Source organism: Hypanus sabinus, chromosome 7 (genome assembly GCF_030144855.1).
Source record: "Hypanus sabinus isolate sHypSab1 chromosome 7, sHypSab1.hap1, whole genome shotgun sequence".
In the NCBI taxonomy this organism is placed as follows: domain Eukaryota; kingdom Metazoa; phylum Chordata; class Chondrichthyes; order Myliobatiformes; family Dasyatidae; genus Hypanus; species Hypanus sabinus.
This window is the reverse complement of record NC_082712.1, coordinates 173,438,793-173,682,585: the sequence shown is the minus strand read 5'-3', so window position 1 is coordinate 173,682,585 and position 243,793 is coordinate 173,438,793. Positions and strand designations below refer to the sequence as shown.

General features: G+C 44.1%; 1 protein-coding gene across 1 annotated transcript; it reads right to left on the bottom strand.

The window, feature by feature from the left end:
- Positions 1-10,913: 10,913 nt before the first annotated feature.
- Positions 10,914-209,037, bottom strand: mpped2a (metallophosphoesterase domain containing 2a). The gene is made up of 7 exons (XM_059976142.1): positions 208,627-209,037; positions 206,600-206,897; positions 144,557-144,738; positions 103,591-103,816; positions 25,951-26,066; positions 22,308-22,421; positions 10,914-16,300 (listed from the first exon to the last, which is right to left on the bottom strand). Exons 2-7 carry the CDS (start codon positions 206,749-206,751, stop codon positions 16,182-16,184), a joined length of 909 nt encoding a protein of 302 aa, XP_059832125.1. The 5' UTR covers positions 206,752-206,897; positions 208,627-209,037; the 3' UTR covers positions 10,914-16,181.
- Positions 209,038-243,793: the final 34,756 nt, after the last annotated feature.

Below are 243,793 nucleotides of genomic sequence, written 5' to 3'. Positions count from 1 at the left end.
TGTCTGCACTGCCCTCTCTCATCAAAGCCACTTCACAAGAGGCATAGCAGGGATGCCTCGGCAGCTTTGATGGTGTGTCAGCACTGCTCAATCTCTCACATGTGCAGATGAGGTAAAGTTTCCGTGAGGGCAAAGAGAAAGAGATGGGGGAGGGTGTGGTGCGGTGTGCAGGGTGCAGACTAAACAACATCCAGTCTCCAAGCAGATCTCCCAGCAACAGCTGCGGTGCCTCGGTAACCTCACCCAGACAGTCATCCGAGCCTGACTGATGAACAGGCGAAGCTCTTGAGACGTTGATCCTCTAATGAAACTGATCCTGAATCCTGACTGCACGTGTCCACCTAGTCGGGGACACATTAATGCAGCACTCTCTTCTGCTTCCATGTGTTTAACACAGACCTCTTCTCACTGGTCTCCTCCTTTCTTGTCCAAACCACAGTTTTCATTCAAAAGCTGTCATAATAGTTCGTTACTCCTTGAATGTCCACCCTGGACATTCTCTCTTCTACCTCTTCCCATTGAGCAGAAGATACAAAAACCTGAAAGTACATACCACTAACCCTCACCTTCTCCCCCTTCCTCCTTTTCTCTTTTTTCCATCTCCCTGTTCTGGTTCCTATCTCACCCGTTTGCTTCTCCTCACCCGCCTATCACCTCCCTCTGGTGCCCCTCCTCCCACTTTCCTCTCCTATCAGATTCCTTCTTCTGCACTTTACCCTTTCCACCCATGACCTCCCAACTTCTTATTTTGTCCCTCCTCCTTCACTTACCCACCCTGCCCCTCACCTGGTCTCACCCATCACCTGCCAGCCTGTACTCCTTCCCCTCCTGCCACCTTCTTAATCTGGATTCCTTTCCAGTCCTGATGAAGGGTCTCAGCCTGAAATGACCATTATTTATTTTCCTCAAACAAAATGCAGGAGGAACTCAGCAGGTCGGGCAGCATCTATGTAGAGATTTTTGGGACAAGACCCTTCATTAGGACTGGCCAGAAACATGGACTGTTTATTCCTCTCCATAGATGCTGCCTGACTTGCAGGTTTCCTTTAACGTTTTGAGTGTGTTACTCTTAAATTTGCAATAATTAGTGGAGGCATAATCTGAGATCACAACCAATGTCCTTGGCTGATATTTGTGTCTCTTAAAATGAGTTTGATTAAAATCTTGGTGGCAGTCTTTCACCCTCCCTCAGCCTTGCATAAGACCATAAGGTGCTTTAAATATACTGAATGACTTGGCTTCCACAGCTGTCTGTGGCAATGAATGTGGCAATTTACCCTCTGGGTAAAGAAATCCTTCCTCATCGTTGTTCTAAATGTACGCCCTCTATTCTGAGGCTGTGCCCTCTGCTCCTAGACTTTCCCACTATAGGAAACATCCTCTCCATGTCCACTCTATCTAGACCTTTCAATAGGCACATTTCACTGGATGGGTGGCCTGTGGCTGAAAATAAAGAGCGAGGAATGTATCGAGCCACAAGCTAATGTTTGAAGGTGATGTTCTGTCAATAGAATTACAATCGCTGGTTAGATAATCCCAGTGTAAACATTCAAGGACACAAGCTTTAACCTGCCTGATCTGTCCTGGAATTATTATTATTATTTTTTGTGAATGTATGTTTTATCGCTATTATAATTATATGTGCTGTATCTGCCTGTTGTTACTGTGTTTTGCACCATGGCCCTAGAGGAACACTGTTTCAATTAGCTCTAACCATGTGTATGCTTGAATGACAATTGAACTTGAACTTGAACTTGAAACAAACAAGTGCATCATCTGTCTGGCCTTTACATCAGTTACAAGGTTTGAATAGTTTACGGTGCTAACCTCTTGTTTAATATACTGCTTCTATTTTACACGTTAAAAGGCTGAGAGATAGACAAGCACCATAATTGTTTCTCAGCGAATTTATGATCTGTTCTCTTGTGTGACCTTTCGACATTTAAAAAAAATCTGCTTCTTGTGTATAAACACATTTGTTCCTGTTGAAGGTTCTCCATAGATCACTGAGAGATATATAGGATAGGGGTCCATGAGAAAGGCACAGCGGGAGGTCAGGACCATTTGTACCTTCACTCAAGTTTATGGTGATTCACCCATACACATGTATGATAACCCAGGCTGTGATAATGTACGATAGACTCCATGCAACCACCCTGATCTCACCACATATGAAGCACCAGTGGCATTATCAGGCCCTCCGTTGGCTGGGGTCGACCATGGATATTGCATCCTAGCTGTCTACATGATAGGCAAGCCAAGGCAGTATGATATGGAGAGTAGGCTGTTCGAGCAGCAGGCTGCCCCTCTCCACGCAGCTGATAAATCCAAAGGACTGGCAGAGACCAATACAGTTTGGCAGCGGCGGTACTGTAGGAGTTGCCAGTCAGCGTTGAGCTTAACATAGGGCTGCCTTAGGGACTCTAGCTCCAGATTTTTCCTCAGGCTTTACTCCTGAACTCTTCCCCAGGGGTGGGTAGAGCTGCAAGGCAGCAGGGGTTTGGGATCAGAGATTTCTTACTTCTAGATGAGCTGCCGAGCCCCATCTGCCCGACTCACCTTTGACCCTTCTCCTGTCAGTAGAAACGGTTCTCCTGGGTTTAGCAGCTAAGCCAGACATGAAGGCCAGGAGATGGCCTGCATAATCAGAGGCTGAGATGCATGCTATTGGGAGCATTTAATAGGTGATGGGAGCTTATCCCCACTACCTCCCCGGCCATGCCAACCTTAAGGAATCAGTAATGTTTATTTTTTAATTGTCGTATATGAATCTTATTATTATTTGCTGATGTGCCTGGTTCTATCGACCTGCACCTGGACCATATCCCTCCATACATTTCCCCTCCGTGTACCTATCCAAACTTCTCTTGAATAGGGAAATTGAACCCAAATCCACCACCTGTGTTCCACACTCTCACATGAAGGGCTTGTTTCCGTGCTGTAGTCTCCATGGGGTTCACGACCTGGGGTCCACAGACCCCTCGGTCAATGGTGAGGGTCCATGGCATAAAGAAATTGGGAACCCCTGCTCTAGAGGATCGTGTGCGTGGGTGGGAGGGAGGAATGCTGTTTGTTTTGCTGAGAACAACACACACAAAATGCTGGTGGAACACAGCAGGTCAGGCAGCATCTATAAGGAGAAGCGCTGTCGCCGTTTCGGGCCGAGACCCTTCATTAGTCCTGCCGAAGGGTCTCGGCCCGAAACGGTGACAGTGCTTCTCCCTATAGATGCTGCCTGACCTGCTGTGTTCCACCAGCATTTTGTGTGTGTTGTTCGAATTTCCAGCATCTGCAGATTTCCTCGTGTTTGTTTTGCTGAGGTTACTTTGGTATGCTCTGTGTTGGGCTGAACATGGTGGGTGTGTTATGTTGGGGCTGGAATGTGTGGCAACATTTGCAGGCTGCACCCAGCACACCCAGCCTGCAAACGACGCATTTCACTGTATGTTTCGATGTACACGTGATAAATAAATCTGAATCTGAAACTGCCATGATGTTGTACGAAAGTAACTAAACTAGTTATCAAATGTCTAAATAACTAATCCCTTCTGCCTGTCTGCAAAATCCAAATTCCTCCATTTCCCGCAAATTCACATGCTTAAGGAACTCTTCAATGCCTTGATTGTATCTCTTTCTACCACCATCCAGGCACCTACGCCTCTCTGTGTAAAACTCCTGCCCCACACGTCTCGTTTGAACTTACTCCTCACTTTAAATGTGTGCCATCTAGTATTATACACTTTGACCCAGGGAAAAATGAAGATACTGGCTGCCTATCTATTCCTCTCACAATTGTATTAATTTCTATTAGGTGTCCCCTTAGCAGTGAAAACTACTTAAGTTTGTCCAACCACTCTTTATATGCCCTCTAATCCAGGCGGCATCCTGGTAAATCTCCTCTGCACCTGCTCCAAAGCCTCCACATCCATCCGATAATGAGGTGACCGGAACTGAACACAATGCCCTAGATGTGACCTAACTTGAGTTTTATAATGGTGCAGTATAACTTCCTGGCTAATACAGCGAGGCATGATTTTAAGGTAATTGGAGGAAGGTCAGAGGTACACAGAGTGGCGGGCGTGTGGAACACTCTGCCAGGGTTGGTGGTTGAGGCAGATACATTAAGGGCACTTAACAGTCCCTTAGATAGGCACATAGATGATAGAAAAATGGAAGGCTCTGTAGGAGGGAAGGGTTAGATTGATCTTAGAGCGTGTTAAAAGGACGACACAACATCGCAGGCCGAAGGGACTGTATTTTGCTGTTACATTCTATGTTCTAGATTTTGAGTCTTGAACTCAGGGCCTTAACTAATAAAGGCAAACATGCCGAATGCTTACTTTAACACCCTACTGACCTGTGCAACCATTTGCTCTCCATGGGTTCCCCAGGTTTTCTGTCACCATGCCAAAAGATATGCGGATCGATCAACAAATTAGCTGCTGTCCTGTTGGCGACGAGCAGAATCCGGGCGGGTGATGATGGGAGTATGTGGAGACAGGCTTAGTCTATAAATGATGGGCCGAATAGCCTGTTCCCTTGCTGTATGACTCTAGAACCCCACCCCGTGAACGGATGACAAAAACAGAAATAGAACTGTGAGAACCGGAGATTTTGCAGATGCTGGAAATCCAGAGCAATACATATAAAATGTTGGAGGAACTCAGCAGGCTGGGCAGCATCTATGGATATGAATAAACAGTTGATGTTTCAGGGCAAAACCCTACATCAGGTCTGGAAAGGAAGAGGGAAGCTGCTAGAATAAAAAAGGTAGGGGAGGGCAAGGAGGGTCGCTAGAAGGTGATAGGTGAAGCCTAGTGGGTGGGAAAGGTAAAGGGAATCTGATAGGAGAGGAGAGTGGACAATGGGAAAGGGAAGAAGGAGGTGACCCAGTGGGAGGTGATAGGCTGGTGAGGAGAAGAGATATAAGGCCAGACTGGGGAATAAAAGAAGAGAGAAGGGGGAGAGAAAACTTTTTTTTTAACTGGAAGGAGAAATGGATGTTCATGACATCAGGCTGGAGCCTACTTAGACAGAATATAATGTGTTGCTCCTCCACCCTGAGGGTGGCCTTTTTGTGGCACAAGAGGAGGCCGGGGACTGACATGTCGGAACAGGAATGGGAATAGGAATTAAAATGGTTGACCACCAGGAAATTCTGCTTTTGGCGGATGGAGCAGAGGTGCTCAACAAAACGGCCCCTCAATTTATGATGGGGCTCACCAATGTGGAGGAGGCCACATTAGGACCATCGGATTCCAAAAGGCTTGCAGGTGAAGTGTTGCTACAGCTGGAAGACTGTTTGGGACCCTGAATGGAGGGTGAGGGAAGTGCTGAATTGGCAGGTGTAGCATTTCTCTTGCTTGCAGGAATATTGCCACGAGGGAGATTAGTGAAGAGGGATGAGTAGACAAGTGAATCATGGAAGGAGTGATCCCTGTGGAGAGCAGAGAATGGGGGAGGGGGTGGACGTAATGTGTGTTTTGTGGTAGGATCCAGTTGGAGATGGCAGAAGATGTGGAGAATGATATGCTGGATGCAGAGGCTCGTGGGGTGGTAGGTCAGTACAAAAAGAATTCCATCTCCATTGGGGTGGTGGGACAATGGGGTGGATGCCCACAGATGTTCAGGAAATAGAGGAGATGAGGGTGAAGGCAGCATTAACAGAGGAGGAAGGGAAACCCTTTTCTTTGAAGAAGGAGGACCCCTCTGATGCCCAGGAAAGGAAAGCATCATCCTGGGATCAGATGCGAGGAGATGAAGGAACTGAGAAAAGGGAATGGCAATCTTACAGGAGGCAGGGTGGGAAGTGGTATAGTCAAGATAGCCTTGGGAAATGGTAGGTTTATAAAAGATGTTTGTAGACAGCCTGTCTCTAGAGATGTTAGACCTTCCAAAGTGAATAACTTCACATGTTTCTGAGTTGAACTCCATTTGCCACATGAAGGCTAACACACCTTAACACCTTGCAAGGCAAAATCGCCAGTTCCTCTCCTCCCTCCATAGATGCTGCTTGACTCGTGACATTCCTCCAGTAGATTGCCTGTTGCTCCAGATTCCAGCATCTGCAGTCTCTTGTGTCTCCCTTCAGAGTGTGTGTCTACCACCCCTCCAGTGCCACACCATCATCACTCTCCAAATAAGGAACAGATTTTCCTTGCAACTACCCTTATAACTTCTGGCCCCAGAGTTTAAGTCAAAGTCAAATTAAATTTATTATCAAAGTACATATATGTCCCTCTTCTCATTGTTACCACCAGGAAGGAGGTGCAGAAACCTGAAGGCACACAGTCAGCAATTCAGGAATATCTTCTTCCCTTCTGACATCAGATTTCTGAATGGACATTGAACCTATGAACACTACCTCACTACTTTTTAATTCTGTTTTTGCACTACTTATTTAATTTAGCTAGTTGCTATACATGTAAATGTTATACATATTACTTACTGTAATTCAATTTTTATCTATATTATCATGTGTTGCATGGTACTGCTGCTGTAAAGTTAACAAATTTCATGCCACATCTCGGTGATATCAAACCTGATTCCGATGTCACCATGTATTATTCATTCAGTGATACAGTGTGGAGAAGGCCCTTCTGGCCCTTTGAGCCGTGCCTCAGTAATCCCACAACCCCTCCTTTATCGTAACTTAATCACGGGACAACTTACAATGAACAATGAACCTACCTGGTATGTCATTAGACTGTCCGAGGAAACTGGAACACCCGAGAAAACCGACACATTCCATGGGGAGGACGTACAAAGGCTCCTTAAAGAATGGTGCCGGAATTGGACTCTGAATTCCGGAACACCCTGAGCTGTAACAGCATCCTGCAAACTGTTATGCCACTGTGGCATCCAAATATACTACCTTGAGATTCATTTTCTTGCAGGTACTTACAGGAAAATAAAAAAATACAATAGAATTTATGAAAACTATCACATAAGCAACCTATGAACAAAAAAGACAAATTGTGCAAAAATAAGTTTCTAGCACAGTAGTGTAGCAGATACACCACTAGCGACCTTGGGTTTAATTCCTGCCGCTGTCTGTAAGGAGTTTGTATGTTCTCCCTGTCACCATGTGGGTTTCCTCCCATAATACAAAGAGTACTGGTTATATGGTTAATTGCCATTGGTGTAATTGGGTGGCCTGGGCTCATTGGGCCTGTTACCGTGCTGTATCTCCAAATCGCGAATAAATAAATAGATAGATAGATAAATGGCACCCGCGCCTCCTGGAATACACGGCTGATGAAAGATGTTGACAGCCGACATGATCCGTGTTCGGCTTTTCAGGAATCCTTTTCCGGCATTCCTGACGTGATCTCCGATCTGGAGCAAATCCCTGTGACATCTCTGTGCTCTCGCTCTTCTTTCCAGTTTCAGAGAACAGCTGTTTCCTCCGCAGAGAGGCTCGGATGACGGAAAGCAGGAAGGTGGACAGCAAGTGCAGCCAATCATCTGGAACCGATCCTAAATGGCCCAGGGCTTGCTGTCCACTGCACACCCCAACACTCCTACCTTCCTGGGGCCGTGAGCAGTGGTGGGGGTGGGGGCGTGGGTTCCGCTAGCCAGCGCTCTTGAAAGCTACGTCTGTAAATATATACCCTTTTATTTGCTCCAAACCTTACTTTAACCAGATAGTTACCCGGTCGCACTGCTGAATGATGTCACTGAGTCAAGGAGATCAAGCTGCTCCCCATAAGATACAGAAGCAGCACAGGGCCATTCATCTCCCATTAAGTCTATTCCACCTTTCCATCACAGCTGGTTTATTATCTCTTTCCTGCTCCAGCCACATGATGTCATGGGCAAGAAAGCTCACTAATAGCTTGACTTTCTCAGGAGGCTAAAGAAATCTGTCATGTCCCCACTGACTCTTACCAGTTATTAGCCATGCACCACAGAAACCATTGTGTCTAGATACATCACGGCAACTGCTCTGCCCATGACCACAAAGAAACTGCAGAGAGTTGTGGACACAGATCAGCACATCAGAGGAATCAGCCTCCCTTCATCCACCGTTTCCATCGGCCCCACCATCTGATCAAGGTGAAAATTAGGAGCGATGTGTATGGCAGCTGGAGCCAGACAAGATGGGGTAGTTGTGGGGAGGGGGGGGGGTGAGTTGGAGCAGGAATCAGTGTATGTTTTGTGTGTGTGTGGAAACAGGAGGGACAGGGAGATGGGGATAGATGAAGATAGGAGAGTGAAGATAATGACAGAGGTTGCGAGATGACAGAGAATGGTAGACGGAAAGGGGAGGTTTGGAAGGAGAGGTGGGGGGAAAGAGGGAGGGACTCAGATGGGCAAATGACAGAGAATTACTTGCAGTGTTATGGGGAAGGAGCTAGAGATTGTGACTGTTGGATGTGCACTATTAGGAGCTGGCATCAATTGGCTCCATGGTCCTCCTTCCTCTCTAATCAGATTCCACCATCTGCAACCATCTCTGTCACTATTCCCACCCTCCCCCTCCTCCATCAGCCTATCACTCCCCTCACCCTCTTCCACCCACCACCTCCCAGTCTCTATTACCATTCACCTCCTCGCTTCTCTGTCTGCCTATTCCCCCTCCCTCTCCATCTGGATCAGCCCATTGCCCCACTCCAACCACTACTGTTTGACTCTGGTTATTTACCTTCTATCTTTTAGTCAAATGAAGGGTATCAACCTGAAATATTGACCGGCCATTTCCCTCACAGAAGCTGCCTGATATGCTGAGTTCCACATACCTACCACTCTGTGTAAAAAAAAAATACCTCTGACACTCCCCTCCGAACACCCTACAGTTATACCCTCTCATATTAGTCACAGCTACACTGGAAAAAGGTTCATGCTGGCAGTTCACTCTATCAACAATCACTGCCCACTTTATTAGGTACCTCTTTTACCTAATAAAGTGGCTTCTGAGTGTATGTTTGTGGTCTTCTGCTGAAAAAAGGTTCAACGTGTTGTGCATTCAGAGTTGCCCTTCTGCACACCACTGTTGTAAGGTGGGTTATTTGAGTTACTGTCGTCTTCCTGTCAGCTTGAACCAGTCTGGGCATTTCCTCTGACTTCTCTCTTTAACAAGGCACAGACCTGCTATTTTTTTTGTACCATTGTCTGTGAACTCTAATGACTGTTGTATGTGAAAATCCAGGGAGATTAGCAGTTTCTAAAATACTCAAATCACCCATCTGGCACCAATAATCATTCCACAAATCAAAATCATTTAGATCACATTTCTTCCCAATTCTGATGTTTGGACTGAACAACAACTAAGCCTCCTGATCATGTCTGCATGCTTTTATGCACTGAGTCACTGCCAAGTGATTGGCTGATTATATTTGCATTAATGAGGTGTACAAGCATACCTAATAAAGTGGCCACTGAGTGTTTGCCTCTTATCTTACACACCTCTATCAAATTGCCTCTTATCCTCTTTCATTCCAAAGAAATATGACCGAGCTTGCTCAACCTTTCCACATAGGACATGTTTTCTACTCCAGGCGGCATTCTAGGTAAATCTTCTTGCACCCTCTCGGAAGCTTCTGCTTCCATTCGAAAACGAGGCAACCATAAATGAGCACAATACTCCAAGTGTGGTCTAACCAGAGCTTTATAGAGCTGCAACATTACCTCGTGTCTCTGGAACTCAATCCCCCCAGCTAATGAAGGTCAGCACACCATACACCACCTTATCAACCTGCGTGGCAACTTTGAGAGATCTGTGGACATGGACCCCAAGATCCCTCTGTTCCTCCACATTGCCGAGAATCCTGCCATTAATCCTAAACTAAGCCCTCATGCTCGACCTTCCAAATATTAGGAGCCTTTTGTGGACCGGTGGGCAGAGCAGGGATTGGAAAACCTAGATAAAGTGGTGGATACAGCCCAGCTCATCACAGCAAAAGCCTTCTTCATAAGACACGGAGCAGAATTAGGCCATTCAGCCTATCACATCTGCTCCGCCATGGCTGATCCTGGATCCCACTCAGCCCCATACACCTGCCTTCTCGCCGTTTCGTTTGTTGCCCTCACCAATCATGTAACTATCAACATCGGCTTTAAATATACTCATGGATGGCCTCCATCACAGTCTGTGGCAAGCATTCCACAGACTTACTACTCTCTCGCTGAAAAAAATTCCTCCTTACCTCTGTTCTAAAGGGTCACCCCTCAATCTTGAGGCTGTGCCTTCTAGTTCTGGAAACATCCTCTCCACATCCTCCACATCCACCCTTTCAACATTTCATAGGTTTCAAAAAGATCATCAAGGACTCCCACCACCCAGCTCATGCTGCTCTTCTCACTGCTGCTTTCAGGAAGGTGGTACAGGAGCCTCAGGATTCACACCACCAGCTTTTGGAACAGTTATTACTCCTCAAGGCTTCTGAACCAGTGGGGATAACTTCACTCATCTCAACACTGAACTGATTCTACAACTCATCGGCTCACTTCCAGGGGCTCTTCATCTCATTTTCTTTCTTCCTTTTTCTCTCTTTCCCTTTCTTTTACTTTCTCTTTGCTTTATAGAGTCATGGAAAAATACAGCAAAGAAACAGGCCATTCGACCATCTAGTCCATGATAAACCACATAAACTGCCTAGTCTTTAAACTGCCTTGCTTTTTGTTTCTTTTCATATCTGCACAATTTGTCCGTCTTCATCTGTAGTCTTCATTGATTCTATTGAACCTCTTTGTTCTACTGTGAATGCTGCAAGACAATATATCTCAGCGTAGTCTTTGGTGACATATATATATACTTTGATCATAACATTTACTTTGAGCTTTGCAGTCAGTTTTGAAGAGAAGATCCAAATACCACTCATTACATGAGGACCTGTGTGTAAGGAAAAGCACAGACTAAACAGAAACTGACATTGATTCATGAACTGTGTTGAGAAAGACGACCAGAGATCTCTAGGTAAAAATCTTGTAGTTTTATTTAGATATAAAGGCTGCTAAATATATAATATCACAATAATTTTATGGAAACAAAAGAATTCTATCCGCTAATTTCCGTTCAACAGAGAGAAGAAAATAGGAGAGGGAAGAAAACAAAAAAACTGCAGCATTTAGAATGCTCGACTTTAAACAACGAACGGGGCAAGTAACTTTTTTATTGTGTGTGCGCGAACAAGCTTGCCTTTATACACAGTGCAAAAAAACAATTAAAAAGATCACCATCACATGAATAAGTAAGCGATAATGAAAGTGAAGGTGTACCTTTATTGCAGAGTTTAGCCAAGTGCCTAAGAGTTTCAAGGTCAAGGTGTTTATAGGGCCTCTGTCAGAGCAGGAGAGGCCCAGTTTCTCGGAGCAATACCTGGAGAGTCATGCCAACTGGTCCATAATGGCCTCAATGCCTAACTAAATAATCCCACACCTGTGTTTTGCCCACCTCCCTCTAAACTGGGGGTTCCCAACCTTTTTCATTAAGCAAATGAACCATGGACCCGAAGTTTGGATCCCCTGCTCTAAACCTTTCCAATCCATGTACTTGCCCAAATATCTTGTAGAGGTTGGCACATTGCCTACATTGGAACATTATTGTGCCGAGTTCCTTCTCCAGGTCAAAGGTCCCAACTTGGGCTCCAAAAATCCATGGAATACTCCCATTACACCACTGGTCCCCAAAGCTGAGGTTCCCTTGCACGCTTTATAGGAATATAGTTCACCCCCAGAAAAGACCATGTTCTGGCGTCCAACCTTTACCTTCACATGGTTGACTGCTTGGCAACTGGAAACTTAAGTCGTCATTCTAATCAGCCCTGGCTTTTGTCCCAGAGGCACAGCATAGCCCAAGAAACTGTTTGGCCACTGCAGAACCGTTTTAGCCTGATGAAGAGGCAGGGTGCCCTTATCATACATCATCCAATCGGTGTCAGGATGATGAAATGTTCAACCAGCAGCCCCCTCAAGGAGGAAGCATGGTGAACGATTTCATTGTAAGCCAAAAATATTGGTATATGAAGAATTCATTAATTCTCCCCACTAATGCACATTCAAGCGAAATATGACTGCCAATACTCGCAGCACTGTCTCACATGCATCCGGTTGACGAGACTAATTCCCGGCCAGGCAATCACCCAATCACCATTCACTTCATAAAATGGAAATTCAACACATTCTCCCAAACGACTGGATTTCCAGAAAGCAACACAAAAAGGAAGAATCTATCCCGCCGATGGAAAAGTTCCTCATAAGTCACTCAGGCATTTGCTAGCCTTCTTGGTTCTGGATTGGAATCATTAAATTCTAACTTCTCGATGGTTGGACTGTTAATCCACAGACAACAGTTCAAATCTAACTATGATAACTGCAGAATTTAGGTTAATTTTATTTAAATAAATCCAGAGTAAAAAGTTAATTTAAAACTACTGGATTGTCAAAATTACCATCTAATGCCTTTCAGTAAAGGAGATATGATGAAATCTTGCCTGCTTGTGACTTAAGTCTCATCAGAGTAATTGGCTGTGAAATAGACCAGCAAGTTACCATGTACGGGAGACAACCAGTGGTGGGGAAAATGGTGCCCGTGCCAATGCTGCCCGTATCCTGTGAATGAAGAGAGTCAAACTGGAGAATGAGAAGATTCAAAGATAGGCAGTTACTCTTTGGATAATCCTTTAACTGGATCTTAATTACAAAGCTGGAAATCAAAATAGTCTAGTGAGTTTAAAAGATCAATTCCCCTCAATATTCTAGACGGTGGAGAATTTTCTGTGTGTCTGAGTGGGGTGGGTTGTTTTGCTGCTGTTGTTGTTTGTCTCATTGTGCTGAGCATTGTAGGTATTGTACGCTGGTACTGTAATGTGTGGTGACACCTGCGGGCTGCCCCAACACAATGGTGGGTTATGTTGGTTGTTAAAGCAAATGGTACTTTTCACTGCACGTTATGATGTACACGAGAATCTGAATCTGAACATTTCCCAGAACGTTGGCTCTCTCCAGTAAATTCCCCTCCAACGTTTGCTTCTAATGTTAAACACAAGAGATTTTGCAGATGCTGGAAACCTTGAGCAACACTCGCAAAATGAGAGATGAACCTCAGAGGCCAGGAAGCCTCTATGGAAATGAACAAACCAGTTAACGTTTCAAGACTGGAAAGGAAGGGGGTGAAGCCAGAATAAGAAGGTGGGGGGTTGGGGGGAAGTACAAGATGGCAGATAATGTGAGAACGGGTGAGGGGTACACTATCCTGCCCTCACATCTGCCCATCACCTTTCCCTGATCCCTAATTCCTACTCTTTCTCCCATGGTTTACTGTCCTCTCATATCAGATTCCTTCTTCAGACCTTTACCTCCTTCACCTATCCCCCCCCTCACCATTCTCCTTCCCTCTCACCTGTCACCAGTTATCTCGCATAGCTATGGATGTAAACAACAAGTTTACTTCAACGTGAGTGTGCCTTGAAAGTAATTGTTATTGGACAAACAATGAGATTGAGGGTCATGGTCCGGATGTAGATCCATGGGTCTAGGTAGAATAGTCCAGCACAGACTAGATGGGCTGAAGGGCCTGTTCTGTGCTGAAGTGTTTTATGACTCTAAATACAAGGAATCACAGAATTACAGCAAAAGCTCTTCAATGCACTGCCCATGGTGGAGAGGAAACCTTTGGTGGATTATAGACTCAGAGCACTTCACCACAGAAACAGGCCTTTTGGACCATGTCGTCTTCGCCAAGATATTAATCTGCTTAGTCCCATCAACCAGTACCCCATCCATGTATCCATAGCTCCCCATCCATGTATCTATCCAAATTTCTCTTAAATGTTACACTCAAACCCAAATCCACTATTTCCACTGGCCACTCTCAGCACCCTCTGAGTGAAGCAGTTCCCATCATGTTCCCCTCAAGCATTTCACCTTTCAGCCTTAGTCCATAACCTCTCACTCTAGTCACCCAACCGCAGTGGAAAAAGCCTGCTTTTATTTACCCTATCTATACCCCTCATAATGATGTATACCTCTGTCAAATCTCCCTTTATTCTTCTACGCTCTAGGGAATTCAACCTTTCCCTATAACTCAGGTGCTGACATGGGGCACAGTGTGGAGTGGAGCAGCTGCTATGGCTGAATACAATGAATGCAGTTACATACAGCATTGAAGAAGAACAGTCCTCACTCTCGGTATATTCCATTTCCAAACCTCCGGGCACAGATGCAATCTCCAAAAGCGAGTGGGGTAATAGTTCTATTTAACAAATGAAGTTTTCGCATGCAATGCGCACACCAGATTTTCTGAGGCTAACTTTCATTTGGCAGACGCTTGTGAAGATGAGAGATGGGGTTCTATAAAATGTCAATGGGGAAAGTGCTTGACATTAGTTTGAGGCTGGGACATGTAAAGGGGTGCCCCCGTGGGTTTGGGACTGAAATCACAAAGGTATGGGGAGAGAGAAATAGCTTAAAGAGGAAGTGAATTAATTTTCTTAAAGGAGCAATGCACTGTGAGGCTGATCCCTCACCTTATGCTGACTGCACAGAATATCTTTTCCTGTGAAGTTACACAACTGATCTCTCTAAGGGTCGGCTTGGGATCCCATTGTAAATTCCGCCTGTCAATCAACTTATTGTGTGATCCTCCTAGGAGACAGCATAACCTTTAGCTGAACATGAACGGAGTTGGGACTTGGTAAGTTCTGAAGGGCCTTTGGTCATATTTGATCTCTAGAGGTGTGACAAAATTGACGTTGCACATTGGCCTGAATAGTTTTGCTCTGATCCGTTACCCATCCTTTATCCGATCTCTGGTACAGGTGTGCTGTTGGAGGAAGGTCCCTGCACTCGTGATCCTCCCTCTCTCGTTTTTGATGGTGAAAGAGCCTGTCGGTTCTCAAGTTGGGAGACTCGGAGAAACAATGTGGAAGATTGTAACGTCAAAATAGCAAACAGCTGGTCTCAAGCTCTCGTTGTTGTTACAGGAGTGATCTCTCTCCCTTGCTAGTGAGCGAGAGCCTGTCTGAGATACTACTGTGCTGGGATATGGTCTGTAGTTTTGATGAACTCTAAATTAAGTCTCTTTGAGGGCTTTGCTAGAGCTTGAATGGTTGGGGGGGGGGGGGGTCGGTGCTTTTGCTGCTGTTCGTGTGTGGAAGGGGGGGAGCGGAGCTTTTGTGTCCTGATGTTTCTGACATTCTTTGCTTGGGGGTTTTCTCCTGTGTCGTGGATGTCTGTGAAGAGTAATATTTTCAGGTTGTATACTGAATACATTCTCTGATATTAAATTGAACTTTTGACCATGACCTTGGACTTTGTGGATCCCCACCCCACTTAGGCACAGAATACTGGTGGAAATTTCACCATGATTTGACTGAGGGATGAATCCATTATGAAGCCATGAAAACACATCCCGCATCCTCATGAGGCTGGTCAGACTTGCTCATTTCAATTGGTTTCTCAGTTACTCAGCTGTTAAGTGCTACTTGAGAATAATAAAAAAATTCTAACCAAAACAAAAATAAACTAAACTGGAGTGGTAAAGACAGTTAAAAACTGAAGGAACTAAGTTGTTTGCTAAACTCATACAATAAATGAACATATTTGCACTCATTAAAGCCTTTAGCTTATTGGCCTTTTCTTTTCTGACAGAATTGAAGTACAGGGGACTAGTTAAACAGAAGGACCGAGAGAAACTGCTGGCATGAATTGGGGGATGATTCTAACACAGGGACGCTTAGCGACAATTGGTCCATCTAAAATTGCTTCCTCCACTTTTCTTAAGCCACTTGCTGAAAACCGGGCAAAAACTCCAGTTAAAAGGTTAGGAAAGTGGAGAGAGGAATTTCTGAAGAAATCCACACTTACAGTCACTCATCACCCCAGGGTCTCGTTGTCCAAAGTGGGTTCTTTAGAACCTTCATTCCCAACACCCAGATATTGGAATTCAATTGAAATCAGAAACTGACATTCAAATGACTGCAATTATCAAACAGTTTAGCCAGCAGATGCGAACAGAATATCATAGTTCAGCCCTTACAAATTCACATAGCCTTAAGAGAACCAATCTGTATTAACAGCACAATCTCTACGATTTGTACCAGCATTTTTACAAAAAAGAAACCAGGTTGTACAAGGCAAAACATTTAACAGAATTATTATTATTTCTTAAAGTCACACTTTCCATGAAAGAAAAAAAAATGGCAGTTCATGGCTCTCCACTTTGTCGAGAAGGCCAGTACTCAGGATCCTTGTGGGTTTGGAAGGTCGAAGATAATGGGTGGGTTTATTGGCTGGAAACTAACTGTACAAGTGGAGGCATTTATGTAAGTGGTGTATCCGTCTGTCATAATCCCATAACCTGTGGGGACAAAGGGTACAGTTAGCTCCAAGAAAGGACAGCACACTCTCCCATCACTGCCAATTTCTATAGAATGGGGTTGAGAGAGAAAATAAATCAGCCATGATGGAATGGCAGAGTAGACTCGATCAGCTGAATAGCCTAATTCTGCTTCAATGTTTTATGATCTTATAACTCACTGTGTTCCCAGTGCCCCTAAAGAAAATACATTGAGGGAGATTACTTACGAGCAGTTGAGCTGTGTGTTCAATTCTGCTTAGTTACGTCCTGGGCGGAATCGGACAGGTGGGGTACAAGCTGAACCGAGGTGGTGGGGTCCAGGCCCCAGAGTGTATCAGAGTGACTGAACCTGACATTTGGACAACGATTGAGTCACTGGGCCAGAGTGAAAAGGTCAAGGTATCAGGGTCTGAGGCAAGGACAGCCCAATTCAGTTCAATGCTTCGCTCTGCACTAAACTAAGGGTCTGGCGATGGACTCTTTGTGGACTTCAGTTCAGACGCTATTTGCTTGCATTTATTGCTTGAGTGATTCGTTTTTTTTTCTCCGCACACTGGGTGTTTGATGGTCTTATTTTTATGGGTTCTTGTTAGGAGATGAATCTCAAGGTTCTATACAGTGTACATACTTTGAAAATAAACGTACTTTAAACTTTGTTATAGGCTGGGCTTGGCAGTGGTTTATTGCTGTCGACAGTACCGAGATCCAGTGAAAAGCTTTTGTTTGTGTGCCGTCTAGCAAGACCACTCCATCAAAAGTAGAAACAAAAGGGACTGCAGATGTTGGAATATGGAGCAAGACAAACTGAATTAAAATCTGAATCTGAATTAGGTTTAATATTACCAGCAAATGTCCTGAAATTTGCTGTTATGTAGCAACAGCACAATGCAGTACATAATAAAAACTGTACATATAGTAAGTATATAAACATTTATTTGTTAATTTGTTATGCCGTGGGTGATCAAGGTGTTTCCATGACCATGACTGCTCTTGGCAAATCCTTCTACAGAAGTGGCTTGCCATTCCCTTCTTTTGGGCAGTGTCTTTACAAGATGGGTGACCCCAGCCATTATCAATAGAGATTGTCTGCCTGGCATCTGTGGTCACATGACCAGAACTTGTGATCTGTTCCAGCTGCTCATACGACCATCCATCAGCTGCTCCCATGGCTCACACAACCCTGATCGGGGGTGGGGGGTGCTACACCTTGCCCGAGGGTGACCTGCAGGTCAGCTCCTTCATAAAGGCGTAGCTCCACTCCACAACCCAAGAGATTATTACGTGTTATAATAAGTAAGTAGTGCAAAAGAGAATTAATGAGGCAGATTTCTGGAATCATGGACCGTTCAGAAATCTGATGGCACAGAAATTTCTCACGGCTGTCTGTAAGCAGTTTGTACGTACTCCCCGTGACCACGTGGGTTTCCTCACAAATCTCAAAGACGTATGGGTTAGTAAGCTAATTGGTCACGTGGGTGCAATTGAGTGGCGTGGGTACATTAGGGCGGAAGGACCTGTTATTCTGCTGTATCTCTAAATTAATTTGTTTTTTAAATGTCTGGGAATGTGAGAGGCAGGCTGATTCTATGATTTGAATTTAATCTAGGGTAAATGCACTCAGTTTCTTCCCCAGGTATGGGGAATCAAGAACCAAAGGGCATAGATGAGAGGGGAGAGATTTCATAGTCTTTAAAACTTTATCAAAAGTCTTGAATTTCGACCTACAACCAAATTTATTTACAGCAAGTTTTTGAATCACTCCACCAGCAGCGGGATATATTCCTGTTTCCGCTCAACGGGTGATAGCTTTTACAACTTTATTGGCTCGGAGGGTCATTTTGCTTAAATGGAAGGATTCTAATCCACCTACTGCTCTTTATTGGCTTGCCTCCATCATGTCCTGTTTAAGTTTAGAGAAAATAAGAAATCAGACATCTGATACATCCTTTAAACTTGAGGAAACCTGCCGACCTTTTATTCAGTATTTTCATATTGTTTGATTTATTGCTCTTCCAGTTGCTCTCTCAAAACTTTGGATTTGATCAGAAGGTTTTTTTTCTTGCTTTTACTCTCACTATGGGCTGCCCGGTCCCTTTTTTCCCTCTTTTCCTTTTTTATTTTTTTTTGTTTAGTGGGTTTTTTATGTATATAAAAATTATAAAAGTTTCTTTATCTTTCTTCTTCTTTTCATGGAATGGTAAGAGGAGAATTGGTTATCTTATTTCTTATTACATACTATTAGATTAATACTATGTATAAACTTGATAATGTTTATTTTACTTTTATATGAATTGTTATCGATATAGATATTTGAGATAATTGTCCTCTTGTTTATATACATGTACTTTTTAAAATTAATAATAAGATTGATAAAGAAAAGAGAAGAAAGATTTCATAGAAACTTGAAGGGCAACATTTTAAATTTCTTTTAATTTTATTGTATTCAGATACAGTGTGGAATAGGCCTTTCCAGCCCTTCAAGCTGTGCTGCCCAGCACCACCTAATTTAACTGCAGCCGAATCATAGGACAATTTACAATGACCAATTAACTTAGCAACTTGGACTTTGCGAGAAAACCACAGCACCTGGAGGAAACCCATATGCAGTCATGGGAAGAATGGAAACAACCTCTTACTGGCAGTGGGTTCACACAAAGGGTGGTGTTTATGTGAAATGGAAATTGGTGAGACAGGTTTTAAGAACCACATTTAAAAGACAGTTGTACAGATACATGTACAGGACATGGGATTTGAGCAACACACAAAATGCTGGTGGAATGCAGCTGGCCAGGCAGCATCTATAGGGAGAAGTGCTGTCGAAGTTTTGGGCCGAGACCCTTCGTCAGGACTAACTGAAAGGAAAGATAGTAAGAGATTTGAAAGTAGGAGGGGAGGGGAAAATGCGAAATGATAGGAGAAGACTGGAGGGGGTAGGGTGAAGCTGAGAGCCAGAACGGTGATTGGCAAAAGAGATACAGAGCTGGAGAAGGGTAAGGATCGAGCACCAGAGGGAGATGGAGAACATGCAGAGTGATGGGCAGAGAGAGAAAGAAAAAAAGGGAGGGGAAAAAAAACTAAATAAATCAGGGATGGGGTAAGAAGGGGAGGAGGAGCATTAACGGAAGTTAGAGAAGTCAATGTTCATCAGGTTGGAGGCTACCCAGCCAGTATATAAGGTGTTGTTCCTCCAACCTGAGTGTGGCTTCATCTTGACAGTTGGGGAGGCCATGGATAGACATATCAGAATGGAAATGGGATGTGGAATTAAAATGTGTGGCTACAGGGAGATCCTGTTTTTAAATGGGATTTGATTCAATCAGCATTTTGGTCTGTATGGATCAAATGGGCTGGAGGGTCTGTTTCCTATAACTAAATTCCCATGGTCCTGTTTCTCTGCAGGATTTTACTGAAGGGATGGGAGGACGCAGTGAAACTGTAGTACCTGGCTGAGGCTCTATGTACTTGGCCTGTGTTGTACAGAGCTTTTCTCACACAATCCGGTCCGAGTCCAACGCCAGTATGCAAGACAAGCTATTCACCGCCTCTTTGTACACATGACATTAATAAATCAACTTCAATGCTGAGTTAGGGAAGAAATTCAACCGTTCTGAACTCCTCGTTGACAGACTGTTTCTCACTCTGTCCAGGCCTGAGCTGCTATTGGACACTCAGTATTCCTCAGTACAAAGCTCTCCTGTTATTGGACAGACAGTATCCGCACAGAGCTCTCCTGCAGCACAGAACTCTACTGCTATTGGGTGCTCAACATTCCTTTGTACGGTCCTCTCCTGTGGTTGGATCATCATCATTTCTCTGTAAAGAGCTGCTTGGATGATCAATTTTCCTCTGTACAGAGCTCCCCTGCTATTGGACAGTCAGTATTCCTCAGTCCAGAGTTCTCCTGCTATTGGACAGTCAACATTACTCTGGACAAAGCTATTCTGCCATTGGATAATCAGCATTGCTCTGTACAGAACTGCCCTGGATTGGATAGTTAATATTCATCAGGCAGCCTCCAATCTGATGCCTCCAATTGATTTCTCTAACTTTGGTCATTTCTACCCTGTTCCCCTTCTTTCATTTTCCATTCCCCATTCTGGCTCCCTTCTTCCTTTTCTCTTCACCTACTCATCGCCTCCCTCTGGGTCTCCTCCTCCTTCCCTTTCTCCCATGGTCTTATCCTATCAGATTCTTTCCTTTTGGCCCTTTACCTCTTCACCTATCATCTCCTGGTTTCTCACCACCCCCTCCCCAGTCCTGATGAAGGGTCTCAGTCCAAAATGTCGACTGCTTATTCCTGTCCATAGATGCTGCCTGACCTGTTGAGTTTCTCCAGCATTTTGTGTGAATTAACAATGTTCTAGTTTTTAAAGTGTATTTATATCCATTGCAAAGTACGCCTCATTTCATACCATCTCCCTCCCCTCTGCTTCATTTGTCTATCTGTGCCTCTCCTCACCTGGACCCACTTATCACCCGCCAGCTCGTATTCCACCCATCCCCAATCACATTACCTTTTTATACTGGCTGTCTCCGCTCCTTCTTTCCAGTCCTACTGAAGTGTCTTTGCCCAAAATGTTGACTGTCTATTTCCCTCCATTGATACTGCACAACCCACCCAGTTCCTTCATCTCTGTTGTGCATTGTTCGATACATACTAACTCTGAATTTCTACCTTGAATGGCTATGTTGCTTTTACATTGTTCCTAGTTCACCATCGCAAAGTGGTAAGCAGGTCGTGACTATTTGGCCAGGCAGAGTTCAAATGTATAAATGACATCACAGAGGCAAAATCTCAGACGGTGACGAAGAGTGAGATAGATTGGCTGGTTGAGTAGTGTCACAACAATCTTGTAGCCAACATTAGTATGACCAAGGAACTAATTGTGAGCAGTTTCAGATCCTGTGTGTCAGCATTTCAGAAGATCTATCCTGGCCCCAACATATTGATGCATTATGTTTGAGGAGACCAAAGACTCCAACAAATTTCCACAGGTGTACCACTGAGAGCATTCTAACTGGTTGCATCACGGTCTGGATTAGAAGTAGATGCAGAAAATTGAAATCTCAGTCAGTTCCATCATGGACACTCGGCTCCCCAGCATCGAGGCCATCTTCAAAAGATGATGCCTCAAAAAGATAGCATCCATCATTAAGGACCCACATCACCCAGGACATGCCCTCTTCTCATTGCTAACATCGAAAGAGGTACAGGATCCTGAAGACACACACTCCATGTTTTAGGAACAGTTTCTTCCCTTCTCTCATTTGATTTCTGAATGGATAATGAAACCATGTACTCACTATTTTTGCTCTCTTTTTGTACCACTGATTTAATATTTAAAAATTATTTTTTATTATAATTTACAGTCTTTATTATGTATTGCAAAGTACTGCTGCCAATATATGCTGGCGATATTTAACCTGATTCTGAGATAGTGATGGACCAGATAGATGGAATAAATTGTTTTACTCTTAACTTGTAACTTGGCAAGATGTGGACACTGCTGACGAGGCTGACTTTGGCCGTCCACTGCTCATTGGTCCCTGCATCGATTGATGTGCTGGTCTTTGCAGAGGAATAGTGAGGGTTCAAACGTTACCATGGTAACTCACAGGTTTGATGTCATGGAAGTGACAGGGAACGTTATTGGTTCATCTGGAAGACGCAGCAGAATTAGCCATTTGGCCCATTGAGTCTGCTCTGGCATTCCATTAAGGCTGATTTATTATCCCCCTCAACCCTATTCTCCTGCCTTCTCCCTGTAACCTCTGATGCCCTTTCTAATCAAGGACCTATCAACTCTCCTTAAACATATCCAAAACCTTGGCATATTCTGTGCTTCTTGTTGACACAAACCACACATTTCACTGTGTGTTTTGATGTTTCAATAGTTGTTTGACAAATAAAGCTAATCTTTAATCAAATCATTAAATCTTTGGTATTCAGACTCTGGTATCAAATATCCAAATAACTCAACAGCAGGAAGAAGATTAGAGCACCCACCCTCGTGGATTCCCCCGAAGACGTGTAGCTTCGGCCGCACTCGCCTCTGTACTGTGTTTAGGAGCTCGACACAGCCTACTCTCTGCAGTTCCTTGGGAACCCAGTCTCGGAAACCTAGAAACAGAAGCAAAACCATAGTAGCAGGGTCAGGCAAGAAGGTTCCCTTTCAAATAGAGCTGTTCATCAGGCAGTAGATGTTTAATGGATTGGCATGGTAACTTCACGCACCACAACCTTGAAATGCCTCTATGGCCTAAAGACTCACTTTCAAGCACGTTAAAACTCACAGTTTCGGTATTTGTTATTTGCACAGTTGGACATTGTTCGCGTATAGTTTTCCGTAGATTTATTCACTTTAGTGATACAGCATGGAGTCGACCCTTCTGATCCTTTGAGCCATGCTACTCCAGCGACCCCACAATCCCAATTAACCCTAACCGGGCTGTGGGAAAACCCAGGCATTCCAAGGAGAGGACGTACAGATTTCTTACCGAAGACATTGGAATTGAACTCAAAGTTCAGAGCAGTAACAGCTACGCTACTGTGGCATTTTGGAGTGAAGGAGGATGAGAAGTGACTTGTTGGAGGTGTACAAGATGATAAGAGGCTTAGATAGAGTGGGCAGCCAGAGGCTTTTTTCCCCAGGTGGAAACGACTAATAGAAAAGGACTGAGAGATTGAGTTTAAGAACCATAAGGTAATATTGTAACTCTATAAAACTCTGTCTGTACCAGACCTGGAATAAAATGTTCAGTTCTGGTCAACTCATTATAGGAAGAATGTGGATGCTCCATAGAGGGTGCAGAGGAGATTTACCAGGATGCCACCTGGACTAGAGAGCATGTTTCATGAGGACAGGTTGGGCATCCTAGGGCTTTTCTCTCTGGAGCAAAGGATGATGAGGCAACTTGACATAGATCAAAATTTTTGATAGATGAATAGAGACGTTGATGGAGTTTATAGCCAACATCTCTGTCCCAGGGTACAAAAGGCTGAAACACAAAGACATATTTTAATGTAATCGGAGGAAAGTACCGGGGGTGGGGGGGAGATGCCAGATGTAAAGGCTCTTTTTACACAGAGAATGGTGGGTATGTGGGACACATTGGTGGCAGATATAGATACATCAGAGATATATAGGAAACTCTAAGATAGACACAAGGGTGATAGGAAAATGGAGTACGTAGGAGGGAAGGGTTAGATCGATTTTAGTAGTTACAATGTTGGCACAAAATTGTGGGCCAACAGGCTTGTACTCTGCTGTACTATTCTACACTCAGTGGTCATTTTATTAGATGTGTCTTGTTCCTGATAAAATGGTCACTGAGTGCATGTCCATGGTCTTCTGCTGCTGTAGCCCGTTCTCTTCAAGTTTTGACATGTGCGTTCAGAGATGCTCTTCTGGACACCACTATTGTAACACATGGTTATTTGAGTTACTCAGACACCTCCTCTTAATTACCCCTCAAACAGGACCCCACTAAGGAGCACCAGTCCATTGCCTCCCACACCATCACCAATCTTTTGACTCTGGGAATCTCCCATCCACCACTACCAACCTCATAGTTCCCACACCCTGCACCTCCCATTTCTATCTCCTACCCAAGATCCATAATCCTGCTTGTCCAGGTAGACCCATTGTTTCAGCTTGTTCCTGCCTCACTGAACCCGTATCTGTATACCTCGACTGTGTTTTATCCCTGCTGGTTCAGTCCTACCTACATCCATGACACTTCACATGATCTTTTCAATGATTTCAAGTTCCCTGGCCCCAGTTATCTTATTTTTTCTATGGATATCAGTCCATATACACCCCCATCCCCTAGCAGGAAGGCCTCAAATCTCTCTGTTTTTCTGGAAACCAGACCAAACCATTTCCCCTCCACCACCACCATTCTCCACCTAGTAGAACTTGTCCTCACTCTCAAGAGTTTCTCCTTTGGCTCCTCTCACTTCCTTCAAACAAAAGGTCTAGCCATGGGCATTCAAACGGGTCCCAGCTATGCCTGCCTATTTGTTGGCTACATGGAACAGTCTATGTTCCAAGCCTACCGTGGTGATGAATCCACCAATATCTATTACAACCCATGGATTCTCACGTCTACCTAGACTACACCTCATCCCACCCTGCTACTTGTAAGAACACCATCTGTTTTTCTCAGTTCCTCCCTCTCCACCACATCTGCTCTCAGGACGAGGCTTTTCATTCTAGAATGAAAGAAATGTCCTCCTTTTTCAAAGAAAGGGGCTTTCCTTCCTCTACCGTCAATGCTGCCCTCAACCACATCTCTTCCATTTCACACATGTCTGCTCTTACCCCATCCTCTCTCCACCCTACCAGGGATAGGGTACCTCTTGTCCTCACCTACCACCCCACCAGCCTCCACGTTCAACACTTAATTCTCAAAAACTTCCACCACCTCCAATGGCACCCCACCACCAAGTTCATCTTTCCCTCCCACTTTCTACTTCCTGCAGGGATCGCTCCCTAAACGACTCCCTTGTCCATTCATCCCTCCTCCTGGCACTTGCCCTTGCAAGTGGAACAAGTGCTACACCTGCCCCTACACCTCCTCCTTCACTACCATTCTTGGCCTTAAACAGTCCTTCCAGGTGAGGCAACACTTCATCTATGAGTCTGTTGGGGTCATCTATTGTGTTTGATGCTCCTGGTATGGCCTCCTATCCATCGGTGAGAACCGACGTAGATTGGGAGACTGCTTTGCTGAGTGCCTACGCTTCATCCACCAGAACAAGTAGAATCTCCCAGTGGTTATCTATTTTAATTCTACTTCCCATTCTGATATGTCCATCCACGGCCTCCTCCGCTGTCGTGATGAGGCCACACTTGGGTTGGAGGAGCACCACCTTATATTCTGTTTGGATAGCCCCCAAACTGATGGCATGAACATCAATTTCTCAAACTTCTGCTAATGCCTCCCAACCGACCCCCACCCTTCTCTATTTCCCATAGACGTGCAATGTCTCACGTCATCTCCTTGTCCACCCGTCGCCTCCCTCTGGTGCTCCTTCCTCTATCTTTCTTCCATGGCCTTCTGTTTCTTTCACCAGTCAACTTCCCAGCTCTTTACTTCATCCCTTCACCTATCACCTTGGGTGTGTCTCTCTCTCCCCTCCCCCCCTTCTTTCAAATTCCTCAGCCTTTTTTGCTTTTTCAGGTTTCGGCCTGAAATGTCGACTGTACTTTTTTCCATAGATGCTGCCTGGCCTGCTGAGTTCCTCCAGCATTTTGTGTGTGTTGCTCCAATTTCCAGCATCTGCACATCTTCCTTGTTTACTGTCACTTTCCTGCCAGCTTGAACCAGTTTGATGATTCTCCCCTGACCTCTTTCATTTAAAAGACTCTTAGATAGGCACTCGAATGACAGAAAGATGGAGGGCTACATGGGAGGAAAGGGTTCGATTGATCTCAAAGTAGGTTAAAAGGTCAGCACAACATTGTGAGACAAAAGGCCTGTACTGTGCTGAGGTGTTTTTCTTCCCATGCTGATGGTACACATAACAATTGTGGAAACCCAATGCGCCTAAAATAGGAACTGAACTTCCAGACCTCTGGCTCGGAGACAGGAATGTTGCCTGATCAGCCGCAGGTGAAGTTAGTACCGTTGCCTTAATCGCTTACCCAGTGGTGGACCATGAGTCATAAGAACGTCGATACCCTCTGGAATTAGATTCCACTTGTCGAGGAGGGACTGACCTCGAGGCAGATTGAAGCCCCAGCCATTAAACCAGGGGGTCCTGCAAGAGAGAGAGAGAATCAAACGTATCATAAACACAAAAGATTCTGCAGATGTTGGAATTCCAGGGTAACACACACAGCAGGCAGCATCTACAGAGAGGAATAAACTGATGACCTTTCAGGCCAAGACCTTCCATCAGGAATGGAAAGGAATGGGGAAGAAGGCAGAATAAGAATGTAGGAGTACAAACTAGGAGAGATAGGTGAAGCCAGGTGGGGGGGGGGGAATGAAGTAAAAAGCTGGGAGGTGATAGGCAGAAAAGGTAAAGGGCTGAAGAAGGAGGATTCTGATAGGAGGGGAGAGTAAACCATGGGAGAAAAGGAAGGAGGAGGGGCACCAGATGGAGGCAGGTGAGTAGAAAATAAGAGTTAAGAGGTGAGCCTGAGTGGGCAATTGAAAAAGAGAAAAAGGGGAAGGGAGGGGGAAAATATTACCAGAAGTCAGAAAATCGATGTTCATGCCCTCAGGTTGGAGGCTACCAAACATATTAAACATACATAAATCTTATCTGTAGTGCTTTATGCCCCAATCAGCCGCCTGCAGTGAGATTTAGAGATTAAAAGATTAGCTTTATTTTTCACATGTATATGGAAACATGAAAACAGACCGTGACAATCCAAGGATGTGCTGGGGCCAGCCCTCGGGTGTCATCAACGTGGCATGCCCGCAGCTGAGGGTAACACGGTAGCGTAGAGGTTAGTGCATCGCTTTACAGTGTTGGCGATCACCGATAGGGGTTCAATTCCCGCTACTGCCTGCAAGGAGATTGTACACCCCCCCCCCCCTGCAATTACCTTGTGTGTTTCCTCTGGGAGTTCTGGTTTTCAGCTGCATTCTAAAGACGTACGGATAAGGGTTAATGAGTCGTGGCCATGTGACGTTGGTGTGAACTCATGGCGATACTTCTGGGTCGCCCAGCACAATCCTCACTGACTTGATGCATCTCACTATATGTTTCGATGTTTACGTGCCAAAGAATTAACTAAAACCAATAAGGCAATTTACTAACCCTGTCTGTTACAGAGAAAGCGCAGTGTAGGCAAATGGCAAGATGGAAGGCTGTAACAAGGTAGACTGTGAGATAGCGCGCCTGTCTAATTGTGCAAGGGGACTGTTCTAGCACCTGACAACAGTGGGATAGATAGACACACACACAGAGTCTGCTGGGGTGAAGATAGAAGAGAGAATCTCCAGGGTGGGTGGGATCTTTGCTTATGCCGGTTGTTTTACTGAGGAAGTGTTATAGACAGTCCAAGGAGAGGAGGAGAGGCTGGTTCCCATGACGTGCTCTACTGGAACCAGAACTGCTGCTTGTCAATCGGTGACTGATCACCTCTGTGCTTGTTGAACAAGTCACTGGAGGATTAAGTCATTTCTTTTCTGTTGCCTGAGTGTTTTGAACACCAACAGCAATTGATCATTGACTATGGATCTGCTTTTGTGGGAGCACCTGGGGTTTCGGTAACATGCCCAGACAAGGTGAGGAAGAAATACCATGGGTGCCGAGGCAGTGTAGTGGTTAGCGCAATGTTACTACAACTCGGGGCGTTGGAGTTCACAGCTCAATTGTGGTACTGTCTGTAAGGAGTCTGTACCTTCTCCCACGACTGCGTGGGTTTCCTCACACTGTCCAAAGCTGTACCGATTAGTAGGGTCATTTTTCACTGTAAATCGGCCTGTAATTATTTGTTTGTAGGATTGTTCGCCGAGCCTGGAGGTTACGTTGAAAACATTTCATCGCCAGTCGAGGTGACATCAACAGCGTTCTATTGAGTATTGTTCCTGCTGCGTGCTCACATTTCTATTGCTTTAACTTGTTCTGGTTGGCTGGCTGTCATGCTGGCAGCTAAAAACCTTTAGGTTCCAGCCAACCGATTAGCTGAGTGATCTCCACTGGCACGTATCCCTGGTTATACTTATACTTTATTGTCACCAAATTGATACTGGAGCATACAGTCATCGCAGTGATATTTGTTTCAGCGCTTCGTGCTCCCTGAAGTACAAATCAAAGTAAATATAATAAAAATTTAAATTATAAATCATAATTAGAGAATAGAAAAGGGAAAGGTAAGGTAGTGCAAGTCAGGTCCGGATATTTGGAAGGTACGGTCCAGATCCGGGTCCGGATCTGTTCAGCAGTCTTCTCACAGTTGGAAAGAAGCTGTTCCCAAATCTGGCTGTATGAATCTTCAAGCTCCCGAACCTTCTCCTGGAGGGAAGAGGGACAAAAAGTGTGTTGGCTGAGTGGGTCGTGTCCTTGATTATCCTGGCAGCACTGCTCCGACAGCGTGCGGTGTAAAGTGAGTCCAAGGATGGAAGATTGGTTTGTGTGATGTGCTGGGCCGTGTTCACGATCTTCTGCAGCTTCTTCTGGTCTTGGACAGGACAGGACAGTTAGCAGTTGTTGTGAGCGTTGATCCCTCCAGTGTCCACGGCTCACCACTTGGCCCCAATCCCGCAGACGCATAGCTTCATAAATTGCATCCAATTCAATCTGCTCGTTAATCGTGTCTTCCAATGAGAACCAGGTTCTAAGAATTGTCTTTATTTCTCGATTTTGTGCTCTTGCCAGGATTGTTGTAGTTTCCTGTGATTAAGTTCGGGTTAAATCAGTGGGGTGCTGGGTATCACGGCTCGTTGGGCTGGAAGGGCCTGTTCTCCGCTGTACTGCTAGATAAATAAAACACAGAAAGCTAATGCCTTCCGGTGAGTCCTCACTGTCTGACCGTAACTTCATACTTTGTCCAAATGCAAGGATCTATCAGTCAATTCTGTTTGTAGGGAAACACTGTACATTCATCCATCCTGAAGGTCTCTTTGCAACACAGTTTATTTGACCTTCTGTGGTCAATATTCAATTACAAGTCCTCAGAACACAATTAGCACACTTCAGTCAAAAGGCACGACTGGGTGATTTAATAAAAGGCTGTCTATCCAACACAAAGGAGTCAAGTTCAAGGCTAATAGGGGAGTGAATCTCAGTGTCTTTTTTCTGCACCGATAGTCAAGGCAAATGGATTGAGGTGAGTTTGGCGTTCTACCCGTCCTTCACCATTGCGTGCCTTTAACAAGAATGGTGAATTTAACGCACTTCTCAAAAACTGCTTGTGAATGTCTGAGAGGAATTCCCTCCACATTAATCTGTGTTAGTGTTGCTTTAACATAGACATATGCATTGAGATACAGTGAAAAGATTCGGGTGATGCGGTGGCTTAGCGGGTAGCGCAATCGCTTTACAGTGCAAAATGGTTGATCACCGATCAGGGCTCAATTCCAGCCGCTGTCCGTAAAGAGTTTGCACCTTCTCGATGTGATCACGTCAGCTTCCCCCGCACGCTCCGGTTTCCTCCTGCATTTCAAAGGAGCACGGTCTGGGTTAGTGAATTGTGGGTATGCTACACTCGCAGCAGGATCCTCAGATCGTGTCGGTCTTTGACGCAAAAACGACTCATGTCACTGGAGGTTTTGATGTTTCGATGCAGACGTGACAAACAAAGCTGATGTGAGAGAAGATTTTATTTGTGTGCCACCATGACAGACCGTTGAGATAGAATAAAGAAAACTGAGTGCAGAGTGTGGCGTGGTGTAGCAGTTACAGAGAAAGCAGAGTCCAGGTAGACAGCGGGCAGGGGCCATGAGGTAGATTGGGAGATCAAGAGCTCAGGGATTTATCAGGTTCAAACATCCTATCTGGATATTATGGCTTGGAACAGCAACTGCACTGCCCCAGACTGTAAGGAACTGAGAGTTACGGACACACCTGGACTCTGTCTACACTTCCCGCTGCCTCAGTAAAGCAACCAACAAAATCAAAGACCACCACCCCCCCACCCCCTGACCCTGGATATTCTCTCTCCCCTCTTCCATTGGGCAGAAGATACAAAAGCTTAAAACTATGCACCACCAGGCTCAGGGACAGATTCTATTCCACTGTCATCAGACTCTTGAAAAGACCTATTGTACAATAAAATGGACACAACCCACCTTGCTATGTACTTTAATGTTTGGCTGCACTGCATGTTTTCAGTGGCTTTTACACTTTATTCTGTATTGTTATTGTTTTACCTTATTCTAGCTTAGTGCACTGTGCAAATGTGTATGGTAGCGTAGTGGTTAGCACAACGTTTTACAGTACCAACGGCTCAGGTTCAGTTCCTGTCGTTGCCTGTATGTTTGCCCGGTGACCACATGGGTTTCCTCCAGGTGCTCCGGTTTCCTCCCACAGTCCGAAGACGTACCAGTTGGTAGGTTAATTTGTCATCAACTGTCCTGTGGTTAGGCTAGGGTTAAACTGGTGGGCTGCCGGGTGGCATGGTTCAAAGGGCTGGAAGGGCCTAATCCTTTGTTTGTGATGAGATACAGAGCAATATCAGACCTTCTGGCCCTTCCAGCCATGCCACACAGCACTCCTAGCCTAATCATAGGGCAATTTACAATGCCATCTCATTGGCTCTTCACACAACCCTGGAACATCTGGACAGCAAAGGTACATACATCAGGATGCTCCTTATTGATTACAGCTCAGCATTTAATACCATCATCCCCTCAAAACTAGTCAGAAAAGACCTGGGCCTCAATACTCCTTTGTGCAATTGGATCCTGGATTTCCTCACCTCAGTCAGTTCAGATTGGCAAAAACATCTCCTGCACAATCTCCATCAGCACTGGAGCACCACAAGGCTGTGTGCTTAGTCCCTGTTCTACTCACTTTACACCTTTGACTGTGTGCCTAAATACAACTCCATATAATCTACAATTTTGCTAATGACACTGCTGTTGTGGGCCATACCAAAGGTAGTGATGAATCAGGAGGGAGATTAAAGATTTTGCTGAATGGTGTTATCTGTGCATGCAAGGATACGTAGGCTTCTTTGTTTTCCTTACACTTTCTTCTTTGTTCTGTAAGATTCAGAATTTCTTCTGTCATCCATTTCTTTTTCGCTTTTTTCTGATGTTTGGGAATCACCTCTTGTGCTGCTTGTGTTCTGCTGTCTTTGATGTTTTCCCATTGCTGTTCTATAATAGTGAAGTTTTGTAGAGCCTCGAATTTGATCTTCACTGTTATTTGGAATTCATTTTTGATGTCACTGTTTTTTCTCACAAGTCCCAAATTCAGCCTTGGCTCTACTCTTGGTCTTTTAAGCTTTCTGAGTCTCAAGTACATCACGCTGATTATTGGTACGTGATCACTGTAGCAGTCGGCACCTGGATATATTTTGCATGATTTCAGAGCATTTCTATACCTTCTCCATATAAGCATGTAATCAATCTGGTTTCAGGTGTTATCCCCTGGGCTCTTCCATGCCCATAGTTTTCTCGGGTATTGCTTGAAGACGGTTTTACCAATTGTATAAACTTTTTCTGTGACCCATGTAGCTAGCCTCTCTCATTTCTCTCACCTATGCTGTAATGCCCAATATTGTCCTTGTCCTTGTTCTTGCCTACTTTTGTGTTGAAGTCACCTTGAATAATAGTATTTTCTGAGCTTTTACATTGTCTTAATGTTGTTTCTAGTTCGTCGTAAAATTGTTTGATGTTTTCTTCACTGCTGTCTGCTGTTGGGGCATAAACTTGAACAATGTTAATGTCAAAAGGTTTTGCATGTAGTTTCACAAGTAACAGGTGATCTGATATTGTCCAATAGCCTTTTATTGATTTTGCATGTTCTTCATCTAACATAATTCCAACATTTTTTTCATGTATTTCTCCTCCTGAGTAAATAAATGATGGTGTATCCCTCTGAGCTTGTTTTACCAGCTCCTTTGCATCTCATCTCGCATATTCCCAAGATGTTTATTTTTAATCTTTCCATTTCCTGTTTGATGTTGTCTAGTTTACCAAGGTTGGTTAAGTGTTCTTACATTCCAGGTTGCTAGTCTGATCTTCTTTGCTTTTCATCTGCTGATAGTTGCTGGATAACGGTCGAGGTTCACCTGAGACACACGAGATCCTCTACCGGATGAGGCTCCTTCGGTGAAGGCTCTGTTCACATCTTTGAGCTGAGAGACAGTTCAAAGATGTGAATAGAGAGACATGATTGCCTACGCCAAACAGCAAAGCACCTGAACTTGAGAGGTAATAACAATAATCTCTCACTCGATGTCAGTAAGACCGAGGAACTGATTGCAGACTTTAGGACAGGCAAAGCAAAGGTCCATGAGCCTGTACTCACTGGAGGATCAGAAGTGGAGATGTTCAGTAACTTTAAATTCCAGGGGTCACTACCTTAGAAGGCCTGTCCTGGACCCATCATATAAATATAATTGCAAAGAAAGCACTACAATGCCTCGACTTCCTCAGGAGTTTGTGGAGATTCGGCATGGCATCAAAAACCTTGGCAAACTTCTATAGCTGTGTGGTGGAAAGTGTGCTGACTGGTTGCATTACAGTCTGGTACGGGAACATCAATGCCTTTGAGTGGAAAATCCTGCAAAAGGTAGTGGATTCGGCCCAGTATGTCACTGGTAAAGCTCTCCCAACCATTGAAGGCATCTACATGAAACTGTAAAGAAGCAGTGTTTATCATCAAAGACCCTCACCACCCAGGCCATGCTCTTTTCTTGCTGCTGCCATCAGGTAGAAGGTACAAGAGCCTCAGGACTCGCACCACCAGATTTAAGAACGGTTACTACCCCTCAACCACCTGACTCCTGAACTCCTGAATGAGGATAACTCCACTCATTCTATTTCTGGTGTTCCCACAACCAATGATCTCACTTTAAGGACTCTTTTATCTGTAATTTCATGCCCTTGTTATTTATATTTGAATTTGCATAATTTGGTGTTCATTGATCATGTTACAGTTACTGTTCTATAAATTTGCAAAGTATGCCTGGAGGAAAAAAAATCTCAGGATTGTATGTGGCGACATGCACTGTGCTGCTAGACGGTTTGTGAACCCTGTAGACTTTTCTCTACTTCTGCATAAAAATAACCTCAAGTGTGATCAGATCTTCAAATATCCTAAAACTAAATAGCAAACCCAAATAAATAAATAACACAAAAATACTGTACTTGTTCATTTATTTTTTGAGACAGTATGATCCAATATTACATGTATTTGTTGGAAAAAGTATGTGAACTTCAGGGGAAATGCCTTCTGCAAAAGCAACTTGGAGTTACCTGTTCCAAACAATGAGATGAGGTTCGAGGTGTGGGTTGTAGAGGTGCCCTGCCCTAAAAAAAGACATAAAGTCAGGTTACTGACAGAGCCTGCTCTTCTCAAGAAAGATCTCTTTATGTGTACCATGCCTCAATCAAAATAATTTAGAGGACCTGAGAAGAATTGTAGAGATGCATAAAGCAGGAAAAGGCTACAAAAGCATTTCTAAAGACCTGTGTGTTCATCAGTCCATAGTCAGAGAAATTGGGAGGTGAAAAAGAACCCAAGGGTAACAGTAAAAGACATGCAGAAATCACTAGACCTTGCTAAAGACTCTGTTCAGGTGTCCACTATAAGAAAAACACTGAACAACAATGGTGTTCATGGAAGGACACCAAAGAGGAAATCACTGCTCTCCAAAAAAAACATTGCTGCATATCTCAAGTTTGCAAAAGACCACCTGGATGTTCCACAGAGCTTCTAGGTCAGTGTTCTGTGGACAGATGAGACAAAAGTTGAACTCTTTTGGCAGAAATGCACATTGCTACGTTTGGAGAAAAAAGACACTACACACCAATACCAAAACCTCATCCCAACCGTGAAACATGGTGGACAGGGTTTGTAATTGTTGAGGGAACAATTAATTCAAAATTGTATCACAACATTTTGCAGGAGGATATCAGGGCAGGGGCCCATCACCTGGAGCTTAATAGAATCTGGATAATGCAACAAGGCAATGATCCAAAAAACAGAGTAAATGAACAAAATGGTTTAAAAAGAAGAAAATTCATGTTTTGGAATGGCTAAGTCAAAGTCCTGACCTTAATCCTAGCAAAACATTGTGGAAGGACCTGAAGCAAGCAGTTCAGGCAAGGAAGCCCACCAACATCCCAGAGTGAAGCAGTTCTGTAAGGAGGAATGACCTAAAATTCCTCCAAGCCGATGCGCAGGACTGATCAACAGTTAACTGGAAACGTTTGATTGAAGCTATTGCTTACAAGGGGGTCACTCCAGTTACTGAATGGAAAGGTTCACATATTTTTTCCCATCAAATACATGTAATACTAGATAACTTTTATCCATAAATAAATGAACAATTATAATGTTTTCTGTGTTATTTATTTAATTGGGTTCCCTTTATCTAGATTTAGGACTTACGTGAAGATCTGATCACATTTTAGGTCATATTTATGCAGAAATAGAGAAAATTCTACAGGGTTCACAAACTTTCTGGGACTACAGTATGTACTCTGATAATAAATTTTACTTTGAACTTTGACTAATTAACCTATCAACATGCTTGTCTTTGGACTGTGGGAGGAAACTGGAGCACCCGGAGGAAACCCACACACTCACAGGCAGAACATGCAAACTCCTGACAGGCAGCGGCAGGCATTGAACCCAGGTCACCTGTACTGTGAAGCATTGTGCTATCCACTACGCTAACGTGTCACTCATTCCCCGCTGCATCTCAATAACAATCAAATAAACAAAGATCTGATCTATATGAACATCGTGCAAGACAAGCTTTTCACTCAGTACATGTGACAATAATAAATTAATTCCAAAACCAAAAATGAAAGCAAAATCCTCCACAATGTTTCAGTCACCCTGGTATAATCTATTCATCATTACTTTAGCTCTTTGCATCTGTAATTACATCAGACAGAACTGACAAAGACCAATGGTGTTCCAATTAATGACTTAGATAATTGAATAGCATATTAATGATTGCAGCAGGTAATTGAATAATCATACAAATTAAATAATAACACACAGAAATTCATCATGGCACACACACACACACACTGCTGCACTGAGCAAGCTTCATTTATATCAATATTCTTGTTTGAACTAAGCATGGATCCAGCTAGAGTGTTAATCTGGAATTCTCATCCAGGGAAGTTTACAATTAACCCCAAAGGAGGGAACCAACTTATTGGCTTGAATGCGACAAGCTCACTTGGAAAATTGTCTGAGAGCCTCATAACAATGTAAGGCAAGTCGTTAGATTAATGATTATAACATATTGGAACAGAACTAGGCCATTGAACCCATTGAGTCTACTCCACCATGGGCAATTCAGGTTTTCCTTTCTCCCAGTCCATCCCTCCTAATGGGTCATCGGTGGCCAGCAGCAGCTCACCAGAGGCCTCTTTCCTGTGCCAAAAGTTGATTGGCCCCATGGCATCAGCATTCACCACACAACTTCATACATCTTCCAGGCAAAGATCCTTCCTCTCCCAGAGAGGACATTTTTTGGAGCTTCTGTTGGCATTCCTGTAGCTTTGTGTATTTATGGGATGGGGTTGATAGCCCCATGTCCAACCATGCCCACCCCCCCCCCCCTTTTGCAGCTAGGCTTGGGACCATTCATGGTGGAGTTCTGATTCAGATTAATTTGTTTATCACATGTACGTTAAAACACAGTGAAATGTGTTGTTTGCATTAACAACCAACACAGCTTAAGCATGAGCTGGGGGCTGTTGGCAAGTGTTCAGCTATCCAGGTGTCAACATGGCATGTCAACAGGAGCTTGAGGAAATTTGGTGGTGGCTGTAGACTCAGTCAGCTCCTTATCCACCACCTTCTGTGTCAAAAATATGCCACTCAAAATTCCCATTTAAATCTTTCCACTCTCACTTTAAATGTATGCCTTCTAGTTCAATACTACCCTACACCGGGGAAAAGATGGCAACCTTATCAATGTCCCTCCTGATTTTATAACCTTCCATAAGCCAACCCCTCAGCCTCTTACACTGCAGGGAAGACTGTCCCAGTCTATCCAGACTCTCCTCATAACTCAGCTCCTCCAGTGCCTGCAACATCCTTGTGATAAAACAGTAAAACAGATGATATTGTACCGCAGGAAAATGGCGCAGGAGAGTTAGATCTGGGGGAGCAAAGAAACTGCGGAGGAACACTAGAGTGGATGTGAAGAGGATGCTTCCTATCGACTCCGTTACAGTACAGGAGTCCAGGATTACAGGGCACAGCCTTAGAATAGAGGAGTGTTCATTTAGAACTGAGACAAGGAGGAATTTTGAACTTTGAACTTTTATTTAGTCAGGGGGTGGTGAATTTGTGGAATTCATTGCCACAGAAAGCTGTAAAGGTCATGTCATTGTGTATATTGAATGTGGAAGTTGATAGGTTCTTGATTAGTCAGGGCATCAATGGTTACAGGAAGAAGGCATGGGCCAGATTAAAGTGGCTTCACTGCCCTGTCCACCACAGTCCAACATACCTCATCACACCAAATTTCTCAACCTTATCTCTTCCAGCTCCACGTGTACATCCAACAGCCCTATCCTCAAACCTAATCCTTGGGGCACACACTCCAACTAACCACAGGCGCACCCTGATTAACCCTGGCCACAGCCCCACGAATCTGCTGACTTGTGTAAGGAGGAAGATCCAATAAAGTCAAGTGTTGGACACGGTTAATGAAGGCATGGGCCAGATCAAAGTGGTAGGGTTGCGTGACACTGAATCCTGAGTGACAAGATCAAGAAGCACAAGAGGGATGATTTTCCCACTGCCCAAATAATCTCACCTGAAAAATTTGCTGACAATGCTACATTGATTGGCCTAATCACAAATAATAATGAGACAGCCTACAGAGAAGAAGTCATCACCCTGACACAGTGGTGTCAAGAAAACAACCTCTCCCTCAATGTCGCAAAAACAAAGAAGCTGGTTGTGAACTACAGGAGGAATGGAGATGGGCTAACCCCTATTGACATCAATGGATCTGGGATTGAATGGATGAACAGCTTTAAATTCCCTGACATACACATCATTGAGGATCTCACATGGTCTGTACATACTGGCAGGATGGTGAATAAGGCACAACAGCGCCTCTTTCACCTCAAACAGTTGAAGAAGTTTGGTATGGGCCCCCAGATCCTAAGAAATTTCTACAGGGGCACGATTGAGAGCATCCTGACTGGCTGCATCACCGCCTGGTATGGGAACTGTACCACTCTCAATCGCAGGACTCTGCAGAGAGTTGTGCGGACAGCCAGGCGCATCTGTAGATGTGAACTTCCCACTATTCAGTACATTTACAAAGACATGTGTAAAAAGGGCCGAAGGATCATTGGGGACCCAAGTCATCCCAACCACAATCTATTCCAGCTGTTACCATCTGGGAAATGGTACCACAGCATAAAAGCCAGGACCAACAGGCTCCGGGACAGCTTCTTCCACTAGGCCATCGGACTGATTAATTCATGCTGATACAATTGTATTTCTATGTCGTATTGACTGTCTGATTGTACATACTATTTATTATAAATTACTATAAATTGCACTTTGAACATTTAGATGGAGACATAATGTAAACATTTTTATTCCTCCTGTATAGGAAGGATGTAAGTAATAAAGTTAATTCAATTCAATTCAAGGGAGATTGAGAGGGACAATAAATCAGCCATGATAGAATGACAGAACAGTCTCGATGGGCTAAATGGCCTTATTCTGCTCCTACACCTTAGGGTTTTATAAACTCAAAAGATTCTGCAGATGCTGGAAGTCAAGAGCAATACACACAAAATACAGGAGGAACTCAGCAGGTCAGGCAGCATCTATGGAGGGGAATAGAGTTGAAGTTTCGGGCTTCATCAGGAAGTCAAAATACAAGTATGTTTACTTTATACAGCCTTGAGATTCATCTTCTTACAGGCAGCTACAAAACAAAGAAACCCAATAGAACTCATTAAAACAAAAGGAAACTATCAAACACACAATATGCAGAGAGAGAAAAAGAAAGAAATACGCAAACAATAAAAGTAAGCAAACAGCACACTATGATAGTTGCAGGCCACAGCCACAGTTCAGAGCAAAGGTAAGTAAACGCCACCAAATAACGAGTTGAAGTTCAGTGTGGAAATGAGTAAACCTCGCGGAGCAGCGATTGGAAATTGGCCTGTGTCTCGCCTCTGGCCCCGACACCCTGTCATTTTCAATCTGGTCCAGTGCTCAAAACATCCAGACCTTGCTCTCAGACCCGGACCCTGCTGCTTTGATACACTCTCAGGCTAGTGTTCCAGCACCTCAACTCGGCTGGTACCCAACTCTTCCAATTCGGCTCGGCGCTTAAGTCAATCAAACCTTGGGTAATTCTTCATTCCCAGCCCCAGGTCCAGGCCCTGCAACCTCGCATTAGTTCAGCTGAATCAAATTGCCTCCAAGTTCCCTCCAGGAATGGCCAAACATTGCTCATTCCCCGCTCTCCAGCTGGGACCTCACCGCCTTGATTCAGACCTTACACACCAGGCCACAGCTGCCCTGCACCTTTGAGGCTTCAGTTCTCATTGCTAAAATGCCAGGTTGTACATGGGATTCAAAAGCAACAACTCCAACAGGGAAGTGATGGAAATTCTCAACAGGTCAGGCAGCATCTATGGTGAGGAATAAACAACTGGCATTTTGTGATTTTACTCTGCATTTTCTCTGGCTTATTCACATCCTTCCTAGAGCTGAGTGACCAGAACATCACACAATATTCTAGTGTGTTCAGACCAAAATCCTGAACATCTGTATCAGCTGTTCCTTACCTACAGAGAACACAGATTGCAAATAAACAGCCCATAGACTGCACAGCACACAGAACCCGGCAGTAAGCAGTCCCTATCCTGGAGAGTACACAGAGTCTTCTGCAAAAAGCAATTCTTATCCTGACCAAATCCATCAAGTTTCCCTGGGAAAGATCTTCACCCTACCGAGTTCACAAAATTAATAATAATAATAATTATTATTAATAACAGCTTTATTTATATAGCACCTTTCATACATTGAGATGTAGGCTCGGTGCTTCACATAAATTCTAAAAATTAATCAATACAGTCATAAAAATACAAGACAAAATTAAAGTAAAGCCAAACATTATATAGAAAAAAATGCAAATATATCAAATTATTTAAATATAATCAAAATCAGCATTAAAAAATCCTATAAGTAGGCCAAATTTATAAAGTAAGTTTTTAGAAGTGGTTTGAAATGTTCCACAGTACCAGCCTGGTCTATCTCAGTCGGTAGAATATTCCAGATTTTTAGTGCATAAGAACGAACGGCTGCAGCAGCAGTTCTTATCTGCTCAGCTCTAGGAACACGAAGCAATCCTGCATTCAGGGATCTAAGATTACGGTTATGGATATGAGGAGATTGACACTCCAAAATATATGGAGGAGCTAGACTATCCAGATAATTAAGACTTGCATATAATTAAGAGTATTTTAAAATTGATCCTAAAGCAGCCAATGTAATGAAACCGGTGAAGTGTGCTCAGGTTTTCTTTTTTAAGGTTAGGATTCTTGCTGCTGTGTTTTGAACGAGCTGCAGCTGATTTATATCTTTCTCAGACAGGCCTGAAAAGAGTGCATTACAGTAGTCTAATGAGCTAAAAATAGAAGCATGCATCAATTTTTCTGATACCCAGATGAATGCTTTGAACCTTCAGAACACACAGAATTCCACGCAGATCGTCCTCCACTGCACAATTTTATTTTTATTTATTTTATTTATATAGAGATACAGCACAGTAACAGGCCCTTCCAGCCTAATGAGACTGTTCCGGCTAATTACACCCATGTGATCAATTAACTTACTAACCCATCATGGGTAAAGCGTTCCCCACCACTGAGCACATCTACATGAAACGCTGTTGCAGGAAAGCAGCGTCCATCATCAGGGACCCCCCCCCCCGCCCCCCAACACAACACCCAGGTCATGCTCTCTTCTCGCTGCTGCGGTCCGGATGGTGGTTCAGGAGCCTCAGGAGCCACGCCAGCAGGTTCAGAAACAGTTATTACCCCTCAACCATCAGCTTCTTGAACCAGAGGGATAATTTCACTCACCCCCATCATCGAACTGTTCCCACAAACTATGGACTCATTTTCGAGGACTCTTCATCTCAAGTTCTCGATACTCACTGCTTGCTTGCTAATTAATTAATTACTTTCTATTTGTGTTTGCAATTTATTGTCTTTTGCGCACTGGTTCAACACCAAGATGGTGTGGGCCTTCACTGATTCTGTTCAGGTTATTATTTTATAAAGTTATTGTGCTCACAAGAAAATGAATCTTACGGTTGTAGATGGTGACATATACATACTTTGATAAGAAACTTACTTTGAACTTTAACCTTTACCTCTTTGGAACGTAGGAAGGAAATGGAGGAAACCCATGTGCTCACGGGGAGAACGCACAAACTCCTCACAGACTGAGGCGGAAATTGAACCTAGTTCCTGGGCTCTATGGTAGTATTACACTAACAATTAGAATAAGAATGCTGCCCGTAAAATAGTTCCAGCCAACTCAGCCTCTCCATATACACAAACTCTCCAGTCTCAGTAACGTCCCTCTGGATCTTTTCTGCACATTCCCCAGATTAATTTGCAGCATCCTAGAATATTTCTCTTTTGCACTACTTATTTCTTTATTGTAACTTACAGTAATCACTTATATCTTGCACTGTACTGCTGCCAGTTCCTTAAGGTTGCTATAGCTGGGAGTGGTAATGGGGATAAGCTCCCACTACCTATTAAATTTCCCACTCCCAATTGTGTGCACCTCAAACAGCCCGCGACAATCAAGTCCAGCTCCTGGCCTTCACGTGTGGCTTAGCTACTAACCCAGTGGAACTGTTTCTACTGACAGGAGAAGGGGCATGGGGTGGGGTGCAGGTGTTACTGTTGTCTTAAAACCAGTCGCTTCGGGAAGATGGGGCTCGTTAGCCATGGTTGGCAGCTCATCTAGGAGAAGGAAAACTCTGATGTCAAACCTTCACTGCCTTGCAGCGATACCCACTCATGGGGAAGGCTTCGGGAGTAAGCCCCAAGTTAAAACCTGGAGCTGGAGACCCTAAGGTAGTCCTATGTTGAGCGCAATGCTGACTGGCAACTCCTGCCAAACCGCATCGGTTTCTCCCGTTCCTTTGGATCCATCAGCTGTGTGTGGAGGGGGAGCTTGCTACATGGGCAACTGCTTGCTCTCCCTACGGTACCGCCCTGTCTTGCGTAACTAGACAGGTAGGATACAGCACCCATGGTCGACCCTGTACAATGAGGCCACCAAGTACTGTTGCCACGCAAAAAAAATCACCACGTGTCAACGATAAACCTGATTCTGATCTGTATTATCATTTTGCAATTGAACTACAGTGGATTCTGGTTAATCGGGACACATTGAGACCAGTACATTTTGGGCCAATTAAGCGACTCACCCATTTAGCTGTTTGATGGAAATAGTTAAAAAATATATTAAAACAAAGACAAATTAGAACACTGCTAAAACTACTGCAGTATTATAATACTGTGTATTAGCTCCTAATCGGAGGAATTCAGCCAGTGTGCAGGGTCGTGTTCTTTTGATTGACTGTAAACGAACAAAATCAGTGCAGTCTCTTAGTGCGGATAATGGACTGCCTTGATACAATGCTTTTGATCATTCAAATCCTCATTTTCATTCAGTATGATGGTTGATGCCTTCAAATTCCTTGTAATTCTTAACGTTAAAGTAGTGAAATAGTTTCATTTTCACTCCCAGCTGTTTCTGGCATCACTGTGCCTGAATGCTAGAAACAGCAGCGAGCAAAACAGTTCTGAATTGTGTTACTGTTTATTGTTTGCCAACTATCAGTGACAAAAATCAATGCTTTTTGAACACAAACTCAACTGATGTTATTTAAAAACTGTTTACTCCGAGCACAGTGTAGTGTCTAACAGCCACATAGGTGCATGTGACTATTGAGTATTGCTGGTTAGAAAATGTTCAGGAATAGTCTCCTGTCTAAACTAAGTAATATGATGTCCCAAATAAACAAAGGGAATCCCAGCTGTTTTTTCAATTTGATTTGTTCTTTAAGAGTTGTCACAAACAGGTGGTTGCCCCGATTAACCATAGAATTCCACAGATTCATCACCCTTTGGGTAAAGGAATTCCTCCTTATCTCTTTCCTAAAGGGACATCTTTTTATTCTGTGGCTGTTCTCTCTAATCACAGACTCCCCCATGAGAGGAAACATCCTCTTCCTGTCCACTCTATCTAGGCCTTTCAACATTCATTAGGTTTCAATGGGGTCTCCCCCACCCCCACATTCTTCTAAACTTCAGTGAGAACAGGCCCAGGGCCATCAACTGCTCCTCATATTTCTATCCTTTAATACCTAGAACCATTCTCATTCAAAATAAATTTATTATCGAAGTGCAAATACATCACCAAATACAACTCTGAGAGTCATTTTCTTGCAGTCATACCTCCTGAACCTCCTCTGGGGGACCTTCTCCAATGACAGCACATCCTTGCATAGATAAGGGATCCAAAACTGCTCACAGTGTGGTTCGACCAGTGCTTTATAAAGCCTCAGCATTACATCATTGTTTTTATATTCCAGTCCACTCTAAAATGAATTCTGTCACTGTATTTGCCTTCCTTAACACCAACTCAATCTGCAAGTTAATCTTTAGGCTGCGTGTGGGCTACCAAGTACAGGCCCAGTACCATGAAATGCTGCTCACAGGTTAACCAACACAAGGCCGTCCCAATGTTCCTTGTGATAAGTCAGTGATGTTGACTATGTTTGGCGGATAGCTGTAACTAGCAGACTGGCCGGGATCCTAGTTATTACTCACATCCAGACACAGAGGTTAAGCAATGGGAAGCACTTAAACAACAGCATAACAGATTTTTCACAATGTCCCTAGGGACTCCACAGCTTATGAATTACTCATAAGAACAGTTGGTAAACACGAGAGGCAATTTTCACATCACAGGTCTGCTGGAGTTTAAAACTAATGCAAGGCCAGTTAATAAGAATGAGAATAAAATGTAAATTGCAGATCTGAAGTAAAAATGTTGGTATCACCTAGCAGGTCAGGTACCATGTGTGGAAAGACACACAGAGAGGAGACTCTTTATCAAACACCGATGAAGGGCTTCGAGTTAAAGCATTCAACTCCTTTTTCTCTTCCAAAGAAGTTGCCTGAACTGTGAAGCGCTTCTTGTATTCTTTGTTCTTGTATGCCGTTAACCTCTACAAGGATAATGTTAGAAAGCATACTGGCTTCTGTCCCAGAATACAATTGCTTCATTCCAGCCCTTCGAGCCATGCCATCTAGCAATTCCCCAGTTTAATTCTTGCCTATTCATGGGCCAATTTACAATGACCAATTAACCTACCTACTGATACGTCTTTGGAGCACCCAAAGGCAACCCATTTGGTCACAGGGAGAACGTATGAACTCCTTACAGGCAACGATGGGAATTGAACTCAGGTCACCTGTACTGAGAAGTGGCACTTGGCACAGTTACAGAGTCAGACAGCACTGAAACAGGCTTTTCAGCCCACCAGGACAATGTTGACCATTTTACCTGTCTACAATAATCTTAAGTGCTTGTGTTAGAACCATAAGGTGAGATAACAAGTGAGTGCAGATAGTTGTAGACTCTACCAGCTCTATTATAGACACAACCCTCCCCGTCACTGAGACATCTTCAAGAGGCAGTTCCTCAAGAAGGTGGCATCCATCACTTAGGATTCTTAACAACCGGGACGTGCCCTCTTCTCATACCTAGCATCGAGGATGAGGTACAGGAGCCTGAAGACCCACACTTAATGTTTTAGGAAAAGCTTCTTCCCCTCTGCCATCAGCTTTATGAATGGTCCATCAGCACTACTGTACTTCCTCATTCCTCTTTTACACAGTCTATTTACAGTAATTTTTATTTCTTGTACTGTACTGCTATCATAAAACAATAGACTTCACAATGTGTCAGTGATTATAAACCCGATTCTGATTAAGTAAGGCTCTAAAGTTTGAAGTTTCAAGTTCAATGTAAACTTTATCATCGAGGTACATATAGGCCACCATATACAACCCTGAGATTCATTTTTCTGTCAGCATAATCAATAAATCTATAGAATACCAATTATAACAGGGTTAATGAAAGATCAGCCAGAGTGCAGAAGATGAATTTGCAGAGTGCAAATATGAATAAATAGCAATAAATAACGAGAAGATGAGATAACAAGCTAACAAACTCTTGAAGTGAGATCATTGGTTGTGGGAACATCCCTCTGGATGAGCAAGTGAGTGTAGTTATCCCCTTTTGTTCAAGAGACTGATGCTTGTGGGGTTGTAACTATTCTTTAACCCTGTGGTGTGAGTCCTGAGGCTCCTGTACCTTTGGTCTGTTGGCAGCAGTGAGAGAAGAGCATGGCCCGGGTGGTGGGGGTCTCTGAAGATGGATGCCGCTTTCTTCTGATGGCATTTCCCATAGATGTGCTCAATAGTTGGGAGGGTTTTACCTGTGATGTACTGGACTGAACTCACCATCTCTTGTAGGATTTACACAGGGTTTCCCAACCTCTCATTATACCATGGACAAAATAACATTAAGCAAAGGGTCTCTGGACCCTAGGTTGGGAACCCCTGCTCTAAGGGATAAATTAAATAATTCAGTGCATCAAGCTCAGTAAAACAACTGCTCTGCTCGAGACCACAAAAAATTGTAGAGAACTATGATCACAGCCCATTCTGTCATGTAAAAGAGCCTCCCCTCCATGGGCTCTGTTTACACTTCTCTTGGGAAAGCAGGCAATGTAATCAACCACCCCCTCCACCCTGGACATTCTCTCAACTCCCCGCAGGTAAAAGGTATAAGAATTTGAAAGCATGCACCAGCAGGCTCAAGGGCAGCTTCTATCCTGTTTTCTGCAGGGAACGTTCTCTACGTGACTCCGCTGTCCACTCGTCCCTCCCCACTGATTTTCCTCCTGGTGGGACAAGTGCTACACCTCCTCGTTTACCACAGCTCAGGGCCCCAAAGTGGATCATCTAGTGTAACAGGTCCTCACGGTATGGTCACATCTGCACCAGTGAGGCCAGATGGAGATTGAAGGACTGCTTTATTGAGCACTTTCTTTCTGATCAGCACAAAAGACAGCATTTACAGGTCGGTACCTATCTCAATTCAACTTGCCATTCTTACTTCGATATGTGGGCCCACGGTGTCATCCACTGCCAAGATGAGGCCACACTCAGATTGGAGGAACAACACCTTATATTCTGTCTGGTTAGCCTCCAACCTGTTGTCATGAACATCAATTTCTCTAACTTCTGGTAATTTCTCTTCCTCATCTCTCTTTTTCCATTGCCCATTCTGGTTCCCTTCTCACCCATTCTCTTCTCCTCATCTGCCTATCACCTCCCTCTGATGCCCTTCCTCCTTCCTTTCTCCAATGGTCCACTCTTCTCTCCTATCAGATTTCCTTCTTCTTCAGTCCTTTACCTTTTCCACCTATCACCTCCCAGTTTTTTTCCTTCATCCTCCCTCGCTCAAAACCCCTCCCCTCACTAGGTCTCGATTATCCCCTGCCAGCTTGTAGTCCTTCCTTTCCCCCACCTTCTTATTCTGGCATCTGCTGCCTTCATTTCTGCCTGCATTGCATTCTTTGTAATTGCTTTTCTCTTTGCCCTATCTTGAAATTTGGATGGTGGCTTGGAGACATGGCTCTACCAAAGGTGTAAGGCGCACCTTCCCTCCACTAGCCTGCAGGTCACCCTTGGGCAAGGTGTAGCACCTGCTTAGCCCCCACTGTGATCAGGGTCACGAGAATCCATGGGAGCAGGTCGTATCGGCAGCTGGTGTTGGTTATGCAACCAATTATGCCAGGCAGACAATCTCTGAAGAGTGTTGATAATGACTGTGGTCACCCATCTTGTAAAGACACTGCCCAGAAGGTGGCCATGGCAAACAATCTTTTTAGAAAAATTTGCCAAGAACAATTATGGCCATGGATAGAGAAAAGAATAAGAACAACAGGGTGGAGGGGGTCTTCCCCACAGGCAAAGATCAGATTAAAGACAGATGGAAGACCATGGTCACCCATGTTATACAACACGGCACATATTGATGATGAAGATATCTTAAAATATGTTTTGAAATGATCTGTAAGGATGGCACACAAAACTAAGTGTTCTATTGTGTACAAGTACCAGTGACAACAATATACCAATTACTATACATAGATCACACTCACACACACACACAGTGGCGACTTTATTAGGTAAACTTGTACACATTAATGCAAATATCTAATCAACAAATATTGCGGCTGCAACTCAGTGCAAAAAGCATGGTCAAGAGGTTCAGTTGCTGTTAGACCTAAAATCAGAATGGGGAAAATTATGTGATCTAAGTGATTTTGACCGTGGAATGATTATGGGCCAGATGGGGTGGTTTGACTATCTCAGAAATTGCTGATCTCTTGGGATTTTTGCGCACAGCAGTCTCTAGAGTTTGCAGAGAATGGTGTGAGAAACACAAAACATCCAGTGAGCAGCAGTTCTGTGGGTGAAAATGCCTTGTTAATGAGGGAGGTTAGAGGTGAATGGCCAGACTGGTTCAAGCTGACAGGACCGTGATAATAACTCGAATAACCACGTGTTACAATGTTGGTGTGCAGAACAGCATCTCTGACTGCACAACACGTTGGAAGTGAATTGGATGGGCTACAGCAGCAGCAGAAGCCAAACATACACCGAGTGGTCACTTTAGGTACGGGAGGTAACCAATAAAGTAGCCACTGTATACATTTTCTATTATTTGCTGCAGCTTCTCGAAACTAAGTTTAAATTCTGAGGTAGGCATGGATGGGATTTGAACCCTTCGCTCTCTGAATTACTATCCCAGTGTGTGGAACAACCTGTAAATTGAAGAGCTCAGCACAGCCAGCCTGCACAGCAAAATGAGGACGGCGCAAGATTCTCTGCAGTCTAATCTGAGTCCTATAAATGATTAAACATCATCTCACATTGCAAAAGGCAATCAAAGGGCTTCTTTCTGAGCAGTAGATTTGTTTATCATCTTCCAACATATAAAGTCTAAGGCCAGCTGCAGAAAATGCTTTGGGATTAAGAAAAATAAATTAGTATGCTGCTATTTCAGGTTCAAGATGGCTGATGTGTTTACTCAAATGATACTGCGATGGAAAATTAGCGCCCCTGTGTTTAACGAGCACTCCATTTGGATCAGGGATTCCCAAACTTTTTTATACCATTGACCAATACCATTAAGCGATGGGTCCGTGCACCCCAGGTTGGCTCTTGGCAGGGTCACCCATGCCAAACAGGTCAAAGGGTAGAGGCTGGACCACTCGTCCTCCAGGTTCAGGGTTCAGTTCAGGGCTAACATCCTTTGATGGTCAAATAAGACTGTAACAAAAACAGCAATGAAAAATCCTTCTATATCTATGTGCGAATGTATTCGAGTGTCCACCCAAGACTTGCATGACTGGCAGTAGCGAAAACCAAGAGGAAGCTACAAGCACAATACCAAGACCACCAAGACCAATATTGGCTAAGGGCAGACAGAGACGAAGAACCTTCATTGCTGCACTAAACGTCAGTGCCATAATAGGCAGTAGGTATGCAAGTAAATATCAAACAGGCACAGAAATTTACAAGGATGTTGCTGGGACTTGAGGACTTGAGTCATAAGAAAAGGTTGAACAGGGTAAGACTTTATTCCCTGGAGCACAGGAGACTGTGGAGAGATTTGATAGAGGTATACAAAATTATGGGGTATTGATAGGGCAAATGTAAGCAGGCTTTTTCCACTGAGGTTAGGCAAGACGAACTACATGTCATAGCTTAAGGGTGAACGGTAAAATATTTAACGGGAACTTGAGTTGGAACTACTTTGCTTCGAGGATAGTGAAGTGTGGAACGGAGCTGGCAGTGGAAGTGACGGATGCAGCTTTGATTTCAACATTTAAGAGAAATTCGGACAGGTACATGGATGGGAGGGGTATGGAGGGCTCTCTGGGTGCAGATTGATGGAAGAAGTCAGATTATTAGTTCAGCACGGACTAGTTGGACTGAAGGGCCTGTTTCTGAGGTGTTCTATGACTTTATTGTTGACAATTGCTCCTTGGACATTCAATGCTCTGAATCATGGTGCTATCCCAGTGGGAGAACCTCAAACAAGGAGGCATAGTTGCAAGGTCAGGGAGCTAATCAATTAAACTGGTCCATAGGAACAATGCAGAAAATAGCAAATTGCTAAGATTCTCTACAGAAGATTGTTGAGGTTTGTTCATGGGGTAATTAAAGAGGGCAACCTTGAATCAAGATAATTATGGACAAGGGCAGATCTGTCACAATACACTACCCTGAGATTCATTTTCTCGCAGGCATTTACAGGAAAATAAAGAAATACAATAGATCTTCCGAAAAACTAAATATTAACAAAGACTGACAAACAACCAATGTGCAAAAGAAGACAAACTGAGCAAATCAGAAAACAAGTCAACAGTGCTGAGAACACATTTAAATGAAATTTGGATAGGTGCATGGATGGGAGGGGTATGGAGGGTTATGGTGTGGTTGCTGGTCAATGGGACTAGGCAGATTAAGGGTTTGGTACGAACTAGACAGCTGGAAGAGGCTGTTCGTATGTTGTAGTGCTCTAGCATCCTTCAACGTGAGTCTGTAGGTTATGGAATCAGTTCAGAGTTGAGGTAAGTGAAGTTATCCATGCTGGTTCAGGAGCCTGATGCCTGCAGGTGTGTTGGTTGTGAACACAAACAACATATTTGACTGTATGTTTTGATGTACACGTGATAAATAAACTTGACTCTTGAATCTTTACCATGACTGCTGTCTAGCATATCAGTTTGCAATGAAGCCTCTGGAATACGCACATCCTTTGGACCAAGTGCTGGAGCGGCGTGTGTTTGAGGTGTCAGCACTTGAGTGGAAATTGGTGCCTGGGTCTCACCTCGTCCCTGCCTCTCCATGCAAGGCCACTCTTCACCGTGGACCTGACCAAGTACCTCTCTGAGGACCAGACTCAGCACACTCAGGCCTGGGCCTGGGTCAGGGCCAGGGCCAGAAATGGATAGATAGGCCACTGGGAATACCACGATGTTGCCCGGGGAAACAGGTCACCTGACCAGCAGACTGAAATCCACTGCACCACACACAAAACTCCGGATGAACTCAGCAGGTCAGACATCATCTAGGGAGAGGGAGGAATAAACAGTCAATATTTCTGGCCAGGACCTTTCTTCAGTCCTGACGAAGGGTCTCAGCCAAAAATGTCAACTGTTCATTTCCCTCCACAGATGCTGTCTGACCTGCTGAGTTGCTTCAGCATTGTGAGTGTGAGTAGCATTTGATTAAGAAAGACTATACAAAGCAGTAGTCTTATAACTCCGGACCTTAGAGTTACTGTGATTTTAATGCTCCACCCATACATACTCAAGCTCACCAGAAATAAATAAAAACACCCAGAGATTCCAGCCTCTAGACACAATCATCAAGAACGTCTTTCATTTTTGTCCAGTGAAGGGTGCACTGTATAATGCCTGTGGGTGCCCCTCTCCCCTCCCCCTTTTATTCTGCCTTCTTCCCTCTTATCTTCCAGTCCCGGTGAAGGGTCCTGGCTCAAAGCGTTGACTGTTCATTCCCCTCCATAGATGCTGCCTGACGTGCTGAATTCCTTCACCATTCTGTGTGTTCCTCAAGATTTCCAGCATCTGAGAATAGCTCTGCCTCTGCTAAGCAAGTCAACACCATCTCCCAAGATTTTATCACCCTCTTTTCTGGTGTGACGCTTCCACTCAACTCTTTAACAAGTTTCAATTGGATAAAATAGATGGGCACCAGTTGATCCTAAAAGTAATTTACTGAAAATAAAGCACTTTCTGACAGTGCCAAGAAATTAGGAGGTTTACTGAGTGTAATTAACACTAAATTAGGGCTAACACACACAAAATGCTGGAGGAACACAGGAGGTCAGGCAGCATCTCTGCAGAGGAGTAACGCATTGATGTTTTGGGCCAAGGCCCTTCATCAGGACTGTAAAGGAAGGGGGAAGAAATAAGAATGTGGACGAAGGGGAAGGAGTACAAACTGGAAAGTGATAAGTGAGACCAGGTGAGGGGCTACACGGGTAGGTGGTAAAGGAAAAGGGCTGAAGAAGGGAGCATCCAGTTGCAGAGGAAAGTGGGCAATGGAAGGAGGAGGGGCACCGGAGGGAGGTGATGGGCAGGTGAGGAGAAGGGAAGGGGTAAGAATGTAACCAGAGGGAGGGAGGGAAAAAGAGAATTAGAGGAAGTGGGAAGAAATTACCAAAAGTTTACTGGTTTGGACTCAATATGGGTTATTTTATTTCTTTCAATCTTTTCATATCAGTTTCTGGACATTGCTTAAAGCTGTCCCTCATCCACGGCATAATGTTATTCTGCAAATACTAATCCCTCTCGTTAGAAGAGAGTGCTGGAATTGCTAATTGAATATTGACTGGGCATTGCCCTTGCTTTGCAATTACCAACCTTTCTCTCAGTCTGCATCCACTTGGAGAGCAACCTGGGATTGCAGAACAAACTGTGTACAGTGCCTTGAATATTGTTTCACGGCTAGCAAGGTTGTTAAGCGAGTTTATTGATTAGCAAGGGGGGATTTTTCTTTGAGTCTCTGCTTCTGCTTATACCCAAGAGCCTTGTAATTCATTGCACCCCCCCCCCCCACCACCACCGATGCTGACCTGAGCTCAGCAAAGAAGGCAACAACAGATCGATGTATCACAGCCCAGCTCCTCTCCTCGAGCAGAGCTGGTGACGCGTTCTTGAGGGACTAACACAGAGGCGAGGCAGCTCTTTGGCAAATAGTTTTTGTGCTTAACACTTGTAGAGCTGATGAAAAGCTCTGCAGCTGGATAAAACATTGGTCAGGCCACACGTCCGTACAGACTTGGTCATGGCTGTGTTCCACTAGTAACATTTTGAACAGGCCATTAATCCAGGTGAAATGATCACTGATTGTATTTTAAGATGATACTTTATTTCGTTTTCATTCTGAACTTTATCCAGTATTCTAGTACTCACTGGAGTTTAGAAGAAAGGGGAGATCTCATTGAAACCTATTGAATATTGAAAGACCTAGAAAGAGTGGATGCTCCCTATTGTCAGAGAGTGAGAATGAGTGGGCACAGCCTCAGAATAGAAGGACATCCCTTGGAACAGAGATGAGGAGGAATTTCTTCAGCCAGAGGATAGTGATTCTATGGAATTCATTGCTACAGATGGCTATGGAGGCCAAGTCATTGGGTATATTTAAAGTGGATGTTGATAGATTCTTGATGAGTAAGGGCTTCAAAGGTTATGGGAAGGAGACGGAGGAATGGGGTTGAGGAGGGTAATAAAGCAACCATGATGGAATGGCGGAGCAGACTCGATGTGCTAGTGGCTTAGTTCTGGCCCTACAGCTTATGGTCTTATGAAAAGTTTTAATAAATGCTCATTGAGTACACAACTATGAGCATATCAATAATATTTAGGCCATAGTCAACATGGTTTCCTCAAGGGAAAATCTTGCCTGACAAATCTTGGAAGAAATAATAAGCAGGTAAGCAGGCTAGACAAAGGAGAATCGGTTGATGTGTACTTGGATTTTCAGAAGGCCTTTGACAAGGTGCCACACAAGACTGAACATAGAAGTCTACAGCACATTACAGGCCCTTTGGCCCACAATGTTGTGCTGACTGTGTAACCTACTCTAGAAACTGCCTAGGATTTCCCAGCCACAGAACCCTCTATTTAAGTTAAAAGCTCATGGGATTACAGAAAAGATTTTAGTGTGGATAAAGCAGAGGCTGATTGGCAGGAAGCAAAGAGTGAGAACAAAGAGAGACTTTTCTGACTGGCTGCCGGTGACCAGTGGTGTTCCACAGGTGTCTGTGTTGGGACCAGTTCTTTTTCTGTTATGTGTCAATGATCTGGATGATGGAATTGATGGCTTTGTTGCAAATTTTGTAGACAATATGAAGGATGGCGGAGCGGCAGGAAGTTTTGTAGAAGTAGAGAAGTTACAGGTCTTGACAGGTTAGGAGAATGGGTAACAAAACAGCAGGTGGAAACAGTGTCGGAAGGGTATGGCAGAAGAAATGAAAGGGTTGACCATTTTCTAAATGAGAGAAAATACAAAAAAAAGTGAGGTGCAAAGGGACTCGGGAGACCTCATGCAGAACTCTCTGAAGGTTAGTTTGCTGGTTGAGTCTGTGGTGAGGAAAGCAAATATGATGTTAGCACTTATTTCAAGAGGACCAGAATATAAAAGCAAGGATGTAATGTTGAGACTTTGAAGAGCTCTGGTGAGGCTTTACTCGGAGAATTGTGTGCAGTTTTGGGTCCCGTATCTTAAAAAGGATATGCTAGAATTGGAGAGGATTAAAAGGTGGTTCAAGAAAATTATTCCAGGTTTGAATGGCTTGTCATATGAAAAACATTTGATGACTCTGGGCCTAAATTCACTAGAATTCAGAAGAATGAGGGGTGACCTCTTTGAAAACTATTGAATGGTGAAAACCATTGATAGAGTGGATGTGAAGAAGGTGTTTCCTATGGTGGGGAGTCTAAGACTAGAGGACACAGCCTATGAATAGAGGGGTGTCCTTTTAGAACAGAGATGAGGAGAAATTTCTTTAGCCAGAGATTGGTGAATCTGTGAAGCTAATTGCCACAGGCAGCAGTGGAGGACAAGTCTTTAAGGCAGAGGTTGATAGATTTGTGACTGGTCGGGACATGAAGGGACATGGGGAGATGAGGAGATTGGAGTTGAGAGGAATATTGGATCAGCCATGGTGAAATGGCAGAGCAGACTCAAATTTCCTAATTGTGCTGCTATCTCTTATGGTCTTATTTACTCTTAAACTAGAACAAAACAACAATGTAGTTGCTTTTTAGCGGAAAGTACTCAAAGTCTTCATGGTGTTACTACACTCAAGTAGATCTGCTGTGCTAGTTGGTTCAAGAACTGAATAGTTGAAAGGATGCAGCTGTTTGTAAAGCTGCTATTGAAGAACCTCAGGCTCTGGAACTCCTGTCTGATGGAGAGCAATGCCTCAAAAAGGCAACATCCATCAAAGATCCCCACCATCCGGGCCATGACCACCTTCTCTCAGTACCTTTGTACAGGAAGTACAGAAACTTGAAGTCCTACACCAGCAGTTTCAAAAACAGCTACTTCCCTTCAACCATTCGGTTCTTGAACCAACCAGCAGAACCTTATCACTCTAAGGCTACTTTGCACTAAAAAGAATATTTTTTTGATCTTTCTTGGAAAAGATGCTGTGATGCTGCCAAAAATAAAATTTTCATTGCACTTGTATGGCTGACTTTGAGGATGTTGAGGTTTTGGAAAGACCTGTTTATTCCCAGGATAGAAATATCAAATATAAATGGGGCAAAGATTTAAGTTTCAAGCTTAATTGTCATTCAATCATACATGGATTTAGCCAAACAAAACTGTGTTACTCAGGAGCAAACAGTGAACAGACAGTGAATGGAGAGATATGGATCACGTGAAGGCTGAAATGTAATTGAAATGGCATCATGATCTAGCAGAAAAATGGTAGGCCCGTGCTGCTGTACTTTGACAAGTTTTTCACTGTATCTCAGTGCATGTAACAATGAAAAATCAGTAGGAGTACTGATTTATACTAAATGTCCTTCTCCTCTTCATATCATCTATATTCACTTCAATTCAGGTGTCTCGAAAGGCCCTTAAGCACATGGTGCATGTTATAACCAGCAGCCTGAAGGTCAATTGGAAGTCCAGAAATTGAGGCCTGATGGCTGGAGCCCAGCATGTCTGCTGGGAGAGTCAATGGCCCACTGTCTGTGAGTCCACAAGTCTGCTGGGGGTTGGAGGCCAGAGGCCAAAGCCAGCCTGTCCTGCAGTTAGAGGACTGTGCAGGTGCATGGGGAGTGTGGGAGAGGAAGAGAGGGAGAGAGGGAGAGAGGGAGAGAGGGAGAGAGGGAGAGAGGGAGAGAGGGAGAGAGGGCGAGAGGGAGAGAGGGAGAGAGGGGGGGGAGAGAGAGAGAGAGAGAGAGAGAGAGAGAGAGAGAAATGGGGCTTGTTTCATGGTTATAAACACTACTTGGAAACAGGCCCTCTGGGCCTATTCATGTGACCAAGATACTCACCTAAACTCATCCCACTTGCCCATGTTTGATCCATGTTCTTCTACACCAGGGCTTCCCAACATGGGGTCCATTGACCAGTTGCTTAATGGTATTGGTCCTTGGCATAAGAATGTTGGGAACCCTTGATGTAAACCTTTCTTATCTGTGTACATCTACATTCATGAACACACACTCCCCATTTCAGGGAACGTCCTCCCCCTCTGCTGTCAAATTTCAGAGCAGACAATGAACCGACCCATGAACACTACCTCACTAGTTTCTGCTCTCTTGCACTAATAATTTAATCTTTTTATCGATGTATTTTAAATTGTAGTTTATAGTACTTTTTATGCCTTGCACTGTACTACTGCCGTAAAACAACAAATTTCACAACACGAGCAGGAGAAATTCTGCAAATGCTGGAAATCCAGATCAACACACACAAAATGCTGGGGGAGCCCAGGTTGATGTTTCAGACTGAGATCCTTCTTCGGGACCGGAAAGGAAGGGGGAAGATGCTAAAATAAAATGGTGAGGTGGGTGGGGGGAGCAGGGAGGGGATGGAGGCTAGCTGGAAGTTGATAGGTGAAGCCAGGTGAGTGGGAAAGATAAATGACTAGAGGGGAAGGAATCTGATTGGACAGAAGAGTAATGGGAGAAAGGGAAGTAGACGGGGACCTGGGGGCAGGACTGATAGGCAGGTGAGAAGAGGTAAAAGCTGATGGTCACTTAGTATTTTCTGTTTTGCTGTGTTCTATGTTGATCTGCTGAGTGTTGTGGGTATGCTATGTTGTGTGTGGGTACACTTGTGGGCTGCCCCTAGTATGAACTTGGTGTGGTAATTGTTAATGCAAATTATGTGTTTCACTGTATGTTTCAATGTACGTGTAATAAATAAATCTAAGTCTCTATCTGGAAGAAAAAGAAGTGTGACAATAATAAAGCAATTCCAAAGTACAGACAGAAGAGATTTAACGTAATTCAGCATCGTGCTTGGTATAGGCATAGTAGGCCGAAGGGCCTGATCCTGTGCTATGCTGTGCTCTTCCCTGTTTTAGGCCCTGACTCAAAGCTGAGGTCAGTTCTTTACACAGAGTGGTGGGTTCATGGAACACCCTGCCAGGGGTGGTGATTGGCACAACACTGTGGGCTGAAGGGTCTATACTGTGCTGTACCATTCTACCCTCAGTCACCACTTTGGGTAACTCTGTTATCTAATAAAGTGGGCACAGAATGCATCTTTATGATCTTCTGCTACTGTAGCCCTTCAACTTCAAGCACACCACTGTTACATATAACCATAACAGCACGGAAACAGGCCATCTCGGCCCTTCAAATCCGTGCCGAACATTTACTCTCACCTAGTCCCACCGACCTGCACTCAGCCCATAACCCTCCATTCCTTTCCTGTCCATGTACCTATCCAATTTTACTTTAAATGACAATATTGAACCTGCCTCTACCACTTCTACTGGAAGCTCGTTGCACATGTGTGGTCATTTGAGTTACTATTGCCTTTCTGTCAGTTTGAACCAATCTGGCCATTCTCCTCTAACCCTTCTCATTAAAAGGTGTTTTTGCCCACAAACTGCTGCTCTCTGGATGTTTTTTTGTTTTTTGCATCATTCTCTGTAAACTCTAGAGATTGATGTGTGTGAAAATCCCAGGAGATCAGCAGTTTTTGAGATACTCAAACCACCCTGTCTGGCACCAACATAAAGTCACTTAGATCACATTTCTTCCCCATTCTGATGTTTGGTCTAAACAACAACTGAACCTCTTGAGCTCAATCCGGCATAATTTTATGCATTGAGTTTCAGCCACACGATTGGCTGATTTGCATTAATGTGTACATTTTACTTAATAAAGTAGCCAGTTTTGTGTATGTCTAATGTAGCATTGCTGTGCTGATGGCGCAGTGGTAGAGGGCTGATGCTGACAGCTTGATGCCAGGCTTCCGCTGGAGGACACCCCACCCTGTTCTCGTCCTTGGGCGGAAGCCACTGAACAGCTCTCCCGTGAAATGACGGATGGGGAGCGTGAAGTCTGGGCTCATCATCTGCTGCCTAACGACTTGAGCTGTCACATTCACCAAGGGGAACTCGTTTGCACCTCATCCTCATTTTACGTAAGGAGTATGATATCACCAAACCCTAGCTGGTGTGGAACCTATTAATCAGGCTTGATTACTCATTAATACTACAGCTGGAAGAAGGAACGCCTGGAGATGGCACACTGACACAGTTAGTACAGCCAGTGCCCCACAGTTACAGGTTCAATTCTGAATTCCAGCTCGTCTATTCCTCACTGGGCTGAAGGATATACTAACTGTGCATTTCTCTCTGTCTTGACTAATGGAGTCAGAGAACAACAGGCCCTTCAGCCCATCTAGTCCATGCCAAACTATTATTCTGCTTAGTCCCACCAATCTGCTCCTGGAGCACAGTCTTCCACTCTCCTCCCATTCATATACTTTTTCAAACTTTACTTAAGTGTTGCAATCAAACCAACATTCAACACTTCTGCTGGAAACACACACAAAAACGCTGGAGGAGCTCAGCAGGCCAGGCAGCATCTGGGGAAAGAGTAAACAGTCAACTCTTCGGCAGGACTGGAGGAAAAAGCTGAGGAGTAGATTTAAAAGGTGAGGTGGAGAGAGGAACACCAGGTGATAGGTGAAACCCAGAGGGGAAGGGATGAAGTGAAGAGCTGGGAAGTTGATTGGTGAAAGAAACAGAAGGTCATGGAAGGAAGAAGAGGGGGGAGGAGCAGAGGGAGGTGATGGGCAGGCAAGGAGATGAGGTGAGAGGGGGAAAAGGGATGGGGAATGGTGAAGGAGAGGTGGAAGGAGGCTACTACCAGAAGATTGAGAAATCGATGTTCATGCCATCAGGTTGGAGGTTACCCAAATGGAATACAAGGTGTTGTCCTCCAACCTGAGTGTGGCCTCATCACGACAGTGGAGGAGGCCAAGGGTGGACACATTGGAATAGGAATGGGAAGTGGAATTAAAATGGGTGGCCACTGGCAGATACCCCCCATTCCCACCACCCTCTGAGTGAAGTAGTTCCCCCTCAGGTTCCCTTTAACTATTTCACCTTTCACCCCAGCCCAGGACTTCTAGTTCTGGTCTCACCCAACCTCAGTGGAAAAAAAATCTGCTTGCATTGACCCTATCTATGCCCCTTATAATCCTCTGCACCTTTATCAAATCTCCCCTCATTCTCCTACGTCATGTCATATGACCAAAATTGCTCTAGGCAAGTTTTTCTGCAGAAGGGGTTTACCATTGCTTTCTCCTGGGCAGCGTCTTTACAAAACGGGTGACCCCAGCCTTTCTCAATACTCTTCAGAGAATGTCTGCCTGGCGTTGGTGGTCTCATAACCAGGACTTGTGATGTGCACCAGCTGCTCATACGACCACCCACCACCTGCTCCCATGGCTTGATGCGACTCTTTTCGGGGGTGCTACACCTTGCCCAAGGGTGACCATCAGGCTAGCGGATGGAAGGAGCACCTTACATATCTTTTGCTAGAGATGCATCTCCACTGCATCCACCGCATTCTCTTGTGCTCTCGGGAATGAAGTCCTATCCTATTGAACATCTGTTTTTACAGCTCAGCCATTCAAGTCCCGGCAACACTGATGTAAATTTTCTCAGTACCCTTTCAATCTTATTAATGTATTAAAAATGCATTTTTAATGATCAAGCTCCTTGCCCTTTCCTGTCTTTATGCTGTGCTTGATACCACAACTGCTCGAGAGAATGCAGACATTTGTAAACGCAGCTTCATCCATCGTGGAAACCTGACTCTCCTGAATCCCGAATTCCCGTTGCCTCAGGAAAGCAACCAACATAATTAAGGGCCCCTTCTACCCTCCTTTATGGTACTTCAGAATGATGGAGCACACCATCGTGTCTCCCAATATCTCCCCATGCTTCGAGTGTTCACCTTTACCTGATCACGTCCATCTCAGTCACATCGCGACCGAACAAGACGCGGGTGAGACTGCACTTGGAGTTCTGGTCGCCACGCTATGGGAAGGACGCTATTGAGGGAAGGAGGCTGATACAGATGTTGCCAAGACTGGAGGGCTGGAGTTATAGGGAGAGATTGGATAGGCTGGAACTGTTCTTTCAGCATGGAGACTAAGGGGCGACCTTGTAGTGGGCTAAGCTGGATGATCGCAATACCTTCCCCGGGGAAGAAAGTTCTTATTTTATTTTTCTTTTATGTCTTTATTTTTATTTATTTGGAGATAGGGCACAGAGTAGGCCCTTCCAGCCCTTTGAACTGTGTCACCCAGCAGTCCCCCGATTTAACCCTACCTTAATCACAGGACAATTTACAATGACCAACTAACCCACCGACCGGTACGCCTTTGGACTGTGGGAGGAAGCTGAAGCGCCTGGAGAAGTCCACACAGTCACAGAGAGAACGTGCAAACTCCTCACAGGCAGCGGCAGGAATTGAAGCTGGGTCACTGGTACTGTAAAGTGGTGTGCCAATCACCACACTATTGTGCCACATAAGACTAGATGTAATTGATTTAAGGTAAGAGGGGAATGATTTAAAGGGGGCCCAAAGGGGAAATAGTGTTAAAATATATTAATGTGATCATGTAAAGATGGAATAAACCACCTTTGGAAAGGAAAACAAAAAAGGACAATTGAAAGGAAGCTCCCACATGCTATGTGAGCAGAACATCTGGTTTAGCGATGTTGACCTCTAGACTGGCCGACGAGCGTATGAAAGAAGCTGCCAGAGGAAGTGATAGAGAGGCTACACTTACAACATTCAGCAGTCTGTTTTCTTTTACTACTTCACTGTACTAAAGTAGGGCAAAGGTCCGCAGAGCACATAACCAAAGCTTTTCACTGCATTTTTTTAAAGTGACATCAATAATCCAGACAATCAACATACACTCAGTGGACACTTCATTAGGTCCCTCCTGTACCCATAAAGTGGCCATTGAGAGCATCTTCTGCTGCTGTAGCCCATCCAGTTCAAGGTTCGACATGTTGCCCGCCCCACTGTTGTAAAGCTTGATTAGAGTTACCATCACCTTCCTGTTCGCTTACACCAGTTTGGCCAACCTCTTCCGACCTCTCCTGAATTTCCCACACTGCCTAGTTGTGGAAACAACCATCATTCCAGGGTCAAAGACACCTAGATCACATTTCTTCCCCATTCTGATGTTTGGTCTGAACGACTGAACCTCTTGACCATGTCTGCATGCTTTTTATGCATTGAGTTACTGCCACGTGATTGGCTGATTAGATATCAGGTGCACAGGAACAGGCCAACGATGCCGTGATGAACTAATTTAAACTAGTAATTACCCAGCTAACTAAATTCATCCCTTCAGGCTATAGCCCTCCATTCTCTGCAGTCATGAGCACCTCTTAGAAGTTTAAATACCTCCATTGTATCTGCTTCCACCACCATCCTAGGCCATGCATTCCAGGCACCCTGTGTAATAAACTTGTCCCCCACACTCCCTTTGAACTCTCCCCCCTCACCGTAGCTGCATGCTCTCTGCTATTAGACATTTTAACCCTGGGGGAAAGATACCGGTCGTCTACTTTAGAAGGCATTAGGACAGGTACGTGGATAGGAAAAGCTCGGAGGGATGTGGATGGGCCAATCCCAGGCAAAAGGGATGAGCTTAGATGGTCATCTTGCTCAGCATGGGTGAGTTCAGATCACAAACAAGAGGAAGTCTGCAGATGCTGGAAACCAAAGCAACACACACAAAATGCTGGAGGAACTCAGCGGGTCAGGCAGCATCTATGGAAAAAAGTACAGTCAATGTTTTGGGATGAGACCCTTCATCCTGCCAACACTGTCTGGCCCGCTGAGATCCTCCACCATTTTGTGTGTGTTGCTTATAGAGTTCAAGTTTATTCTCATTCAACCATACCCATGTATCTAGCTAAATAAGACATAATTCCTCTGGGGCACTGCCCACATAATTGCCATCCAGCATGTACAGAACAGTCACAAAATAGTATTAGCACAAATCCTTGAGTGACATAGCCTGAAGATTGACAGCTTGACCTGAAGTGTGAAGCGCATGTTTATATAAGACAGTATAATGTTACTGACACTATTATAATAAAAAAAGCAGTTGTATAAATATGTGAAACTGCAGCAATGAAAGCTGTAAAGTGATCATAGCAGGAAGAAAGAATGCCTGTGAGTTGGGGAGTGACTGTGGAACAGCGGGGCATTCAGACAGGTGTACATGTGAGCTGGGCAGCAGCAGTCCTTAAGAAAGGTCTTGGCCCGAAACTTCGACTATTTATTTATTTCCATATATGCTGCCTGACTTGCTGAGGTCCACCAGCTTGTTGTGTGTGTCGAGGCGTGTAAAGACATCAAGGTCCAAGCATAAACACAAGAGATTCTGCAGATGCTGAAATCCAGAGGAACACACACAAAATGCTGGAGGAACCCAGCAGGTCAGGCAGCATCTATGGAAATGAATAAAGAGTCAACGTTTCCGACTGAGACCCTTCATTAAGATTCAGGGCCTGAAACGGTGGCTGTTTATTCATTTCCATGGATGCTTCCTTGCCTGCTGAGTTCCCCCGGCATTTTGTGTAGGTGAAAGGCCAAGGCCTGGTTCTGTGTTGTTCAACTCTTACACAGACTCACGTACGCGCAGAGCTCTGGCTGGCGGGCAGGAGAGCTCTGCTGACATTTGATTCCATCAGATAAAGTTTGGCAATCAGATGAAAGCCCCATTACCGCAGGAAATGAAAGGGCTGATGATTACATTCCCCTCCCTATTCATCCAGCTCGCTCACTGGTGCCCACATGTCCAGGAATATTAGGATTAAGTTACTGCATAAAACCCAAATAACTACTTGCCATTATAAACCTAATCCAGGTGAGCTGCCATGTCCTATAATGAGAGGGTAGTGCTCTTGTCAAGAAACTGTTTGATGTGTCATTGCAAAACCCTTCAGCGTTTCTCTGCCAGAGAATGTTGAAGATCGACAGATCAGAACTAACCAAACTGATGGCAACAGAGATTAGCTACAGTTCTCACAGGTATACCAGAATACACGGTGAAATGCGCTATTTCAATCAACAACCAACACGGTCTGAGGATATGCATGTGTCCGGCACCAACACAGCACACCCAAACTCACCGACACTCTCCTGGACGGTGGGAGGAAACTGGAGCACGCTGAGGAAACCCAAGTGGTCACAGGTAGAACGTGAGAACTCCTTAGACAGTGGCGGGAATTGAACTCCAATTAGTGACTGATCTCTGGAGCTGTAAAGCTATTGCACTGACCGTTATGCTACTGTGCTGCCTATAATCTCCATTCCCTTGCTGCCCAGTTATAACATTGGAGATGATCAGTCCCTCACCACCAAATGGCCTGCTAAAAAGCCCTTCCAGTTCAAATGGAGATAAAAGTGAGGGAGACTTTATGGTCCAGGAAGTGCATTCAGCCCATTGAATCCATTGTAGCTCTCCTGAAGAGCTATTCAGTCAATTGCATTCATCCAACCTACCCTCCACTTCAAATCCAGTCTCCTTCAGAGTTGTTTAGTGCCTTCACCATTCCAGAGGCAGCGAGGTCCTGGTCATCATTACCACTCACTTTGTGAAACTTCCACCTCAGGTTCTCCCTCATCAAACACTTGCTTAAAATCTCCAGTCTGTGTTCCTTGATTCTTAAGATCTTCGTTTAAAAAGGAAGAGCTTTTCCTTGTGGAAACTTCTCAGTATCAGAATCAGGTTTAATACCAATGGCATATGTCGAGACATCACAGTTTCAACCACTCAGTCATTCCAGTTAGAACAATCCCACCTTCTCCAAGCTTGGAGCTACAACACTCCCGAGATTCCACCACTCACCTACACTCTAGGGATATTTTACAGTGGGTAATTATCCTACTGACCCACTTGACTTTGGGCACTGGGGATGGATTGCAATGGGGAACTGCCCCACAAGATTTTGTGATGTGGAGGAGATCAGAGCACCTGGAGGAAACCCACACAATCATAGGGAGAGCATGTAAACTCCACACAGACAGTGCTGGAGGATCCGGACAGGATGACACAGCAGCATAGTGGTTAGTTTAACATTTTACTGCCCCCACCAGGTGCTCTCGTTTCCTCCCACATTCCAAAGACATACAGATTAGGATTAGATTAGCAAATCGTGAGCATGCTGTATTGCTGCTAGAAACTTGACAAACCGTGAGCTGCCCCCAGCACATCCTTGAACTGTGTTGGTCCAAAAAATAGTAAGTTTCACTGTATGTTTAATGTATATGTGACAAATAAAGCTTATCTTTTTGATCCTACTTGCATCTTGAGGCAACATCAGAAAATGAGGATTTACAGTCACGGTCTAGGTCTAGGACAATCTCTGAAGCTAATCTCAAGCACAAAATTGGGGATCAAAAGGGAAAAAAACTAAAGATGCACTTAATGATCCTAGTGCACTTCTGAAGGAGTGCTGCACTTTTGGAGGTGAGGTTTTCCTGACAGAAGATAAAATAATGCCTTTCAGTGTATGTTTTTTTTTCTTTAATATACCCCCCCCCCCCCTTCGGTGTATGTTTTGATGCAGGTATAACAAATAAATGGATCTGAGCCTGAAAAGCTACTCATCTGATCCACTAGAGAGCAACAAAATTTTCCACGGTGACCTAGTCAATTGCCAGCAGTTCCTCAATGCCACTATAACAGATTATCTGGCGGTTACTAGGTCCCCATCTGTGGGATCTTGCTGTGCACATGATCAACGTTCAGAGTAAATTTTACCATATACTACTCAGATTCATTTTCTTACAGGCATTCACAGTAGACCAAATAAATACAATAGAATCAATGAAAAACTACACAAATAACTGATGTGTAAGACAAACTGTGCAAATAAAAACCAGCAAACAAACAAATAAATAAATAAACAAATAGATAAATAAATAAATAAATAGATGGATAAATGAATAAATAAATAAATAATGCTGAGAACATGAATTTCATGCGAAGTTTACTCTGCTATGGGCAGATCTGAGGCTGAGGCTCAAGGCCTTCTCCAACTACTCTGGGCTTCGTGTCTGACGGTGCACTTCCTTTCTAAATGCTACGTGCTTACTTTTATTGCTTGCATGATTTGTTGTTCTCTCTCTCTCTCCCCCTCTCCCTCTTCCCACATTGAGTGCTTGTCAGGTATTTTTTTAATAGGTTCTTTTGGGTTTCTTGTTTTGTGGCTGCCTGTAGGGAAACTGATCTCAAGGTTGTATAATGTACGCATACTTTGATAATAAATGCACTTTGAAGTCCTTGAAAGTGAATCCATAAGCTATGGAGTCAGTTCAGAGTTGAACTGAGTGAAGTCCATCAGGTTCAGGAGCCTGATGGTTGAAGGGTAATAACTGTTCCTGAACTTGGTGGTGTGGGACCTAAGGCTCCTGTACCTCTTTCCTGGTGGCAGCAGTGAGAAGAGAGCACAGTATGGGTGGTTGCCAGATAATAGCTACAATGCTCCAAGACCAGCACAGCCTCGAAGGGTGTCACTGGCTGCAAAGCCCTCAGAAGTGAAATGAAAGGTGCTTTAAAAATTCAAGTCATTTACTTTTTCGTGGATTCAATCTTAACCCTAACCCTCACTAACGCCAGACTGTGCTTTTCAAACTTAATTACATAATACACAAGAGATCAGAATTGTAACCAAGTGTGAAAATGGCAAATTAATTTGCTCTTAAAGACATCATTCTTTAAACTTCAAATGTGAAAATGGCAAATAATTTGCTCTTGAAAGAGCTTTCTTTAAACCTCACAAACAACCAAAGAGGTTGTAATAGATGTAGCAAGAGAGATTAGTCTAATTATCAGGAAGGACTGAGAAGGCAGTCGTCCTTTTTGGCGTAGAGGGGGACTGAATGAAGTTCGTTCAGAATGAGGGGTGCACAGTAGTGTCACGGTTAGTGTGGCGATATTACAGCTCACATGTTGTCTTTTGGAGTTCAGTTCCGATGTTCTCCGTTAAGTAGTTCCTGCGTTCTTCGCACATGCATGTGGGCTTCCTCCCTCATTCCAAAGACGTGCTGGTTAGTAGGTTAACCGGTCATTGTAAATTTTATCATGACTAGGCTGGGGTTAAATAGGCGGGCTGCTGGACCGGAAGGGCCTGTTCCACGTTGCTTCTCTAAATAATAAAAAAACATTACGGAGACTTTGGCACAGCAGACAGCTTCCACCATTGTGGAATCATGAAGAGATGAGAGAGATTATAGATAGGGGAGATAGTGAGAATCTTCTTCACCTCCCCATGGCTGGGGCAACTCAAACAAGAGAGCATAAAGTGAGAGAGTTAACACATTGGATATCCTACCCTGCCTGGGCTGAGCACGTGGGAAGGGACATCAATGACTTTATTTTCCCAGGAGGTCATGGAGGCTTGGCTTGTCACCAAACACTCTCCAGATGTAGCGCTGAAAGCATCCTGTTTGCATCACGGTCTGGTACGGCAATACGAATGGGCAGGCAGGTAAGAATCTGCAGAGACTCAGCCCCCTACATCACTGGCACATCCCTCCCCACCATCAGAATTCTAAAGTCACAAACTCCAAGTTTCACCTGGCAAGGGTTTCCCAATCTTTTTGTGTCATGGGCCCCGTAACATTAACGGAGGGGTCTACCGACCCCATGTTGGACCCCTCAATTTAGAGGAACTACCATCCTTGTTAGAAAGGTCACTCTATTCCCTCAGGCTCTTGAACCAGAGGGGATTAATTTCACTCAACTTCATTCACCCCAACACTGAACTATTCCCACAACCTATGGACTCACTTTCAAGGTCTCTGCAACTCATGTTCTTGATATTTATTAAGTATTATTATTTTGTTTTTTCTCTCTTTTTGCATTTGAAGTTTGTTGTCTTTTGCACATTGGTTTTTGTCCTTTGTTGTGTGCAGTTTTTCATCAATTCTATTGTGTTTCTTTGTAGTTACTGTGAATACTCACAAGAAAATGAATCTCAGGGTAGCAGAAATTGACATGTACAGTATTGCACAAGTCTTGCGCACATATATATAGCTAGGGTGGTTAAGACTTTTGCACAATACTGTAATAATTTTATGTATTGCACTGTACTGCTGCTGCTGTAAAAAAAAACAAATTTCATGAAATATGAGTGATAATGACCCTTACTCTGATATGGGTCTCTGTTGTGGACTGAGAGTGGGAAGGGGGCGTGGAGAAGGGAATCATGGTTAGGAAAACGGGATGGGCAAGGGGAGGGAGTGGGAAGCGCCAAAGAAACATTCTGTAATGATCAATAAACCAATTGTTTAGAATCAAATGACCTTGCCTGGTGTCTCAGGGCTGGGTGTGTCTGCAACTGTGCCACCCCCATCTCTGGCACTCCTTCTCTGCCACCTGCCCTTCAATCTCCCGGGGCACTCCACCCTCGCCATTCCCAACATCCTTTGCTCCAACCAGATTTACAAACTCACTTCTCCTCCATGTTGACAAACACAGTACTGTGCAAAAGTCTTAGGCACCCTGGATATATAAAAAACTTTTGCTTGGTATGCCAGTGGTAATTTACTTCATTTGTCATTCTATACACGATCCTTAGCTCCACAGAGGGACAGAGCTGCAATGAAGCTTGATAACATCCAGCCCCTCAGTGACATCTCCGTAAGCTCTGGAGATACATGTCACACACTGGCAACCAAATCAGAGCATTAAGTATAGGAGCTGGGATGTAATGTTAAATTTGTACAAGGCATTGGTAAGGCCAAATTTGGAGTATTGTGTACAGTTCTGGTCAGCAAATTATAGGAAAGATGTCAACAAAATAGAGAGAGTACAGAGGAGATTTACTAGAATGTTACCTGTGTTTCAGCACCTAAGTTACAGAGAAAGGTTGAACAAGTTAGGTCTTTATTCTTTGGAGCGTAGAAGTTTGAGGGGGGACTTGATAGAGGTATTTAAAATTTTGAGGGGGATAGATAGAGTTGATGTTGATGGGCTTTTTCCATTGAGAGTAGGGGAGATTCAAACAAGAGGACATGAGTTGAGAGTTAGGGGGCAAAAGTTTGGGGGTAACATGAGGTGGAATTTCTTTACTCAGAGAGTGGTAGCTGTGTGGAACGAGCTTCCAGTAGAAGTGGTAGAGGCAGGTTCAATACTGTCATTTAAAGTAAAATTGGATAGGTATATGGACAGGAAAGGAATGGAGGGTTATGGGCTGAGAGCAGGTCCGTGGATCTAGGTGAGAGTAAGCATTGGGCACAGACTTAAAAGGCCGAGATGGCCTGTTTCTGTGCTGTAATTGTTATATGGTTATATAACCCCTGGCTCTGTGTTGCTGTCATCACTGTCAGCTCTTACTTGCCTGTATCTTGGTTTGCATGTCAATAATCAACCAATTACCAATTATCAAGCACTTGGTTGCAGTTTGATGACTGACATGCTGTTGGAAGTGTCAGAATGCACTGCAACAGTCAACATAACAGAATGAAGTTTCAATACCTCAGAGTGGAATCGCCAAGTTCTTGCTTCAATAGAAAAAAATCTGACATGTTTTTTGACCCTTACCAATTTTTATCAATGCACTATAGTTCAAAGTTCAAAGGCTCAATGTAAAGTTATTATCAAAGTACAGAAACGTCATCATACACAATCCTGAGATTCATTCTCTTGTGGGCATTCACAGTAGATGCAAAGAAACAATAGAATCAATGAAAAACAAGTGCAAATACAAAAAAATAGAAATAAAAATAATAATAAATAAGTAAACAAAAAATATCAAGAAGATGACATTGTAGGTCCCGGAAAGTCCCTAGGTTCCAGTGACTAGGGTGAATGGAGTTGAGTGAGGTTATCCCCTCTGGGTCAAGAGCTTGATGCATGAGAGGTGATAATTGTTTCTGAACCAGGGCAGCATCCTGCCTGGTTTGGTACGGCAACTGCTCTACACACGACCACAAGAAACTCAGAAAGCTGTGGACACAGTTCAACACGTCACGGAAACCAACCTCCCCTTTGCGTGCTTTTGCCTATACTGCTCATCGCCTTGGTCAAGCAGCCAACGTAATCAAATATCCTACCCATCCCAGACTTCTCTCATCATGCAGAAGATAGAGAAGCCTGAAAGTACGTTCCAGCCGGTTCAAGGACAGCATCTATCTTGCTGCTGGATGGTCCCCCAGTACAATTGTTTCAGCTCAATGCACTGCTGTAGTAAACTGATCTGTATTGAGAGTATGCAATACAAGCTTTTCACTGTATCTCAGTCCATGTGACAGGACGGCAGAGAGGATGACTGATAAGAGTGTCAGGAGAGCATGCGTGAAGCAAGAGAACTGATTAGCAGGCAGCTCAAGACAACCAGCAGTCCTCGTCCACCATTGAATGGTTCCCTCGTACAGTCAATTGTCAGATAGATCTGACAATCTACCTCGTTTTGGGCTTGCACCTTATTGTCTGTCTGCACTGCACTTTCTCACGAAGTGCTGCACTCTACTCTGGACTCGGTTATTGTTTTACCTTGTTCTACCTCAATTCTCTGTGTAACGAATTGATCTGCATGAATAGTATGCACCACAAACTACTCACTCTATCTTGGTACATGTGGAAATAATAAAGGAATTTACCAGGATCACCGACCTTCTACATCCAATGGGGACTTGTTTTAAAGTCACATCCAAGTAATGGAACATTGGATAGGCTGGGACTGTTTACCAGGAGGTTGAGATGTGACCACATTGAGGTTGATAGCATCATGAGGGGCATAGAGAAGGCAGATGGTCACAATCCTTCTATTCGCCAAGTAATGGAGCCTCAATCCAGAGAGCATACGTTGAAGGGGAGTGGCGTGAGTAACTATGACTCTCAAGCTGGTCATGTTCTTTTGCAGATCTCTTAATTCTCAATTTTTATTGCCTTTACAGTACTGTGCAAAAGTCTTAGGTACATGCAAGGTACATGCAAGATACTTTCAAAAATGAAGAAATGAAAAGTTTCTAAAGAGCGGTAAACTTAAAAAAAATCAAATCAAATCAAAATGCATCAATTTTCTTAGGCACACCATCAAAAGAAGAAGGTACACTGTCATGCAGCTTTGTAAGAACATTGGCTGGTAGGTTGTTCCAAACATCTTGTAGAACTTGCCACAGTTCTTCAAACATTCGCTGTCTCACTTGCTTCTGTCTCTCAGACAGCCTTGATGTTGAGATCAGGGCTCTGTAAAGGCCATACCATCTGAAACCACATAAAGAGTCTTGGGTGCCTATGAGTTTTGCGCCATACTGTATACTTATTATTATTTTTCCATTTTATATTTGCACGGGTTGTTGCCTTTCGCACACTGATTGCTTGTCCGTCTGTTTCATTGATTCCGCTGTGTTTCTTTGTATGTACTATGAATGCCCACGAGAAAATGAATCTCAGGGAAGGATATGGTGACATATATCGTAGGAACTTTGACAAGAAGTTTACTCTGAACTTACCAGGGACAGTAGGATATCACCACTGCAGTTTATCTGGGGCAGTTGCATGTAACTGTGGTTCAGCTTCCTCGGTCTTGTACCACCGTGAGTTGTGCTTCCCCACACGCCGCCCTGCGTGGGAACTAAGACAACTACCTTGACGATGAACCGAGGGCATGGGTGTACGTGGTGGCCCTCTTACAGCACTGCCTCAGCGGCAGGCTGGAGCGGGAGCCTCGACTGTTTGCATTGCGATCTCTGTAAGTCTGCGGTGCTCTCAGTGGTTATTGATTGTGGTGTGCAGAGCTTTATTCTGGAGGGGATACGCTGATAAGGTGGTTATATAAATGTAAGATCACTACTGCACTGACAGGCAGGTCAGGGATATGCATCACTGTCAGTCTGAAGGATAGGGTTCACAGTAGAGCAGGGTTAGGCAGGCATCTGTTTCTCCACAGGTTACTGCAGCCCGTAAATCTTCGCACTTCTTTGGCATTTAAGTTATCAGCAAACAGTTGCGAGATGTTACTCCACCTGGCAAGAGGGCTTTGCAAGCAAATTCAGCAGGGTCACAAGACGAAATATGACCAGATGTGATCGATGCTCCCAGGTACTCTGCAGTACATAGAGGCACAGATAAAGTGGCCATCCACTGCTGAATGGAATAAGCGGCACAACTGAGTTATCGGGATGAGGAACTGTAATACCACAGTGACTCACCATCTTTCACCACCACCTCTCTGCAGGCTCCAGTAGAGTCACCCAGTCCCTCTTAATCCCCATATGAACTCTGACTCTGCACTCCTCAGCCAATCCCCTTTGCCTGTGTTTGACCCAGATTCCTCAAAAACCTTCCTGTCCACGTACTGTCCAAATATCCAAAAAAAACCTTTGTAATACCGTTGCATCACTAGCTGTAGGGCTGGGGTTCAATTCCCGCTGCTGTCTGTAAGGAGTTCGTACATTCTCCTCGTTACCATGTGGGTTTCCTCACGGTGCTCCGGTTTCTTCCCTTTTCCAAAAATATACGGGTTAGAAGAGTCATAGAAAAGTACAGCACAGAAACAGACCCTTTGGCCCATTTAATCCCTGCTGAACTATTTACGCTGCGCACCCCTATCAACTTGCACCGGGACCTCCATACCCCGACCATCCATCATTAGTAGAGTCCATAAATTCCACAGGGTTAAGAGGTTAATTGGTCAATTGGGTGTAATTAGGCAACACGGCCTTGTTGGGCTAGAAGGGCCCTGTTACTGTGCTTTGTCTCTAAATAAACAAAATTAAAAAGATGGCAGAACTGCTGGAGGGATTCAGTGGGTCAAGCAGCATCTGATTGGTATCAAACATTAGCTGTCTCTTTCCTCCTCAGACGCTGCTCAACCTGCTGAGTTCAAACAGGTCGTGATGAAGGGTCTCAGCTCAAACCACAGTCTTTGTTCCTTTCCCTTGATGCTGCCTGACCTGCTGAGTTCCTCCAGCATTTTGTGCGTTTCCAGCATTTACAGAATCTCTTGTGTTTAAGAGTTCCTCCAGCAGCTTGTTTGTAGGCTAATCCAACAGAAATAGCTACCATGCCGCCCATCATTAGTGTGGCCTTGCTGTGTGAAAATTGGCAGCCATTTCTCTGACTGTAACTACACTCCTCCACTGGCTGTGAAACACAGAGGTGTCCCACAAGGTCTTTCAGTCAACCTGTCCAGGGTAGGGCAACCTGAACAGTCAGCTCCCTTCCCAGAGTGGGACTGAACCCAGAAAGCAAACTGAGGAGAGGTTTATCTAGATTTAAGGGTGGTTAAGAAGCTGTATGGTGCGCTTGCCTTCATAGTCAGGGGATTGAGTTCAAGAGCCACGAAGCAATGTTGCAGCTCTGTAAAACCCTGGTGAGACCACGCATGGACTATTGTGTTCAGTTCTGGACGCCTCATCATAGGAGTGATGTGGAAGCTTTGGAAAGAGTGCCAAGGAGATTTAACAGGATGTGGTCTGGATTAGAGAGCAGGTATTTAGGATAGGCTGAGCAAGCTAAGGCTTTTTTTTTGGAGCAAAGGAGGATGCACGGTAACATGGTAAATTAAAGGAGGCACAGTTAGAGTGGACAGTTGAAGACCTTTCCACAGAGCAGAAATGTCTAACAGGAGGGGCATAATTTTAAGGTGATTGGGAGAAAGTATAAGGAGGAAATGTCAGAGGTAAGGTAAAGAGAGTAATGGGTGCCTGGAACACCCTGCCAGAGGTGGTGTGTTAGATACATTAGGGGGATTTAAGAAACACTTTATTCTTTATTGAGATACAGCATGGAATAGGCCCTTCTGGCCCTTTGAGCTGTGCTGCCCAATAACCCCTGATTTAATCCCAGCCTAATCGCGGGGCAATCTGCAATGACCAATTAACCTTCCAGTCGGTATGTCTGGACTGTGGGTGGAAACCGGAGCACCCGGAGAAAACCCATGCGGTAATGGGGAGAACGTACAAACTCTTTATAGACAGCGGTGGATATTGAACCTGGGTCACCGGTACTGCAAAGCGTTGTGCTAACCACTATGCTACCGTGCTGCATGGTTGGGCATGGTAGGCACATGGGTGAAAGGAAAACTGAGACCTGGGTGGGAGGGAAGGGTTGGTTTGATCTTTGACTTGATTAAAAGGTTGGCACAACATTATGGCCCAAAGGACCTGTATATGCTACCACAATGTTCTATGTTCTTAAGTTTTGTCATGAGGCCTTGAACATCAGCCAATTGCACCTCAGATTGAATCATTTCTTCCACATGGGTCGGATCTTCTGCAGACCTGCAGTGAGAGCTGGCAGCTAGAACAGATAAATGTAATGTGGGTCCATTTGCAATGTAAGTGAAAACAACGTCCCTGTGGAATTGGATAATGGAGTTGAGACAGACTTTATTTCCTGTCAAAGAGTGCCTGGCCGGTGGTCTGAGATCGGAAGAGCAGTCTCAGCTTTAACCTCCAGCACACCATTATATTAGCGTTGGGAGAGGACAGCTGCCTCCGACAGGTAATAGTATTGAAACATCAGCCTCTTCAAAAGCACTTGACGTGATTTTCTGTCGGTGAGCGGACATGATTTGCTTTGTACATCATAGGAGTTAGGATTATGAAAACAACTTGAATTCCGTGATATGAAGAGTTGTGAAATTCTGGAGTCCCCTGCAACAGAAGCAGGAATGTCCAGGGATTGAAGAGGAATTTGTTTGGTTTTGGGAAGAGGTGGGTGAGTGGAATGTTATTGGACCAGTTTTGACAAAGGTGGTCAACTTTAAACATTAACAGGGTTTCTGTCTCTGTGGACACTTCCTGGTCCTCAGAGCATTCCTCTTTAGTTCAGAGTTCCAGCATCTATTGTGTTTAGAAATCTGATGGCAGAAGGGTTGAAGCTGTTCCTAAAATGTTAATTGTGTGTCTTCAGGCTCCTGTACCTCCTCCCTGGTAATAGTAATGACAAGTTACTGACATCTACATAATTTATTATTATATTGTAATTTGTCCTCTACTGTGCCTATTGTCTTGTTTATTAATTATTGTACTGCCCTGCACTGTTTTGTGCACTTTATGTAGTCCTGTGCAGGTCTGTAGTGTAGTACAGTTTTTATGTTTTACGTAGTCTAGTGTAGCCTTGTGCTGTCTCACATAGTCTAGTGTAGTTTTGTGTTGTTTCATGTAGCACCAGGGTCCTGGAGGAACGTTGTTTCATTTTTACTGTGTATTGTACCAGCAGTTTATGGTCGAAATGACAATAAACTTGACTTGACTTGAAGTGAGCATGTCCTGGGTTACACTGGGTCTGTAATGATGGATGCCACCTTTTCGAGGCGCTACCATTTTAAGATGTCCTCAGTGGTGGGGAGGCTAGTGTCCATGGAGTTGGCTGAGGTTGAAACTCTCTACTGCGGGGGTTTCCAACCTGGGGTCCATGATATAAAATCGGATGGGAATCCCTGTTCTACAGCTTTTTCTGATCCTGTGCAGTGGCCCCTCCATACCCGATGGTGATGCAACAGTTAGAATGCTCTCCATGGTACATTTGTAGAAATTTCCCAAGGGCTGGTGACATATCAAGTCTTCCCAAAATCCTAATGAAATATAGCCATTGTTACACCTTCATAATTGCATTGATATGTTAAGTCCAGGATAGATCTTCAGATTATTAAACTAGGACCTGAGTTGCACAGTAAAAGCCGGCCCCAGGCAGTATTGTAGAACAGAAAGACCTGCGGATACAAGTCAAATAGTTTCCTAACACAGGTACCCAAAGTGGTGAAGGTTCCACAATGGGTAAACAAAACTGCCCAGTGCATCACTGGCAATGGTCTACCTGCCTTCCAGGATATACAGCAAGGTGCCGGAAAAGGGCCAGTAACATCATGAATGATCTTTGGGAATGATCTTCTGAGAAGATCATCGGAGTCTCTCCTGCCATCATGGATATTTACACTATACGCTGCATCCGCAAAGGAAACAGCATTATGAAGGAACCCGTGCACCCCTCATACAATCTCTTCTCCCTCCTGCCGTCTGGGAAAAGGCTCCAAAGCATTCGGGCTCTCACGGCCAGATTATGTAACAGTTTCTTCCCCCAAGCTATCAGACTCCTCAATACCCAGAGCCTGGACTGACACCTTGCCCTATTGCCCTGTTTATTATTTATTGTAATGCCTGCACTGTTTTTGTGCATTTTATGCAGTCCTGTGTAGGTCTGTAGTCTAGTGTAGCTTTCTCTGTGTTGTTTTTTTTTACGTAGTTCGGTCTAGTTTTTGTACTGTGTCATGTAACACCATGGTCCTGAAAAACGTCTCATTTTTACTGTGTACTGTACCAGCAGTTATGGTCGAAATGACAATAAAAGTGACTTGACTTGACCTGACTTACTCACCCTGCTCATAGACTGTTTGCCCCACTCCCATCAGGGAGGAGGCTACATAGCACCCACGCCAGGTCCACCAGACTCAAAAACAGTTACTTTCCCCCAGCAGTAAGGCTGATCAACACTTCCAGCCACTAACCCACCCAACCACCACTACTTTATCATTTCCTTACAGAGTCACCCTATGTGCAGACCCTCCTGCTCGAGCATCACTTTATGGACTTACCAACTACACAGGTACGTAAGCTCTGTTGCATATTTATACACAGTAGTTTTTTAAAAAGTTATTGTTCTCCATTCTACTGTGTTTTTTTTTGTGCTCCATTGGATCTGGAGTAACAATTATTTTGTTCCCCTTTACACTTGTGTACTGGGAATGACATTAAACAATCTTGAACCTTAAAGATTTATGGCACACTAGACTTCATAAAGTAGGGCACTGAGTACTAGCATTGGGATGTTACAGGTCTATCAGACATTGGTGAGATCACGACTGGAACAGTGTCTGTAGTTCTGGTTGCTGTTGTAAAGCAAGGATGTCGTAGGAGATACTGAAGGGGCTGCACTGGTAGTAATGATGACATGCAGATTCAGTGACCTGGGTTCTATCCTGACTGTAGCTCTTTGTGTGTCTATGAAGCCTGTACATTCTCCTAATGATGGTCTGGGTTTCCTGTGGAAACTCCAGTTTCTTCACACACCCTAATGGCATGCTGGTCAGTTAATTCATTACTGTTAACCGTACCAGGGCGGGTGGACAACTGGAGTGGCAATCAAATGCCAGAGGAACTCAGTGCATCAGGCAGCATCTGTGGAGGGAAATGGCCAGTCAATGTTTCAGGTTGAGACCCTTCATCTGGACTGAAGAATCTTGACCCAGAATCCTGACCACACACCTCACTCCACAGTTTCTACCTGACCTGCAGAGTTCAATGTTCATTTATTATCAATGCATATGCATTACACAACCTGGAGATTCATCTCTTTACAGGCTAACACAAAACAAAGAAATCCCAAAAGAACCCATTAGAACCAAGAATGTCAAATACTCAGTGCACAGGGGAAAAAAAACATTGTGCAAACATTTAACGTAAGCAAATAGCATTCAGAACCGAAGTTTTACAAAAGACACAAAGCTGGGCATCACTGCAGCTGGAGCCTCAGTTCAGCACAGAGCCGAGTTAACATTGGGGGGCCACAGGCGTGAAGCTAGGCATTACTGCAAATGGAGCAGGTCACAGACTTTGTTCCCTCTAAGTTGTACGCATGTTCGCGCGCACACACCTTTTTCCACGAGCCCACAAAGCAATTTAAATTGCTCACAAAAGGTTGTCACCCTCTACCTTGATGGCATGTTAAGTATATCTCACAATCGTGCACATCACATTTCCTTTCCTGGTTTCTGATGTAGATGGTGCTGACAATGTGGAGTTTGCGATGATTTGTCTGCAGATTTTAGAACTGGCTTATTTAAACTGTTTTTGTTGAAGTAATTATTGATTCACTATGTCGAACTCCAAGGAAGCAGAAAGGATGTGAAGCACAAAAAAACATTTAAAGCAGAGTGACTTAATGAAACAGTAGAAACTGTTACACTGAAAGCTCATGAGGTCAGATACGAGAAATATTTATGTACAATACAGAAACTGGTGTTACCTGCATGTATTGTCACAATGCAAAAGCTGCTTGAGAACCTGCAAGTGGGAAAAAGTGGAGTGCTATTTGAAAACTTGACTTTTTAAAGCATCATTTAGCAAGCAAATCACATGGACAGTGTGCAAAAGCTCTGGCAAGAAAATCCTTCGTTACCCACTACAGGCCTGGTATGTGTATTTTGTGAGAGTGCAGATGAACAGGAGTGAAAACGATCAAACCCTGAGGAGATCCAAGTTCTTATTGACAAGTGTTTTGCTAGCTCTTAAAATAAATACTTCTGTTATATAAAATTCAGTGTGCACACGCTATCATCTCTGGGCAAGAAATTGCACAGCTCAAGGTTTTTTTGTGCACCCTAGTGATTATAAATTCAAAGGAACATGGCCACAGCCTCAGTTCAGCACAGAGTTGAGTATACATCTGTGGAGCAAAACCACCGGCCTGTCCCGCACCTCCGGTCCCAACACCCTGTCCCTTTCAATCTGACCCGTGGCTTAATTTGACCAAACATCGGGTCATTCCTCGTTCTCCGACCACTCTGGTGCCTGGTCCCCGTTGCCATGATTTGGCTTGTACCTAACCTTTCTAATTCGGCCTGGCATTTACATCGATCAGACATCAGGACTTTTCTTGCTCCTGCCTCTGCTCACCTAGTCTCACGTCTGCACACCTCTCCACTATTAGCAGTGATTGTTATTAATAGCGTGTTAATAATAACTGTTTAGTAGCTTTCTTTGTTTTTTTTATTTTGCCATCTATTGGTTCCTAAACGTCACCAGTGCTATCTTAAACCAGAAGCATAATATTCCAAACATGAGGAAATCTGCAGATGCTGGAAATTCAAACAACACACACAAAATGCTGGTGGAACACAGCAGGCCAGGCAGCATCCATAGGGAGAAGCAATGTTGACATTTCGGGCCGAGACCCTTCGTCAGGACTTCGTATTGGATTTTGATAACCTGTATTGATATTGGCTTGTGAGAGAGAATAGGTTATGAAGAAACAAGTAGTGGGCTGGCAAAACACTAAAAATGAGGGAGGAACTCGGCAGATCACACTGCATGTATGGAGGGAAATGGAGGGAATTTCAGGAAGAATCTCAGCCTGAAACATTAACTATTTGCTTCTCTCCACAGATGTTGCCAGACCTGCTGACCTCCTCCACAATAAAGTCCAGGAGTAGACAATAAGCACTGACACTGCCAGCAACACCTTAAAAGCACAGAAGAGTGATACTGAGCAGATAACATAGAAATATTCAGAGTCAGACTCATTTATCACCCATACTGTACATCGAAAGAACACACTGCGCATCACTGCTAGCCAGGCAAGATGGAGGGCCGAAGATTACCACGGCAACAGCAGAGCGGCTGTAACAGGAACCGCATCAGAATCCACCTTCACGGCCGCCAGCGGGCTCAGCTTTTGACATACAAATTCAGCCGAACAATGGCTGGCAACCTGAAATAAAGACCCCAAGCCTAATGCCCTCTTCTGAACACAGAGCCGGAATCTGAGTGCTCCCATCCTAAAGGGGCTCCCACATCGACTGATCAGATGGAGATGCTGTTTACTTTGCAAATTCAGATTCAGTTTCATTAATCACATGTACAGTGAAATGCATTGTTTACATTAACAACCAATACACCCAATTGCTGGGGGCAACCCACTGGGCAGAACACATCAAGCAACAAAATCAACAAGTTAAACAAGCCCTCTTCCTCCTTCCCTTGAAACTTAAAGTTTAGAAGGGCAATCATCCTCCCGTGCCTCTTAGCAAGGGTGCAGATAGTAGGATCAATATTCTGGGGGAGGGGAAGAGGGTCAGGGGTCAAAATACTTAGCCTGTTTGCCACTTGATTTTCCTTTTGAGTGTCTGCCTTTGAGGAAGGAACTGATAAAAATAGGATTACAATGCTCGGTCGGCACAGTGAGACCCTCTGGAGCAAGGCAAGAATTTCTCAACATGATTGATGCTTGAACAAATACACAACAGAAAGCCCACTTAGACAGGGTGACTAATGAAAAGGGATGCGTCTTTCATCTCGAGCACTTGCCCAGACGACAGAGCGACCTTCAATAAGCCTCTTGTAAGGATTCTGTGATTGTTGCCCATGTTCCAATATTCTGTCCTTTCTCAAACCTTTCATTCCTAACGAGCGTTAGTCTTTCATTGAACGCTTTCAAGACACAAGGCGCCAAGTATAGATAACAGCTTATATTTGCCGGCTGATTTTGAGCAGAATGTTTTACCTGCTCCTTTACACAAAGAATGTCCTTTGTGAATGCACAGAAGCAGGCCATTCAACCCATCCAGTCAATGCTAACAATCATGTCATCATCATTATTATGTACCGTGTTGTATGATGTAAACGATTATGGTCTTCCCATGACCATGATTGTTTTTGGGCAAATGTTTCTGCAGAAGTGGTTTGCCATTGTCTTCTTCTGGGTAGTGTCTTTACCAGCTATTATCTATACTCTTCAGAGATTGCTTGCCTGGCATCAGTGGTCACATAACCAGGACCTGTGATACGACCAGCCGCTCCACAACTATCCATCACCTACTCCCATAGCTTCATGTGATCCTGACTGGGGGGGGGGGGGGGTGTGTTAAGCGGGTGCTACACCTTGCCCAAGGCTGACCTGCAGGCTAGTAGAGCTTTACACCTCCTTTGTTAAAGATTGGGTACAGCACGCTGCTCCACCAGTCGATAATATTGCAGGCCTTGGCCTCACCTTCACATTCCTGCCATTCCTTGTAACCCGAGGCCCCAGCAGACACAAAACAATCTCTTCTTTGAATATGCGTTCAGTGGCCACTTTATTAGGTACGAAGCATACTAATAAAGTGACCACTGAGTGGATGTTCATGGTCTTTCCCTGCTGAAGCTCATCCACTTCAATGGTCAATATATTGTGCGCTCAGAGATGCTCTTCTGCACACCGCTGTTGTAATGCATGGTTATGTGAGTTACTGTCATCTTCCTGTCAGCTTGTAACTGTTAGGTATTCTCCACTGACCTCTGTCATTAAAAAGGCATTTTTGCCCACTGAACTGCCCCTCACTGGATGTTTTTTTTTGCTTCTCATAACATTCTCTATAAACTCTAGAGATTACTGACCGTGAAAATCCCAGGAGATCAGCAGATTCTGAGATACTCAAACCACCTCATCTGGCACTGATAATCGAAGGCATTTGGATCACATTTCTTCCCCATTCTGATGTTTGGTCTGAACAACAACTGAACCTCTTGACCATGTCTACATGCTTTTATGCACTGATTAGATATTGGTATTAATGAGAGGTATACCTAATATAGTTGCACTGAGTATATTCAATATTTCATCCTCAATGGCTCCTTGGAGTAGCACTGGCTAGATATTCTGATTCCTTCAAGAAGTTATGAGAAGCATTGATTGTGTGGACAGTCAGAGGCTGTTTCCCAGGGCTGAAATGGTTCCCACAAGAGGACACAGGTTTAAGGTGCTGGGGAGTAGGTACAGAAGGGATGTCAGGAGTAATTTTTTTACTCAGAGAGTGGCGAGTGCGAGTGTGTGGAATGGGCGGCCGGCAACAGTGGTGGAGGCGGATACGATAAGGTCTTTCTAGAGACTTTTGGATAGGTACATGGAGCTTAGAAAAATAGAGGGCTATGGAAGTCTAGTAACTTCTAAAGTAGGGACATGTTCGGCACAACTTTGTGGGCCGAAGGGCCTAAGTTGTGCTGTAGGTTTTCTATGTTTCTAAGTGAATTCTTCATACCACTGCAAAATGTGAGCAACCCCTTATTAACCATATATAACCATATAACAATTACAGCACGGAAACAGGCCATCTCAGCCCTTCTAGTCCGTGCCGGATGCTTACTCTCACCTAGACCCACCTACCTACACTCAGCCCATAACCCTCCATTCCTTTGCTGTCCATATACCTATCCAATTTTTTTTTTAAATGACAAAATCAAACCTGCCTCTACCACTTCTACTGGAAGCTCGTTCCACTCTCTGAGTAAAGAAGTTCCCCTTTGTGTTATCCCTAAACTTTTGCCCCTTAACTCTCAACTCATGTCCTCTTGTTTGAATCTCCCCTACTCTCAATGGAAAAAGCCTATCCACGTCAAATCTATCTACCCCTCATCATTTTAAATACCTCTATCAAGTCCCCCCTCAACCTTCTACACTCCAAAGAATAAAGACGTAACTTGTTCAACATTTCTCTGTAACTTAGGTGCTGAAACTCAGGTAACGTTCTAGTAAGTCTCCTCTGTACTTTCTCTAAGTTGTTGACACGTTTCCTATAATTCAGTGACCAGAACTGTATACAATGCTCCAAATCTGGCCTCACCAATGCCTTGTACAATTTTAACATTACATCCCAGAAAATTCTGAAAGTTTTCTTATTCTGAAAATATGCCCCAATGTTCTGTATTCTCCTTCAAGGGGGAAACACAGGTCAACCTTTCTAGTTTTACATGTTTTGTTGATATCGCCTCTCATGCTTCTAGACTCCAAATGGTTATTAACTCAACCACTTCCACTTCTAAAAAAACCCAGAGAACCGTCAGTGAATCATCTCCAATTATGTCCATCCTTCCTTACATGGAGATTCAAACTGTCCATAGAACATCCAGAGAGGTCTCACCAGCACGGTGGAGAGCAAGAAAAAGCAAGAACGGAAGCTTTAGAGGGCGGTCGAGAGCATTTTGGCTTGTTGCATCACAGCCTGGTATGGATTCTCCAATGTGCAGTATCCAAGAGACTGCAGAGGGTTGTAGACACATCCAGCCCCATCACAGACACAACCTTCCCCACCACTGTGGAATTCTTCAAGACGTTGCAGCCAGCAACAGGGTTGCTCACCATCTGGGACAATATTAAAAACTAGAACATGGAAAAGCCTGAAAGTTCCTAGCAAATGAATGTGCTTGGCTATGCCCGTACCTCAGGTTTTACCAGATTAGGCTCAGAAAAGAAAAGAAAACAAAAAAATAATAATAATTAAGCAAGGATTATCAAGAAAATGAGCTGAGGAGTCCTTTAATGAGTCCATAGGATGTGGAAACATTTCAATGATGGGGCAAAAGAGGTTGAGTAAAGTTATCCCCTTTGGTTCAAGGGCCCGATGTTTCAGAGGTAATAACTGTTCTTGAACTTGGTGGTATGAGTCCTGAGGCTCCTGTACCTTCTTCCAGATAGCAGCAGTGAGAAGAGAGCGGTTGGTGACCATGATAATAAACTGGATTCTGATTCTGAAACCATTTACAACCTTATAAGAATGAAACTGAACTGATCTGCAGTTAATACAGAAATAAGCACTAAAAAAAAGACTCTCCAAAACAAATCTTAGCTAAAATCACACCACATCACTCTACAAAGTAAGGTAGGGACTGACTTCTGAAGCAGAACAGAACTAAAGCTGATGGCATCCCTGGAGGAATTTCATTGGAGATTTTTCAGCAGTCTTCAAACTTAACATCGTCCAGATCAGGGTCACAGGCCAACTGGGAAACCCTCTGATGCCTGGACAGTATTAAACGTGAGGACACGCAATTATTGCCGACACATTCTGATTCCCATTCGGCTGGGAGGTCACACTGCAGACCAGAACATGACAAATCACAGTGTCAGCAGCAGGGAGCAACACACAAAGCTCTGGAGGAACTCAGTGGGTCAGGCAGCATCCAAAGGAAGAAATGGGCTGTCAACAGTTCCACTTGAGACCCTTCTCTTCATCAGGACTGGAAGAAAGGTGAAAGAGCTCATATAAAGATGTCATAGTCACAGCCATAGAGCATGTCAGCATGGAAATACGCTCTTCAGCTGAACTAGATGTGCTCTTCTGTCTAGTCCCATCAACCTGCACCTGGACGTTAGCCCTCCTTTCTCAGCCATGTAACTATCCCAGCTTCTTTCGAATGTTACAATTAAACTACTTCTGCTGGCAGTTCGTTCCACACTTGCATCACCTTCTGAATGAAGAAGTTCCTCCTTAGATTTCCCATAAATATTTCACCTTAAACCTTTGACCTCTAGTTTTAGTCTCATCCAACCTTAGTGGATAAAGTCTACTTGTATTTACCCTATCTATACTCCTCATAGATTTGTATACCTCTATCAAATCTCTAGCACTCTAGGGAATAAAATCCTCACCTATTCAACCTTTCCCTACAACTCAGGTCTTAAGTCCTGGCAACATCCTTGCAAATTTTCTTTGTACTCTTTCAAGCCTATTGATATCTTTCCTGTAGGTAGGTGACCAGACTTGTACAGAATACAGTACTCCATATTAAGGCCAATTTATACTTCCATGTCGAATCTACACCGTAGGTACGGTGTAGCTGTGTACCCTACACCGTAGCCTGATGCGCACCTCCCCAAAAATGTGACTATGTGTCACGGCGACACAGACTGCAACAACTATGATTGGTCTGCTTGGTAGCATCGCATTTCCTGTTACGCATTTCCGGTTGCTTCTTCCTCTCAGCTATTTTTGAACTGAGAGAGAAGAGAGAAGAAGAACGCGAGTTGTCAAATCTACCTGCCGACATCCGAAAATGTTTGAAATGCATTTCCTCGTCCGTGTTTCTCAGTGGCCGGACAAGCACAGAAAATTCACCCTCCTTCTGCCTCAATCTGTTCAATGGTTGTACACCCCATCTCCTCTGATGTCTTCTCTCTTTTCTGCATTGCAGTAGTTTCCATAAAAGTAACACTTGTTCAACATTTATTAGCTCCAACTCCAACATGATGCTCAGTTTCAGTCGCCATTGTTTGAAGTACACAAAGAAACTCAACATGAAAAACTCAACACAGTGGCATGGAAACCCCACTGCCAACTAGCGTTTTGGCGGTGAATTGCAGAGTGATGCAGACACACCAATGTACAAGTATAAATGCTCACAACAACGTAGGCTACAGCGTAGAGACTACCCATAAGTATAAGTCAGTCTTTAGGTCCCATCAATGTCCCATACAATTTCAACATAACATCCCAACTCCTGTACACTATACTTTGATTTATGAAGCACAATGGGCTAAAAGCTCTTTTCTCAATTCAGTTCAATTCAATTCAAGTTTAATTGTCATTCAACCGTACATGAATACCCCTGAATACATTCAAACAAAACAGCATTACTTCGAGGCCAAGGTGCAAAACACAGAACCAACAGATGCACAGCACAAAGCACATACAGAGATCAGTAAGATACAGCCATGCAAAAAAAAATCGTCCAGACTTGAGCCTTGAATCTGGTCGACCACATTACAGCTTGTATTCTACCAAGAAAACACTGGGGGGCAACACCAACTCCAGCCTGAACGTCGTGCACCGGCTCCCACACCGCTCTCCTAGTGGCTCTGGTTAGGCAAACCGCTGCCTGAGGCCTAGTCCTCACCCAAACAAGACAGCAAACGCATAGAAGATATCAGTAAGATACCTTCTTTTCCACTACGGGCAGATGGGGCTCATCAGCTGTGGTTAGTAGCTCTTCTAAGAGATGGAAAACTCTGATCTCAAGTCTCCGCTGCCTTGCGGCTGTACCCACTCATGGGGAAGGCTTTGGGAGCAAACCTCAAGAGAAAAATCCAGAGCTAGAGTCCCTAAGACTGTCCTAGATGGAGTTCAACAAAGACTGGCAACTCCTGTGATGCTGCTGGTACCAAACTGTATCAGTTTCTGCCGTTCCTTCAGGTTAATCAGATGTGTGGAGAGGGGGATCTTGCTACATAGGCAACTGCTAGCTTTCCATATCGTTCTGCCCAGACTTGAGTACCTTGACAGATAGATGCAACATCTATGGTCGACCCTGACCGACAGAGGCCTCACATCACTACCGCACCCTTTAGGTAGTATGGTGCCCATTATATAGTATCCAAGTGTGATCTAACCTTTGTTTGGTACAGATGCAACATACTTTCCCAACTGCTTATTCAATGCCTCAGTCTATGAAGACAAACATACCAAATGTCTTCACTCTTTGACTCTTGACCTCAAATCCACTCACCATGACTTTGTACCTAATGGTCTACTTGCACTTTATCTGGAACTACAACACTGTGTCATATTTTTCCCCCACATTCTCCCCGTGACCTGCGGGTTCTCTGGTCGGTTTCCACCCACGTTCCAAAGATGCACCGGTCAGTAGGTTAATTGGTCACTAGGGTGCAATTGGGTGGTGTGGGCCAGAAGGGCCTGCTTCTGTGCTGCATCTCCAAAAATACATTTAAAATACTACCTCCAAGTATTTACATCTGGATTGATCTGTCTGGATGGTACACAAACAAGAGCTTTGCACTGTATCTTGGTTCATGTGACAATAAACCAATTGCCAGTGACAGAATCCACCCCTTCATCTGCCCCCGCTGAAATTTTTCTCAGGGTTGATTTGTCACGCGTACATCAAAACACACAGTGAAATGTATTGTTCCGGGTCAAGCACCAACACAGTCCGAGGATGTACTGAGGGGCAGCCGCAAGTGTTACCATCCTTCCAATGTCAACATAGCGTCATGCCCATAAGCTACTAATCCACACATCTTCGGAATGTGGGAGGAAACTGGAGCACCTGGAGGAAATCCACGCGGTCACAGGGAGAACGTACAAACTCGTGAACGTTGTACAGACAGTGGCAGGAATTGAACCCCCGATCGCCGGCTTTGTAAAGCACTGAGCTAGCCGCCAAGTTATCTTGAACATGGAACAATGCAGCACAGGACAGACTCTTTGGCCCATGATGTTGTACGACCTTATAACCTGCTAAAAGGACATCTAACCCTTCCCTCCCACATAGTCCTCCATATTTTTTTTTAATCATCCAAGTGCCTCTCTAAAACTCTACCATAGGAGGAGGACTGGCCATGGGGCTAGCAACCCCATCCCGTAAAAGCCCAGAGAAATGCCAACAGAAGCTCCAAAGACCTCTTTCCTGGGTGAAGAATGATCTGCTGTTGGCTGCCTGTGCCCCAGAAGAGGTGATTGGCTTAAGCAAGTATGTGGGGTGCATGGGGTATCCAGGGGGAGGGTAGTGCCTCTGGTGAAGGGGCCGACTTCACTAGCTAGAATAAACATGTCCCTATCTCACCGGGATACGAGGCTGCCGGCTACCCTTGCCTGGTTGAGCCCACCTGTTGAAGCAGTGTACTAGGGTGTGGGGGCTGGTCACAGGCCGACAGCTACTTGGAGCCACAGGTGAGAGCTGAGTGTCCAGTGGGGACCAAAGGTGAGCGAGCTGCCCCGGAATGGACAAGATAAGAGTCAGATAGAGCTCTTAAAGATAGCGGAGTGAAAGAGTTAGATCAAGCTCTTAAAGATAGCGGAGTCAAGGGATATGGGAAGAAGGCAGGAATGGGGTACTGATTGTGGATGATCAGCCATGATCAGATCGAATGGTGGTGCTGGCTCGAAGGGCCGAATGGCCTACCCCTGCACCGATTGTCTATTAGCTCCTTCATAAGCTCCTTCAGCAGAGGTGCTGCTACCCCATACACCCCAAGCAATTTAGATAGATGCTGTTAAAGGAGAGGTATTAATTGAGTACAGCCGGGTACTGCAACACTCCGTGGAGAGCGAAGTGCACGACAAGCACGGAGACGTCATGCTCAACCACCGCAACCAAGGGGCCCCACTTTTAAAACTCTCCTGTACAGGTTTCCTGTCATTGTCGGACGCAGACAACCACCACTAAGTAAGTATATGTCTATTTAAGGGCTGGGAGGGGAGAACAAGCTGTGGGGATTAGTGTAAATAGGGGTTTGATAGTCAATGTAGTTTCAAAGGGCTGAATGGTCTTTTATTTTATTTTATTTAGAAATACAACCCGGAACAGGCCCTTCTGGACCAACAAACTGTGCCGCCCAGCAACCCATCTATTTAACACCGGCGTAATCACAGGACAATTTACAATGATCAATTAACCGACTAAACAGTATGTCTTTGGACTGAGGTAGGAAACTGGAGCACTTGGAGGAAACCCATGTGGTCATGGAGAGAACTTACCAACATCTAACAGGCAGTGGTAGGAATTGAACTCTGAACTCCTGAACACCCCGGGCTGTAAGAGCGTCACGCTAATCACTACTCTACCGTGGAACCCACTGCTTCCATTCTACAATGGTCAGAGAGGGTATTGTGCAATCCCCACTTGGCAAATAAAAGTGCCCTTCCTCCCTTCCAGTTGACACAAGGCACATTGTGGATCAGATCAAATAAACAGAGCCAGGCAGAGGAAAGAACAAAATAGGCTGCTCGGTGACAAACTCTGAAAGCTCAAATACAGCGTTTCATAAAGGGCTAAATGCCTTGTGTAATCGGAGCTCCTTACACACATCAGGAAGCTGGCGACTGGCCAAGCAGCCATTTGCTGTGAGAGGCAAAGGAGTATTATATGCCTTCGACAGTGACAGCTTACTTCAGTCTTACACTTTCAACACACTGAGAGGTCTGGAAGTACTTTTTGCGATCTGAGGCGATTGGATGGTCACAGAGTTATGTTGGGAGGATTGCACTGAAGTGGAGATTCTAAGGACAGCCCACAAGTGTCACCATGCATCACCTGATTGTCCTTGGAATGTGGGAAAAACCTGAGCACACGCTTAAGTTCGACCGTATGCATGTACAGTAAGTATATCGCCCTACGAAACAACATCCTGCCAGACAGAAGTGCACAACACAGCACGTATAACTCACACACAACACAAAGTAACACCAACACAATTAAATTAACCAATAATAAGGTGCATTAATGACACAAGTTAAAAAGTAAACTGAATTTCGTTACTGGTGTTTTGTACATGATTAGACCTGGGTTCTGGGACCTGGGCAGGGAGTTCAGTAGTCTCACAGCCTGGGAGAAGAAGCTGATTCCCATCCTAAAAGTTCCTGTCCTAATGCTATGGTACTTCCTACCTGATGGTAGGGGGTCAAAGAGATTGTTGAGACAGATTGGAGGGATCACTGACAATGCTAAGGGCCCTGCGTACACAGCGCTCCTGATAAATATCCCAGATGGGTGGAAGAGAGACCCCGATGATCCCCTCAGCAGTCCTTGCAACCCTTTGTGGGATTAATTCCTTCCTGGAGGAAGCTCGTGTGGCCATGGGGAGAATGTATTTGGAGTTACGAATTCAATTCCCGTTGCTGGCTGTAAGGAGTTTGTACGTTCTCCCTGTGAATGCATGGGTCTTCTCTGGGTGCTCTGGTTTCCTCCCACAGTCCACCAAAGACATTCCGGTTAGTAGGTTAATTGGTCTCTGTAAATTGTCCCACGATTAGGCCGGTGTTAAATAGGTGGGTTGACAGGTGGTGCAGCTCGATGGGCCAGAAGGGCCCGTTCCACACTGTATCTGTGAATAAAATAAATAATAACTGTACAGAGGCAGAGATGGGTGACGGTGTGAATAGGGGAAAGGGGTATGGGTCTTGGTGACACAGAGCAGTCTAGTTCTGAAGCTGGGTAGAATTAACCCAGGAACTACACTGGTCAAAATCAATCCAGCAAATAGGATGAAACCACGGGGCATCACTGGCCAAGGGGGAGGGAGTGTCCAGTTTAGGTCAGTGGGCTGGTTGAGTCACTGGGCCTCAGCTCCAATGACCTGGGTTTAGTCCTAGATTCTGGTTCTGTCTATGTGGGGTCTTCATGTTCTCCCACAGTTCTCCTGAAGGTCCCAGCTGCCTCCCACATCCCAGGGACCTGCAGATTGACAAATTGAGCCTAGTGTGTAGACGAGGGAGAGGGAGTTGATGAGGGTGTAGGGAGAATAAAACTGGACTAATACGAAATTAATTCATAGATAAGGTAGACGACTGGTATCTTTCCCCTGGCGTCAAAATATTTATTTATTTATTGATTCAGTGTGGAGTAGTCTCTTCGAGTCATGCCACCCCAGCAACCCCGTCAACCCCGATTAACCCTAGCCTAATAACAGGACAATTTACAATGTGCAATTAACCTACCCGGTACATCTTTGGCTGAGAGGGTAAACTGGAATACTTGGAGAAAACCCAATGCTAGAGAGCATGCCTCTAAGGTGAGAGGGGCTAAGTTCAAAGAAGATGTGGGGCCTGTCCTTTCTACAGTTACATTTAATATCTGAGAAACGTGTGTAATATACATCCTGAGATTCTTGTTCTTAGCAGACACACACACAAACAGAACAGTGCCCCAAAGAATGAATGGCAGTACAAACGTTAGAACCCCAAAGCCTCCCTCTTCCCCCTCCCATGCATAAGCAGCAGCAAATCAATGACTCTCCCCCACCCCTGCCCAAAAAAAGCATCAGCACCCTCCACCCAGCAAAACAATCAATAGCAAGACAGACAGACAAGAAAGGACAGGAAGAAAGAAAGAACAGAGTTGTAGGATGCCATGAAATGTGCAGCTATGTGTGTTAGTGGACACAGAGGCATTTAAGCGTCTCTTAGACAGGCACAAGAATGTGTATAGAATGGCAAGGTAAGGGCATTGTGTACGCAGAGGGATTAGTTTAGTTGGACATATGGTTATTAGTTTAATTAGTTAAAGTGGGCCTGTTCCTGTGCTGCACTGTTCTGTATTCTAGTGGGTTCCTAATTGCTGGCATGGATTGATGGGCTGAAGGGCCTGCTTCTCATGCTCTAGGCCTATAGGAGGATGAGGGGCAATCAGGACAGAAGGGAAATATAATTGACATGGGAAATCCTCTTTGTGGCAGACGGAGCGAAGGAGTGGAGCAAAGCACTTACCCCTGCAAGCAGAACAAGTGCTACACCTGCCCCTAACCTCCTCCCTCACTGCCAGTCAGCACCCTAAAGTCCTTTCAGGTGAGGCAATATTTCACCTGTGAGCCTGTTGGGGTCATATACTGTGTCTGGTGCTCCCGGTGTGGCCACCTGTATATTGGTGACACCCGACATAGATTGGGAGATTGCTTGACTGAGCACCTCTGCTCCGTCTGCCAAAAAAAGTGGAATTTCCTGGTGGCCACCCTTTTCAATTCAACTTCCCATCCCAACATGACAGGCCATGGGCTCCTCTGCTGCCGTGATGAGGCCACTCTCAGGTTGGAGGAGCAACACCTGATATCCCACCAGGGTAGCCTCCAACCCGATGGCTTGAACATTGATTTCTCAAATGTCTCGTAATTGCTGCCTTTCCTCTCCTTTACCATTTCCCATTCTTGTTTCTCCTATCAGATTCCTTTATATCTTCCACCAATCAACTTCCCAGCTTTTTATCCCTTCCCCCCTCCCAGTTTCACCCATCACCTGCCACCTTGTACGTATTACTTCCTCCCCTCCCCTCTCCCATCTCCTTATTCTGACATCTCTTCATTTCCAGTCCTGATGAAGGGTCTCGACCAGAAACGCTGACATGTTTATTCCCATCCACAGATGCAGCCTGACCTGCTGAGCTCCTCTAGCACATTAGGTGAATTCCTCCAGCATTTTGTTGTGTTATTCCGGATTTCCAACACCTGCAGAATCTCTTGAGCTTAATAACACCAGTGCCTTTCATTCCCGAGACCTCCACAATTCTCTTCCTCCTTTGAAGTTCTCCTGAGAACCGACAGTGCTTCCCAAATCTTTGGTCACCTGTCCTATTCACTCCTGATGTGGCTTACCACTGCTAACCACTCCTGTAGGTAGAAACCTTACGGCATTTGAGCAGGGAGTCATGTGACGTGATCATGCAACCTCTCCGTTTTATCCATCATTTTAATACTGGTTCAGGTTCAAGTTTAATTGTCATTCAACCATACACATGTATACAGCTAACTGAAATATAGGTCCTCCTGCCAGAACTGAGGTCTTCATCACTACAACAGCAAGCTGTTTACTGTCTACCTGCGCTGCACAGCATTTGTGCGTAACACAGCACATTGTTATGATAAGTTAATGTTAGTGTTTGTGTTACAATGGCTGCATTGTGTGGTAAGGAAGACCTTGCAGAGGATAATAAAAACCGCTGAGAGGATCCCTCCCCCCTGATGCACCATCAATAACCCTCAGAGATGGGAGGCAAAAGATAGGCTTTTATTAGCTGCAAACGTGACCACAACATCTTGGAGACTGAGAGAGAAGCAGTGCCTCCAATCGCCTTTATACATTTGTCTGTGGGAGGAGCCACAGGAGCAGTCAGCAGAGGGGCGTGTCCAGACAGGTATACACATAGTTTACCACATCCCCTATATGTGACATTTCCTGTCAGCGTTGCAGATGAAGGATCTGAAGCATTGTTGAGTATCCTGACCACCCATCCCACAATCTCTTTGACCCACTACCGTCAGAAGAGAGATACAGGAGCATCGGGAGTAGAACTGCCAGACTGGGTAACAGATTCTTCCCTCAGGCTGTGAGACTAATGAATACCCTGCCACCACTGAGATCACGTCACTTGCACAGTGAGCTGCTTACCTGTGTTGCTCAGTACTTGCATTTTAATTATACCTTGTTAATTTATGTGTGATAATAGTTTAGTAACGTGCTGTTTTGTGACTGCCCTGTGGTCCAGAGAAATGTCACTTCAGTTGGTTGTATATATGTACGGTTAGATGACAATAAACTTGAACTTGGTTTGAACAGCTCGAAGAGCACCTGCTTCTGTGCTAGCTCCGCGTTTGAAAAAAAATTTCCGCAATTAAAGCACGGAAATCCTGCTGGATCCTGAGTGGTATAGTCACGCCATAACGGAAGCAAAGTGATTCATAACGTCGATGCAAGTCCAGATAAATTTGCGTCTTGTAGAAGCTTAAATGCCTCATTCATCCCCGGCCTGAAAATGTATTCTGGCAGAGTTTGCCCTATCCGGTGACCTCAATATGTCAAGCCTTCGTGTATTCAATCTGACAGGTTATTGCTATAAGGTTTAGTAAGGGTTGTCAGCCCTCGCTGTTCCGTAATTCAACACCTGCACTGCATTATACCAAGATCAGGTCATAAAGAATTGGAACTTGGGCCATAATCAGCATGGCTCGTATTTATTTACAGTCAGAGGACCCTTTTTCTTTCATTGATTCCAATTAAAATCCTTTTGGATTCTGGTCAGGAAACTCAATCTCTTCTTTTTCTCCTTCATGGTAAGTAGAGGGCACTAATGCTCATGAGTTGCCTCAGACTGAGCAGAGAATCACATTGTTGAGTCTGGAGTCACGTACAGACATCCACTCAATGGCCACTTTACCTCCTGTATATTTCGGTAAGCTCGTGATCTTCTGCTGCTGTAGCCCATCCGCTTCAAAGTTTGACATGCTGTGCGTTCAGAGATGCTCTTCTGCACACCGCTGCTGTAACACGACGTCTTCCTGAGTTACTGTCACCTTCCTGTCAGCTTGAACCAGTCTGGCCATTCTCCTCTCTCCTCCCTCATTAACAAGGCATTTTTTATCCACTCACTGAATATTTTTGTCTTTCGCACCATTCTCTGTAAACTAGAGACTGTTGTGTGTGAAAATCACAGGAGATCAGCAGTTTCTGAGATACTCAAACCACCCCATCTGACACCAACAATCATTCCACGGTCAAAGTCAGTTAGATCACATTTCTTCTTCACTCTGATGTCTGTTCTGAACAACAGCTGAACCCTTGACCATGTCTGCATTTTTTCATGCATTGAGCTGCTGCCACAAGACTGGCTGATTATCTAATAATTATCTATTAATAATATAATTATCTAAATATATTATTGAGGTGCACAGGTATACCTAATAAAGTACGTTGGCCCTGTTTACATTCTTGTTCCCTCGATAAAGCACCCAATGTAATCAAAAGGGGAAGGCTTTCGGGGCTGGAGGGAGCTACAGAGATGGCGAGTGGTGTAGGGGCTGGATGGGGTTACAGAGATGAGGACAGCTGTAGGGACCAGAAGAGGTTAGAGGGATCACAGAGATGGGGGTGGATGTAGAAGCCAGAGGGGGTTACAGAGATGGGGAGGGTGTAGGGGCTGGAGGGGAGCTATAGGAATGGGGAGGGTGTAGGAGCTGGAGGGAGGGGGGGGCTACAGAAATTGGGAGGGGTGCAAATGCTGGAGAAGGTTACAAAATGTTACAGGTTACATGGGACAAAATGGAACTACAGTAATCTCATGTCCTGAGCTGACATGCCTGAAACACAATGGGAGAGGTAGGCTTTTGCTCAGTCCCAAGGACAAATACCTTATGGGAGTAAGCAATCTCATTGCAGCAGCCTAGCATATGCGACAACCAACTCTAACTAAATACCAGCTTTAACAGTGCACTCCTGAGGCTCCACTGTCTGGGTAAGATATTCAGCCAAGGCCCTGCCTGCCTTCTCAAGCGGATGTAAAAGATGCCGGGATAGTGGAGGAAAGGTTGTGGAGATTCACTTGGCATTTAGTCCTGGACCAGAGGAGAGGAATAAAGAGTCAACGTTACAGGTCGTGACCCTTTATCAGGACTTGGCTCAAAACCCTCCATGGATGCTGCCTGACCTGCTGAATTCCTCGGGCATTTTGTGTGTGTTGCTCTGGATTTCCAGGCATCTGCAAAATCTCTTGTGTTTTATCCTAGATCAACATGATGAACACATTATCAGGTGATTATCACTGTCGTGCCTGCGGGAGTTTGCAGTGTGAAAGCTAGCTACTACTTTCCCAACATTCCGACAGAGGCTGCACTTCAGGAGAACCGGCATGACTGTGGGATATTCCAGCATAGTGAAAGGCACGGCCTCTTCTGTCTTTACTCTTGGACAGCATCTATTCTCCTCTATCCATTAATAACCTAAGCCACTGTTTTAGATCCCCCTCTACTTCGATGTGAAGGCAAATTCAATGGCAGCGTAACGCCGAGTGTGACCCAGCTTCAATTCCTGTTGCTGTCCGTAATGAGTCTGTACATTCTCCCAGTGGGTTTCTTCGACACATTCCAAAACAAAAACACATGGGTTATGCTCAGTAAGATGTGAACTTGTTATAGAAACATAGAAAACCTACAGCACTATACAGGCCTTTCCTTACCTTAGAAATTACCTAGGGTTATCCATAACCCTCTATTTTTCTGAGGTCCATGTACCTGTCCAGGAGTCTCTTAAAATACCCTATCATTTCTGCCTCCACCACCATCACTGGCAGCCCACTCCATGCACTCATCACACTCTGCATAAAAAACTTACCCCTGACATCTCCTTTGTATCTATTTCCAAACACCTTAAAACTGTGCCACCTCATGCTCGCTATTTCAGCCCTGGGAAAAAGCCTCTGACTATCCACACCATCAATAACTCTCATCATCTTGTACACCTCAATCAGGTCACCCCTCATCCTCCATCGCTCCAAGGAGAAAAGGCTGAGTTCACTCAACCTGTCATAAGACATGCTCCCCAACCCAGGCAACATCCTTGTAAATCCCTTCTGCACCCTTTCTATGGTTTCCACATCCAGAACTGTGAGGCAACCAGAACTGTGTACAGTACTCCAAGTGAGGTCTCACCAGGGTTCTATATAGCTGCAACATTACCTCTCGGCTCCTAAACTCAATCCCATGATTGATGAAGGCCAATACACCGTATGCCTTCTTAACCACAGAGTTTTGAGTTTTGAGTGTCCCATGGACCCCAAGATCCCTCTGATCCTCCACACTGCCAAGAGTCTTACCATTAATACTATATTCTGCCATCATATTTGACCTACCAAAATGAACCACCTCACACTTATCTGGGTTGAACTCCATCTGCCACTTCTCAGCCCAGTTTTGCATCCGATCAACCTCTGACAGCCTTCCACACTATCCCCAACGCCCCCAACCTTTGTGTCATGTTGGCTCCAGAAGCATGGTGACACTTGGGGCTGCCTCAAGCACATCCTTGGACTGTGTTTGTCATTGAGGCAAAACGACATATTTCACTGCATATTCCGATGCAGGTGACGAATAAAGCTAATCTTTAAGAAAAGTCTTTATTTGGGTGACGAGGGCTCACTGGGACAGAAGAGCCTGTGGGGGGGAGAGAGACAGGACACGGCTTCAGAATAGACGGATGTCACTTTAGAATGGAGATGAGGAGGAATTTCTTTAGCTAGAGCGTGGTGAATCTGTGGAATTTATTGCCATAGGTGGATGTGGAGGCCAAGTCACTGGGCATATTGAAGGCAAAGGTTGATAGATTCTTGATTTGTCAGGGCATGAAGAGGTACAAAGAGCCGGCAGGAGCTTGGGACTGAGGGAAAATAGATCAGCCATACTGAAATGGTGGAGCAGACTTGATGAGCCAAATGGCTTAATTCTGTTCCTATAACTTATGGTCGTATAGTAACTGCTGTACCTCCAAATAAATTTAAAAAAAAATAACAAAGTTTAGTAGAAATATCAGGTGGTCGTGGGTTCACTTTCAACAAGTGCAGGAAACTTGCATATTACATTATGGAACATCATGAAGAACACTGTTCACAGGCTGTTTGTCCTACTCCCATCAGGGAGCGGGTTACTAGCTGCCAAGTTAGGACTCTGACTCAAAAACAGTTACCTTCTCCAAGAAGTAAGGCTGATCAACACCTCCAGCCACTAACCCAACCCTCCATACCCCCAAACACCACTACTTAATCATTTTCTGACAAAGTCACCTTAGGTACAGACATTCCTGTGCCTAGCGCCACCTTAAAGTTCAAAGTAAATTTATTATCAAAGTACATGTACGTTACCATATACAACCCCGAAATTAATTTCCTTGCAGGCAAATTCAATAAATGTATAGAATAATAACCTTAACAGAATCAATGAAGTACTGCATCAACTTGGGTGTTCAGCCAGTGTGCAAAAGACAACAAACTGTGCAAATACAAAAAGATAAAAAAAATAAGCAATAAATATAGAGAACATGAGAGGAAAAGTGAGTCCATTGGTTGTAGGAACACTGGGGCAAGTGATTTTGGTTTATGTGCTGGGTGTAATATATGTATGTATTGTGGGCTCACTGTGGTCCAGAGGAATGCTGTTTTGTTTGCTTGTATATATGTGCAGTCAGATAAGAATGAACTTGAACATTTACATTCATCAATTAAAGTACGGGAGGAGGTGTGGACTCACATGGAGTGGACCTTTTGCAGTTTTCAACAATAGTTCTACAAATCTCATTCTGATCAAGACACATCACCAGTGGTGTCTCAGTGAGTGGGCTGGAACACCGACAAAACATGAAGCTTACAGTGCTTTCAACACCAGCAACCTGCATTCACATACCTCCTGAGGAGCTTCATAAGAACACAAAGCAGTCTGACATAATCAGAAGGTACAGTTCTGATGAAGGGTCTCAACCCGGAATATCGACTCTCTGTTCCTTTCCAGAAACGCTGCCTGGCCTGCTGAGCTCCTCCAGCAATTTGTGTGTGTTGCCCTGGATTTCTAGCATCTGCAGAATCAGTTTTCACTAGTCGCTTTAAAGAAAGATGGTAAGAAGGTAGCAGGGCTGAATGTTCAGAGTTGGACTTAAAAGGTAAGAGTAGAATTTGTCTCAGAAACCTGAGCTGGAGGAGCACAGAGGTTTCAACAACCACTCACCTCACCTGGATTCCACTCCAGATCCACCAGCTCCCAGTGGAAAACCATTACCACTGGACAACATACACAAAACGTTGGACGAACTCAGCATGTCAGGCAGCATCTATGGAGGGGAATAAACAGTCACAATTTTGGGCCAAGATCCTTCATGAGGATTCTTGACCTCACAATCTATCTCATTATGATCCTACACTTCATTTACCTGCACTGCACTTTCTCTGAAGCTGCCACACTTTATTCTACATTGACCTTTTTCTATGTTCATCCTCAATACATTGTGTAATCTGATTTGTATGAACAGTATTGAAGACAAGCTTTTCACTGTATCTCAGTACATGTGACAACTACATTTGACAACACATTTTTTGAAAGTGTTGCTTATTCAGAAATTTGTTTATGATAGATCACTTGAAGCTGAAGGCAAACATGATTTCAGACTATTTGCATCACACAGTAATTCGGAGAAACAAGAAATGAACTTTTATTGAATATAATGTGTTTAATTGCATAATGGTGCTGATGCCTTGTAATAGTTCAACTAAGCTAAAAATGGTTTCTTGATGATTTTGATTTGTACTCAGTGTCTTAGGCTTCTCACCCAAATGTCCAACAATAATTAGCCAGTATTGATGGACTCCTGTTACCCTGACACCATTTCCACGTGACTGCAATGTCCTCTGAAACTTTTCAGACATTGCTAGTCACTGACAGTGCCAAGATTTGCAGGGACGAAGTCTAAATGAGAATGCAGAAAATGAATCTTCAGCACTTCAGGGGTTTGTATGCTTGCAGCATCTTGTCAACCAGCTGTATGTAGTTTGGTGCTCTGTCGTTGCCAAGAAAGTTCTCAACATCCTTGAATGTCTTCCATGTGATTTTCTCCAGTCCCACTAGAAGTTCTTCCAATTGCCTGTTACTAACGACCTGTTTGATTTGTGGACCAACAAAAATGCCTTCCTTAATCTTGGTATCAGTTATTCTGACTTGGATTATTAATTGAAATAACAATATAGGTAATTTTTTTTTTAAAAAGTGCGTGATAGAGAAGTTTCATGGTGATTTTCATGACCGGCAGCCCAAAATCTATAAGGTATGCCCCCCAAAAAAATCAGAACACAAAATCTTTGTTGTTTAGTGTAATTAACCAATGCCAATAGCAATTTATAATAAACTTCCTTCTCCTGTGTATCATCCATATTCCAACATTTCCTTCATATCATAGGTCTAGCTAAAAGCCTGTTAGAATCAGAATCAGGTTTATTATCACTAACATATTGTATGTCAGGAAATTTATTGTTTTACAGCAGTACAGTGTAAGACATAAAAATATCTTACACAAGAGGAATATATGAAACATTTTTAAGATGTGCAAAGAGAGCAAAATAGTGAGGTAGTGTTCATGGAATGTTATGCAATCAATTGGCAGATGGGAAGAAGCTGTTCCTAAATCATGGAGTGAGCAAATTCAGGATCCTCTACCTCCTCTCCAATAGTGGTAATGAGAAGTGGTCGTGAGGGTCCTTTACGATGGATATCACCTTCTTGAAGCACCACTGTTTGAAGACAGATATTCTCCCACTTAAACATACACTCTGTGGCCACTTTATTAAATACACCTGCTCATTAATGCAAATATCTAAACAGCCAATTATGCGGCAGCAACTCAATGCATAAAAGCATGCAGACGTGGTCAAGAGGTTCAGGCCAAACAGCAGAATGGGGAAGAAATGGGATCTAAGTGGATTTAACTGTGGAATGATTGTTGATGCCAGACAGAGTGGCTTGAGCACCTCAGAAACTACTGATCTCCTGGGATTTTCACACAGTCTCTAGAATTACAGAGAATGGTGTTAAAAGAAAACACCCAGTGAGCAGCAGTTCTGTGGGTGAAAACACCTGGTTAATGAGAAAGGTCAGAGGAGACTGGCCAGACTGGTTTAAAATGACAAGAAGGCAACAGTAACAGAAATAACTACGCATTACAACAGTGGTGTGCAGAAGAGTATCTCCGAACACAAAATACTTTGAACTTGAAGTGAATGGGCTACTGACCATGAACACATACTCAGGCCATTAGTTAAGTTCAGGATGAACCTAAAGTGACTACCGAGTGTATGTGCTCTGGTGTTATTATCTTAGTGCAAGAAAAATGTGACACAGATACAGATCATCTTGGCTACATTAAAAATACTGGTTATAGCTCAGACTGAGGACAATAGCACTGCTTCACTTCTACTGGGGAGCTATCTTGAGGTGAATATTTTGGCTGGGGATCACTCACCCAGTGTTTCTTCGCCAGCTGTACGGGGACCTGAAGGTCTGTTCGGTTTCCAGCTTCTGCTCTCCTGCCGCCTCTTGTCTCCTTCCTGACGACTACCCATGTTTAAAGCCAGCGGCCTGGAGCACTGTTTCCTGCTGCCTTTGTTCTTGCAGATGTCCTTGCCTGGAGCAGGTTCTAGGGTGGCTGAGGTCCACTTGGAAACCACCATCTGCACCCAAAGCAATTTTTTTGCTATCATAAACAACTTTGTGTTTTATTTTGCCTCCTGATCTGCTTTACACATCCAGACTCAATGCAATTGGCCACGGTGCCACCAAAGTTTACAGAACCTTTTGATATAAACTACAAGCAGCAGGGGATCCAAGCACCAACCTTTTATTCTTTTACAAGCTCATGTTCCTGTACAACTACAGAACGTTGCTGTATCTTTTCCAATAAACTTAGTCATCTGGAGTCCTGGTTTCTAAGGAACTTCATTTTCTTGATTATAAATTTCATTATGTCTCTTTCCTTCCCTCACTCTGGAGCAGTTTAATGTGTTGCTAGCATGATCAGATTCAGATTTATTTGCAACATACAGTGAAACGGGTCATTTGTGTCAACAGCCAACACAACTTAAGAATGCGCTGGGGAGAGACAACAAGCGTTGCCACTCATTCTGGCGCCAATCAGTGTGGCCAAGAGACTCATGCTCACATTGCAGTCCTCTCTCAGTTAGCAAAAGCGACACGGTAAATTGTTTTATAAAGGGCAGTACAGGAATGATTTAGGTATTAGCAAACCAAATAGATAAATTAGATATTTTGGTCAAGATAGTGCCTGCGTACAACTCTCCTTTGGTCGCCATGTTCTGGATAGATCATGAAACCATTTTATTCACTTCTTTAGTGTCTTTTACATTTGTTACTTGAATGTGATTCCGGGACCGTAGGAGCCCATGTTTTGTTATGTGGAGATTGTTTTGGCATTCCAGCACTCTGCCGCCTCTGATGATTCCAAGAGGCAGCATGCACGAACCTCGTAACAGGCAGGCTGTAGGATGGGGCGCAAGTCGATGCTTGGCTCCATTTAGCCAATTAAAGCTCCCATTGCTTGCGGATTGAAGCATCGAAGCGTGAGCAGAGAGTGAGCGCCAGCTGCTTGTCTTTCCACCAGCTGCTGCTGGGGGTGCAGGCCTGGAGAGCGTTGTCCGGGTCTTTTCTGCACTTTGGACTATAGACTCTACTTTTCAGTCTTATAGTTTTTATATTCTGTGCATTTTCACCCCATCTTTGATTTTTTGTGGGGGGAGAGGGATCTGGGGGTTGAGGATCATGCTGCCTTGCTCTTCTTTTCTTTCTTGGTTTCATGGCTACCCAGAAAATAGAAATCGTTGAGAAAAGCTGAGAGAAAGTGGTGAATACAGCCCAGACCCTCACAGGTAAAGCCCTCCCCACTATTCAACATATTTATATGGAACACTGTCACAAGAAAGCACAATCCATCATCACGGGCTCCTACCATGCAGACCATGCTCTCTTCTCACTACTACCGGGAAGGAGGCACAGGGACCTTTGGTCCCACACCACCAGGTTCAGGAACAGTTATTACTGTTCAATCATCAGGCTCCTGAACCAGGGTGGATAACTTCACTCACCTCAACTCTGAACTGGTTCCACAACTTTCAAGGACTCTACAACTCATGTTCTCAGTATTATTTATATACGTTTTGACCTACACAATTTGTCTCCTTTTGCACATTGTTTGTCAATCTTTGTATATGTATAGAATTTTTCATAAATTCTGTTTTTATTTCTTTATTTTCATGTAAATGCTTGCAATGAAACTCACAGTATATGATGACATATACAGTAGGTACTTTGATAATAAATTTGCCTTGACAATTTTCAGCCATTCTCATGAGAAAGGACAACCTATACACATCATGGAACAATTCTGTATACCTCCAACAAATCTCCCTTCATTCTTCTACGCTCCAGGGAATAAAATCCTAAACTATTCAAACTTGCCATATAATCCATCCTTAATTCCCAGAATATCCTTGTAAATTTTCTCTACACTCTTTCAAGCTTATTGACATCTTTCCTGTAGGAAAGTGAAAAGAACTGTACACAATTCTCCAAACTTGGCCTCACCAGTGTCATATACACCTTCAACGTAACGTACCAAGTGATTTATGAAGGCCAGTCACAGCCTCTGACCCGTGCCTTGTGGCAAGGTGTAACGGCCTTGGGCAGTCAGGAGTTGAGGAAGAATGAACATTGATTTCTCTAACTTCCAGTAACTTCCCCCCCTCCATCTTTTGGCTCTCCTCTTTCTTCTTCTCCTCATCTGCCTACCACTTCCCCCAGGTGCTCCTCCTTCCCCTTCTCCCATGGTCCACTCTCTTCTCCTATCAGATTCCCCCTTCTTCAGCCCTTTAACTTTTCCATCTATCACCTTCCAACTTCTCACTTCATCCCCCCCTTCCCCCTCACCTGGATTCCTTCACCTATCACTTTCTAGCCGGTACTCCTTCCTCTCCCAGCATCCCCCACCTGGCATCTCCCCTCATCCTTTACAGTCCTGATTAAGGGTCTTGGTCTGAAACGTCAACTGTTTATTCCATTCCATAGCTGCTGCCTGACCTGCTGAGTTCCTCCAGCACTCTGTATGAGAATACCCAGCTTCTGATCTGCTCTGTGACATATTACATTGTTTGTTCTGTAACGGGGCAATAGAAATGCCTACACAATAAATACTGAGATGAGCAAAGGGAGTGACACAGGTCCCCCAATGCGAACTGTCAAGCTACCAACTCCTCCCTGTTCCTGGCAGTGACTGCAGCAGAAGTGGATGATTTACCCTTGGATGTATTTGACCCTGAGCTGTGATAACTCCCACTTACCAGTGCCATCACCAGCTCAGTCTCTATCCATTGCTGGAACAATAGTTAAATCTACTGCTGCTGAATAACTCATTCATGTTTCTGATAACGTTCAGTTCCACTATCCTAACAATAGCCCATCAGCTTGTGCATTTCCATCTCCATAGGACGGAATGATAGCGTAGCACTTAAGGTAACAGTAACACAGTGATCGGGGGGGGGGGGGGGGTTCAATTACTGCCATTGTCTAAAAGGAATTCCTACGTTCTCCCTGTGACTCCTTGGGTTTCCTCCCACATTCCAAACACGTGGGTTAGTAGGTTAATTGATCACATGGTCGGGCAGGCAGGACTCGACAGCCATGGAAGGCAACCCGCCTAGGAGAAGGAAAACTCTGATTTTAAAACTCCGCTGCCTTGCGGCCGTACCCACCCACGGGAAAGGCTTCGGGAGTGAACCCCGAGGAAGAAATCCGGAGCCGGGGTCCCTAAGGCGGTTTGATGTTGTTTACAACTTCAGTCTGGCAGCCTCTGCGACGACCCTGGTGCCAAGCTGTATCGGCGCTTGGCCTTCCCCTGGACAGCATCAGCGATGTGGAGAGGGGGAACCCACCGCATGGGCAACAGCCGGCCCTTCAAATCTTCCCGCCCAGGCTTGTGCCCTGGAGAGGACACAGTCCACCAGAGGCACAAAACCCTTGACCCCCTGGGATCGATGGCTGCCTGCTAGTCACATGGGTGTAATTGGGCTGCACAGGCACGCTGGGCCAGAAGGACCTATTACTGTGCTGCATCTCTAAATAAATAAAAAGGTGAATATCAAACTAATCACAGATAAATAAGAGCCCGAATTATTGACCCCATTTCCTTTTTTTTAAAAATTGCATTATTTCTAATAAAAATTGTTTATCATTTAGGTTTAGATCACAGAACAGTACATCTCAGGGACAGGCCCTTCGCCCACAAACCAATCTGTGCTGCCTACACAATGTCCATATCCTTCCATTTTCCTCACTTCCCCCTTCTCTCCCAAACCTGATGAAGTCTCTTGGCCCAAAACGTTGACTGTTTATTAATTTCCATAGATGCCGACTGACCAGCTGAGTTCCTCCAGCATTTTAGAAGTCCATAATAGACACAAAGATACTTTATTGATCCCAAAGTAAATTACAGTGTCACAGTAGCATTACAAATGCACAGATAAATAAATATTAGAAAAGGAAGTAGTAATAAGTTACCTTAAACAGTCTAACAGGAGGGGGTCATCACTTCCCCTGCTATCAGTTGATTCATTATAGAGCTTAATGGCCAAGGGTAAGAATGACCTCATTTTGCACTCTTTGGAGCAGCGCATTTGTCTTAGTCTATTACTGAAAGTGCTCCTCTGTTCAGCCAAGGTGGCATGCAGAGGACGAGAAACATTGTCCAGAATTGCCAAAATTTTCCGTAGGGTCCTTTGTTCTACCAAAGCTTCCTGTGTGTCCAGTTTGACTCCTACAACAGTCAGCCTTTCTAATCAGTTTATTGAGCCTTTTGGTATCACCCACGTTGATGTCATTGCCCCAGACCACCACTGCATAGAACATTGTTCTGGTGACAACAGACTGGTAGAACAGGTGAAGGAGAGGCCAGCATACTCCAAAGGACCTCAGTCTCCTCAGTGAGTAGAGGTGACTCTGGCTCTTCTAGCACACAGGCTCTGTATTGGTGGTCCATTCCAATCTGATATCCATGTTCACCCCCAGGTACTTGTAGGTCCTCACCACATCTATGTCCTCACCATCAGTAGTAGCAGGGAGCAGTGCAGGCTTAGTTTTCCTCGGGTCCATCACCATCTCCTTTGTCTTACTGATGTTGAGCTGCAGATGATTCCGCTTGTACCATTTGACAAAGTCCTCCACCAGGGCCCGGTATCCATCCTCCCGTCCTCCCTTTATACACCCAACTATTGCTGAATCATCAGAGAATTTCTGCAAATGACATGACTCAGTGTTGCATCTAAAGTCTGAGGTATACAGGGTAAACAGGAAGGGAGACAATACAGTCCCCGGAGCTGCCTATAGCCACGTCTGACACACAGCTCTGAAGCTACACAAACTACAGTCTGCCCGTCAGGTAGTCCATTATCCAGAATACAATGAAAGCATAGAACGGAATGACCCCTCATAAATGTGATGTGAGTAAAGTTTGTGGGTACAGTGAGTTAGACAGGAAATGCATTGACTACAAATAAGTATATCAATCATTTATTTACAAACAGTAAATATTGACCAAACATGCACATTCAAGTTACAGACACTACAAAGCTGACTATTTGTACGTACATTCAACAAATATACTTAGTTTAAAGTGCGTGCAGAACATATCTTCCCAATGTCATCTGCCTCCTTGCCTTAAACAAAGGAAGGTTTTATGTATGCTTTAAATACACAAGCTATTTTATATACCCAGGATATTTGGAAATGGACACCAGGCAGCTAACCAATAGGAAAAGCAGCTGCAGTTTTGATGCACCATCAACAACTCTTGGAGACATGAGGCGAGAGATAGGCTTTGATTAGCTGGAAGAGAGAGCACTATCAGCAGCAAGAGCCCACCACACAACATCCTGGAGACTGAGGAAGGAGCAGTGCCTCCAATCACCTTTATACAGGGGTCCGTGGGTGGAGCCACAGGAGCAGTCAGCGGGGGGGGCGTGTCCAGACAGGTATATGCAGTTCACAAGTTTCAAAACTAATCAATCACAATAGAAGTGACTTTTGACAATCCAAACAAGGCACACCCCCACAGGGCACATCACTCCACGAAAGTTGCGAACGTGAGAATTCTACCCTCAGACTAATAGTGTTTCCGCCTCTACCACCACCCAAGGAAGCACATTCCAGGTGCCCAGCACTCAGTGTAAAAAAAATCTCCTTTGAAATTACCCCCTCACCTTAAATACATACCCTCTGGTATACACATTTCAATGACACTCCCTGTCTACTCTATCTCTGCCTCTCATAATCTTATAAGCCTCTATCACGTCTCCCCTCAGCCTTCACCACTCCAGAGAAAAGAGCCCACTTTTTCCAACCTCTTGCTATAGCATATGCCCTCTAATCCAGGCAACACCCTGGTAATCTTCTTCTGATCTCTCCCCAAATGTTTGTTTTTCTGGTGAATGCTGCTTCTATGGATGATGTGCTCCTGCCAGTTTTACATTGCACCTGTGCATACAACAATAAGACCATAAAACAACAAGACTTTGGAGCAGAATTAGGCCACTCTGCCCATTGAGTCTGCTCCGCTATTTGCTTTTTCCTTTCAACTCCATTATCCTGCACTTACCCTGTATCCTTTCACACCTTTAATGATCAAGAAAGTATCAACCTCCACTTTAAATACATTCAATAACTTGGCCACCACAGCCATCTGTGATAATAAACTCCACAGATTCACCACCCTCTGGCTAGAGAAATGTTTCCTCATCTCTTTTCTAAAGGGGCATCCTTCCATACCGCGGCTGGGACTTTCTTGCTATAGGAAACATCCTCTCCTCCAGGCCTTTCAATATTCAATCGGTTTCAATGAGATCCCTCCTCATTCTTCTGAACTCCACTGAGGCCCAGAGCCATCAAATGCTTCTTATGTGTTAACCCTTTCATTTCATGTGTTGTGAAATCTGTTATTTTGTGACAGCAGCAGCAAAACGCAACTTTACACAGATACTGCCCAACCTCGCAGGATTCACTGTTTCCGCTACTTTCTGTACAGTTATTGACAAGATGCAGGGCAGCTAAAATTCCACACTTACCACGGTGTGCCGTAGATCTGAAACCCTTTTACGGTCACTTCCGAGTCTTGCACGTAAATACAATTGGTCAGAAGCGACTGGACATTGTCAAAGTCCTCAGGCTTCAACTTCGAGACAGACGGGAAGCGGTAATAATCCTGCTTCACTAGCTCGGCAACGAAGTCCTTATCAAACGTCAGTTCATGGTTTCCAGCGATGACTATTTTATATTCATAGGGAAGGGTTCCTGCAATTGCAAATGAGACACTTAATTACAATCTTCTCCCTTGTTAAACACGCTCGAGGTTCACGCATAGGGCGAGAGAAAGAATGTTTTAAAAATGAAAAGAGCTGCCAGAGCAATTGTCGCAATAACAACAAAAGGTTGTACCAGGCACTAATAATCTTCCTTAATTATTCAATAAACACCGTTGTGCCCCTGTCCCCTGGATTTATATAGGCCTGAATAAAACAGCATATTAAGTAGGCAGATACATTCTGCAAGATCAGGCAGTTACAAAGCATTCTGATGAAACTGAGTGCTGTTTCAAAAATTTGTTACTTTGATTATGGATGACAGCTGATGATGTTAATGCAAATGGAGATGAATGTTATAAACCTTGGTGATGTCATTGCAAGAGCCAATTGTATCAAAGGCACCAATGACATTACCACAAAATAGTCTATTGTCAAATCTACCAGGGTACAATGAAATTCCTTGTTTGTCTGAAGTTCACAAAGGAAACTACACACGGCAGCAATAATCATACAATAAAGACATTGGGGCAGAATTAGGCCATTTGGCCCATCAAATCTTCTCTGCCACGGTTGATTTATTTTCTCTCTTAAACCCCATTCTCTTGCCTTCTCCCCATAACCTTTAACACCCATACTACCTATTAGCCTCTATATTAAATATACCCAATGCCTGGCCTCTAGAGCTGTATGATTCACAACCCTCTGGCTAAAGATATTCCTCCTCTTCCCTGTTCTAAAAGGGCGTCCGTGTACTCTGAGGCTGTGCCTTCTGGTCCTAGACTCTCCCACTACTGGAAGCATACACTCCATGTCCGCTCTATCTAGGCCTTTCAATACGAAGAAGGAACACCAGCAGCTATGTTTCATTAGGAGATTTGATATGTCTCTGTCTGGTATGGAGGGGCCACTGCACAGGATCAGGAAAATCTGCCGAGTTGTAAACTCAGCTAGCTCCATCATGGGCACTAGTCTCCCCAGCAACGAGGACGCCTTCAAAAGACGATGCCTCGAGAAGGCAGCATCCATCACGAAGAACCCCCATCACCCAGGACATGCCCTCCTCTCCCATCAGGGAATAGGGACAGGAGCCAGAAGACTCTTTAGGAGCAGCTTCTTCCCCTCTGCATCAGATTTCAGAATGGTCCATAAACCACGAACACTTCTTCACTATTATGCTCTCTTTTTGCCTTACATTATTTTTTATGTTTCTTATTGCAAGTACAAATGTAATAGTTTTTTTTTGTGTATTGCGCTGTACTGCTGCCACAAAACAATGAATTTCACGACATATGTCAATGATAATAAACCTGAAACTGATTCTGAACCGCACATTTTTTCTAAACTGCAGCAAGTACAGGTTCAAAGCCCTCAGACAATCCTCATATGTTAACCCCTCCTTTCCCGGGTCACCTCTGGACCCGTTCCAATGCCGCCACCTCCTTTTTTTAGGTATGGAGCACAAAACTCCTCACAATACTCCAAATGCCGTCTGATTAATTGTATCCTTCAGTCCTGGGAGAAAGTCTCTGGCTGTCCACTCAATCTACTGCTCTCTTCATCTTGCACACCTTTATCAAGTCATCTCTCGTCTTCCTTCCTTCCAAATAGAGAAGCCTCCTGTATCTACTCCCTGATGGTAGCAATGTGAAAAGGGCATGGCCTGGGTGATGGGGATCCTAAATGATGAATGCCACATTTTCCAGGCATCACCTTTTGAAGATGTCCTTAATGCTGGGATGGTTGGTGCCCATGATGGAGCTGTCTGAGTTTACATAACGCTCCCTGCATAACGTTCCTCAGTACATCTGTCCACGCACCCAACATTCTCTGCGCAAAAAAAAGATCTTTCCTCTGACATCCTCTCTATACTTTTCCCCAAACACCTCAAAGTTCTGCCTCTGGCTGTCCACTCAACCTAAGCCTTTTATTATCTTACACATTTATCAAATCACTTCTCATCCTCCTTCGCTCCAAAGAAGAGGGTTCATTTCCCCGGCGGTGGGATGGTATGTGGAGAAGATGATCTGAATGTATTTTGGTCTTATGGACTTGGGCTACTGAGTAAAACCCCACACAAAATGCTGCAGGTTAGGTAGCATTCCTCTATGGAGAGCAAAAAAGATCTGGCCAAAACCCTTCATCAGGACTGGAAAGGAAGGGGGAAGAAGCCAGACTAAAATGCTGCAGAGAGGGGAAGGAGATCTAGCCAGGTGTGTGGGGGAGGGAGAGGCTGAAGGAGTTAGATGAGTGAGTGATGGTCAGGGAAGTGAAGGGAAGAGATCAGATAGTAGTGAGCACCCCTGTGGCCATCCCCCTCAGTAATCATTATCTCATTTTGGATGCCGTTGAGGGGGTTGACCTGGCAGAGGACGACCACATAATTGGGCCTCTGGCGCTCAGCCTGGTTCCATGGCGCAGAAGGGAGAAAAGAAGCTGCCTCACAGGTGCCAGGGTACGGGATGTCTCGGATCAGGTGCAGAGTATTCTGAAGGGAGAGGGTGAACAGCCAGAAGCCTTGGTACACATTGGTACCAATGACATAGGTAGGAAAATGGAGGAGGCCCTGAAGAGAGAATTCAGGGAGTTACGGAGTCCTGGAGGCACATGACAAGACAGGCCAAAGCCACCATGATTTCTTGAAAGGAAAATCATGCCTGACAAACCTACTGCAATTCTTTGAGGAAATTATAAGTAGGGTAGACAAAGGAGATGCAGTAAACGTGGTGTACTTGGATTTTTCAGAAGGCCTTTGACAAGGTGCTGCACAAGAGGCTGTTTAGCAAAATAAGAGCCCATGGAATTACACGGAAGTTACTAGTATGGGTGGAGCATTGGCTGGTCGGCAGAAAGCAGAGAGTGGGAATACAGGGATCCTATTCTGGCTGGCTGCCGGTTACCAGTGGAGTTCCACAGGGGTCAGTGTTGTGACCACTGCTTTTTTAATTTACGATATATATCAATGATTTGGACTACGGTATTAATGGATTTGTGGCTAAATTTGCCTATCACACAAAGATAGGTGGGAGAGCGGGTAGTGTTGAGGAAACAGGGAGCCTGCAGAGAGACTTAGATAGTTTAGGGGAACCAGCAAAGAAGTGGCAAATGAAATACAATGTTGGAAAGTGTAAGGTCATGCACTTTGTTAGAAGAAATAAATGGGCAGACTGTTATTTAGATGGGGAAGAGAATTCAAAATGCAGAGATGCAAAGGGACTTAGGAATCTTTGTGAAAGATACCCTAAAGGTTAACTTCCTGGTTGAGTCGGTTGTGAAGAAGGCGAATACAATGTTGGCATTCATTTCTAGAGGTATAGAATATAAATATAAATAATATATATAGAGCAGGGATGTGATGTTGAGGCTCTATGAGGCACTTGTGAGACCACACTTGGTGTATTGTGTGCAGTTTTGGGTTCCTTATTTTAGAAAGGATATACTGACATTGGAGAGGGTTCAGAGAAGATTCACAAGAATAATTCCAGGAATGAAAGGGTATGAGGAATGTCTGGCAGCTTTTGGGCTGTATTCCCTGGAGTTCAGGAGAATGAGGGGTAATGTCATAGAAACATTCCGAATGTTAAAGGCCTGAATAGATTAGATAAGGCAAAGTTATTTCCCATGGTATGGGATTCTAGAACAAGAGGGCATGGCTTCAGGATTGAAGGATGTTCATTTAGAACAGAGATGTGGAGAAATTACTTTAGTCAGAGGGTGATAAATTCATGGAATTTTTTGCCAAAAGCAGCTGTGGAGGCCAAGTCATTGGGTGCATTTAAGGCAGAGACAGATAGGTTCTTGATTATCCAGGGTATAGGATGAAGGCAGGGGAATGGGGATGACTGGAAGAATTGGATCAGCCCATGATTGAATGGTGGAGCAGACTCAATGGGCTGAATGGCCTACTTCTGCTCCTATATCTCATGGTCTTATGAAGTAAGAGCTGGGAGGTGATAGGTTGAAAAGGTGAAGGGATGGAGAAGAAGGAATCTGTTGAGATTAGTTTCCCTTCGATTTCAAGTTTAATATTTCCAACAATAGCTTTGTAGGAATTATCTCCTTAACAATCAGAGTGCTAGTGTGAATCCCAAAGCCAACTCCACACAAAACAAGCAATAGGAACTCAGCACATGAGGCATCATCTGTGGAAGGGAATAAACAGAATGGGGTTCTGTTGGAGTCTGTGATCTACAGTTCAAACTATGGTTCTTCGCAACAGGTGGGTTTTCAGCCAGCTGTGCTGCCTAGTGTTTGGCTGTCTTCAGGAATGGCTTGGAAACAGCCCCCTGGCTGACCTGGATGCATGCTGCTTTCACCAACTTAAGCATCATGGGAGACTGGAACATTGGGACAGCAGGCAGTGTGTTGCTAATCACCGGCTGCTGTCAGAAGGTAGCAGTGTACTCCAGCAATCCCTCTCTCTTTTGATGGAGAGTGAGAGCCTGTCGATCTTTGAGACGGGGGTGTGGGGGCTTGGAGAAGTGAGGTGGAAGATTGTAACATCAGAAGGGCGGGTTGCCGGTCTCTGCTCTTGACGTTGCAGGAGCAACCCCTTTCTCCCTTGCTGGAGAGAGCGAGCCTGTCTGAGATACTGAAGGGCTGATGGACTCCAGATCAATGTCTCTTTGAGGGGTTTGCTGTTGCTTGCCTGGTGGGGGTGGTGTCAGTACTGGTACAACTGGGGGGGTGAAGGGGGCACTTTGATGTTCTATCATTCATTCTATTGGGTCCCTTGTTCCATGGATGTCTATGAAGAGCAAGAATTTCAGGGTGTATACATTCTCCAATATTAAAGGGACTGGATCAAAGGAACAGACAGAAAAAGTTGACTGTTGATTGTTCATTGTCCTGATCAAGGGTCTCAACCCGAAATGTTTACTGTCTTTTCCTCGCCTGATCTGCTGAGTTCCTCTAGCATTTTGTGTGTGATGCTCGGGGTTTCCAGCATCTGCAAAATCTCTTGTGCTCTCTTTCAATTTCTTCTTGTCAACCATCAGAGATGAGGAGACAAGAGTACAAAATTAAATTACAAATGCTTCCCTCCCTGATCTGGTCCACGTACAGAAAACAAGATCAATTAACCCCAAGCTATTTGTTGGTTTAATGAAACAACCCAACTCCGAAAGCGATTTAAATCTGTTGACAGCAAAAGGAATTACCCCAACAACACAATGCAGCTTAATGCGAGACACAAATCCATTTTTAACTCCCACATAATCGTTGCAATGAAACCACTGACCCTATATTAATCTTGTTTTAGCTTGGTTTCCAGGAGACCAACACCCATGCAACAGCTCCTGGTATAAAAGTTACAAAATTTATTTCCTATGAATTAGACAGGTGATTAGATTAATTCCTAAAAAAATGCAACTGAGAGCTTTGCAACAACAGAGCACATGTTCCCTGGGTTATTAGCCAAGATCTCTGAATTATTAGTTGCTAATACAACCACAACTCTGCCACAGTCAAGTGAAAATTAATCTCTGGGATGGAGATAGGAAATAGGTCTCTCTCAACCCAGATCATAGAGTATTACAGGGCAGAAACTGGCCCTTTGACCCATTTAGTCCATGCCGATCTTCTGTCTAGTCCCATCTGGACCCACCCTGCAAACTATAAGACCATAAGACATAGGAGCAGACATGCCATTCAGTTCTTTGAGGTTTTTCTGCTATTCTATCATTTCTGACTTATCATCCCTCTCAACCCCATTATCCTGTCTTTACCCTGTAATCTTGTACACCTTATGGATCAAGAAACTATCAATTTCCACTTTAAATATACCCAATGACTTGGCCTCCACAGCTGTCCATGGCAATGAACTCCACAGATTCTCCACTCTGTTCTAAAGCAACATCATTGCATTCTGAGGCTGTGACCTCTGGCCATAGACTCCCTATCTATGCACATTTCCAAACTCCTTTTAACTGTTCCATTTGAGCCCTTTTGCTCCACATTCACACCACCCACCAAGTGAAGTAGCTCCCCCTCACGTGCCCCTTAAACATCTTGCACCTCCAGTTTAAGAAAGCGCTGGTGAAGCTTGGCAACTTCTGGCTGGTGGCCAATGAAACAAGGACGGCAACTAAATACTTCGTTAACCACACTTTTTCTGGGAAACAGTCAACGCAAGTAATAGTAATAACTTCCCTTTGGACTTGGAGACAATCCGGTGTGGCACAACCACAGCAAGGCGAGGCACGAGGCCCATTACCAAAAACGTGAAAGATTGGACACAGACTAAAATCGAAGCCGTGGATCTAGGCCCCAGAGTGTACTGATGTGAACACAATGTTCGGACGGAGATTTCGGGCTGAATCGAGGTGGCGTATCCAAGTGGCAGAACATGGTACTTGGACGGGGAGTTAAGCACTGGGCTAGATCGAAAGGTCAGGGAGTTGAGGCCCGAGGTGAGGTATGGGTCAGTTCAGATCGCTGCCCCATGACGTTTAGTTGGCTCTGCTGTCAACCACGGGTTTCCGACTCTTCAGCTCAGAAACATTATTTACCTGCGGTTACATGATTCTGTTTCTCCATTACACATTGACTGTTTAACGGTCTTTTTCGTAGGTTATTTTATTAATTAATTTTCTTATAGACATGATGTGTTTTTTTTAAATACTCTGCACGTTGGTTGTTAAACAGTATTTTCTTCATATATATGGGGTTTGTTTTTGGGTTACTCTGTTTTGTGACTGCCTGTAAGGAGATGAATCTCAAGACTGTAGAATGTATACATACTTTGAAAATAAGTGTACCTTGAACTTTGAAATATTTCACCTTTCATACTTCACCCTTTATCTCTGCTTTTAGTCTCGCCCAACCTGAGGGGGGGGGGGTGGGGAAGCCATCCAACAAAATCACTGCATTACAAATTGCTGTGTGGCTTGGAGGAGGAGGAGAAAGAGATTCGCCTGGATGATGAATGGATTAGAGAGGATTCGATATAAAGCAATCTTAAATATGAGGAAGTCTGCGGATGCTGGAAATCCAGAGCAACACATACAAAATGTTCCAGGGACTCAGGTCAGGCAGCATCTCTGGAAATGAACAAACAGTCGACATTTCTGGCCAAGACTCTTCAGGACTGAGAAGGAAGGGGGAAGACACCAGAATAAAAAGGTGGGGGGGGGATGGGGATCGCTGGAAGGTGATAGGTGAAGCCAGGTGGGTGGGAAAGGTAAAGGGCTGGAGAAGAAGGAATCTGACAGAAGAGGAGAGTAGACCATAGGAGAAAGGGAAGGAGGAGGGGACCCAAGGGGAGTGATAGGCAGGTGAGTAGAGGAAAAAAGCCAGTGTGGGGAATAGGAGGAGGAGGTAAAAATCTTTTTACCGGATTTGATGTTCATGCCATCGGGTTGGTGACTACCCAGATGAGATGGCATATCAGGGGTTGCTCCTGCACCCTGAGGGTGGCCTCATCTTGGGACAAGAGGAGGCCAAAGGTAGACATGTTGGAACAGGAATAGGAATTGGAATTAAAATATTTGGCCACCGCAGCGGATGTTTTCTTCGAATCAGTCACTCAAGTTACGACGGGTCTCACCAACGTAGAGAAGGCCACTTCGGGAGCACCAGAGACAAAAGAAAACCCCACCAGATCCACAGGTGAAGCAATGCCCCACCTGGAAAGACTGATTGGGGCCCTGCATGGAGGTGGGGGAGGAGGTGTAACACTTGAGCCACTTACATTGTTTTCTCTGGAGTGTCGTAAGCAGGGGGAAGGAGGGTGACCTGACAGAAGTTTATAAAATTACAATCCTTTTCCCAGGGGTGGTAATATCAAGCATTAAAAGGCATAGGTTTAAGGTCAGGGTGAGTGAAAGTTCAAAGGAGACTGTTTTTAAGCTTATTATTTGTTAGATGTACATTGAAACAGTGAAATGTATCTAGTGCGTCAAATCAAATCAGTGCAGGTTATGATGGGCATACTTCCAGTGCCAACACAGCATGCCACCAACACACTAACCTGCACATCTTTGTAATGTGGGAGGGAAGTGGAGCACCTGGAGGAAACCCACTTGGTAACGAGGGAAACGTACAAACTCCTTCCAGTGACAGGAGTCGAACCCTGACCGGCGGTCACTGGTGCTGAAACAGCATTTGCCAGGCAGTGCGCGCCCAGTGTCACTCCTACAACTGGCACAGTCGACCATGAAACTTTGCTGTTTGTACGGTGATTGGATAAGGCTTTATAGATTGGAAATAGGGAGAGTGGGAATCTGGTGGTGCTGCCACAGCCTCTCATTCAGCTCCAGTAAAACCTAAGGGCTGATTGTTGACTACAAGAAGAAACCAGATGTCCACGAGCCAAACCTTATTAGGGGATCAGTGGTGGAGAGGGTCAGTAACTGTAGATTCTTTGGTGTTTTCATTTCAAAGAATCTGTCCTGTTTCCAGCATGCAAGTGCCATTACCAAGAATGGCACGGCAGCACATCTACTTTTTTTTCAAACTTTGCACACAGATTCAGAATGCAATCTAAAACATTGACAAACTTCTACTGATGCACAGCAGAGAGTATCCCTGGTTGCATTATGGACTTGTATGGAAACACCAACGCCCAGGAATGGAAAGGGCTCCAGAAAGTGGTGGATACGACTCAGTCCATCACAGGAATAGCCCTCCCCAGCATTGAGCAATAGACAATAGACAGTAGGTGCAGGAGTAGGCCATTTGGCCCTTCTAGCCAGCACCGCCATTCACCATGATCATGGCTGATCATACACAATCAGTACCCCGTTCCTGCCCTCTCCCCATATCCCTTGACCCTGCTATCTATAAGACCTCTATCTAACTCTCTCTTGAATGCATCCAGAGACTTGGCCTCCACTGCCTTCTGGGGCAGAGCATTCCATATATCCACCACTCTCTGGGTGAAAAAGTTCTTCCCCATCTCTGTTCTAAATGGCCTACCCCTTATTCTTAAACTGTGACCTCTAGTTCTGGACTCACCCATCAGTGGGAACATGCTTCCTGCCTCCAGTGTGTCCAATCCCTTAATAATCTTATATGTTTCAATCAGATCCCCTCTCATCCTTCTAAATTCCAGTGTATACAAGCCCAGTCGCTCCAATCTTTCAACATATGACACTCGCCATTCCGGGAATTAACCTTGTGAACCTACGCTGCACTCCCTCAATAGCAAGAATGTCCTTCCTCAAATCTGGAGACCAAAACTGCACACAATACTCCAGGTGGGGTCTCACCAGTGCCCGGTACAGCTGCAGAAGGACCTCTTTACTCCTATACTCAATTCCTCTTGTTATAAAGGCCATCATGCCATTAGCTTTCTTCACTGCCTGCTGTACCTGCATGCTTGCTTTCATTGACTGATGTACAAGAACACCTAGATCTCGTTGTACTTCCCCTTTTCCTAACTTGACTCCATTTAGATAGTAATCTGCCTTCCTGTTCTTGCCACCAAAGTGGATAACCTCACAATTATCCACATTAAACTGCATTTGCCATATATTTGCCCACTTACCCAACTTGTCCAAGTCACCCTGCATTCTCATAACATCCTCCTGACATTTCACACTGCCACCCAGCTTTGTGTCATCAGCAAATTTGCTAATGTTACTTTTAATCCCTTCATCTAAATCATTCATGTATATTGTAAACAGCTGCGGTCCCAGCACCGAACCTTGCGGTACCCCACTGGTCACAGCCTGCCATTCTGAAAGGGACCTGTTAATCACTACTCTTTGTTTCCTGTCAGCCAGCCAATTTTCAATCCATGTCAGTACTCTGCCCCCAATACCATGTGCCCTAATTTTGCCCACTAATCTCCTATGTGGGACTTGATCAAAAGCTTTTTGGAAGTCCAGGTACACTATATCCACTAGCTCTCCCTTGTCCATTTTCATAGTTACATCTTCAAAAAACTCCAGAAGATTAGTTAAGCATGATTTTCCCTTCATAAATCCATGCTGACTCGGACTGATCCTTCTACAGCTATCCAAATGTGTCGCAATTTTTTCTTTTATAATTGACTCCAGCATCTTTCCCACCACTGACGTCAGGCTAACTGGTCTATAATTCCCTGTTTTCTCTCTCCCTCCTTTCTTGAAAAGTGGCATGACATTAGCCACCCTCCAATCATCAGGAACTGTTCCTGAATCTATAGAACATTGGAAAATGATTACCAATGTGTCCACAATTTCTAGAGCCACCTCTTTAAGTACCCTGGGATGCAGACCATCGGGTCCTGGGGACTTATCAGCCTTCAGACTCAACAGTCTATCCAACACCTTTTCTTGCCTGATATAAATTTCCTTCAGTTCATCCTTTACCCTAGTTCCTTTGGCCACTATTACATCTGGGAGATTGTTTGTGTCTTCCCTAGTGAAGACAGATCCAAAGTACCTGTTCAACTCATTTGCCATTTCCTTGTTCCCCATAATAAATTCACCCGCTTCTGTCTTCAATGGCCCAATTTTGGTCTTAACTATTTTGTTGCTATTCATATACCTAAAGAAGCTTTTACTATCCTCCTTTATATTCTTGGCTAGTTTACCTTCGTACCTCATTTTTTCTTGGCGTATTGCCTTTTTTGTTATCTTCTGTTGCTCTTTAAAAGCTTCCCAGTCCTCCAGTTTCCTGCTCATCTTTGCTATGTTATACTTCTCTTTTTTTTTTGTAGCACAGCTACAAAGTGTGCTATCATTGGAAAGCAGCATCCGTCATCAAGGACTCCCATCATCCAGACCATTCTCTTCTTGAAATTACCATCGGGCAGGAGGTACAAGAGTCTTAGGTCTCACACCACCAGGTTCAGGAACAGATATTACCCTTCACTAGTCAGACTCCTGAACTGGAGTGGATAACTTCACTCACCTCAACAACCTACAGACTCACTGTCAAGGTCTCTACAGCTCTTGCTCACAGTATTTTTTATAATTTGTTTTGTATTTGCACAGATTGTCATTTTTGTACATTGCTTATTTGCCAGTCTTTGTGTGTAATGTTTCATTAATTCTATTGTACTTTGTTCTGTGAATGCCTGCAAGAAAATAAATGTAAGGGTTGTATATGGTGACATATCAAAGTTCAAAGTTAATGCATCTTCAAAGTAAGTTTATTATCAAAGTACACATATCACCATATATAACACGAGATACATTTTCTCACAGGCCTACATACCAAATCCAAGAACCATAATAAAATCAGTGAAAGACTGCACTCAACAAGGCAGGCAATCCATGAGCAAAAGACAACCAACTGTGCAAATACAAAAAGAAAACCAAGAAAGGGAAATAATAATAAATAAATAAATAAATAATAAAGAGTCCTTGATAGTGAGTCCATAGGTTGTGGGAACTGTTCAGTGCTGGGGTGAGTGAAGTTGATCCCTCCGGTCTGAGAGCCTGATGGGTGAGGGATAATAACTGTTCCTGAAGATTCCTGTACCCTCTTCCTGATTGCAGCAGCAAGAAGAGAGCACGGCCTGGATGGGGGTCCCTGATGATTCTGATGCACCATCAATAACTCTCAGAGATGGGAAGTGAATGATAGGCTTTTATTAGCAGCAAAAAGGGAGCACGACATCTCGGAGAATGAAGGAGGAGCAGTGCCCCAATTGCCTTTATACAGGGGTCTGTGGGAGGAGCCACAGGAGCAGTCAGCAGAGGGGCGTGTCCAGACAGGTATATGTAGTCTACCACATTCACCCCCACTTTGTTTTAAAAGAGAGTCCCCACGGGGCGAAGTTTCTTACAAGTATATTTACAGGTCAAGTCTATCAGGCGGTCGAGTCTGTCACTGTGATCTACGTAGCACCAGTGGTGATTACACCGGTGACGGTGGTTGTGCTGGCTCTGGCCTGACTTGAGGTGCCAGCCCACTAGGCATTAGTAATCCCTCATGCATGGACGTGGCGCCCGGTATGGGAGTGTCGTGAGGAGTCTGTGTAGGGCTTGGTGTGCGCGGTGTCTCGTGGGTATATACATCAGTGGGTACGGGGCTCATAGTCACCGGGGAGTGTTCAGGATAGGGGTCTGGTGCTCCTGCGGGCGCCAGGTCACGAACGGAGACCGTGTCCTCCCACCCATCAGTTAAGACCACGTAGGCATACTGGGGGTTCGCATGAAGTAGGTGAACCCTTTCGACCATCAGGGAATATTTATTGCTCCTCGCATGTTTCTGGAGCAGCACTGGCCCTGGGGACATCAGCCAAGCCGGTAGGGTGGTCCCAGCGGCAGACTTCCTGGTAAAAGAGAATAGGCGCTCATGAGGGATGGCATTGGTGGACGTACATAACAGGGAGCGGATGGAGTGGAGTGCATCAGGGAGGACCTCCTGCCAGCGAGAGACCGGCAATCACTTTGACCTAAGGGCTAAGAGTGTGGCCTTCCACACTGTGGCATTCTCCCTCTCCACCTGTCCATTCCCCCGAGGATTATAGCTTGTGGTCCTACTAGTAGCAATACCCCTAGCCAGCAGGTACTGGCGCAGCTCGTCACTCATAAACGAGGACCCTCTATCACTGTGGATGCAGCAGGGATATCCTAACAGAGTGAAGAGCTGGCACAGGGCTTTTATGATGGACGTGGCAGTGGTATCGGGGCAGGGGATGGCAAAGGGGAACCGTGAGTACTCGTCGATTATGTTGAGAAAGTAGACATTGCGGTCAGTGGAGGGAAGGGGGCCCTTAAAGTCAACACTCAGTTGCTCAAAGGGGCGGGTGGCCTTGATAAGTTGCACCTTTTCAGGACGGTAGAAGTGCGGTTTGCACTCAGCGCAGACTTGGCAGTCCCTGGTCATCGTCCTGATGTCCTCAAGGGAGTAAGGCAGGTTCTAGGCTTTCACGAAATGGTAAAGCTGGGTGACCCCCAGGTGGCAAAGATCTGCACGGAGGGCGTATAGCCAGTTGAGCTGCATAGGGCATCAGGGGGCTCATTGAGCCTTCCAGGCCGGTACAGGATATCATAGTTGTAGGTGGAGAGTTCTATTCTCCACCGCAAAATTTTATCATTTTTGATTTTGCCCCACTGTTGGTTGCTGAACATGAACGCAACTAAGTGCTGGTTGGTCAGCAAGGTGAACCTTTTGCTGGCGAGATAGTGCCTCCAGTGCCTAATAGCTTCCACCATGGCCTGGGCTTCTTTCTCCACCACGGAGTGCCGAATTTCAGGGCCTTAAAGGGTACGAGAGAAGAATGCTACCAGCCTTCCTGCCTGATTGAGGGTAGCAGCCAGCGCGAAGTCGGAGGTGTCACTCTCTATTTGGAAGGGAATGGTCTTGTCCACCGCATGCATCGTTGCTTTGGCAACGTCCCCTTTAATGCGGCTGAAGGCTGCGCAGGCCTTGGCTTAGAGGGGAAATGCGGTGGACTTGACCAGGGGGCGGGCCTTGTCTGCATAGTGAGGGACCCATTAGGCGTAATAGGAAAAGAAGCCCAGGAACCGTTTGAGGGCTCTGAGGGAGTTCCAACAGGGGGCGCATAGGGTTGGGGTCAGGGCCAATGACCCCATTCTCCACGACATACCCAAGGATAGCAAGTCGGGTGGTTCCAAACACACATTTGTCCCTGTTACAGGTAAGGTTAAGAGCTCTGGCCGCTTAGAAAAATCGTTGGAGGTTGGTGTTGTGATCCTGCCAGTCGTGACCGCAGATGGTGATGTTATCCAAATATGGGAACGTGGCCTTCAGTTGGCAATGGTCCACCATCCAGTCCATTTTCCTCTGGAAGACAGAGACACCATTCATGACACCGAAGGGGATGCGCAGGAAGTGATAGCCTGCCGCCCACCTTGAAGGCGGTGTAGGGGCGTTCCTCCAGGCAGATGGGGAGCTGATGGTAAGCGAATTTTAGGTTTATGGTTGAGTACACCTTGTACTGAGCTATCTGATTGACCATATCCGTGATGCGGGGTAGGGGGTACGCGTCAAGCTGCGCGAACCTATTAATGGTCTGGCTATAGTCCACGACCATCCTATTTTAATGTCCGGTCCGAACAACGACCACCTGAGCCCTCCAAGGACTTGGGCTTGGCTCAATGTTCCCCTCCCTGGGCAGCTGCTGCACCTCCGACTTAGTCGAGTTTTGGTGGAGGGTCACGGAGGCCAGAGTTGAATCGCCGTCTTGGTGCCCGGTAAGCACCTGTGGGTCGGAGGCGGGGCGAGGTGGTGCTGATAAAGATGGCGACCCCTATGCCTTGCATGCGGCACTGCTCGACCCCGCTCGTGGTTTGGACTTACAGGCCTTGGCGAAGTGGCCCTTCTTCCCGCAGCTGGAGCAGGTAGCTTCTCGGGCCGGGCAGTGTTTTCCAGAATGCTTTTTGAGTCCACAGAAGTAACACTGTGCAGACTTGCAACTGGCAGCAGCCATGGTCGACTCGCCATCAGGTTGCGGGGTCTGCAGCGTCTGTGAGGCCGGCGGGAGATCACAAGCCTGGACAGTGTCAGCTTTGTGCAAAGTGGCCTCCAACGTGTCGGCCAGCTCGATCACTGAATGTAAGGTAAGATCAGCGTGTTCCAGCAGCTGCTGGCGCATGTACACTGACCTGATCCCCATAACGAAGGCGTCTCTTACTAGCAGCTCCGCATGCTGTTCCGCCATCAGTCCCCTGCAGTCGCAGGCCTGCATGAGTGTCTGTAGGGCCCGGACAAACTCAGCGCTTGACTCTCCGGCCTGCTGCCGCCGTGTCGCTAAGCGATGTCTTGCGTAGACGGTGTTCACTGGCCGCTGGTATTGCCTTTTGAGGGCATCCATCGCACCCCGGTAGTCCGTTTGGTCTCTGACCATGGAGTAGACCCTTGGACTGACTCTGGAGAGGAGAACCCTATGCATCATGGCAAGATCGGTCACATAAATCTCCTCCAGGTACGATTCGAAACATGCTAGCCAGAGTTCGAAAGCATCGCCGGCTTCCTGGGATTGTGGGTCGAGATCCAATCTGTTGGGTTGTAAAATGCTCTCCATGTTTTAAAATTGCTGCTAATAAAATTGATGCACCATCAATAACTCTCGGAGACAGGAAGTGAACAATAGGCTTTTATTAACAGCAAAAAGGGAGCATGACATCTTGGAGACTGAGGGAGGAGCAGTGCCCCAATTGCCTTTATACAGGGGTCTGAGGGAGGAGCCACAGGAGCAGTCAGCAGAGATGCGTGTCCAGACAGGTATACATAGTTTACCATCGCTCCATGGATACATACTTTGATACTAAATTGACTTTGAAATTTGAAGTCCAAGGAAAGGTACTGACATAAAATGGATTTAACAGAATGAAGAGCAAAAGCTTCTGAAAGGGCTGGTGGATCTTTCTTTCATAAGCAGAAGAGCAATGCTGGCCACTAAATGTTTACTTTTGTAAGAGGGAAATCGAATTACTGAAAATTCAGAACAACTTTCCTTACTGCAGTCTTCCAAATAAAGCCCAGACTCTCACACAAGCCAAGCTATCAAGAAACAGTTTAATTACTTGCAAGGTTGCAAAGGGCAGCTCTTCTACTGAAATAACGTAAGCCACAGACTGAAGCAGTATTAAGCTTGAATCCCTGCCAGTAACAACATTTCAACTGATACTATCATCCCTTACAGACAAGAACTCTCAGACTTCAGAGAAAAACTTACATGAGTCCATGTCTGAGTCAGGACAACAGGACCCCCAGCCTCTGCTGAGACTGTGCGGTGCTCAGATCCCAGGATAGAGAGTGGAAAGTTCCTCCTCACTTCATTAATCCCTGACACAGTGAGCCCCGGTTCCTGAATTTACATAGAACAGTACAGCATTTGGCCCAGTGTTATGCAAACTAACCACATGCCTAAATAAACTAAGCCTTTCTGATGCACAAGCTTATTGTTGTCTGACTGTACATATATACAACTAAACAAAACAATGTTCCTCCAGACCATGGTGCAGCCACACAAGACATCATGCACAGCACATGAAACAGAATATTTCCACAAATAAGTTAATATATATAATTCAAAATGCATGTGAAGTGCACAGCACAGGTAAATAGTACAGTAAAATGCTTATTGACCCATTGAAAAAAAACTTCGGTGGTGGCAGGGTATTAATAAGTCTCACAGCCTGTGGAAAGAGGCAACCTGGAAATCCTTGTTCTGATGCTTCTGTACCCCCTTCCTGACGGTAGAGAGTCATATTCCTCCATTCTCTGCGCATTCGTGTGCCTATCTAACAGCCCCTAAAACTCATCCGTTATGTTTGTCCTCATTACCAGCACATCCCCAGACTCTCACCAATCCCTGCAAATAAAACTTGCTCCACACATCTGCTTTGAAATTACCTCTTTGAAAATACACACACACACACACACACACACACACACACACAGTTCAACTGGTTCAATCTGATATCATAGACATCAGCAAAGCAAAGAAACTCCATAGAATGTGTGATAGAAACATCAAAGCCCCAGAAGTCCTCCCACCATGCAAGCAATAGCAAAAGCCCCTCAAAGAAACCTTGCTCTTTAACCCAGTGCATTGGTATCTCACACGTGCTCTCTCTCTCGCTCTCTCTTCATTGAGGTAGAGAGAGCGCATTCCTGCAACAAGAGCAGGACTTGCCGGTCTGATAATAAATGAACAAACTGATGCATGAAGGAATGAATGAATGCTGAGAACACGAGTTGTAGAATCCTTGCAAGTGAGTCTGGTCTGTCGGCTGCAGAATCAGTTCAGTGTTGTGAGTTAAGTTATCCACTCTGATTCAGGAGCCTGATGGTTGAAGGGGAACAGCTGTTCCTAGAACTGGTGGTGTGGTACCCAAGCCTCCTGTTAACAATTCTTTTCCTCACACTATAATGGTTAGGATTAAAATGGGGGATTGCTGGGCAGTGCGGCTTGAATGTCTGAAACAGCTACCCAACGCTATATGTCAATGAGTAAATCACCGGCGTATATTGTGAAATATGTTGTTTTGCAGCAGCAGTACACTGCAATATATAAAAATAAAAAATATATAAATTGCAATAATTATACATAAAAATAAATTAAATATGTAGTGCAAATCAGAGGGGGAAAGTATTGAGGAAGTGTTCATGGGCTCATTGTCCTCCGGTAGCCTGCAGGGGACCCTTGGGCAAGGTGTAGTTCCCCCCCACCCCACCTCCAATCAGGAGTCATGTGAAGCCATGGGAGCAGCTGGTGAACATCAGCACTGATGCCAGGCAAGCAATCTCTGAAGAGTACTGATAATGGCTGGGATCACCCGTCTTGTAAAGACACTGCCCAGAAGAAGGCAATGGCAAAACCACTTCTGTAGAAAAATCTGCCAAGAACAGTCATGGTCAAAAGACCATGATCGCCCACGTCACCTGAGATAGCACGTGATGATATTGTGTACTGGCATTGGTTACCAGTTTTGGGTATTGGCACTTGTATGGGATTGATATTGCTACTGGTACTGGTATTGGAAGAGGTTTATTACTACCACAGGTAGCAAGATAGAGTGAAAAGCTTGTCTTGAATACTGTTCATACAGATCAAATCATTGCACAGTGCATGGAGCTAGAACAAAGCAAAACAATGCAGAAACAAGTGCAAAACCTGCTGACAAAATGCAGTGCAGGTAAATGATAAAGTGCAAGAATTGCGAGGCCAAGAGTCTGTCTTATCATATAAATGCTCCGTCCAGGTATCTGATAACACCGGGATAGAGGCTGTGCTTAAGCCTAGTGGTACGTGCTTTCAGGTTTCTTTATCTTCTGCCCGATGGGAGAGGGGAGAAGAGAGAATGCCTGGGCTGGGTGGGGTCTTTGATTCTGCTGGCTGCTTTACTGAGGCAGAGAGAATGTAGCCAGAGTCCATGGAGGGGAAGCTGGTTTCAAAGCAAGTTTATTATCAAAGTCCATACATGCCACCATTTTCTTGTGGGCATTCACAATAAATACAAAGAAACAGTAGAATCAATGAAAGACCCTCAAGGAACGAGATGGACAACCAATGTGAAAAAGATAAATACTAAAAGACAAAAAGTTTAAAAAAATTATGACCCTTTATTAGAGATAGGACAATCCATAATAACAGTACAGATATAATAATACAGGATAAACAAGAACAGCCTATTTAGTAGATATAGCCAAATCAAACAAGACTTACATAAATTAATAAGTGAAAACACCAGAAATATGCTGAATTAAAAGAAGAAATTGAAAGACTGAACAATGAACATTGTCCCAATAGTAATATCTACAACTGTTTTATCCCAAAGTCACTACATTAAACAATTAGGCCTACACAGCAACATCTACGTAAATCCTCAGAAAGCTACAATACGGAACACCACTAAAGTAGTGCAAAAGTTCCTAGCAATTGAGAAATGAGTGTGCTTGGCTATGCCTCACCTCAGGTTTTACCAGCTTCAGCTACGAAAAAATGAAATAATAATAATAATAAATAAATAAGCAATATACATTGACTACTTCAGATAAAAGGTGATGATGTGTTCACAACTCCACACTTTTTTGCAGCCTCGGGCAGAGCTATTGCCATATTAATGCATCGAGATACGATGCCTTTTTTGGTGCAGGGATTCCCAATCTTTTTTATGCCATGGACCAATACCATTAAGTACCATTTCTGTTCCTATTTTAATTTTTTAAATTTTATTTTGAGATACAGTGTGGAACAGCCCCTTCCAGTCGTTTGAGCTGCGTTGCCCAGCAACTCCCAATTTAACACTGGCCTGAACATGGGACAATTTACAACAGCCAATTAACCTACCAACCAGTATGTCTTTGGACTATGGGAGGAAACCCATGTGGTCACGGGGAGAATGTATAAACTCTTTACGGACAGTAGTGAGAACTGAACCCGGGTCACTGGCACTGTAAAGTGTTGTGCTAACCACTACTTTACTGTACCATGACTATTCATTAATAAACTCCTCAACCTCTAGAGGAACAGTGCAGTTTAGAAATAAATCTGTGGTGAGACAAACAGAAAATGATGCAAGCAGTCAACAGCACCTGCACAGACAAATAGTGAGGTGAATTTCCAGAGTAGGGACTTGGGCAGGAAGTTCTATCTTACATGAAGTACAACATTTTACAGTCAGAAGTAAGAATTCTTTTTTGTCTGTTCTCCTCCCCCAGCGGTTAAAGTTATACATCTTTCTCTCCATGTTCCTCAGTGCTTTCTACCAGCTCCACGTCTCTCAGTGTCTTATACTGAATTATTTAAACACGCAGATAAGTGAATCAGCAGCCAGAGAAAATGGAAGTTTGGCAGCTTGAACCGAGATACTTTCTAAATTATTGGTCAGGGGAATTCTGAAGCATATTGGCTGGCTTGCTAATGCAATATAAAGTGAGATGGAATTGTATTGCTACACAGGTATTTCACATTAACTTGATGCACTTTTCTGCAATCCCACGGTTGTTCAATGAGTGACAAAACATAGAATTATTTATAACCTTTATCAATTTTTTAATATATTCTGTGGGAAGGTTTGAGCAGATGAATCGGTACAGGAGTAATGTAGACGCAATGTTGTTAGAGCTGCCAGGTCTGGGATTGTACTTTGGGACTAAAACTAAAGTGCGCTTCAGCCCTGGGAAAGGGTGAGAATGCATTTCCATAGCGCCCTTGGTCCGCAGATTGCCCCCTCCATATCCTCCGCCCCCCTGCCCCAGATTTCCTCGCACTCCAAATCTCTACCGCCATCGTCACGATGCCACTTGAAGTGGGGTCTGCACTGTGACTTAGGAAACTTGTCTGCGACCAAGGCCTATGAAGATCCTTCAGAAGACAGAAACAAGAGCTCAGTGGTGATTAGCTAGCTGACTGGGGAGATAGATACCAGGCTTGGGGAAGAGCAAGACTGCGTTCCCACAGCATCCTTGGCGGAGAGCCGCCTCCATTTTCCCCACCCCCACCCAAATCTCTCGACTCTCAACAGAACATCAGAGTCAGGTTTAATATAACTGGTGTGTTGCTGTACCATCAATAACTCTGAGACGTAGGTTAAGGTAGGCTTTTATTGGCTGGAGGAAAGCACAAGCAGCAAGTGACCATCACACAACATCCTGGAGACTGAGGAAGGGTCTGTGGCTCCAATCGCCTTTATACAGGGGTCTGCGGGAGGAGCCACAGGAGCAGTCAGCGGGGGGAGGGGGGGGCATGTCCAGACAGGTATATGTAGTTCACCACACGTGTGTTGTGAAATTTGTTGTTTTGCGGCAGCAGTACATTGTAATACAGAATAAAAACTATAAATTACAATAATATAATAATAACTGTGCAAAACTCTAAGGTACGTATATATAGTTGGGTGCCCAAGACTACCAATAATGTAGTAATTTTATGTATTGCACTGTACTGCTGCCTCAAAAATGAAACAAATTTTATGACGTGTGAGTGATGATAAACTTGATTCTGAAATGGGTCTCTACAGTGGACTGAGAGTGGGAAGGGGGCAGGGTGAGGGGAATCATGGTTGGGAAAAGGGGAATGGAGAGGGGAGGGAGTGGGAAACACCAGAGAGACATTCTGTAATGATCAATAAACCAAATATTTGGAATCAAATGACCTTGGCTGTTGTCTCAGGGCTGGGTGTGCCTGCACCATGCCACCCCTTCTGTTTCTGGCACTCCTGCTCCGGCACACCCCTCCCTCGACACTCCACCTTGCCAGTCCCAACTTTCTTTGGTCACACCAGATTTATAAATTCACTCTCCACTCCACTTTGACAAATACAGCATTGTGCATATATGTGTGCACTTAAGAATTTTGCACAACACTAGGATCAGAATTAGCCTACTCAGCCCATCAATTCTGCTCCACCATTCCATCATGGCTTGTTTATTACCCTTCTCAGCCCTATTCTCCTGCCTTATCCCCATAACCTTTGATGCCCTGACTAATTAAGAAACCATCAACCTCCACTTTAAATATACCCAATGACTTGGCTTCCAAAGCCATCTGTGACAATGAATTCCACAGATTCACTACCCTCTGGCTAAAGAAATTCCTCATCTTCATTCTAAAGGGACATTTGAGGAACAGATAGGGAGACAAGGTGTAATAATAACAAGGTTACTATCTCCTTTACCATGGTATTGGAGAAGGATAGAAACAGACAAGTTAGGAAAGTGCTTAATTGGAGTAAGGGGAAATATGAAGCCATTAGGCAGGAACTTGGAAGCATAAATTGGAAACAGATGTTCTCAGGGAAATGTACGGCAGAAATGTGGGAGACGTACAGGGGATATTTGTGTGGCATTCTGCATAGGTACATTCCAATGAGACAGGGAAAGGATTGTAGGATACAGGAACCGTGATGTACAAAGGCTGCTGTAAATCAAGTCAAGAAGAAAAGCTTACGAAAGGTTAAAAAAAAACTAGGCAATGATAGAGATCTAGAAGATTATGAGGCTAGCAGTAAAGAGCTTGAGAATGCAATTAGGAAAACCAGAAGGGGCCATGAGAAGGCCTTGGCTAGCAGAATTAAGGAAAACACCAAGGCATTCTACAAGTATGGGAAGAACAAGAGGACAAGACGTGAAAGAATAGGACCAATCAAGTGTGACAGTGGAAATGTATGCATGGAACTGGAGGAGATAGCAGAGGTATTAAATTAATACTTTGCTTCAGTATTCACTACGGAAAAGGATCTTGGTGATTGTAGGGATGACTTACAGTAGTCTGAAAAGCTTGAGCATATAGACATTAAGAAATAGGATGTGCTGGAGCTTTTGGAAAGCATCAAGTTGGATAAGTCACCAGGACTGGATGAGATGTACCCCAGGCTACTGTGGGAGGCAAGGGAGGAGCTGGAGATAAATTTTGCATCATTAATGGGGAGGGGGGAGTTCCTGGAGGGTTGCAGATGTTGTCCCCTTATTCAATAAGGGAAGTAGAGATAGCCCAGGAAATTAGAAACATAGAAACCCTGTAGCACAATACAAGCGCTTTGGATCTCAAAGCTGTGCCGAACATGTCCTTACCTGAGAAGTTACCTAGGGTTACCCACAGCCCCCTGTTTTTCTGAGCTCCATATACCTGTCCAGGAGTCTCTTAAAAGACCCTATTGTTTCAGCCTCAACTACCATAGCCAGCAGCCCATTCTACACACTCACCACTCTCTGCGTATATAAAAAACACTTACCCCTGACATCTCCTCTGTACCTATTTCCAAACACTTTAAAACTGTGCCCTCTCGTGATAGCCATTTCAGCCCTGGGAAAAAAGCTTCTGACTATTCACACGATCAATGCCCCTCATCATCTTATACACCTCCATCAGATCACCTCTCATCCTCCAACACTCCAAGGAGAAAAGGCTAAGATCACTCAACCTGTTCTCATAAGGCATGCTCCCCAATCCAGGCAACACCATTGTAAATCTCCTCTGCACCCTTTTTTCAATAGTTTCCACATCCTTCCTGTAGTGAGGTGACCAGAACTGAGCACAATACTCCAAGTGGGGTCTGACCAGGGTCCTATACAGCTGTAACATTACCTCTCGGCTCTTAAACTCAATCCCATGGTTGATGAAGGCCAATGCACCATATGCCTTCTTGACTATAGAGTCAACCTGCGCAGCAGCTTTGTGTGTCCTATAGACTGAGAAGCAGCTGCCGGCGACGGTGTTGGAGGCGGATACGATAGAGGGCTATGGGAAAACCGTAGGTAATTTCTAAGGTAGGGACATGTTTGGCACAGCATTGTGGGCCGAAGGGCCTGTATTGTGCTGTAGGTTTTCTATGTTTTTTTCTATCCTTGTATTCTGCAGCTGCGCCCTCTGGTCCTACACTCTCCCACTATTGGAAACACCATTACTACGTTCACTCAATTGAGGCCTTTCAATATTCAGTTGGGTTCACTGAGATCCCCCTCGTTCTTCTAAACTCCAGTGAGCACAGGCCCAGAGCTATCAAATGCTTCTCATATGCTAACCCTTTCATTCCCAGGATCGTACATTGTCAAATTTGTTGATTTATGACAGCAGGACAGTGGAAGAAAAAGATCACTGTAATTACAGAAATAAATAAATATTGTACAAAAGGAATGGCAACGTGCTGTTCACTGACTGTTCAAAAATCTGACTGGGGAGGGGATAAAAGCTGTTCTTAAAGTGAGGATTTTTAAGCTCCTAAAAGTGCGACTGTTTATTCCCCCTCATAGATGCTGCCTGACCTGCTGAGTTCCTCCAATATTTTGTGTGTGTGCGCAAACACGAGGAAATCTGCAGATGCTGGAAATTCAAACAACACACACAAAATGCTGGTGGAACACAGCAGGCCAGGCAGCATCTATAGGGAGAAGCACTGTCGACGTTTTGGGCCGAGACCCTTCAGCAGCACTAACTGAAAGAAGAGATAGTAAGAGATTTGAAAGTAGGAGGGGGAGGGGGAAATGCGAAATGATAGGAGAAGACTGGAGGGGGTGGGATGAAGCTAAGAGCTGGAAAGGTGATTGGTGAAAGTGATACGGAGCTGGAGAAGGGAAAGGATCATGGGACGGGAGACCTCGGGAGAAAGAAAGGGGGAGGGGAGCACCAGAGGGAGATGGAGAACAGGCAGAGTGATGGGCAGAGAGAGAAAAAAAAACAACTAAGTATGTCAGAGATGGGGTAAGAAGGGGAGGAGGGGCATTAATGGAAGTTAGAGAAGTCAATGTTCATGCAATCAGGTTGGAGGCTACCCAGCCGGTATACAAGGTGTTGTTCCTCCAACCTGAGTATGGCTTCATCTTCTTTCAGTCGAGGAGGCCATGGATAGTGTATCCTCCTCCTACTTTCAAATCTCTTACTATCTTTCCTTTCAGTTAGTCCTGACGAAGGGTCTCGGCCCGAAACATTGATAGTGCTTCTCCCTATAGATGCTGCCTGGCCTGCTGTGATCCACCAGCATTTTGTGTGTGTTGTGTGTGTGTGTGACTCTGGATTTCCAGCATCTACAGAACCTCATGTTTAGATCAGGTTTATTATCACTGATGAATTTTGTGTAATTTGTTGTATAGTGCAGTACATAAGAAATTACAAATTACATTAAGAAATCTATAAAAAATAAACAAGCAGCGCGTGGTGCAAAGCAAGAGAAAAATAGTAAGATAGTGTTCATGAGCCATTCAAAAATCTGATGACGGAGGACTGGGGAGAGCAAAGGAAAAGAATTCGAATCAGGTTTATTATCACTGACGTAAATCTTGAAATTGTCCTGTAGCAGCAGTACAGTGTAAGACAAAAATTACACAAGCTTTCCCTATCATTCAGGTCCTCAAGTCCTAGCAACATCCTTGTAAACTTCCCTGTTCCTCTTTCCATTTTATTACAATCTTTCTCATCGGTAGCTGACTAGACCTGGGCACAATACTCCAAATTAGGCCTCTACAATGTATTACGCAACATCAGCATTGCATTGATTAATGAAAACTATGCCAAAAGCTCTTTTTACAACTCAAGGAGTAATGGAGCTGTATTCCCAGATCCCTCTGTTCTACTGTGACCTACCGTTCACTGTACAAGTCCTGCCCTGGTTTGTCCATCTAAAGTGCAACACCTGCAATAAATTCCAGGAGGTCCAGATCCTGCTGCAAGCTTTGATAGCCTTCCCTACTGTCCACTACATGCCCATTCTTTGAATCAGAAAATCTGCTGATCCGGTTAACCACACTATCAGCTGGATTGTTGATATAGATGACAAACCACAGTGAACCAAGCACTGATCACTAGTCACAGGTCTCCAGCCAGAGAGGCAACTATCACACACAGAAACAAAATGTTACATCATTCAATATTGTTCAGTATCTATCTACAGAGAGGAAACTATCTACCGTTGCTGGAACCTGAAACAAAAACAGAAATGGTGGAAGAACTGTGCTATTAAACGACATCTGTGGACAGAGAAACCAGACAATGCTTTGTGCCAGAGATGCTCCCCCAGATCTGGGTAGGTTCTGAGAAATAGGCCCTCCCAGTTCTTCAAGCCACACTGCCCAATATTTAACCCTTGCCTAATCATGGAACAATTTACAATGACCAATTAACCTACCAACTAGTACGTGCTTGGACTGTGAGAGGAAACCCATGTGGTCACAAGAAGAACATATGAATTGAATTGACTTTATTTCTTACATTCTTCATATACATGAGTAAAAATCTTTATGTTACATCTCCATCTAAGTGTGCAATATGCAATCATAGTAATTTAGAATAAATAGACAGTCAATGTAATATAGAGTTCAGTCTGATGGCCTGTTGGCCCTAGCTTTTATGCTGTGGCACTACTTCCCAGATGGTAGCAGGTGGAATAGATTGTTGCTCAGATGGCTTGGGTCCCAATGAGCCTACAGGCCCCTTTTACACACCTGTCTTTATCAAATGTCCTGAATCATGGGAAGTTCACAACTACAGATGTGCTGGGCTGTCTGCACCACTCTCTGCAGAGTCCTGTGATTGAGGGAAGTGCAGCTCCCATACCAGGCAGTGATGCAGCCAGTCAGGATGCTCTCAATTGTGCCCCTGTAGAAAGTTCTTAGGATTTGGTGGCCTATATCAAACTTCCTAAACCGTCCACCATACAGCTGGTGTGTACAGATCACGTGAGGTCCTCGGTGATATGGATGCCAAGGAACTTGAAGCTGTTTACCCTCTCAACCCCAGATGCATTGATGTCAATAGGGGTTAGCTCATCTCCATTCCTCCTGTAATCCATAACCAGTTCCTTTGATTATGCGTCATTGAGAGAGAGAGGTTGTTTTCTTGACACCACTGTATTGAGAGAGAGAGGTTGTTTTCTTGACACCACTGTGTCAGAGAGATGACATCTTCCCTGTAGGCCACCTCATTATTGTTTGAGATAAGGCCAATCAATGTAGTGTTGCCGGCAAACTTTAGCAGATTGGAGCTGTGGGTGGTGATACAGTCATGGGTATACAGTGAGTAAAGGAGGGGACTCAGTATGCACCCCTGAGGGGCTCCTGTATTGAGAGTCAGAGGGTTGGAGGTGAGGGAGCCCACTTTTGGCGATCTGACAGGAAGTCCAGGATCCAGCTGCACAAGACAGCGTCAAGGCAGAGGTCTCTGAGCTTCTTGTCGAGCCTGGAGGGTATTGTGGTGTTGAATGATGAACTGTAGTCCAAGAACAGCATTCTCACATTAACATCTTTCTTCTCCAGATGTGCAAGGACAGTATGTAGAGCAGTGGTTGTTGCATCATCGGTTGTGTTGGTAAGCCAATTGTAGGGGTTCCGGTGTGGGTGGTAGCAGGCTGCAGATGTAATCCTAGACCAGCCTCTCAAAGCATTTGCTTATTATTGAGGTGAGTGCAACAGGATGCCAGTCATTCAGACATGTTACCTTGGTCTTTTCTGGTACAGGGACAACGATGGATAATTTGAAGCAGGAGGGCACTCTACACTGGGAGAGGGAGAAATTAAAAATATCAGAAAGCACTCCTGCCATTTGTGCTGCACACATCCTGAGTACTCGCCCTGGGATGCCATCCGGTCCCGCGGCCTTGCGACTGTCCACTCGTTGGAAACATCTGCGTTCCTCAGCCTCAGAGATGACCAGGTTGCAGGTTGTAGCGGTGACTTTCCTCGGGGGCTCAGAGTTAACGACATCGAACCGAGATTGAGCTCATCTGGGAGAGAGGCTACAAGGTTAGCAGCACCACTATGCTTGGCTTTGAAGTCTGCGATGGCATGCAGCCCTCGCCACAAGTCACGCGTGCTGTTCGTTGTGAATCTTGACTCAATCTTCTCCCTATATTGTTGTTTCATAGCTTTGCGCAGATCAGAGCTGCTTTTCTGGAGCTCTAGTTGATCACCAGTGATGTAAACTCGATGTCGTGCGGTAAGTGCTGCTCGCACAGAACTACTGATCCAGAGTTTCAGGTTCGGGAAGACCCAGACTGACTTATGGGGATGACATCTTTGGTGCACGTCCGTACAAACTCCTTACAAACAGTACCCCAAACACTGGTACTGTAAAATGCTGTGCATACCGTGTACTATTCAGTAGTCCACCATCTTTGGCCCATGTTAGTATGAACAAACTATTACACCTGACATGCCTGAAGAGCACTTGACATAGGAACAGAATTCAGCCATTTGGTCCATTGGGTCTGCTCCACCATTCGATCATGGCTGATATATTATTTTTCTCAATCCCATTCTCCTGCCTTCTCCCCATAACCTTACTGATCGAGAACCTATCAACCTCCACTTTAAATAGACCCAATGACTTGGTAATAGACCTACAGCTGACTGTGGTAATGAATCCCATAGATTCACCACCCTCGAGCTAATGGCAAAATGAATTTGTTAATAATTATTTTTTTAAATAAAAAAGGTAACGGAATGTTGGCCTTTATCTCAAAAGAGGACTGTCACACCAAAGGTCACATGTTATTTTTAAGTTAGATAAATTACTGATTAATTGCTAGTACCTTACATGGGTTCAAGGCACCACACACCACTGGCATCACAGACAACACTATAAAGACTCACCCAACAATATTGAACAATTTTTAAAATCTGTTTTGTGTGTAACTATATTTCATTGCTACCTTATATGTGCTATACATGGGCTTTGTGCTGTGTATAACTGTTGGTACTGTGTTTTGAACCTTGACCCTGGAATAATGCTGTTTCATTTGGCTGTATTCATGGGTATTCATATATGGTTGAATGACAATTGAATTTGAACTTGACTGTGGCAAAAGCAGTTAACATAAGGTCAGGTTATACAGGACTCATTTCCTTGAAGTTGATGATTAATGAGTGATCTGTTAACTGTGCTAACAAATTAATAAGACTAAGCACAACCCATTCTCTCTAAAATTAAATTCACACTGTTCAGGAGTGATATCAGAAAGGGCTTTCTCACATAAAGTCTCTGCCCTGCTAAAACTGGGGAGGGGGAGTGTGGGATCCCGAAAGTAATTTTGAATTTTCTTAAGCTATATCTTCTTTAGCCAGAGCTTTAGTACCAAAGCAGATAGATGGGCTTGCTAACATGAGAAAATCTGCAGACATTGGAAATCAAAGCAACAAATAAAAAAATGCTGCAGGACCTCAGAAGGCCAGGCAGTATCTATGGAAAAGAGTAAACAGTCAACGTTTTGGGCTGAGACCCTTCAGGAATGAGGGAAAAAGATGAGAAGTCAAGAGTAAGAAGACGGGGAAGGTGAGGAAGTAGTACAAGGTGGTAGGTGACAGGAGAAACTGGGAGAGGAGGAGCGGTGAAGTACAGAGCTGGGAAGACAGTTGATGAAAGAGATAAAAGGCTGGAGAAGGGGGAAGTCTCATAGAAGAGAGCAAAAAGCCCTGGAAGAAAGGGAAGGGGGAGGAGCAGAGGGAGGCGATGGGCAGGGAAGGAGACAAGGTCGAGAGGGAAATGGGAATGGGGAATGGTGAAGGGGAGGGGGTGCAATTACTGGAAGTTTGCAAAATCGATGTTCATGCCATTATGCTGGAGGCTATCCGGATAGAATAAAAATTACTACTCCTCCAACCTGAGTTTGATGTCATCGTGGCAGTAAAGGCAACTGGCATGTCGGAACGGGAACAGAAGGTAAAATTGGAGTGGCCACCGGGAGATCCTGCTTTTTCAGGTGGAGCCCACCCAGTGGGTGTTCAGTGAAGCAGTCACCCAATCTACGATGGGTCTCACCAATATACAGGAGGCCACACCGGGAGCACCGGATACAGTAGATGACCCTAACTGACTCATAGGTGAAGTGTCGCCTCACCTGTAAGGACTATTTGAGCCCTGAATGGTAATGAGGGAGGTGACATAGGACAGGTTTGACACTTGTTCTACTTGCAAAGGTAAGTACCAGGATGGAGATCAGTGGGGAGGAATGAGTGGACAAGGGAGTCGCCTTGGGGCCAATCCCTGCAGAAAGCGGAAGGTGGGTGGGGGGGGGTGGGGAGGGAAAGATGTGCTTGGTGGTGGGATCCCACTGGAGATGGCGGAAGTTACGGGGAATCACGTGCTGGACACAGAGGCTGGTGGGATGGTAGGTGAGGACAAGTGGAACCCTATCCCTCGTGGGGTGGCAAGAGGAAGTGGTGAGAGCAGACCTGCATGAAATAGAAGAGATGCGGTTGAGGACAATGTTGACGGTGCAGAATGCCTCTTTCATTGAAGGAGGACAACCTCTCATTAGTTCTGGAATGAAAGGCCTCATTCTGTGAGTGGATGCGGTGGAGACGTTGGAATTGAGAGAAGGGGATGGCATTTTTACAAGTGACAAGGTGGGAAGAGGTATAGTCCAGGTAGCTGTGAGAATCAGTGGGTTTATAAAAGATATCAGGAGATAAATTGTCTCCAGAGTTAGAAACAGGGAGATTGAGAAAGGGAAGGGTGGTGTTAGAGATGGACCAGGTAAATTTGAGGGCAGGTTGGAAGCTGGAAGCAAAGTTGATGAAGTCAACTAGTTCAGCATGGGTGTAGGAAGCAGCACCCAAGCAGTCATCGATGTAGCATAGGAAAAGTCGGGGATTGATACTGGTGTAGCCTTGGAACATAAACTGTTCCATGTAGCCGACAAACAGTCAGGGATAGCTGGGAACCATGCGAGTGCCCATGCCTATACCCTTTGTTTGAAATAAGTGGGAGGAGCCAAAGGAGAAATTATTGAGAGTGAGACCAGTTGGAGCAGATGGAGGAGAGTGGTGGTGCAGGGGAACTGGTTGGGTCTGGTGTCCAGAAAGAAATGGGGAGCTTTGAGGCCTTTCTGATAGAGGATGAGTCCGTACAAGGACTTAGTGAAAAATAAGACAATCAGAGCCAGGGAACTTGAAGTCATTGAAAAGATCAAGAGTGTGAGAATTGTCATGGATATAGGTAGGAAGGGAATGCACTGGGGAGATTAAACAGAGTTGAGGTATGCAGATACAAGTTCAGTGGGGCAAGAACAAGCAGAAACAACGGGTCTATCTGGACAGTCAGGTTTATGAACCTTTGGTAGCAGGTAGAAACAGGTGGTGCAAGGTAAGGGAACCATGAGGTTGGTGGCAGTGGATGGGAGACTCCCAGAGCTAATAATGATAGTGATGGTGTGGGAGACAATGGCATGGTGCTCCATAGTGGGGTTCTATTCAAGAGACAAGTAAGAGGAGGTGTCTGAGTTTTGTTGCCAAGCCTCAAGCAAGGTAGAGACTATGACAGTGCCTCCCTTATCTGCAGGTTTGTTGGGGAGGTTAGGATTAGCACAGAGAGTGTGGAGAGCAGTGCGTTTGCACGGAGTGAGGTTAGAATTGCTAAGCAGGTAGATAGCTTGGCATTACTGGCACCAGCCTATCCGCCATCCAGAAGATATACGAAGAAAGGTGTCAGAAAAAGGCCAGCAATATCATGAAGGATCCCATCCACCCTGCTCATGGACTTTTTGTCCCACTCCCATTAGGGAAGAGGCTATATAGCATCTACACCAAGAGCAGACTCGAAAAAAGTTACTTGCCCCAAGCTGTAAAGCTGATCAACACCTCCATCCACTAACCCACCCCTCCACACCCCCAAACACTACTACTTTATCATTTCCTGTCAGTCACCTTACGTACAGACACTCCTGTGCCTAGGGTCACTTTATAGACATAATACCCATCTCTGCCTGTAAGCTATCTTATGTATTTATTGTGTAGTTTATTACTTTTGGGTTTCTTATTGTGTTTTTGTGCTGCACCAGGGCTGGAGTAATGCTATTTTGTTCTCCTTTACACACGTACATTGGAAATTACATTAAACAATCTTGATTCATTTCAGCCGCAATTGAACGGAAAGACAAAGTAGCTCAGAATCATCTTTTCTTGATGACTGCTTCAAATAATTTTATTTCTTGTTACTGCAGAAGGGTCAAAAATCAGCAGACACACCCACAACCCCACCCACCACTATTATCTTCTCCTGTCAGAGTCACCTTATATACAGACACTCCTGCGCCTAACATCACTTGATGCTCATACAATGTATGAGACATTTTTTATATTTATATCGTGTTTTTATTATTGTGTTCTTTCTCTTGTATTTTTTGTGTTCTGCATCAGATCGGGAGTAACAGTTGTTCAGTTCTCCTTTACATGTGCATGCTGGAAATGATATTAAACAATCTTGATTTTTGTTCTTCCTGTACATGAAGGGGTTAAAAATACCCAGTCAAACAAAATGCATGCAAAGTAAATTTATTATCAAAGTACATGTTACCATATACTACACTGAGATTTATTTTCTTGCAAGCATTCAGTCAATACAAGGAAACACAATTGAATCAATTTAAAAAAACACACACGACAAAGATGGACAAACAAATGTGCAAAAGATGACAAACTGTGCAAATACAAAATAAAATAAATAATAATAAATATTGAGAAGATGAGTTGGAGAGTCCTTGAGTGATTAATGAGTCAGTTCAGTGTTGGGATGAGTGAAGTTATTCCCTCTGGTTCAAGAATCCGATGGTTCGGGGTAATAACTGTTACAGAGAAACACCATTAAAAAAGCCTCAATATGTTCCCTTAATAAAGAAGTTACAGACTTAACTTCTTTTTGTGAGGTGTAGGACTTGCCTGAAACCATGCACCAATGGCATAATCCTTTATAATTTAATAAACAGAGCCATTGCTGGGTTCCTGACACTCTGGAGTATCCCTTGTGAGTAACACAGATCAATTTATGAGGCACTTTTTCACTAATCAAAAAGAGATGGAAGGCTAAAATCCGTTTACTATATATCGAGCAGCAAGGGGCAAAATAGAATTATTACAAATAAATTACGTTTTCTGCTCTCAAGGTAGATTGTTCAGACTGAATCTGAGTGGAATCGAACATTACTTTTAAATGTGCCAATACGTGATTCCATTTTCTAAGCTCAGCAGACTTTAATCAAATAACGTTTTAATTGCAGCTTCTAAAATTTGTCACAGAGTGAGTATACAAAACCAAGATATGCAGTGAGAAACTGGCTTTGTACTAACTTACAAGGGAGTGTTGAGTATCCTGTCTGGGTCATCACGGCCTGGTATGGAAACAACAATGCCCACCATTAGAGAAGCTGACAAAAAGTGGTGGATTCAGCCCAGTTAATCACAGGTAAAGCCCTCCCCACTATTGAGCACTATTACAAGGAGCAAAGCCACAAGAAAAAACAACATCAAGGAAACCCATCATCCAGGTCTCTCTCTCTTCTCATTGCTACCATCGGGAAGGGGGAGAAGCTTCACATCCTACAGCTCCAGGATCAGGAACAGTTAATATCTTTCAACCATCAGACTTCTGAACCAGCATGGATAACTTCACCCATCTCAACTCTGAATTGATTCCTCTACCCACGGACTCGCGTTCAAGGACTTTACAACTCAAGTTCTTAATATTATTTTTTATTAATATATTGCAGTTGGTCTTCTTTTGTACATTGGTTTTTTGACCATCTTTGTTTCTGTGTAGTTTTTCATTGTTTCTATTGTATTTCTTTATATTTACTGTGAACGGCTTCAAGAAAATGAATCTCAGGGTTTTATATGGTGATATATACGCACTTTGATAATAGATTTATTCAAACTTTGGCATCTCTAAGTTTGTCGGCGTGCAAGTGCAATTGTGAAGAAAGTATGGCAGTGCCTCTACCTCCTCAGGAATCTGCAGAGATTCAGCATGACATCTAAAATTTCACCCATCAGGCTCTTGACTAAAAGGGGATAACTACACTCACTTACCCATCATAGAAATGTTCCCACAACCAATGATCTCACTTTAAGGACTCTTTATCTCATGTTCTCATTATTTATATTTGCATTTGCACAGTTTGTTGTCTTCTGCACTCTGGTTGATCTTTCATTGATCCTGTTATAGTTACTAATCAATAGATTTGCTGAGTATGCCTGCAAGCAAATGAATCTCAGGGATGTAAACGGTGACATATATGTACTCTGATAATAAACTTTGCTTTAAACTTTAATATCCTTTCCTTTCTGGACTGCATCTACACTTTTCACTGGCTCGGTAAATCAGCCAATAGAATCAAAGTCCCTGCACACGCTGGCCATTCTCTCTTCTCCTCCCTCCAATCGGCCAGAAGGTACAAAAGGCTGAAGGCACTTTCTATCAGGGTCAATGACAGCTTCTGTCTCACTGTTATAAGACTATTGAATTGTCTTCATACGATAAGATGGACTCTTGATCTCACAGTCTACCATGTCAGGAACTCACACCTTATTATCTGCCTGCACTGCACCTTCGCTGTAACCGTGACACTACTGTTCATTCTTTTTTTGGTTCTATATACATGGCTACTGTACCTTGTTCTGCCTCAGTGATGGGACAAAGTGATCTGTATGGATGGCACGCTAAGTTCTTCGCTGATATGTGTGACAATAATATACCGATTACAGCTGTCAAGAGTTCCTTCCTTCAATCTCTCTGCCTCTATCAGCTTTTTAAAGAAATTTCCTGCCACATATTACTTTGATCAAATTTTTAATCAACTGTCCAAAACCTCTCTCTCTATGGGTCTTGTGTCAAATATTGTTTGATAAACTCCTGTGGAGTGCCTTGGTGATATTCTACAATATTAAAGGTTGTATATAAATGGCTACTGCATGACAGTTGATTGGCGAGTTCACCTTGATTAAGCTGTGTGTTTCTGAATGGTTTATACCATCTGTCTGGATCTCTTCCCTCAACACGTACTCCCCTTAAACAATGACTGCTGTTCTCCATGCCTTGTAGCACATTGGGTGGAAACCTTGCTGTTCCTCAGCATTTGTCTGTTCTTTACGAGACTAAGTGCTAGCTCAATGCTCAACCCTCAACCCAGCCCGAATGGAAAGCATGCGAGAAGCCAGCTGGATTTGAACCCGGACCATTTGCCTCAAAGTCTCATCCAGATGCCACTACACCACCAGCTGGCTATCCTTAAGCAATGGTGCCACACGATTAGCATTCCAATCTCTGCTACCCTCACACCACAGGCTGCGATCTGAAAATCAGACTCTACAAGGTTTAAAAATCCTGGCTCCTTTCTAACACTAATAGTGAAGAGTTTGACCAACTCCCCCATGCACAGTTGGCCACAGGCTGCTTTGGAAGCCAAAGCACTGGATTTTGTGAGCAGTTTTAGACCCAATATCTAAGAAAGAATGTGCTGGCATTGGAAAGAAGAGTTACAAGAATTATCCCAGGAATGACAGTTAGAAAAATGAGGAGCATTTAATGACTCTGGGACTTTCCTCAGTGGAGTTTAGAAGAACAAAGCGGATCTCATTGAAACTGACTAAATATTGAAAGATCTAGATAGAGTGAATGTGGAGAGGATGTTTCCTACAGTGGCAGAGTCTTGGAGCAGTGGGCACAGCCTCAGATTACAAGGATATCCCTTGGAACAGAGTGAGGAGGGATTTCTTAAGGTGGTGCCTCTGTGGAATTCACTGCCAGAGACAGCTGTGGAGGCCAAGTTAATGGGCATATTTAAAGTGGAGTTTGATAGGTTTTTGATGAGCAAGGGAGGCAAAGGTTACAGGGAGAAGGCAGAAGGATGGGGTTGAGAAGGAAAAGAAATCACCCATGATTGAATGGTGGAACAACTCTATAAGCTAATTCTGCTCCTTTGTCTCGTGGTCATTCTGTGAGCTGCTGTTACTAGAAGATTTATACTCAGTCCTCTGAGAACAAGCTGCACCCATGGACTACACAGCCCTTCCAAGGTGCAGATTTGGAGAGTTACCAGAATTTCTGAGGCTTGGCTCTAGCAGCTCGGTCAGCATGAACTCCTCCTGCTGAAGGTCTCCTCACACCCTAACAATCAAGGGGAAGACAAGATTGCCAGTTCTTCCAGGATGCACCTCTCGGTGGATGGTCACATGGCCTCGCCTTTAAGTACAGATGATTCAGGTTGATTGGGACCAGTGCATTTTGACCAATTAAGTGACTGCCAAATTTGCCCAAGTTTCATGGAAATAGTTAAAGGTATGAAAAAGACAAACTACCATTTAGCTGAGTAACTATATGCATATAAATGTGAAATACAGAACAAATTAGAACATGTCAATACTACTGCAGTATTACAAAGCTGTGTATACGTTCCTAATAGTAATCAGCAGAGGAATTCACTTAGTGAACACTGCCGTGTTCTTTTGATTGACTACAAATGAACCACATCAATGCAGACACCTAGTGCAGATAATGGACTTGCCTTCATAGTCTTTCTGCATGAAACACTGTTGAAATCCAACAACAAATAAGCACTTAATTTGGTCCAGTAGGGTAAGTTTTTTTTGGGCAGTGTCTAATCTTTTTTGCAACATCTTGACAAGGGTCTGAAATTTTTGAAATTCAGAGTAAATCAAAATGATCATAAATCACTGCTTTTTGAGGCAGCATCCCAAATGGATAACATAACACAAGCAAACATAACTGACGCTACTTAAAAACTATTTACTCTAAGCATGCAGCAGTGTCTAACGGTCACGATAGTGCACGCGACTGACACTGGCTAGAAAATGTTCAGCCAGAGTCTCCTGCCCTAACTAAGTTGCACGGTGTCCCAAATAAACAAAGGGAATCCTGGCTATTTTCTCAAGTAGTTTTTGATCTTAAAGAGTTGTCCCAAATAATCACCTGCCTTGATTAACTGGTGACCCAATTAACTAGAATCCACAGTATTTGAATTTTGATCTCATCAGCTAGGACAGAAAAAACTCCCATTATAAGGTAGGGAACAAGGGTATACCAGACAGACTCCTAGCTGAGAGGGATGTCCAATGAGAGAGAGAAATGAAATCAGTTCTCCAAATCTCACAAGAATCAAAAGTCATCTCTTTAGAACAGGAAACAGCACACAAACAGGCCTTTTAGCTTACAATGCTGTGCTGAACTAATTATAGAGTAATAGAACACTACAACACAGATATAGGCCTTTTGGACCATCTAGTCCATGCCAAACTATTATTCAGCCTAGTCCCATCAACCTGAACCTGGACTATAGCCCTCCATACCCTCCCATCCATGTACCTCTCCAAATTTCTCTTAAAAGTTGTAATCAAACCTGCATCCACCATTTCCATTGCCAGCTCGTTCCACGCTCTCACCACCTTCTGAGTGAAGAAATTCCCCTTGAACATTTCACCTTTCACCTATAACCTCTCATTCTAGTCTCACCCAACCTCAGTGAAAAAGCCTGCTTGCTAACTAAACAGTGAAATAGCTTAATTTCTTCTATTTTAATGTATCTTTTTCCCCTTTCAAGGAGGCTGGGGCCCTGCTGAAGTCCATGATCTGCAGCTCTTCATGACAGGGGGTTCTCGCCCTCGGAACTCGCCGAGCGGTCAGATCTTTTATTATCTCCGGATGTGGCCAGGAAGATGTGAACCTTTAGGGCAGGGGTCGGCAACCCACGGCTCCGGAGCTGCATGCGACTCTTTCATCTCTGTGCTGCGGCTCCCCGTGGTTTATTAGTTTGTGAAATGTAATTCGAAATTTGAAGATTATGGTGATCTTGTACAATCTAAATAAAACGTTGTGGCGATCCCATTTCCTGGCACATCCGAACCGGCTCACAATTAGCCACCGTTCCGGCTAAGGGAGATAGCCTACGGGGGTTTGTGAGTACGTGTCTTTTGGAGCATCTGCGCCCATGGGGACGGGTTGTGGGAGGCTTTAAAGCAAGGCTGTTTAGTTCGAATAAAGTTACCTTTGACTGCAGTGTCATTATCTTAGCGCTGCGTGTAGCACACCGCCACAACGTGTTTTTTATTGCTATTAATATACGTCACCACTGCCAATCCCTGACACCCGCCAGTGCGCGATTTCTTTTAATTTTTCGATCGAAGGTAGGCTAACTATGGAGTAACCTTCAACCCAACGTCTTTTTTTCGGAGTTCAAAATGTTTTTGTTGCATGCAGAAATGTAACACATTATAGTTTGTTTATACATAGCATAAAGGCAAAAAAAAAACCCATTGTATGCAGTGTTATTTCATTTTAAATGTCAAACGGGTTTTGTGGTTTCCAGTGTTTTCTTTTCTGTGGGAAATGGGTCCATATGGCTCTTTCAGTGGTAATGGTTGCTGACCCCTGCTTTAGGGTGTGGCCCTGTGAACGACCCAATTCCTCACTGGTGTCAACGACTGAAGCATTGTGGGAAATTGAAACATCAAGACAGCAGTGTACACTGTTGTCAAAAGAAGACCCTCGAGTTGGAGGAACTCAAATAAGCGATGCTGCAGATTGTAATATCGAAATAGCGAGCTGCTGGTCTCCCTCTCAACAGGTACAGGAGTGGTCTTCACTCTCTCCCTCGGTCAGAAAGTATGTCTGGGATGTCGAAGTTCTGGGATGGCCAGTAATTTTTGATGGACTAGATCATGGTCTTTTTGGAGGCTTTGCTATTGCTTGCGTGGTGGGTGGTGGGGGGTTGATGTTTCTGCTGGAGCAAGTTGGGTGGAGGGGAGGATTGATGTTTTTGCTGCTGCTTACATGTGGAAGGGTGGGGTAGCATCAAGCTCCTAACATTTTCTGCCATTTTTTGGGGTTTTTTTCTTCTGTTTCGTGGATGTCTGCAAAGAGTAAGGATTTCAGGTTGTATACTGTATACAACCTCTGATATCAATTTGAACCATTGAACTGGTAATTTCATGCCTAATTAAACTAACTCCTCTGGTCCATATCCATTCACTGTATATTCATATGCCTATCAAAGAGCCTCAAACAATTCGATTGTATTTACCCTCATCGTTCCATCATGGCTGACTTATTTCCCCTCCGAAGCCATACACTCAGCACACTCTGTTAAAATAGGAACCTCTGACATCCTCTACCCTATACTTTCCTCCAAACAGATGAAGATAATGCCATTTCCACCCAGGGGAGAAGTCTCTGCCTACTTACTCTAATGTAACAGCTCAGGACCACAAGAAACTGGAGAGAGTTATGGATGTAGCTATGGACTCGGTCTTTATTACTGCCTCTGAAAAGCAGCCATTAAGGACCACCCATCATTCTTTCTTCCCTTCCATCCCATTGGGCGGAAGATACAAAAGTTTGAGAATATATACCACCAGGCTCAAGGCCAGCTTCTATTCCGTTGTTATCACACTCTGGAGTGGACCACTTGTACGATAAAAATACGAAACATCAGCTGATCATTTCCCTCCACAGATGCTGTCTGAGCTGCTGGGTTCCTCCAGTCATTTGCTTTGCGATAAATAGCAATATCCGTGTTCAATGCAGACGTGTTCTTACTTTATAAAAGATCTGGTGTTTAAAAAGTACAAATTGGCTGGACTGGTCTTTCACCACCAGCATAGATAACACGGCTGAAATAGCCTCTTGTTATAGAGCATTAAACAGTACAGCACAGGAACAGGCTCTTCAGCCCACAATGAACCAATTAAATTAATAATCAAATGGCCAACTAATCTCTTCTGCGTTCATAACGTCCATGTCCTTCTATTTTCCTCCCATTCATGTACCAGTCTAAACGTCTTAAAAGTCTCTAATATATTTGTTCCTACCACCACCCTAGGCAGCCACCACTCTGTATGAAAAATTTGCCCCTCGCATTTTATCCTCTCTCATTCTTAAACACATGCCCTCTGGTATTAGTCATTTCAATCCTGGGATAAAGATACTGTCTGTCTACTCATCTGTGCCACTGAATCTTATAAATCTCTATCAGATCTCTCCTCAGCCTCCACCACTCCAGAGAAGACAACACAAGTTTGTCCAACTTCTCCTTAAAGAACATGCCCTCTATTCCAGGCAGCATCCTGGTAAATGGGTTCTGCACTCAGTCCGAAGCCTCAGCATCCTTCCTGTTACAGGCTGACCAGAACTGTTGCAATATGCCAGATGCAGCTGAACCAGAGCTTTATAAAGCCGCAACATAACTTCCTGACTTTTGAACTCATTGCCTCGACTAATAAAGGCAAGCATACCATATGCCTTCTTAACCACCTTATCAACCTGTGTATGCTGGAAATTTTCCACAATGCATTGTTTTTAAACAGAATAGCAAAAAAGTGAAACTACTCAGCATGTCAGACAGCATCTGAGGAGACAGGAAGAGTTTGCATTTTGGATTAATGATCTTTTCTTCCCTCTCTACCCTTACGATACTTTAGACTCCACTCCTCTCTTCCTATCTCAACCTCCTCCAGACATACCCTCAGCATCCCCTCTCAGCCAACACCTCCATCACTGGTGTTACTCAGTTACTCGTGGACTGCCTAGCAGATCATCAGAACTTCAGCCTGAAACCTTAACACAGGAGATTCTGCAGGTGTTGAAATCTGAAACACACACAAGATACTGGAGCATCAATAGAGGAGACTACAGCCAACATTACAGGCTGAAAATGTTGATCAGGACCAGAAAGGAAGGGGGCAGAAGTCAGAGGGTTTCTAGTCTCACCCATTTCCAGTCAGCTTGTCCTCCTCTCCATCTCTCTATCACTTTCTTCTGGCTTCTTTCCCCTTCCTTTCCAGTCCAGATGAAGGGTTTCATCCTGAAACACTGACTGTTTATTTCCCTCCACAGATGCTGCCTGGCCTGCAGAGTTCCTTCAGCATTTTGAGCGTGTCAACCTTCAGATGTTTCTTTTCTCACAGACATTACCCGACATGCCGCGTATTTCCCACCCTCTAGCTTTTCGGATTTCAACTGCAGAGTAGGAAGGTCCTTGTTCTTCTTGCGGCTGGCTGCTTTAATCCTGGTTACAAGCGCTTTACCCAGTTCACCAACTGCCGAGCAAGTCGAAGAAAACTTTTCGCACTGAAGGAGGCAGCTACTTCATATCAAACGAGTGGACAATCAGCAAGGGAGCCCGTTAGGTCCCACACCACCAGGTTCAGGAACAATTATTACCCTTCAATCACCAGGCTCTTGAAGCGGGGTGGATAACTTCACTCACCCCAACTCTGACATGATCCTACAAGCCTTCAAAGATTCCACACCCGATGTTCTCAATATTATTTATTATTATTTGTTTTTCGTATTTGCGCAATTTCTCTTCTTTTCTTAGTCCATCTTGTGTGTAGCTTTTCATTGATTCAGTTGTGCTTTTTGCTTCTACTGTGAATGCCCACAAGAATATAGATCTCAGGGTTGTATATGGTGACTTATACGTACTTTAATGATAAATGTACTTTGTACTTTCACCATCCCAATCTGACAACATCCAACTTGAACAATGTAACAATGGAAACATTCATCCTCCTTTCATTGTCAGTTGCTTAGGACCGAGAGAGTGCTTAATGATTTTTTTTCAGAAGCACACTGATCCACTTGAGCTTTGCAGAAAAACACTTACCCCCTCTTCCATTTTGTCTGTTCTCCAGTACCTCTCCCATCACTCCCTACAATTAGACCCTAAATTTATCAAAGTGTCACCTATGCTATGTGCGGACACTCACAGGAAACATAACAGAACAGATGAATAAAATGCACACAAGATGTGCCAAAGACAATGTCAAAATACAAAAAAAAATAAGGAAAAGAAATCGAGAAGATGAGACTCATAAGTTGTGGGAACAGATCAGTGAAGGGGTGAGTAAAGTTAAGTTAATTTATCCCCTCTTGAGGCTTGGTGGTGGTCACAATCATTTTAAAAGAAGGAATTTGTGGGTTCAAATGGGATTAGTTGAAGGCACTAAGAAGAGAAAAGGTGGAAAGTACTGTTAATTAGAATCCACTGCCTCTATTGTAGCAATCTGCAGTTACTGACGCTTTGATTTAATTATCAAAATTGTGAATGGCATTTATACAACAGAGGTTAATTAGGGTCACAGAGAGCAATAAAGAGAAGTCTCTTACCTAACCAATCGTTGAACTTCTTAACCTCCGTGGGGAGTCCCAGCTCTGTGAAATCGCCGGTGTGGAGCAGAATATCCCCATACGGCATCTGAATGCCGTCTGTTCGCGAGTGAGTGTCTGAGACACAGACGAACCGTGTGTGGCCTGCTGGTTTCGGAGTGTCATACGGAACGGGGTCAACCCTGAGAGCATGCACAATAAGATAAAGAGAGAAAATGGTGGAGTTAACAAGGCATTAATTTATCTGCTGCGTTCCTCATTACTGACCAGTCCAAACACACGCGCACTCCAGTTAGCATTAATTAACCTTTAAATTGCAAACAGCATTCCACTGATATCTTGCACACACACAGGTCAGACCGGAAGCAAGGAATTGGAACCCAGGCAGCGTGAGAAACCATGTCCAGTTTTAAAAATAAATTAAAATGTAATTACGAATGATTTACAGTACCTCATTAAAAATTATGCTCTAATTAAAGTCGCTTCAGAAACTGGGCCCAATGCTGTTCTACAATTAATTTAATATTTCTCAGACAAGGAGAAATCAATTCCTTTTCATCCCTCTCACTAAGGAGAGGCTTCTCAGTGGAAAATAGAATTTCTGGGTCTGCATTTTCCATCAGGCATACCACTTAGGAGAAGAAATAAGCTACTTGGCCCATCGACCCTATTCGGCAATTCCATCATGGCCGATTTATTTTCCCTCTTAACTTCATTCTGCTGTCTTGGCTCTGGAACTATCAATGTCCTGACTAATCAAGAAATAATAAACCTCTGCTTTAAACACACTCAATGACTCTGTGGTCGTGAATTCCACAGATTCACCACCCTCTGGCTAAGGAAATTCCTCCTCACCTCTGTTCTAAAGGGACATCCTTGTATTCTGTGGTGTTGGCACGTAGCCAAGTGGTTAAGGCGTTCGTCTAGTGATCTGAAGGTCGCTAGTTCGAGCCTTGGCTGAGGCTGCATGTGTCCTTGAGCAAGGCACTTAACCACACATTGCAATGATACTGGTGCCAAGATGTATGGGTCCTAATGCCCTTCCCTTGGACAACATCAGTGGCATTGAGAGGGGAGAATTGCAGCTTGGGCTACTGCCAGTCTCCCATAAAAAAAACCTTGCCCAGGCCTGTGTCTGAAAAATTTCTAAGGCCCAAATCCATGGTCTATCGAGACTAACGGAGGCCTACATGTATTCTGTCACAATGCCCTCGAGTCTTAGACTCTCCCATGATTGGAAACATCTTCTCCACTTCCACACTAAGAAGGCATTTTAGTATTTGATGGGTTTCGGTGAGATCCCCCCTCATTCTTCTAAACTCACCAACTACAGGCCTAAAGCCATCAAATGCTCCATTCCTTTTTAAAAATATTATATTCTAGTCACCAACTAAATACCACAGGAATAAAAGGACAAAAAATAAGTTTGCAACTCAAAACACTTAGAAATACTGGAAACACGAGGAAATCTGCAGATGCTTGAAATTCAAGCAACACACACAAAATGCTGGTGGAACGCAGCAGGCCAGGCAGCATCTATAGGAAGAAGCGCAGTCGACTTCTCAGCTCGAAACGTCAACTGTACTTCTTCCTATAGATGCTGCCTGGCCTGCTGTTTTCCACCAGCATTTTGTAGAAATATTGGAACACCTTACATTCCTAAATAAAAACAGGAATCTGAGTGCCAGAACAGACAATGGAGTGGTTGTGGAGAAAGATGTTGTTAAGCTTACATACAGAGCTAGGAATCAAGAGGCTGACGTGGTGGGACTAACGTCCTGAGCTGTGTACATTTCAATGCAAGGAGTACTGGAGGATAGAGGGATGAGCTCAGGGCATGGATCAACACCTGGAATGATGACATTGCAGCCATTAGTGAGATTTGTTTGCAGGAGGAGAAGGACCAGCAGCTCAATGTTCTGGGGGTCCTTTGTTTTAGGCCGGATAGAGTGGGAGGGATTGAAGGAGGATGGGTATCATTCCCAGTCAGAATCAAAATCAGGCTTAATATCACCGGCATATGTCATGAAATTTGTTAACTCCTTTCTTAAACAAATGAGCAACATTTGCCTCCCTCCAATCATGTGGTACTACTCATATGGCCTGTGAGGATGCAAATATCAGCACTAAGTGTGTAGCAGTCTCTTCCTTTGCTTCTCATAGTAAGGTGGGATTTATCCCATCCGGCTCTGAGGACTTATCTGTCCTAACATTTCCAAACATTGCAGCACATCTTCTTACTTAACTTTGACAGGTTCCAGCAGATCAGCCTGTTGTTGCTGTCTTCACAAAGGTTAAGTTCCCTCTCACTGAAGCAAAGAGTTCAACAACAACCTCCCTTACTGTACCTCCTCCAACTCCAGGCAGATGTCTCCTCTTCTATTCCCTGATTGGTCCCACCCTCACTCCAGTCATCCTCCTGATCTTCACATACCTGTAGAAGGCCTCAGGGTTTTCCTTAATCCTTCTTGACAGGGGTTCAGTTTATTGTTATGTATACCACCAAATGAAACAACATTCCTCCGGACTTAGGTGCATAACACAACACAGATAACTCATACCCAACATAGAAAGCAGTACAGTGGATCGGGATAATTGGGGAATCAGTTAATTGGAGCAACTGTTCACTTGGGACAGTCTTAAAGAACAAATACTAAATTTAGAAAATTGCCAGGATTCCCTTCACTTGTTTGGAACCCTATGCCACTAATTTGGTGCAGGACATTTGGTTGGGAAGTGGCCTGGTCAAGGGAAGTGCCTCCTGTGAAAAGTGCCAGCCTTTGGCTCAAGAGTCTTCGGTGAGGAGGCTGAGGGAGGAGACTACGCCAGGCACAACTGGAGAGGGTGAAGACATGACCGCTGAACTGATTCAGTGCGCTACGTGCATCATGTGGGAGGTCAGGGACACTGATGATGCCCCAGCCACTTTGTGGAAAGTGTGTTCAGATTCAGCTTCTGAAGGAGCATGTTGCAGCACTGAAGAAAGAACTGGATGACCTCAGGTTTATCTGCAAAAACGAGGGTTTTCTGGACATGACCTACAGTGAGGTCGTTACACCGAGGATACTGGAAGAGAGAAAGGGGGCGATGATGAGGAAGGAAGGAAAGGATGCTTGAAGTACAGGAGACCCCAGGGGATGTACCTCTTGTAAATAGGTTCACCCTCTTGGAAGCTGTCAGGACAGAAGATACTGCCAGTCTGAGAGGCGGACAGGTCTGCAAGCTGAAAATTGGTGCAGAAGCAGAGCCGAGGAGTCAGACATCAGGAAGAGCCGTGGTAGTAGGGGACTCCATAGTAAGAGGTACGGAAAGGGGTTTCTGCGGCAACAGGTGAGATTTAAGGATGGTGTGTTGCCTCCCTGGTGCCAGGATCCAGGACATCACGTACTGATTGCAGGGAATCCTCAAGGGTGAAGGTGAACAGCCGGAAGTGGTAGTGCATGTTGGCACAAATGACATCAGGAAGAAGAGGAATTACATTCTGCAGCGGGACTTCAGAGAACTCGGAAGAAGGCTGAAAAGCAAGACTTCCAGGGTGATTATCTCTGGTTTGCTTCCAGTTCCTCGTGCTGGAGAGGGCAGGAACAGGGAGATAATGGATCTGAATGTGTGGCTGAGGAACTGGTGCAGGAAGCAAGGATTTACATTCTTGGACCACTGGGATCTGTTTTGGGGTAGAGATGAATTGTACAAAAGGGATGGGTTGCACCTTAATAGACGGGGGACCAGCTTTCTGGCAGACAGGTTTGCCACTGCAACGCGGATGTGTTTAAACTAAGTAGTGGGGGGGAGGGGATGAACTGGAAATATAAGGATGGAGTTAAAGGGAAAGTGAAAATAAGAAAAGTTAAAAAGGATAACAGAATCAATGGAGTAGAAAGCTCAAGAACAGATCATACAGTATGGCCAAGTGAAATAGGAATTGATATGAAAGGAGAGGGGAATAATGAATTAAAAGTATTATATATGAATGCACGAAGTATAAGGAATAACGTAGATGAGCTTGAGGGTCAGTTGCAAATTGGCAAGTACGATGTTGTGGGAATAACAGAGACATGGCTTTAAGCGGACAGGGCCTGGGAAATGAATATTCAAGGATATACATCTTATCGAAAGGACAGACTGACTGGCAGAAGGGGTGGGGTGGCTCTGTTGGTGAGGAATGATATTCAGTCCCTTGCGAGGGGGGACATAGAATCAGGAGATGTAGAGTCAGTATGGTTAGAACTGAGAAATTCTAAGGGTAGAAAGACCCTAATGGGAGTTATCTACAGGCCCCCAAACTGCAGTCTGGATGTAGGGTGTAAGTTGAATGAAGAGTTAAAATTGGCATGTCGCAAAGGTAATGATACCTTTGTCATGGGAGATTTCAACATGCAGGTAGACTGGGAGAATCAGAATGGTACTGGACCCCAAGAAAGGGAGTTTGTGGAGTGCCTCCGAGATGGATTCTTAGAACAGCCTGTACTGGAGCCTACCAGGGAGAAGGCAATTCTAGGTTTAGTGTTGTGCAATGAACCGGATTTGATCAGGGACCTCAAGGTAAAGGAACCATTAGGAGATAGTAACCATAATATGATATGTTTTAACCTACAATTTGAGAAGGAGAAGGGAAAATCGGATGTGTCAGTATTACAGTTGAACAAAGGGAACCATGGAGCTATGAGGGAGGAGCCGGCCAAAGTTTAATGGAACAATACCCTAGCAGGGAAGACAATGGAACAACAATGGCAAGTATTTCTGGGAATAATGCAGAAGGTGCAGGATCAGTTCATTCCAAAGAGGAAGAAAGATCCTAAGGGGAGTAAGGGGCGGCCGTGGCTGATGAGGGAAGTAAAGGGCAGTATAAAAATAAAAGAGAAGAAGTGTAACATAGCAAAGATGACCGGGAAACTGGAGGACTGGGAAGCTTTTAAAGAGCAACAGAAGATAACAAAAAAGGCAATACGCCAAGAAAAAATGGGGTGCGAAGGTAAACTAGCCAAGAATATAAAGGAGGATAGTAAAAGCTTCTTTAGCTATGTGAATAGCAAAGAAATAGTTAAGACCAAAACTGGGCCATTGAAGACAGAAATGGGTGAATTTATTATGGGGATTAAGGAAATGGCAGATGAGTTGAACAGGTACTTTGGATCTGTCTTCACTAGGGAAGACACAAACAATCTCCCAGATGTAATAGTGGCCAAAGGAACTAGGGTAAAGAATGAACTGAAGGAAATTTATATTAGGCAAGAAACGGTGTTGGATAGACTGTTGAGTCTGAAGGCTGATAAGTTCCCGGGACCCGATGGTCTGCATCCCAGGGTACTTAAAAAGGTGGCTCTAGAAATCGTGGACGCGTTGGTAATCATTTTCCAATGTTCTATAGATTCAGGAACAGTTCCTGCTGATTGGAGGGTGGCCAATGTTGTCCCACTTTTCAAGAAAAGAGGGAGAGAGAAAACAGGGAATTATAGACCGGTTAGCCTGACATCAGTGGTGGGAAAGATGCTGGAGTCAATTATAAAAGAGGAAATTGCGACACATTTGGATAGCAGTAGAAGGATCAGTCCAAGTCAGCATGAATTTATGAAGGGAAAATCATGCTTGACTAATCTTCTGGAGTTTTTTGAGGATGTAACTATGAAAATGGACAAGGGAGAGCCAGTGGATGTAGTGTACCTGGACTTCCAAAAAGCTTTTGATAAAGTTCCACATAGGAGATTAGTGGGCAAAATTAGGGCACATGGTATTGGAGGCAGAGTACTGACATGGATTGAAAACTGGCTGGCTGACAGGAAACAAAGAGTAGCGATTAACGGCAGGCTGTGACCAGTGGGGTACCACAAGGTTCGGTGCTGGGACCGCAGCTGTTTACAATATACATTAATGATTTAGATGAAGGGATTAAAAGTAACATTAGCAAATTTGCTGATGACACAAAGTTGGGTGGCAGTGTGAAATGTCAGGAGGAGGATGTTATGAGAATGCAGGGTGACTTGGACAGGTTGGGTGAGTGGGCAAATGTATGGCAGATGCAGTTTAATGTGGATAAATGTGAGGTTATCCACTTTGGTGGCAAGAACAGGAAGGCAGATTACTATCTAAATGGAGTCAAGTTAGAAAAAGGGGAAGTACAACAAGATCTAGGTGTTCTTGTAGATCAGTCAATGAAAGCAAGCATGCAGGTACAGCAGGCAGTGAAGAAAGCTAATGGCATGTTGGCCTTCATAACAAGAGGAATTGAGTATAGGAGTAAAGAGTCCTTCTGCAGCTGTACAGGGCCCTGGTGAGACCCCACCTGGAGTATTGTGTGCAGTTTTGGTCTCTAAATTTGAGGAAGGACATTCTTGCTATTGAGCGAGTGCAGTGTAGGTTCACAAGGTTAATTCCCGGAATGGGGGGACTGTCATATGTTGAAAGATTGGAGTGACTGGACTTGTATACACTGGAATTTAGAAGGATGAGAGGGGATCTGATCGAAACATATAAGATTATTAAGAGATTGGACACGCTGGAGACAGGAAGCATGTTCCCGCTGATGGGTGAGTCCAGAACTAGAAGCCACAGTTTAAGAATAAGGGGTAGGCCATTTAGAACAGAGATGCGGAAAAACTTCTTCACCCAGAGAGTAATGGATATGTGGAATGCTCTGCCCCAGAAGGCAGTGGAGGCCAAGTCTCTGGATGCATTCAAGAGAGAGTTAGATCGAGCTCTTATAGATAGTGGGGTCAAGGGATATGGGGAGAGGGCAAGAACAGGGTACTGATTGTGTATGATCAGCCATGATCACGGTGAATGGTGGTGCTGGCTAGAGGGGTTGAATGGCCTACTCCTGCACCTACTGTCTATTGTCTATTGACATTGTTGCTGAGCTGGTGCTGTCAGCACTTGTATGACCGTTAGACACTACTGTGCTGAGAGTGATCAGTTTTTAAATTGCGCCAGTTGTGTGTGTCTGTGTTCAAAAAGCACTGAATTTTACCACAGATAATTTATGAGAAATAAGCAGTAAGGCAATTTGGAACTATTTTGCTCACTGTAGTTTCAAGCATTGAGGCTTGGAGATGCCAGAAACAGCAGGAGTTAAATCAAACAATTTCACTACTTCAAGAAGTTAGGAATTACAAAGGTATTGACAATCAACTTGAATGTAAGAATGAAAATGAAGATTTGGAGGATGCAGTAGTCTAAAATTATTTAAAAGCGGTCCATTATGTGCACTAGGCATCTGCACGGTTATAGACAATCAAAACAACACAGGGATGAATACGTTCATCAACTATTAGGAACAGTTTTATAGTACTGTGGCGGTATTGGTAGTCTTCTAATTTGTACTGTGTTTCAATTTAAATACATAAATTGCTACTCAGTTAAATGGTAGTTTATCTTTTCTTTCCTTTTGAACTCTTTAAAAGGGGGAAAAAAATGACCCAGGTTTATTTCCTGCCACTGCGTGGAAAGAATTTGTACGTTCTCCTTGTGATTGCGCGGCTTTCCTCCGGGTGCTCTGGTTCCCTCAGTGCAAAGACGGACCAGTGGTAGGGTAATTGGCCATTGTAAATTTTAGGGTTAAATCGCAGATTGCTTGAAGGGGTGGAAGGGCCTACTCCATTTTGTATCTCAATCAACCAATAAATAAATAAATAATTTCCCATGAAACTTGGGCAAATTGGGGCAGCTGCTTAATTGGGCCAAAATGTACTGATCCCTAAGTGTCCCACAAATAAATTAACAACAATAAGGTGCATTTATGACACAGGTTAAAAAGTAAACAGCATAACACTACTGGCCCTTCATACATGGTGAGATCTGGTTGTTGGTAGGGTGTTCAGTAGTCTCACAGCCTAGAAGAAACTGTTTCCCATCATAACAGTCCTTGTCCTAATGGGGCAGTACCTCCTGCTTCATGGTAGGGGTCAAAAAGATTGAAGGAAGGGAGGTATCAGTGACAACTACTAGCTCTCATCCCAGCTCTCCTAAGTAGTTGGAGAATTTTCCAATCAGACCCCTGACATGAATAGAAAAGATGGAGAGGGTTATGGACCATACTCAGGCAAATGGGACTCACTTAGACTCACATCATGGTCAGTAGACGAGTTGGGCTAAAGGGCCTGTTTTGCCTAACTCTATCTGAAGTAGACGCAGAAACTTGTGAGACTAGTCAGCTCCATCATGGGTAGTAGCCTCCATAGTATCCAAGGCATCTTCAAGGAAGAGTGCCTTTGGAAGATGGTGTCCATCATTAAGGACCTCCACCACCCAGGACATGCCTTCTTCTCATTGTTACCATCGGGGCGGGGGGGGGGTACAGAAACCGGAAGACACACAGCCAGTGATTCAGGAACAGCTTCTTCCCCTCTGCCATCCGATTTCTGAATGGACTTTGAACCCATGAACACCATCTGACTACTTTTTTATTTGTTTCTTCTTGCACTCCTTATTTTAACTAAACTATTAATAGACATATATGTATAATTACTACAATTAAGTTTTATTTCTCTAAACTTGTTTATCATATATTTCATTATACTGCTGCTGTAAAGTTAAGAAAGTTCACAACATATGCTGGTGATACTGATGTTGTTCCTGATTCTGACTCCCTCTCACTGAAACTCATTGACCCAGCATTGTTCTCCTTCCTTTGCCTCAGTGAAATTCCTCCAAGCACTTCCTTGAGTCAAACCCATGACTGGTGACTTCTTGGAAGAAGCCTGGAAGTGGCCTGACCTGGGGTGGGGGTGTGTGAGACTGATGTTACTTGTGTGTGTGTGTGGCAACTGTTCTGTTTTGTGTTTTGCTGTTTTGTGGCAGCAGTATAATGCAATACCTAGCAATAAAAACTATAAGTTACAATTACAGTGGGGTGGAGCTTAGGATGACGGTGCCTAACGGCAACTCCCTTGCTCGCATCTTTGGAAAAAGCTCTATTTCTATCTTTAATATCTCTATTTTTCCCTTTTCAGGGTTCTTTTGAAGACCCTGACCTGGAGTTACACGCTGACTTCAGTTCTTTGCGGGAATGGGACCCGCTCTCAGGGCTTCACAACCAACCGCTTTTCGATATGCCAAGGACGCGACCTGGAAGACTAGTACACCTTCAGGGTGCTGGATTTTCATGGTTCTGGAGGCGGGTGAATTCAAGGTCGGTGCTGCCACCCGATGTGTCGTGGGAGTTCGGGAAAGATCAAAAGCAGTGAGCTGGCTGCTGGCTGGGTGCCCAGAGATCCAAGTTCTCTGGGCACAGAGCTTGGAAAAAGTGACGCAACCAACTTTTAACACCATAAATTGGGGAGTTGTTTTGTTATAACTCCTCGCTTGCTGTGAAACGGGGACACCTCTTTTTCCTTTATTAGGGCGAGAGAGAGAGCCTGTGGTATGTGGAGTTACCAGGTGAATGAGTAGTCTTTGGGGTACTGCAAGTCTATGTCTATATTGAATTGACGCTTTGCTTGAGTGCTCCACGGAGAGTGCTGATGCTTATTGCTGGTGGGGGAGGGAGAGGGGTCGTTGCCTTGCTGCTGATTGTGCGTGGGAGGGGGGGAGCTGGGGGGGGTTCGGGGTTCTAACATTTAACTGTCATTCATTCTTCGGGGCACTCTCTGTTTTCGTGGATGTTTGCGAAGAAAAAGAATTTCAGGATGTATATTGTATACATATCTGACATTAAATGTACCTTTGAAACCTATTTTTTTATATGTGTGTATATATATATAAATATATATACATACACACACATACACACACACACACACACACACACACACACACACACACACATATATATAATGCAAAAAAGGGGAAAAAAAAGTGAGGTAGTGTTTATGCATTCTTTGACCTTTCAGAAACCTGATGGCGGTGGAGAAAGAAGCTGTTCTTTAATCATTGAATGTGTGTTCTGTATGTTCAGGATCCTGTATCCTGTATCAGGGAGATACAGGGAGGCTCCTGTATCTCCTCCTTGATGGTAGCAATGAGAAGAGGGCACATCATGGCTGACGGGAATCCTTAATGATGGGCACTGCCTTTTTGAGCATCACCTTTTGAAGGTGTCCTTGATGTTGGGCAGGCTTGTGTCCATGATATAGCTGGTTAAGTCTGCAAACTTCCTGTAGCTTTTTCCAATCCTGTACAGTGACCCCTCCATACCAGGTGGTGATGAAACCAGTTAGAATGCTCTTCACAGTACATCTGTGGAAATTTGTGAGTCTTTGATGACATACCAAGTCTCCTTGTGTGTGCGTGTGTGGGTGGGTTGGTAGGAGGCAGGAAAGAGGACTATTTTGTTGTTGTTGCTGCTCGTGTTGTTCTGTTGAACATTGTGAACGTGCTGTGTCAGCTCCAGAATGCATGACAACGCTTACAGGCTACCCCCAGCACATCCCTAGGTTAATCACAAAAAAGAGAAAATCTGCAGATGCTGAAAATCCAAGCAACACACACACAATGCTGGAGGAACTCAGCAGGTCAGGCAACCTCAATGGAAAAGAGTACAGTCGACGCTTTGGGTCGAGGCCCTTCAACAGGATTGGAGAAAAATAGATGAGGAGTCAGGCTAAAAGGTGAGGGAAGAGGAGGAAGAAACACACGGTGATGGGTGAAACCGGGAAGGGGAGGGGTGAGGTAAAGAGCTGGGAAGTTGATTGGTGAGAGATACAGGGCTGGAGAAGGGGTAATCTGATAGGAGAGGACAGTAAAGGGGGGAAGAGCACCAGGGGAAGCTGAAGGGCAGGAAAGGAGATAAGGTGAGAGAGGGAAAAGGGAATGGAGAATGGTAAAGGGGGAAGGCCATGGCTAGAATTTTGAGAAGTCAATGTTCATGCCATCAGGTTGGAGGCTACCCAGACGGAATATAAGGTGTTGCTCCTCCAACCTGAGTGTGGCCTCATCATGAAAGTAGAGGAGGCCATGGATTGACATGTCTGAATGGGAATGGGACGTGGAATTAAAATAGGTGGCCTCTGGGAGGTCCTGTTTTTTCCTGGTGGATGGAGCCTCCTCTAATGAGATCCCAGCACCAAACACATCTCCCCTCCCTCAAACATTCTGCTTTCTGCAGGGATTGCTCCCTACGCGACTCCTTTATCCATTTGTCCCTCCCCACTGATCTCCCTCCTGGCACTTACCCTTGCAGGTGGAGCAAGTGCTTCACTTGCCCCTACACATCCTCCCTCAGTAGATTTCAGGGCCTCAAACAGTCCTTCCAGGTGAGGCGACAGTTCACCTGTGAGTCTGTTGGGATCATCTACTGTATCTGTTGCTCCTGATGTGGCCTCCTGTATATTGGTGAGACCTGACTTAGAATGGAAGACCACTTTGCTGAGTACCTACTCTCCGTCCTCCCTCTGGTGCTCCTTCCCCTTTTCTTTCTTCCACGGCCCTCTGTCCTCTCCTTTTAGATTCCCCTTTCTCAAGGCCTGTATCTCTTTCACCCACCTACTTTACTCTTTATTCTTCACTTCACTCCTCCTGATTTTCACCTATCACCTTGTGTTTCTCCCTCCCCTCCCTCCACCTTCTAACTCTGACTCCTCATCTTTTTTCTCGAGTCCTGCTGAAGGGTCTTGGCCTGAAACCAAGTACTGTACTCCTTTCCACAGGTGCTGTATTGACTGTACTCCTTTCCACAGGTGCTGTATCGACTGTACTCTTTTCCATAAATGCTGCCTGGCCGGCTGAGTTCTTCTAACATTTTGTATGTGTTACATCCTTAGGTTGTCTTAGTGTTAATGCAAACAACATTTTTCCCTGTGTTTCAATGTACATGTGATAAAACACAATATATATGAATCTGAAACTGAACATACTCAATGGAATTCCTTGAAGCAGGTTCAGTGATGGGATGATCAAAGGAATTCCAGACTGCTACTCTGTGAGATGCTTTTTTTAACGGTTTGAAATTTAATCTGTCACTTCAGTGAAAAAGATAAAAGGAAAATCAAGCTTGCTTTTTTAATCCAAATTATATGGCTCAACATACTCCATGTATTAACAAAGGAATTTACTTAAACGTGCTAGAGGACTGGGAGCAGGCCATTCAGGCCTTCAACTCTATCCCATCGTTCAATTAGAACATAGAATGAACGGTATAGCAGTTAGTGCCATCCAGCCATGTTGCTGCACTGACATTTTAACCGATTCCAAGATCAATCTAACATCTCCTCGCGTTCCAATGTTTAATGTTCAATGCGATGAACCAGCTGTGATTAGCTTCCTGGCTGTGGTCTTCTGTTCTGAATGTTTCTTGCTTACTTTTATTGTTAGTATAATTTGTTTTTTCCTGCACACTGGGTGTTTAACTTTTTGCTTTTAATGGGTTCTATAGGGTTTCTTTGTTTTGTGGCTGCCTATAAGATGAATCTCAAGATTGTATATAATATACATAATTTGATAATAAATATTCTTTGAACTGACTCCAAGCTCAATCTAATTCTCCTCCTGTTCCAATGTTCCCAACCAACCCTGTTAAATCATCCACTAAACAACAGGTTGAAACGATGGGCAAAGTTTACAGTCAGTCCTTTTTGTCTAGGACAAAAGGGCACAGCCTTAGAATCAAAGGATGTCCCTTCAGAACAGAGTCGAGGAATTAACCGGGGCACAAAACCAGAGGCATTAACTCGGTACAAGTCTAAAGGAGACATAGTCATGAATGCTATTTCATTATTACATGTAACACACACAAGATGTTGGAGGAATTCAGCAAGACAGGAAGCATCTATGGAGAGAAATAGAGAGTCAACATTTCGGGCCAAGACTTTCAACAAGATTTGTGTTTATGTGACCTTTTCATTATCCTTCTCTCTACTCATTTATAGTAATTTTTATGTCTTGTACTGCAAAGTAACAAATTTCATGACATATGCCAGAGATAATAAATTCGATTCTGAGAGGCAGACTGGGATAATACTGGCAAATCAGAATCAGAATCAGACTTTAATCGCCAAGTACCTGTACACATACAAGGAATTTACTTCCGGCAGATGTTGTCTCTCTGCTCATAACAGATGATAAATATAAATGAAAATATAGATTATACATACAAGTAGTGCAATCCAAGTAATAGTTAGCCGACAGTTAACCGGCAGTTAACTGTTCAGCAAAGTGACCGCAGTAGGGAAAAAACTTCTCCAGTGCCTATTAGTCTTAGTCTGGAGGGATCTGAAGCGCCTACCAGACGGAAGCAGTTCAAACAGTCCGTGCGCAGGATGGGAGGAGTCCTTTATGATGTTCCCTGCCCTCTTCTTCAACCTGGAAGAGCACAGGTCCACAATAGAGGGCAGGGAGGCTCCAATGATGCGCTCGGCAGTCCTCACTGTGCGCTGTAGTCTGGTTCTATCCTGCTTGGTGGCGGCTCCAAACCACACAGTGATATGTAGATAGATACCACAGTTGATAAGGGTGCCAGGAACTGAAAAGGCCTGAGCCTGCACAGTCTGCTTCTACAACTCCATGAAACTATGAGGCAACAGGAATGTTCATGCAGATTTGCTTCAATTTGTTAAGTGGTCCCTGGTGTTGGTTTCGGTATTGTATTAGTTTACCGGAACTTAGAATGGTCCAGCAGAAGATAGGCCTTTTGACCCACAAGGTTAACATAGAACAGTCCAACACAGGACAGGCCCTTCAGCCCACAATGTTGTGCCGGCCTTTTAACCTACTCCAAGATCTATTTAACCCTTCCCTCCAACATTACCTACTTACTTGCTGCCCAATAAGTCACTGGCGTTTAGGGCAGCAATAAATACCCTCCACCTCTGTCTGCCCTTGGCCACTCAGTTGTAGAAGGATTCTTCATGCTGTTTACGTCACAATCTTGATTTACCAGTCAGGGTTGTTAGCCCTGAACTGAAGCCCCAAATCTGGAGGACTAGTGGATCACTCTACCCTTTGACCTACAAGGCATAGGTGACCCTACCAAGAACTAAAGCATAATGTCCTGACTCCAGCCAACATCCCTCTCCACATCATTGAGGCACGTAAGTCTCCAAACCATGACAAGATTGTAGTCCTCTTAGAGCTCCCTCCTACATAACCCTCTATTTTTTTTCCTTCATGTGCCTATCTAAGAGAATTTGTTAAATGACCCTACCACCACCTGCCAGCATATTCTGGACACTTACTACTCTCTGGGTTAAAAAGCTTCCCATTATAGCTTCCTCCAATCACCTTAACATTATGTCACCTCATATTAGTCATTTCCCTCCTGGGAAAAAGTCTCTGGCTGTTCAATCAATCTATGCCTCTTATCATCTTGACCCCTTTCAAACTCCTTTGCTGCAAAGAGAAAAGTTCTAGTTTGTTCAACTTATCTTCATAAAAGATGCTCTCTAATCCAGGAAACATCCTGGTAAATCTCTTACACACCCTCCCTAAAGCTACAACATTCATCTAAAAATGAGACAACTAGAACTGAACACAATATTCCAAGTGTGAAACATAAAAACATGGAAACATAGAAATCTACAGCAATTATAGGCCCTTGGACCCAGAAGGTTGTGCTGACCATGAAGCTGCCAGAATTTCCCTACCACATAGCCCTCTATTTTTCTAAGCTCCATGTACCTATCTAAGAGTCTCTTAAAATACCCTATTGCCTCTGCCTCTACCACTTTTGCTGGCAGTGTATTCCACGCACCCACCATTGTCAGTGTGAAAAACTTACCTCTGACATCCCCTTTGCTTCTACTTCCGAGCACTTTAAAACTATGCCCCCTTGTGCTAGCCATTTCAGCCCTGGGAACAAGCCTCTGGTCAATGCCTCTCATCATCTTATACACATCTATCAGGTCACCTCTTATCCTCCGTTGCTCCAAGGAAAAAAGGCCAAGTTCACTCAACCTATTCTCAAAAGGCATGCTCTCTAATCCAGGCAACATCCTTGTAAATCTCCTCTGCACTCTCTCTATAGTATCCACATCCTTCCTGTAGTGAGGTGATCAGAAATGAACACAGTACTTTAAGTGTGGTCTAACCAAAGTTCAAAGTAAAATTTATTATCAGAGTGCATCATGTCACCACGTACAACCCCGAGATTCTTTTTCTTTCAGCATACTTAGCAAATCCATAGAGCAGTAAATGTAAACAGGATCAACAGACAACTAACTGTGCAAATACAGATATAAATAAATAGCAATAAATAACGAAAGCATGAAATAACAAGATAAAAGAGTCCTTAAAATGAGACCATCATTTGTGGGAACACCGGAAGTAGAATAAGTTATCTCATTTTGTTCAAGAGCCTGATGGTTGAGGAGTAGTAACTGTTCTTGAACCTGGTAGTGCGAGTCCTGAGGCTCTTGGATCTTCTACCTGATGGCAGCAGTAAGATAAGAGCATGAGCTGGGCAGTAGGTCTTTGATGATGGATTCTGCTTTTCTACAGCAATGCTTCACGTAGATGTACTCAATAGTTGGGAGGGCTTTACCCGTAATGTGCTGGGCCAAATCTATTTCATTTGTAGGATTTTCTGTTCAAAGGCATTGGTACTCCCATACTAGGCCATAATGCAGCTAGTCAAGATTCAAGATTCAAAAACTTTATTGTCGTTCTAACCGCACATCAGCTCTGCAGGGCAGAATTAGACAGCGTTTCCCAGGAGCAGTGCACACTTCCCATCATACATCTATAAAAGTTTGACAAGGTTCTTGATGACATGTTGAATCTCCGCAGACTCGAGAAAGTAGAGGCGCTGTCATGCTTTTTATGCAATTATATTTATTTGATGGGTTCAGGACAGGTCCTCTGAGATAGTAACACCCAGGAATTTAAAGTTACTGACTCTCTGCACCTCTGGTCCTCCGATGATTACTGGCTCATGGAACTCCAGTTTCTCTCTCTTGACTTCTACAATCAGTTCCTCAGTCTTATAGATATTGAGTGAGAGGTTGTTATTATTACACAACTCAGCCAAGTTTTCAATCTCCCTCCTGTATGCTGTTTCATCACCCCCTTTGATACAGCCCACAACTACAAATGTATCAGCAAATGTATATGGTGTTGGAGCTGTACCTAGCCATACGGTCACAGGTATAAAGCGAGTAGAGTAGTGGGCTAAGTACACATCGATGTGGTGATCTGGTGCTGATGGAGATCGTGGAGGAGATGCTTTTGCCAATCCAAACTGATTGGGATCTACAATTCAGGAAATCCAGGATCCAATTGCACAAGGGAGTATTGAAGCCTAGGTTGTGGACTAGTTTTGAGGAGATGATGATATTAAATGCCGAGCTGTAATCGATAAGGAGCATCCTGATGTATGCATCTATGCTGTCCAGATGTTCCAGAGTTGTGTGAAGGGCCAATGAGTTGGTATCTGCTGTAGACTTATTGCTTTGGTAGGCAAACAGGTGAAGATCCAAGTTGCCACTCTGATAGGAGCTGATATGCATCAACATCAGCTTCTCAAACCACTTCACCACTGTGCACTTAAGTGCTACTGGGCAATAGTCATTGAGACCGGTTACCACGCTCTTCTTAGGTACTGATATGGTTGAAACCTGCTTGAAGTAGGCAGGTACCACACACTGCTGGAGCGAGAGGTTGAAAATATCCATGAATACACCAGCTAGATGGTCAGCACAGGTCTATAGAACTCGGGCAGGTACTCTGTCCAGACCAGACACTTTCCTTGGATTCACTCTCTTGAAGGTAGCCCGCACATCATCTTCAAAAATTGAAACCAAATGAACAAGAGACATGGGCTGCGTGATGGTCCTTCCCTATTCTGCTGGTCAAAGAAGGCATTGAGCTCACCTGGAAGCAAAGCTCTGCTGTCTCCTATGTCACAAGATTTAACTTTGTAGGTGGCTATGATATTCAAACCTTGCACAGCTATCGAGCATCCCTTACTGATTCCAGTCTAGTCTGGAATCTCCACTTCACCTGAGAGATGGCTTTCCACAGATCATACCTGCACCACTTGTCACATTCTTGATCTCCAATCTGATCTGGATCTCAGCAAATTCCAGATTTCATTGTCCGTCCAGGGCTTCTGATTGGGGAAGACCCTGAACAATTCTGTGGGACACACTCATCCACAGCTCTTTTACTAACCATAGATCCACAGCTCTTTTACTAACTATAGATCTGTAACTTCCCTTGTGGCAGTTGAACTTAATCCTTTGACCAATGAAGACAAACAGACCAAATGCCTTCTTAACCACTCTATCGACTTCCACTGCAACTTTGAGGGATCTGTGGGCATGGACCCAAAATCTCTCTGTTCCTCCACATTAGTAAGAAACTACCATTAACCCTGTATTCTGCCCTCGAGTTTGACTTCATGGACCAAAGTACAGTGTAGATCTTTTGTTTGCACGACATCCAATCAGATCATGCCACAGACAAATACAACACCACCCTGTATGGAGATAGCAGTACACAGGATGGGAAAAAAAGCTGGAGGGGGTTGTAAACTCAGCCAGCTCCATCAATTGCACTCGCCTCCCCAACACCACCGGCGCATCTTCAGAAGGCAATCCATTTTTAAGGACCCTCACTAACCAGGACATGCCCTCTATTCATTACTACCATCTGAGAAGGGGTACAGGAGTTTGAGGAACAGCGCAGTCAGATTTCTGAGTGGACCATGAACCCATGAACACTACACCATTTTTTGCTCTCTTTTTGAAATACTTTAAAAATATTTCTTATTGTAACATAATATACTTTTTTATTATTGCACTGTATTGCTGCAGCAAAACAACAAATTCCGTGATATACACTCTGTGGCCACTTTAGTATGGACCTCTACCTAATAAAGTGGCTATCAGCATATGTTCGTGGTCTTCTGCCACTGTAGCCCATTAAGGTTTGACAGGTTAGGTATTCAAAGTTACTCTTCTGCTGTAAAACATTTTTACTCAAGTTCCTGTTGCCTTCCTGTCAGCTTGAACCTATACCATTCCATTGGCTCTTCACTCAACCCTGAAACATCTGGCCAGCAAACATGCATACTTCAGGATGCTCCTCATCGACTGTAGCTCGACATACAATACCATCATCCCCCTCAAAACTAATCAATCAGCTTCAAGACCTTGGCCTCAATACCTCCTTATACAACTGGATCCTCAATTTCTTCACTTGCACTAATTTTAGATTAGCCACACCATCTCCTCCACAATCAACAGAGGTGCACCACAAGGCTGTGTGCTTAGCCCCCTGCTCTACTCGCTTTATTCTATAACTGAAAGTTTAAGCACAACTCCAATGCCATATTTAAGTTTGCTGATGAAACAACTGTCATTGGCCAAATCAAAGGTGGTGATGAATTAACATGTAAGAAGGAGATTGAAAATCTGTCTAAGTGGTGCCCCAACAACAATCTCTCCCTCAATAAGAGGAAGACCAAGGAGCTGATTCTTGACATCAGGAGGACAAAACCAGAGGTCCAATAGCCAGTCCTCATTGGAGGCTCAGAGGTGAAGAGGGTCAGCAGCTTTAAATTCCTCAGGATTATCATTTCAGAGGATCAGTCCTGGGTCCAGCATGTGTGTAAGTGCCATTATGAAGCGTCTCTACATCCTTAGAAGTTTGTGGAGATTTGGCACGTCATCTAAAACTTTGACAAAGTGCTATAGGTGTGTGGTGGAGAGTATATTGACTGGCTGCGTCACAGCCAGTATAGGAGCACTAATGCCTTTGAACGGAAAAGCCTGCAAAAAGTAGTGGATACGTTCCTTTCCATCATGGGTAAAGCCCTCCCGACCACTGAGCACATCTACATGGACCGCTGTCACAGGTAAACAGCATCCGTCATCACGGATGGAGGGCAATGGACTAGAGGGAATCAGAATAGGAGAGATTTAGCTCAACAGGGCTTCGGCGATAATGGGTCAAGGTGAGGTAAGTTACTTGTGAGGAATAGGAAGCATGTCTGTGAGGCCAGTGTTCTGTACTGGGCGTCGGATATGGGAAGTCCGGGAGATTCCCAGCCTCCCAGACAGCCACGTCTGCGCTAGGTGCGTCGAGCTGCAGCTCCTTAGGGATCTCGATAAGGACCTGGAGATGCAGCTCGATGACCTTCGTCTGGTCAGGGAAAGTGAGGGGGTGATAGAGAGGAGCTATAGGCAAGTAGTCACACCGAGGCCTCATGAGACAGGAGAGGGAAGAGCAAGAGTCAGGTACTAGAGAGTACCCCTATGGATGTTGCCCTTAACAATAAGTACTCCTATTTGAGTACTGTTGGGGAAACGACCTAAGTGGGGGAAGCAACAGTGACTGTGACTCTGGCACAGTGTCTGCCCCTGTGGCTCAGAAGGGTAGGACACAGGGCAGAGGAAGAGGACGGCAGCAGTGATAGGAGACTTCATAGTTAGGGACTCAGACAGGGGATTCAGTGGACGCAGGAAAAAAATGCAGATGGTAGTTTACCTCCCAGGTGCCAGGGTCCGGGATGTTTCAGATCACATCCATGATATCCTGAAGTGGGAAGGAGAACAGCCAGAGGTCGTAGTACATATTGGTACCAACGACATAGGTAGGAAAAGGGAGGAAGTCCTGAAAACAGACCACAGGGAGTTAGGAAGGAAGTTGAGAAGCAGGACGTCAAAAGTAGTAATCTCAGGATTACTGCCTGTGCTACGCGACAGTGAGTATAGGAATAGGATGAGGTGGAGGATAAATGCGTGGCTGAGGGATTGGAGCGGGGGTAGGGATTCAGATTTCTGGATCATTAGGACCTCTTTTGGGGCAGGTGTTACCTGTACTAAAAGGACAGGTTGCACTTGAATCCAAGGGGGACCAATATCTTGGTAGGGAGGTTTGCTAAGGCTTTTGGGGAGAGTTTAAACTAGAATTGCTGGGGTTTGGGAACCGAACTGAAGAGGAGAAGGAAGGGGCAGTTGGCTCACAAGTAGAGAAAATTTGTAGACAGTGTGAGAGGGAGGATAGGCAGGTGATAGAGAAGGGATGTGCTCAGACCAGAGGTTTGGGATGTGTCTATTTTAATGCAAGGAGTGTTGTGAACAAAGTGGATGAGCTTAGAGCGTGGATCAGTACTTGGAGATATGATGTTGTGGCCATTACAGAGACTTGGATGGGTCAGAGGCAGGACTGGCTACTTAGAGTGACAGGCTTTAGATGTTTCAGAAAGGACACAGAGGGCAGCAAAAGAGGTGGGGGCGTGGCACTGCTGATCAGAGACAGTGCAGGAAAGGAGGAAGTCATGGAGGGGTTGTCGACTGAGTCTCGGTAGAAGATAGGAACAGGAAGGGGTCAATAACTCTACTGGGTGTTTTTTATAGACCACCCAATAGTAACAGGGGAGCAGATAGGGAAACAAATTCTGGAAAGGTGTAATAATACCAGGGTTGTCATGGTGGGAGATTTTAATTTCCCAAATATTGATTGGCATCTCCCTAGAGTGAGGGGTTTAGATGGGTTGGAGTTTATAGGTAAGCCTACAAGAGGAGAGGCTGTACTTGATCTGGTATTGGGAAATGAACCTGATCAGGTGTCAGATCTCTCAGTGGGAGAGCATTTCGGAGATAGAGATCACAATTCTATCTCTTTTACCATAGCATTGGAGAGGGATAGGAATAGACAAGTTAGGAAAGTGTTTAATTGGGGTAAGTGGAAATATGAAACTATCAGGCAGGAACTTGGAAGCATAAATTGGAAACAGATATTCTCAGGGAAATATAGGGCAGAAAAGTGGCAAATGTTCAGGGGATATTTGCGTAGTGTTCTGCATAGGTACGTTCCAATGAGGCAGGGAAAGGATGGTAGGGTACAGGAACCGTGGTATACAAAGGCTGTTGAAAATCTAGTCAAGAAGAAAAGAAAGGCTTATGAAAGGTTCAAAAAACTAGGTAATGATAGAGATCTAGTAGATTACAAGGCTAGCAGGAAAATGCTTAAGAATGAAATTAGGAGAGCCAGAAGGGGTCATGAGAAGGCCTTGGCAGGCAGGATTAAGGAAAACCCAAAGGCATTCTACAAGTATGTGAAGGGCAAGAGGTTAAGATATGAGAGAATAGGACCAATCAAGAGTGACAGTGGAAAAGTGTGTATGGAACCAGCAGTATTCACTACGGAAAAGGATCTTGGCGATTGCAGGGATAACTTACAGCAAACTAAAAAACTTGAGCATGTATACATTAAGAAAGAGGATGTGCTGGAGCTTTTGGAAAGCATTGTTGGATAAGTAAACAGGACTGGAAGAGATGTACCCCAGGCTACTGTGGGAGGCAAGGGAGGAGATTGCTGAGCCTCTGGCAATGATCTTTGTATCATAAATGGGGATGGGAGAGGTTCCGGAGGATTGGAGGGTTGCAGATGTTGTTCCCTTATTCAAGAAAGGGAGTAGAGATAGCCTAGGAAATTATTGACCAGTGAGTCTTACTTCAGTAGTTGGTAAGTTGATGGAAAAGATCCTGAGAGGCAGGATTTATGAACATTTGGAGAGGCATAATATGATTAGAAATAGTCAGTATGGTTTTGTCAAAGGCAGGTCATGCCTTACGAGCCTGATTGAATTTTTTGAGGATGTGACTAAACACATTGATGTAGTGTATATGGATTTCAGCAAGGCATTTGATAAGGCTTATTGAGAAAGTAGGGAGGCATGGGATCGAAAGGGACATTGTTTTGTGGATCCAGAATTGGCTTGCCCACAGAAAGCAAAAAGTGGTTGTAGACAGGTCATATTCTGCATGGAGGTCGGTGACCAGTGGTGTGCCTCAGGGATCTGTTCTGGGACCCCTTCTGTTCGTGATTTTTATAAATGACCTGGATGAGGAAGTGGAGGGATGGGTTAGTAAATTTGCTGATGACACAGTTGAGGGTGTTGTGGATAGCATGGAGGGGTGTCAGAGGTTACAGTGGGACACTAATAGGATGCAAAATGCAAAATCAGGCTAAGAAGTGGCAGATGGAGTTCAACCCAGATAAGTGTGAAATGGTTCATCTTGGTAGGCCAAATATGATGGCAGAATATAGTATTAATGGTAAGACTCTTGGAAGTGTCAAGGATCCGCGTCCATAGGACACTCAAAGTTGCTGTGCTGGTTGACTCTGTGGTTAAGAAGGTATATGGTGCATTGGCCTTCATCAGTCATGGAATTGAGTTTAAGAGCCGAGAGGTGATGCTATATAGGACCCTGTTCAGACCCCACTTGGAGTACTGTGCTCAGTTCTGGTCGCCTCACTACAGGAAGGATGTGGAAGCCATAGAAATGGTGCAGAGGAGATTTACAAGGATGTTGCCTGGATTGGTGAGCATGCCTCATGAGAATAGGTTGAGTGAACTAAGCCTTTTATTCCTTGAAGTGATGGAGGATGAGAGGTGACCTGATAGAGGTTTAGAAGATGATGAGAGGCATTGATTGTGTGGATAATCAGAGGCTTTTTCCCAGGGCTGAAATGGCTAAAACGAGAGGGCACAGTTTTAAGGTGTTTGGAAGTAGGTATAGAGGAGAAATCAGGGGTAAGTTTTTTTACGCAGAGAGTGGTGAGGGCATGGAATGGGCTGCCAGCAACAGTGGTGGAGGCGGATACGATAGGGTCTTTTAAGAGACTGCCTGATAGGTACATGGAGCCTAGAAAAATAGAGGGCAATGGGTAACCTAGGTAATTTCTAAAGTAAATACATGTTCGGTACAGGATTGTGCTGTAGATTTTCTATGTTTCTAATGTACCCCACCATCCAGGTCATGCTCTTTTCCCACTGCTGCCATCAGGCCGAAGGTACATGAGCCTCAGGATTTACCCCACCAGGTTCAGGAACAGTTATTACCCCTCAAATACCAGGCTCTTGTACCAGAAGGGACAACTCAACTTCACTTGCCCCATCACTGAACTATTCCCACAACCTACAGACTCACTTTCAAGGACTCTTCATCTCATATTCTCAATATGCATTGCTCAGTTATTATTATTGTTATGATTTTTAAAATTTTCTTCTTTTCTCTTTTCACAGTTTATTGTCTTTTACACATTGGCTGTTGACAGCCCTGTTAGGTGCGGTCTTTCATTGATTCTGTTGTGTTTCTCATATTTACTGTGTATGCCCGCAAGAAAATGAATCACAGGGTTTTATATCATGACATATATGTTCTTTGATAATAAATTTACTTTGAGCTTTGAACCAGTCTTGCCATTCTCCTCTGACCTCTCTCATTAACAAGATGTTTTCGCCTACAGAACTTCCACTCACTGGATGTTTTTTTGTTTTTCACACTATTCCCTGTAAACTCTAGAGACTGTTGTGCATGAAAATCCCAAGAGAGATCAGCAGTTTCTGAGATACTCAAACCACCCCATCTGACACCAAGAATAATCATTCCACAAAGTCACCTAAATGACATTTCTTCCCCATTCTGATGTTTGCCCTGAATAACAACTAAACCTCTTGATCACGTGTGCATGCTCTATGCATCGAGTTGCTGCCACATGACAGGCTGATCAGATATTTGCATTAACGAGCAGAAGTACCGGTGTACCTAATAAAATGGCCACTGAGTGCACGTCAGCGTTAATTAACATGACTCTGACTTGAGATAGTAGGGAATAAAGCAGAATGCAGAATAAAGTGATACAGTTTCAGAGAAAAGGCACTGAAAGTAGACAAAGTAGAAGGGCCACAGCGAGGTAGTTTGCAAGGCCAAGAGTTTATCTTTTGGTGCATGAAAGGTCTGTTCAAGAGTCTGATGACAGCAGATAGAAGCTATCCTTGAGCCTGCAGGCAAGTGAACTTTCACTAAGATGTTACGGATGTTGGGACTGAATAGGAAATGTGTATAAAGAACATAAGGAATAGGAGCCGAAGGAGGCCACCTGGGTCATTGAACTTGCTCCACAACTCACTAAGATCATGGCTGATCTTATTTCTACCTGCCAGTTCCTCATGAAAATATTATCATCATTATGTGCCATGTCATTATGATGTGGGCGATCATGGTCTTTCCATGACCATGATTGTTTTTGGCAAACTTTTTTACGGAAGTGGTTTGCTATTGCCCTCTTCACGGCAGTGTCTTTAAAAGATAGGTGACCCCAGCCATTATCAATACCCTTCACAGGTTGTCTGCCTGACGTCAGTGATCACATAATCTGGATTCTGAAAGAATCATTATCAGCTGCTCATACAACCATCCACCACCTGCTCCCATGGCTTCACAAACCCTGAAGCCGGAACGAAAGCGTGCTTTACACCTCCTTTGGTAGAGACATTTCTCCACCCTGTCACTACAATTATTATCATGTGTTCCAATGAAAAACCTGTCTTTCATTCTGTCTATAAAGAGAGACCAAAGGAGAACCAATTCCATAGCTTCTCAGTGAGCTAGAACTGTACGATGGGCATATTAACCTCTGCATGTAGTGATTGGATGAAATGCCTACCTGTATGGGATGTAGCTGAGTTTCTGGACAGGGTAACATAGCAGGCTATTTCACAATTTAGCATGTGATTCTTTCAACTACATTTGGTAGTATCCTGCAGGCCGGTAGCAGATCAATCTTCCAAAAAACGCAGCAAAATGATTTCATGATTTAATCATTTAATGAGGACATTAAAAATATCACTAACAGGGATCTAACACTTCATCAGTCAGAAACTGGTCCTGTTCAGCTGCCACTAGCAGTAAGGGCTATAATTATTGCGTTCCATGTAGCCATGCTGACCAAATTCAATATCGTGCAAAATCTGTTGTGCATTTATGAGAAATCAAACTCAATTCTCCCAGGACAGAGAAACAAGTTTTAATTCATTATGCCTTTAATAATAACCCCTGGATTTTATGTAACGAATGCAGAACTCAAGCAGAGTCTCACAGAGCCTCTCCTCAGCCCAACACAGTGACAGAACAATAATTCTCAGGAATACAGTGGTGTTATTTTCAGATGCCTTCTCTACAATGGGGGGTGGAGTGTTGGATATCTGGTGAGACATCATATGACTGGCATAAAGCCAAACTGTATCTGGACACCTTAAGGAGCACAATCCACTGCTGTGTGTACAGGGCAGCCACTCCGCAGGGCGTGACAGAAGTCAGCAAAGAAGCAACCTGACAATAATTAACACCCTAGAGTTCCTCTGTGACCCACCTCGCTCTGTTCCGAAGCTTCATGAATTTTTACTCTGATTGAGCAGGTTCTGGAAAGATGTTCTGCTCTTGAGAGTGCAGAAAGAGACCAGGACTTTAAGGATCCAATCTAAGAATGATTGTACAGTCGAACACAAGGTACTTTGGCCTGGTACCTTGCAGAACTAATTAAACTGGTAATTAAGTGCCTAACTAAACTAATCCCCTTGGCTGACATTATGTCTATATCCTGCCATTCTCCGTGCTTTCAATCACTGTTCTCTCTAAGCTGCACAAATGCATGGCTGCACAGTAACTGAAATACTCCCGTGCACATAGCCTTTGTTTCCATGCAGTTGGAATTTTCTTTTATATAATGTTAACATTATTTTGAAATCTATGTGAATATAATTGTGAAATATCCTGTAATCAATTATGTATTAATGAATATAATCCATAAATTTTATAAATAATAAACATACCACAACCTTTACTTTGAAATATTCTAGAGTTTCAATATATTTACATTGTCAGTGTTTCAAGGTAAAACAATAAACAAAGAATGGAAGTCAGTGGTTTATAATAATAAACTGGCAGCGCTGAATGTCGACGCCATCTCATCAAAACATTTTACTTTTTCCATTGTGCCTTGTCAGTTGTTTTATCATCTTTACTTGTGTTCTGAGTTGTGGGTTGCATGTATATTCTAAAAAGAAACATTTAAAATGCTGTGCAGTTTTCAGGCTACATAAAAATTTCTTGCTCAGAGTAATGGACAGTCCACACAACTCCAAAAAAATTAGCGAGAGTGTTATTTAACAGACTCTTAGATAGGCACATAGATGATAGAAAAAAATGAAGGGTAATGTAGGAGGGAAGGGTTAGATTGATCTTAGAGTCGATTAAAGAGTCAGCATAACTTTGTGGGCTGAAAGGACTGTACTGTGCTGTTCTTTTCTGTATTGTAACACCAACATCTTATACAACTTCAACATCCCATCTCCTGTACTCAATATTTTGATTTACGAGGGTCAATGTGCCAAATGCTTTAATGAATTTACATTGCCAGTATTTCAAGTCGCAACACTGTTACAAATTGTAACAATAAACACAGAATGGAAGGTGGTAACTCATTGTTAATAAGCCGCTGCCCTGCTGAACGCCAACACAGTCATACGCAGATTACAAGAAAAAAACATTTAAAGTGCTGCACAGTTTTCAGGCAGTGTAACAATTTCCTGCTCGGAGCAACTGTTGGTCCATGCAGCTATAAAGAAAAAAAATCAGTGGGAACATTGCACGGCCTAAAAAAACCCTTAAACATCTCTATTGTATTTGCCTCCAATACCAAACCCGGCAGTGCATCCCAGGGAACAGCACTCTCTGTATAAAAATACTTCCCTGCACATTTCCTTTGAACTTAACCCCCTCATCTTAAATACATTTGATATTTCCACCCCGGGGAAAAGACGCAGGCTATCTAAGAAGAAATGGTCTGAAAGAAATTATTGCCTCTAGTTAGGGGTTAAAGATCAGCAAGGGCCTCTCGGTAGGCAGGATAGGTTCAAGTTCTATCTGTTCTCCTCCTGTTCCAATGTTTCCAACCAGGCCGGTTCAATCATCCATTAAACAACAGGTCGAAGACATGTTCACACTCAATTCCTATATGCAGCAGAGCTCCAGAATACAGCGGGAACAGCCCCAGAATAGAGGGATGTCTCTTTAGAACAGAGTTGAGAGGAATTTCTTTTCTAGCCAGAGGATGGTGAATTTGTGGAATTCATTGCCACAGACAGCTGTGGAGGCCACATCGTTGGGTATATTTAAAGCGGATGTTGATAGGTTCTTGATTAGTAAGGGAGACAAAAGTTATGCGGTGAAGGGAGGAGAGGGAAAATAAATCAGCCATATCTGAATGGTGGAACAGACTCGATGAGCAGAAAGGTCTAAATTCTGCTCCTATGGTTTATGGTCTAATCCTGCTCTAGGCCCACAGAAAAATAATCACAAATCAGCCACGATGGCGAAGCAGACTTGATTGTCCAAGTGGCCTAGTTCTGCTCCTATATCTTATGGATCACTGTTAACAATTCTTGACATCACTGTGGATACAGTTCCAGCTTCAGACAGCAGCAGAAACCTGGTCAGCTTCACAGCTGGAGGAGACATGAAACTGAGAAACCCTTGACCACACGGATTGGCACAGAAGATCCGTTGGCATGAGTGTCATTAAAAGGAAAGAGCAAGACTGGCAGTGAAACATCCAACCCGTGTCTTGAACCACTGTCACAAAACCAGAGATGTTAACTCAGTACAAGATCAAAGGATTCATGGATTAAATACGTTTGTACAAAGAAGTGCAATTAAAGTATAAAAGAATTAATTCGGTATCCTGATGAAGGGACTCAGCCTGCAACATCGACTGTTCGTTTCCATAGATGCTGCCTAAATTTCTGAGTACCTCCAGCATTTTGTGTGTGTGCTGCAATTTAAATATTGAATTGTTCAGACAGACCAATTGAATATCCCAGACTGTCTGTGACAATGTCACAGCGGTGCAGAGCAGACCTGTCGGATATCAGAATCAGGTTTATTATTACTGACATATGTCAGAAAATTTGTTGTTTTGCAGCAACAGTACAGTGCAATACATAAAAAAAATTACAAGAGTAAGAAAAAAAATATATAAAAATATAGTGCAAAAAGAGAGCAAAATAGCAAGTTGGTGTTCATGGGTTCATGGGCTGTTCAGAAATCTGATGGCAGAGGGGAAAAAGTTATTTATGTGTAATTTACAGTAGTTTTATGTATTTTCACTGTACTGCTGCCACAAAAACAACTTTTTTTCATGCCATCTAATAAACAGTCGATTGTATATCCATTTCCATAGAAATGGATGTTCCTCCAGCATTTTGTATGTGATAACTCTCGATTTTCAGCATCTGCAGAATCTTGTGTCTGTGAACACACTGTGTCTTTTGTAAAATGATAATAAATCTGACTCTAATAAATTATGGGGAGAAGGGAGGAGAGGGAAAATAAATAAATAAAAATTTTAAATTTTTACAAGGAAATGCACAACCATGGGCTGTCAAGCCTGTTCTAGCTCGGTACGGTTTGGAGTTTTATAGAGCAATCTGCCACCTCTATGCTATTCTTCTGCTCTTTCCCTCTAGCCCGATTCCCTTTGTATCCCGAAATCCATCAATCGACTGTACGTCAATAAATATATAACAACTGGACCACCGAAGGCCCAAGGACAGCAGAATTTCCAAGGTTCACTGCTCCCTCACCACAGAAATTCCTCCTCATCTCAATGCTGAACAACTTACCTTTCTTGCTCAGGCTACATCCTGTGGCCTTACACTCCTCAGCCGGGCGGAAGCACCTTCCCTGTTGCCAGGCTGCCAAACCCTTAATCAACTTTGTCCATTTTGATGAGAGTTTGTAAGTTTCAATGAAATGCAATACAAAGATAAACTCAGACTTTTGGCCGATCTGCAACGTCATTTCAATTTCCATTTAAAAATTTTTTGACTTCTTCGCATCACCTTTGACACCCTTGCTAATCAAAGACCTATCAAGTTCCATTTTAAATACACTCAATGACTTGGCCTCTACAGCTGCCTTTGGGAATGAGTTCTACAGATTTATCACCCACTAGCTATAGAAATTCCTCTTCTTCTCTGTTCTGAATGGACATCTTTGTATTTTGAGGCTGTGCCCTCTGGTCCTAGACTCTCTCACTATTGGAAAGATCCTCTATCCAGGCCTTTCAATTTGGATAAGTTTCAATGAGATATCCCCCCCCCCATTCTTCATAACTACATCAAATTCAGGCCCAGAGTCATCAAACGCTCCTCATACGTTAACCCTTTCATTCCACATGTTGGGAAATATGGGGTTTTTTTGTGTCCACACCAATGCATTGCTCCAGGACATCTAGCAAAATCTGAGATGAATATTTTGTTCAGTTCTGGTCGTCTCATCATAGGAAGGATGTGAAAGCTTTAGAGAGAGTACAGAGGTGACTTACCAGGATGCTGTCTGGATTAGAGAGCACGGCTTATGAGGAAAGGGCGAATGAGCTCGGACTTTTCTCTTTGGACCGAGGGAGGATGAGAGACGTGATAGAGGTCTGCAAGATGCTAAGAGGCATAGATAGAATGAACAGCCAGAAATATTAATGCTGTTTCTTCTACCACAGATGCTGCCCAATTTGCATAGTATTTCAAGCATTTTCTGTTTTCTCTGTTCAAAAGACACAGTGGGTTCACAAACACAAGAGATTCTGCAGATGCTGGAAATCCAGAGGAACACACAAAATGCTGGAAGAGCTCAGCAGGTCAGGCAGCATCTATGGAGAGAAATAAACAGTTGACATTTTAAATGTCAACTATTTATTGCCCTGCATAGATGCTGCCCGATTTGCTGAGTTCCTGCAGCATTTGGTGTGTGTTGCTGTGTATTCAGAGCTGGTGGTTTATTTATAAGGGATCACGGTCAAACTCCTTATGTGCTGAGACTCTAGCCTTGTAAACCAAGTGTTTGAGATTGTGACAATTTCTACAAAACAAGAACACCACATAATCAAGATTGCAGTATGAAAACAGACGCGGTTACAGACAGAACAACATGTTCAAGCTTAAAAATTCGCCACAAAAATTTATTTTTTTAAAGAAAATTGTAACAACACAGAAAACTGCAGAAACCTTTACTCTGGAAACATGCTCAAAGTTATTATCAAAATATGTATATATCACCACATACTACCCGAAGATTCATCTTCTCGCAAGCATTCACAGTAGATACAACAAAATACAATGGAAAAATGAAAAACTACACACAAAGACTGACAAACAACCAATGTGCAAAGAAGACAAACTGCAAATACAAAAATAAACAGATAATAATAAATAATATTGAGAACATGAGTTGTAGCAACCTCGAAAGTGAGTTATATTATCCACACCAGCTCAGGAGCCTGATGGCTGTAAATCTCATCAGCTCCATCTTGGGTACTAGCCTACAAAGTACCCAGGACATCTTTAGGGAGTGGTGTCTCAGAATGGCAGCGTCTATTATTAAGGACCTCCAGCACCCAGGGCATGCCCTTTTCTCACTGTTACCATCAGTTTGGTGATACAGAAGCCTGAAGGCACACACTCAGCGATTCAGGAATAGCTTCTTCCCCTCTACCATCTGATTCCTAGGTGGGCATTGAAACTTCGGACACTAACTCACTTTCTAAAAAAAATACAGTATTTCTGTTTTTGCACATTTATTTAATCTATTCAATATACATAATTGATTTACTTGCTTATTTATTATTGTTCTATTTTATTTATTATTTTCTCTCTCTCTGCTGGATTATGTATTGCATTGAACTGCTGCGGCTAAGATAACAGATTTCACGTCACACGCCGGTGATAATAAACCTGATTCTGATAGTTGTAGGGTAATAAGCAGAATGTCAGAGAGGGAGAAATAACTGTTCTTGAATCTGATGGTGTGGAACGTAAAGCTTCTGTGGCTCCTTTCCGATGTTGGCAGCAGCAGTGAGAAGACAGTATGGCCTAGATAGTGGGGGTCCTTGATTATGGACACTTGCGTGGTGAGATAATACAGCGTGTCACTTTCAGGCACTTAGGACTGACTAATTTTTGTATGTTTATTTATGTTAGAGGTTCCTAAGGTTGCTATAGCTGTGGGTGGTACTGGGGATATGCTCCCACTACCTATAAAGTGCTCCAAATGGCATGTGTCTCTAACAGCCTCTGACAAGCAAGACCAACTCTCGGCCTTCACGTGTGGCTTAGCTAGTAGGTCTGGTGGAGCTCTTTCGAGTGACAAGAGAAGGGGCAAAGGCGGACCACTGGCGCCTCAAAACCAGTTGCTTCAGGCAGATGGGGCTGGTCAGCCTTGGACGGCAGCCCGCCTAGGAGAAGGAAAACTCTGATTTTAACCTCCACCGCCTTGCGGCCATACCCACCCATGGGAAAGGCTTCGGGAGTAAACCCCGAGGAAGAAATCCGGAGCCGGGGTCCCTAAGGCAGTTTGATGTTGTTTACAACTTCACTCTGGCAACCTCTGTGACGACACTGCCCTTCCCTTGGACCACATCAGTGACGTGGAGAGGGGGAACCCGCTGCATGGGCAACAGCCGGTTCTTCAAATCTTCCTGCCCAGGCTTACACCCTGGAGAGGACACAGTCCATCAGAGGTGCAAACCCATGACCCCCTGGGATTGACGGCTGCCTACTACAATTTATGTAAGATGAAACATGCATAGGATTATTAATTAAATAACATGTTGTCCCATTGTTTCTTTAAAATGTCAAATAAATCTAATTGTTGTATATTAAATACTGCACAGTGGCTGTCTTCTCAGGGAGCTCGTAATGATTAGAAACGTTTTGGAGGGTGTAACCATGTACAAACAAGGGATGGAATGATAATGTAGAGTAACACTATTACTGTGACAGATATAAGATTAGGGTTCGATTCCAGGAGTTTGCAAGCTCTCTCCAGACTATGTGGGTTTCCGCTGGGTGCTCTGGTTTCCTCCCATGTTCCAAAGACATACATATTAGGGTTTGTGAGTTATGAGCATGCTATGTTGGCGACACTTGTGGGCTGACTAGCGCGATCCTTGCTGATGTTATCAGATGTAAATGAAGCATTTCGCTGTACGTTTCAATGTATATGTGACAAATATCTCCTTAATCTTTAGAGATGATTTATTATCATTACATCTGCTGGGGTCTGGTAAAAAAAAACTTTGTTCTGCTTGCCAGCCATACAGATCATTTCATCACACAAGTCCATTGAGGCAGTACAAGAAAAAAAACCAAAAACAGGATGCAGGAAAGTGTTACAGTTACAGAGAAAGTGCAATGCAGGCAGACAACAGAGTGCAAGGCCATCAGTACAGGTTTTCATCTTATCGTATTCAACACTTACAACAGCAGGACAGAAGCTATCCTTGAGCCTGGTGGTACGTGCTTTCAGCCTTTTTCTATCTTTTGGGAGGGAGGAAGAAGAGAGAGTGACTGGGTGGGTTTTTGATTATGTTGGGTGTTTTCCCAAGGCGGCAAGAGGTCTTGAGGGGAGGCTGGTTTCTGTGAGGTGCAGAGCTGCATCCACAACTCTCTTCAATATCTTGTGGTCAGCAGTTGCCGTACCAAGCTGCGATGGATCTCGTTGGGATGCTTTCTACGGTGCGTCAATATAAAAAAACAGGGAGATGACAGATTTATCTAATTAGAGGTACAGCAGCATATCAGGCCCTTCCAGTCCACGAGCTGTGCCGCCCAATTACACACGAGACCAGTTAGCCTTCTAACCCTGCGTCTTTAGAATGTGGGAGGAAACCGGAGCACCAGGAAGAAACCCCAGTGGTCACTTGGAGAACGATAAAACTTCTTACAGGCAGTGGTAGGAATTGAACCCATGCTGCTGGCGCTGTAGTAGTATTACTCTAACTGCTATGCTGCTGTCCTGCCTCTGGGCTAATTTATTTAGCCTCCTGAGGAAGCCTTCTGGCATTGAATAACTGGTGTACGAGTCATTCAGCTCAAGATGGAGGTTCTTCGATTAACCGCTCCTCCTGCATCTTGCCTTTCATTTCAAAATAGATTTATTATCAAAGTAGGTATGCAGTATACAACTCTGAAATTCACCTTGCCACAGGCAGCTACAAAATAAAGAAAACCATGGAACCCATTCAAAGAAAACATCAACCCATGTGCAAAAACAATCACGCAAATGGCAAAAAAAGGGCTAAAAACACAGAATATAAAACACAAAATTGAAAGAATCCAGGCATATTCACCTCAGTTCAATCTAGTACTATGTTGTTTGTTATCTGCAGGCCTCCCCTATCTGCAACTTTCTCCCTGAAGTGATTCAACCAATTCCATTTTATTGATTACAAAGGAATCTCTCACACACACACTCTACCATCGCAAGAAGTTCTGCAGATGCTGGAAATCTTGAGCGTCACACGTGCAAAATCCTGGATGAATAAACAGTTGACGTTTTGGGCCAGAACCCTTCATTAGTACTGGATGGAAAGGAAGGGAGAAGACGCCAGAATAAGAAGGTGAGGGGATGGGAAGGAGTACAAACTGGCTGGTGAAAGGGGAGACCGGGTGAAGAGGATACAGGCGGGTGGGAGAAGTGAGAAACCAGTAAGAGAAAGATGGAAGAGGTAAAGGGTTAAAGGAGCAGGGACACCGGAGGGAGGTGAGGAGAAGAGAAAGGTTGAGGGGAGAACCAGAATGGGGAATGGAAAAATAGAAGGGGAAGGGGGAGAAATTGGCAGCCCTTTACATCTCCACCTTCCCCTCCATAGATTTCACCTGATTTCTGGCGTCTTTGCCCTTTCTCTCCAGTCCTGGTGAAAGCTCATCATAAAATGTTAACTGCTCATTTCCATAGATGATGTCTGACTCGCTCAGTTCTTCCAGCATTTTGGGTGTGTTGTTCTGGATTTCAACATCTGCAGAATCTCTTGTGTTTATGTGCTGCATGATTTGCTGAGTTCCTCCAGCATTTTGTGTGTGTTGAAATGAATGAAGAACTTTGTTATCGACACTGAACAAAGTCAATGTTTTATTAAACAAAAATTAAGTGGAATAAACACAGGAGATTCTGCAGATGCTGGAAATCCAGAGCGACACACACAAAATGCTGGAGGAACTCAGCAGGTCAGGCAGCATCTATAGAAGAAAATAAACAGTCAATATTTCAGGCCCAGACCAATCATCAGGACCTGATGAAATGTCTCAGCCTGAAACATTGACTGTTTATTACTTTCCATAGATACAGGCTGATCTGCTGGGTTCCTCCAGCACTGTGGTGATCAGATTAACTGCTTGCAGAAGTAATTTTTAAGACGACGTGAAGTTTTTGTTTTAATAGCCCTACAGCACTTTCCAAAAAGGAGCTTTTGGGAAAATCAGTTTGCAGAGTGGGTAGTGCCCACAATGATTTTCCGGCCCACTTCTTCGTCTCAGTGATGGTAGATTGCAGCTAATGACTGTTTCTGCTGACCTGACAGTTCACTGTAGTTTTTGTACATCGTGTGAGGACATTGCACCAAACCAGACCGTAATGGCTGATGTGAGGACGTTCTTTGATGTGGCAGTGTTGAATTCCTGAGGAAGATGGAATTTAGTAGCGTAGAAGTGCCCGCAGTACTATTGGTGCCCAGAGTGAGAACTGCTTTAGCATAATAAAGTATTCATGCACTGAAACAGTGGTGACACATATGCTGGCTACGTCGGACAAGGGGCTCACTCTCAATTTAAAATCAAAACGACGACAGCTGCTGCAATAATACACCGTGCCCCAAAGGCGTGCGTTAATTACAGTGACAAATGAATTGAAACACCTGGGTACTGCCCATAGGTACCGAGTGAAGGAGGCAGGCCGCCAATGTGAAAAATGTGCTGGACAAGAGCTCCACGCCGATAGCTTCAGGCATGGAGATGCCAGGCGTACCAGCCCTACTGAGAGGGAGAGTTCGCTTTCAAGGGTCAACTTTATTCACTACTTACATGTATTAGGAACTTGCTGCAGTGTGTTGGCCCGACATGCAACAACATTCAACAATAAGAATAAAGAATTATCAGAAAAATAATCTTAGATTCCTTCTTCTCTAGTCCTTTACCTTTTCCACCTACCACTTCCTGTTACTTACTTCATCCCCCGCACCTGGCTTCAGCTATCACCTTCCCCTCCCCCCCACCTTCTTATTCTGGATTCTTCCCCCTCCCGTTCCAGTCCTGATGAAGGGTCCCAGCCTGAAACCTTGACTACTTACTCACTTCCATGGATGCCGCCTGACCTGCTGAGTTCCACTAGCATTTTGTGTGTGCTGCTTAGGAGGTTAAAGTTTCCCGACGGATTCTTCTTAAATATTTCAACTTTCACTCTTAACCTATGACCTCTAGTTGTACTCTCACACACCCTGAGGGGGAAAAGTCTGCACGCACGCATTCCCCCTATCAATTTCCCTCATACTTTTGAATACCTCCAAGATCTCTCCTCATAGGTTGGCTAGGGTATTAGTTCTGGTCAGAACAGAAGATTAGATCTTTAGACAATAAAGGCCTGTAAATGCCTGCAAGAAAATGAATCTCAAGGTGGTATATGGTAACACAACATATATGTACTTTGATAACAAAGTTAATTTGAATTTTGAACTCGTGAAGCCAGGAATCAAAGATTAAAGATCAACTTTATTCACCATATACATCACATGTATTAGGAATTTGTTGTGGTGTGTTGGTCAGTGTGTGATTTTCAACTATTTATATTCTAGTCTACTCAAAATTCTAGGCCTTCGTTACCAACAACTCAGCCTGCAAGCTGACCTTTAGTAAATCCTCCCTTTGCAACTTGTTGGGCTGGAAGGGCCTGCTACTGTACCGTATCTCTCCATAAAATAAAAAAAATAAATAAACATATCTCTCTTAATTTGATAAACATCTATTGTGTCTCCCCTTGACCTCTGCCTCTCTAACAAAAGTAATCCAAGTTTGTCCAGCCTCTCCTTATACTTCACGCTCTCTAATCAAAGCTGCACTCTGGTGAACCTCTTCGGCACCGACTCCAAAGCCCCTGCACCCTTCCTGTAATGCGTTGACCTGAACTACACCAAAAGGAGCCTAACCAGAACTGCAACATGCCCTCTCGACTTTACTGCTCAATACCCTGCTCGATGAAGGCAAGTGTGCGGTATGCCCTATTTACTGCCCTGTCCACTTGTGTTTCCACTTACAGGGAGTATTGGCTTTGCACGCCAAGATCCTTCTGTAGTAACACAGACAGACAGACACACACACACACACACAAAATGCTGGAGGGAATCAGCAGGTCAGGCAGCATCTATGGAGGAAAATAAATAGTCAACGTGTCAGGCCAAGACACTTAAAAATTGTATTCTTTCTTGTATAATTTATGTTTTACTTGTGAATGCTGCTTATCTGATGCTATATTCCTGTGAAAATGCTGCAAATTTGTTTATTAACGCCTGTGCACTCCACTCCCCTCTCCACACAGTCCTGTCAATTATCCCTTCTAGTCCACATTTCATAAATTTACCCAACTAAACTTGCACAGATAACAATAAAATTAATTTTGCTCCCTCTCCCCTCTCCTCACAATCCAGTAGATTATCCCCTCCAGCCCACACTTCTCGGATCTATCCTCCTAAACTTGTGCAATTGACAAGAAACTTGACTTTGACAACAGAGGACTGCTTAAGTTCAGATTTTCAATCTTTGCTTAGTTTTGATGAAGACTACATGTTTATTGACAGGCGCCTCCCCCTTCCTTTTTGCTTCTGAAGAACATTCTCAGACTGAATCATTGACTGTTTATTCGTTTCCATAGATGCTGCCTCACCTGCTCTGTTCCTCCAGCATGTGGGGTGTGCTGACTTGCTTATTGTACTGTTTACTGCTCACCGTGCAGTGCACTTCACGTGCATTTTCAATTAGATTGTATTAATTTATTTGTGGTAATATTTTGTTTTATGTGCTGCGTCTAATACACGTGTTGTGGGTGCACTATGCTTTAGAGGAACGTTGTTTTGTTTAATTATATACAGAATATGTATAGTCAAATGACAATAAACTTGAACTTAGGTGAACTGTTAACTCTCTGTCTCCTCACACAGTTGCTGCCTGACCCTTTATTTCCAACATTCTGTGTTTTATTTCAGATTTTCTGCATCAGGAGGCTCTTTTTTAAATTTTCACTTTTATTTGCCTCCACAGTTTTATTCAAACTGAGGCTCTCTCGCATTAAAAGTATCAACGATCACCATGTCAATATAAAGGACGGAGAGCTGCCTCATGAAACATTACTTGGCCAGTACAGGCTGGACTGAGTTCTTGGCCCAAGTGCGCGCTGCCTGAACAATGCTCCAGGCAATTTAGTCCCAGATGTGGGCAGGTGCTCGGGGTTTGGAAAGTGCTTCCTGATACAGTATTTACGGATTCAATAACAGCCCTTGAAAGGGAATTCAAGAAATAGCTGAAGGGGTGAAAATTGTGAGGAAGTGATGAATGGACAGAACTGGACAGGAAGTCCCAGGTGAGCCACACTGACCAGGAAGTTATTGAGTGTCTAAACTCACAGCGAACACCGCCATGGACGGTCTGCAAGAGGAGGAGGGCTGGACACAAGGTTGCCAACTTCATCCTGTAAAAGCCCAAAGCAACATGAATGCTAATGGAAGCTCGAAAGAAACCCTCACTAGGAGAGGAAAGATCTTTGCCTCGAAGATGTATGAAGTCATGTGGTGAAAGAGGAAACCAAAGGGGAGATGTGGCTGCTCAGGACAGAGAACTCTGACAAGTTGCTCTCATTGGCCCATGCTCTAGTACATGTTTCAAAGGTACGTTTACTGTCAGAGAAACTGTGGTGAACTACATATACCTGTCTGGACGCCCCCCCCACCCCCCCGCTGACTGCTCCTGTGGCTCCTCCCACAGACCCCGGTATAAAGGCGATTGGAGCCACTGACCCTTCCTCAGTCTCCAGGATGTCGTGTGATGGTCACTTGCTGCTTGTGCTTTCTTCCAGCCAATAAAAGCCTACCTTAACCCACGCCTCAGAGTTATTGATGGTGCATCAGAAACGTATACAATATACATCCTGAAATGCTTTTTCTTCACGACCATCCATGAAAACAGAGGAGTGCCCCCAAAGAATGACAGTTATATGTTAGAACCCCTCCTTCCCATGCATAACAGCAAGGCAACTATTCCCCCTCCCCCCACCAGCAAAAAAAAGCATTGGCACCCACGACCGAACACTCAAGCATGCAGCCAAGACACAGACTTGCAGTACCCCAAAGTCTACTCACTCACCCAGCATTCCACACATCACAGGCTGTCTCTCCGTAATAAAGGAGAAAGAGCTGTCTCCGTTTCACAGCGAGAGGGGAGACATAACGAAGAACTCACTGGTTTACAACGTTGAAAGTCTGTTGCATCACTTTTTACAAGCTCTGTGCCCAAAGGTCTCGGGTCTCTGAGCACACAGCCAGAGATCTTCTGACTCCCATGACACACTGATTTCCTGCCGAAACACCAACCTTCAATCCGCCTGTCTCCAGACCCTCGAGATCACGGATCTCCAAAGACGAGCTAAGCTCTTAGGCCGTATCCTTGGCGTGCCAAATAATGGTCAGTCATGATGGGCTTTTAAAAGAAGAAGAAACTCGAACCTTTTTTTTTAAACTTTGAATTTTTTTATAGATTTACAAGGATGTTGCTAGGACTTGAGAGCCTGATTTACAGGGAGATGTTGACCAGGCTGGGTCTTTATTCCTTGGAGCATCACAAAACCTGGCAGAAGTATCTGTTAATATTATTGAGTTAATAATATTTTATGTGCTGTATGTGATATACGCACTGTGTTTTACACCTTCGTCCCGGAGGAATGTTGTTCATCTTAGCAGTATACACGTGTACAGTTGATTGCCAATAAACTTGAACTTTTATTTATTTATTGAGATACAGAGTGGAACAGGCCCTTCCAGCCCCTCAAGCTGCATTGCCCAGCAACCCCCCCCCCCCCCGCATTCAACCCTAGCCTAATTACAGGACAATTTACAATGACCAACTAACTTACCAACTGGTACATCTTTGGACTGTGGGAGGAAATTGCAGCACCCAGAGGAAACCCACATGTTTACGGGAGAATGCAAAATCTCCTCAGAGGCAGCAGCGGGACGATAAAGGACAACATCTTCATGCAGAGGGTGGAGAGTATATGGAACGAGCTGCCAGAGGAAGTGGTTCCAGCAGCTACATTAGTATATCCTAAGAAGCAATTGGATAGGTACATGGAGAGGTGGGGTTTGGAGGGATATGCGCCAGACATAGGAAATAGGAACTAGTTGGGTGGGGACCATGGTCAGGATGTATTAGTTGGGCTGAAGGGCCTCTGTTGGTGCCGTGATCTCTATGACTCTAACTTCACCCATGACAACATTGCAATACTTCATTGACTTAAACACTGACATTGGCAAAAATAATTTGCAATTATATATCACCTTTACAGGCTGAGTCAAAGAGATACTTGGCCAAAAAACATTATTTGTTTTAAGAAAATTACTTCAAAGGGGTGATGAGTTGTAGGGAAAGAGAATTTTAAAATCTTGAACACAGAAAATGCTGGAGGAACTCAGCAAGTCAGGTGGCATCTACGGAGAGGAATAAGCAGTCGACGTTTCAGGCCGAGACCCTTCATCGGGACTAGAAAAGAAACGGAAAGAAGCCAGAATAGGAAGGTGGGGGAGGGAGAAGTGTACAAGTTGGCAGATGATCGGTGAGACCAGGTGAGGGGGAAGGTAGGTGGGTGGGGAAGGGGAGGATGAAGTGAGAAGCTGGGAGGTGACAGGTGGAAAAGGTAAAGGGCTGAAGAAGGAATCTAACAGAGAGTAGACCATGGGAGAAAGAGAAAGAGGTAGGCTACCAGAGGGAGGTGATGGGCAGGTAAGGAGAAGGGTAGGGGTGAGCGTGGAGTCCTAATGGAGAAATGGGAGAGGGAGGGGTAGGAATTACCAGATGTTAGAGAAATCCATGCATCAGATTGGAGGCTAACCAGATGGACTATGAGGTGTTGCTCCTTCAACCTGAGAGTGGCCTCATTATAGCAGAAGAGGAGGTCAGGGACCAAACTATCAGAATGGGAAGAATTAAAATGGGTGATCACTGGGAAACTCGCCTGTTGTGACTGATGGAGAAGAGGTGCTCAACAAGATCTCAAAGCTGAAGCTGAAAGCACAGACAACAATAGGCAAGAAACTCTAAGGGAACAGAGAGAGTCTTGTCAACGTAAAGAGGGACAAAAAGACCTCATGTACAGAACAAGGTTTTAGATAATGACTAGCAGTGTATCGAAGGAAGAATATTCTCAGCAGGTGAGGTGGCTGGAATCTGGAGAAGGGACACTCTTTCAAAGATCTACATAAGCACTTAAATTGCTAAGCTAAGGGCCAAGGGGCACCACGGTAGCACAGCAGTTAACAAGGCCCTATACAGTTCAGGGCATTCCAGAGGTCGGAGTTCAATTCTGGCACCACCTGTACGTTCTGCCTGTGATTGCTTGGGTTTCCTCTGGGTGCTCTGGTTTCCTCCCACAGTCCAAAGACGTATGGGTTAGTCAGTTAATTGGTCACTGCAAATCGTTCTGTAATTAGGTTAAATAGGTGGATTGCTGGGTAATGCAGCTCATTGGGCCCGAAGGGTCTGTTCAACACTGTATCTCTAAAAAAGTAATGTACTGGTAAGCGTGAATTCCTACAGAGATGTACAAGACCTTGGTATGAACCTGATGGGCTGAAGGGCCTATTTGCCTGCTGTACAACTCTGAGGAGCAGCATTGAAAGGCTGGAATTATGGAGATTAGAAGATAGGTGTTGGAAGGAAATAGGCTGAATTGTCTTTAATCACTTTGAAAGCAGCTCCCTAAAATAATTGCCTTTTCAATCAAGTTTTGGCCATCTGTCAAATTTTGCTTGAAAACCTGTATCAAAGGAACTTTACCAAAAATGTAATCTTTGACTCTCGTTAGGAATTCATTGCCACAGAGAGATGTGGAGGTCAAATCTTTGGCTGTATTTAAGGCTGAGATCAATAGCTTCTTGATTGGTAAGGGCAGTACAGTGGTTAGCACAATGCCTTACATCAGCCAGCTGTAAGATCAGGTTCAATTCCTACCACTGTCTGTAAGGAGTTGTACATTCTACCTGTGACCGTGTGTGTTTCCACTGGGTTCTGTTGTTTTACCCACATTGCAAAGATGAATGGGTTAGGATTTGTAAGTTTTAGGCATGTAATGTTTGCGTCAGAAGCATGGTGACATTTGCCGGCTGCCCAGCACGAACCTTGCAGATTAGAACCGATGCAAAATGGCACACGTAACAAATAAAGCCGATGATCTTTTTTCTTCATCATCATCAAGAGTCAAGGAAGAATGATGACTTGGGGAAAAAAATAAAATTAACCATGATTGCTTTGCAGAGTAGATTCAATGGGCGAAATGGTGATGAAGTCAAGGATCCAGTGGCAGAGGGAGGTTCAGAGGCCCAGGGTTGGGAGCTTGTTAGTTAGAACTCTCGCCAGTTTCTACAGATGTACCATAGAGAGCATTCTGACTGGTTGCATCACTGTCTGGAGGCTCCGATGCACAGGGTCAGTACAAAGCCCAAACACGCACACTCAACATTTCAGCAAGAGCTTCATCCCCTCCGCCATCAGAGTAATAAGAGGTCAGTTAGTTAAAACAGAGTTGAGGAAAAACTTCTTCTCCCAGAGAGTTGTGGAGGTGTGGAATGCACTGCCTCGGAAGACAGTGGAGGCCAATTCTCTGAATGCTTTCAAGAAGGAGCTAGATAGATATCTGATGGATAGGGGAATCAAGGGATATGGGGACAAGGCAGGGACTGGGTATTGATAGTGAATGATCAGCCATGATCTCAGAATGGCGGTGCAGACTTGAGGGGCCGAATGGTCTACTTCTGCACCTATTGTCCATTATCATGAACCCAAGAGCACTATCTCATAATTTTGTTCTTTCTTTTTTCACTTTAATGTAATTTATCGTGGTTTATAGTAATTTTTATGTATTGCACTGTACTGCTGCTGCAAAACAACAAATTTCGTGATGAATGTCAAAGATAGTAAACTCGACCTGCTGACGGAATCATGAATGTATGAAATTTGAGAGGAGTTGAGGTGAAGGAACTCAGTTGCTGAGATGCAGAACCAGAATCTCGGAAGTCATGAGATGTGTTTATTTGTAGCAACAGTATGGTTCACAAAGTACAGATCACAATAATAAAAAAATAACTTGTGCAAAAGAAGAGCAAGATCATGCTCATGAGCTTATGGGCCATCGCCACTGCACAGAATTGGTAAAAAGGTGCAGAGGGCTGTAAACGCAGAGAGATGCCTTCTTCTCATTGCTACCATCAAGGAGGTGGTAAAGGAGTCTGAAATCGCACACTCCACGACTTAGGAACATATGTATATTCCACAGATGCTGGAAATCCACAGCAACACACACACAAAATGCTGGAGGAACTCATCAGGTCAGAAAGCATCTATGGAAATGAATAAATAGTCGATGTTTTGGGCCGGGACCCTTCTTCAGGACTGGAAAGGAAGGATAAAGATGCCGGAATAAAAAGGAGGGGAAAAGGGAAGGAGGATAGCTGGAAGGTGAGGAAGGTGATAAGTGAAGCCAGGTGAGTTGGAAAGGTCAAGGGCTGGAGAAGAAAGAATCTGATAGGAGAGGAAAGTGGACCATGGGAGAAAGGGAAGGAAGAGGGAACTCAAGGAGGTGATAGGCAGATGAAATAAGAGGCCAAAATGGGGAATAGAAGAGGGGTGGGGGAAGGAATTTTTTTTTAAATTGGAAGGAGAAATCGATGTTGATGCCATTAGGTCGGAGGCTACCCAAAAGGAACACAAGGTCATGCTCTTCCACCCTGAGGATGGCCTCATCTTGGCACATATATATATATATATATATATAATATACATGTTTATCCACTAAAGGTGTACAATTTCACATATTGCTCTGTTCTGCTGCTTCAAAATAGCAAATTTCACAACATTTATCAATGATATTAAACCAGATTCTGATTCAGAAACCTGATGGCAGAGGGAAAGAATCTGTTCATAAAGCACTGAGTGTGTGTCTTCAGGCTCCTGTACCTCCTCCCTAATGGTAGCAATGAGAAAAGAGCAGGTCCGGGATGGCTGAGTAGCATGTGTATCAGTATCAGAATCAGAATTAGGTTTATTATTACTGACATATGTTGTGAAATTCACTGTTCTGTGGCAGCAGTCCAGGGCAATACATAATAGAATATATTACATTATGAATATATATTAAAAGTGCAAAAAGTGAGCAAACCAGTGTGGTAGTGTTCATGGACCATTTGGAAATCTGACGGTGGAGGAGATGGAGCTGTTACTGAAACACTGAGTGTAGGTCTTCAGGTTCCCGTACCTCCTCACTGATGGTTTAGCAGGGTTCGTCTGACTGGAACTGCTGCAAAGTCTCGTTAAAGGCAATCTTGCCGTCCACATTTCTCCCTAATCAACTACTGTTTAGTCTGGGTTACACCTGCAGCTCGTTAAAAAGGTGCGTGGTAATTGTGAGGGAAAATAGATGGCTGCGCTGTGGAATGCGAAGGATTGACATCTCAAACGAGCCATTGTTAATTCTCCAACTACTGCGCCTGCAGAGTTGCTGGCAGTTCTGCACAGCCACACAAAAAGTGCAGCAATCATTTCTACTCTGGAGCCCAAGTCTATAAGACCACAAGACATTAGGAGCAGAATTAGGCCATTCAGGCCATCGAGTCTATCCCACAACCCATGTCCCCTCCCTACTTGTACATAGTTCTTTCCTTTTGCTTGTTTTTTTTCCCCACACTTTTCCATAAGTGTATACCTCAGATAAATACTTTGTGGAGATTTGTGATATATATGATTATATGATATATATGTACAATGTCTGGAATACATCTCATGGAAATGTTTGTTTGATGATGAACTTCAATAAAAAAATAAATAACAAAAAACAGAAAAGTGAAGACTGGTCTCCTGGTTGAGGGGTGGGGATTCTAACCATTATACTAATGAGGAATCAATATCTTCTTAGATAGCTCCTCAGAATGAAGGGCGATTTCTTTCCAAAAGCACAGATTCTGCAGTTGCTGGAAATCCAGAGTAACACACCCAAAGTGCTGGAGGAACTCTGCAGGTCAGGCAGCTTCTAGGGAAAGATGTTTTGGGCCGCAACTGTTTATTCCCTTCCATAGGTGCTGCCTGACCTGCTGAGTTCCTCCAGCGTTTTGCATGTAATTTCTTCTTTCTGGCTCTGTGGTAAATGATGGGGTCAAAGTCAGACCTGTACACTTCACTGTAGATGGACAGGATGCACTTGGAAAGACGATTTGTAAAACATTTCTGGAAAATTTACAAGAATGTTGCCAGGTCTTGAGGATCTAAGTTATAGGGAAAGGTTGAATTAGATTAGGACTTTATTCTCTGGAGGGTAGGATAATGAGAGGAGATTTGACAGAGGTATACAAAACTATAAGGGGTATATAGATAGGGTAAATGAAAGGCTTTTTCCAGTGAGGTTGGGTGAGACTAGAACTAGAGATCATGGGTAAAGGGTGAAAGGTGAAATATTTAAGGAGAACTTGAGGAGGAACTTCATCATTCAGAGTCTGGGACGAGCTACCAGTGGATTCAGGTTTGATTGCCACATTTAAGAGAAGGTAGAATAAGTACATGGAGGGTTATGGTTTGGGTGTGGCTCAATGGGACTAGACAGAAAAGCAGCTCACATGAAATAGATGAGGCAGAGAGCCTGCTTCTGTGCTGAGTGTTCTATGACTCTAAGACAGGTAGCCAGGTGGTTTGCAAGTTGGTGAAACTTTAAATATATTAGGTGTTTCCACGCATGTGAGCTAATCAGTATTTCTCAACAGTGTGAGCAGCGATGGGACAAGGATATCCAGATTTTATTTATTATTTTTATTTAGAGATTCCTCACGGAACAGACCCTTCCAGCCCAACGAGCCGCACCACCTATCAACCCAGCCATTTAATCCTAGCCTAATCACAGGACACTGACAATGACCAATTAACCTACTGCTTTTGGACTGCTGGAGGAAAGTGGAGCATCCGGAGGATGCCCACGCGCTCAAACTGCTTACACATTACATCAGATTTGAACTTCAAAGTCCGATGCCCCGAGCTTAATAGCATCATGCTAACCACTGTGCTACTGCGGTGTCCCAGAAGGATCAGAAGAGGATTCCCCCATTTTTAAACCCGAAGGGATTATAAGAGGATCCTTGAATCTGAACAAAGTAAAATGTACAAAGTGTAAAATGTAACATCTTACAACACACACAAAATGCTGGAGGAACTCAACAGGTCAGGCAGCATCAATGGAGAGTTGATGTTTCAGGCAGAGACCCTTCATCAGGACTGGGAAAGAAGAGGGCAGAAGTTGGAATAAGAAGGTGGGGGAGGTGAAGGAGTACAAGCTGGAAGGTGTTTGGTGAGATTAGGCGTGGGGGAGTCAGTGGGGGGAGGAGTGAAGAAAGATTCTGGGAGGTGATAGGAGGAAGAGGTAAAGGGCTGACAAAGAAGAAGTGTGAAAAGATGTGGGCAGTGTGTTGAGTGGAAACATGTATGCTGTTAGCTGCATGGACCACCAGGTCAGAGACCATGGAGACAGTCTATTTGACCCGATTCATCTTAACACCCAAAGTGCCCGCCATAGCCAGTCCCATTTGCTTGTGTTTGTCCCATATACCTCTCAACCTTTCCTATCCACATACATACCTGTTCAAGTGCTTTTATCTTTGGTAACAGTCATACCAATCCACGGGTACTAATCCAAAGAATGAGGTTATGGAAAGAAGTGAGAGAAGTTTCAAATAGTTTTGCAAGCAACAATTAAGACTCAATATTGTTTAATGCAATTTCCAATTCACAAGTGTAAAGGAGAATAAAATAATTGTTACTCCGGATCTGATGCAGCACAGAAAAATGCAATAAATATAAATACGAATGATAGCTTATATACAAAGATTGAGTGTGTGTCCACAAAGTGACGCTGGGCACAGGAATGTCTGTACATAGGGTGACTCTGACAGGAAATGATAAAGTAGTGGTGGTTGGGGGTGTCGAGGGAAGGGTAGGTGAGCAGAGATGTTGATCAATCATACTGCTTGGGGAAAGTAACTATTTTCAAGTCTGGTGGGTCCTAACTTGGCTGCTATGTGGGACAAATAGTCCATGAGCAGGGTGGGTGGGATCCTTCATGACGTTACTGGCCTATTTTCTGGAACCTTTCTGAAAAGATGTCCTTTCTGGTAGGCAGGCCAGTACCAGTGATGTGTTGGGTAGTTTTGACTTTCTGTGGAGAGCTTTCCAGTTGGTCACAGTGCAGTTTCTATACTACGCACAGTGGCTTCTTCGGGTTCTCTCTCCAGTGCTTCTGTGGAAGGACACAGTATAGATGTACATAGTCCAGCTCTCTCCAGCCCCCTCAGAAAGTAGAGGCACGGGTGAGCTTTCCTGATACACTCTTTTAAAGCATGGACTGCCCTTTAAAAGTATTGTGCTCATTGTACACAAATATGGAGCTTTCCAGTAACTGTTACGGCCTTGCGTGTTTGTATGTTTTCCCTGTGACCATGTGGGTTTCCGCCAATTGCTACAGCTTCCTCCCACATTTCAAAAGATGTACGATTCGTGAGCTGTGGGCGCATGTTATGTTGATGGCAGAAGCGTGGCGACACTCATGGGCTGCACAGCACAATCCTCACTGATCTGATGCAAACTTAGCTTTCCATTATATGTTTTGATGCACACGTGACAAAGTTAATTTAAAAAGTGATCTTTTTATAACATCTCTTATATTATAATAAATGACTTCTGAAGTCCCTGGCCAGCTGTATTACACCTGTGACACTGGGATGTCCCAAGAGGTGCTGTCAAAATAGGGGAGCATCAAACCAAGCTCCTGGAGGAACTCAATGGTTCAGGCAGCATCTGTGGAGGGGAATGCACAGCTGACATTTCATGCCAAGACCCTTCATCTGGATGATAAAACATCAACTGCCCATATCCTTGCAGAGATAGCGCCAGATCAGCAGACTGTTTGTTGCTCCAGATTTAGGATTCTGCAGTCTCTTGTGTCTCCGCAGAAAGGCAAGTTGGTTATATTCTAAAACTGCAACTACGCAATATCAGGCAAAGATGAATTGCTGATTAACTTTGGGTGTGGAGTGGGATAGAGACCACACCGGTGTCTCTCAAAAGGGCATTATTAAATAAAGTTTTTCTGCTAACACAGTAGTTTCATGGCTCTTCGAGCTAGCTATGTTGGTGCAGCGTCTTCTCACAATATATGAAAACTACTGCAAACTGTCAGGTCAGCAGAAACAGTCATTGGCTGCAGTCTACCATCACTGCAGGACTACGATGTGCCCAGGACAAAGAAATGGGCAGTATTGATGCTGAGATACATCCTAGGACGTGCTGGGACACATCGTCGGTGATGTAACCTTGGGACATCATGTGTTTCGGGATTTTCAACATCAGACACTCACGCTCAGGCGACCCGGCCAGGGTTGATCAGGCCCTGGCTTGTATCCCAGCATCACTGGTCCATGGGTCACACCTCTTGAACCATAGCCATCTGAAGGATGTTGGCTCCTTTCTTTGCAACCCCCATAACGGCAAGCAGAGAGTTGGTTCTGCACAGCGAGCAGCCAACAAAACCTCTACACCCCTCCTCTATAGACTCACAGCATGGCCCCCACCTCACTCTGGCACTGCTCTACCAGCTCCTCGTATATGGCTTTCTTACACTCAAACACCTCCTCAATCTGGTTTTCCTAAGGAACTTTCAGATCTACCATTACTAGCTGCTACTTCAATATTTTTGACAGAATGACCATATTAGCCCTTGACGATGATGCGATGAAGACAGGGAACTTTAATTGCTTGCCAAGTTCAACTTTCAGTTGCCAAAATCATTGTGGACGCTACCCACCCTGCAAACTGCCTTTCCCAAAAGCTTCCTTCTTGAAAGTGTAATAGAGCTATTAAAACTAAAGTGTCACTTTATCTTAAAAGTTCCTTTCCCAGGCAGTTCATATGACCAACCATTCCAGTTCGCCCTCCCCTCCCCTCTTTATCAATTACCACATCACGTCACTGCACTGTGAACACTTTAAACTACTTTTTATAATGTTACTTACACTGCAAATTTAAACTGGTATTTATGTATTTATGCATGTTTCATTACGTATCCATACTTTAACCTCTAACTTAATTTTTGTACAATTCTTCTTTCTTTGTGATTGTTGAATGTTGTTGTTTTTTGTTGCTTACCACACCCCGACCAACACACCACAACAAATTCCTAACCCACATAAACACATTCAGTGACTACTTTATTTTCAACCTTGTTGCTTCTTCAAAGAACACTCACAGATTTGTCAGGTAAGACTTCCCTTTACAGAAACCATGCTGACTTTGACTTATTTTATTATTAGTATCCAAGTACATCGAAACCTCATCCTTAATAATGAACTCCAACACTTTCCCAGCCACAGAGGTTAGGCTAACTTGCTTATAATTTCCTTTCTTTTGCCTTCCTCCCTTCTTAAAAAGTGGAGTGACATTTGCAATCTTACTGTCCTCCGGGACCAAGCCAGAATCAAGTTATTCTTGAAACCATGACCAATGCATCCGTTATTTCTTCAGCTACCTCTTTCAAGATTCTGGGATGTATTCCATCTGGTCCAGGTGACTTATCCACCTCAAGACATTTCAGTTTGCCTAGTACTTTTTCCTTTGTAACAGCAATGGCACTCACTCCTGCTCCTTGACATTCACGGACTTTTGACACACCGCTAATGTCTTCCACAGTGAAGACTGATGCACAGTATCCATTACATTCATCTGCCATTTCTTTGTCCCCATTACTACCTCACCAACTTCATTTTCCAGTGGTCCAACATCAACTCTCGGCTCCCTTTTGTTCTTTATATAACTGAAAAAACTTTTTGTATCCTGCTTTATATTATTGGCTAGTTTACCCTCATATTTCATCTTTTCCCTTATTATAGCTTTTTTATTTGCTTTTTGTTAGATATTAAAAGCTTCCCAATCATCCAACTTCCCACTCATTTTTGATACCCTTTATGCCCTTTCCTTGGCTTTTATGCAGTCCTTAACTTCCCTTGTCAGCCATGGTTGCCTACCCCTGCCATTTGAGAACTTCTTCTGTGGCACATATCAATCCTGCGCTTTGATAACTATTACCAGAAACTTCAGCCACCTCTGCTCTGCTGTCATCCCTGCCTGTATCCTCCTCCAATCCACCCAGGCAAGCATCTCTCTCATGGCTCTGTAAATCCCTTTATTCCATTATGATACTGATACATGTGACTTATGCTTCTTCCTGTCAAACTGCAGTATGAATTCAGTCACATTATGATCACTACCTCCTAAGGGTTCCTTTACATTAAGCTCCCTGATAAGACCTGGGTTATTATACAACACCCAATCTAAGATAGCTTTTCCCCAAATATGCTCAAGCATAATCTGCTCTAAAAAGCCATCTCATAGGCATTCAACAAATTCCCTCTCTTGTGATCTGACACCAACCTGATTTTTCCAATCCCCTTGAATATTGAAGTTCTTGATTACAGTTGTGTCATTGCCCTTATTTCATGCCTTTTCTAGCTCCCTTTGCAATCTCAACCCTACACCTCAGTTACTATTTAGAGGCCTATATATGATTCCCATAACGTTCTTTTTTCCCTTGCAGTTTAACGCCACCCACAAAGATTCAACATGCTCTGACCCTATGTCATCTCTTTCTAAAGATTGGCTTCCAACTCATACAACAGAGCTACACCACCAACTATGCCTTCCTGCCTGTCCTTCCAATACCTAACCCTAACTGTGGCCTTCTTTCAACCAGAACTCAGTGATGCCCACAATGTCAATCTGTAATCGTGCCACAAACTCGTTCAGCTTATTCTGTATGCTATGCGCATTTAAATACAACACCTTCAGTCCTGCTTTCTTCGCTTTTTTGAATTTTGCCTCTGTGGTAACTCTTTGCTCTGTCTGCGTTTATACCCAGTCAGTGGCTTGTACTTCCTTACATTCATATAACTCTCATCATCTACTTGTAAACCTGCTGGCTCTTCCTCAGCTCTATCATCCTGGTTCCCATCCCCCTGTCATTTTAGTTTAAACCACTCCCAACAGCTCGAGACTTGGGAGTCCTTGTGCAGGATTCCATAAAGGTTAACTTGCAGGATGAGTCAGTGGTAGGGAAGCCAAATGCAATGTTAGCACTCATTTTGAGAGGACAGGAATACAAGAGCAAGGATGTGATGCCGAGGCTTTATAAGGCATTGGTCAGACCACATGGAGTATTGTGAGCAGTTTAGGGCCCCTTATCTAACAAAAAATAAGCTGGCATTTGGAGAGGGTCCAGAGGCGTTTCTTGAGAATAATTCCAGGAATGAAAGGGTTAACATAATGAATGAAGAACATTTGATGGCTCTGGACTCACTGAATTTAGAGGAATGAGGGGGAATCTAATTGAAACCTATCAAATATTGAAAGGGCTGGATAGAGTGGATATAGGGAGAATGTCCCCAATGGTTGGTGAGTCTAGGACCAGAGAGCAAAGCCTCAGAGAAAAGGGACATCCATTTAGAAATGAGGAGAAATTATTTTAGCCAGAGTTTAGTGAATCTGCTGAATTCATTGTACGGACAGCTGTGGAGGCCCAGTCATTGTGTGTCTTTAAAGCAGAGGTTGATAGGTTCTTGATTAGTCAGGGCGTCAGACTTATTGGGGCGAAGGCAGGAGCATGGGGCTGAGAGGGATAGTACATCAGCTATGCTCTAATGGTGGAATCAAATGGCCTAATTCTGCTCCTATGTCTGATGGATCTCACCAGATTCTGCACTTTTTCCAATACCCTGGAAATCCCCGAGGAGCTTTTAGAGAAGGATTCAGTTTTGATTTATGGGCTGGGTTTGCAGCTGCTGAAAGTGCAATAAAAAAAAGATAAAAATTAGCTTTATTTGTCACATCTACATTGAACCTTAGAGTGAAATGCGTCGTTTGTGGCAACGACCAACGCAATCCAAGGATTGTGATGGAGGCAGCCTGAGAGTGTTGCCATGCTTCTGGTGCCAACATAGCATGCCCACAACTTACTAACCCAAACTGTACATCGTTGGAATGTGGGAGGAAATGAGAGCATCCGGAGGAAACCCATGCAGTCTCAAGCTTCTTACAGACAGAGGCAGGAATTGAACCACCAGACACTGGAGCTATTAAGTGTTATGCTGCCGTACTGCCCACTCGAGGTACAAAATGGCTTCTCCATAATGAGAGTAAATGCTTAACAGATACGAAGGGGGAGAAGTCTCACTATGCCCTCTTGATGTAAACATGGCCGGTCATCCATCTGTCTTATGCTCATTTTGATGATGAAAGGCATATTATACAGGACACATGAACCAAACTCTGTGTCCTGAAGTGTTATAGTATCCATGAAGGATCTCAGCCTGAAATGTCAATAATTCCTTCTCCACCACCCCTAAACTCAGATGCTGCTCGACCCACTGAGTTTTTCCAGCAGATTGTTAATTGCAACCCTGCTGTCTGCGTGTCTCTGTCTGTCCCAGACAAGTATCAGTAAGGAAGGTAGTCTGTTTGGACAATGCTGCCCATATTTGACGGCAATTTCACAGCATCTGTAGAACCTCATGTTCAGAATCAGGTTTATTATCACAGAAAAATTTCGGGAAATCTGTTGCTTTGCTGCAGAAGTATGGTGCGATACAAAATAAAAGTTACTTTAAGAAATCTATAAAAATAAATAAGTAGTGGAAAAAGAGAGAAAATTAGTGGTCACAGACCACTCAGTAGTCTGATGATGCAGCATGGGCGAAAAGAACCAGAATCAGGTTTATAATCTCTGAGGTACATCGTGAAATACGTTCTGTGGTTGCAGTACAGTGCAGGACATAGAAATTACCACAAGTTACACAAATAAGTAGTGTGAAAGAGGAATAATGAGGTTGTGTTCATTGCCCATTCAGCAATCTGACAGCAGAGGGCAAGAAGCTGCTCCTAAAACACTGAGTTAGTGTCTTCAAGCTGCAAACCTCCTCCCTAAAAGTAGTAATGAAAAGGGAGCATGTCCTGGACAGTGAAGGTCTTTAATAATAAGGAGCACTTTATAGGAGGGCACATGGAAATGGAGCATCAGGGAAAAAGGAGAATGGAGAGATGGTGAGGGGACATTGGCAAAGAGTAGGTTGGTGTGGGGGCTGGCAGGTGGGGGAGAGGGAAGCGTCACTGAGACATCTACTGGGAGGAAGAAGGTTCTCCGAACCAGTTGTCGGTCAAACTACCCCCTCACCAGACATTTCAGCGTTGGTCCAGGGGTTAACGGTGAAATTTTAAGTATTGAAGGGGAACATGGGGGGGGGGGGGGAAGAGGGATAAACATCTTCACTCAGATAGTGGTGAGGAGTGTGGAACGTGCTGCCAGTGGAAATGGTGGTTAACATTCAAGAGAAATTTGGATAGGTACATAGATGAGAGGGGTATGGAGGACTATGGTCTGGGAACAGGTGAACATGACTAGGCAGCGTAATAGTTCGGCTGGACGGACTGAAGGGTGTGTTCCTGTGCTGTAGTGTTCTGTAAATTGATAACGCAATATCAAGTTGCACTGCACATCTGCACAGGACCGTTAGCAAGTTATCCCCTGAAATACCCCCCTAGGTCTGAACGATCCTATCAAGTTCTTTGAACATCTCTTAAAGAATTCCCTTGTTTTTTTTTGAAGAAAAGGGAATGTTCTAGAATAAAATTATTCAATCATCACAAGTGTTTCTTGAAGGGGAAAGCAGTTGAATCCAGAATTTCCCTTCCTATACCCAATCTCACTGGAAGACCCTCAAAGTTCAATGTAAATTTATTTGTCAAAGCACATCTCTTTCACCATATGCTACCCTGAGATTCATTTTCTTTAAGACATTCACAGTAGATATGAAGAAACACAATAGAATCAGTGAAAAACTACAGACTGACAATCAACTGACGTACCAAAGACAAGTTGTACAAATACAAAAAACATAATGATAGCTGAAAGTTCCAAGTAAATTTATTATCAAAGTACATATATGTCACCATATACAACCCTGAGATTCATTTTCTTGCGGGCATACTCAATAAATCTAATATAGAATTATAACAATAACAGAATCAATGAAAAGACTGCACTCAACCAATGTTCAAAAGACAACAAATTGTGCAAATGCAAAGAGAAAGAAATAACATAAATAAATAAATAAACAATAAATACTGAGAAATTGAGATGAAGAGTGCTTGAAAGTGAGTCCATAGGTTGTGGGAACAGTTCAATGATGGGGTGAGTGACGTTGAGTGTAGTTATCCCCTTTGGCTCAAGAGCCTGATGGCTGAGGGATAATAACTGCTCTTGAACTTGGCAGTCAGAGTCCTGGGGCTCCAGTACCTTCTTCCTGATGGCAGGAGTGAGAGGAGAGCATGTGGTGGGGGTCCCTGATGATGGATGCTGCCTTCCTGCAACAATGTTTCAAGTAGATCTGCTTAATGGTGGGGAGGGCTTTACCTGTGATGGACTGGGCCTTGTCCACTACTTTTTGTAGGTGCTTCTATTCAAGGGCAATGGTGTTGAGTGAATTACACTGAGAATGTCAGGCAGAGTCTTTGAAAATAAGTCCATAGGTTGTGGAGTCATTTGTTGAGATGTTTAAAGTCATCCACACTCAGTCACGAGCCTGATGGTTATAGGGTAATAACTGTTCCTGAACCTAGTTGTGTACAACCTAAAGGGCTCCTGCACCTCCTTCCTGACGGCAGCGGTGACAAGAAAGCATGGCCTGGATGGTGGGAGTCCTTGAGGATGCATGCTGCTTTTCTGCGACTGCTTTTTGTGTTGATATATTCAGTGGTAGGGAGGGCTTTACCTGTGATGGACTGGAGCCTTTCAGTCTTTCTGTAGCCTTTTCCATTCTGGGGCATTGGAGTTTCCAGACCAGGCCAGGATATCCTCCACTGTGCTCAGGGTTTCAGGTGACATGCTCAGCCCATGTGAACCTCTGAGAAAGTAGAGGCGCAGTCATGCCTCACACCCCCACTGGTAGTGTACAGGTTAATACTGACTTTCAGCTACTTCACTGCCATTGTTAAAACCCTTCAGAATGGAGCACAATGAAGCTGACGCAGAGTCAGTGAACAGTGAGCAGCAAGAGGAAATTAAATCCCTGAGCGGAACACCACATTTATTTTTTTAAAAATCACTTCTAGAGTTGGTCCAAATTTGCCATTGTCTAACAAGATGTATTGTTAAAGAAGGGTCATTTTAAAGAGCAGGTGGATTATTTTTTAATTTTTCATTTTATTTAGAGATACGAAACATAACAGGCCCTTCCGACCCAACAAGTCGCACTGCCCAGCAATTCGCCGATTTCACCCTAGCCTAATCAAACTCAGAATCCGGTTTAACATCACTGGTACATGCTAGAAATCTTTTGTCTTTGCGGCAGCAGTACTATGAAATACACAAGAGAAAAAATGTGAGTTACAGTAAATAAATAATTATATTAAATAGTTAATTTAAATTAGTGGTGCAAAAATTAAAATTTAAAAACTAATAAGGTACTACTTATGGGTTCAATATCCATTCAGAAATTAGATGGCAGGGGTGCAGAAGCTGTTCCTGAATTATTAAGTGTGTGCTTTCAGGCTCCTGTACCTCCTCCCTGATGGTAGCAATGAGAACTGGGTGATGGGGGTCCTTGATGGTGGATGCCACCATTCTGAGGCAATGCTCTTTGAAGATGTCCTGGGTACTGCTGAGGCTGGTCCCCATGATGGAGCTACGTTGACAGGTCTCTGCAGCTTATTTCGATCCTGCGCAGTAGCCCCCCCCCCCCCCACCCATGACACCAGATGGTGGCGCAGCCAGTTAGAATGTCCTCAATGCTACGTATGTAGAAACTTGTAAATTGACACAGGACAACTTACAATGACCAATGAACCCTCTAACTGGTTCATCTTTGGACTGTGGGATTAAACCAGGGCACCCAGAGGAAACACACACACAGGAAAGACATACAAACTTAGACAGGACTCTGGAATTGAACTCCGAACTCATGCTAACCGCTACACCTCTGTGGAATCCACGGCTACTGCGGCTTCCATAAATGTTAAATTTTTGCATCAACTCCATGCTCTAATGTTTGACACCATTCAGAATCATAGAATGCTACAGTACAGAAACAGGCCCATCCCGTCCATGGCAGACTGTCAATCTGCCTAATCCCATCAACCTGTGCCTGCAGCATAGTCCTCCATTCCCCTCCCATCAAGTACTCATCCAAAATTCTCTCAATCAAACCTGCATCCACCACTTCCACAGGACACTTGTCAGAAATGACTCTCAGTCAGGTCACGAAGCTAAGCATTCAAACCAAGTCTGCAGCCAAGCTGTGAAGCCATTCCTTAGGAACGGTAGAAGAACCAGCTCGATTCCCCACTTCCAAAAGTCACAGATTAAAAAGAATTTTCAATTGTTCAGTTCTATTTCTTCATTCACAACTCCTGAGCTGCCAATCTTCTCGCTACATGGGACCTCCACGTCAAGAGGGATCTCCGTAAGCACCCCTGGTCTCACTGCTATACTTGTGACTCAGAAAAATAGATGCCAATGCCTCTTCCACTAACGAATGCTTCACATCTGAGCCTATCCCCATACGGCACACACTAGGATCAAGATTCAAGATTGTTTATTGTCATTCTTTAGTCATCATCATCATGAGTCATTGGTATGATTTGGACAATCGTGGTCTTATCCGTGAACATGATTGCTCTAGGCAAATTTTTCTACAGAAGTGGTTTGCCATTGTCTTCTTCCGGGCAGTGTCTTTACAAAACAGGTGGCCCCAGCCATTATCAATACTTTTCAGGGATTGTCTGCCTGGCATCAGTGGTCCCATAACCAGGACTTGTGATGTGCACCAACTGCTCACTCAACCATCCACCATCTGCTCCCAGGGCTTCACATGACCTTGATCAGGAGGGCTAAGCAAGTACTACACCTTGTCCAAGGGTGACCTGTAGGCTAGTGGAGGGAAGGAGCACCTTACATCTCCTTTAGTAGAGACATATCTCCACCCTGCCATTATCATTCTTCAGTACAGGATTGCAACATGATTTATTTATTTATTTTTATTTAATGATAAACCACAGAACAGGCCCTTCTGGCCCAACAAACCACACAGACCAGCAACCTTCACATTTAACCCTAGCCTAATCACAGGACAATTTACAATGACCAATTGACTTACTAACCAGTACAGCTTTGGACTGTGGGAGGATAGCAGAACACTCAGGGGAAACCTGTGCATTCACTGGGAGGATGTACAAACTCCTCACAGGTGACATCACTAGTGAACTCTGATGCCCTGAGCTGCAATAGCGTCACACTAATCACTCGGCTACCCTTGCTTGTTACTCCAGATCCAATACAGCATTAAAAAGAACATAACGGACACAATAAGAAAATAAACACAATAAATATCAATATAAAAAAACAATCCGACAAATCATAATGTAGAAACCTCTGTTTTGAGTATAGCTCCTATACATACATAAGAATAGTTTACACAGTATACCTAGAGCGATTGTATGCACAAAACGATAAATGACAGTGAATTGGGGGGGGGGGAGGCTGTGGAGAAGAGTGCTGGTGGGCAATGTTCCCTCTAATTTTTAGTAGTCAGTGCGCGCAAAAATCTTAAGTTGTGCAAATTTTTTTCCTGTGACAAAAGTAAGTGCACACTGAATGCACACATGGTACAGTTTATGTAGGTTTACAAAATATTTGACATAAAACTACACAGAATAACAACAAAATAACATACATATTTAAGTCACTCAGTTATTTTTTTCTCTCTCCTGTCTTTGGCATTTACCCATTCTTTGTAAACTCTATCTAGACTAATAGAACTTCCATCCAATTGATAGCTTTTGATTCTCATTAACATATCCATAACAAACAACAATACAAACAGATAACTCCAGTTTCCGAATCATACAGAAATATTTTTCATCGCTGAATGTTCAATACTTCACGAGCTCATGGTGTAGTAGTTTCTACTATTTTGTTAAGCCATTCAACCGTAAACAAATTTGCAGTTCTTTTGCACCTCACGCCCTTCGCTTCTTTTGAATTCGACATAGTGAATCAATATTATTTTTCAATAAAAACTTAGTCAGCTATCTACAGGATTTGAAACAGCTCTTTGTAAACTTTACAATATGAACACTGTCCGCCAAAGATGGCTGCCGCCACGATGCAGCTCTACAAATCGGAACAGGAAAGGTGAGGTGACGTAAATTAGCGGCGTGCATTGTGGTATTTGAAAAACCGACTAACTAGTTAATAGAAACATTTAGCTAAAAGATTACTTTCAATAAGTATAATTAATTACTACATTATTTTAGGTAACTAATCTTTTGCGCACACATTAATTTCCTTTGTGTGCTGGTTGAAAAACGTATGCACGCACACACGTGCACAGCTTAGAGGGGTGGAGTGGGTTAATGGATAGAGATTTTGATCGGCCTGACGATTTAGGGGAAGTAACTGTTTTTGAGTCTAGTGGTGCTAGTGTGGCTGCCGCATAGCCTCTTCCCTGATGGGAGTGGGTGGGATCCTGCTTGATGCCACTGGCCCTTTTCCAGCACCCTTCTATATACACGTCCTTGATGGCAGGTAGGCTGGTGATGTGTTGGCAGTATTAACTACCTGTTGTAGTGCCCTCATGGAAGAAGTGAGGAGTCCTCAATCCACACAAGCACTGGGTGTACAGCGCTCTCCACACACCAGAAACTCACACAGGGAACCAAATTTGCTTTCAAACCCACGCTAGAGCAGAGCTGCTTAGTACAACAGCAACACCGGTCATTACAATGGATAACAAGATGCTTGGAGCGAGTTACCGGCTTGACATTTGATTGAGGTTAAGAAGACTGCATAAACTGAGAGCAAAGTTCAAGCTGTTTATAACTGCTGTCTGAACTTTTAAAAGACTGCACTATGACCCTGAAATCACTCCAGACTGTGAGTATTATTGTTAAAAAATAATGCCCCGAAGAGCAGTGTGCGTTTTTTTTTAATTCAGCAAGTCTGGTTTGCAAATTGCCCCCTGCAACAGGCCATCGGTTTTTATTCACATCAGTGATTCAAGGAACACGTTTAAAAAACAGTGTATTACTGCCTCACACTGCTGAGAAGAGACTGTGAATGAGCCTAACTCCACTGGGATTTATCTGTACACAATATATGTAATATACAAGCATTCTAGAGCTGCCCATTCTGAATTCTCAAGTTAAATCCTTCTGGGAAATGAACCTTTGCTGCCACGTTTTGCAACGAGGGTTGCAAATAGCAGAATACTACTTCTTCCATACGACACAGGAGCAGAATTAGGCCATTCAGCCCATCAAGTCTGCTGTGCCATTCTATCATGGCTGATTTATTATTCCTCTCTATCGTATTCTCCTGCCTTTTTCCCATAACCTTTGATGCCCTGACTAATCAAGAACCTATCATCCTCTGCTTTAAATATATCCAGTGGCTTGGCCTCCACAGCCATCTGTAGCAACTAATTCCAGATTTACCACCGTCACTCTATCTGAGGCTATGCCCTCTGGTCTGAATCATCCTCTCCACATCCACTTCCAACCACATTTCTCTCCCCACCCATACCCTCCTAATAATTCCAAAACTACTTTTACATATTAAGCATAAAAGATTCTGCAATGTTCCTCCGGACCATGGTGCACCCACAAAACATATATCAAACCCGGCACAGAAGACAAATATTATCATAACTAAGTTAATAAAATATAATTCAAAATGCATATAGTTCACAGCACAGGTAAACAGTAAAGAAGTCGCAGATTTAGTGATGAGATCTCGGTGGTGGCAGGGTATTCATTAGTCTCACAGCCTGAGGGAAGAAACTGTTACCCAGTCTGGCAGTCCGAGTCCTGATGCTCCTGTATCTCTCTCCTGACAGTAGTAGGTCAAAGACATTTTGGGGTGGGTGGTATGGATACTCAACAATGCTTTGGACTCTTCACGTACAACGATAAATGTCGCAAATAATGGTGGGGAGACTCTGGTGATTCTTTCAGTAGTGTTTATTATCCTTTGTATATTGTGTACTTAATGACTGTTCTCCGTAGTGTGGTTCTCCACACACAAAAAAACACCTATTATGCATCCTGTATTTCACATAAACCTATTCTCCCTGCACTTAAATATTGCACCAACTGTGAATGCTATACTTGTACACAGTTCCTACTGCAGTTCCTGTGTTTGACAATTGACCTTCATTGTAATATACACACAGAGGCCACCTTATCAGATACCTCCTGGACTTAACAAAGCGGCCATGGAGTGCATGTTCATGGTCTTCTACTGCTGTAGCCCACCCACTTCGAAGTTTGATGTGTTGTTCATTCAGAGATGTTCTTCTGCACACTACTGTTGTGACACACGGTTATTTGAGTTACTGTCACCTTCCTGTCAGCTTGGCCGTTCCCCTCGGACTTCTCTCATTAACAAGGCGTATATAGAAACGCTGCTCTCTGGATGTTTATTTTTCACACCATTCTCTAAACTCTAGAGACTATTGAGAGTGAAATCTCAGATCAGCAGTCTCTGAGATACTCACTATGGAACCAACAATCAAAGTCACTTCGATCACGTTTCTTCCCTATTCTCAAATCTGGTTTGAGCGGCAATGGAACTTCTTGGCCATGTCTGCATGTGCTTTTATACATTGAGTTGCTGCTGCATGATTGGCTGATTAGATATACGTATAAACAGCAGGTGTACTTAATAAAGTGGCCACTGAGTGTATGCTTTAACTTAAGCAACATATGCAGTCTTCATTTCAAAAATACACCCTCAAAATTGTTGATAAATTGACAATTCATTTTCATTTCAGCATTTTTTAAGTACAGTATTATTTTTAGACCATAAGACATAGGAGCAGAGTTATGCCATTCAGCCCATCGAAGCTGCTATGCCATTCGATCATGGCTGCTTTAATATCCCTCACAACCCCATTCCCCTACCTTCTCCCTGAAACCCTTGCAAGAACCTATCAACCTCAGCTTTCAATTCACACAATGACTGGGCCTCCACAGCCGACAGAATTCCACAGATTCATTAACTTCTGACTAAAGAAATTCCTCTTCATCTCTGTTTGAAAGGGACATCCTTGTAGTCTGAGGCTGTGTCCTCTGGCCTGAGATTCCCCTACTCTAGGAAACATCCTTTCCACATTCACTCTATCTGGGCCCTTCAATATTAGACAGGTCTCAATGAGAGTGCCCCCTCATTTATTTAAATTCAATTGAGTACAGGCCCAGAGCCATCAAACACTCCTGATACATTAACCCTTTCATTTCTGGGACCACGATTATTAATCTCCTCTTGACCCTCTCCAACGCCCATCATCTTTTCTTTGAAAAGGGGCCTGAATCTGCTCACAATACTCTAAGTGTGGTCTTTTTTTATTTAGAGTTACAGCATGGAACTGAACCTTCCGGCCCTTCAATCCGTACTGCTGAGCAGCCCCTAATTTAACCCGAGCCTCATCACAGTGTAACTTTTACAATGACCAATTAACCTACTAACTGCTGCCTTTGAACTGTGTAAGGAAACCGGAGCACCCAGAGAAAACGCACACATTCCACAGGGAGGACGGACAAACCCCTTATAGAGGACGTTGGGATTTAACTCTTAGCTCCGATGCATCAAGCCATAATAGCACCGTGCTAATCACCACCTTACCATAGCGTTCAATGCCTTATAAAGCTCAGCGTTACATCCTTGATTTTATATTCTAATCCTATCAAAATGAATGCTAACATTACATTTGCCTTCCTTACCACTGACACAAACTGAAAGTTAATCTTTAGGGAATTTTGTAGAAGGACTCCTGAGTCCCTTTGCACCTCTGATTTCATAATTTTCTCCATTGAGAAAACAGTCTACATCTTTATTCCTTCTTCCAAAGTACACAGACAAGCACTTCCCTACACCATATTCCATCTGCCACTTCTTTGCCCATTATTCGATAGATTTGCAGAATGGATTTTGAAGTTATTTTGATACACTTCAAAAGAAAAGGAAAATGGAAGGTTGCCAGAGTCTGCCTCGTATGATGTCGGTTTCTCAACAATAAAGTGCAGGGGAAAATCAGAGTAACAGCAGGTATCAGTTAACATGAAATGGAGTTTGCTTATCCCAGCTACACTGTCTGGGATCTTAAAGACTTTCCGTAACAGCAGCAGTCTAATGAACATAAATAAATCAGATAAGGTCTTTGCCTGAAAACTTTCTGACCAAACTTCAACAGACAATACCCAGGGACACTGGAACCAGCTCAGATAAAGGCATTGTCTGAAATTCTCCAACAGTTTGTAAAACAATCTCTTATATATGGTTGGACAGCCAAAAAGCAAATGTCACCTTATTAAATATAATAAAGTATTTACAAAATACCATAATGGAAACAACCTTCTGTTTAATTTTTTCCCCCAGTCAGCTAAAATTTAGAGACAATTTAAGATGTGCTCAAGATCCTTGTGGTCGGTATTCCCTATCCCCTGAGCTTCTTGACATCTAATTGACAAATAGTTTGTGAACCTTCTGTAACAATTTACTTGTTCATTCTGAGCCACATTTATAGATTGTTATGAATCACAAGAAATGCCTGATGCTGAGCCCTTGGCAGATGTATTTGTGCTAAATCACTTCAAACAGAAGCAGTAATTGCAGCAATCCAGTGCTTCATCAGGGTTCAGGAGTTCCTGTTTCTTGCATGTGTGTACATTTCTGTTTCTCTGAAGATGCATCTGCCGATCTGTGTGTGCGTGTGTATCTGCGTGTGAGAGAGTGCATGTGAGTGTGAGTGTATGCCTGAGCGTGCGTGTGCATATGTCTTTGTGCATTTCTGATCCTCTGTATATGCAATCGGTCTACTCCTGTGCACAAGTGTGTCTGCCTGACCCTGTGTGTACGTGTGTACGTGTGCCTGTCCCAGTGTGTGTGTGTGTGTGTGTGCGCGCATGCACGTGTATATATTTGAGTGTCTTTACATATACATCTGTCTGTCCCTCTTCGTATGTCCGTGTGTATATGTATGTGCATCTGTGTGTGTTTGAGTGTGAGGGAGGGAGAATGGGGCGGTCTGTTTTTTTTTGTTTCGTGTACTGTTTTCAGTGCACATCCAGAGTTTAGAGAAATGCAGAGGGGCAGCCCCAGCCGGACTGGTACTCACATATGCACGTGGGGCGGTTGGAAGCGACTCTGGTTAATGTTGTAATGCGTGAAGGCTTGAGTCGGGTTCGAGCTGTACTCGTCCACTGTGATGGTAATTTTCCCTTGCGAAGGAATTCCATGGGCCATCCTCTCTCGTTCGACAAAATCCATTTACACTCTTCCTTCGGCAAACGCTAAGCAGCGCATTGTGGGCCGTTTGGTACCTGTGGACTTCCAGCCTTCCAATCTGGACACCACCAGCTACGTTAAATCAAAAATTGGGCCACCCCAGGAAAAAAAGAGACAACAGCAGCGTCCTAGAAAGAGAGGGGAGGTGCATAGACAATTTGAGAAAAATTGGTTGAAATATAGAACAGTTCTAGTACACGCAAGTTCAAAAGAGAATCATTCTTCCCAACAACCCAATACTGTATGGAATAATTCTCTCCATCCCAAAGAGAAATTCTTCCACAAATTGTGAAGGGAAATTTAAAAAAAAATTCTCACGGTTAACGCAATGAATGCTTTTAGATCCAAAACTCTTACCGGAGTTGTTCCAACACCGGACACAATTGACAGCAGCATAAATGTTATTGTATACCTAACTGCCGCGCCGCAGTAAAGGCTCAAGTTCACGAACTTGGGACTAAAGACGTTATTACATACGGTGAACATTTGCTGATTCCACACCTCTAACCACAAACAGCAACCACCCACCCCCGGTCTGATGCTTAGCTCAATAAATAAACCATGTCACTACTAGTATACATTCAGAACATCCATCACGGGCAGGCAGGCTATCTGTGTGTCAGACCTCACTTACAATGAACTCCGAAAAGGTGATGTGCTGGCAAACCTGTTCCTTCTCCCGACCACGAAGCCCCTGTTGTCGACCTCTGCTCTCTCCCTCCCTCCCTCCACATCCACGCGGTAGCAATGGGCAAGAGAAACCTGGTTCCCTCTTCACGTCCGCAAAACAAACCCCTCTCCACAACGTCATTCATTTCTCCGGCTAATCCCACCGCCGTCACTCATTCATATGTCCCCCCCCCCCTCGAATTTTTCTTTATTTAAATATCTAATTCAAAAGCAGAAAGATGCACTAGCACCCAATCTCCCTTTGACGGCATTAATAACATCAGCAGAGGTTATTTTTTTCTCTCTTCCCATTTGTAGATTTTATTAATAATTTGCAAAATAATGACATACACGGTCTCTGCAATTTACCACTCAATTTTTGCTCATATTTAAGAAAAATAGAATTTCCTTCCTTAAATCTCTCTCCTGTCTAGGCCGCGAGTGTTTACAAATAAGCACGCATCGAAAAAGCATCACAATTGTTGCAAAAATAGTTATATTTCAGAGATATATATAATCTAAAATACGCACATAAAGATCAATAGTTCAAAATTAGTCATTTTTGTTCTCGGATTATCAGCATCAACTCTGTTGCAATTTTGATGAATTAAATATAAAGAGGGAGGGAGGGAAAGAGAGGGATGGGGTTGGTGGATAAAGAGGGGAAGAAGGGTACCGAACAGGTCAGTAGTTTGCATTAGATTCTGATCTCGCCTTTTGTGCGGCGGGTTACTGGAAAGAGAGGGAGAGAGCGAGAGAAATCAAGAGGACGGCCTTCGTCGCAATTGCTTAAAAGATCGCGACCGTGAAGACTTTTGTGTGGTGTGTGTGTGTAAAAAAAAACACACTCACAACCAGGAATTAACTCCCCTCGAAACACACAGGGACATAATATAAAGAGAATCGCTACATGTCAGTATCAGAAACGTTGCAATTTCTCCGAAAATGATACATTTGGCAACAAGGCGTTCGAAAATAGGTTAATTTCAAGCCATTCTGGTTGTCTCCCGCCTTGTAGTGACAGAGCACCTCTAACCCCGCGCCGCCGACCCCGGCTTTTGTGGCTGCCTTTATTCCCCTTCCTTTCCTCCTTCCCTCTCTCCCTCCTTCTTTCTTTTCACCCTCCCTCCCTCCCTCCCTCCTCTTTTTAAGGCACAAGGTTTCTGGGCTTTTCCCTTAAAATATTACCTCTGCGTGTTTTTTTTTGTTGTGTGTGTAGTTGAGTCGGGAATCCGGGGTTGTCCTTTTTCGGGGTCTTCACTGGAGCCGATTCATCCGGAGGGGAAGGAGGGAGGGTGAGAATGAAAAACAGGGAAGGAGGGAAGGGAGAAGGGGGTGAGGTGGGAGGGTGGAGAGAGAGATTGCCGGGGGAAGGCTGGCGGGCAAAAGGTGGGCACGGGGAGGGAGGTGGCGGGGGTCACCGGCTGACTGATTCTTTCTTCCCTCCCCGGGGCACGAACCTCCGACCCGCCGGCACCCGCGAGCCGATCGCAGCGCAGCCTCGCTTTCGACCTTCGCTCGGGTCAGCGCTCCCGCAGGAGGAGCGAGCGAGGGAGGGGAGCGGATCAACCCAAAAAACAGGGGGGCAGAGCAGGATCCGAGGGGTGGGGGGGGGGGTTGGAGAGAGGGGTAGGGGGAATGAGGGAGGTGGGTGAGAGGCTGGGGTCAGCGACAGGCACAAGGGGGAGAGGAAGGGAGGGTAATGACACACAATGCTCGCAGCACAGACTCCCTGCCTGACATATAGACAGATTTACATAAAATCACATTTCAACCAATAACTTCTCTCTAACACACAACTTTAGAAGTCTTTCTTAAAATAAAAAAAACTTTTAATGTGTGCCTTTTCATAAAAGCGTTGTGTGCAGATCTTGGTTTAATTTTAAAAAGGCGTTTTTTCCACCATACCAAATAAACAGGGACGAGGGAGCAATTGGAATTGTGCCAAGCGAGAGAGAGCGAGAGAGAGAGAGAGAAAGAGAATACCATTGAGAGTGGCGGGAAAACAGAGAAGGATTGAAGTCGGTCAGCGGTAATTCCTGACTCGGGAACTCCTCACTGATGTATATGCTTGTTCATTGACTGCGGGCAGCTCGAGTCCGTGTGTCCTGCGAGAGTGTGTGTGTGTGTGTGTGAGAGAGAGAGAGAGAGAGAGAGAGCAGTGTGGTCAACCGTTAACTCCTGAAGAGCCGGATCACTGAGCTGAAACTTCACCGGTAAGAGACTGAAGGGGACAGGGTAGTGTGCAGGGGCAATGGAAACGAGAGGGGGAGAAATGATATGCCAACTAGAGGGAATGGGAAGCAAGGAATTTCTTTAGCCAGGGGGCAGTGAATCGGTGCAATTAATTTTTTAAGCGGAGGTTGATAAGTTCTTGATTAGTAAGGGCCTCAAAGGTTACAGGGAGAAAGCAGGAAAATGAGGTTGAGAGGGATGAAAAAATCAGCCGTGATTAATAGTGGGGCCAAATGGCTTAATTCTGCTCCTACATCATTAAAGACTCCCATCACCCAGGACTTTGCTACCATCAAGGAGTAGGCACAGGAGTCTGAAGACACACGCTTACGTTTTAGTAACAACTTCTTCCCCTCTGCCGTCAGATTTCTGAATGGACAAGGTTCAGTACTTAATTTTTTTTTCTTTTTTCGCACCGCTTATTTCATTTAACTTTTAAATGTATATTTCATTTGTAATTTATAGCTTTTTTATTATTATGCATTGCAATGTACTGCTGCCGCAAAATAACAGATTTCATGACATGTTGGTGACATTACATTCTGATTATGTCTTACGGTCTTGATGGGGAGTGTGCAAAGGGAAAGTGTGGGAGGGGAGAAGGGGAGGGTGCGAGGATAATGGGAGGTGTAGTGGGAAGGGATTGAGGAATGGAAATGAGAAAAAAAATGATTATCAAAGAGTGCAAAGATATGAAATTACTATACATTTCAAAATAAATAAATACTCTATCAATTTTATCACTGACATGCAGTACAATGCAAGACACAAAAATTACTATAACTTTATAAAGATAGCAAATAGTGCAAAGATAATTAACAAGGTAGTGTTCATGGACCATTCAGGAATCTGACGGTGGAAGGGAAGAAGCCAGTTCCAAGTTGTTGAGTGAGTTAAACAGTTTAAGCTCCTGTATTTCCTCCTGTGTGGGAGAAATGAGAAGAGAGCCGGTGCTGGGTGGTGGGGGTCTTTTAGATATGGGTCTGTCTTCTTGAGGTTCACAATGGTGGCGAGGCTTGTGCCCGTGATGGAGCTGGTTGAGCCTACACCCTGTGTACCAGGCTGTGATCCTACCAGTCGGAACGCTCTCCTCTGTACAACTAAATATAACCATATAACAATCACAACACGGAAACAGGCCATCTTGGCCCTCCTAGTCCGTGCCGAACTCTTAATCTCACCTAGTCCCACCTACCCGCACTCAGCCCATAACCCTCCACTCCTTTCCTGTCCATATACCTATCCAATTTTACCTTAAATGACACAACTGAACTGGCCTCTACTACTTCTACAGGAAGCTCATTCCACACAGCTATCACTCTCTGAGTAAAGAAATACCCCCTCGTGTTTCCCTTAAACTTCTGCCCCCTAACTCTCAAATCATGTCCTCTCGTTTGAATCTCCCCTACTCTCAATGGAAACAGCCTATTCACGTCAACTCTATCTATCCCTGTCAAAATTTTAAATACCTCGATCAAATCCCCCCTCAACCTTCTACGCTCCAATGAATAGAGACCAATGAATAGAATGAATAGAAATGTTTGATGTTCTACCCCAGGAAGTGAAATCACATTTTATCTACACCAATAGATGGACTCACTATCACTATTCATCTTAAACTAGGTGTCTAGTCTTGAGATACGTATCATCAAACCTAGCTATCAGCCAGGAGGAGAGATTTTAGGGAGCTAGGTAGAAGGCTTAAAAGCAGAACCTCCAGGTTCGTAATCTCAGGATTGCTGCCTGTGCCACGTGCCAGTGAGGGTACGAATAGGATGACTTGGCAAATGGAGTTATGGAACTGGTGCAGGGGGCACAATTTCCGATTTCTGGATCATTTGGATCTCTCTAGGGATGGTATGATCTGTACAAAAGGGACAGGTTGCACCTGAATCCAAGAGGAACCAATATCCTTGCGGGCAGGTTTGCTGGAGTTGTTGGGGAGGGCTTAAAGTATTTTGGCAGGGGGATGGGAACCGGAATGATAGGGCTGGGGATGGGGCAGTTGATATGCGACTAGATACAGAGAGCAGGAAGTATTCTAAAGGCAGAATAATGCAACCATGGCTGACAAGAGAATTCAAAGCCAACATAAAAGTAAAAGAGGGCTTATAGTAGAGCAAAAACAAGTAGTAAGTTAGAGGATTGGGAGGCTTTCAAGTACCAAGAGAAGGCAACTAAAAAGCCATAAGGGGCAAGAGATGAAATATGAAGGTAATCTAGCTGATAATAGCGAAGAGGATACCAAGAGTTTTTTCAGATATATAAGGAGTAAAAGGGAGATGAGAGTAGATACAGGACCGCTGGAAAATGACACTGGAGAGGTAATAATGGGGATAACAAAATGATGGATGAACTGAGTAAGCATTTTACATTGGTCTTCACTTGTGGAAGACACTAGCAGTATGCAGGAAGTTCAAGATTGTCGGGGCAGAAGTGAGTGTAATGGATCTTACTAGGGAGAAGATGCCTTGGAAGCTGAAATTTCTGACCAGACAGACCAGACGGACTATACCACAGGATTTTGAAAGAGGTGGCTAAAGAGAATGAAAAGGCATTGGTAATGAACGTTCAAGAATCACTAGATTCTGGCATAGTTCCTGTGGACAGGAAAACTGAAAATCACACTCCACTCTTCAAGAATGGAGGGAGGCAGAAAGTACAAAACTAGAGGTTAGTTAGTCTGACCTCAGTGCTTGAGAAGATGTTGGAGTCGATTGTTAAGGATGAGGTCTCAGGGTACTTGCAGGCACATGATAAAAAAAACCAAAGTCAGCATGGTTTCCTGAAGGGAATATCTTGCCTGACAAATCTGTTGGAAGTCTTTGACAAAATAACAAGCAGGATTGACAACGGAGAGTTTGTGGATGTTATAGAGTTGGATTTTCAGAAGGCCTTTGATAAGCTGCTGCACATGAGGCTCCTTAACAAAATAAGAGCCCATGTGTTACAGGAAAGATACTAACATGGATAGAGCATTGGCTGATTGGCAAAGAGTGGTAATAAAGGGAGCCTTTTTGATTGGCTGCTGGTAACTAGTGGTGTTCTGCAGGGGTTTGTGTTGGGAGTGCTGCTTTTTACATTTTGTATCAGGGATTTGGATGTCGGAATTGATGGCGTTGTGAGCAAGTTTGGGGGCAATATGAAAAATAGATGGAGGGGCAGGTAGTGATGGAGAAGCAGAGAGGCTGCAGAGGGGCTTAGACAGATTTGGAGAATGGGCAAAAAAGTGGTAGATGGAATACAGAGTTGCTCCGATTGCTGGCATCTGCAGATTTTCTCTGGTCTGAGATGGAATACAATGTCGGGAAGTGTATGGGCATGCACTTTGGTGGCAGGAATAAAAACATAGAATATTTTTGAAACGGAGAAAATCAAAATATTATATCCAATTGGAAGGGACTAGAATGTAAAAACAAGGGTGTAATGCTGAGGATTTATAAGTCACTGGTGAGGCCTCACTTGGAGTATTGTGAACAGTTTTGGGCCCCTTTTCTAAGAAAGGATCTGCTGACATTGGAGAGAGTTCAGAGGGTATTCATTAGGATGATTCCATGAATAAAAGTTAATATATGAGGACTGTTTGATTGCTCTAGGCCTATCCTGGCTGGAGTTTAGAAGAATGAAGGGGGGGGGGGGGGATCTCATTGAAACCTATGGAAAGTTGAAAGGCCTAGACAGAGTGGATAGGAGAAGATGTTTCGTATAGTTGGGGAGTCTATGACCAGAGGACACAACCTCAGAGTAGAAGGATGACATTTAGAATGGAATTTCTTTAGACAGAGGGTGGTGAATTTGTGGAATTCGTTGCCACAGGGGCCTGTGGAGATATGGTTATTGGGCATATTCAAGGCAGAGGTTGATCGGTTCTTAATTAGTGAAGGTATGAAAGATTACAGACAGAAGGCAGGAGAATAAGATTTGGAAGGAAAATGAATCAGCCATGATGGAATTTCGGAGCAGTCTCAATGGGCTGAATGGCCTAATCCTATGTTTTATGGTCTTGTCATGTTATGTTTAAATACAAGTTTCAATTCTCCCAACACTCATCTAAGGTCAAGTTCAAGTTCAGTTTATTCAACTGTCTACATGTATACCGCCAAATGAAACAATGTTCCTTTGGATCAAGGTGCACAACACAGAACATAAAACAATATTGGCGCAAAATAAATTAACAATTGATAAGCTATGTTTACAACACAAGTTAAAAAGTAAACAGGATAATGCTACTGAAGCTTCATGAGTAAACACGAGGAAATCTGCAGATGCTGGAAATTCAAGCAACACACACAAAATGCTGGTGGAACACAGCAGGTCAGGCAGCATCTATAAGGAGAAGCACTGTCGACGTTTCGGGCCGAGACCCTTCGTCAGGACTAACTGAAAGGAAAGATACTAAGAGATTTGAAAGTAGGAGGGGGAGGAGGAAATGTGAAATGATAGGAGAAGACCGGAGGGGGAGGGGTCGAGCTGAGAGCCGGAAAGTTGATTGGCAAAAGGGATACAGAGCTGGAGAAAGGAAAGGATCATGGGATGGGAGGCCTCAGGAGAAAGAAAGGGGTGGGGGGGGGGGGAAGCACCAGAGGGAGATGGAGAACAGGCAGAGTGATGGGCAGAAAGAGAGAAAAAAAGGAAGGGGGAAAGAAACTAAATATATCAGGGATGGGGAAGGGAGGAGAGGAGGGAGAAGCTTCATGAGTGATGAGTTCTGAGTGGTGGCAGGGAGTTCAGTAGCCTCATGGCCTGAAGGGAGAAGCAGATTCCCATCCTAACAGTTCTTGTCCTAATAAAAGTACCTCCTGCCCAATAGTAGGGAGTCAAAGTGATGGATGGGAGGACTGACAATGCTAAGAGTCCTGCGTACACAGCGCTCCTGATAAATGGAAGAGAGGCTCCAGTGATCCTTTCAGCAGTACTCACAACCCTCTGTAGGGCCTTGCAGTCAGATGGCCTGCAATTCCTGTACCAGACAGTGATGCAGCTGGTCAGGGCACACTCGATGTTGGTCAGGGCACACTCGATGCTGGTCAGGGCACACTCGACGCTGGTCAGGCCACACTCGACGCTGGTCAGGCCACACTCGATGCTGGTCAGGCCACACGACGCTGGTCAGGCCACACTCGACGTTGATCTGGGCACACTCGACGTTGGTCAGGGCACACATGATGCTGGTCAGGGCACACTCGACGTTGGTCAGGCCACACTCGATGCTGGTCAGGGCACACTCGATGCTGGTCAGGGCACACTCGATGCTGGTCAGGGCACACTCGATGTTGGTCAGGGCACACTCGACGCTGGTCAGGCCACACTCGACGCTGGTCAGGCCACACTCGACGCTGGTCAGGCCACACTCGATGTTGGTCAGGGCACACTCGATGTTGGTCAGGGCACACTCGACGCTGGTCAGGCCACACTCGACGCTGGTCAGGCCACACTCGACGCTGGTCAGGCCACACTCGACGCTGGTCAGGCCACACTCGACGCTGGTCAGGCCACACTCGACACTGGTCAGGCCACACTCGACGCTGTTCAGGCCACACTCGACGTTGGTCAGGGCACACTCGACGCTGGTCAGGGCACACTCGACTTTGGTCAGGCCACACTCGATGTTGGTCAGGGCACACTCGATGCTGGTCAGGGCACACTCGACGTTGGTCAGGCCACACTCGATGTTGGTCAGGGCACACTCGATGCTGGTCAGGGCACACTCGATGCTGGTCAGGGCACACTCGATGCTGGTCAGGGCACACTCGACGTTGGTCAAGCCACACTCGATGTTGGTCAGGGCACACTCGATGTTGGTCAGGGCACACTCGATGCTGGTCAGGGCACACTCGACTTTGGTCAGGCCACACTCGATGTTGGTCAGGGCACACTCGATGCTGGTCAGGGCACACTCGACGTTGGTCAGGCCACACTCGATGTTGGTCAGGGCACACTCGATGCTGGTCAGGGCACACTCGATGCTGGTCAGGGCACACTCGATGCTGGTCCTGTTGAAAAGCTGAGGACTTCAGTCCTCAAGGCTGTTGCTCCATGGCCTCCTCTTCTGCCTCAGTGAGATTGGAGAAGCAGCAACTCGTATTCCATCTGAGGAGCCTCCATCCTGATATCATAATCATCAATTTCTCCATCTTTTGTTAACTTCTGCCCCCTGTCCCCCTTCTCTCCTTTTCCATTCATCATTCTGGCTCCACTCTTACCGCTTCTCTTCTCCTTTCCCTGCCTATCGCCTCCTCCTGGGTCCCCTCCTCGTTCCCTTTCTCCCATGGTCCACTCTCCTCTCCTATCAGCTTCCTTCTTGTGCCCTTTACCTTTCTCGCCTATCACCTCCCGGCTTTTCATTTTAATCCTCCTCACCCACCCAACTACCTCACCTCTCCCCTGGTCTCAGCTATCACCTGCTAGTTTGTGCCCCTTCCTGCCCCCACATCTTCCTATTCTGGCTTCATCCCCCTTCCTTTTCAGTCCTGATGAAGGGTCTCAACCTGAAACGTGGACTGTTTATTCATTTCCTTAGATGCTGTCTGGCCTGCTGAATTCCTCCAGCATTTTGTGTGTAATACACCAAAAGGAATCCTCCAGTTAGTTATCTGGTGGATGGGGAGAGTAGCTGGCAGAACACTGCTCTTACTTCGCATTGATCTGAGTCTAAATGGTCTAGTTGTCACAGGGTTCAGTGAATGCATTGAGAAGTGCCACTGCACAGCTAATCCTTTCACATTACCACCTATTATTAGTGTCGAGGACTCCTTGGTTGTTGGTGTATTGAAAAAAAGAATCCACGGAGCCACCCACTACAACAACAACTGGCCGCGTCACCGTCTGCAGTGGAGGGGCCGCTGTACAGGATCAGGAAAAACTGTGGAGGTTGCAAACTCATCATGGGCACTGGCCTTGCCAGCACCAATCACATCTTCAGGAAGGACCTCCATTGCTCAGGACGTGTCCTCTTCTCATTTCGACCATGAGGGAGGAGGTACAGGATACAGGAAATTCTGCAGATGCTGGAAATCCAGTGCAGCACACTCAAAATGCTGGGGGATCTCAGCAGGTCAGGCAGCACCTATGGAAATGAATAAACAGTCGACGTTTCGGGCCGAGACTCTTCTTCAGGACTGGAAAGGAAGGGGGAAGAAACCAGAATAAAATAGAGCGGGGGGGGGGGGGAAGAGGAAGGAGGACAAGCTGGGACGTGATAGGTGAAGCCGCGTGGGTGGGTAAGGTAAAGGGCTGGAGATGAGCGAACCTGATAGGAGGGGAGAGTGAATCGTGGGAGAAAGAGAAGGAGGAGGGGACCCAGAGGGAGGTGATAGGTAGGTGAAAGGAGGTAAGATGCCAGAGTGGGAAATAGAAGTAGAGGGGAGGGGGAGAGAAAAAGTTTTGTACCAGGAGGAGAAATCAATATTCATGCCATCAGGTTTCTCCCATGGTCCAGTCTCCTCTCTTATCAGATTCCTTCAACTCCAGCCCTTTACCTTCCCACCCCATGTGGCTTCACCTTGTTGCTTACCCTCCTTCCCCTCCCCCCACCTTTTTACCTCAGCATCTTCCTCCTTCCTTTCCTGTCCCAAAGAAGGGTCTTGGCCTGAAATGATGACTACTGTTCCATTTCAATTGATGCTGCCTGACTTGCTGAGTTCCTCCAGCTTTTTATGTATGTTGGTCCGGAGTTACTGGAGATTGAAGACCCACACTCAACATTTTAGGAATATATTCTTCTCCTCTGCCGTCAGATTTCTGAACAAATAATTAACTACCCGATTAACACTACCTCCTCATTTTTGCTCTCTTTTGGCCCTACTTAATGAATTTATATTTTATGTATATTTCTTATTGTAACATAGTATTTTCTATGTCCTGCGGCTGCAAAGCAAGTTTCATGATTCAGATTCCATGTTCAATCATTCCACTTTATTCCCTGTTAGTAATGCTCCCCGACAATGTTTCTGATCATGTATCGTGAATATTTTTGTTTTGTGACAGCAGTACAGTGTAATACATATAACTTATGATAAGAAATTTTTAAACAGTAGTGCAAAAAGCAAGCAAGATGGTGAGGTAGTGTTCATGGGTTCATTGTGCGTTCATTGGATACAATAGGGTCTTTGAAGAGCCTCTTAGGTAGGTACATGTTAAAGTTAAAGTCTGTCCCGAGCCTTATAGGCTCATCAGGCCGGTGCTTATGCCGGTTTCCGTGGCGGGAAGTGACTGAGAGTACGAGACTCTCCCCCCCAGATAGGACGCCAGTCTATCGCGAGGTTAACCCCCAGCATTTTGCCGGTACCCATTTTCACCTGGGTGGACTGGAGCAGTGTGTAGGTAAGTGCCTTGCTCAGGGATACAACACGCCGCCCCGGTTGGGGCTCAAACTCACGACCTTCAGATCGCTAGTCCAATGCCTTAACCACTTGGCCACGCACCACAGATAGGTATGTGGAGCTTACAAAATTAGAGGGCTATGCGGTAGGGAAATTCTAGGCAGTTTCTAGAGTAGGTTACATGGTCGGTACAACATTGTGACTGAAGGGCCTATAATGTGCTGTAGATTTCTATATTCTATGTTCTCGATCTGATATGGAAAGGAAGAAGCTGTTCCTGAAAAGATGAGTGTGATTTCTGGCTCTTGTACCTCCTCCCTGATGTTAGCAATGAGAAGAGGGCATATCCCGGGTAGTGAAACTCCTTCTTGAGGCATCATCCTTTGAAGATGTGCTATTGATGGAGGGGGCTGCGTTTGCAACCCTCTGTAGCTATTTCCACACTTACACGTTACACCCTCTATATCAGCCAGTGATGCAATCGGCCAGAATGTTCTCCATCTTTTGAATATTGCTGGAGTCTTTGGTGACATACCAATTCTCAAACTCCTAATGATGTATATCTGCTGGAATTGAAACCGGGTTGCTGGCTCTGCAAAGGCATTGCAGTAATGGTGACACTACCATGCTGCCCGTGATTTGAAAATAAACATGAGTTTCAAATTGGAGTGAGATTCGAACAGACTGGCCAACAATGTCAATGTTATTGACATTGGTTTATTATTATCATATTACTGAGATAAAGTAAAAAGATTTGTTTTGAATGCCATCCAGACACAGTATGCCATACATGAGTACATCGAGATAGCAGAAAGAAACAAGAATGCAGTATATAGTCTGGCAGTTACAGAGAAAGTACAGTGCAGGTAGACAGATAAAGTGCAGGGACCACAATGAAGTATACTGGGAGCTATAGAGTCATCTTGTAATGTACGAGAGGTCCATTTCAGAGTTTGATAGCAGTGGGATAGAAACTGTCTTTGAGTCTCTGAAGCCTTGGAATCTTCTGCCCGATGGTAGAGGGGAGAAAAGAGAATGACTAGGGTGGGATGAGGTCCTTGATTATGTTGCTTTCCCGTAAGTAGAAGAATAACAAGTGACCAAAACTGAACGTAGGCTGCAGAGTATGGATGGGTTCCTTCCTTCCAGAGAAAGTTGAAAATGGAATCCACCTTGCTGAGTTTTGGAATGGTTGAGATATTTAAACTGTGGCTTCACACAGAGATGTGAGTATGATGTTCTCCAATTATCGCAATGCATTCATCAACTCTAATCTTCGAGATGTGCCAAGTTATGTTATTGGTTATACATTGCCAAAGGCAGTACCAGTAGTAAGCCTGGCAGATGTCACGTTCCACTTTGAGGAAGAGTTATGGCATGTCAACCATCAGGCTCTTGAAGCAAAGGGGATAACTCAATTTCACTCACCCCATCACAGTCTACAGTTATATAACCAGGACTTGTGATTAGCCCCAGCTGCTCATATGACCGTCCGCCACCATCTCCCATGGTGAGGTGCGAAGCAGGTGCTACACCTTCCCCAAAGGTAACCTGTAGGCTAGAGGAGGGAAGGAGCACCTTACACCTCCTCTGCTAGAGACATATTGCCACACACTTATATATAGCAGTTTGCATGCAACAGCAGCGACACCCTGAAAAACTGCTTCGAGAGACAGGCTAAACCACATGAGAGTAGCCGGTAGGTCTCATACCCTGGTGACATATGGACAGAGACAAGAATGAGGATTATAAAGAGAGTGAGAAGAGGTCTGAAATCAATTGGCAGACTGTATCTCAGGCTTTGGGGAAGTGCCTGATGAGGTCAGGGTAGAAGGCTTTGCCAAATACTTTTTTAAGATAGATAACATTTTTAAAAGTTACAAGGAAGAGCAGAAGTTGGAAAGTTACAGATTTGTCTAGAGGCATTTTGTAAAGCTATGCCTTTGCTAAACCATCACCAACCCTGGAGTTTTTCCGAAGGAAGGGAGAGTGGGTGCCACAGAACCGGGGAGGAAGTGAGAGTGCAAGGATCCCAGTGGCAGTTCACCAGAATACCTGAACTTGGATATGATTCTGCAGTGATAAGATCAGGGATGTCACCTGTGGTGAACTACATTTACCTGTCTGGACGCACCCCCCCTGCTGACTGCTCCTGTGGCTCCTCCCACAGACCCCTGTATAAAGGCGATTGGAGGCACTGCTCCTCCCTCAGTCTCCAGGATGTTGTGTGTTGGGCTCTGGCTGCTGATGCTGCTGACTGTGCTTTCTTCCAGCTAATAAAAGCCTATCTTGACTCACATCTCCAAGAGTTATTGATGGTGCATCATCACCACACAGGAGAGAGCCGCAGAACATCTGTGACTACTCTTTGTCTACAGGGTTCAAAATGGCCTTATGACTCCTTACCTCTCTCTGCTCCAAGTGGTGGCCCCCTGCTTTCCCTGAAGTTTCAGAGGCCTCTGACTCATGTTTTCCAGGAAAGAAAACACTCCCTATGGCAACAATCCTCTGCATGAAGAACTAATCTCCTCGCAGACAGTTTTCAGATACTGACTCCTACTCACCATATTCCTAATGAAGACAATGATCTTTTCTTATTTCCTCAATCAAAAAACATTTTATCTTTCAGTTAAGATGCTTTAAAAAAATCAAAGAAATTAGTAGTATGGACAATGAAGGATTGCTCTTGTAAGAAATTTCATTTCAGAAATTGGGCAAGGAACTTAGGAAAAATATCCTGAAGGCTTATGAACGTTTGATGAATGTGCCCCAAAGGACACAGATGTGGAATCAATTCGAGTGCTTAAAGGGGAGATGGATGCGTACAATAGGAAATAATGAACATAAGGACCGCGGGAATGGATTTGGCAGTTATGTTCAGGGGAAGAGCAGATATACTGGGTAACGTAGGATAGATTGGTGGTTCAGAGCTGGGGATCTGGAAATAGCCAAGTGAAATCCAGATGTCTGTTTTGTTTGGTGCGTGTAAATGTTTGCAAATATTTAGAATCAAAGACACTTACAGTACAAAGCGTATTGTGTCTGCACTGCATTGACAGAGAAAGATGGCAGGTGAGCATGGATGTAGCGGTCACACCAGCTCAAACCAGCAGTGAAATCTCTTGTCCTGTTCATCTTTTCTGTGACCAAAAATCACTGCTGAGCATTAAGAAATCTGAAGTCTTTGAAGTACAGTATATTTTATTAACTTATTTATATGTTGGTTTATGTGCTATGTGTGATATATGTTTTGTGGGTGCACCGTGGTCCAGAGGAAATTTGTTTCGTTTCATTGTATATATGTACAGTCAAATTACAATAAACTTGAAGTTGAAAGAGTATAAAGAAGGATAAAGAAAGAAAGAAAGAAAGAAAGAAAGAAAGAAAGAAAGAAAGAAAGAAAGAAAGAAAGAAAGAAAGAAAGAAAGAAAGAAAGAAAGAAAGAAAGACAGAGAGAGAGACAGACAGACAGACAGAAAGAGGGAGGAGAGAGAGAAAGGGGAGAAAAAAGAGGGAATGAAAGAAAAAAGAGAGAGGGAATGAGAGAGACAAAAAAGGAAGAGAGGAAGTGAGAAAGAAGAGAGAAAAAGAGAAAGATAGGGAGAAAGAAAAAGCAATCAGTCAGTTCTCAAAAGCTCCTGGTCATACAGACATGCTGTCATCCTTCTAATGTACAGAGGCAAACACAGCCGTAAATTTTCATACAGCAATCTCCCTCAAACAGCAATGCCAAATAAATATTTCATCTACATTAGTGACGTTTGTTAGGGATTAATGTTAGGAAGGAATGTTCTGTGGCTATGTGGAAAGGAAGATGGCTTACAAAACTTTACTTGGTGGTCTCCCTTTACTTGTTGTCATTAAGGACAGCAACAAAAGAATTCTTCCAAAGGAATTCGCAAACACAAACACAAAAAGAAAGCTGTGGAATCAGTCGGGAAACACCTTTCTCCTCAGATGCTGCCTGTGTTGTTGGGTATGTTTGGCACTTTCTGTTTGTATTTCAAAGTAGGCAGAAACCGAAGCACTTGGAGGAAAGCCAAGCGTATCGAGGGGAGGACGTACAAGTTCCTTACAGCCAGAGTTGGAATTGAACTCTGATACCCCGAGCTGTGATAGGGTCATGCTAACCACTAGGCTACCATGGTGCCCTCAAACTGGATATATTTACATTATAATAAGCATGTTTGCAGTTTGTTTTTAGCTTCTTTAGACAAATTTATTTGCAAGATTCCTCATTAGAAATTGAGGTGGTGCGAGCATCCCTGGGTTCAGACTGTGACATTGATAACTGGCAATAGCCAAGTCCAGGTACCTCACTTCAGTAAAGCCAAAGAACTGGGGACTTCATGAAGGGGAAATCAGAAGAACACACAGCAGTTCTCACTGAGGGGTCAGCAGTGGAAAGTGTGAGAAGCATCAAGTTCCTGGGCTTCAACATCTCAGAGGATCTATCCTGGGTCCAACACGTTAATCAATTGCGAAGAAGGCACAGCCATACTGCATCAGAATTTTGAGGAGATTTGGTACGTCAACAAGGACTCTAGCAAATTTCTATGGATGTACAGTACAGAGCATTCTGACTGGTTGCATCGCCGCTTGGTGTGCAGGCTCCAACGCACAGGATTGCAGAGGGTTCTAGACTCAGCTACCTCCATCACCAGTTCAATGCTCTCAGAACATACCGTGAGATGTGGGCTGTTTGAGTTTACAAGCAATACTGTATAAAGGTGTGCTGGGGACAGCCCGCAAGCGTTGCCACACATTCCACTGCCAGCACAGCATGCCCACAATAATCAGCAGAATAACTCAGAACAACATAACAAGCAACAAAACAACAACAGCAAAACAAGTCTTTTTCCTCCCTCCAGCCCACCCACACACACGGCCAGTCATGTAGCCCCTGGACAGGGCTCCGGGTCTCCAGTCTCCAGGTCTTGGCCATTCCTGACTTCCTGACTTCCGAGCGATCTACAGGATTTGAGCTTCGGTATTGACTGGCTGATGACAGAATCCTGAACTCCGGGCTGGAAGACTCTCTGGCCTTTGTGCCTCACAAACATCCAGATCCTGGGACTCACTGACCTGGGACAGCTCGACTTCCACAGAATTCCTTTGTTATCTGTCCACGTTGCTGCCCAGAGTGAAGGCCTGAGCTCTGGATATTCCTTGTCCCCCGGATGTTCCTTCCACATTGCCAGCCAGGTGCAGCATCACCAACATTTTGTACAATGGCAACAAAATGATCAATCCTTTCCTTTCGTCTTTTTGGTATTATTTTCTTTTTTAAAGGTATGTATTATGATCGCAAGAGTCTGTTGGACATTAAGAACTTAAAGTACTGCAAGTCTACCCCATCAGTGTTTTGCTCATTGGCAGAGAAACTGAAGGAGCTGGACTGGACGAAGGTGGTATGCAGTCCAATAGCAAGGGATCGACTTGGTTGCTTTTCTTGTGATCACAAGACCCTGTTAGACATTATTAATGTTAAGGAGCATTGAGAGTTATGGAGAAAAAGCAGGGAGGTGAAGATGAGTCCTTGGCCAGATCAACCATGATCTTATAGAGTGGTGGAGCAGGCTCGATGGGCCAGATGGCCCACTCCTGCTCCTATTTCTGATGTTCTTACGTAATGTGGAATGCTACAAGTCCGATGCACTGATTTATTGGTGGGCGGCAGGGGAGATGCGTGGCTTCAGTTATTGTGAGGACTAGGCCCCAAGCCCCAGTGCCACCTGTTTGCAGTTGCTCAAGAGAGTGGTGTTGGAGTTGGTGCACTCCACTGGGGACAGTGTGGCTCGGCATCCAAGCCAGTGTTGGTGCTGCCCCCAGTGTTCGCTTGGCAGAAGATAAAAGAATTGTGTCCAACTGCAGGCTGCTGCTGTACACAGGGTCTAGGATTATGTGCACTTTTTGTGTGTGGCTGTATTTTACTGCTATCTTATATGCGCTTTTTATCTTATTTGTGCCTTGTGCTGTGTGTGACTGTTGGTACTGCGTTTTGCACCTTGGCCCTGGTGTAATGCCGTTTCATTTGGCTGTATTCATGTATGGCTGAGTGACAACTGAACTTGAACTTGAATCCTTACTCTCAGTGGCCTGACTGATGAAGGCTATCATGCCAAAAGCCTTTGTCATCACCCTGAATACCTGTGACACCACATTCAGAGAACCATATACCTGCATTCCAAGGCCTCTCTGTTCCACAACACTTCCCCAGGGTCAGATCTAACAGGGCAAGTCTCCCCACTGTGATAACCAACATCTCCCAGTGCCCCATCACTGCTCCCTCTAAGCAGGCGGGTGTACGGCTACGCAGTAACTGAAATGCTCCCACGCACACAGCCTTTGTTGCCAGGCAGCTGGAGTAAAGGCAGACAAGGAAAAGTTTATGAAACATGAAAGATTTTCTTTGTTGTACTGTACTTCATTATACCCTTTGATTAATAAATAAAATCAAACTTCTAAATATTCATAGAATGCATATTACCAAATAAACATTTAAAGTTCCATCCAGTTTTCAGGGCATGTAAGAATTTCCTACTGTGCACATCTGTTAAAAAAAAGAAGAGAGGGTACATTGCCCTCAGCTACCCATTTTGACATTGAATTTCCAAGACTTAAAAGTTAATTTTGCTCGGCATTGCTATTGGAGAACCAGAGGGAAGAATCGCAAGGACTTTTATATAGGGAAAAAAAAATCATCAAAATTGGGTTAAAATATTTATTTATTTAAAGAGTATGAAAGATCTTTTCTGGTTGGCTGCCAGTGACTAGTGGTGTTCTGCAGGGGTTGGTGTTGGGACCACTTCTTTTTATGCTATATATACGTGATTTAGATGATGGAGTAGATGGCTTTGTTGCCAAGTTTGCAGACGATACGAAAATTGGTAAGAGACAGATAGTGTTGAGGAAACAGATAGGATGCAGAAGGACTTGGACAGATTAGGAGAATGGGCAAGAAAGCGGCAAATGAAATATAATGTTGGAAAATGCATGGCCATGCACTTTGGTAGTAGAAATAAATGTGTGGACTATATTCTAAGTGGAAAGAAAATTCAAGAATCTGACATGCAGAGGGATTTGGGAGTCCTTGTGCAGAACACCCTGAAGGTTAACTTGCAGGTTGAGTTGGTGATGAGAAAGGCAAATGCCATGTTAGCATTCATTTCAAGAGGTCTAGAATACAAGAGCAGGGATGTGATGCTGAGGCTGTCTAAGGCACTGGTGAGACCTCACCTTGAGTATTGTGAACAGTTTTGGGCTGCTCGTCTTAGAAAAGATGTGCTGGCATTGGAGGGGGTTCAGAGGAGGTTCACAAGGAGGATTCCGGGAATGAAAATGTTATCATACGAGGAACGTTTGATGGCTCTGGGTCTGTACTCGCTGGAATTCAGAAGGATGAGAGAAGATCTCATTGAAAACATTTGAATGTTGAAAGGCCTGGACAGAGCAGATGCGGAAAGGACCATAGTGGGAGAGTCTAGGGCAAGAGGGCACAGTCTGAGGATAGAGGGGTGCCCTTTCAAAACAGCGATGTAGATAAATTTTGTTCACCAGAGGGAGGTGAATTTGTGGAATTTGTTGCCACATGCAGCTGTGGAGGCCAGGTCATTGGGTGTATTTAAGGCAGAGATTGATAGGTTCTTGATTGGACATGGCATCAAAGGTTATGGGGAGAAGGCTGGGAAATGGGGCTGAGGAGGAGATTAAAAAAAGGATCGGCCATGATTGAATGGTGGAACAGACTCGATGGGCCAGATGGCCTAATTCTGCTCCTACGTCTTATGGTCTAAGACAAGCTTTTCACTGTATTTTATTGTTTCATTTAGAGATACAGCTTAGTAACAGGTCCTTCCAGCCCATGAGTCCAATTACAGCCATGTGAATAATTAAACTACTACCCCGTATGTCTTTGGAATGTGGGAGGACACTGGAGAACCTGGAGAAAACCTGTACAGTCGTGGGGAGAATGTATAAACTCCGTACAAATAGCGGCGGGACATGAACCCACATCGCTGACATTGCAATAGATAGATAGATAGATACTTTATTCATCCCCAAGGGGAAATTCAACATTTTCCCAGTGTCCCATACACTTATTGTAGCAAAACTAATTACATACAGTATTTAACTCAGTATAAATATGATATGCATCTAAAATCACCCTCCCAAAAAGCATTAATAAATAGCTTTTAAAAAGTTCTTAAATAGTTTACTAAAGTGCATTGAGTGGTAACTTAAGCTCAGTCCTAACCCCGGCACTTTAACATGTCTTGCCCCTGGTGGTTGAATTGTAGAGCCGAATGGCGTTGGGGAGTAATGATCTCTTCATCCTGTCTGAGGAGCATTGCATTGACAGCAACCTGCCGCTGAAGCTGCTTCTCTGTCTCTGGATGGTGCTGTGCAGAGGATGTTCAGGGTTTTCCATGATTGACCGTAGCCTACTCAGCGCCCTCCGCTCTGCCACCGATGTCATACTCTCCAGTTCTGCGCCCAGTTCATAGTGTTACACTAGCCACTAGGCTACCATGCCTTCCTCAATATAACAATAATAACTCAATTCCTATTTCAACTCCAACTCTTTAGGTACCTTATCCCAGATATGAGGTAGGATAAGCCATGTTATCATCTTGGAGACATATAGAGTAATGTTTGGTTGTCCGTCGTGTCCAACAATGATAGGAAACCTATGTGGGAGAGTTTTTAAAGTGGAAAAGCCGTTGCACTGGGGAAGTTCCATTGTCTTGAACTCAGAAGTCCCCAAATCCAGTGGTACAAACAAGCATCACAAACTAGAGTCTTCCTTGGTTGCTAGGGTTGACCTTGACATCCTCTATTCCTTGTCATGCACTTCACTCTCCACAGAGCATTGCAAAACCATTTTTCTGGCCATTCAATGTCACTGTTAATCTCTTCTGCCCAGTCTTTTGGAGCTGACCACATGCTATGACAGGCATGTCACTACCTCACCGGGATATGAAGCCCACCAGCTACCCTCACCCACTTTAGCCCCCATATTGAAGCAGTGTGGCCACTGTCACATGCAAACAGCTATTTGAAGCCACAGGTGAGAGCTGAGTGTTCAGTGGGCACCAAAGGTGAGTGAGCTGCCCCGGAATGGACATGACATGCCCCTTCACCAGATGTGTTACATCTCCCCGGGCACCCATACAGCATGGAAAAAGGCAATTCAGCCCAATTTGTCCATGCTGACCAAAATGCCATCCAATCCAGTTCCATTTGGCTGCATTTGGCCTTTATTCCTCTCCACCTTGAATTTGCCGATGTTCAATTGGTGCAGGAGAACATTAAGTCACAAGGAAAGGTTTGCTGATCAGCCACTGGTAGGAGAGCTTACTTCATTAGCAGAAACATGCGTCAAAATATTTAGGCTCAGAGGGATTAAATGGCATGGATGTCAGGTGGTGTAACCTATAACATTTAGAGACCTCTGTGGAAAAGTTATGCTAACACTCAACTTCAAAGTTCAAAATACATTCATCATCAAAGTATGTATACATTATACAAACTTGAGATTCATCTCCTAACAGGCAGCCATGAAACAAAGAAACCCAAAAGAACCCACAAAGAAAGAACACTGTCAAAACCCAATGTGCAGAAAAATAAAAACAAATCTTGCATACAATAAACACAAGCAAATAGTGTTCGGAACGGATGTCCACAAAGAGAGCCCATTCTAAACCCCTCTAATACTGGAAATTTAAATACTTCCAAAAGTTTCCTTCAGTGTAATTAAATGAATATTCAATCTAATTGCTTCAATCCCTGCTACAGACAACTCCCTAATGCAGCCATGTCATTCCTTGTTTTTGTAGAGTTTCACATCATCATTTAGATATTTATTGGATTTGTCCACATCATTGTCACATGCAATCATCGTTCCAAATTCATTTTTGGGTATTCAGCAAGAAAACATTAAGCATGATGAAGATACCTTTGAAGGATTTAAAAAATTCTCTCTCATGGGATGGGATCTAGGTGTGAAGGCCAGCAATCTTTACCTCTCAAGAAGGTAGTGGAGAATCGGTTTCTTGAATAGCTGCAGATCTGCTGGTGAGAGCATTGAGTAGGGAGTTCATGAGTGAAAGTAACTTAGAATTCTTACCAATACATTTGTACTGCTAACATCACTGATTCAACCAGTTGTACTGATGGTGTTGGCTAATTTCTCACAGGAACATTCTATCGCCACATAACACGGTCTAAAAGTGTCAACATCCATTACCAAAGATCCCCACCATCTGGGCCATGCCATCTTCTCACAGCTACCTTCAGGCAGGAGATATCAAAGCTTGAGGTCCCACACCACTGGGTTCAGGAACAGAAAATCATCCAAAGAGTAGTGGATATGGCCCAGTTCATCACTGGAGAAGCTCTCCCCACCACTGAGCACATCTACACAGAGTGCTGTCACAGGAAAGCAGCATCCATCGTCAGGGAACCCCGTCACCCAGGACCTGTTCTCTTCTTGCTGCTGCTATCCGGAAGATGGTAAAGGAGCCTCAGGATTCACACCATTAGGTTCAGGAAAAAGTTATTAGCACTGAACCAGTAGGGATAACTTCATTCAAATTCACTTGCCTCATCACTGAGCTGTTCTTAACCCTATGGATTAATTTTCAAGGACTCTTCACCTTATGTTCTCAATTATTTATTGTTTATTTATTATTATTATTTATTTTTATTTTGTATTTGCACATTTTGTTGTCTTTTGCACATCGGTTATTTGTTTGCCTCATTGGGAGTGATCTTTCATTGTTTCCATCTTGGTTCTGAGATTTACTGAGTATGTCCACAAGAAAATGAATCTCAGGGTTGCTTTGATAATAAATTTACCTTATACTTGTGCTATGATAAGGCCACTCTCAGGTTGGAGGAGCAACACCTCATATACCATCTAGGTAGCCTCCAATCTGATGGTACGAATACCGATTTCTCCAACTTCTGCTAATTTTTCCTCTTGCCTTCCCTCTTCTTCAATTCCCCACTCTGGTCCCCCTCATACCTCTTCTCCTCATCTGCTTATCTCCTCCCCCTGATGCCCTTCTTCCTTCCCACGGTCCACTCTTCCCTCCAATCAGATTCCTTCTTTTCCAACCATCACCTCCTAGCTTCTTACTTCACCCCTCCACCTCCCCCACCCATTTGGCTTCACCTGTCACCTTCCAGCTTACCATCCTTCCCTGTCCGCCACCTTCTTACTCTGGCTCCTTCTCCCTTTCAGCTCAGTTTTGGCCTAAAAAACCAACTGTTCATTCATTTCCATAGAAGCTGCTTGACCTGCTGAGTTCCATCAGCATTTTGTGTCTGTTGCATTGGACAGCAATCAAGGTAGGGATTGAACCCGTTTCTCTGGAGATGTGAAGAAGTGACTCTACTGGAAGTGGCCACTGTGCTGCTCAATAATGCGGACACGAAAGCTATGTTTAACTTCACACCGGCAAGTAATAGATGTGTACAATAGATGTGTCCTGTGTACAGCGTGTGGGTTATAGCAGTGAAATACACAAATTTGATTTGTGGGAGCTGAGGTTTGGCCTCTGAAGCAAGATTGAGTAGCTCACATGTCTATACTCACTGTCTCAGTAAAGCAGCCAGCATAATCAAAGACCCACCCACTCCTGATATCCTCTCCTCTCCCAGCAGGCAGAAGATACAAAAGTCTGAAAGCACATACCACCAGGCTCATAGACAGCTTCTATCCCACAGTTACCAATCTCTTGAATGGACTTTGAAGTGGGATACTTGGCCCAGTCATATTCCCACATGAGATGAAGTTTTGTGAGCTGGCTGCAAAGTGTGTGTCACCAGTGCCATCTTGAACTATCTGGAAGGAGCACTATCGCAGAAAAGCAACATCCATCATCAAAGAGCCCTGACATCCAGGCCATGCTCTCTTCTCACTGCTGCCAACAGATAGGAGGTACAGGAGGCTCAGGACCCACACCACCAGGTTCAGGAACGGTTACTGGGCTCAACGTCACAGTCCTGAACCAGAGGGGATAACTTCAAACACTCCAACGCTGAACTGAACTTGTAAAGACTCTATGACTGACATGCTCATTATTATTTATTTATTATTGTTAATAATATTTTGTTTTTTTTGTATTTGCACAATTTGTTGTCTTTTGCGCATTGATTGTCCATCTTTGTGTGTAGTTTTTCATCGATTTTATTGTATTTCTTTGTTCTGCTGTGAATACCCAAAAGAAAATGAATCTCAGGATTGTATGTGGTGATATATATGTACTTTGTAATAAATTTACTTTGAATTTGAAATCTTCCTCATAGTTCATTTTAGTTCCATTTCATGAAGGTCACAGCACACCATTTGTCATAAAGAGATGAAATAATGTATGTGTGTGTGTTTGTTTTATTAATTACTACGGATCAAAGGAGGTGGACTATTAGTAAGAAATGAAGATATGCACATTTTCAGCAGATGGAAGATTTAAATGAGTAAATCGACCATTACTACAAAACCCCCAATTACTGATTCCTGGGGCATCTGAATGGGAATGAAAAAGCTTTATATGCAGCATTACATCCCAAAGATTTATTTAAGGTATGTCAATAATTTCTTAAGGGCAACATTTATGATTCATAAGTACCTTCTCAATTTGTCATAAGATGTTCAGGATTCACTGTATTGTGTGTGTTTACTGAACTCATGATCTGATTGATACTTGGGTACGAATTCCTGTCAGGTTCCATTAATCTACACTTTGAAAGTGACCCAATTGGGTTACTTGGTTACGAGCTTGTGACTTGGAAACAATTTTATGAGGAAAGTGAGGTTTAATTTTTGGTAACGTTTAATGCCCAGTTGAATTAAAGAAAAAGATGTAGATAGAAAGTGGAAACACAATGGATTCACAGGGGTAATACTTGCCGCAGTACACACTCACAGGACTGGACACAAGTGCAGAGGATGACAGCCTCATTCACGGTAAGTGCTGACAACGACTCGACCCAGGATTGGTAGAACAGCAGACTCCCGCTTAAATAATCACAGAATCCGGGAAACACGTGCTCATATTAATTAACGTGACAAGATTAAACTGAAAGCAACTGGGCTTAACAGCTCTAACAATTAGTAAATACTGGAGCTTGAGAAACCTGAAGCCCAATGCTCATTGTCAGGGCTCTTTGACAAATATCAAAAGTGAGAGAGTGTTTTCTTATTAGGGAAAGTGAACAAACTAAGGCTGTTTGAGTTATAGCCCAGAAACAGGCCCTTTGTCCCATCTAGTCTATGTCAGTCTGGTCTTATGCCTAGTTCTTTCACCTGGACCATAGCCCTCCATACCGCACTCATCCATGTACCTATCCAAATTTCTCATAGATGGTACAATCAAACTCACATCTTGCAATTGAGCCCAAGTTGGATGGTCTTTCATTCATTCTGTTATGGTTATTATTCTATGGATTTATTGAGTATGCCTGCAAGAAAATGAATCTTGGGGTTGTACATGGTCACATATATGTACTTTGGTAATAAAGTTAATTTGGATTTTGTACTTTGAACATCCACTACTTCCACAGGCAGCTTGTTCCACACTTGCAACACCCTCTGAGTGAGTGAATTAACTCAGGGTCAGGAAGGGGCAGGAAGTTCGTCAGCACGTTTGCTAATGGAACAATGTGGAGATCAACAAACAATCTGCAGGAGAAACTCAGTGGATCGAGCAGCGTGTGGGAGGGTGGAGAGGAATTGCAATCAAGGCCTCAGGACTAAAGTGGAGACGAGATGGCCGGGATAAAGAGATCGGGGAGGGGCTGAGAGGTGGGGTGCAGGGTGATGCACAGATCGTACCAGATAAGGGTGGGGGATAGGGAAACAGGCAGATAGTTAATAGACAGAAGCAAACACATAAAATGCATCTAAAACATTGACAAACTTCAATAGATGTGTATTAACTGACTGCATCACAGCCTGGTATGGGATTATCATTGCTAATAGAATAGGATAGAATAGAAAATCCTACACAAAGTAGTGGATTCTGCCCAGTACATCACGGGTAAAGCTCTTCCGCCCATTGAGCGCATGAAACGCTGTCATAGGAAAGCAGCTTCCATCATCAGAGACCCCCTCCACCCAGGCCGTGCTCTTTTCTCACTGTTACCATCAGGAAGAAGGTACAAGGGTCTCAAGACTTACACCACCAGATTCAGAAACAGTTACTACCACTCTGGCTCTTGAACTGCGAGTTAGGACAGCAAAGTTGCCAGGTAGGATAGCGGCATGCTCCTCTTGTGGGATGTGGGAAGGCAAGGAGACCTTCAGTGTCCCTGACGACTACAACTGCGAAAAGTGCACCCAGCTGCAGCTTCTAACAATCCACGTTACAGAGTTGGAGCTGGAACTGGATGAACTCCAGATCATTCGGGACACTGAAGGGATGATAGACAGGACATATTGAGAGGTACTTACACCCAAGGTGCAAGGCATAGGAAACTGGGTGACAGTCAGGTAGAGGAACGGTTTTAAGGAGCCGGAGCTGAGTACCCCTGTGGCCATCCCCTTCAACACTTTGGATACTGTAGGGGTGGGGGGGGGGGTGGAATTGACCTAATAGATGAAAGTCACAGTGGTCAGGTCTCTGGCATTGAGTCTGCCTCTGTAACTCAGAAGGGAAGTGGGGAGAAGAGGCACGCTAAGGTGATAGGGAAATCATTAGGGGAACAGACAGGAGGTTCTCTGGGCAAGAATGAGATTCCCAGACGGTATGTTGCCTCCTGAATGCTAGGGTCTGGGATATCTTGGATCTAGTCCTCAGCATTCTTCAGTAGGAGGGTGAACAGCCAGAAGTCGTGGTCCATGTGGGTACCAATTGCATGAGTAGGATGAGTGACAAGTTTCTGCAAAGAGCATTCAAGGAGTTAGGTGCTAGGTTAAAGGGAAGGACCACCAGGGTTGTGATTGCTACCATGCCACATGCCAGTGAGGCCAGAACCAGGAAGATTATACAGTTTAATACCTGGCTAAGAAGTTGGTGTAGGAGGGAAGGCATAATATTTGTGGATCATTGGGCTCTCTTTCAGGGAAGGTGGGACCTGTACAGAAGGGATGGTTTGCACCTGAACTGGAGAGGGTCTAATATCCTTTTTGGACGATTTGTTAATGCTGCAAGGTGGGGTTTAAACAAGAGTGACAGGGGGATGAGAACCAGAGTGCCAGAACAGTTAATGGATAGTTGTGGAGGCAGATGTTATGAAGATCTCAGACAAAGTTAGGAATCAAAAAGTTGAACTTGGTGCGACTAGTGTCTTGAGCCACATATATTCCAATGCCAGAAGTATCATAGGGAAGGTGGATGATAGTGCTGAAGATGAGGTAGTTGGGTTACAAACAGAGGCTATGTGTAGTGAACAGAGGCTGATGAAAGGCAAAATTGCAGTCAACAGGATGAGTTGCAACTTAAAAGATGGACAAAATCGAAAAGACTGGAAGTGTTGTACTTGAATGCTCACAGTGTACAGAATAAGGTAGATTTACTTGTTGCACAGTTGCAGATTGGCAGGTGTGATGCTGTGGACGTCACTGATTCATGGCTGAAATATTATAGCTGGGAGCTCAATATCCAAGGATATACATTGTATTGAAAGGACAAGTAGGAAGGCAGAGGGTGACTTTGATGGGAGTTGTATGAAGACCACCAAACTGTAGTAAGGATGTGCTCTACAAATTGCAACTGGAGATAGAAAAAGTATGCCAAAAAGGCAATGTTGCAGTATTCATGGGGGATTTTAATACGCAGCTAGATTGGGAAAGTCAGGTTGGTGCTTCATTACAGGGGGGGGGGGGAATTTCTAGAGTGCCTATGAAATGGCTTTTTAGAGCAGCTCGTGGGTGAGCCCAGAATTGGTTAAAGAGATTAAGTTAAAAGAACCCTTGGGGGGAAAGTGATCATAATATGATCGAATTCATCCTGAAATTTGAGAAGGAGAAGCTAAAGCCAGATGTATCAGTATTACAGTGGAGTAAAGGGAATTACAGAGGCATGAGAGAGTTGGCTACCATTGATTGGAAAAGAACACTGGCAAGGATGATGGCAGAGCAGCAATGGCTGGAATTTGTGGAAGCAATTTGGAAGGCACAGGATATATACATAGCAAAGAGGAAGAAGTATTCTGAAGGACAGCTGACACAACTGTGGCTAATGAGAGGTCAAAGCCATCATAAAAGCCAAAGAGAAGGTATATTATAGAGCAACAATTAAGGGGAAGTTTGACAATTGGGAAGCTTTTAAAACCACCAGAAGGCAACTAAAAAAGTCATTAAGAAGGTAAAGATGGAATACAAAACTAAGGCTGCCTATAATATGAAAGAGGATAACAAAAGTTTCTTTAGATACATAAAGTGTAAATGGGAGGCTAGAATAGGTTGGACTGCTGGAGACAATGCTGGAGAGGTAGTCATGGGGGACAAGGGAATGACAGACAAACTGAATAAGTATCTTCAAAGGTTCAAATGTCCAATTTAATGTCAGAGAAATGTATACTATATATATCCTAAAATACTTCTTAGCAAAACATCCATGAAAACAGAGAGGTGCCCCAAAGAATGAACGACAGTTGAACATGAGAACCCCAAAGTCCCCCCGGCTCATCCTCTCCCATGCGTAAGCAGCAACAAAGCAATAATGCCTCCCTCCCCACCCCTCTCCCTGCCCCCGGGCAAAAGAGCTCATCCGCTACCCAGCACAAGCATAAGCTAAGCGATAGCAAAGACACAGACCTTGCAGTTACCCCAAAGACTATCGCAATTCATCCAGCATTCGGCAGCCCACAGGTTCTCTCTCCCTCCCTAATAAGGGAGAGGGAGGTGTCCCCCACTTTCACAGTGAGCGGGAGACATAACAACAACCCGCTGGTTTACGATGTTAAAAAATCTGTTTCGTTGCTTATTGCAAGCCGTGTGCCCGAAGATTGCAAAGATCTTGGGTCTTTGGGCCCACGGCAAAAGATTTTCCGGCCTCCCAGATAACGCACGAGTCCCCTGCCGGACACCGACCCTCGATCCGCCCTTCTCCAGAGCCCATATTTGCATCAGTCTTCAGCAGCATGGTGGAAGCTCCAGGTGCTAAAGGTCATGAAGTGTGTGAAGTTACCATAACTGTAGAGAAGTCAACATAGTTTCCCCCATTGCTGGAATTCTGCACAAACCTGTTTTTCCCAACCTACCTGCATATTAAAATCCCCCATAATTTTGTTATTGTCAGCATGGTTCCAACAAGAGAAAATCTTGTCTGATAAATCTATTGGAATTCTTTGAAGAAATAACAAGCAGGGTAGACAAAGGAAAATCAGTTGGTGTTGTGTGCTTGGATTTTCAGAAGGTTTTTGACAAGGTGCCACTCATGAGGCTGCTTTACAAATTATGAGCCTATGGTGTTACAGAAAAGATTCTAGCATGGATAAAGCCGTGGTTGATTGGTAAGCAGAAAACAGTGGGAATAACAGTGGGTCCACAAAGGTCCGTATTGGGATCGATTCATTTTATGTTAAATATCAATGATTTGGATGATGGAATTGATGGCTCTTTTGCAAAGTTTGCAAATGATATGAAGATAGGTGGAGGGGTAGGAAGTTTTGAGGAAGTAGAGAGGCTACAGAAGGACTGATTAGGAGAATGGGCAAAGAAATGGCAGATGGAATACAGTGTCAGGAAATGTATGGTCATGCACTGAGGTAGAAGAGATGAAAAGTTTACTATTTTCTACACGTACAAACAAGCTGGATGAGCTCAGCAGGTCCGGCAGCATCCGTTGAAAGGATCAGTCAACGTTTCGCTCCGAGATCCTTCGTCAGGACTGAAGAAGGAGGGGGCAGGGGCCCTATAAAGAAGGTGGGGGGGAGGGGGAGTTCATCTAGCTTGTTTGTACGTGTTGATTTGACCACAGCATCTGCAGTGTACTTTGTGTTTACTCTTTTCTAAATAGAGAGAAAATACAAAAAACTAAGTGCAAAGAGACTTGGGAGTCCTTGTGCAGGATTTCCTAATGGTTCATTTGGAGACAGAGTCTGTGGTAAGGAAGTCAAATGTGATGTTAGCATTCATTTCAAAGAGGACTAGAGTATAAAAGCAAGGATGTAATATTCAGACTTTATAAAGCACAAGTGAGGCCTCACTTGGAATATTGTGAGCAGTTTTGAGCTCCTTATCTTAGAAAGGATGTGCTGAAACTGGAGAGGGTTCAAAGGAGTTTCACGAAAATGATTCCAGGATTGAATGGCTTGTAACGTAAAGAGAGTTTGATGGCTCTGAGCCTGTATTCACCAAAATTCAGAAGAATGAGGGGTGACCTAATTGAAAGCTATTGAATGGTGAAAGGCCTTAACAGAGTGGATGTAGAGAGGATGTTTCCTATGGTGGGGAGTCTAAAACCAGAGGACGCAGCCTCAGAATAGAGGGATGTCCTTTTAGAACAGAGATAAGGAGGAATTTCTTTAGCTAGAGTGATGAATCTGTGGAAATCTTTGCCACAGGCAGCTGTGGAGGCCCTTATGTACAGTTAAGGGATAGGTTGATAGATTCTTTTTGGTCAGGGTATGAAAAGATATGGGGAGAAGGCAGGAGATTGGGGCTGAGAGGAAAATTGGATCAGCCATGAGAAAATGGCAGAGCAGACTTCATGGGCCAAATGGTCTAATTCTGCCCCCGTATCTTATGGTCTTATAACTACACTGCTCAATTGCCCCAGCATTGAAATGTTCATACAACCAATGATCTCACTTCAACTTGTTATTTCATGTTCTTGTTATTTATTGCTATTTGTGTATACTTGCATTTGCACAATTTATTGTCTTCTGCACTCTGGTTGATCTTTCATTGATCCTGTTATAGTTACTATTCTATAGATTTGACAAGTATGCCCACAGGAAAATGAATCTCAGAGTTGTATATGTTAACGTCTATGTGTTGAGATAATAAAATTTACTTTGAACTTTACGTTTTGAAAGAAGAGGTAGATGGAACCACAATGGGAAAAAGCTGAGCCCAGAAGCCTCAATAAAATCATTGCCTACAATCATTGCCATGATTCATGCTATTACAGCCAGAGTTCAGCTCATTTCCACCGCCATCTGTAAGGAGCTTGTATGTTCTCCCTGTGAGCCATGTGGGTTGCTCAGAGTGCTTCAGTTTTTTCCCCACAGTCCAAAAGTGTGCAATTGTAAAGAGTCCCCTGATTAGGCTAAGGATAAATAGTTGGGTTGCTGGGTGCTGTGGCACAATGGGTCTAAAAAGCCTTTCTGCACTGTATTTCTAAATAAATAAACTGAGTGTCTGAGGCAGAGAGTAAACAAGAGGTAACCAGAGTTGGTTCTATTGTTACATCATCTTCAGTAATAATAAAGCATTGTTGCCACATTACCGTTTTGTAGGAATGTTACAACTCAGTCCACCATGGATAAAGCCCTCCCCACCATTGAGCATATCTGCAAGGAGCATTATCACTGGAAAGCAACATCCATCATCAGGGGCCCCACCCCACCCAGGCCAGTTCGCTTCTCGCTGCTGCCATCAGAAAGAAGGTACAGGAGCCTCAGGACTCACATCACCTGGTTCAGGAACAGTTATCATCCCTCAACCATCAGGCTCTTGAACCAGAGGGGATAACCACTCAACTTCACTTGCCCCAACACCAAACTGTTCCCACAACCCACGAACTCACTTTCAAAGCCTCTTCATCTCATGTTCTCAATACTTAATGCTTATTTATTTATTTGTCTATCTATCTATTTATTTATTATTATTTTTTCTTTCTTTTTCTTTTGTATTTGCACAGTTTGTCTTTGGCTGTCTGCCCAGTTGGGCGTGGTTTTTCATTGATTCCATTATGGTTATTAGATTTACAGAGTATGCCTGCAAGAAAATGAATCTCAGTTTTGTATATGGTGACATATATGTACTTTGATAATAAATTAACTTGGAACTTTAGACCTTTAAACAAATAAGTGCTTTGGGAACAGTGGTATAAACTGGCGAAGTATTTTCAGTTATCTGTTGAAGACAGATTTGTGCAGTTATTCTCTGAACTGCTTGAAGAATCAGAATCAGAACCAGGGTTAATATCACAGAGCCAGAGTATGTCATGAAATTTGTTCTTTTGTGAAGCCGTGCAAATGCAATACGTAAAACAACATTGTAGCTCCTCCCTGATGGCAGCAATGAGAAGGGCATGTCCTGGATGATGGAAGCTGCCTTTTTGAGGTATTGGTTTTTGAACATGTCCTCCGTGCTCACGTCCACGATGGAGCTGACAGAGCTTACAGCTTTTCCCAACCCGTTGCAGTGACCGCTCCACACCAGTCAGTGCAGCAGAGTTTTTAACGTGGAAAAGCCATTGTACTGGACCTCTTCTGTAGACTGTGTAGAAGGGAAGAGTTAGATTGATTGTGGAGTAGGTTTATATAGGTCGGCACAGCTTCATACGCCGAAGGGCCTGTATTGTGCTGTACTGTTCTGTATTCCTATGAGAGGATCACTGTCTCTTTTTAACTGAGAAATACTTGAAAATAAAGTTTGGTTTTTACAGAAAGAACAAGGTAGAGCTAATTGGATACCTCTTACAAAGAGCTGGGAAATGCACAATGGGATGACTGACAAGTTATTGTGCTGTATGCTTTTATGGTTCCAAGTTTAGTGCTGGGCAGAGGAGCACCTGAAGTATCAGTATCTGTGGGGAATGTGACTTGATGACAGTAGCTCACCGATATAACAGAGGAAATAAAAGCTCTTTATCGAAGGGTTTAAAGACACGGAACAGTGAGCTCTCAGGTATACTGACTGAACACTGCAAACTTAATCTTGAAATTTGGCCTCAGTACCAGAAGGACAAATTAGCCACTGTCACCAACCTATTTGCCACCCAGTGACTCTGTTGGAAAATATGAACATGCACAGTGGTTTAAACTGGTAGCTTATTACTTTCTTCCATTGTTTGGCCTATTCGAGACTACTTGAGCTGCATGCCTTTGGGAGCACTTAATAGGTAGTGGAAGTTGATCCCCATTACTCAGCATCCCGGCTGTGACAACCTTAAGGAATCTAGGTGATAGTAATCAGTAACAATAATTCACCAATACAATAGAGGCTCTCCATTAGTCGGGCTTACCGTGGATGTTGCATCCCAGCCCTCTACCTGATAAGCAAGCCAAGGCACTGTGATATGGAGAGCAAGCTGTTGCCCATGCATCAGACTCTCCCTCTCCATGCAGCTGGTGAATCTAAAGGAATAGCAGAGATCAATACAGTTTGGCACCAGTGGTGTTGCATGTGTTGTCAGTCCGCATTGTACTCAACGTGGGACTGCCTTAGAAACTCCAGCTCTGGATTTTTCTTGGAGTTTACTCCCAAAGTCTTCCCCATGAGTGGGTACAGCTGCAAGGCAGCGGAGGTTTGAGATCAAAGTTTTCCTTCTCCTAGGTGAACTGACAACCACAGCTGATGAACCCCATCTGCCCGAAGTGACTGGCTTTAAGATGTCAGTAACCTGCCTTTGTCCCTTCTCCTGTCAGTAGAAATGGTTCTGCCAGCCACATGTGAAGACCAGGAGCCGGACTTTGTTGTCAGAGGCTATTTGAGATGCATGGCATTGAGAGCTTTTAGTAGGTAGTAGGAGCTTATCCCCACCCCCTGCTTCTGGCTATGACAACCTTAAGGAACCTAGAAGACAGTAATTGATGCCAGTAATTCACTGATATATTAGAGAAAATAAAAGCTCTTTTTCAAAAGGAGTTAAAGACATGGACCAGTGAGTTCTCAAATGTAATTACAGAACACTGCAAACCTGAATTTGAAATTTGGCCTCAGTACCACAAGGACAAATTAGCCACTGTCCCCAACCTATTTGTCACCCAGTGACTCTGTCGGAAAATATGAACACGCACATTGGTGTAAACTTGTGACATTTACACTATGGGCACAAACAGCATGAATAGAAATTTCAGTGAGGCACCAAAGACAGCAGTGATCATGGAATGAAGTGATTAGTTAGTTGAATAGGAACAGGCCATTTGGCCCATTAGAGCTATCTATTGTTCAGTTTGGCCATGCTCCATATTTTTGCCTTCAGTACCACATGAGCAAATTAAGCAATACCTCCAATCCTATTTCTTCAACCTCCCAGCCTCTAAGTCCACTGGGCAGTCAAAGCCCAATGTCTGCATGGCTGAGTTAGTGTCTGCTGGAAGCTGAAGACCTGGTCCAGGGTATGTGCGTATGTGGGGGGCTGGTGGGGGCTGTTGTTTTGTTGCTTGTTATCCAGAGTCACACATAACTGGACTGGATAGGAAAGGGGAAGAAGCCAGAATTAGATGGTGGGGGAAGGGAAGGAGTACAAGCTGGCAGGTGATAGGTGAGACCAAGTGAGGGGGATGTGGGATGATGTGAGAAGCTGGGAGGTGATAGTTGGAAGTGATGGTAGGATTTCCAGTCCTGATGAAGGGTCTCGGGCCAAAGCGTCAACTGGTTGTTCATTTCCATAGTTGCTGCCTGACCAGCTGAGTCCCTCCAGCATTTTGTGTGTGTTGCTCTGGATTTCCAACATCTGCAGAATCTCTTGTGTTTATGAACACATACAATGTGCTGAAAGAACTCAGTAGGTCAGGTAGCATCTATGGAGGGGAATTAACATTGATGCTTCGAGCCGAGACCCTTCATCAGGAGAACCTTAGATCAAATCATCTATGGCTATTCACTCAATCTATGCTTCTTATCATCTTATATACCCCTATGAAGTCTCCTGTCATCTACTGTTTGCTCCAAAGAGAAAAGCCCTAACTCACTCAACCTATCCTCATAAGACACGTTCTCTAATCCAGGCAGCATCCTGGTAAATCTCGTGTCCCCTTTATAAATGAAACATCTTTGGCACATTGCAAGCATCTACTGTAGCTGTTGTACTTCTTAGCAGGCGCCAAACAATCTTACAAAAGGAGGTCAGAAAGCTGGTCCTTTTATGCTGGCTCCCACTGAGCTATGGCCCAAAATTTATAACCAATTTGCTGACCTCTAATTGACCTCACCAATTTACAAGCAGCTACAATTACAGGAGATCCCACAGGGAGTATTTGAGCACTGACCTTAAAACGACAGGTCAAGCAACTTGTGTTTCAGTATCCAAGCTGGCTGTGATCTCCATGAAAGGGGAAAGCAGTGAACGGGAAGGTCGGCTACTCACATTAGTTAACTGAGGTTTACAGTTCATGCGATGACCAAGATTCCTGGGTCAAATTTGGTCTCAGGAATCGCCACGAAGAAACTGGGGTGATATTAATCTCTCATTGCACTAAATACTTGGGGATAGCCATAGGTTTATACTGAAAGAGCTGACAGTGGAATCCCAAGCACATGAAAGGCTGGAAATCCAGAGCAACATACGCAAAATGCTGGAAGAACTCAGCAGGTCAGGCAGCATCTATGGAGGGGAATAAAGTGTTGACAAAGTGCCTCGGTCTAAAGCACCGACCATTCATCCCCTTTTGTAGATTCTGCCTGACCTGCTCAGATCTCCCAGCATTTTATATATCTGTTACTCTGGATTTCCAGCTTCTGCAGAATCTCGTGTGGTTGTATCTAACTAAAGCAGAATGTGTGTTTAAAATCCTTCCCTTAAACACAAGAGATGCTGGAAATCCAGAGCAGTAAACAGTCAATCTTTTGGGCTGTGACCTCTCAACAGGACTCTTTCAATGAGACCAGGGGCAAAGCAGACTCCTTCCCTGTTGTAAGTTCATTCGTTATGTGCTGTGTCGTACGACATGGGCGATCACGGTCTTTCCATGACCATGATTGTTCTTGGCAATTTTTTCTGCAGAAGTGGTTTGTCATTGCTGCCTCCTGGGCAGTGTCTTTACAAGATGGGTGCTCCCCACTCCCCCAGCCATTATCAATACTCTTCAGAGACTGTCTGCCTGGTGTCAGTGTCGCGTAAATAGGGCTTGTGATATGCACCAGCTGCTCATACGACCATCTACCACCTGCTCCCATGGCTTCACATAGCCCTGATCTGGTGGGGGGTGCTAACCGGGTGCCTTACACCCACTTTGGTAGAGTCATATCTCCACTGCACTACCCCAACCTACTGTAAGATACCCACCGGAGATGGAAACTTTTTAATGAGGGAGGTGCTAGATTGATCTTGGAATAGCTTAAATGGTAATCACAACATTATGGGACAAAGGGCATGTAGTGTTCTATGTTTGATGTATGTTGTTTTATCAAATTCCAACATTAATGTATTCCTTCACAACCGCCTTTCTGTCTTATGCTTAAAGATTCATTTTGACAATTTTATTTCCATTCTATCCACCTGGATGATGTTCTTTTACATCAACTGTCTCGGAATCTTGACCTTTGAATGGCAAAATGGTGTTTAAGTAAATTCTGAAAGTTCATAGAACATAGAAGAGTGCAGCACAGTACAGACCCTTCAGCCCATAATGTTGTCCTGACCAATATAAACTTACTCCTGCTTCAATCTAACCCTTCTCTCCTACACAGCCCATAAGTGTTCATTTGTCTTAAATCCATGTGCCTGTTTCAGCCTCTTAAATGTTTCTAATGTATCAGCCTCTACTAACCCTGACTGTGTTTCCCAGGCACCCACCACTCTCCATGTAGGAAACCTACCTCTGATATCTCTCCTTTAATGTTCCTCCACTCACTTTAACCATATATAACCATATAACAATTACAGCACGGAAACAGGCCATCTCGGACCTTCTAGTCCGTGCCGAATGCTTACTCTCACCTAGTCCCACTGGCCCGCACTATAACCCTCCATTCCTTTCCTATCCATATACCTATCCAATTTTACTTTAAATGACAAAATCGAACCTGCCTCTACCACTTCTACTGGAAGCTCGTTCCACACAGCTACCACTCTCTGAGAAAAGAAATTCCCCCTCGTGTTACCCTTAAACTTTTGCCCCCTAACTCTCAAATCATGTCCTCTTGTTTGAATCTCCCCTACACTCAATGGAAAAAGCCTATCCACATCAACTCGATCTATTCCCCTCATTATTTTAAATACCTCTATCAAGTCCCCCCTCAACCTTCTACGCTCCAAAGAATAAAGACCTAACTTGTTCAACCTTTCCCTGTAACTTAGGTGCTGAAACCCAGGTAACATTCTAGTAAATCTAAATAGATATTCAATTTAAATAGATATTCCTTGAGAGCATTACTCCCTTGGAAAAAGACTGGCTGTCCATTTGATCCTTGCCTCTTATCACCTTATACACCTCTATCAAGTCACCTCTCATCGTCTGTTCCAAAGAGAAAACCCCTAACTTGCTCAATCTATTGTGGTGAACTACATATACCTGTCTGGACACGTCCCCCCGCTGACTGCTCCTGTGGCTCCTCCCACAGACCCCGGTATAAAGGCAATTGGAGGCACAGACCCTTCCTCAGTCTCCAGGATGTCGTGTGGGGATCTCTTGCTGCTGACTGCTCTCTTCCAGTGAATAAAAAGCTATATCTCGCCTCATGTCTCTGAGAGTTATTGATGGTGCATCACCTATGTTCATAAGACATGCTCTCTAATCCAGACAGTATCCTGGTCAACCTCCTCTGCAACCCCTTTAAAGTTCCACATCCATTCTCTAATGAGGCAATCAGAACTGAGCACAGTATTTCAAGTGTGGTCTAACCAGGGTTGCATAGAGCTGCAACATTACTTCACTGCTCTTGAAATCAGTTCCTGACTAATGAAAGCCAGCATACCGTATGTCTTCTTAAGCACCCTATGAATCTGAATTGC

Bases quoted from the DNA above. Each gene is read 5' to 3' on its own strand.
- mpped2a (XM_059976142.1), bottom strand. From the start codon at position 206,751: ATGGATTTTGTCGAACGAGAGAGGATGGCCCATGGAATTCCTTCGCAA. The intron at 144,739-206,599 runs GTGAGTACCAGT...GCATGCTCTCAG, and splicing joins CAACCGCCCCACGTGCATAT to GGTTGACCCCGTTCCGTATG. The intron at 22,422-25,950 runs GTAAGCGATTAA...TTCTGTTTCTAG, and splicing joins GACTCATGGTCCACCACTGG to GTTTCCGAGACTGGGTTCCC.